This window comes from Chironomus tepperi, unplaced genomic scaffold, assembly GCF_022539635.2.
Source record: "Chironomus tepperi strain 1889 unplaced genomic scaffold, CSIRO-AGI_Ctep_v1 contig_85, whole genome shotgun sequence".
Taxonomy (NCBI): Eukaryota; Metazoa; Arthropoda; class Insecta; order Diptera; family Chironomidae; genus Chironomus; species Chironomus tepperi.
The window spans coordinates 7,057,501-7,270,384 of record NW_027226207.1 but is presented as its reverse complement, the minus strand read 5'-3'; the positions used below and the strand labels follow the sequence as shown (position 1 = coordinate 7,270,384).

Here is a 212,884-nt window from a genome sequence, read left to right as displayed (position 1 = left end):
ATTTGAGAGCTGCTTTTTTATGTATGGCAATTTTTTTTATTTTTTGTAGGCATCAACACATTTATTTTTTTGTTTTATTTTTTTGAATGTATTTTGGAATAAAAATCATACAAATGAGCGTATTTATTGAATTTTATGCATCAATTTGATGTTGACTAATATGGCGACACACTCGTGCAGTGGTGGGTGACCTGTGTGTCGCGGCACGCTGGAGAATTACAAGATATATTAGATATGATGCGAATATCTTTTAAAAAATCCAAAATAAAGGATTTTTTTTGAAATTTTCTTGAGATTTTCTAAAATTCGTCCAAATTTGCAGTCTTGAAGACAAAGAACGCAAGCTTGAAGCCTCAGACGTTAAACTGCCACTAACCCTTAGACAAGCATAAAACGCAAAGCCTTAGCTCTTCTACCCAAGAATAATCACAAATTTAATTAATTTGATGCATTATTAAGCACAAAATTTGATGACCAAAGCCTAAACGCAACAAATTAAATTAAATTCTAACCTCAAATTGTCGCATCCATAAAAAAATACATTTAACAGTCCTCATTTTGAAACTTCCTAAAAAATTTTATTTTTTAATACCTCAATATTTTATGTTGCGATTTTTATTACATTATTTGTCAAACCCGAAGCATCTTTTTCTTGTTATTTTTTCTCAATAAACACCTTGACGACATTTTTTACATCCTTAAAAAGGGATCTTAAATTTCACTCATGAAAATAAAATTCAGTGTCGCATTTTTAGAGGAAATGGCTTTTCCAATTCTTTTCCTTTTTTTCGAGCAGCAACAACGAAGCAGCTGAATGAAAATGAGAACAGCAAAAAAAAAAAGGAAAAGTCGAATGTCGCCACTTTTTGAGTATCTGATATAAAAAGTACATTGACATTGGCAATAAGAATGAAAATAAAAGCTCGTGTTTCTTATTTATCGGTAGAATCTTTCACACAAAACCTACATTTTGCTGATATTCTTTTGTATCAGCTTAGATGTGCCGAGTGATGCAAAATTGTGAAATGGTGAACGCGTGGCTGTTAACAGAGCAGAAAATTTGTGATGAATGTTGTTTTTTTGAATTTATATACATCTGCAGATTTATTATAAATAAATTTAGATAGCAAACTAGAGCAAAATTGATGTTTTTCAAAAAGGAAAATAGTTCTATGAAGCGTTTTATCTTGATGAAAATAGAAACGAATTGCGTACTATACAAAAATATTTTAATGTTGCGCATAATCGTGAAGTAAATTTTAGTTTTTAATTGCACAATTTTGAAAACAATATTTAGTTTAAATTTGCGTACTTTCAAAGGACAAATGTAAATGCAATGCGTACTATCATGAGGAACAAGCGTGTTATCATAATGAAATTTTAGTTTTGCTGCGTTTTATGATAAGATATAATCAGAAGCATATTTATTTTAAACTGCGCATTATCTGAAAATATAAAAATTTCTTCAACGCATTAATATGTTCAATTCCATCCATTATAATGCACTTTTAATGTCCCAATAAATCCCCACTCTATTTAAATGCTTCCTCATTCTAAATTTATCTAAACTAAATAATGCAAAAGCAATTTCCCAGGACATCAAAATCATTCAGGACATCCAGGTCAAGGTAAATACTACAAACCATAAAATTTCATTAAAGCATATCTAAATGCTTTCCATATCAAGTAAAATCATCAACCAGAAGCAAAATAAAGTGAGTTTTCATTTTAATTTTACATTTTTATTAAAATTATTTTTTACTTTTATAAGAAAAAAAAAAACAGTAAACATCACATGACATGTCATGAAAAGTGGTAGAACCTCAACAGAAAAAATAATTTTTCTTCTCTTTACATGCACAACCCACATTAAAGTAAGTTATGGTTCATAAAATGTTATTTAAAGTTTTCTAAAGAAATTTGAAGGTGTTTTTGAAATTTGAGTTGAGTTTTTGTTTTTTTTTGAGGTTTTTGAGATTTATTGGGGATGGAATGTTGAAGGATTGTTGGAATATGAGAATGTGGCTTTGGAATAGGAGTTTGAGGTGAATGTAAGCAGTCGATGTAGTTTTGAACTAACAAAAAGTCAAATTTATGATAGATTTTTGAGCAAATATCGATCTTAGATTCTGATTTTGAAGCACTAGAGACAGATTGTGCTAAATTATTGCCGAAATTGTCACATAACCTTGAAGAAGGGTCCAAGGAGGCCCATATTGAGATTCCCAAGCAGTACAATATAATCGCTAAATTGTCGTTGCGTCATCGACAAACAAGTATGATATAACATGTCCTAAAGGCTGCGTGCAGAACAAGGAAGAGCACGCAGGCCTAAAGACACTAGTCCAAGAATTTTCTACTCAATGAGCCTTCCAAGATTTCTCTTTAAAGAATGAGGACGTCAAGATCCTTTTCAGACATTATATCCTCAAATTTGTCAACATCCAATCCTCAATCCTTCCTCATTTCACCTATCACCAACTCAGATTCTCACCCATCAATTTTCCAATCGATATAATTCTCTCCGAAAGCCCACTCATCGCCCCAAAAATATCCATTTTCATTTCCAGAACATTTAAGACGATTCCTTCTACTTATATTTATCACTCCATTCATTGACTCCAAAAAGAAGGGCAAATGAAAAAAAAAATTATTTTCAAATAAACAAGTCTTGTCCATGCAAACAATAAAAGAATGAGGTGTGAAATATGGCATGTTTAAAAGCTTGTTATCACTATTGAATGTGAAGCTTCTTCAACATCTTTTATTCTTTTCTTATTTACCTTAAGGCTTTTGTTTTACTTACTCTTTTCTAAGGCTACCAACGGAATAATAATCATGGTGATGGCAAAAGTGTTGTTTTGTTGGGGAAATGAAATAAGTTTGGAAGAGATGAAGGTGAAAAAATGGTAATTTTGAGGTTTTGGGTGAATAGTTTGAAGTTTTTTGTATAGTTTCAACTTAAATTGATGGTTTTGGGTATTTACGTGACTAACAAAGGTGACTAACACATGTGTCCTTGCAGATCTTACGTCCTTTAGTCGTTTTTAACCTACCTCTTTTGCTGGACGTACATATCAATTGTGATTCATTGCCTCCCTCAGATGGCGCCTAAAAGTGGCTTTATAGCTGGCTTCTGTCCGCCAATTACCAATACCAAGTGTGATGCCATCTCTATCGGCAGCTTAAGAGACTTCAAAGAGTTCTTTGACCAAGCAAAAGTTCTTTTACCATCTACAAAGTTAGATTTAAAGACCTTATATAATGGAGCTTCTGCAGGTTTTCTAATAACATGTCGAGCCCATCGTAGCTTGTTGATTTTGACTCTTCTTAGTCCTAGCTTGACTTAACCATAGATTTCTTAATTTTATATAAATTCTCATATTATTTGAGAATTGGCGAGCATCCACAAGTCAAATATTGCGTCTCGACTAGAATCCGGATTCCACTTTGTTACAGTCTTGACTCCAATTGACCCCCTTTCCTTAATGAAGTCCTCATTAACATCTGTAGCAATTCGTCATCATTCTACCCACTTTTCTCCTCTGTAAAAGGTCAAAAGTCAATGAGCTCAAAAGGTCAACAACACTAAATTATCACATCTCACAACAATGCGCATCCGAAATCTCAAAAAAAAGTTCATGACCTCAAATATGGAATACATCCATAAACCAAAACAAACTTACTCACACATTTCCTTATCAGAAATTTGCTTTTAAGTAAGTAAAAGAACTGCAGAAAAAAATTACTTGCTTTAAATTTTACGAGCCTCATCGAGTAAGAATCTTCATATCGTAATTTCTACTTCATTCGTTCCTTACTATCTGTTTTTTTGTTTTTTGTGGATGGATCAATGTGAGAATGAGAAAGTCAAGAAACAATATTGGCATGCGAAGTGTGAAACATCAAGAAACGATAAAAAGATGTTCGAGAAGCGATAAATGAAGACCGGAGAGAAATTGTCGATCGTGAACGACAGAAGACAAAGTTATTACATATTAAATATAATAAAAATTGCATTATCTTAATCGCATTAAAGGCAAAAGAATTAAATTTATTTGCAATGAATGTGTCAATTGTCAATTTTAAACAGCCTTTTTGGACATAAGGAAAAATTTATAAATTTTCATTTTAAAAGACATAAAATATACGCTTACATGAGGATGTGGAGGAGCTTTTGATGATCATTCTTTAACAAATTATTATTTAAGTATAAAAACATCAACAACAAAATGTCTCAATTTTATTTGTTTTTTTTTTTTTTTTTTGTTGCTTGTCTTCTTTAAGCTGGTGCTATAAAAATTTAAATGAAATAACAATAAGAAATGTTTCTTTTTTTTTTTTTTTGGAGATGAACATTATTGGATGTGATGAGGAATTTAGCCTTTTTTGTGGTTTGACTGCTAATTAATGATGCGATTTGGTTGTAAGCTAGTTTTTTTATATATAGTTAATAGAGAGTCTAGCTCAGTGTTGTCCATTGTCCAAACTTTTAAGCGTCACGACACACCTTGCTGAAAAACCTTGACCGAAATTGCATACTCAGGTGGCACAGTTTGTCATTTTTGTCGCTTGTCACTTGAGTAGTCCGCTTTTTGCCTATTCTTCAATACTCTAGTTTGCCGCAGCACATAGTTTGGACTACACTAATCTGGAACATCTTCCAATTCTGCTCCTTTGAACAAGGAACATAGTCAGATAGTCAGGAATGGTTTTTGATTTAAATTCTCTTCAAATTACACTCTTAATTATTATAATTTAGAGTTTTGTCTAATTGTAGTCTAGTATCCTACCCTAACTAACAATGAACATGCGTTCATGGTACAATAATACCACTACGGTACCCATAAGCGTTCTCATTGTCCGTTAGGGTTGCTATCGAAAGCCATACTTTAAGGTGTGACATTAGAAAATTAGGATCATCTAGCTTTAGAATGTGACGCCCCAGTCCTTAAGGTAACTACTTCAGACTTTGTGGATGGCAAAAGAAAGAGAAAGTCCGAAGAATTTCTGGGCTGGATTTGTTTTAAAGGACTCTAGAGTCGTTTATATTCCGAATTGGTAGAAGGTTTCGAATGATAGAGCTGTCTTTAGACATTACCTACTCGCATTGGCCTCGAAATAAGCCCTCTTGCACCCTAGAAAGGGAAGTAAGAAGTAAGTTAACTTTAGAATTATGTAGGAAATTAACAGTTGAAATAAGAAAAGAATACTTTGATCATGCTCAATAATAAGTATCAGAACTCAAATTCAGCTCAGCGGTACTTGGCAAGTGAACGTCCCCTCAATAAAATGGAAAAAAAATATATAGTCAATTTGTCAATTTGTTTCAAAAAGTTGATTAGCCAAAATTAGAACATACAAATCTAATATCTTATGTCAAGGTTCGAATCCTTCAAGAAAAATATATTCATGCTAGGCCTCACGCACCCTTTTTTTCTCAAAAAATGCGTTTTATTCTCATCCACATCCACAACTTCTTTTTTGTGTCCATCACCAATATATTGATTTTAATAGGCAATTCTTGACCATTTCCAAGTGTCATAAACAACAAAAATAATTTCGTAAAGATCTTGCTGTTATTTTATTATTATAGTTTTTAGCTTCTTCGGTATGTGAATGATCAGCTATAAAATTATTATTAGTGCAATAAAAACCGTATTAATGCCAATTTTCTCGTGAAATTCTCCATCAACAAAATTAATTGTGATCTTCTGCAACATTGTATGTCTTTCAATCTGTAAGCTGTCTTTAAAATTGGCTCATAATGCACGTGTGTTTAGTCTTCAAAACTCTTTATGGGCAAAATCTCATCAACAAATTCTATATTTATTTTCAGGTAGAAAAAAAATTGTTCCTATTTATTGTTTGTCGATTGCACATGGCCACACAATATTTGATTAATTCTATTATCCTTCATGCAGAGCTGTATTTTTATTCTATTGCACCTTTCAGTGCAGCCATAAAAACATATTTATAGTCTGTTACAATTAGTTTTTATGTTTAATTTTTTCGGTACTTTGCTTTTCATCCTTAATGCTGTTGTAGAATATGATATTGAGCATTTATTATTGTTACTACTTAGGGGATGGTTGTAAGTGATGTCTAAGGATATGGAGAGTGACTTTTAAGGGTGTCTTAACCTGAGTGGACAAAAATAGGTTAGAATTAGGCATGGACTGGACTTTAACTTACCGTCAATTAGTTATTTGCGTATTTTTGTCCATTTGGGTTAGCCTCAAAACAATCTCAGGAAAAGGGAGAGGGATGTGACCCCTGCCCAAGGTAAACACCCAAACCTACATATCCTTGCATCAGGGACAATACCGCTTTTTTGTGAAGCTCAAAACGGTCGTACAATGCATTCTTAAATCATGAATTTGGTATCACTGGAAAGATTAAGTCAGCAGTCAGGAGAAATACCATAAAATGCAGTATTTTGGCTTTAGCCTTGCTTCTGCCATAAGATAAACACCAAGTGTAATCTTAAGGATAATTGTACACTGACAAAATCTGAGAAGCCCCTAAGGAGTATCTCAGATTAGTTAGCATCTTTGAAGCGACTTAACATGGTCTCAGAGTTCAGTATTAGGTTACGATTCATGAAACCCAAAGTAGGGAGAAATTTGTCATCCAATTTCCTTTGGAGCCTTCATAGGGCCATTCGCTAACACGTTTACTTACTTTCTTTTTGAGATGAGGGAAGGGACGGAGTAAAACAGATATAAACCATGGAAATTCAAAGAAATCAAGTTTCTAGCGAACGGTCCCTTACCATTAATCTAGTCTGTACCCAATAACTAGTTCCAAAACACACAATCTCTTCTTCTTCCTTCCCAACCTAATTTAAAGCAATACAAAATCAATAATATAACTATACCTCATTTATCTACAACCCCTAAATATATATTGAGCTATTATTAAGACTCATTCATTCGAATCCATTCCAACTCACCTACGTATGAGTTTTGAAATGCATTGCAAACACACAAGCACACACATCACTTGAGATATGGCAAAAAGAATTAATTTATTTATGACACATAAAAAAGGTTTTTATTTACAATAAGAGATGGAAAGGAAAGAAAGGTAAAAAAATTGAGATGAGATATTTGATCTTTAATCACCTGGATGCAAACAGCAGTTTCTGTTTCTGTTTGTCAAGCTATTTTTTATGACATTTTTTTTTCACTTCTCCTCCCTCAATCTTGATTATAAATGATGGAGAATGTAATTTAGTCTTGAGATGTTAATCAATACTAAGGATAATATTTTATGTTAAAAATGACAATATTTGTGGCAGGGTTGGAATTGGAATGTTTGGGGTATTTAGGGCAGTCTAAATTGAATGCTGCGGTACGCTAGTGTATGGCCAAATTGCTTAAGAAATGTACCGAACCGTCTGCTCTGTTTGGATTAGGTTGTTGCTCATTACCAATACATAAAGCTTGAAGGACCAAGCTGAAGACACTGCAATTAACAACCTAATGCGTCACACCCTTTAGATCTGCAAATTAAAGTTAGATCCGAGCCACCTGCATATTGCTCTGCATATTGTAAGGACCCGATCCGAACTACCAATGTGCGCCACGAAAACACTGATTCTAGAGGCTTTGCCTGAAGATTGGACAGCACTGAATATTGAGGCATTGTCATCCAGAGAGCCACAATGGAACAAATTGTAGTTTTCGCTGTAGAAATGGCTCGAAATCAGATGTCATGGTGCCGTTAGAATGATTTAATGACTTACTGTTAATACAGCGATGAAGCGGTAATTTACCGAACTTGTTGTGCTGTTCAGGCTGTTTATCACATCTCTGCCACAATCATACCTACAAATCCAAAATCTCTTCCAGTTTCCAACTACTTCTAACTTTAAAAAAATTGTAAAAACTCTCATATTTCTCATGTCACACAACATAAATAACGCTATTAGTTGACTTATAGTTCAAGCTTAATTTCTGCAACATTTAACAAACGTGGGCGTAATAAAGGGAATTGAGAGTTGTCTTTTACAAAATAAGACATTAAAGCTAGCACGAAAATGACACAAACAAATTTATGATAATCTTGATTACAAGCAAAATGAATTAGACATCGCGTCATTTCCCCTCTCTCATGCGGTTTAAAAAATAATTGAAATTTTGTAAGAAAATAAATAAAAGTTGTTGAAGTGATCGGAGATCGGTGTCTATATGTTCACGTGGGTGATACTTTGAGCTTCAAACAAATGTTCTTCGGTTGCAATTTTATGTTTAAATTTTATTTTAACACATTTTCTATTTGCTTCTTTATGCCATTGCCTTTTTGTTCTTTATTGTTATTGTTGACTCTTTAGTTCCACACTTCCTTATGCAGATTGTATGTTTAACTGATAGATTGGACTGGGGAGTTTTAAATGAGAATTGGAACTGGATTTTAGGATAAAATGGGTATTTATCAGTCATATTTTTTTATAAAGAAACTAAGTGATGAAAATACGATAAATTTGGTTCTAGATTGATGATTTTCGAATTGTGGGCCCTGACACACTAGTGGTTCATCATGAACGCTATGTCGTGGGAGGTTTCGGTTAAGGTTTACTCCCAAGGTGTGCCATTGGGCAAAATAAGTTTAGACAATATGTTATTATAGATTCTAGCTAATCAAGACAGCATACAACTTTAATAAGGCTAAAATGTGATTACACAGTGCCGTCTTATTACCAGTTCCACGACTAATCGAAATTTGGTTTTACTTGATGTTGAACTGTGTCATAATCTTTACGAATTGTGACTTTTGAAAGTGTGGAATAAAGTGAAAAAAGTAAAATCATTAAAATTGCATGACTAGTCATGGGTTCGAAACCAAAACTGAATTATAAGTAAAAAATTATTTCTATTTGAAAACTATAGACTTTTTTTTTTTCATTAAATTTATATTTTACAGGATTTGCCTATAGACAGCATTCGTTAAATGTGCAGACATGGCAGGTCTAATCAAACAATCCAAAAAAATGCGCACAAAACATCAAACCTCCTTCACAACTTTTTCAATTATTTTCCTTTTCGCATCAGCTAATTTCAACTTCTGAAAAAGATTTACATTTATTGTTATGATACCTATGCGGAACCTTTCTAAAATCAAGTCTTCATCTGCACACATATTGAGTTTCTCGAAGAAATAAAATCGAATGCGAATGACTAATGTGACGCAAACAATTCTTTATAATATGGAATTTTCATATCTAGAAACTTTTTTTTAATGTCTTCTTAAGTATTGTTTAAAATTTATTTCAATGACTTCATCTTCCTTAATTAAAAGAAAAAAAGGCTTTGAGTGTTTGTTCTTCACAATTGATTGCTTAATGTTGTAACATTTTCATTAAATTAAGTGATATGATATTACTTTTTTCAGTTTAAAAAGTAATTATAAGTATGTGACATTTTATTGTTATCTTTATTGTGAATAATTTTTTGGTAATGGTGTATTAATTTTATGGAATGAGGTACAAAGTGGATAATGATAAGTAAAATGACTTTTTGTATACAAAGTAACGAATTTTTTAATATTTACTTGGAATTTTAAATTGCTTACCCTAATAGCACAGCATTGCCGTCACGTTGACGATACGTCGAAAAAAGTGCGGCGCGACGTGCATTTGACGTAGTGGCGCCTTGACGTCTACCTAAAGACGGATTTCGTCTTTTTTTCCGCCTTGTGCTATTCTTGTTACTTTGTTAAGCGTACAGATCAGCTGTAATCAATGACCTTTCTCGGTTGACATCTAAAACTGGTTCTATTGCCTGTCAAATTCGAATACCAAATGCAATACTGTCTCTATCATTAGCTTCCTTTCAAGCATTTCTCCTACTATAAAAATTTTACTTTTTCGTCTCTTTTTAGACTTAAAATTCAAATTTTTTGGATTTTTTTAACTATCACTTGCAATTTTTTAACCTTGGCTCTTAACTGGATCTTTAGTATCTATTCAAAACATTAATTTAACGATTTCGACTTACAAAATCTTTAAAAAATTGTTTAATCAGCTAATTTTCACTGCTATTTGACTGTTCTTAGCTTCTTCTTTATGTTAAAATTATTTGTGTCTTAATATTCCTTAATTCACAATCCTTTTTACCTTCAAATTAAGTTAAAATTGGTTAAAATAACTCAACAAGTCTTAAAAATGCTTTTTCTAATAAAAAATTGTATGACTTGAAGTTGACTTCCTTCAAAACTTGAAGTTGACTTCAAGTGTTTCGTTAAACTTAACGAAATGAAATTTGAATTTTCACAAACCGTTATGTGATTCTAAAACAATCTTGAGAGGAATATCAACAAAATTTCCTCCATAAGAATCTAAAGTCAGTCATCTGATCTGAATAAACACAACCTCATTTAATAATTAATTTAATAATCAAAATGAATTTATTTTTTCACTTGAAGTGCAAAGATTAAAAAATCCAATTAAAGAAGAAATAAAAATTTCTAGAGTGAGGAAAATTTCCATCCAAAATACTTCGAGTCATATAAATAATCCAAATTTTTTTCTCATGATGATTCTTCTTTCCAGCAGCTCTTATCCGGCATTGATGGCAATGAACTTTCAGTTTTCATGATTTTCGGTAATCTTCGTGAAAATTTTGTAATGTGGAAAATTTGCTTCGTCATGCTGATGTCTTTTTGTGGGTATTTCGTTATGTCTGTCTGTGTGTATTTGAAGGTGGAAATGATAAAGCACAAGCATGTGCGAAAATTTCACCTAAAAAGCGAACAATAAAGCTTTAAATTAAAAAAAGAAAGCACAGCTTGAAGGATGTAATCACATCAAAGACATTAAGTTTTGAGGATTTATCAGAAATTCTTGATCAACATTTTTCTGTGGTCATAAATATCAAGTGTGTTGCTATAAATGGAAGCTTATTTCACGCGATTCTTGTGAATTTAAGTTCAAGGTGAGGATTTTTTGTATTTAAAGAGAATGTTTGCTTATAATAGCTTTTTATATTGAAAAGCGTGGTTATTGGTGGATTATCAAGTGATTTAATTTCATTAGCTTGTCTTTCAATTTGTCTGCCTGTCCGTCAGTAATCCTGTCCGCCTGTCTGTCCGTTAATCAGTCAGCATGTCAATCTGTCAGTTTGTCCACGTGTCCGTTAGTCAGTTTGTCCACTTGTCCGTCAGTCAGTCTTTCCGCTTCTCCGTCAGTTAGTTTGTCCGCTTGTCCGTCAGTTAGTCTGTCCGCTTGTCCGTCAGTTAGTCTGTCCGCATGTCAGACAGTCAGTCTGTCCGCTTGTCCGTCAGTCAGTCTGTCAGCATGTCCGTTAATCAGCCTGTCCGCTTGTCCGTCAGCTAGTCTGTTCGCTTTTCTGTCAGTCCGTCAGCACATCCGTTTGTCAGTCTTTCAGTTTTTCCGATAGTTTGTCCGTCAGACTCTCAGCTTGTCTGTCCGTCAGCACATTCATCAGTCTATTCACCTCCATACTCTTTTGTCAATCTGACATTCATTTCTATGTCAATTTCCATCTAATCAGCAGTATATTCTTAAAATTAATTTCATCTTTAAAAACATCCTTTAACATCACCTTGGATATCTTTAAATATCCACCAATTATCAACATTTTAATAAATTCATCTTATTATCCTACTAATTAGGCCCTCTAATTTGTTCAACTCAAATTTCCTTTATACTCAATTTCCATGACAATCTAACTTTATTTGCCTGCTTAAAAAAAGAAGCTCCTAACAAATGAAATTAATTAGTAAGTTATTTTTATATTTAGACATTTATTGCTATCAAAACTCACAAAAATGTTCTCTCATTCGCTCAATTCACAAGTGTAAGCAACAAGTAATGGATGATTAATTGCTTTGTGAATATTTCTCTCAACAGAACAATATTCATCTTCATTATTCAATAAGAAGTTCATAAAGAAAAAGGAAAAAGTGGGTTGAGTATGGGTTGGAATTGGTTGTAGTTGAGTGATGGGTATAGAGCGCATTTGGAGATGTAATCAGATCAGGTGATTGAATCAGATTAGGGAAGTGGTGGACAACCTTTTTTTGGTGCCACGACACATCTTAGCCATAGAATTATGTGGAAAAATCTAGGGTTAGTCTCGTATTGGGATCGGAACAAGGTTGCAGAACTGATCAGTTCCGCAAGCTTTGAGATTTGAGATTCAAACTCGGAGCCTTCTCTGAATTTCAAGCTGAGACTCTAGCTCGTCTAAAACTACTCGAATCAATAAATGACTTTATTCACTTCTTTACTGGATCCACGTTCCTATGTAGAGCTTAAGTTACATAGAAAGGCTTGTCATTGCTGGTTCTGTCACCTTGATTGTACAAACTGCCTGACCATACATTAAGCACTGACATTCATTTATCACTGTTCTTCTCTATGTGACTCATGTGACTCTACTTACTTATTTCGCTGGTCGTATAGATCAATTGTGATCGATGGCTTCCCTCAGGTGATGTCTAATGCTGGGTCTATCGCTGGATTCCGTAAGCCAATTAGCAATAACCAGTACAATACTATTGACAATTTCCTTCCAGGAGTTCTTTGGTCTTGCACAAGCTATTTTATGTGGTTCAGGATCATCCAAAATGACTCTGGAAACTCCTCCAAACTACAAATAGTAGCTAATAATTTAAAAGAATGAAAAAATTTCCTTTTCATCTTCATCACCATTACATTCCATAAAAAATAGATGATTATTATATCAAGCACTTTACAGCATCACAATAATAAAAGAAACTTTTAATTAAGACATCCTTAAAGAATGTTTTATGTAAGTAAATTTTTTGTGCTTCTTGATTGAAGAATAAATATTGTAATCTGATAAAAAAAAGTTTCACTTCCCTTTTTTCCATAGCTTTAAAATGCTCCTCGACCTTTTGCCACATGTTCATAAACTTAGAAAATTTATTATGCTATTTTCATGGATCCTTTTTAAAGATTCATAGTATTAAGGTTTGTAAGCGTTGTTGCTGCTTTTTTGGTTATTTTTTACACGGTCTAGATAGTTAAATTTGAGGGTTGGAATGTGCAATTTTTTGGGGCGGTTGATCTTAATATGTGTTCAAAAATCTACGTGTGTATTATTCATCAGCTAAGCTTTCATAGGCTTCCTAATATGTTTAGCCTGATTTAAAATGTCTTCGTCCTAAAACTAATCCCGAATAGCACAAGGCGGCAAAAAGGACGAAATCCGTCTTTAGGTAAACGTCATGGCGCCGCTACGTCAAATGCACGTCGCGCCGCACTTTTTTCGACGTAGCGTCAACGTGACGGAAACGCTGTGCTATTCGGGAATGGGATAGAATATGTGTAAAACCAGGGAGTATGCTTTCTAGCTATCGGGATCGAGATCGAGATGTCTTTGAAATTCGATTCCGAAAATTTATCGGGACCGGGATTTCGAGAAAGCATACCAGAGAGGGGTAAAGGGGAAAGTTGAACTCACCAACGTTCCTTCCTCCTCAGAGTCATAATCAAAAGAGGGGTTATTGGTATTTTTTTTTATAGAAATTGGCCAAGAACGACAGTCCTGGACATCCTACATTTCGAATGTCAGCAGTTTTCAACTCCCTTTTAGTTCACCCAACGCTGCAGAGCTGTAGTTTTGGATGAACCTTGAATACATCCCTGCTTTTCCTCCTCACCCTACTTTTTGAACAAAATTCTTCAATTTGCTGGAGTTTTTCCATACCAAAATCCCAAAATCCCCTCTACATTTCTGCGTTGAAGTTTCAGCATCTTACCTCCAGCCATCAAAAAATTGGGCTTCATATAGTTTGTCATAGCATTTGTATCCAATTGAAATATCTGTAACAGTCTTGTCTACTTAAATTCAACATGTGTGCCACGGAACACAAGTGTGCTACCTAAATTTTTCGGAAATACCATGAACCATTTTCTATGTAGAGCATATCCACCAAAGTGTGCTGCAAAAAATAGAAGATTGCCCACCACTGCTTTAAAATCTAATCTTCAGAACAACTCCTCAAAATATTAAAATCATCCATGTCAAGATGCTCAAATGTCCTTGCATCCCAAAAATTACATTTAATTCCTATCCTACAGCTCTAATGTTCACCTCCTTCAACCATAATTTTTATGATATAATCACATTCATTCACTTTATCGTGACTTTTCATTCCATTTGATTATGAGAGATTTTTATGATGAAATTCTCTTGAATTTTGCACGTGAGATAATAAAAACATTTTTTTTTTAAAGGCACGCTGCTGACAAAATAAAAAAGTTTAAAGAATGGGACCACCAACGGTGTGGGATCTTAAAGATACATTTTATGGGATTTTTTTTTTTATCTTTTATAGCGCCATTGCGATTCATAATCATGAATTTTCACAATAAAATATGAATATTTATATCAACAGAATCAGGCTTTAAAAAAGATCGAAATGATCTCAAATTGGCATTTCTGGGCTGTGGCAATTGAAAAATGATTTATTAAGATTAAATAAATTTATTAATTCGATCCTATGATGAACGATATGTAAATTCATATTCTACAGCTAGTGGTGGGCAACCTGAAGTTTTTCGCGGCACGCATTGGTGGTAAGCATCTACTTATTCACTGGAACTATGGAATCATGAATCACCTGGAGCCTAGGCTGTTACAAAAGACTATCCACCTAACTTTATTGCTGCTGAATCACAAAGCTTGTGCAAATTCTCAGTTTTATCATCTAACTGGCATTCCTTCATTGCAATATGCTACATGTTGCTTTTGGAACATCAGGACGACTCTTCCCTTATAGATTCACATGACATACGATTCATGGCATTTTCGAAATATTTGGGCAGTTCACAGGTTGTCCACCACTGTACTACAGAAATGAATCAATTATTTTTCTTGACCTTTCTCAATTAAATATATTCAAAATTTTGTAGATTTAGGTATGAAAGAAGTAATTCAATCCTAAAGACAAAAACCGTGTTTTATATGCCTCTTCATGGTTAATGATAGTCAGCTTTTATCATCATATTGACTTTAGCCTACAAAGGCAGGCTGAAAGCTATTTTTCCACTGCATGTGTAATAGGTCTCCTACCTAGTCTCGAAGCAATGACCGCTTAGTCGGTGTCACAATAACTAGTTGACTATTGACACCCTTAAAATCACCTCAAGTGGAACAGGCTGCGATTAGTTGACTAAATTTTTATATTGTTACACGCTTTGTACTAAAAATAAGCTTTTTTTTTAAAAAGAAACTTTTATTCGAAATTTACAAATTCGTTAGGAATGAACAGTTTTTGGATAGCAAACATAATTTATGATAAATAATTTTTTGAGGGATGTGACCAGGTAAGTTGGACTACCATTTCAAACAAGACGCTGAAACTCGATTTCATCTATTGTTCTGGATGAAGGTTCGTCATTGCATCTATTGATGCTTATAATAAGCAACATTTTTTTTCCATTTTACAATACTTTATCATTCACATCTGGATATAATTCTCTCGTTGACTCAAATGACATCAATACTATATCACGTCTTTCATAAATTGAATTCCTATAAGCTTTATCTGTTCTAAAGATTCGATCCATTAATCCTAATATGCTATAGTTGCAGTCAAATCTGAAATTAAAATATAAAGTCATTCACAATTAGAGCTGGCTGTCAAAATGACTTTGGCTTGAACGACAGTCTCAAGTGGATGATTATCCAATATTATCTGAAACGGCTAGTGATTGCCGATTGTATCCCGAGCAGCACAATCATGTGAATCAGCCGCCACTGGCAAATTTGCTTCTTGCTCTTAACACTGTGCTGTTCGGGATGTAACATTTGGGGGATATGGACATTTGCATGACCAGAATGTCGCACAATCCCTTCCTAATATATCACGTGAACTCACTTAACATGATGATAATCGTGGAACGCAGGTGACCCTAAAAATGGCAAATGATAGCCAGAATGTGTGATAGTTGAGTTAATTACTGATGATAAAATGTGAATCCATGCCGTGGCAATATGACATCTTAAAGTAATATAGCCTAATCCCAATGGCATAATGCCTAAGAAAAGCTGCTCTAATGGATGTGTATGAAGTCCTGCTACTGCAATTGTTGATTTATATTCATGATGTTTTTTATGAATATGTTTGTAAATTAATCTGTGATGCAGTAAGCGATGGACAGTGTAAGCAACAATATCCAAGAGATGATCATTTATGAAGCATGTGATTAGAACATTTTGAATATTTGGCAGTACTCGAATGTCTGGAATTCCCCGAACTTTAAGTCCAAAATATATTAAAATAATAGCTGGTCTTGCGACAAAAAATCCACTGAATGTAGAGCATACAAGAACCTGCAAGTAAATGAACTTTTAACTTGGTTCCTAATAATTAAGCACCCTAACAGACATAAAGCATGCTTTCATGGTTCAGAATATACAACTACAGTACCTAAAAGCGGTCTCTTTGCCTGCTTGGGACATCCATACCTTAATGAACTTTCTATGATCCGGAGGCTCATTTGTATTTGGATTAACTTTATATTTGCGGATAAATGCAGGCTTTTGAGTGAAATCAAATATAGAATACATCGCCAATAACCAAAAGGTGCTAATTGATGATATGATTAATATTCCATCTACGAACAAATTGTATTCATCTGGGTATGGATATAATAAGAGAGAGATTTATGTTAGATAAATTAATTTTTTATGGCATTTAACAGGAAAATTGTCACTTGGACAGTTTCTGGCGGCCATTTGATTGTCTTGAATAATTTGGGTCGATCGGGATTCTGTCTGTTTGTCAACCGGTCACATAACTCTGTCAATCTTGGGATTTTCCTTTATATTAAATAATAAATAAAATGACTTTAAATGGAAAATGATCAAAAGCTGAAGACACAAGAACTCATGCCGATGGATTTCAATTGATTTTCATGTCTAGTAAGACTGAAAAATGTCTATTATGACTTGTTGAATGACGGTTGAATTAAGTGACTATTAAGAATCTTTGATTAACTAGATCAGTGGTGGGCAACCTGTATACCGTGACATACTGGTGTGCTACCATCATATTTTGAAAATGTCATGAGCCGTTTATCATTTCCAATCTCAGTCGAGGCTTACCACCAAGTTGTGCCGCGAAAAATAAAAGGTTGTTCACCACTCAACTAGATTTACATACCAAAATATATCAAACTTTGATCCCAAATCAATTCCCAGACTGTTTTCTCCTGTTTATAGATGCACTGAAATACTTTTGAAATGCACCAAATTGTGAACATCCAGAAATAAACTGGAGCTGTTCTAAAGATTATTTGCATTATTTTAATAAAAAAATTGACAATCCAAAATTTTTTACGTCTTTTATTCTTCACAATAGAATCAAAACTGCAATCTCAATCATTTCCAATTCTCAAAAATTTCCCCAAATAAAATTCTAAACTGTCAAGTCATATTAAGGCAGTTGTGGGCAGCCTGTTATTTTATGCGGCACACCTTGATGGTAAGTGTCGAACCACTTCATATAGATTGCCCAAAACTGTAGTAAAGTAAGATATTTTAATAATATAAATGCTGCATAATATGATCAGGCAGGAATGTCATTCTGATGGGTTCTAATGACTACTATAATCTGCAGATCTAGTGAATGTGGTGATCTGGCGAACTCTTACTCGTTAATCCAATAGAGTGCAATTTTGGATTTCAATGTTCTGAATAGCTTACGATTTTGTCATGTCCTAGTTATGCGCCTCTGCGAAGTAATAGGCAAGCAAAGTGTTTCAAATTTGGTTTAGTCAGGTGATCTAAATACTCAAAAATCATTGAATATTTCCATTTAAGCTACAATCTTTTAATATTAACATCAGCATTTGTAATACGATACCCAATAATGTGTAGCCACAAAATATTATTCAAAAATAGATGGCGCTAGTGTACAGATCTTGCTGCTCTAAGAATCTTAAAATTCTATTTCAAATGCTGCATCTTTTGATATGACCATAAATTTCCTAAAATGCTATGAACCATGTGCTGCGGCGGTTTCGGTCGAGGCTTACCACCAAAATTCTTATGGACCTGGGATCGTATTATTCTCTATATCTACGTCATTTGTCCTACAGATCGTCTTAACAGGAAGGATGAATAATTAAAGAAATCATATCATATCCGAAGTAGATAACCTCAACTGTCTAATCCATTTTATATTCTAGTGACAAACATATCCATTTGTTGACATGGTCTAAGTCAAGGCTTATCTAATTTATTACAATTTATGATTGTTAGTAGCTTCGCGAAATGACGATCTTACATATTTATGCAAACTTTATTATATCTATGATCACATATTAGGATGATCAAAAACATATTCTACACCTGGGTTTTTCTAATGGAAAAATGTAATTAAAATATTTCTTTGAAGGACATGCTTTTTTGCGAAAAACAAAGCAATTAATTAGCACGCATCAGGAAACTGTTGAGAATTTATGATAAGCTATATCTATCCCGAAAAACACTTGGTCATGTTGTCATGATTTACGTATAATTAATAGATGTTGAGTGATCGATCCAAGGTCCAAGATTGAAATGAGAAACTATTCAACGAATATGGAGACACGCATATGTCAATTGATGGATTAAAATCCGGCATTAGGCTGACTTGGTGATGGGTCTAAAAAGAATTTGGCACTAAGTCAGAACCACAAAGGAATAATGTCAAATTTTAAATCAATTGACTAATTTATTCCATTCATCTACAAACTTTCGTATATTCAGCACATGCCATCATTCATGACAATTAATATTCAGTTTCATCAGTTAGATAATGTCAATAAAAAGTCCAAATTTATTATTATTTTTCAATATTTTTTTTTTTATTTTCATTTTTGATCTCGTTTCCTGGTTTTGTTTACATTTATAAGTTCAAAATTTGAACTTCATATGAATATTCATGAATTTTGAACGTGTTTTTGAACTTTAAACATCAAAAGATATTAATAATAATTGACTAAAAGTGGTTATTTTAATAGTATACATCCTTTAAGCCTTAAACAGTAGTTCTTAACTTCTTTAGCAAGCAGCAATTCAAAAATCTTTCCTAATTATGTAATATTCCTAAATTTGGGATAAAAATCCTATATTTTGTTTATTTGTTGTATCGGCAAGCTGTACGCGACACATTTGAAATCGCGTCGCTACTTAGTAGTATAGTGGTGGGCAATCTGTCTAAGTGTAACTTGAGTAACACTAATTTAAATAAAATCTATTGAATTTTCTCGCTTTTTTCTTCAGAATATAATTCATGTGCTGATTTCAGTGACAATAAAAGCCTATCACGTTTTTGATAGACTGAATTCTTGTATGCTTTATCAGTTCCAAAGATCCAATCCATAAGTCCAAATCCACTGTAGTTGGAGTCGAATCTGTACAAAAAGGGATATAAAATTAGTAAAAGGATATAGGCAGAAGGTTTCGAAGGATATGCGGCAATGGGCCCTCGTACATCAAACTTACTTCATATGATGAAAATCATGAAACTCTGGTGAATTTAGGAACGGCAAATGATAACCGGAATGATTAATAGTTGACGAGATCAAGAATGACATTACAGATATCCAAGCTGTTGCAAAATGACATCTCATAATGATTATACTTAAAGCAATTGGAATTAAATGTGCAAATATATGCTCAATAGGATGTGAATATAGAACAGACACAGCAATTGTTGATTTATATTCATGATGAATTTTATGGAAGTGCTTATATAGACGTTTATGATGAAGAGTACGGTGGGAAATGTAAGTTCCAATATCGACGATATGATCATTTATGAAGCATGAGATGAGCACAGTTTGAACATTTGGTAAAGCATGAATGTCTTGAATTCCTCTCCATTTAAGTCCATAGTAAGTTGCAATACAAGTAGGTACCAATAGTGCTAATCCAATAGAACTGGAAAAGGTGACAACCTGTGGATTAAAGTATTAAAAAAATCACAAATTCTAAAACAGCCACAACTTGTTATACCTTAACAAACTTCATAAAATCTGGAGGCTCATTTGTGTGTGGATTTACTTTATATTTTCGTATAAATGCTGGCTTTTGCATAAAATCGAATAAAGAGAACATCAAGATGACGGAGCCACTTGCAATACTTGAGGTGACCACAACTCCATAAACAAATAGACGGAACTCATCATAATCTGAAAAAAGATAAGCAATAATTTTTGGAAAATCGTATTTCTTCAGGGAATTTGATATATATGCTGCATCCAGTTAAGTCAGACAGTTAAGATAGAAAGGTAGAATTTTATAAATTTGGAGTAGAAAGGAATGATAATTTGAGTAAATCAAAATTTCGGATGCTATTCAACGTGTTTGCATTTCTGCGTGTGCAGTTTTTCACGTATGATTTATTGTAAAATGTCAATCTCGAGCCACACAAATGAAGAATGTATCGCCACGCAGCTAAATGTCTATTATCAATACCAAATGGAAGCTGCCTATTTTTGGCAGGACGTAAAAACTCCTTGGTATATCCTTCTTAATTTGTGTCGCTCAGAAATGGAAGCTCCCTTCGTTTGGCATCTATTTGCCTGTCAAAAGTAGGCAAATTCCATATAATTCCTAATAGAGCCTTTAAATTTCCATGACAGAGCCATTTTCACTTATTTCACTCGTGATTGTTTTCAAAATATCCATCAAATTGGATTGAACGAGCAACAAGAATCCAACTAATATTTTGCATTTAATTCATAGTTAATAACATACCGCAATTAATTAAACTAATTTTCCAAATTATTTCCCAAACTGTTTTATCCTGATTAAGCAAATACTGAGCTACTTTCGAAATAGCCCATAATGTCAAGAACCAAAAATAAATTGGAACTGTTCTAAAAATTATTTGCATTATTTTCCGAAATTTTCACGACTGTATTTCTTTACGGTCAATTAAACACTGCATGCTTAAATTGAAAATCAGAAACATCCACTGCTGTCAATTCTAAGCGCGCTGTCGGAAACTTGTTTGTGAAAAAATCCTTAACTATTGTAGATATCGTAGATAGCATGGCTTTGTTTTAATTACAACGAGGTTCTATTCATCTTTGGGATTTCTCTTAAATGACCATAACAAATAGTAATACTAACTTATAATCAATCATGTATTGAATGACTTGCATGCAAATTTGACACAAAGGAAATAAAAGAACTAGCAGGAAAAACCCAAAATTTATGGAAATTTTGAGCTCAGAATTGTTCAATTAATCAAGTTTTGTTTTAGTAATTTAATTGTATAGGAAATACATTTTGAGGTGATAGATTGCAGTGTTCTGGTATATCTTGGGTATATCCAGTCAGGAAATATTTGGAAGCAACAAAACCCAAAAAAATAATGTTTGTAGATCCCTCTTCTTCCACCATTATGCTTTTTTATTGGAATCATAAGCAAAATTTGTTCTCAATAACAACCCATAAGCATTCGGACGTTCTTTAAGTTCAGTGGTAAGCAATTTTGATTAACAAAATTGTGTAAACCCAACTGATTGAACTGTCCACTTATCAGTCCAACACCTTCATCCCCAACAACAAATGGACTTCCAACATGCCAAAATATGGATATATATATCGTTACCACGAATAATAAAAAGGTCCCACTACTGAGCTCGGCGTCCGAACATACCCTAAGTCAAATTCTTTGTAGCCACAAATCATCCTTCCAATAGCATGTAGAAAACTTAATAGAATAACTTATAAGAAATACACAAATCTGTTAGTCGATCACATATCCGACCTCAGGCTAGCGTGACTCTAGGTTGGCGTCGTATGTGGTCTGAATCATGGACCGTACCAGATTCACGTCGACCGTAGTATCAGATTTTGAACAGATTACTCGACATATGCTACTCAATTTTTGCCAACATACCATAATATATTAAGCTTCTATCCCAAATCAACTCCCAAACTGTTTTATTCTGACCAAGAATCCTTTGAAATAATTTAGAAATGCTCCATATCGTAGAGAACCAAAAATAAGTTGGAACTGTTCTAAACAATTTTTGCATTATTTCTAGTTAATTATTATCTTGTGACTTTATGCTTCCACCTTTAAATCTAAACTAATCTTAATCAATTTATGATCATATATATTTGGAGGATATAGGAACTTAAAAAATTGCCTTAATAGTCGTGCTTAAAACAGTCAATAGATATCAACGCATTTTTTACGCATGTCTTGAACTCATCAACATACAGCATAGTTATAGATCTCATGTCCAATTCCTACATATGTACAAAATAAAATTTTCCTTATTGATATTGTGCCAGCTGTGATCAACCATTTATTTTCCCCGGCTATACTTGATAGTTATCCTCGATCGAAATCTCACAAGTGTTCAATGCGTCATCCATGTTGCCGTAAAGTAAACACAAAAGACCTTGTAAAGCAGATGTCGGAGAAAATGCGAAATTCCACAGAATTAATTCAAGGTTTGTTTTCATCCTTAATAAACTGTTTTGCAACCGGAAATATTAGGTTAGGTCAAAATTATGCATAGTTATTTTTGTAAGCTTGCGTCTTTACTTCTTGTTTGTTTTGATTTTTTTCGTCTCGTATTTCTGGGTGATTCCAAAACTTGTAATGCGAGACTCAAACGGAGAGAAAAAGAGAAAAAATTTAGATGTTGTCTGTGCAAAGCTTTTATTGAGAATTAAAGATCTTCCGTATGATCTAGATTTGAGAAAAAATGCTCAAAATTACTAATCATTAAGACAATTTATGCTGGTCAGGAAGAAGGATGGCCAGAGGATTTTCACAAAATATCGGGACACTTTTGGAAAAAATCGGGACATTTTGAGGCTTTGTCAACGAGGCTGAAAAGTACAGCAGCGTCCTGGCAAAAATACAGCAGATGACCGCCCTACAGGAAGACATCACGATCCAAAATCCCGGTCACGGAAGATCTGTAGGACTAAGAACGGGACTTTTCCGGGATGGGACCCGGTTCCGATATCGAAAAAGCATAGGTCACACACTTCGAAAGCGGAATAGTATTGCAGCTGAGGGAGAAACACAAGCTTGCTATACGGTAATGTAGGAAAGCCAGTTTGATGTCCAAACTGAGAATTTGTACAAACTTTATGATTCGGTCAGCAATAGAGTCAGATGGAAATCCTTTTGGAGCAACCTAGGCTCCAAGTCGGAGGATTGTTTCTGTAAATTGTGTTATTCTTATGTGCCTTTTATTAGAGTCTGAAATCCTTTATTAACTCCGTGCCGAAATCTTAAGCTTTACAATGCAGATTGTGCTTTTAGTATTTTTTTTTTTTTTGATTTAAAAGCTCATTTATTTATAGCAAATTAAAAGATGTGTTATAAATCTCCATATGACCTTGAATATGGCACATTAATCTTCTTTAAGACGGCATTTAATTATGCAAAATGAATGGAATGCTTTAATTTGCTGAAGAAGATGTTTAAATGTTTTAACATAGAAATTTTGTGTTCATTAGTTTGCAGCAGTTTGTAAACAGTTTCTAATTGCAACATGACTCAATTAGACAATGTTTAGTTGCAAATTTTTCATGGTTTTTGGTTGAATAATTATGAATGTCAACGAACTGACTAAGCAGGAATTTGTTTCACAGCAAAAAATAGCATGTTGGTGAGAAATTTGCTTTCAAACTTATTACCTTAAACAAAAAGGTTGACTGTGTAGCTACACCACCATGATTGTTAGTGCCTATGATGGAATTTCGCTTAGAATCACTAAGTAATCGCTAGTTCAGAGTAATCGCTAGTATTAAGTTCCAGATCTCGAAGTCGACTCGAATTCTGTATCGAAAATTGTTAAGTTCACTGTTAGATGTGAAGGATGCCTTGTGATTTTACATAAAACGAATAAAGGGAATTATAACTAAACACAAAAACTCAATCTCAGGTGAACGGCCTCAATATATAATAATTAAATGCTCTTCCGCCAAATTCCATATAAGATCGTTGACTTAATATTTGACGCAAAAAAATCGATTTTTTAACTTCTCTGTCCATAATTTTCATTTTTTATGGCTTATCAATATCTCTTTCCCTCTCACTAACAGGTGAAATGACATTAATGACCCAAATGGTAGAGCGTTGGTCTTACGTGCCAGTTCATGTCTAATTTTCGAAGCTCTTTTTTCCATTTCACCGTTCTAGTTACGAAGCTCGGTTCGTGTGTTGGATGCAGTTTTGAGGACATGAGCACATAATGTGTCTCTACTGCTAGGTATACAAGGATAAACTAGTATGTGGATGACTTTCTTGCGCATAAGAGTTGTAACTAAATACATTGCAGGATACATCAGGTCTTATGACGTACTCGTGTCTTTTGCAATGTGCAGAGCTTGCAAGTGGTTCGGATCCCACTGTAAACTGTAAGTCTATAAGTAAAAGGGTATTTTTCAACACATTAATAATCGCAGTGCCTCAAGTTCATAAGGCTGCACCCTTCAAGCATTACAAATCCCTCTACCCTCTCTAAAAGCGTTACGTAACAACTTAACAGCTCTAAATTCATTCTTTATCTTGATCTTCGCAAGAAATATATCAATAAAAACCTGTTATATTAAAAACTATATTTTAATATTTTACAGCACACATAAAGACAGTGCTTAGCAAATATTTTCTTTTCATTTCACACGTGCAGTATTTTTTTTGGCAGGGTATTCATATGTGTTACGTAAAGTGTTGAGCACTACTGATACATATGATTTGAAGGACAAATCTTAATGAGGATGTCTTGTGCAAAAATTAGTTATTTTAGTACCACACTCAGTAGCAGTCAGACGTTTGAATTAGCAGCAATTGAATATAAGTTTTATTAAGTGTTAATTCTTGAAAAATGGAAATACCTAAAAAGTAATAAAAACCATAAAAAAGCTATAAAGCTGATTTTAATAGATTTTATATCCCACTTACCTTACAGAGATGGCTGGAATGTGGATGAAGAAAATATTAAGCATTTGGAAAAAGTATCATTGGAATGGTGGGATCCCCGCGGAATTCAAATTCTTCTACATTCCATGAATCCATTGAGAGTAGAGTTCATCCGTGATGGACTTATTAACACTGGAATGATAAAAGCTGAAGATAGAGATAAGCCGGATGTATTTAAAGGAATCAGTATACTTGATGTTGGATGTGGAGCTGGAGTTCTTACGGAAGCATTAGCAAAATTGGATGCAAATGTGACTGGATTGGAACCATCTGAAGAATTGATTAGAGTTGCTAGAGATCACATTAAAGGACAGCCAATAAATGTCGAGTACATTTCCGAGTATGTTGAGGAACATTCAATCAAGAATGCTGATAAATATGATGCAATTGTTGCCAGTGAAGTTGTTGAGCATGTTCCGGACCAAAAAGCATTCCTTCAAGAGCTAACAAAGTGCTTGAAGCCAAATGGAAGTATTTTCATTACAACACCCAACAGAACTATATTCTCATTGATAATGGTAAAGTTCATAGCCGAATACATTCTCAATATCATCCAAAGAGCCTCTCACGATTGGTGGCATTTCATTAGACCATCGGAAGTTGAGACTATATTGGAAGAAAAGAATTGTAAAACTGTGTCTGTACGGGGAATTTGGTATACTCCATTCTTTAATTATTTTAACTTTATAAGATATGCAGGAATACACTATTTTCTACAGGCAGTAAAGCAAGATAATAAGAAAGAGAAGTAGAATGTTAATAATGCTGTCATGATTATTACTTGACCTCTGTCAAGTCCCAGAAGCGTCTTCTGGGATATATTCATGGGAAAGGGGAGTTGTTCTTGAATTTACTTGGGTTTATCCAAAAGAGGATGGGGTTAATGGGACGCTTATATATTTCAACCCCTCCTACCTACAAAATTTTTTTGGTTTCGACTTTGCCAGACATAAAGTCGACCAATGTATACGTAAATATAATAATCTATAAATAGGGGTCCGTTCACTTATTATGTAACGCTATTATGGGGAAGGGTGTAAAGGGTCGATATTTTGTTACTACTCAAGCAATATTCTATGGATATTTGGTTATCGAGTTACATAATATGTGAACAGCCCCCATAACAGACACTTGTGAAATTATCATGAAATTGTACGGCTTTTTCCTGTGGCAGGTGCCTGTTTTGCAACTCTGGTCATATTCGATGAATATTTAAATTTGTCAAGTATTTCATCTTTTGGAATTTATTACTTTTTAAGTCTGTGTCTGTGCTACACTATTACCTGTATGGTCTTATTTTTTGCAGACTATGTTATCTCCTTTGCATTTTGAATATTTTGCATTAGCTGACATTTAGCACCAAACTTTTAAGAATAAAGTCTTATTTCTTTTTATATAAAAACACTTATGTCTTTAGATTATCACATTCAAGTTTATACTGAAATCCTGTCTTCAAATTTGAAACTAGTGCCATTAACGCTTTCTACAAAAAAAAAAAACCAGTTCAGAATAGCAAATATTTTTTTGCCAAATTCGGTGTGGGACCGTTCACTTGTTCCGTTACAGATTGTTACTTCTGGACTTGGATGTGTTGATGAGAACGCTAGTGAGAAAGCAAGAAGAAAAGCCGGCTCTGTCTTATGAGAACTTCTGCAAGTTCGGAATGTTGAGGACTTAAGTCCTTTTCTACTCATCCAATCCAGGAGTTTTTTGGTCTTCCTTGAGATCTCTTATCATCCATAAGGTCCGATACTGTCAACCTTTTTGCTGAGGCATCTTGTGGATGACTAGGGCATCTTATGAATGAATGGTGCATCTTGTGGACCAAATAAAATTTAACCCCCATCCCCTCTTCCTTAACGTAATAGCTGAATAGATCCACTTTATATTAATTATTTATTCAAAATTTGCAATTTTAATTTACTCAGGAACTGAAAGCAGTAAATCATCGCGACAAATACTACCAAGGCCACAATTTAAGCTGTGGGTATGAAACACTTTTAATCATTTTGAGGAAGCTTTGTTTTTCTAAGCATTTAAGCATCATCACCAAAATTAAACACAATAAAGCTTCTCAATAGAAAGCTTTGACTTAAATTTTACAAAACCGTTTTGGATATAATGACTAAATTTACAATATGTGGGAAGATTTAGAGTTTGACACTGATAATGACCTAAATGTCAAGTGAATAGCTATTTCTTGAAATAGCTTCAATCTCGATCCCGACTCAATAACAATCTAGAGTAGCCAATGAGGCACCTGTGACAGACAAAAACCGTACAAATTCTCGATAATTGCTTTCTAACAAAGCATATAAATTATCAAGAAATTGAACGGTTTTTGCCTGTCACAGGTGTCTGTTTTGCAATTCTAGATCAATCTCCCACTATGCCACACGGCTTTATAATAATAACAAAGATGTTTATTGTTTGAAGTTACTAAACAGACTAAATATGTATGATACAAGAACTAGGAGCTATAAAAATATTAAACGAAAGATGATAAATTATCAACTAACCAGTTCTTTTGGAAATTTGATGAGAGTGGCCTTTTCACTAATTTCTGTTCATTGGTCACTAATTAAGACTAAATCATTCTTCTTGACATCCTTTAATATTTTAATTTTTTTTTATAAAAAATCATATTTATTAAATACATTTTGAATATTATCTTATGAATCTAAACCTTTTCAGTCTTCCACTTTCCACCACAAAAGTTACAAACATCCCAACGATTTTCCCATGCCTTCATAGCTGTCGATATCTTCATGTTTGATTTGTATATAGATGTAGCACCACATCGTACACATCTCCTTAAATTGCTTGTATTTTTGTTGACATGAAGGTACCTTATTGAGTCTATTAAGCTGTGATTCATTAGACATCCTTCCACATAATGAATGTCTGGGGTAAAGTCCAGTGCTTCATGTTCAACAAAGTATGTGAGTTGTAATGGAAGTGGCAAATTACTGAGAAGTGGAGACGAAAGTGACGTTTTTGGTGTATTAAGATGAACTTGTGGGATTAGTACTTGACTTGGAAGCAGACAGCATTCATCGAGAAGTTGCTCGTCCGGGCTGTGTAAATGGAATAAATTTAGAATATTGTTGGATAGACTTCATGAGGATTAACTTACCAGTCAGGCTTAGGAGACAATTTCGTTAGTAACCGGAATAAAGTTGCTAAAATATCCAAATTGTCAGCTGATCGTGAGAATATTGGAAGACATTGAGGCTGAAGAAGTCCCCAAATTCTTATCATGACCAACAATTCTCGAATCGTATTCAATGCTGTGAAGTCCGATAAATCTCCCGTAGTCTTGTTCGTGTTCAGGAATGTCTTTCCTTCGGGCAATTTCACCAAAATATTCAGTGCCAAATCAGCAACAAATTGAATCAGTTGCTGTAGGGATTGTAAAGTTGATGGCTCAACTGTGAAGTCCTTAGCTTCCAAATTAAGGAGAACCTTATCAACATCGGCATTATTGACTGTCGTTTCTGATAGGATCACTGGAAATGGATATAAAATAGAAATTACGCTACGAGCTGCTTTACTTAAATCTGTTCCAAACTTACTTGATAAATTCTCAGCTGGACCATTCTTAAATGTCATCAAATCAGCTGGTGCAGCAGGTCTTAATAAAGACTTAAATGCTGTAGATATAGAAATCAAGTTCAACAGGCAAATAAGATCATGTGCCTTACTCTGTCCAGAGATTGACATTCGATACAAATTAATCTTCATTGTTAAGAATTTAAGGTAGTAAAATTGAGTAATTGAATTTGGCTGACGATTGAAGTTTTCAGTCATTCGGTCAATAACTGAGTCAATGATTTGTGGCTGTGTCATTTTGAGCATCAGCATAACATCAAGCGAGTCAACTCCACTGATGAGACAATACTCAAGCATATTTGTAGCTTGAACAGCATTCATCAGAAGATGATCAAAATTAATTTTATAGCATGAGACTTGTCCAATGGAATCAATAGCAAACAGCATATTTCCCATAAAACTGATGTCCAGCGCAGCCATTTTTGATGTCATTTTAATAATTTTTGTATGATGTTCCAGTGCTGATGCACTAAAATTGATGTTTGAGATTGTGACACGCTTCATGCCTTCTCTGTTCAGGCAGTGGATCGAGCTATCCTGATATGCAATAAATAAATAGAAATTCATGCCAAACTGGATCTTTGTTGTGATTATGTCCAAAACTTTTCTGCTGTGCCTATAAGATTGTTGATTTGACCATGCCAATGTCTTGTAGCATTCATTTTTGTTTGTTTGAAATAATTTATGAATTGGCGTTGATTCCTCCTTTAATGTCCAGAGTTCTACAACACTGCCACTTAAATGATTTGAAAGTACAATCAGTCCATCAGCATCTTCCTGTGTCATCCATTTGAATTTAAATAACTTCAAGTCTGACATGTCTTTTGCAGCAGCATTTTCATTGACAAAGAAGCTTGGAAGTGATTTACTGTTGATGATTAGTTCCTCATCAATTTTCTCAATTTGAACTCTGTAGCATTGGATGATCGGATTTTTATGCAGATTATTTGCAGCTGCAATGTAAAATTGTCCATTTTTGAACGCAATATCAGCATTTGTGTATAGACATCTACTTTGTCCAAGATTCTTCATGAATTTACACTGCTCTACATTATTATTTGTTGGTGGATGTGAGTTTGTGTCAAAGGAATAAGCACCAATAATACCTGTTGAGGTAATTACAACAAATCCAGTTGCTGGAGATGCTCCAAAGTTTCTAACAGTGGGCTGGATTCTATATTTTTGATATTTGTCTGTGTACAGCATCTGATCGTGTTGATACTTTGGAAATTTGATTCCATTGAAGAAGAACTTCGCTGCGATGATGTTTTCACTGGAAGTAATTAAGAAATATTGATGAAATTCATAGAATTGAATTAAATTGCTGATTAATTACCTTGGAAAGTTAATGCTGTAAACCTCGTAAAATTCATCTAGTAAGCTATTTCTCTGAGTGTAGATCGATACATTTCCATAGTTGTCAGCGACCTGGATGTGAGTAAAGATACAGCGACGAGAAAATTTTATCAAAAACTCATACTTTAAGTATAAAAATGACAATTTCAACTTCTGGATCTTATTTAACATTACTTGCATATAAAGACGTGCATATTTGTACAATAATCAGTTCCAATTTTCTCTCATGAATCCAGACTTTAATGCCAATGACATACTTACCAACAAATAACATCCACTCTGATTCCATTCAAGCACAGTAATTGGATAAGACCTCGTAGCAATCTTGTATGTGCACCACGGAATGTTCAAATCGAATACATAAATGAAGAAACCTTTAGATCCAGTCTTAATATCAATTTCTGATGAAAATGCTACAACATTTGAGGACGAAACTTTGCAAAAGTTCTCAAACCGGCCAAATGTCTCATCTTTCCGGTGGAAAACGACTTTATGCTGTAGATTGAAGAATTGTTCCATGTTGTCGATGATTTAAAGTTAGTTAATTGCAGTATGTCAAGTGTTAAAATTAATTTTTTGTGAAATTTTGTTTTGATGATAAAAAATAAATAAAAACTCAAAATTTAAAATTCTTATGACCGTTATTTTAAAGGCTGAAGTTAAAATGAGTTTTCTGTAATTCATTGGAAATGTCATCTCATAGTTGAATGGTCAGTAGATAAAGGTTTGAAAATTAAGTTAGTCTAACAGGATTGCAAATCATGATCCTTATTTGGTTTTAATTAAACTAAGCCGGTAAATTAACCTAACAAATCAAAGCTGAACTGCGCTGAATTGCTGAATTAAAAATTTGAATATTTTTTGACCGTTAAAAAAATTAAGTTTTAAAATGTTACGATTAAAATCTAGTTGGCTTAGTGAAATTTAAAATTTTGTAAGCAGAGAATCTGAAATCGGTATTTCGAGTAGACCAAGCAAAAATCTGGAAAATGGAGACCAAAAATCCTGAAAAGTTCAATAAAAGAAGACAATCTGCTTGTTATTTTCAACATTTATTAGTAAGTACGATAACAACTAGTTAGGTAAATATTCTTTGACAATTCTTTGACTTAACATAACTATAAATTAATTCAGTTAATGACTTTATACATCAAATAAATGTTTCTCTCTGTACACATATAAATAAGCATTAAGGCACAAATAAATTCCTAATCAATTCGACATCAACTAGTTCCTTCTATCGTAAATGGAGTCTGGTCTGTTTACATTACTCTCGGAAAAGTCTGGCATGTAGCTATTGCGATAATTTATACTCGATGGCGGATCCGGGAGTCTCTCATCGTCTGATTCATCGATTCCGTAGATGAAACTTACTCGATCTCTCGTCATTAGATGTGCTGGAGTTTGGTTGATGTTGTGTTCATAGAGCTTCTTAAGCTTGATATATAAGGAACATCCAAGTATGATTCCAAATAATTTGGTTACGCAAATTCCTAATCCTACGGATCCAAGAATGATTAGTTGCTCGCGAAGGAAGTCCGTGAATTTGTAGATGCAACCCTGTGGATAGAAATTGGAATTTTAAACTCTGGATTTAATTTTAATCCTAGGATTTAATTTAAATCCGACGATCAAAATTTTAATTATTCAAAAATCTTACAGTATAAGGAATATTTGATGGATGTAAGCTTCTTCCACACAGCTGAGTCACAGTTACACAACATGAGTCAGGAACAACACGTCCATCTCTATCCACCAGCAAGTCATCCCTTGTAGATTTAATCCACAAACTCTCATTGTACTCCTCAAACCTCACAGCACCGCAGCACTTGAAATTCTGTTGCATGAGATCAACAGCCTTCGTTACACGCTCATCAATGGCATAATTGTTCTTGACTGTGTCACTGAGCGTCATGTTAAGCTCATCGGAAACATTTCTCTCGTAAATGTAAGCGACAGTTCCAGCTGACAGCTCAAATAGGAAGACTAAGATGAGGAGGATTATGTACTGTGGAATAAATAAATCTCATTAATTAGATATATCAATGATCAACGTCAATTACCACCCATTAAACAAAACGTTTTTAATTGCAAACAAGACCGAAGGGATCAAAGAGACTTAAGTCTATAAACAAGTGACATGTATGTCACGTTTTCTGTTTTGTTTTCGGTCTTTTGTGGCAAAAAAAACTTTATTTTAACAAGAAGTGATTTGTATAGTAACCATCGATATGTAAATGACTGTAGAACTATTTGATCTTTTTTGTGGCTAGGAATGAGGACAAGTTAGGGTAGTTCGGAAATAAAGCGCTTTTTTGGGTTTCTGGCTGGATTGTAAATTTTAGGATTTTGGTTGAATATTCCCAAAAGGCAAACAAAGCAGAAAATATGGAGAATTTCAGGAATTCCAGTTACTAGATTCCACCTGGGTTCCAAGTCGAAGCATGGTTCCAGTAAGTATCTTCAGTTCGGCGTGACTTTAAATTGGTATTGGATTCAGTAAAATTAAACCAGAAAAGTCTTAAAAGCTCAGTGGAGCCTTCTTAATTTATGCTGTTCGAGCTTCAACTCAAACTTGATACCACAACAACCACCAAAGACAAATCCATTTCATTACCGCAAAATCATTCTCGACGAAATCATTTTTCGCCAAAATAAAGAAGATCAAAGCAATTTGTTGAGTAATGAAGTTGAAGGCAATGAAAGAAAAGAAAGGAAAAATAATTTCAACTATTTAAAAGAGAAGAAAGAGAATTTTGCTACAGTTAAGTATCTCCAATACAATAATACAACGTGATATCTGTACAAAAATGTAATATTCCCGAGTAGTACACTATGGATTTGATTTGTCGTCGTTGAGTTGGATCATATGCCTGGAAATATGGTAAAGCAGATATGTGCCTTGCTGGTGGAATGGGCTAGGTGCTTGGCTCAAATTTGGTATTTGGTAACTCGGTCGGAGGTTCGAATCCCAGTCATTAGCAAATTTGATCATTTTCGGAAGTATAAATACTTTGACTGCTCAATGCAGCAACATTGGATTAAGGAACGGATCAGAACTGGAAATGCACCGGGGAGGCAAAAGAACCAGAACTACTAGATTATCTAATGATTGGAATATTGATGGAAAATACCTAAAAGTATCACTTTATGCCTTCAGAAGCTTGAATCTAGTCCCTGAATTAACAACACCTATAAATAAGCCATATCTGCGTGCTACTCGGGATTATTTCTCAAAAACACATCACTTAAAATATTTTTTCATTTCTTATTTTCGTAGCCAAACCATGGCAAACTTTTTATGGCTGTAATAACTCATGTTCGGCAAAATTTCTTTATCATGTAATTTGCTGACAGCAGTTTAAACACGATTCAATAGCTTGACATGCTTAATGTAGTGATTTTGTGTCGATTCAATAGCCATTTTTGCGCTAAGCACATGTTGAATGATTTATGAATGGAAATGAAATGGAACTTATTTAAAGCGAGTAGGCATTTAAGGAAATTTCTCAGGTGTGCTGGTACATAAATGTGATTAATTTAGATCTAATTTAGATGAAATTGATAGTGGTGGAATGTTTTTTGCATAAATGGTATCAGTTTTGGAATTTGTGTTGGAATTACTTGATGGATGTTTTGTGTATAAATTAGAAATTTATAATGTGCTGAGTAATGTTTAGTATTTGTTGATATTTGATCAGATTTTAATGTAAATTAAGGTTTAAATCCTTTTGCTTTTCAGATTTAAAAGATCCATAATGTCTAATGACATCAAGTCATCGCACTTAAAGTGAGGTTAAGTCTTATCCAAAGAGCTCATGGGATTGCTGTGTGAGCAACGATGCAGAAGTGCTGGTAATTAGAAATTGGCAGATCCAGCTGACTAAAGACAGATCCAGCTTCCGACGAATTCTAAAGGAATTAAGTACCGTTTGCCTTTGCCAAGCTCCCATGCGCCTTCGCCAAGGTAAGTAAGTAAGTCCCATCCCTGCACATCCAATTCATCCTCAATCCAATCACATATCTGGTGACAATCTACATATATAATTTATTTTAATGTCCTCTAATTATATTTATCAATTCGATCTTAATGAATCCCATTACGAATTTTACACACAGTCCAGTATGTCCACCATAAAGTCCATTAATTTAATAATAACTTACTGAATTGATTTTACCTTAAGTTTCTCATTTTCAATACTTACAATTAAAATAATTGCGCGATTTTCACGCTTTACACCGCAACATCCAATTATACTTGAAAGGATTGCACCAATGCCGGCTAATAGTAGTGCATATGTGCAGAACTGATAACTTGATGATGTTAATAATGCTACATATTGATGCTTGTATAATAATGTCCACACACTTAATGCTATGACTGCTGTGCCGGACATCTGAAATGAGATTAAAAAAAAATGTTGGAAATTTATGAATATTAAGTTGGTAAAATTTGAAGGTTTTGTGAAAGTTTGTGAGTTCGAATCTTAAAATAGAATCATAATTCAGCTTCTTACTGACATCCAACATCCAATTAGTTCCAATAAAATGTCATTTGTCTTAAATATTTCTTTATTTGACATCAATTTATTAATTAAAATGCAAATATTACATAAGAATATTTTAAAGAAATACGGAAAAGACAGTTGAAACTTGTTTGCTGCTGACATGTGTCAATATTTATTCACTTGCTGCATTCGAAATATTTAGTTGCACTGTAGAAATGTTTAATGAGTTAAACAGCAATAAATCAATCATTGAATACAGAATATATACGAGTTGTGGAAGGTGTTATTGTGGATTAATTTAATTTGTTTTTGAGGTTATGTATGGAAATTGAGCCCTTGTGATTAGAATTGTTACAATTTGCTTAATTTGGCTTACGTTATACCGATGCAATTTAATTAGCCTTAATTTTTGTGTCGCGAATGTACAAATATTAGTTGTTTTGACTAGAAACAGCGAAAAAGCACCCGAATCCGACTTGATTCTCTCTGGAATCGTACCCTTGTCATTAGAGTCAGTAGACCGACGCTCTAAACACTACATCAGTACTGCTTTATTGCTGCGTAGACTTTATGACTGATTTTAACTCAAAATTCATTTTAAAACGTCAAATTTGAATGAAAATTTCAAAACAAACTTAAATATTCAAGACTTAATCTCCCCAAGGGACTTAACAATCCCCCAAGCAATCAATTTAAATTCAAATTATTCACATCCAATTTCAAATGACAGAGAAAAAACTTTGATTGATTGATGATAAATGTGAATCTATCGCTTAAATATGTCAAATGACTATTTCAAAAGCAAATATTGATTTATCGACGATTTTCAAATTCCGCATAGATTGAAGATCAACTGACGATAATAAAAAATCATGATTTGTATATCGCTAATAATTTATAAATAGTGTTAAAAAATGACAAAATAAGTAAGAATATATAATAACAGTTTTGGCAAATAGAAACGTGATATTCTTGCTGAATTTTGACTTTGATGTTGATTTGCGATAAGAATATTTTAATATTTTTTACAGTTTAAGACGGAAAGTCATGCTGACAATAAACGATTTAATGAGTCAAAGAATGACTCAAATTTCATGTTCTGTCCATTTGACGCTTTTAAGTGTTTGTGATCCAATTACAACATAATTAAAAATCTTAATGCTGAGTGGATTGTTAGAAATTGACGTCATAGAGAGTTGAGGGGTATGGTTACTTTCATCTAAATTCTTGGAAACAAGGCATTGGTAATTGACAAGTGGTTGTCAGCGACATAGCTAGCTTCAGATGCAAGCTATGGTAGCCCATGGATCACAATTGATTGGATGTTGTTACCGATTAGCTGTCACCCATTAAGCACATGATCATAAGCCAGATTCGATGAATTCTGGCTTCAAACCAGAGATAAGTGAGATTTGAGTCGGTTTTTCGATTATTTATAAGGCATTTGTCTATTGTGACTTGTGCCTTGATGTCGAACATTGAAAAATACTCTAATGTGTTAAACTCCAGAGTACATGCATTCATTTACAATTGTAATTCTTATAGATCAATCGTTTATAATTCCCCAAACAGCACAATCCTCCAAACAAACTAGACAATCAAGCACCACATTCAACGCAAAACAACATCACGAATAACTTGCAAAAATCTGCATATATTTGATTATTATTTCATCAAATTTAAATTTCCATACAAGCAAATCCAAACGTGACATTAAAATAAATATTGGATTTTCATTCAAATTTAAAAAAATTCATCTGACTATAATATTACGAACTAGAATATCAAATAGTAATAAGAATAAGAATGAGAATATGCTAATTTCGTATAAGAATGTTGTAGATTGGATGTTGTGTGATGCTATGGTGTAGTTCCAGGGGCTTATTTAGGGAGAGACTTCTCAACTTCTCTGAATTTTCGAGATTAAATTTCGCCCTCATTCCTAAATTCTGGTTTTACTCAAGTTTTACCCCAGTGCAGTACTATCTAGGACTAGACTCATGACTATACCCAGGGTATACCTTCCTACGAGAAGCAACAATTGGGGCGAAACCAAATGCAGTACTTGTCATTTGTACAACGACACTCTTTGACCCTAGTACACCAGGAGGTCTTTTTGAGATGGTTCAAATCATCAAAATTCAATGTGCATTGTTACCTAACATTCAATTTAATCCCATCCCAAACCCCAAAATTTATTAGAATCCAAAATTGAATTTGAATGAAATTAAATCCGTTAATACATACGAGCCCATATATAATCATAAATGTCGAGACAAAAAGACGTAAACAATTATAAAGTTGAGAAGATCTAAAACATTTCCCCAATTCCACGTGAGTCATCAAAGACATCGTCACATCTTAAATGTGAAACAATTCAGAAATTGATGATAATTTTGAACATCAACCTTGATTGTGACGATGCTGATCTTCCTCTTCTTTTTGTGCTTTCATTCTTTCCGATCGTCAATCTATCCAGACATTTAATAGGTACGATGAAATTTAATTTAGTTGTTAGGTGGGTGTGTATGGAATATAATAATGATTGTCATGTGCATCAATTTGTAAACTTTGATATTTTTTGAAGACTTTTACAGATTTTTATGACACAAAACAACATGTTTTATTAAATTTTCGATTCCATTTTTGTATTTACTAAATTTCATGACTTTCTGTTGTTTTAATCCTATTGGGAATAAGACGATGAGATTCATTTCTCATCCCACTCAATGATGGACTGATCGGATTGCAGTAAATTCTTTTTTGGTCTATGAATTCATATTGAGAGTAGTTTAGATATTATAGATATTAATTTTTAGAGTGCTGAACACAATTTGGCAAAGCACATTGATTATAAATGGCTAAAAATACGACGCTAGAACATCATTATTCTGACCAAGGTTAGGTTTGGCTTCAACCTCTGTTATTAATTATGCCTTGTCTATAGAGACGTGATCAAAATTAAGTGTTCCATGATTATCCCGAGACCCAATACTAATCGAAGTCATCGAAGGCTTTACTTCTGGAAAGGTTCTCCATATGATTAAAGATGCGTCAATCAGCTCAATCAAAACTACACATTTCTCATATATCATGAAAACTGAACGACTCTAGCTTTTAATTCCCAATAGAATAGATGTCTACAATTGAATGATCAAGCATGATCAATCTTGTAAAAATTCTACGATTTTCATCAGTTCCAAGAATCGTGATTGTGGAATTATTTATCGATTGGAATATCATTTTTATTGTCATAGTCAGCGTGTTAGTCATTAATGATTTTATGTGGAAAAAATGAAATCATGATACCAAATTTGGAATGATAAGTCACAGGAACATTGATTTCTGAGTACAAATTGTAAATTCGGTGATGAAATGTGAGTCTTAAATTCTAAGTGGACTTTTGTAATTTGATTCCAGTGAAGATCTGTTGAGAATTTTTGGAGGAATGATTTGGATATTTTGATGACCAAATAAGGTCAGTTGTTAAGTTTATTCTTGATTGCTCTAGCACAACAAGTTTATTGCAGAAATCTGTGATCTTTTAGAATAACTCAATATGATTTGTCTGATACCCCAACTCTAGTCATCCTCTCCAAGCCAAACAACAGCAATAAACCAAATATTTGGTTTAAAAACTCTAAAACCAACATAATCTAATCCCAAAATCCACGCTAATACCCAAACATCTCTAAGAACAAAATTTCCAAATCACTTCTATTCCATTCATTCATTTATCTCCGCTTTATATCTTAATCCGATCACTCGAAAACTACAAATTGTAACAAGAAACGTTTAGAAGCCTCAAAGATAAATCTTCGGTTTAAAATAAGTTATTTCCTTTTATTCTACAATGACAAATTATGATCGTCATCTCGACATGACTCTATCAGCCTCTACTTTGTTGGAATTCCTTTTTGAAAAAAAAAAGATGAAAAATTGTTCGTGACTAATGTTAATTCCAATAATGACTACCACATTTAATGATTATGAGAGACGAAATGAAGAAATTGGTTCATAATAGCAATCATATGCCTTTTTAATACAGTTATGGTTACTGACAACATTACAATCCAGTCAGAACGAACAATTTGTTAAGCAAACATTAAAGTCAATATTTAAGTGCGAGTGCACAGCATATCGATGTTCAAAGCATCATTAATATTTTTTTTGTTCCTTTTAACTTCGTCTTATGTGAACAGCTTCAAGTGTTTGTTTTATGAGATGCCTTTTGACTTTCTTTCGTGGGTCTTGTTAGGAAGGGAATATAGATGATGTCACTAAACATGTAGTTAATGAATTCTGAGTTTATTATGCATTTTAATAGGATAAGAAGTAAGATGAGTGGTGCCATATGAATCTCAATTGCTACAACAGACCTGCATTGAGTTAAGTTATCATAAACTCATAGAATCCAGCAAAATCAATGATCATTAAATAGCCTTAGATAAAATTTCTCAGACATAACTTTTAAATGAGTCCTCATTGTGGATTTTATGGAAAACTGGATGAGAATTCAAGTGTACTTTTGCATGGTTGGGTAGATTTATTTATGTTTGACAAACAAAAAAGAAATTCAATGGTTAAAATGTTGTAGGATTAGTTGGTTCGGTGCTTGCCATGTTTTTAAAGAAGATTTAGCTTGAAACTATTGTAAATTTTAGTTTAAATGTAATTTTTCATCAAAAAACTTTTTGAGGTGAGAAATATTTTAGGTTGGAAAATTCAAATTCATAAAAGTTCGTTATTAATTTAAATTAATTGATGTTAATCATTGACTTGAATGTTATTAGTGTTAGAATGTTTAAAAATCTAAATTTTCAGTCCCAATATGACCTAACATTTTCCCTTTGAAATCTAATCCGAACGAAATGTCATAAATTTATTACGTCCAACAACTCAAATATGAGAAAACCAAATTAAAATGCCATGCATCAAGCGGTTCTTTCATCCAATTTAGAGAAAAAACACAACATAAAAACTTCTTGCTGTGCAGCGATTCAATTTAATTTTTTATGAACTGTAAAAGTTGCCCATTTAATGTAATTAGCCGAGGGAATTATTGAATTTTTTAAAGCCTTAGTTGAGATTCAGATAAGCTTGGTCGTAAAACTTTAAATGTGACATTTTAGACATAAAAATATTTGAATTGTTTGATGTAAAAATTTTTATTGTTTTTAGAATTTTTGCTAGTTAAAGTTATGAGTTGTTGAATTTTAATGGATGAATAATGGCCGTTGCTGCTTTTGGCACAGATTTAATGAGAATTGTGAAACTAAAGTGCTATTAAGTCTTTGTTCACACCCTAAATTCACTCATTAATCTCATCAATAACTTAAAAGAGCCTTCAAAATCCAATTCCATAACCCATAACTGACCATCAAGTCTATTTAAATCCGTTCAAATCTACTTCCATATTCCACCATAAAATGCACAGAATTTAAATGGAATTAATTTAAACAAAGAAAAAATTAATGATCCGAAAAGAATTTATTATTAAAAGTCTCGTGTTTCAGTCACATTCCCAACAACTTAAGTCACTCGAGTTCTCAAAAAAAGTCATAAGTTTTTATTACAGTTTAAGAGTTTTACAATGACTTAATAGTAATAATAATAAAAATAATTCATTTTGATTAGTTTTTTAAGGGAATTTAAGAGTTTGGAGGGAATTAGAATTTCAAAGAACAGCTTTACTTAAACTGTGCTCCTTAATTCTGCAGTATGTGCTGTTTGATAATATTGTATTTGGTATTGGTAATTGGCTAACGGAATCCAGCGATAGAGCCAGCTTCAGGAGACGTTTAAGGAAGATTATGGAACAAATTTTGCATAGAGAACAAGGTTTAAGTGATCGTTTCACCCGAATTTCAGGCAACCTCCGTTGGTTCATTTAGTTACAACACTTAACATGTAATCGAGAAAGCGAGGGTTCGAGTCCTACATGGACTATGTTATGGGGAAGGGTCCTGTTTTCTCATGAAGCTTAGTTGTGGTAAGGTTACGAATAGAGTATATCATTATAAGCTTCAATCTTAGCTATTCTGATCGAGAAAATCCAAAGTTACTGCACTGAGTTCATCAAAGAGATAGCTCTTCATAGTTTGATCACCTGACCACACCAAGCACGTAACCAACTTTCTATTGATCTTCAAAAATTATTTTGATCGCATTGGATTTCCCACATTAACTAAATAGCTTCCAATTATTCTAGATAATCAATAATATCCATCTATTCAGTTCCATCCTACCAATCTCTCACAAAACCCCAAATTATTTTCTACACATCTAATTGTCATTCATTTATTAATGATCGTGTGTGTCCGTAGCGCGGCAATAAATTAAAGATTTGTTGTTTCTTTAGTACTTAATAATACATCAAATTCTTTAATATGAAAATTATTACAAGAGCATCAACTGTGCTGGTTGGTGGTATCTAAAGAGACATTGAGTCCCTTAAGGCTATGAATTTAATGGTTTTTTGGGTAATAAAATATTATAAATCGGAACCGGTTCTTGACTGCTACTATCGAATTACAGCATTTTTTTGAGGAATTAAATTTCATTTCCTTTTTTAGAAATAGATTTTTTTATTATTATTTTATTGGTGCCTTTGTTGTGAGATTTCACAGGAAAGTGGTTGTTGGGTTAGTTTTGACTGATTTATGCGTTCTATAGAGACATCTTTGTTGACCATTAATTTGAATGCTCATGGTGTCTTGCTCAACTAAGTATCTTATTATTGGAAGGAGACTGTTGATAGAGACTTGCTATGACCTTGACTTGGCACTTGGTATTGGCAAAGGCTAGCCAGAGGTAGAGCTAGTTCTAGACGCCAAATAAGATAGATCATGAATGACAACTGATTAGTGACACGTAAACGAAATTCGGTCCATGACATTTGCCAACATTTTTGCGGCCAGCTCTTGTGTGCCACAGCACAAAGATTGCCAACCACTGTCTTAGAGCCACGTAATTCAAAAACATTTTCGTTCAAAATTTTTAATTTATAAGAGTTATTCTCATATCTTTTATTTTGTTTTGAGTCATCTTCCTGTTATTCATGCTATAAAAATAGTAGCTAACATTGTTATTTCTTTGTATGTATCGCATAACATCACAACTCGGAAAAAAGGTTAACATTGTTTATTTTTTTTTATCAAATTCATTCGCACACAATGATTGAAGTTTCAATGTATTAATGATGTTCTGCATATGTTCGCGAATGTGTTTTTATTATCTGTGTATTGAAAAAAATTGCCGAATTTACAATCAACTCTCAATACAGTGAAAAGTATTTATGAATATGATCTCATAGAATTGCTCAGAATGAAATTATTTGCCGACTAGTTAGGATGTTTTTGTGCATTTTTTTGGTTAATTTGATTAATAATTGTGATTTAAAGTGATATTGTTGTGAAATTAGATGATTTAATAGTTGCATAGCATGGAATCAAAGTGAAAATGACTATAAATTGTGAAAATAAATCAAAACATTTGCAATCGTTTAGAATGAATCAAAGAATTTCATAACTAAGGCTAATTCACAAGATGTCTTTCGAAAATTCACTTGATAATGATATAAATATGATCGATTGTGTTGAAGAGAAATGTGATATAGAAATGGAAGTTGATGATGATCAAGCAAGATCACCAGAAAAAATAATTCCATTAAAGTACGAAGTAGAAACAGTCTTGGACGGAGAAGTAATACTTTCTTCACCACAAGAACTAAAAACATGTGAAAAAGATGATCTAGTGCATATTGACATACAAGTTAAAAGTGAAGAATTCGAACAAATTAATTTTTCTAGACAATCGTTGCTAAACGATTCAGAAAAGCCAATATTTGTGTCATTTAGAAATGCAAAGAATGTCAGGTTCTACTGGAGGGCACGGAAAAGTGATAAATTTTATTCACTGAATATTAGTGAAGCATCTGATGGAACTATAACTTCATTTTGCAAGGAATTCCTAATTAGTGAAGTTATTAATAAGAGAAATGGTAAGCATGTCATTCTGTCTTTTATGGAGCTCCGGCTTGTATCTCGAGTGGCATAAATGAAGTAAGCTCCGCAACGGAGCATTTAGGCTTCCCTAAATTTTTTTTATTAATACCAAATAGACTGTCTGACTTAAAGAGATTTAGTGGAGCTTTTTTCATTTGTGTCGCTCTGGACTAAAGATGACTGTTTCATCCGGTTATTAATCATACTTCTCATTTTCATTTTCAGGCATTCTGCAAGGATCTAATGGCAAAAGTGTGATTAATATTCGCGATATCGGGAATAGCCAAAGATGTGATCTTTTACGAATAGCTGTAATGCGGAATAATTTTAATTTAGTTAAAAATCTACTGCAGTTCAATTTCAATGTTGACAGGAAGAACGATGATGGATCAATAGCAATTGATAGCGCTTGGAGCATTTATTGCAACTCAATTCACGACAATGAAAAGAAGAAAAGCAGTTCCATTATGATGATTCTTCTTGAAGCTGGCTCGAGGAATCCGATAAAAATTAAGGATATTTCCAAAGAATTCATTTACAAAGAAGCACCTGAAGAAGTCAAGTACTTTTTGGACAATAATGAACAATGGCATGACTATGTAGATGAAAATGATTTAAAAAGTCTCGACAACCTGTTTACTGAAAATTCAAATTATAATCGTCACTGCTATAATCGACACAATCAATCCCTTATGATGACTGCATTAATTTCAGGAAACGATGAGATTCAAGAGTTTTTATCTGCGAGAGGATGCATTATAGGAATCCATGAAATAGATGAGTTCAAAAGTTTAATGAAAAATAATGAAACTAAAATGAACAGGCATATTAAACGAGTGAAACTAAATGCACATACAAATCCATTAATGCACGTCTATATTCTTGAAGCCTGTTCTATAATTGTTAACAGTGTTCCGAATTTTAAAAAGTACTGGATGTCAATACAGAAAGCATTAAGAGCTCTAAACAAAGATGATGATTGCTCTTTAATCCTTCAACTTGCAGCAACAGTTAAAAATTTGACTATTGAATGGGATTTTGAGCTTGATACAGTTTGTTACATGATTCCAACAAGATCAGTTTATTCAGTTGGATGCTGTGATGGAAATGGAACTATTTACTTAGCTGGTAAAGAATTATTGAATGAAGATAAGAAATATGAAGTCTACGGACACATAATTCACGAATTTTGTCATGTTGCGTTAAATGTAACTTACATGAATGTGTTTCTACCTTATCCAATCGGCGAATCAAGTCAAAAGAAATATTTTAGAGAAAAAGTAGTTAAGGAATGTGAAGATCATCAGAAAGACGAAACTCTTATAGAAATAGCATTTGAAGAAGATGATGTGAATAAATTCGAATACACAAGAGATTGCGAGTTGATTGTAAGACCAATTCATATCAAAATGCAATACAAGTTTAATCTTCATAAGTTTAATTTTTGTAAGAAAAAATTTAGTTATCTTTTTAATCTTTTTTTTGATTCAATTTTGAATGATATGGGGGAAACATTAAAACTTATGTCAAAATTGAACGACAAGGAAGCTTTAGTCAAATATGAAGATCTTACTAATCCAATGAAAATCAAAATTTATCATACAAAAGTTAGGCTTAATGGAGTTGAAAATACTTTTAAGGAAATTATTGGCAATTTTGATGAGTTTGAAAATATAATTAAAGCTTGTGGATTGTCGCCAGACAGCATTAAGAATTGTTTATTAAATAACAAAATATTTCAGTTTACGGAATCGAATAATAACACTAAAGAACATGAGTATGAAGTCATTAATCGAAAATTCATTTTAAAACTTCAAAATGAGGAGAATATTGATGAAAATGTTCAAGTAATTTCGAAAAATCTCGATGAAATAATTGAATTTGTTAAAATTTCAAAAGTCTTTATCCTTGCTGATGAATCAGGTGCAGGAAAGACAGTTACTTTAAAACATATTAAACAATATTTAGATGAGAAAAAATACTTTACTGATCATTGGATTTCATTTATTACTTTAAAAAATAATGAAGAATATTTTATGAAATTCATTAATAAAGATCACAATGCCTTGTCAATTTTGCGTACAATTCAAAATATAAATCCAGGAATTGAGTCTGAAATTTTTAATAATATGTTTGAGAATGGAAAAGTTATTCTGTTTTTTGATGGATATGACGAAATCTGTCCAAAAGTTGACACATTTTTTATTAAATTTTTAAAAGAAATTAAAGAAAAAATGATTAAAATTAATGAAAATGGCGAAAAAATAGAGAATCAAATTTGGATCTCAACTCGTCTACAACATAAAAAGGAACTTGAAAAAGCATTGAAAACAAAAGCTTTCATGCATGAACCTCTATCCAGAGAAGACATAGAAAATCTTTTCATACAAACCTACAATAAGCACAAGAAGAATGATCAAAAAGATAAGCAAATTATTCTTAAAGAATTTAATAACTTTTATGAATTCATAAATACCGACAAGTACGGCCAAAAATGGTCAGATTCATTTGACTTAAATAATCCTTTATTGATAACAATTATTGCAGAACTTCATGCAAATAATAAGATTGAACTGAATAGTGAATCATTAAACTTATATAATATTTTTGAAAAAATAACAGAAAATGTTAGAAAATTTCATGATTCAAAAGTTAATGTCAATGACAAAGATCCAACGATAACGCATTTTACTCTCGGACATGTTCATCAAGTATTAGCATTAACATACTTATATCATGAGGATTTAATCGAGAATTTATCGATAATTAAATTATGGAAACTCGAGAAATCTAAATGGAAAGTTAGTAAGATTCAAAGATTTGGATTTGTAGATCTTGATGCTGAGTTTGATGAAAATCCAATTGGAAAATATATCCACTTTAAACACAGATCTTATGCAGAATATTTCCTAGCTGAGTTTATAGTTTCATTTTTTACATGTGGATTAAAAATTGATGATGAAGATTTGAACATTATTTTCAATAAAATCACCATAGGTATTGATAGCGGAATTATCTTTAAATTTATTTTAACTTCCATGTTAAACAATCCGAACAGAAAAATCAAAAGTCATGAGAAATTAAACAAATTAGAAGAATTGCTTATCAAAACGAAAAATGACTTCGAAAATGATAAAGAAAATGATCATTTTACAAAATTTCAATCAAGTCTAAATAACTATTATTTAATAAAAGATGAATTGATTTTTAAGCTTCTCTGCATTTTTTTACTCAATAATCGTGATATTTTAGAGAATTTTTTTCTTTCAAAAAAGAATGAAAATTTCTTAGAATTTGTCCTTTTAAAGGGTAATTTGTATTTTGTTGGTATAAGAACTATAATAGAAGTCCTCGAATTAGTATTTGGATTAAAGTGGAATAAACGTTTTATTAGAATTAAAAATAGAAGAAAATATAAATTTAATAAAAATAATTTGCTAAATATATATCCACATAAATTCAACAGAACAAATCAAATAAGAACATTAAAACTATTTGAGTTTATAGAAAATGAATTTAATGCTGCAGAAAGACTTTCAATTTATGAAAAACATTTTGAAATGTGGTTTTCAGATGTAATGAATAAAGAAATTCTAGAGCACATGATGAGAAGAATGAATGGTGTTTCTTCTGATGAGGAAGAGACTTTTACAAAAATTTGTCATCTTTTTGTAAAATACTCTAGGATTGGTGATAAAATGTATTTAAAACACGAGTTGGATCAAAAATTAGAAAACCATACAGAACATAAACATTTGAGAATTACTTTAAAAGTTTACTGTTATTTAATATATGAAATCTTTAAAAGTATAACTCATTTAAATGAGGAATTAAAAGATAAGAAAGAATATCTTAATAATTCAGAAATTTGGAATAATTCAAATGAATCCAAAAATGAATTCAGAAGAATTTTTATTCTTAAAAAGATTCCAATGGAAATTTTTTATCTTTTTTCAAATGAAGATTTTTTGAAATTTCAAAACTTAATTTATGAAGTTTTTAAGGATAATCCAGTAGAATTAGAAAAATGTCTAGATTATCAAACATTCAATAAGCTGTTTAGATATGAAAATTTTTTTATAAAATTTCAAAATTTTATTTCAACCTTCGAAAACGAAAAATTAAATAAGAAAGTTTATCATTCAATCTTATTTCACGAATACAATCATTATACTCCATTTTCAATACGCAGTTCAGAGGTTTTTCAAAAAATCATATCTTTATACGAGAAATATAAGGAATCAAATGAAGAAATTCAAGATTATTTGAATCCTAAAAAGGGTTTTTTGAAACAATTGATTTCAAATCTTAATTATGAAAAGTATCCAATAGTGGTCGATTTTTTAAAACAAGTTTTCAATTCTAATGAAACTAAACTGAAAGGATATTTGTTAGACGTTAAAGTTAATAGCTATTTGATTATAAATGAAGAAGAGTATGATTCTTTAAGAAAATTGTTAAGTGAAATTTTAGGAAATGACGAGAAAGATATTAAGAAATGTATTAAAAAATATTTATCAGTTTTATTTGAAAATAATTCTTTTCTCTGGGCAAATCCTTCACAGTTTACTAGACTTGTAGATCAATGTTTACATTTTTTTGAGGGGTCTTACGTAGAATTGCGGAACTTAATTTTAAATGAAGAAATATTATTTAAATTGATCATCAGAAAAACGGATGAAACATTTCCAAAATTAATAGAAATGGTTAATACTGTTTTTAATTCAGACGAAGAATCCCTTATAGCTTATTTTGCAAAACATTTTGATTCCATTGACGAATTATTTGAAAATATTGAAAATTTAAAAAAATTTGAAGTGTTTTTAAATGAAATATTTTGCAAAGATGAGCTGAAAATCAAAGTAATTTTTCAGAAGATTTTGAATTGGAATTTTAAAGATATCGTAAACAGTGCAATTGAAAGTGTTAAAATAATCGAAAATTTGAAATTTTTTTTAAAAAATATGAATTTACGGACAAAAACTTCTTGAAAGATGTTGATATAAGTTACATATTTTTTAATTGTGACATGAAAATTTATGAAACCATAAAAGACTTTTTATTTGAAATTTTTGATGAAAACAAAGAAGATTTTAAATTTTGCATTTGGTCTGGCGACAGAGATAATAATTTAATATACAACATTAAAAGACTCAAATTATTTGAAGAATTTTTAATTGAATTTTATCCTCTTGATAAGCACATTGTTGATGAATGTATGAAAAAAATTTTATTTTATTATTACGAAGATGATTGTGACGAATTTTGTAATCATTTTTCTTATTTTAGTTTCAATGACGATGAATTATCAATGTGCAATGAACATAATCCATTAATTTGGGTTTTCTTTGATGAATATATAGAAGACATTCCAAGTGTAATAAACCTTTATGTCAAATATAAAGAATCTTGGAAATGGTTTCAAGATTTGTTTATTTCGTTATTTCCATTTGATAAAATCAGCATTTTATGTGAAAATACTTATAAATTGCTTAAAGATTTGATTACCCAAATCTTTGAATCAAAAGAAGACTTACTTTGCAAGCATATTAAGGATAACTTCCAAGAAATTTTAAGAGATAAAAGTGAAAATTGTGTAGATTTTTGTAAAACCTTTAATTTAATTAACTTAAATGATGATGAAATGTTATCTGAATGTTCAGGAGAAAGTACTGAATCAAGTGATAATGAGGAAATGCCTTCCACTAGTCGTCAAAATCAAGCAAGTAATTATGATCCAAAAGCTCAAGCAAGATTGCAAGCTTATCTTGACAATGAGTCATCAGATGATGAATGATCCTTTAGAAAAGGATTTTTTATTTAAAGAATTTAAATTTAAATTAGTTTTAAAAAATTAAAAAATATATGTTAGGAATTGTTAGTTAAATCAACAAATTGTTTTGTTCAGAAATTAGTTTTGATTTTAAATAAAATTAATTAACGACCGTTAAGTGTTAAACTTTGACTCTTTAAAAATAGATTTCATTATTTAATTTTAAATTTATATTTTAAGCTAAAAATCAGCACTTGACTTCGCTATATGTTCGAATGGACCAAAAACTATTAGAATTAGTCATCAACTAGACCAGTGTCGGGCAATCTGTGTGCCTTGACAAAAAGTTTTTTTGGAAATGGACTTAGCATTAGCTCAGAGGTAGGAAACCTTTTTTGTACCACGACTCAACTTAGTATTAAGTCATGATCGTAACCGCTCAAGCCATGCTCATTAGTGTTGCAGCACACAAGTTGCTCACTACTGCTTTATCTTGTTATAGCGTATCATTCTTCACTTGAGATGGTTCCAAAAACAAAACACTTAAGTCCTTCAAATTTCATTACAATTGAAGCTTCAACTGGCATTCGAGAGTCAGTGATAGAGCAAACTATGATTTGCAGTTGGTTTGTAAACCCAGAAAACAAGTAGTTAAGTAGGTATGAGACCACATTCCAAAAAGGGGCAGGGGTTTGACCCATTGGGCAATTCTGCCCCAACTTAACACGCCTCAGCTTAGTTGCAATCGAAGATTAAGCAAAAATATCTCAAATATAAATTTCATGGACATTTCTTACTCATCTTGATGTTGATTATTAAGTCAGATCACAATGTAGCTTGCTTGTTTTGTTGTATCACAAAACATAATCTTCAAATGAAAACGATAAACAGCTTTTGCGGATTATGATCGTTGAGTGAGCTCAACTACTTAAATCTGACACTTTTAAGTATGACTTTGGACTCTCTTATGAGAAGATTTTATGTGATGAATGGAACTGAATTGTTTCGTAAATTGAAAATTAATTTTTTTTCTTCTTCCATTTACAATAATAATCTTAGAAATAAAAATAGATGAATGAAAAAAAAGTAGCGCAGAGCTATGAAAATAGGCATTAAGTTCCATAAATATATCAAATTAAAAAATAATGATTTTAAGTTTTAATTGACTTTGAACCAATGTGAATTATTTCTGTTGGAGATTGGAAATTGAATGTCTAACTTGGGTGCCGCGGCACTCTATTGTCCAGTCAAGAATGGTTGGCAATATCATGAACTGTATGTCGCTATGTCAACAACTTCGTGACGAGATAACTGCAAAGCAGTGAGTCAAAATATCACTGTGACTTAACTCAATCTCAGAAATATCAAGCACGGTCCTATTCTGCGGTCCATAACGGACCTATTCTTCCAATACAAAGAAATATCAAGCACGGTCCTATTCTGTGGTCCATAACTTACCTTTTCTTCCAATACAAAGAAATATCAAGCACGGTCCTATTCTGCGGTCCATAACAGACCAATTCTTCTAGTACACGATATAATATAATCCATCAAAACAAAACGATTATCTACTAATAGCAATAAACATATTTATTCCTAAACGTTTATCAATTCAGACTAAGCTTCTCTGTATTTCCCAATTTTGCTTCAGCATTCCAGATAAAATTACCCAAAAGCGATTGAATTGCTGTTGTTTTATTTTAAGATCCATAAAAATTATAATTTTTTTTTTCAGCTTGTTGCTCCCACATGCTATAAGCGTTCATTTACATTTCGTTTTTTTGGCAAGTTGTATGTCCAAGATTCAGCTGTTTTGGAAAGAATTTTGTTACCTTCCATTACCAGCTGGGCTTGAAATTAATGTTGAGGAAATGAAAATAATTCACAAATTCTTCTTTTGTAAGCAGTGCTTGAATTTATTATTTATTATTATTATAGACAAATTATAGTGCAACATGCTTGTCGTCACTTGTGAATGACCTCAATGGAAATCAAAAAAATTGTCTAAAATAGGAAGTCGCATGATTTAATAGCAAATTGATATTATCGATATATAAATTATAGATAGGTGAATATCCAATAATATTTATGATTACCAGTGGGCTGAGTATATAATTTTGTAGATCATCGTCAACAGAAATGCTTTTAAAATTTATTGTTTAAATAATTTAAAATTCATGGGATTAATGGTCAATATTGTGGTTAGTTTTTGGATAATCTACGATGTTTATGTCCAATTTTGTTGATATTTTTAAAGATTATCGGTTATAGATGGGTATATGGTTGTATTTTACTGAACATTAATGATATTGGATTAGATTATTTATTTTCATGTGGATTTTCCACTTTGAGTTTTTGGAGATGAATAATTTGCATTAAATTTGATAAAATTAGGGAAAATTGAGTATATTTATGATTATTGGTTCGGAGCAAGCAAATTTGGAAAGTTTGAAGCTTTGGGAATATGCCAATCTCATGAAAAATGACTCTTAAGATTCAAACTCAAAACGTAAACAATCAATTCACAATAAATGTTAAAATTCCAAAAAATACTCACAAAGAAGACTATATCAACAATAATCAGCACATATTTGATAAAATTTATGCTGCAGCAATCGGAATCACGTGTCTTTGGTTTCTTGACTTTGATTTGTTTTTGCGTCTGTTTCTTTTTTAGATTCTCCTTACCATTCTCGCCATTCTTTTGATAGTTATTGTTGTTATTATTATTGTTATGATTCTTGTTGGCTGTGCCATTCTTGGCTGATTTATTTGGTGCCATTGCACTTTCTTATTATTTATAACCGATATATTCTTGTCGTATACACTTATAATTGCCTGTGCACTTTCCTTTCTCACAAAAAGGTAACAAGCATACTTTTTAAAAATTCACAATGAGTCTTTCTTATTCCCATTCAATTGGAAACAGAAAAATACATGATATTGTGGTTAAACAAGAATTTCTGCGTTAATTCACTTAACAATTTTATTTTTTTTACTTTAACCACAGTTGTGCAATTGAGTGGCTTCATGCATTGTCAATATACTCTTTATTCCATCACATTGCTGTGCATTTTTCGTTGTCAGATTGGAATTATTAACAACTGTGTCTCTTGTCTTTTTTTTTCGTTCCTTGTTCTTGTTTTCTTTCATGCGGTTCTTGTTACTGTTTATTGCATTTAGTGGAGTTCAGGCATCGCTGATAATGATAATGATGATTATTGTTGATTGGAAAATTGTTTAAAATTGAGAAGATCACTAAAGTCCCCAAACAACACACAAGAACAATGACCCAAAATTCAACTATTATTCACTATTCCACCCACACTAGTCCACTCTACAGTCCATTGCACTTTTCATAACAATCCGTGTTAAATCACTCAATGAATTTTCTTAAACGATGATTTCACTTTATTGGCATTCAATCGTCCAACAATTGCCTCAATCTTAATTCTTCTCTATCACATTCTCAATTTTACATGATTTGCTGCCTTGTCCAAGCTGATTTTTTTGTTTTGTTTTCTTATTTTAATATAAAATAGTTGTTGTCTAAGTTCAGAAATTGTTGTCTCGTTCTGAATAGAATTGGAATTCCTTCTTTTTTGATGTGAATGATGTTAACAAGAATAAGGCGATAGGTTGATAGTTCTGTGATGGTTCTATTGTTGATTTCTAGAATGAGAATAAGAAAAAGATGAAATTTTAGTTTTATTGAATTTTTGAATAATTTTTATGGAATTTGATGGATTTTTATTAAGGAATTTTGTTATAAGGATGACGAGTTTGTAAGGCATACAGCATGGAAATGCAAAAAATCAAACCACTTGTGGACGTGACTCTGGCGGACATGTTGTCGAATTTAAGGGATTCCAGCAAGTGAAAGCAACGCCGACGACCATAAACAAGTCTATTAGGGCACAGTACCCAACACATCAATGTACTTAAAGCTAAGTTGCAGTTAGTTGCCAAAAAGGAGTAAATTCACTATTTGGTCACCATTTGCTACTAAATATATCATCTTGACACCTTAGTTCCAACATTTCATTATGTACCAATCAGACTTCTAAAAATTTCAAATAGAATTTCAACTCCAATTATTCATTAATTTGTAGCACTATAAGAACTTTCAAACGTGACACATCCAACACGTTTTATGTATTTAAATGTCAATTCATATCACGTTATACCCTTGAACTCAGCAAGTTATTGCTCATTAGTACACTAATTGATGTGATAATTTGTTGAGATGTTGGCTACGTTCAATGGACATTTCGAACATATAACCAATATATGCTTTTAAGATAATGGAACTTCTTTTTTTTTATATCCCATTCACATCATCATCATCGTGAGCAATAAATGTTCTCTGCTTTACCGTATGTCTTTTCATTCTTAATTTCTTCTTTATTGCCTCATTCTTCTTGCCTCTCTGTGATTGTAAAGCGAGGCAGCAAGAAGATTTTTTTTTGTACATTTAAATTTAAATTTCATTCATAAAATTTTATTTTTTTTGCTCAAAAGATTCTCATTCTTGTTTTGTCGCTTTTGGATGGTTTGAGAATGTGCAGCGTTGTTTTTAATTGATAGCATGTGTGACATAAGATCATGCTTGTTATGATTTATGAATGAAAATTTGAGATTGAATGGTTTTTTTGTTTGATGATTCAGAATTCTTTGGGATGAATATTGTGGATGAATCACTATGGGGCAAAATGAAAAAAAAAGGGACATTCACTTTGATTTTTGGACTTTTTGGAATCAAGACTTGAGGGTATTTTTTTCTTATAGTACATATAGCAATAGACTTGCATGCAAAATTTCAGCTCATTTGGTGCTGTTTGGTCGGTTCTGGAGCTGGTTGAAGTTGAAAAATGGTAAAAAAATGGTTTTTTCACTTCTTGTTTGACTTGAAAAGTTTCATATTTAATTAAAAGATATTGAAAAACGGTTTTTGGTTCCTAATTGTACTATATAAGAGCTTTAATTTGACATAGGACAAGGTTTATATATACTGGGTTTTAGTGGCAGGACTTGAGAAAATGTATGAAAATACCAGTAAAAAAAGCTTCAAGCGTCCGGAAAATATGCTAGTTCTCAAAAGTTTCTCATATAGACCTATTTTTTCATAAAGTACTTACTTTTACTTTTCAAAACTGAAAAAATATCCAAAATCGGTTGGTACGAACAAAAGTTATTGCATTTTTAGTTTTGGACGAATTTTTTTCTCAAAACTAATATTTCTGAGATGAATTTGGAAGATATCATTTGGAAAAAGTTTTTTAATGTTTTTTAATGTATTTAGTCATTTTAAGAAGACCTGTGAAGAAATTTTTTGAAAAAGTTCAAAACTCTCTGAGTTAGAGGTACATATGCTATTTGACGACTTGACCCTTTTTCTTATCACTAAATCGGCTATAACTTTTACATGCTAAAATATTTTTTAGTTTTGTTTTCTGTTTCTTGTAGATTATTGTAATACCTTTCCAACAATATATAATACATAATAGTTGGAAGTTGTCTTGGTCATGACAACGGACCCTGTTTGTGACTGACCCTTTTCAAAGAAATTTTCAAAAAGGTCATTTCAAAAACTAACACTTAGAAATTAAATAATGTAATTTTTTTGTGTTTTTTAGGTCAAAATATGATAGTTTTGAATCTCAAAACTCAAAAAATCTTATTTTGTAAACTTGCTGCAACTTTAGGGGCCTTCACAGGTAATACTCAGGTAGTGTCTCAATTGTCAAATATGAAACTTTTATATTGACTTTTTTTGATTGATATTCAACATTTACACTTATTTTGTGCAAAATATATCAATTTTAAAAAGTTTGGGTCGAAAAAACGTGATTTTTGACTATTTTGTTAAAAACAGGCTAAGGTAGGCCACATTTAAGGCACTCCAGTAGCCACTATGATTAAGTTCTATACATGTTTTATACATATTTATAAAGGTAATAGTAGCACCTAGTAACAACAGAAAACAGAATGCAAAAATATTGGTGCTAAAAAAAGTTATAGTCATTTGAGTGGCCAAAAAAGTGCTCAGGAGGGCAACCAGCATAGGCAAAAACACATAAATTCAAAATTTTACGTTTATTTTGACAAAAAATGCAATATTTTGAATTATTATGACAAAAAAATAATTTTTATTAAAAAAACTTCAAGAATTTCATTAAAACTTTGAATTTTTTTGTTTTTGCCTATGCTGGTTGCCCTCCTGAGCACTTTTTTGGCCACTCAAATGACTATAACTTTTTTTAGCACCAATATTTTTGCATTCTGTTTTCTGTTGTTACTAGGTGCTACTATTACCTTTATAAATATGTATAAAACATGTATAGAACTTAATCATAGTGGCTACTGGAGTGCCTTAAATGTGGCCTACCTTAGCCTGTTTTTAACAAAATAGTCAAAAATCACGTTTTTTCGACCCAAACTTTTTAAAATTGATATATTTTGCACAAAATAAGTGTAAATGTTGAATATCAATCAAAAAAAGTCAATATAAAAGTTTCATATTTGACAATTGAGACACTACCTGAGTATTACCTGTGAAGGCCCCTAAAGTTGCAGCAAGTTTACAAAATAAGATTTTTGAGTTTTGAGATTCAAAACTATCATATTTTGACCTAAAAAACACAAAAAAATTACATTATTTAATTTCTAAGTGTTAGTTTTTGAAATGACCTTTTTGAAAATTTCTTTGAAAAGGGTCAGTCACAAACAGGGTCCGTTGTCATGACCAAGACAACTTCCAACTATTATGTATTATATATTGTTGGAAAGGTATTACAATAATCTACAAGAAACAGAAAACAAAACTAAAAAATATTTTAGCATGTAAAAGTTATAGCCGATTTAGTGATAAGAAAAAGGGTCAAGTCGTCAAATAGCATATGTACCTCTAACTCAGAGAGTTTTGAACTTTTTCAAAAAATTTCTTCACAGGTCTTCTTAAAATGACTAAATACATTAAAAAACATTAAAAAACTTTTTCCAAATGATATCTTCCAAATTCATCTCAGAAATATTAGTTTTGAGAAAAAAATTCGTCCAAAACTAAAAATGCAATAACTTTTGTTCGTACCAACCGATTTTGGATATTTTTTCAGTTTTGAAAAGTAGAAAGTAAGTACTTTATGAAAAAATAGGTCTATATGAGAAACTTTTGAGAACTAGCATATTTTCCGGACGCTTGAAGCTTTTTTTACTGGTATTTTCATACATTTTCTCAAGTCCTGCCACTAAAACCCAGTATATATAAACCTTGTCCTATGTCAAATTAAAGCTCTTATATAGTACAATTAGGAACCAAAAACCGTTTTTCAATATCTTTTAATTAAATATGAAACTTTTCAAGTCAAACAAGAAGTGAAAAAAACCATTTTTTTACCATTTTTCAACTTCAACCAGCTCCAGAACCGACCAAACAGCACCAAATGAGCTGAAATTTTGCATGCAAGTCTATTGCTATATGTACTATAAGAAAAAAATACCCTCAAGTCTTGATTCCAAAAAGTCCAAAAATCAAAGTGAATGTCCCTTTTTTTTTCATTTTGCCCCATAGTGTGAATGTTTGATGGCATTTGAATGAAATTGTACGAATCAGTAGATTTAGAGCTGGATATAGTCAGCTTTAGATGTTAAGTAATACGAATACCATAAGTTGGTTAATTGATCCAATATCTGGATATGCATGATTAGTTCTTATTCCAATTTCCCAAAACGTATCTCCAATTTTTTTTATTTTATTCTTTTCCATCTCTACAATCAGCTACATCAACTAATGAGCTCATAAATTATAAATCACCAAATTTATTCATGACATCTTTAAAATTGTAAAACGAGAGCTGAATATTAAGTAGATTCCATAAAATTATCAACCATGAAGCTATTAATATGAATCTCACGTTTTTAATTTACAATCAATTAGCTGCACATATTGATGCATATCTTGGGTGCATTGGTTATCCGAAAAGAAGTAATTTGAATAATGGATGTGGATAGAAATTTATTGATAATCTGTAGATTTGGATGATTGGTGAGTGGATTAAATGATTTAGAAAATGTAGTTTGGTGGTCTCATTATTAAAATTTTGAAGATTGGAATGACTGCGGAATGGAATGGCAAGTTAATGTCCAGTTGATGACTAGTACAATCGATAAAGAAAGTAATGCAGTTGGCATCGGTTATTGACAAACGGTTGCCAGTGATGGAGCCAGTTTCAGACGCAAACTAAGGAAAGCAATGGATCTGTCCGTGCAGCGAATTAAGTATGGTAAAATTATGACAATTTACAGCAGCAGCTACACCTCACCATTAGACAGATAAGAATGCCAATTCCCCCAACTCAAACCAAGCAAATCATTCACCAAAACCAAGTCAATGAACGTCTAACCAATTCACAACACAACATCCAAGTCAAAGACACCAAAAATATTTTTGCATATTAATTTTACACGATTTTTAAGGTAAATTTCCATTATCACCTTTTTGTATTCAAATTCCAATATGACAATAATTTAATAAAACAAGTCAAACGCGCTTCAAAAATTAATTCAGGAAATATGAAAACAGAAATCAAGTTCAGAATCAGAACAAGAGAATTTACAGTTTACGAAAAAAAATTATTTATGCGACACCTACGTCCTTAAATTAGCACACGTGCAGAGAACATTCAGTTTGTTTATGTAGACAGCTTGCATGTTGGGGCTGTGGAATTTATTTTCTATGTTCTGTTCATTATTGAATGTTTTTTGATTGATCATAACTTTTTGCTGCTGTTTGATTAATGTTTTTGTAAAAATAATAAATATTGTTACATGCCACAGGAATTAGAACTTTTTTTTTGAAATATTGCAATATATTGACAGGATTTTGATTGATTTTGTGATAGTTTTTGGTATTTTTAAGGAGGAAAACTATGGAAAGTGCTGTAAATTGATCAAGTTGTTGGGAAAAGAAGTTAATGGCAGTTAAGTCCTTCTAAGGAATGTAAGGAGATAATCTGTGCTAAAGATAATTTGACTAGATGATCATTGGAACATATTTGGAGTCTATAAAGTCACTTTTAAATAATTATATCATTATTGACCGGTTTCTTGGGTAAATTTGAGGTTGTTTCCTTGTGTATCCAAGAATATATTCAAGAATCCAGCACGAGGAGCCTAGCAAGGATGAAAAAGACTTCAATATCACCATATTTGCCAATTATCCATGTGCTTTTCTAATAAATTCCCCCTAAACTCCCAAAAAATCCCTCCAAAACTCACCAAAACACCTCAAAAATTCCTCAACCATCAACAATTTTCACCCCAATTAATTAAATTAACAACCTTTTATCCACAACAATCAAATCTCGTTTATTACCTTTTTATTTCAAACCAAATAAACGCAAACAACGGAAGCAAGTCTGCGATTTTATTGTCTGTAATCTAATTTTATGACACACAACTTTATTTTCTTTTACTGACCACTTTTTGTAATTTAACTTTTAAAAGAGCTTGCGATGGCTTTGAAAGCTAATTTTTTTTTGGTATGTTTTGTTTGACTTTTTGCCTGATTGGATGTTTTATTGTGGACAAGAAGTGATTATAGGATAAAAAAAATGCATAAGAGTCTGTTTTAAGAGAATCCGTAGCAGTCACTAAATTCGGTTCACACTTCCATTCAATTCCAAATTATTCATCACTTCAAATAACCTTGAACATTAGATAAAGTCACAAATCTCCTTAAACATTTCCTGATTCAATCTCAACAAAATCATTCACATTCCACAAAATTGCATTATTATTTTTGTTAATGCCTGTATGATATCAGATATCATACTTCATACCCCCAAGACTGAATAAAAACATATTATACTGCAATTTTCGTCATTTTCTATCATTAATGTACAATACCCTTAGGCTGTAATGTCTTTTGATTATAATGGAATGTAAGCTACCTAATTTATTGACTCGAATCGTTCCTCTAAGGCAGTGATGGGGAATCTGTGTGATGCGGTGCTCCAAAATGATTGGAAATGCTATGATCCGTATGCTGTGTGCAGTTACGGTAGAGACTAACCTTCAAAATGTGCAATAAGAATAAAATGTTGCCCAGCACTGCTCTAAGGTAAGATCTTTGAAAATAATGTTAACAAAAAGACTGCATAGGAAGTAAAATTATAAACGAGTGGCTTCTTCTTTGCACACAGACTCTTAATGAAGAGGCACTTCACATATCTCAAGAATATTTATTTCTCACGACTTTTTTTTATTATTTTGTTTTGTAACTTTTTATTGAAGTAAGAAGAAATTGAAATGTAATGCTGATGATAGGGAAGCGAGCATATTTTCTAAGTATGTTGAAATATGATATTTATGATGTGAGTTTGATGCTATGCGGCGTATAAAAATTGTTGGTAAAATGAAGAGAATGAAGGAATTTTTTGTTCTATTGAGCATTAAATTGGCTGTGCAAAAAATAAGAAAATGCTGCTTTATTGGGCGGATTCTGTTAAAAATTGATAATCAGTAATTGAAAGAAAATGAATTTTAAATTGTTGAGTATGAGAGTTGGGATGAGTTTTTGTGAGTTCCTTGAGGATGTTTTGTTTTTTAAATTTCTGAGGTTATGCTTATATTCTCGATCGGCATAAATTGTTCATGGCAGCCAAGTGCCAATTCTCATTTTAACAGTCATAAAAATTGCAATTTGGTTGCCTTGTGTTTTATTTAAATTTCATGATTTATCGACAAATACTCTAAACTGAGACCTAGCCCGAGACTACCCAGGAAGAACTCTTAATAACTGTTTTCAATCTCCAGAAAATTCTCAAGTCGTCCTCGATTATAGATGAATTAGAATTTGAAGAGATTTTGAACTTAACTCTCCAATGAAGCAGGTGTGGTGCCAATATTAGTCAAATTAAAGCATAGATCTAGCTTTTAGCTTGACTACAGGCCACAAAACACATTTCTTACCTCTTTTCCATTTGGTTCAAGTCCCGAAAGGTACAAGACAGTCGTTGAATCATAGCTCATTCACTTTGTTAACGACAGAATGTAATCAAACGATAAAACAGCTAGAAATCACCTTGATATGCAACGACGCAGTCGATAGAGATGATAATGCACTTGGGATCGATAATTGGCAAGCGGATATCAGCGATAGAGCCTGATTCAGACACAACCTAAGGGAGGACATGGATAATAACTGATCTGCATGACCAACAAAGTAAGTAAGGAAGTAAAATCTTCTTGACTACTGTTTTTGGACCACTTTGACGTCTAAAACTGAGATTTTCTGCATTTAGGCATTCAAAAACACTTTAAACGATTAAAACTGATCCTGATACCCAACCAGACACAACAAAGTTACATAATAACAAAAAAATCCCACAAACAACATCATTTCCTCCACAATATTTGCTCTACAATCTGGAAAACATCCAACAATCATCTCACAAAACACTTTGTAATTCAATTTAAATCTCCAGACACACAACAACATCCTCAAACTCAATAAACATCACAAAATCAAATTATTTGCAAATTCAATGTCACCACAGTGTGAAGATCGTCAAAATTATCATTTTTGATTGATTTCAATTTTAAATCACAATCCGAACTTCAAGTGCTCTTGTCAAAATTTCCATGTCAACCGCATACGAAAAGGTTATCAGTTGACATTGACCGTTATGTATGAATAATGACTTACTTTATATTCAGAATGGAATTTTGTGCTATAATTCACTCACACGATAAGTATGGGTTAATTAAATGCTGATGATTAAGCATTACTTATGAATATTCTAATTAGAAACTACTTTCGATTAAGCTATAATGTTATAGTATTGCAAATGTTTGTCGCGTGTATTATCGTGACTTGATCGTGACATGTTTATTGCCACTGGAAATGTTTATTAGTCATTATGAATTGAGTCAGGGATGTATGAAGTGGTTTTTGATGGGTTAAGGATGGTTTTGGTGAGTTTTTTGAGGTTAGGGTCTAATTTTGGAATTTTTTTTGAGGTTAGGGTCTAGTGGTTGGAATTATTTTCGAGGTTAGGGCTGAATTTTGAAATTTTTTCTAGGTTAGGGCTAAATTTTTGAATTTTTCTAGGTTAGGATTGAATTTTAAAACTTTTTCTAGGTTAGGATTGAATTTTGGAATATATTTCTAGGTTAGGATTTAATTTCGGAATATTTTTCTAGGTAAGGGTATAATTTTGGGAATTTTTCTAGGTAAGGGTCGAATTTAAGAATAGTATTCTAGGTTAGGGTTGAATTTTGGAATTATTTTTCTAGGTTAAAGCCAAATTTTGGATTTTTTTTTAAGTTAGGGTTGAATTTTGGAATTTTTTTAGGTTCGGGTCAAATTTTAGAATTTTTCTAGGTTAAGGTTGAATTTTGGAACATTTTTTCTAGATTAGAATCAAATTTTGAATTTTTTTAGGGGTTTCCATCCCTGCTCCCCTGACTACATCCAAATCTGTTGTCAAAAAATCACTATTTCTGTTGCTTAATCAAATTATTGCAAATTTATTTTTCATCTCATTCTCACATTTTTGTTTGCTTATTTAATTCTCATTTTTTGCAACTTATTGACGTTATTTCTGCTTCAAGTATTGCATAAAGTCGGCATTTGAGAAGCGGTTTGAAGGAAAACTTGCCGACTTGCCGTTTCATTTACTAGACATAATAAAGCTTTTAAGATGATTATATTTTTGTAGTAAGTGCATAAAGTTGTCAAAATGATGTCGCTGTGCATTCAGTTGTGATTAATGTAATATTTTGCTCGTAAATATGTCATAAGTGAGTGATTAATGCATCATAATATAAATTGGATGTGAACTTGATGTTATAATCAGTAGGAGTTGGAGAGGCTGTTTGATGTGGTTCCGGTGGAGTTTATAGATGGAATTTGTAGGGTTTTAGATATATTAATGCTTAGAAATAGCTTAAAATTGAGTAAAATTGAAAGTTAAGCACATTCCCGACCTAAACTTCAATACCTCAAGACATCAGCTCTTTTAACTTCAAAATCCCAACTTCCATAGCCATTATCATAAATAAGTATGACGAAAAATATGTAAATTTAACAGCATAAATTACACTATATTAAAATATTACATTTTTAAAGGTTCGAGCACATATTGATGATAGTAATTTATTACATTTTGAACCTTAAAATTGATGCTCAACATAATGTAAATGCCTTTCGACTAGACATAATTATAGTGATATATTTTATCGTGTTTATGAGATAATCTCAGAATTTTATGCATCGAATCTCTCCCAAAAAAGAGTATCCAACATCAATTTATGCAGCATAAAATTGCCGAAAAAAAAAGAAATTTTCCGGTTCTCATGAAGTCAAACGCCTGACTGTCTTCTTTTTCTGTCATGATTCAAAAGATTTCATTGTTGCGGAGCACGTTGGAGTATTGTGAGAATGAGGAACAATGCGAGGCACTGAAATGTGTGATTGATTTCTTATGAAAAGACATTGAAGAAAATGGCTTTAGAAATGACTTTATGGAAGTTGGTTTTTGATGACTTTTAGGAAGAATTTGTGGATATTCTGTGAATAAATTGTTATTGTGATCTTTGAGGGGAATTTTGGAAGAATTTATTGAATTTTTTGGGCGAAAAAGTTCCAGAGTTGGCAACTGACTGCCCATGGCAGATGATATTCGTGGGCCTTGGGTCTATTGACGTCGATTAATTGCCAACTCTGAATAGTTCACATCTGATTCATCCGAATTCCCCCTAATACCCAACTTCCCATAGATCACACAAACCCAAAAAAACGCTCTATTAACTCCCATTATGGATTATTACAAAGCACTGACCATATATCATAATGTTGTAACTATACTGTGCGAGTTTTTCTATTTTATTAATTTTAATTAAACGTCGTCAGCTCAATTTTTTATGGTGTTACCCTAGCGCCAAAATGGCAAGATTTTTGGACGATATTGCCAGAATTCGAATGCAAGATTTTTGTCCGAGAACGATTTTTGCCAGACTTTGCAAGATTTTCCATACATTGAAAATCCTTAACTGCACGACAATGCAAGAAAACAGCTATAAATCGGACCGATTTTTTTTGTCGGTCCGATTTTTGAAAGATTTTGCCAGACAAATCGTCCATAACTTGATCAACTTGCATACAAGTTATGGACGATTTTTGCCAGATTTTGGAAGATATTGCAAGATTTTTAATTAAAAAATTTTAAAAATTATATTTTTCCCAACTTTTTTTTCTTTTTCTCATATACTTCACAAGCTTATTAATCTTTTTAAAACCTTTTATACTCGTCCGATTTTTGCCAGATTAAGCCAGATTTGTCTTGGGATTCGAACCGTGGATCGCTTGATTTGAAAATTGTTTGATGTCCTACACTTAACCGCTGAGCTACCGCTATCTGAAATTATATAACTTTATGTATGGCAAAAGACATATATAAGTTACTAATGAATTTCAAGTATGAATTATAGTTATATTTTGATTTTAACTTTTCGAATTAAATTTATCATGTACTTATTGAAAAAAAAAATTTTTTTACATTTTCAAAATGTTTAGTTTAAGTGTATTTTATTCAGTTCTTGTTCATATGTGAATGAATTGAATTTGTTAAGATTCGGAAGTTGGTTTTTTTAACGTATGGCGTTATCAATAATTTGTAATTAGTTTGTTTTTTAATTCTATATCATAATCTAGATAAAGAATCGAGATTGGAAGCTGGTTGTCGAATTCCCTTTATGCAATATAGTCATCTAATAATCAAATAATTTTGGGTTTAAAATCAAGTTAATTTAATAACGAGACACCGAAATCTCTACTTCTAGTTAATCTAGTAAAAAAATGTACGGCATAATCTGGTTCAAATCAAAAATTTATAACTTATAAGATTTTCTAAAAATTTCAAAAAAAATTCAAAAAATATCTGGCAAAATCGTTCAAGAATCTTTCAATTTCTGTCAGATATTCGAAAGACTTTTTCATCCGATTTTTGAAAGATTTATCTTGCACAATCGGACCGAAAACTGGAAGATATTTCGGACGTTTTATCAAAAATTATGTCTGGCAAATTCTGGCAAAAGTCGGACATATAAGATTCGTCAGATTTTTGCCAGAAAATGCAAGATTTTTTTTCTTGCAATATCGTCCAAAAATCTTTCAAAATCGGACGGAGTTTTTCGTGCGAAAAAAAATCGTCCAATATCTTGCAAAAATCTGGCAAAATCGGACGGACAAAAAAAGTCTGGCGAAAATCTTTCCATTTTGGCTCAAGGGTATAGCATAGAATAACCATTAATCACTGTTCACAGCTCTTTTTTTTGTACAAACAAACACAAAAAAAATAATTTCACAGTTTAGTTTATTATTTTTATTATTGTACGTCCAACAAAACATCAATGGCTAAAAAAAAAAATTTGTGTGCCATTAAAATGAGATCAATGTTTGCTTATGGAAATCGATACATGCGATATTGAAACTGTTACTTTTTTTTTGTGTGTGCTTTTTTCTAGAGCGGAATGATTAATCGCGAGTTGGTTTTTGACAGTTTGCAGAATTTTTATAGGAACTTTGTATAATGAAGAATATTTTTAGAATTTAATAGAAATGGGGAGATTAGTCAGGCAATGACGTCAAGTAGACCTTTCAGTAGAGCAAAGTAGTTCAAGGTTGCATCTTTGATGTTGCTGGTACTGCAGTAAAGTCTTCAAGGGGTTGGTTCTAATCTGCTATGTCAGCTTGATAAATAATTCATGGCAAAATCAGTTTCAACTAACCAGACACTGGCCAAATCTTTTATTTTAATCTCTTTTGGTTTCTGGGTTTTTTGTATAAAATTTAGTAAAATACCCTAGCGGCTATAAGTAGTTACAGAATGTCAAAATCAATATAAAATGCAGAAAGCTCACAAGTTTGTAGTTCCTCTCAATATAGACGTCAACATGCTACCAACAATCACAATTTCATACTAACCATCATTCCCAAACAATCCCCAATGTTGTTTGACAAAGAAAACATTATTTTTATTGGGAGGCATAAATTCTCCGCATTTAAATATGATACAGAACAATTTTGTTTCTGTGTGTCTGGTGAATTTTTCAAAGGAAAATAATTGGCTTGTTGTACTTTTTTGTATTCATATTTCGAAATAATATTCTTAATGTGAAGTCAATGAACGAGCAATTATTGTTAGTAAAGTTTATTGGTTTTCTGGAAATCGATCGCTAAAGCCATCTGGATGTGATTATTAAGTGGAATTTGAATTTAAAGCGAATTTGATGTTGTTTTTTTGTGGCGATGATGTTTATTTTGTTGGAATGTTTGGACGGAATTTGGATTAGTTTGACTTGATTTGGTGTCGATAGATTGGCAATAAATTCTAAGGAGTCAATCGCAGAGCTTGAAGTCTACTCAAAGTTTGTATGGATTCGAATAGATTTGAGTCGACTTTTCCATACAAAGTCCGAGTCGATTTCGAATTTTATCTAGCTCTAAGTAAGGTTATGTCAAACTAGGCATATATCCGGCATCAAATCGCCATGTCCCGTCCTCAGGCTTCATTCCGAGCCTTAATATCATCATCTTCCATCCCATAATGCCCTTCACTATCCCATAAAACACCACAGCCATTCTCAAGCCACATAATCACCATCGATCACCCAAAACAGCACAGAAACATAAAATATAATTATTAAATTGATATTTCCTTGAAACATATCCACAAAGTAAATTCGCATGAAACGCCACAAACACCCAATATCATTTAACATTACACAGTGTTATCATAAACCTCCATTACCGCTATAAATTTCAATTGATGCTGTTCCTGTTTCATTAAATATTTTTTTGCTCTCCAATGGCCATATATAGTCGCGATATGAATGAGTGTGAAAACACAGTCAATAGCGATCGGCTATAGTTATCTGAGACAGCGCACACAAAATATATGGATATAGTGCATTTAATAATAATTCCTTTTTTTCTAAATAAATAACTCAATACCTAAAATGTATGAGAATCGCACGAGATACACACACGCATTTTATTCGGTATGCAGCATATAACAAAAAAAGAAGGAAGTAAATGAAAGAATGAGCATTAAAAAGAACCTGTTTTATGGTTTCATTCATTCTGATTGCATTTCGCGCGATATCCATGCATGGATCATGTGAAATTTTTTTATTCCATCTTAATTCATTCTCAATGAAGGTTCAGCTATAATCTTTTTTAAATTATTCGATTACATGGGAAATTAATGCACATGCCAATAAATTTATTTAACTTAAAGTCTGACTTTTTTTCTTCACATTAAGAATAATTTTAGCAGAAGCCAGAAAAGAGTATGAATCTGGAAATGAGTGACTATCATGTTTCTGCTATGCACGACGGGATGCAAAATGAGATGGAAGTTGAGTTTTGAGAGAATTTTATGACTTAATAGCTTTTAGTTGTTTTTATGAGTTTTCTGGGAATGGAAAATAATGACGAATTTATGTGATTTTCATGGAATTGGGATAATTTTGGAAAAATTAGTAATCAGCCCTAGTATGGCGCCATAAGGGTCCATTTGTCTAGTTAACTAGGGCTGAAGAACGGCAGCTTCAATACTATCTCTATCAACAGCTCCGTCTAGATAGACGTCGCCTAAAACTACCTTTATATCTGAATATCGCTTGCCAATTCCCAATTCCAAGTGCCCAGATATACTATAAATTCTGATACAACACCTATAAATCTCTAAATAGCATCATAAAAATCCATTGTTTTCTAACTTCATCCACTACCGAATTACTCGAGCCACCAAAAAATTTCATCCAAATGCTGCTTTTTTTCATGATTAATTAATTTATGTTAACAAGCACAGCATGTGGATTTTTAATTTAATATCCAATTTAATGGAGATAACAAAAGAAAAAGTCGATGATGATGTTCACGATGAATGCATTTACAAAATAAAAATCTCATTTTTCATGCATAAGTGAGTGGGATGGTTGTGCCAGTTATTTTATTTGAATTCAGTCGATTGACTTTTTTGTAAAAGAGAAATTTTTTGGTTGGATCTCAATAATATTATAATGAAAATCATCTGTGATGACTATGGCTGTACTATAAATAGATCAGATTTAACACAACTGGAAGCGATCTTGGAATGTAAAGGAATTAAGCAAAAACAAATAAATTTTGGATTAAAAAATCATTTCTAATTTAGTTTGAAGTTCTTACGCACAAACTATTCCAAATGTCGACCTTGAGACTTAAAGTCGAAATGTGTATCTAGTGTATGTATTTCATCTAATCGGTTCTTTTGTTTTTATTAATTCTAAATCAAGGTTTTCTTCTTACTTCATGTAAATATTTGAAAGAAAAATGTATCAGCATTACTGTTTGATCTTTTTCGTGTGATATGGGTGTGGATAGGAGCTAGACACTTTGACATGCAATTTATTAGAAATTTTGGCGTTTGTTGGTGAATGATATCTTGTAACTTTTGAAGTTCTGTCGATTGGTACATATTGTAATGTTGAATTTACGGCTGGGAAACTAATTGTATAATTAGAATCATGCATCGGCTACTTGGCAGTAGCGTTCAACGATGTAGCCACACGGTTGGCTATTTGTATCTCGAGAATACAATTTCGAGAACCTTTGGTTAGCAAATCCTGACCAGACCGACACAAAGCTACATCTGGCAACTAAACAGATTTCTAATTAAATCCGCTAAAATGACCGTAATGATGAGTAACTACAAACAGACCACATCCACACCACCATTCCGCCTCATTACCTCAACAACTGTGACATCTTCGCATTAAAACAATGACTAGCTGTAGCTACTAAGAAATTTAAAACCCTCAGCAATTGCTGATGATTCCTCATTACCATCCATGATAAATTACCTAAGGTAATTAGTCTGTTTGTATTATTCATGAGAAGTTCATTATATTTAATTAATTGTCTTGAAATTCTCGTCGATGCACACTTTTTTTCTATCTACATCATACTCGACAGAAGTTGTCAGTTGTGGATTGATGTGCATCTGTAAAAATATTAAAAAATATTTCACAGCATGTCGATTTGCAGGTCGAGTTGCTCTACATTTTTTATGTATCTACATGTGTGAAACATTTGTACAAGTATCGTAGGTCATTAAAATACAGAAAAAAAAGTACATAAATATTGATGCTTTTCATCTTCTTTGTTCGTTGACTTAAATTGCTTCACCGTCTCGCGTCTTTTTTTGCAGTGAATTGATGAATTATAGAGTCTGGGGATTGAAGATTTTGAATTATAAGAATTAAAAGGTAATGAACGCAATACAAAAGTCATCAATCACATCAAGTGGATGGGAAATAAAGCCGATGATCACGATAATCTAATTATTGTTTCGTTAACGTATGAGAATTGAGCTCTTATGGTGATTTTGGGAGAATTATGGAATGAACTTCAGGTGACATCTAATGTAATTGAGGTCGTGGATCGTAATTTGGTCTGTAACCGATCGGCACATATTGAAATGTTGCCACCACGGCGACGAGTGGCGACACATTTTTTCAATATGTGTCGATCGGGGTATCGTCAACTGTGTCTTGATTTTGACTAGATCTTAAGAATGTTCCCAATTTGAGCACATTTTTTGGCTATTCCTAACTCATATACTTTATTGTGATTTAAGCATTCCCTAAAAAACAGTGTCAGCCTCCATTTATCCCTAACAGGCAAAAAGCAAGCTTTCCTGGTACAAAAAGACCAACACGGTATCTAAAACCGGTCACTTTACCTGCTAAGCAGGTTGTCTCACTATCTTTGGACATCAAACCCTTCAACATCTTCTCCATCCATCCAGTCACCTTCATTTCCGCGAATTCTCATAACATCCATCAAATTCATTAGCAAAATATCAAATGACGAGTATCGTTGAGTCAACAATGGTAATTTATGGACAAAAGAACACACTCTTGTTAGTTCCAATAATACAAAAAAAACATCAAAAGCGAATCTCATTCAAATGACGTAAATAAAAGGAAATGTTCTTTTTTTGTCAACTTCTTAAGAAAAGAGCAGACCACAAAAAGTATATAAATTTCAACATTTTGTGGGTAGATGTAAATGACTTGATTACCATAATAGAGATAGATTCGTGAAATGTTCTCATGAATGATCCAAATATTGATGGAATTTTCAAAGTCGGGCTATTAAGTGATTATAGAGAAAGCATTAATTGGTCGTAATTTTTGGATTTGAGGCTTAAAATTTGGCAGGGAATGTTAAGTGCTGATTGAAATTTGAATTTTTGTGGATTATTCTAATTAAATTAGAGCATTTGTGGGTAAGTTAAAGCAGAGAAAGCAAATAATTTAAGATTTTAGAGACATAAGTAGGCAGACTCGTGGAACTGACATAGAAAAATTTCAAAATTTTACTTAATTTATTTCCCCATAAATTCACATCATGTCCACCCATATTAAATTAATTAAATCACCTAAAATCCCTTCACAAATCCAAAAAAAGAATCTCAACGTCCATCAAAAGTGTTTCTACATCACTTAAACGCCCTCACGTATCTCTTTCGAGGAAAACAATATAAATATTAGAATTAATTAAATAATTTGTAATTCAAATGCGACGCTTAAGTCTTTTTATAGTAGCTTAATCACCGCAACAGCAAGTCTTTGAATCATTTTTATTTAAAAATGTCTGAGGTAGTCTTAATGTGTCATTTTGGGGGTATTTGAGGATGATGTTTGGTGTTTTATATGATGTTCTGAAAGCAGCTATGTGCTGACTATAAGATTCCTTGATTCCATTCAGAAACTGTCGATTCTAGTTGTTTAATATGCAAGTAAAACTTACTTGGAGTGTCTGACCCTTGGACTACACCTAAACGTCATTATCTAATGCCTCCCAATATGCAAAAAAGCACTAAAAATTTGCTGAAATAATCTGGACATTCAAGAGAGTTCACGACAACAAATGCCGTAATGAATTATAAATATTTGGCAAATGAATTAAGAATTTTTTTTGAATCGCATTTAAATGCCGTGTATGAAATCATATGATTTAGTCACATAATAAGTCGATTAATTTAAGAATGACAACGGGTCTGTATGACAGAAATAGAAGTAAATATAATTAATAAGAGTTTTTAGAGTTAGAAGAGAATAAGTAAGGAAATTGATGGGTTGATGGGATTAAGGCGCATTTATGGGACTTTTAGGTTATAAGCCTTATTTCCTGTCCTAATTATTAGACAAAATTGTGACTGGATTTAAGCGCATCATCCCCATTAGAGGAAGCTGGGATTAGTAGACTCTCAGTCTCCTTGAACTTGACATTTATTGCATTTTAAGTTCCACAAATTTCAAGCTTATAAATAGACATATCGTCGACTAATCACAGCTTATTCCACTCAAGTATGATTATTTAATGCCCAGTCCATCTCCAGCTTCTGCGAATTCTCATCCATTCAGTCATCACTAGCCAATAATGGCCAATAATTAAAAATAATACAAACTGGAAATTAACATCAACGTCACCAGAATTCCAGCTAAAAATAACAAATGACAACTCTCAGAATTCACTTTTTTAATAGCTTTAATTGATGACTTCAGCTGCCCACATTCTGATTTCATTGAAAACATTTCAATTTTAATAAATCAAAAAAAATGCCTTATAAATAAATTAAAAAGCTGTGCAGTTAATTAATACAATATGATGATGTGCTGAATTTAGAATTCAACAAAGCAAATAAAAATTACAAGCAATTTATGGTCCGAGAGAAATTCGACTGCATATTGTTTTTTCTACTGTTGTAATTAATGAGTACATGAATATTTTTTTAGAAAATTAATTTTCTATTTGCATAAATAGCTTTTCATACTTAATTCATCATTTTAGGTGTGAATGCTAACAAGCTTTTTCAATGAAAATTAGGCAACGGGATTTGTGTGCGAATTTGAATTTATAACAACTTTTTTTGGGATTTGTGTTGAGTCTGAGGTGTTTGAGTTGACTGTGATTTGTGTGACAAGACGTTTTGACTAGGTTATGTAGGAGTATCTAGACTCTAGAATCGCGAAACATCGAAAAAGTAGCGTTGGGTTAGTGATTAGAGCAATAGTGGACCACCTTTCATTTTTTGCTCCACATCATGTTGGTAAGACTTAACCGAAACCGCACGACATAAGGTTTATGGCATTTTGGAAAAAAATTGACGGCACAAAGGTTACTCACCTCTAGTCTGAGGCATTTTAGTTGGCTGTGATTTGTGCGGTTAGACGTTTTGGTTAGGGTAGTAAAAATGGCTCTAACATCGGAAAAGCAGTAATAGATTAGAGGTTAGAGTGTCGTCCAATTGACTGTAATGCCCCGGGTTCGATCTCAACAGAATTTTTCTGCTTTTTCGCTATTCTAGCCTAATTAATTAGGTTTGTATGACTCGTGGTTAGGTGCATCACATTAATATACCCTGGATCATGTAGTATGCGATTAAATGAGTCTGGAATGTGCATTTAATTAGCCGCTAATTCCTAATTCTAAAAGCATCTAATCACATCATCAATCATCCATAGAATCATTCATCCAGCCACTCAACCCAAAACTCATCAACTCCACAATACATCTTAAACACTTTATTTCCCACAGCGTCAAAACGACACAAATTATCCAGACCGAAACAATCAAACATTGATCGACATACTTAACAGTTTTAAACTCAACATAATATCAGTCTTTTGTGCACATTAAGTGCCATAAAAAGCAGCTAAAGAAAAAAATCAGGGAGTTGAAATATTAATTATTTTAATACGAAGAATTCATGTTTTTACACCAAATAATCGCAAAAAAGTCTTCTTCCTTTCTCTTTTAGAGTCTTATTATTACTTATGTACTTACATAGTTATTAATTTTTCTTATGAAAATGCATAAATGGAACATGAGCTGTTCTTTCTTATGGTTTTACGTTACGCGAAATTAATTTTTATGCGTGTTACTTAATTTCGATGCAGAGATGGGGATTGGTGTGATTTTTGAGTGAGAGTAGGAAGTAACTTGGGATTTTAGACTTGATTTTGATAGGATAGTCACCAACATTCCAAAAAATGTGTCAGTAAGATCAAAGAAAGGCTTCAGATGCGTTGAAGTTGTTCTAAAGCTACACTTCATGGATCAACACAGCAGGAAAGGCCAACCCGAATACCACAGATCGATTATTCGATCCAAAATCCGCCACCTGGCCCAGGTGACCCTAACAGGGTCAAGTCCAACCTGGTGACGGATTTTTGATCCATCAGACGAATTGAAACAAAATCAGGAACCTGGCCGATTAGAGGTCAAAGTCTAAGGTCTGGCTCCAAGCCGGCATGTAAACCCAAACTCAATTCCAAACCTTGCTTCCTCCAACTATCACATTACATATTTCAATCCCCTTAATAATTTTCTTTCCATCATCAAAACACAGTCAGCATTTCACAATCAAAGAATGAATAAAAATTAAGTACTAAACTGAACGAAGAGAGAAATGAGAAGCCAGGAAAACATTCGACGCTCCCTGTTCTGTATGTGCATACATAAATCTGTACATAGAATGAAATAAAAACACGCGCGCAATTTAATTTACATTGAATTCTCAATTATTGGGTCTTTATGTTTGACTCGTTTGTTCATAAAATTGCGATGAAATAAATCTTGGCATTTTATGGACAGAGAATGTTGATATTTTGTGGTATGGTAATTGGGAAAAATTTGAATTATGAAGGTAATGGTCAAATGCAATATTTGCTGACCTGACTCAGTGTCGCAAAGCACACAAAGCGAAGATATAAGATAGGAGATATAACCAAAAAGCACCCAAATTTAATTTAGGCTTTTCTAAGAATCGAACCTAGATTGTTAACGAAGGAGCTCGACAATCTACCATTCGGCCACCGCTATTGATTCACTTCATTGGATAGTGAAGCATTTTGAGGTTTAATGATTGATTTTGTATCGTTAAGTTAATGTCTTTGCTTAAATCTCTAACATAGCAGGAACATGAATATTGCAGCAAGTACGAAAAGTGTCCAAGACCAACCCAAGACTTGGGAATACTCAGGAATAAGGTTTCCCGAAGTCTTGACCCTGACAAATTCTCGATACCGACACTTTTCGAGCTGTCACTGTTTCGGTCTTGGTCTCGGAATCGAGAGTCCTTACTCAGAAATACTCAGCAATACTTAGGAATTATGCAGGTATTATGCTCTAGTAGTTGAGCCTACGACTAACTCTTTATTTACATTTAGACTTCACTTCAATGCCTTCAATTCGAATATTCCAATCCATAAGGTATCCAGAGCAAGAAGCCAGTCTCACATATATCCAATAAATGCACACATTACACTCAAAAGTAATTGCAAATGCATGTTTAATACATGACTTTACCAGAAAAGTCATTAAGATGTCAAGATTAAGTTTCATTTATAAAAAAATTTGAGTCATTCACAAGATTTGCATGAATGAAAAACTCAAAAGGCCATAAGACAATATGTGTACATTATTTAAACTGTTCAGCAACAGAAAATATCTCTCAAGTTACAGATCAATTGCTTTATAATAACTCTTTGAAATATCAAGTTATGTGCTGAACTGTTGATGCATAAAAACGTGATGTTTGACTTATTTTGTAGTCAACGATAAGTTCCATAAAATCAAGCGTAAAAAGGAATTTAATTTCTTCATTGGAACTGAACTGTAAACTGAAAATTTTTTGACCAGACTCGTGCGGCTTTATCAAAAAACAAGCAAAATATAGCAAAATACACGTGATTAATGCTTAAATTGAAAATTTTCTGCGCTTTTGTTTTACTAAACAGTAACAAAAAAAATGTTAAAGGTGCGACTAAGGCATGAGGTCGAATTTGTGATTTCTACATGAATGGCGATCGAAATCTTTTTGTCTAATTTGACGTAAATTTTGAGTGCTTTATGATGAATAGGATGTAATTAAATCATAATTGCAGTGTATGAGACGCGTGGGAGGTATTGTACTTAATGGAAGACTTTTTATATTGAGGATAGGAGCTATTAATTGTAGAATTAAATAGAATTGCATTGTTTTCATGTATGGAGTATTAAATTGCAGTTCTGGCCTTTTGAACTTCCAGTAATTGCATCATAAATCCTCAAAGCTTCATTCAATTTGAACGGATTTGTTTCTTTTAGAGAATATGAAGAGATTGAGGGAAATAGGAATTGAACTTTTGATTTTTTTGAGTCTTGGATCTTCTGGCAATTATTTACTAGCTTCCAGGATCTCCAAAAGCTACTTGGAGCAGAACAGTGATGAAAGAATGTCAGCTCAACGTGGGAACAGAGAATTTATACAAACTTGGTGACAGAACCAGTAGCAGAGTCAGATTGAAAGCCTTTTGTAGTAACCTAAGCACCACATAGGAACATAATTACAGTAAGGTAAGTATAAGCTCACAATATTTGCAGGATAAAGCCGCTAGGGCGTCTCTATGTCACTAAGTTAACGCCAAAACGTTGGAATTACAGATAGGACGTAAAAATGCCATGTTGACTGTTTTTGGTCAATTTTGACAGCCAAATTTGAGAATTGATACTTTTTGATGATCCTGTAGTGACTAATAAGAAGCAAGGCCTAAAATTTCAACAAAATTGCCAAATTCAGTCGTTCTATCCTGTTAACAATGTATCAAATTGATCTATATGATCAGTCGAAGTGACCTAATTCTCATGACCCCAAAAACACATTCTAAATCAACTCCATTTCCCCCAAAAACATCAACAATTCAACTAAATACCTAACACTTTACACCGCACACTAATCAAATTTCCTATTCCAATAAAGTGTTTTAAAAATATTTTATTTTGTGTCATGTGTGATTTGCTTATCAGCACAGCGAAACACATTAACATTCATAGCTTTAAACTAAAACAAAAGCGGGTCTGAAATTATTTTTATCGCACACGACCTTCATATTTGCATGCACATAATGTGGATGTGAAGTTGATAATGTTTTGAAAAATATTGAATATTTTAGAGCGTTTTTGATGTCAATTTGTAGTGATGATGAGGGGATGTGGATGGGGATTTTTGAGGGTAATTTGAATTATTGGCCCCCCGACCACCCATCCCCCTCTTCCTCTTGAAAGTCTGACTCTTGGTGTAGCCAGAACCTCTGCTAGGATCACAAACTCAATTAGAGTCAAAATCATCGACATTTGCAACTACTTTGCCTCCACAACCTCCTTCCTAACCCTCATTTATGTCCAAAAATCCACAATTCCTACAAATTTTCAAAAACCTCATCTCCCCCAACTCAAATTCCTCAATTTTTGAATGTCAACTCCGTCCACAAACCTCATTCCACTAACTCTGTCTATATTTCACACTGCGACACCTTTTCATCGAGTAAATAAATATAATTTTTTGTGTAAATGTAAAATGTACAAGAAAAAGACTAAAAATTTGATTTATTATCTCACATTTTGACTTTAATCACATGGTTATTGATCTTTTTTTTTGAGGGATGTGTTCATTCATGTTCTTTTTGCTCTTTTGCGTTAGGTCTGAACGCTCTTAAATGTTAAAAAAATTAAAATTATTCTTGTAAAAAAGAGCATAAAATTGGGGGTTATTTGTGAATGAGGTGAATTGTTTGGTCATTTTAGTGTTCAAATTTCTGAGTTTGATGACAATTTTAGGGGGAATTATCGAAGCCGAAATCTGATTCTGGAGCTGACCGAGTGTCAAGTGTAAACCTTATCTTCTAATATCGCTTCTACACCGCTGGCAATCGAGCATTATGCCTAGATAAGACAATTTAACAATAAAATTAAAACCTATCCAACACACGTTGTCTGAAGCTCCACAATCAGACTAGGGATGGTAAGGCTTACAATCGATCATTTCCGAATTCAACTGGTACAAAGAAAGCAATGAATGAGCCATGGCACACAGGTTGTCCACCACTAGGGTTTTCAATCCCGGGATCAAAATGTATGTAATCCCGGGATTGATCCCGGGATTGAAACCCCTATCCACCACTGCTCTAAATGCATTATAGTAGACACTAAACGGACAGAACTTCTTATTAATCATTAATGTACTCTTTATGCTAGGAAACCTTCATGGTTTCGAGCCTTATGTGGCGGCTAATTACATCACGGCTCCTTTATGTCCTTTTTGATGTTTTGCTCATATGAGGTGACGTAGACCTGACAATTATGTAGTCCTTTATGAATAATCCCTAATTTTTTGATTAACTAGTTGCATGTCTAGTTCCAAAAACGATGAATGTAGACCAGAGATGGGTAATTTGTGTACCGCGGCACACAAGTGGCTTGATGGTTGACCGTATGATCGAGGCTAAGTGCAAGCTATGCCGCCGCCAACTAAAAGATTGTCCACCACTGATGGAAACATTGTGCGATTTAAAGGCCTTACTACGAGACTTACAGCTACTCACATTAAATCCTGTCGTTTCAAGGATTTCACGAAAGTCAAAACAACTCAAAAATACTCAAATTTCTCCGTTCCCCAAATAACTAAATGACCCTTCATCTAAATTAATGATTTCATCACGTTTTACATTCTGAATACAAAAAAAAAAAATTATTGGAATAAGTCCAAAATCGTATGCACATCAACACACATCCACAGCACACAGAATCTGGTGATTCTTACAGCAAAACAAAAATGTTGTTCGCACGTAGGTCGAATGAGATGAGTTGAGATGGATGAATGATGTGTACGGTCGAGTGAGAGGAAAAGAAAATAACAAAATATGAAATGCCTCACCTTGTCTGATTAACGTTCTATGTTTTGACGTTTCCCGAGAAATAAATCTTTCACCAACAAATTGTTTTTAAAACTTTTTTTTCACTGACTACTTTGTTATTTGATCATAAACGTTATGGGATGAGTTTTATTATGTTGCGCCGTGTTATTTATTATGTCCAATATGAACTGTTTTTATGTTGAGATTCGTAAATTTATTTTCACTTTCGATGAGGTTTTTTTGATTCACTTTTATGCTTTATGATTTAATTTTGTCAATGTTCACTTTGAGATTTTGTAAATTGCTAGAAAAATTTTAATTATTAGGAAGGTTGTAGGAATTTTGTAAATTTTAATTTTAATGAGAATCGATTTGTTTAATTTGGTCAAATGGTCAAATTTGTTTTACTGATTTTTTAAATGTGGAAAATTGAAAACCTTGAAGAAAATTAGAAAATTGATTTTTCAGTGTCAAAATACATTTTTTTTTTCAATTTCAAACATTATTTTTAATGTTTTTGTCAATTTTAAATAAGTAGCTTAACAAAATGTAAACATTTAAATTTTAAATTTTTAAAATATAAGTCTTAAAAATTTTAAAACTTTGAAATTTAAATTTTAAATTTTTATTTAAAAATTTCAAAAACGTTGATTTTAAAATTAAAATATTTAGATTTTTTGAAATTTTAAATTTTTAAACTCTAAAATATAAGAATTCTAAAAAATAAATAAATCCTTAAAAGTTAACTTTTAAAATTTAAAGAATCCAAAACTTCTGAAGAATTTTGTTTTAAATTTTTTTTTTTTAAGACTTTGAAAAATAAAAGTTTTTAATTTAAATCCTGATTTAAACTATTTAATTTCTCAATGTTGAAATCTAAACAATTTTTGAAAATATAAAAAATCAAATTTTAAAAGTTTAAGAATTCAAAATTTCCAAAATATTGTCAAATTATAAAATAAAAATAAAAATTTAAAACACAATTTTTAAAATTTACAATTTTTAGTTTGAATGATTTCAAACCTCAAAGTTTGAAAAATATTTGAATTTTTATTTTTTTTTTAAATTATTGTTTTAAAATATTGTTTTCAAAATTCCAAAAAAAAAATAAAATTTCTCTTCTATTAAAATTTTTAATTAATATTTTTTAAAAAATCAAAATTGCAAAAAATTTCAATATCAAATTATAGTTTGAAAAAATTAAAACTTTTTTAAAATATTCACAAAAATTTCATTAAATTCTTTTAAAATTCTCCAATTCTCATTTTTTCTTCCAATTCAATTTCTAGATTTGACTTGAATTATTATTATTAAATCAATATTAAAATTCCTATTGTTTTACATTTGACGCAAGATTCAATAATTCATTATTCAAAATTACAAAATAAGTGATTGAACTAAAAAAACTAACAATCCTTTGTCTTAATTCAGTCTCACTAGTCACTATGACTCCATATATCACAATAAAACTAATAATTTCCAATAATACTTCAAATAATTACACACTTAATAATCCAGGAACAAAATTTTTCACACTTGTTGTATTACTGACATTTGCTACCCATTTATATCGACTGATGGTCCATAAAAATCCAATAATTATAAGCTATCGATCACTAACAACGCAAAATTTTTAAACATCTTCTCACATTTGCTTAATTTGCAAATTAAACACACATTTGCGAAAAAAAAATTAATTAAATTTTTACCCAATATTTACGTTCAAAAAAATCACAATTTTTAAGGCACTCGGCACAAGAAAATTGAATTTATAAATATTTACAATTCTCGCACGAAAAAAATAAAAAAATCCAATTACGGATGCCGCGCAACAACCGACTGTATTGACGGAAGAAAGTAAACTGATCGATCGTGCACACTTAAACAGCTGAGTCTGAATGTTTACTCAATGCTTTACTGCGCAATGCGGATGCTAACAAGGTAGTAAATTATACGACCGCATAGTTGGACAGCTGATAAGATAGGAAATTTACGAGGGTGGAAAATGTCATTTAAAGGTGATAAGCATCAACTTTACCCCACATTTACTAAATGTCAATGAAGTTTATTGATTATTTTCGGTCAATTAAATGCCGACACATCAACTGCTTAGCCGATTATTGCATGACATAGTCAATGTTGCACATTTTGTATACAAAAACTTGATCACATATTCGTAAAACATTCAAATTACATCAAAACATTCAAAACATTCAAATCAAGCATAGAATAGTCATATATCTTTAATAGAACGAAGACATAAAAAAGTAAATTTATTGCCGCATAACATGAAAGTCATGAATCTATACAGTTAATAATGTTTTTGTTTACATAAGCATCGATTGGCTCACAATGCATATTGTAATGTTTATGATGTTCTTTTTTATAATGTTTAGATTGTACCATATGCCATGATCATTGACTTGCGATTGTACATTAATAATAATGATAATATTAAGTAAGGTAATTTGTAGAACATTTGTTATTTATTACGGTTAATTTAATTTAATTTGAATGTTTTTAGAACTGGAAATTAAAGTGCGTTGGCTCATTTGTTGTTGCTGTTGTGGTTTTATGGAGGGATGAACTTGTCCTTTTTGGGATTTAGTTTAATAAGTCAATTAAATATTGAAAAATTCTGAATTTTCTTCTTTTTTGACATTTTTCTAGATTTTTTTGACTTCTGGTCTAGGCATATAAATTATTTGGGTATTTAAAGTGTCTATTCCCTCTTAAGAAGGGCTCGATCAAGATCCGAACTGTTTCATATTCTGCATTTTTGGTACGCATGCTTGCGTTATCGAGAGTAAGTGCCAAACAGTCCAATGTGTCCGCTCGGTGACCACTACGTCGTCATATTAACGGTTTGACAGTTGCTTTGGTGACATCTAAGCATTGCATTGTGCTGCTCGGCTGCATTAAGTATATTCCAAAATCCTAGTTCCAATCCTAAATTCTTAACTCTTCTAAAACTTCAGCAATCACATTCCAATCATACCAACCTAAATCCTCAACAACATGATTGATTCATAATTAAGAATATGACAATGAATAATTATTTGGCACACATGTATGTACGCGTGTTTTATGACACCCGATAACATTGAAATTTGTCGTCAAAAATAGAATTCAAAAAAAATTCCTAGATAAAATTCATAATTATGAGACAATCTTATCGATATAATTACTGATATGGAAATTTAATATTCTGGTGATTCATGTTGGGCAAATGGGTTGTAGTTTTGGATACTTTTGGGAATGTTATGGTGGGTTTTAAATTAAGTTTTGAATACTGATGTATCAAAGGAGACATTAATGACCGAGATATTCTATTTTTAGTGATGGTCTATGATAGATTCTTAAGAATCTGGGGTTTTGAGTCATATGGATGCGAATTTGTCAGTGTAAGAGCAAAGAAATGATGACCGAGCGGTAGGCAATGGACCGACTTCTTAAAGCATCTTTTAAATCGAGTAAATGGGTTCGATTTCTACCAGATATAGATCAATAAATCAATTTAAATCATTAAAAGTGTCACAAATTCCGCTGATCGATCTATTTGACAAGCTTCCAGTTTTAGGCGGTCTCCATTGATGCTCGGGATCATCCACTGATGGACGCGATTATTCACTGATGTCCGTGATCATCCATTGACGTCCGTGGTCATCCAATGACGTCCGCAATCATCCACTGATGCCTGCGATCATCCACAGATGCTTGCAATCATCCACTAATGCCTGCAAACTCTCATCAAAACTCAAACACAAACAATCATCCACATTAGACCTGCATTATACAAATCAAACAACACAACAAAAAGCTCCAAATCAAAATGTATGTCACTAAGTGCCGACATTAAAATGAAAAAGAATTTCTTTATTATTCAAAACATGTGAACCATTTAACATCTACTTAAATTGTGTGTGAGTTCATTAACTAAATTGAGGTGCGTCATCATCACAATGAATTTAAATGGAAATGAGCATATGCATTGATTTAACATAATTAAGATATATCCAAAGTATTTTTATTTCTTTTCACTTTAAAATAACATAACAATTTATATGATAATCCTGTGGTGGCATGAAACAAGACATCATTGTAAAATGCTTAGAAGCATAAATTAGGTGTTGGGGGTGTTGGTAAGTGACGTCAGAAATGATGTTAAGTATTGAGACATTTCAAGCAGCTTATATTGTCAAATTTTAATCAAAAACATGCAATTTGAAGCATTTCAAACAGTCACACAGCACCAGACCAACCTTATACCCTACCCTACTATCATGTGACTTGACATCATTTACGAACACCCCCAAACTCCATTCATAATCCCCTGCATTATTCTCTAAAAGTCAGAACGTGTTAAAATCCAAAAATTTACCTGTTTGACATGCCTTCCCTGCTGTTTTCCTTATTATTTGCACTCAATTGACATTTGTCATGTCTTCCTTCATGTTTTGGACATTAAATGCTACTTCCAGAAAACAACATTAAATTCATCGCACAAACGAAAGTGGAAATAAACATAAAGAAGAATACTTATTAATGCATCTGCATCAAACATATTTTGGGGCATCCGGAACATGTCAGAACAATTAATATAGAGTAATATTCTAACATCTGGAACTGCTCAATACGTCTTCAATAATTCGATTATCTCAAATGAGTGAATTAATTGAAAAAAATTAAAATGAAGTGGATTTGAAAAAAAAAAGTTTATGAGTACTGGAAGTGATTTGATGTTTCTATTTTGGGAATAAACTGTAGTCGGAAGTGTTGCGTAAGATGGGCAGTTAGACGAATTCTTTGATGGTTTTATGTGATTTTGAGTATTTTGTAGTTCTTTGAAGAATTGCATCATGGATCATCATTGGAGATATTTTAGATGATTTATTGGAGTTTTGTATCATTGATATTAAGGATCTTAGTGACTTATGTACAAATCGTGTAATCAATGCAAAATCAAGCACTAGGTCGGCGTGACTTTGATTTGGTGCCGGATTTAAATAAATCGGGATTCGGGAATAGAGTCGTGAGTCAATGTGACACGGTGGCGGAATGGTATAGTACTTCGGTATCTAATTATTGCAATACCAATCTTGCGATTATGGATTCGAGTCTCGGTAGGAGAAATCTTTCACTTGCTCTTTTTCGAATCTTACGTACTGGAAACGCTTAACACAGTCTTAGTAAGCATTACAGGCAGTGAGGTCTTCAAAGGAGAGGTTCAGGTTCCACTTTGAACTGTAGGTCTACTGAGTGCAGAGGTCTAGTGCAACCTCACGCCGCAAACCGACCTAGTGCAGCTTTGGAGTTTGACTGATGTGAATGATAAATGCAAATTTTTAAGGTTTTTAAGATTTGAACATGAATAGCAACCCTGCATTTCCTGCATTTTAAATGCTCAGGCTTGCAATTTTCGACTGTACCTTATAGTTCATCCAAGGCTGTATGCCTGGATTCTGACAATCCAAAACATTTGCGATCTATGAATTCTCCCAGCTTGAGCCCGAATCTGGATCAATCTTCTGACTATTGTCTACTAGTTCCGTTTATAAAGCCCAACACTGTCTCTTTAAAAAGTTTCCAGTTATTGATACAACAAATTCCCAATTTCAATGTATTACCGACTTTTTAGCGCATTTTTGAAATTTTTTTCAAAAAGGTAGCTTAATAAGACACTTTGTCTGTTCGGCTGTCGATAAAAACTTTTTAACTAGACATCGTAGAGAGCTCGGAATGGTTTTAAAAGATCAGTTCCATAAAGTTATTGCGGCCACGGCCATTTAAAAGTTTCAAATCAACGCATAAATAGTATAATTAACAGTTTTTCATTTTCATATACAACAAAAACAACAACACGTTTTTTCATTGTTTTACAGTGTACTTCAATGTTTTTCGATGTTTTAACAGTGTTAAATGAACAAAGTTTGAATTTTTTTGACCGTTATGTAGTTTAAATTATGAAAATCCGTTAAATGATGAAATTCTTAAAAATCTAGTATGATGACTTGGAATTTACTGGATCTTGTTTTGTGGGTCTGGAAGTGACCTGGATCCTACTGGATCTTGTTTTGTGGATCGGGAAGTGACCTGGATCTCGTTTTGAAGGCCTGGAAGTTACCTGGATCCTACTGGATCTTGTTTTATGGGTTTGGAAGTGATCTGGATAATGCTAGATCACGTTTTTTAGGTCTGAAAGTGACTTAATAATCAATTACTGATCGCTGGGACAAAAATGCGCTTAAGTCCCTCGATCAATAATACGAGGACTTTTGTAATTTTTTAGATTCATAGTCGATAATGCAGTCTGTAGCTAAATCAGAATATTCCATTTACCCCTACTGGTTATGCAATCACTCAAAAACAGAGCTCGAAGTCGATTCAGATTTTGTATGGAAAAGTAGACTCAAGTCGACTCTGCTCAATATAAAATTAGAGTCGACTTCAAGTTCTGTTCATCCAATTATCAAATTTAAGGCCTGGAAACTCCAAATATTCACGAATATTCCCAAAGTACATGAAATTATTCTTAATATTCGTAAATATTCCCATTTTGTATGCAATATTTCCTTTATTACGGAGTTTCGATGCTTTGTTCAAATTTTCCTGAAATATCAAATCTAAAAACATCATAATTAAATTTTTTTGTAATCATAAAATAAATACTATATTGAAAATTTATTTCATATTCACTTTTAATGAACTTCCATGCGTATAAAAATTCATAAGTTGTTTTCAACATGAGAACTGATTGTAATTAATAAAGTATCGAGTCACAAATTTTGAGGTTAAGTTTGATTTTGAAATTATTGTTTTAGGGCGTTTTGAGTGCTTAGTTATGCCTTAGTTTGGGGATTCGAACCTCAAAGTCAACCTTAACCTCAATTTATTGGACATATTTGTTATTTTAATAAGGAATGAATTTAAAATTAAAAAGTTGTGATTTTAGGATATTTTTTAATGCTTAATATTGTAAAATTTTCCATGTTTTATTCCTTTAAAATCTTGATGGATTTAAAATTCATTTTTTTTTTGTTTCTATGGCTTTTGCTAAAATATACTCAATTGAATTATTGTTAAGCTTTCTGTTTCAATTAGTTTTCTATTCATTTGGAAATCAAAAAGAGTGAATTGTCTAACAATTAAGGCTTTTTAGGCTAGCTTTATTAGATTACAAACAGATTTTTTTTTTATTATTTTTTATTTCTAATAAAATTTTTTTGAACAAAATTTTTTTCATATTTTTTTTTTAAGTTTTTTTTATTTATTTTTTTTTCGTCAATCAAACCCAATTTGAGTTTTTTTAATTTTCAACAACATACATAGTCCAATTAAAAATTAGTTTTAGTTTTCATTTATTGGCATGGATTAAAGCTTTTTCAAGAAGATTTTCGACAAAAAAATTGAAACTTTTTTACGTACATTAAAAATTATAGTTTTAAGACATTTTGTGAGCAACAATCCAATTGCCTTGATTTTTTTGTTAGAGTTTTTTTGTTTTGCTTAAAAATTTGAAAAAGCTTCAAGAAAAAACTTTCTTTTATATCGATTTGACAGTAATTCGTTTAATCTTGAGACGGAAAAATTGCGATGCATTTGTAAATTGTATTTATTGGGAAATTGAATGATTAAATTTGGGGAAGTAAATGATTAAATTCTCTATGAAACCCAAAAAATTTGCTGGAATTTATCGAAACTCTAGCACTTAACAACATTCCCATTCATGATGCGCCCCTCATTTCCTATTAAATCTAAAGCTACAATCCCTTTAAAAATCCAAGATATACCTAAATATCAAGGAAAAAGCAGACCAAAAAGGATTTTTGACTAAATAATTCTCAAAATTGTTTTAGCTTCGAAGTTGAATTCTCAAAACATAATTGATTCATTTAGCATGCAAAATTGTGTACTGTCCATATGTCTAGTTACATGGATTGTTCCATATAAAGGCTTTGTAAGAACTATGACTTTTGTTTCGGATGTCTATTAGATGAGAGGCGAAAACATCTTTGACAGCATCAAACTTTTGATCGTAATCCTTTTATGAGCTTTTTTTAGAATTCTTTGACTAGAAAATTGTGAATTCAATACAGTTTAGTACTTTTCAGTAATAACTTAGTCTTGTTTGGTCTTAAATTAGGTTTAAGTAAGTTTGCGTGTCATAAAAGTTTTTATGAATTTCATCATTTACTCCCTCAAAATCATACAAATCTCTCCCAGCTAATAATAGAATTGCCAAAAAAGATCTTATCTTTGAGGAAACATTTTGCCAGATTTTTCAAACTCACAAAATTTAAAATTTTAATTTTTTAAAAATCTTGATTGTGTTAAATTTGTCAAAAATTCCCTAATTTTCTCAGAAATTTTAGAATATTCTTAAATTTTCAAGAATTTTTAAAATGTCAAAAAATTCTCAAAATTTCAAAAATTTCTTAAAAATTCAAAATTGCTTAGAATTTCAAAAATTATTAAAATTTTGAAAAATGTCAAAAATTCTAAAATTTCTAAAAATCCAAAAATATCAAATCCAGCAAAACATTTCCCAAAAAAGACAGACCATTTCCATTGCTTTGGACGGGCGTACATCATTAAAAATTGTCATTATGTATGCTAAACTTCTTCGCTTTAATTTTCTGATTGATTAGAATTTTTCATCATCATCATCTTCATGTATTGTGCAATAAATTTTTTGTTTTTGATTCAAGAATCGTTTTTAAAAAAATTTTCAAATGATTTTCTATCTACTTTTTTTTTAATTATTTTATTCATCCTTAGTATTGAAATTTCCTAATGAGCTAAAAAGTTAATAACTAGAAAAATTCGAAAACTTTTTTGTTATTAATGAAAAAGAATTTATTTCACATAATTTTATGTAAAATTTTTGACTAGATTTCTCATATTTTAAATTAATTTTTTAAATTTTATTTATAGTCAACAAAAAACGAAAAAATTTAAAAAAATTGTCCTTAAAATTCTATGAGTTTCTGTTCTTTTTTAAGTTTGAAATCACAATGATTACCAAAATCACTATAATTGTTCATATATTATTAATAATTATTATTATCATGAGTGCGTGTCTCTTGAATGCTTAATGACTTTTTTTTTATTAGAATAATTAAAAATTAACATTTTTTTTTTTTTTTGGAGAAGAAAAAACATGCTTAGGACGAATAATTACTTTGGATCATGAATCTTTACAAGAATCACTGTTAAAAACTTTTAATTAATTAATTAATTTTTTTTTGAGTATTCTTAATGATGTTTAATTATGTAGGAAGAACTAATTAATTATTTATGCATATTTTTTTGACATTTTTTTTCATTAAATTTTACTTTGGATTCGAATTTCTACTTTGTTTTGGACGAAAAATCTGATATTGAGTTTGATCGTCGTTTTGTGAGTTGCTTTATAAATCTTCGATCTAATGAGAGTGTTTTATCCTGAAATGAGGAATTGGAATAAATTATGTTAATTGAGATTGAGTTTTTAGGGATTATTCGGCAGATCGAGGCTTGATTATGGTGGATTGAGTTTGTATTTGTGGCTGGTTTGGCTATTAAGACTGATTTAATCAGAATATTCCTTGTATAAGTCTTCAAAAATGTGATTTTTTGATTGATGTTAATTATTTTCACATAGTACGCATATATGCCAATTATTTTCACATAAAGCGCACTTGTAGTAAATTGGCTTAAAACTAGCTTTTTTAACGATCTAGAAGGAAGTTCTTGATTGTACTTGGTAATGAATATTGACAAGTGGAATCCAGCGATTGAGCCACTTCAATATCTCCCTACGATGACACAAAAAGCTGGTTTTACTGCTTAATACCGCTATAATACCTCATAGAGTACTAATCAACAGATTAAGACGTAATCATTACATAATCCTATAATCACCCAACCAAATCACAAACTTTTCTCCACAAAAAGAGCAATTCAATCATAAGCCTCAATCTCCTGAATAAAATAATCTTACATTTTCCTTACTACTATTATTCAGTAAACTTGATTGCCCACTGTTAATGGATGATGAATCATCTCCGCTACTATAATTATTATGCTCTTTTAATGTTGTCGTTGATGGTAATTTTCCTTTACTTGCAAAATTATCAGAATTTCTTCTCAACAATTTGAGTCTTAATGATGATGGTGCGTGGTGCATGGATGGATGTGAATGCATATTTTATATTTATATATACAGTATGAGGAAAGAGAGATGAAAAATGAAATATGTAAGAAATTGATCGAATTGAAATAAAATGAATTTTTTTTTTATAATGAGATGAAAATGAACATTTACAATCTATTAGCTTTATTGGATGTTGCCATTTGACTTGATGTTTCATTATCAATACTTTGATATTGTTGAGTCATGCAATAGATTTTTTCTCGCCTCGCTAATTTTTCCAGATCCGACAGTACTGTCTTTTCTTCTGTAAGATGTGATAAAAAAGTAAAGATATGAATTTAATTACAGTTTTAATACCAAGAGATAAAGAGGGATAGAGAAGGATAGACAGATATGGTGTCAGAGCGACAAAGATACAAAGCGACAGAGAATTAATGTGGCAAAGACACAGAGCGACTTAAAGACAGAGACAAATTGTCAGAGAGACACCGAGACAGATTGTCAGAGAGACGAAGAGACATAATGACACAAAGTCGAAGAGACACAATGACACAAAGTCAGAGGGACACAATGACACAAAGTCAGAGCGACATAATGACACAAAGTCGAAGAGAAACAATGACACAAAGTCAAAGAGACACAGAGACACAATGACACAGAGTCAGAGAATCACAATGATTCAGAGAGACATAATGACACAAAGTCTGAGATAGACACAGAGACACAATGGCACAGAGTCAGAGAGACACAATGACATAGAGTTAGAGAGACACAATGACGCAGAGTCAGAGAGACACAATGACACAGAGTCAGAGAGACACAATGACACAGAGTCAGAGAGACACAATGACACAGAGTTAGAGAGACACAATGACGCAGAGTCAAAAAGACACAAAGTCAGAGAGACACAATGACACAGAGTTAGAGAGACACAATGACACAGAGTCAGAGAGACACAATGACACAGAGTTAGAGAGACACAATGACGCAGAGTCAAAAAGACACAAAGTTAGAGAAACACAATGACACAGAGTCAGAGAGACAGAACAATGAGCTACCAGCTTACATCCAACTACTTAATTCCTCACCTTTTTGCACAAACCCAGAACTGTTCCAAATACGTTGTTTTGCCTTGCGATTTAATATTGGTGTGTCCATTTTCGAATTCTTTTGTTGTGAGTAAGAGCTCAGTGGGTCGTTCCTCTTTTCGTTTTGGTTGAACGTCCTCGATGGTTGGGGTGAAATATCCCTGCGATCCATTATCCGATTCATTATTATATCCCTGCCACTCATTCTGTGGTATGAAGAGAGGTCTCGACCGACTAGAAATGTTGCTACATTTGGTCCCGGTATATAGCTCACCAGATCCTCGTCCCCCAATATGTCGTTGTTCATTGCCAATCGCATTTCGAGCGATCGGGACGTTCTTAGGGCTTGTATTTGATTTGGTGTTGCTGTTGGCGTTATTTGATCCGCAACATGATCGAGTAGAGTTGCTTCGGCAATTTCTGTATGATTTTGATAGCCTTTCTTTTCGGTCTGTGAGAATAGGGCACACGCACCTATAAAAATTATGATTTTTTTATGTGTATGATGAGATGAGGAGGGAGAAAAAAAAAAGATTGGAAGTAAAAGTTAGCGACTAATTCTAAACATGTCCGTGAAGCTTTAATTTATGGAACGTAAAAAGTGCCATAAATCATACACAATGCAGAATATATAAAAATATTGTGAAGACGAAGAGAGAATAGAGAAGCAAAGAGAAAAAAAGATTTATGATTTTTTACCAGATTTGTCAGCAACACTGCCAAAAGTTTCCACTGATGAGAAGAAAATGAAGGGAAATTTTTTGATTTCATAAATCCAATGGATCAACAATAAATGAGACATAAAAAAAAATAGGAAATAGATATTGAAATAATTAATTTCATACCCGGTGTCGTAGTCTTGAGTGTTTCGTCTTCGCTCATCATTGCCACATCCATTCCGTCCAATTCCAAATCCTCCAGGGGTGACATCACATCCTGTTGTGCTAATCTCGTCGTCGGCGACATCATCTCCTCCTCCATATTCATAATCTCCTCGTCGTCGATCGATGGTGTTGGATCTGAATCGATTGAAGTATGCGAACTTGGATATTTTTCGATATTTTTTTCGACTCTTTCCCCCTGCCGATAGAATTAAAATAAGACTTTACCACTAAACTATAAAAACGATAACTGGCATGCGAACTTAAGTACGGAAAAGTATAAAGAAGACTCGTACTGGTTCTCAAAAAAAATTGTTATTTTGTTCTATTGGCATTAGCAAAAAACTGTATAAAAATCAACTCTATTTTTTTTGGTTATTAACGATTTCTTATTGCATAATCTATGATAATTTCTAAATAGAAAAATAACACATCAAGATTTGATTAAATCTAATCAAAAAAATTTGTTAAAAAAAATTCAAACAAGTTAATAAGTTCACCTCGGTGGGTGAATGAATAAGGCGCATTTTTGCTTGTAAGCGATCAGTTGTGGGTTGAAGATTTAGGGAGTTTTGGGGATTTAGGGGAGTTTTTGTAAGGTTTTTGTAGAGACTTCATAGTCAAATAAAGGTAAGCTAATAAGTAATGAATAAGGTTCAGCTGCTCTTTGCTATCTGCTCTTTAGCAGTGTTTACTACCTGCAGTTTAGAAGTGTCTGTTATCTGCACTTGAGCAGTATCTGCTAACTGCACTTAAGAAATGTTATCTGTACTCAACAATGTCTGTTGTCTGCATTTTAACAGTATCTGCTATTTGTAGCCAAGCAGTGTCTGTTATCTGTACTTTAGCTGTGCCTGCTATCTGCAGTCTTGCGGTGTCTGCTATCTATACTCTAGAAGTGTCTGTTAACTGCACTTTAACAGTGTCTGCTATCTTCAATTTAACATTGTCTGCTATCTTTACTTTAAAAGTATCTACTATCTGCACTTTGGCACTGTGTACTATCTGAACTTTATTAGTGTCTTCTATCTGAATTTCAGCAGAGTCTGTTATATGCACTTTTTCAGAATCCGCTATTTGTATTTTAGCAGTGACTGGTATCTGTAGTTTAGCAGTGGCTGCTATCTGCACTTAAACAGTGACTCGTATCTACAGATTAGCAGTATCATCTGCATTTTTGCAGAGATTTATGTAATTTAGTGCATTTTGTTTCTGGTGGGGAGATGGGGATTGATACTTGGCTACTATGAGCTTCCTCAAATTACCAAGATCATTATTAGACATCCCCAAATTCAAAAAAGTACCCAGGGGACGCTCACTTATCAAAAGAGTACCAATTACATTACAAAATCTCATAATTCGTTGAATTTTTCATTTATTTCAAAACACAAAGATTATAAAGAACTATTCAGATAAATCTACCAAACACTATTATGGTACTCAATCCAAAAGGTACCTCGATACCTCATCTATAAACCCATGTCAAAAAGTATCACCAATCAATGTGATCAATCCAAAATTACACACAAAACCAAAAAAAAGTGAATATGCAAGCATATAAATTCATCTATGCAAAAATATATGTGAATAAATATAAAAACAGTTTTATACAGCATCTATTGCTATGCTAATAAAAATTACCCTACCTCTTTATTGTTCAATAAACTATTTTCATTATTCGAATCGCAACTATCTGTATCTTCCTCAAATAATGGCTCTAGTCTTCTCCTATTTATTTGTTTATTATTTTGAAAATATATTAATTGATTAAAAAAGATTGGAATAAAAGAAATGGATATAAATTAGAGGACTATGTCTACTGTTAAGGAACTATGGTATTGTTAGTCAATTGTCATATAGCTAGTTAGAAACTCTGGAGTTAGTATACTAGGTAGTAAATAACTCTAATGATAACTTTGGAGCTAGTACACTAGGTAGTACTAGCTATAATTCTATCATACTAGCCTAGTAGTAGCTATAAAAGTAGTATACTAGATATTAGTTACTATAAAACTAGTGTACTAGTTAGTAGTAACTCTAAAGCTAGTATACTAGGTAGTAAGTCACTTTAAAGCTAGTATACTAGTTAGTAGTCACTATAAAGATAGTATACTAGTAAGTAGTAACCATAAAGCTAGTATACTACGTAGCAAGTCACTAAAAAGCTAGTATACTACTTAGTAGTCACTATAAAGCTAGTATACTACTTAGTAGTAACTATAAAGCTAGTATACTAGTTAGTAGTACACTCCTAGCTAGTATACTAGCTAATATTAATTATAAAACTAGTATACTAAGTAGTAACTGCTCTAGTAAACAAACTAGTAGTAAGTAGTAACCATTCATGTAAGTATACTAGCTAGAAACCATAAATTTAACCAAACTCGATGACGTTACCTCGGCAATAGACCTCGAATATTACTAGCCGTCATCATCGGTGCCATAAGTAGTTCGTCCATCATAATTTCAGTATCTTCGTCACCGGATGAAGATTTGGGGGACTTGAAAGTGAAGTGAATGGATAACAGTGGAGACAAATTAACATATGATGTAAGCGCGTAGTCAGAATGAATGAATGTTATGTAATTATTATATGGTATGGATGCACTAATGAAATTTTTCTACTTATGTTTCTTTACCGTTTGATTACCATCGTCGCCATTATTGAACATGTGCATTTCATCATTTTCACCTCCACTTGTCGGTGTGCCCCAAACTTCTTCACCAGACGTCGCTTCACCTTCGATTGTCTCATACTCATCAAAATCATTATTTGGATCTTTTGGGTCGTTTTTAAGATATACATAATCGGAATATCCATCATTTCTACCCAAATATTTATCAATAAATGCTTTCGACTCTTCTAAAAATGAACCAGCACGTGATGTCCATGTACGATAAGTTTGCGATGAACTTTCACCACTTAGGTCTTTAATTAATGTCGTAGATACTTTAACATCATCAATTGACTCATCGTCGGATGAATTTAGTGTCTTTTCATCTGTATCCTCTGATGGTAATCGCTCTAGACTTGACATTGTGCCAAAACGTCGTAGACTTGTCTTAAGTTTCACATATGGTGGCTCCTCCTCCTCATCCTCGACTGAATCGAAGCTACTTTCTGTCTTTATACTAATACTGTTGACTTTTGTTATCTCTAAATCTTTCGTCAGATTAAACTGATTATTGTGTTGATTCTTTGGATCGGGTGTGGGTGGAAGGACTGATATTGCTGGTATATTTGTTGTAATTGGATTTGATTGTGCTAAATTAATTAACATCAATGGTATATTAACATTACCATTACCACCATCAATTTCATCTTGTTCCTCATCATCATCATCATCATCATCATCATCATCGTCAATATTTTTAAGCATCATTAGTGTTGTAATGTCATTAATATTTGTTAATGTTGTTGTTGTTGTCGATGCCGTTGATGTTACAGTCTTATTTTCCTGTTGCTGTTGCTGTTGTTGTTGCTGTTCTATTGTTGTTGTCTTATCATTTGTAGACGCATTATCTTGTTGAGCACCAATCATTGTTTCTTTAATTATGTTTAATGGCTGATTTTTAGCTGCTGCTGTCATATGATTATTATTATATAAAAAGCTATATTTACTAAGTAAAGTCTTTGCACGTATGCTTGAATAGGTTAGGTATGGTGAGTCACTTGAACGTGAACTCGCCGAATCGGTGAGGGACATACGATTTGTTATTTGATCGACGTCTTTTAGAATTTTAACAATCTCATACTTTACTTCGTCCGGACTGATTGTTGTCTTTTCAAAATCTTTTGCTTTACATTCACATTTACATAGTCCATTGGCAACATTATCGGTCTTATTTTTGGACACAGCACAGACATTTTTACGATTTCCTGACTTTTTATTTGGCGATGTCTGTAATGCTGATGGTGATGATTGTGATGTCTTGAGGATGGCTTCGGGTGTCTCGGGTGTTGGATAATTTTTAATTGTCACCATCGTTTGTGATGCTCTCAATTCTTTTACATCATCCGTTGATGTATCGTTATCTGTCATCTCCTCCTTGATTGTTGTGCTACTTGAATCACATGTTGAATCACGTTTAGATTGATTTAATTGATTGTTATTATTGTCATTCATTGATGGTGACGTTCGCATTTTCTTTTTACAAAATTTGTGACATTGTCGACATATGGACATGCTATCACTACGACTATTATTGTTATTTATTGGACTTGATCGGACTGTTATCTGGAATTTTTTTAATTATCTGGTATTAGATAATGCAATGTGGGATGGTAGTATGGGTCTTGTTGTGTGGTTTCAAGGGGAAGTATTGAGATTTTTATTATTGATATAAAATTATGTGTGCTTGCTAATCTTTTTAGGTATATTCAGGATTGCATCTGGTTTACTGATGTGATTGTTGTTGATTGATATGCGTTGGATTGAAGCTTTTGGGTTTCTGAATTGAATTTGAGCTTCTGGGATGACTGAATGACTAGTCCAGTGCTGCGCAACCTTTTTTGTGTCACGATACAACCGTAGGTGACGGCTACTAATGCTTTGAGGAACATAGACTACCTATAACTGTTCCACGACACACAGATTGTCCATCACTGCCTTAGTTCAACCCATGTCAACAAAATAAGAATTTTCGCCAATAAAACTATACAAAAATATGTTGGAACTAATATTCAACTGGACATTGACTTGCCATGAACTAATTTCAATGTATTTACGTCCGCTCTAGTCTATTTCAGCTCTAGATAAGCCATATCAACCCCATAATGACTTTACACTTCTTCTAATCCAAGCAATGACTAAACCAACAACAATCTCATCAATAAACAGACCTAAACTTCACTCCTAGTGCTAAATTTTGTATGTTCCAATCTGAAATCACAATCAGCATCAAACTGACAGCAATTCCTCCAAAACCTTCCTTTCCCTACATTACTATGACGCCTATCTAACTCGATAGTTGCCATGAAACCACACAGGGCACATCCATTAAAAATTGAAATCATCCTCAACACTTAGATTTACTCCAACTTACTTGACTATCTGATGTGCTTTTTGACGTACTTTGTTGCTCATCCTCACTTGGATTCTCATCAATTCTTTTTATCTCATGCATTAATCTCAATTCTTTTGATCTCTTCTCGACTTCCTCAGCACTCCAATCTTGATTTCCCTCTTCGTCATCAAATGCTGGAATTCTGTCGTTATTGTTGAATTGTCCCTTAATCCATTTCGCTAAATGAACTGAGCCTTCTTTCGATACGCCGCTCTTACTCAACATACTACATTTTTCATCAATAAAATTCTCTAAATGTCTCGTTATTTTCGGTGATTCTGACCTTTCCTCAATCAAATCCTGTAGCTGCTCAAATTTTAATGAATTACTGTTGTTATTTCTGTCCTGTTTTGTCTAAAAAATTAAAATATTTCCTTTTTTAAATCATTAAAAGTTCATCATGAATTCATGTAAATGCCCACCTGTTGATTACTATGCTGCTGTTGTCGTTGTTGTTGTTGCTGCTGCTGTTGTTGTTGTTGTTGCTGTTGTTGAATATTAAAACTTTCAATAGAGCACATTTTACTACTTGAAGCGCCCATCGAATGAGCACCTAAATTTACATCATTTAATTTTAAATGAGATACCATTACGTCGGGTGACTCTAAAGGGCTGTTAAGTGATGAGCCTAATGTACTATTAACAATGAATATTTGACGTGTTAACAAATTTTGCCAAACAGCCTTCAGTTCTATTGACGGTGTACGGAGTATTATTGTGCGCTTTTTTACGCTTTTTAAAGGTGTACGCGATAAATCGGGTGTACAATTAACGTTTGGACTTTTCGCTGGCTGTCCACTGGGATCAATTATGAGACGAAATTCATTAGCTGTAGATTATGTGGGGAGAAAATTTAATTAGGTATTTTCATTAAGATTCTATATCAGTCGTGAGTGGCTTGTGTGCCGCAGCACGCTATAGTAATGGTGAGCAACCTTTGTGCCACGGCACGCAATACCAGCGATTAGCAGCATTTGTGTCACACCACTTTATGACAGAGGTGAGCAACATTTGTGTCGTGGCACGCTAAACCAGAGGTGAGCAACTTGTGTGCAGCAGCACACTATACCAATTGTGAGACACTTTTGTGTCTTGGCACTCTTAACCAGTGGTGAACAACCAGTGTGTTGCAACACCCTATACCATTTGTGAGTAGCATGAGTGCCACGGCACACTGATTTGTCATACTGATTTGTAGTCATATTGTTGTGTCTCACTGATGTACCGTCACATTGATGTGCCACACTGATGTGTCATACTGATGTGTCACACTGATGTGCCAATGGTCAAAGTGTCTCGTAACACACAAAAGGTTGCCCACCACTGCACTACATTAATTGGACATTAATTTCCAATGTACAGTAATTACCAATGCCTCTCTAAAATCTACATAAAATCTGAGACTTTTTTTTTTTAATGGGAAGGTCCACAAAAACTATTTGTTAAAATGTCATAACATCGACATTAATTACTTGAATACCCCAAAAATAGAAGTACAGCATGTTTTTATGTTCATAAAATATTTATAGACGAAAACTTTTTTTTACATTGCCAAGTTTCAATTTTCGTTAGAAATTAAAAACTTTGAGAAATTGTGGCATTAAAAAATGTATTTTGTCTACCCACTTTTAGACTTATTAGCCTACATAAAAATCAATTTGTGGAGGCATTAAGGATTAAAATCCGAGCAGGACATTACTTTGTGGGTATCTTGAGTGGTAAGTTATGGTTTTATGGGTCATAAGGGCTGTATATGACTCCTACATGATTAAGGAGTAGTTCTGAATGATTTACTGTGTTACTGTGTCTAAACAGCTAACCCGAGCAGCACATCATGCTTGCTAGGATGCCGCTTAATCACCAAAGAAGGGTTAAAACGTAAAGTTGCCCTAACGACACCGTGACGGCTCATTTCAACCCATTTTAACGGCAGGAAGTATGGTTCGCCCCATTGTGTCGCTCATGTAGTCTATCCCTCACCACTACATGCCCTGCTCAGCTCCAACAAGTATCAATAAATCAATTTTTTATACTCACTCTTTTTCTTAACATTAAAAATACAATCGACAATATTTGTTAAAGGCAAAGGCTCATCAGTAATAAATAAAACACGATCACGGCTAACTTTTGCAAATAAAATAATATCGCTAAAGAGCAATGTCCAAAATTGCTTAATTGAACGTCCATCAATTCTTGATAAATCGCCACCAAATATCCACTGTCTACCCGGAATTGCTAATGTGAATGGTTTGCATTTTGTAAAAACGAGTCGTGATTCCAAGTCTTGTAGTGACAGAAGCGGTCGACCTTCACCCACCGGTTCCATCAATCCACTGACAGTTATCTCACGATATGCTGCTTGTAGCTCAGTAATAACGTTTGTAAAATTCTTATTCTCATCACTATCACCAGGACAATTGGACGAAATGAGTTGCAATAGTTTTAAAATATCGCGAAAATGTTGTAACGGTCGATGAATAAATGTTGTAATGTCTGGTCGTTTCTTCGGTATCGGGGGTTCATTAAGAAATGTTAGAAATTCACTATTACATGTTCGTGATTTGTTAACCTAATCAGAAAAATACATGAAAATTTATTCAAATTGTTATAAAGCTTTGCCAACATTGTGAGGATTGTTTTTTTGGGGATGGTTATTCATTGGGGATCGATTAGTTGTGACGTCTGAAGTTTTGTAAAGGATGGGATAGGGTTGTATGGAAATTTAAGTTGATTTTCCACACAAATTAGAGATGTAAAAGGGTTTAGAGTATAAAATTACATTTTTTTAGCGATGACGTCATTTGTGAATCGTCCCTATGGGTGTAATGGCTAGTTGTAATTTGAATAATCCATGTGAATTCAGTATTGAATGTGAATTTTCAACATAATTCACTAGATCAGTGATTTTTCGAATAGATTTACATATTCTTTAAATCACTGTGGGGTCGTTTGGAAGTGACGTCGTTCATTGGATGTAATGTTAGACTCTTAATCATAAAATTCACAGAATGATCAGTTGAACTAATTTGGTATACATCAGAAGGCACACAGATTCAGATAAGATGAAAAACTGGCATGAATTTGAATCTTGGACGGAATTAGGACAAGATTTTCACGAATCAGGCTCCAAGTAAGAGTCACACCGGCTTCGGGTCGGATCAGTCACTTTTTCCTACCCTATGTGCCTTCCATGATCTAATCAAACATGTGGTTTGTGTTTTAGAGTAGAACATCATTGAATTTTGCATCAACACCTTAAAATTCAATACATTATTTATGGACAACCCCTATTTTCCACCCTTATCACACAAAACCCATCAATCCAACCCCACCCAACCCCTCACCATCCTCACAACAATTAAAATTTCGCAATAAAATATCATTAACAATTCCATACTCACCAATACACAGTCAGCACGTTTAAGTCCACTACAATATCTCTTATAAGCAGCACATAATGCTAAAGATTTTGACAAATAAACACGCGATGCAAAATGCATTTGCGGATCATGATCATTTTGTAATATTTGTTCAAGTATATCTTCCGATAATTGCATTAATTCATCAATATTTTGAAACAGTGTCCGATGATCACTAATTGATATTAAATCTTTTCTATCACGAAGTGGATGAACGAAACGTTCTAAGCCAAAATTTATAGCACTAACAAAATGTTGTTCACGATTCATTAATTGAATGAGATAGCGTTTCCTTAGGCTCTCTGGATTTTGATTTGTTGTGGTAATTGACTGTGGATGAGATGAAGGTATGAGATGAATAATTAATTAATTTATATTTTCGTCTATAATCCATACCTCTTTACTAGTTGCACCAGTCACTTGCGGTAATCTTAATCGACGTTTTGTTGTCTCGAGTGAAACATTAGAATTAGTTACAGCTGCTGTTGTCGCTACAGACGGTGGAACTACAATTGTTTTTGTGATGTTTAATGGCTTAACTGAATTTTCATCGTCTGTTGACATGTCTTGATTGAATGACATTCGTCCTGACACAAGTTTCGGTGAGAAAACTTTTGATTTTGTGCTGCCTGTCCGTGTATGTCGTCGGAATATTTCTAATGTTAGTGCGTTGCCTTGTATACGTATTAGGTTCAGAATATCGAGCTCTGTAATTATAGAGAGAAAGAAAGAAGAATTGGAATTGATGATTCAATAGATAAAGTGGGGAAATAGTTATTAAAGTAAATTAATGGGGGTTTAGAGCGCATTATAGCGTACTATAGGATAATAAAAAGGAATATTGTGATTGATTTGTTAATAATTAAAAGTAATTTAATGTTTTCTTGAGAAATTGCGAAAGTAGATCAAGAGGATATTAAAGTGCATTATTTATTGTCTAGTAGATAGCAAGCTATGATGGATTTTGAAGGATATTAAGGAGTTTTTAATGAAATATCGATTCAAGACAATCTCAAATCAAAGGATTTGTACTCTCACATCTAAAAAGGATGCTAAAGCTAGTCAATGAGCCCCGAGTGGACAACAGTTCATTATAACTACTTGACGGCAAGTTTATGTCCAGCTGATGATAAGTTCTAGCGGATTTTGTCCACTCGGGATCTTCAACTACTTATCTAATCCATCTATATCTACCATATGCTTAATGTTGATCATTATGCATCAGATAAACCAAAGTTACTTTCCATATGACTGTCAAACTGTCGGGATATACTCATAAGTGTGACATGTCACTCTGCATGTCACTATGCCATTATTATTAAATCAAATGATTAGCGTGACATGACACTATCGTGTTATATGTACCATATGATGTTTATTGTCACTTAAATGGTTACAGTAATTCCATTTTTTGGATTAAAAAAGTTTATTTATTCAAGTTTTGGACTAAAATTCCTCAGAAAAGTTGATAACTTGATTAATGAATTACTGACACCGATGAAAAGTTGATGCAAATGATCAGAATATTATCCGAACAGCAAGATTTCTGAGGAGATCAATGAGTAGGCGCCGTTAAGACAATTTTGCGTTTTATCGTTAATATGGCGACGTAGCGGTGCACTAGCGAACAAACTGTCCAAAGTGGACAGCTTGATATCATTCCATAAAAATTGTGACTAGTCGACCTTAGATCTAGTTGACTAGAAATTATGTCAAACTGTGGACTCGAGTGTACTATCCGGCAGTCGGTTAATTGATCTAAAATCTAGCACCGGGTCGGCATGACTCTGACTTGCTGTCAAATTCGGTTTAAGTCTAGAAACATCCCTGAATCACGCTGATTTAAGGCAGGATTTTTGTTAGATCAGAGCTCGAAGTCGACTCCAATTGACTACACAAGTCAACTTGGTCAACTCGACTTCATATTAAGCTTTGTGTTAGCTTTAACGATCTATTCAGAATTTACATCATTTAATTTTAATCTCCACAATGACAGACAAAAAGACTTGAAATTATGCAAAGTCATTCATATCAAAACCCAAAAAAGTCAAAATAATTAGTCAACGATTTGTTATTTCCATCCATAAAGTCATTATACATTACAAAATGGACAATTTAATCACACATGGCAATAGCCTTTACATTCATTTCTAGGAATAAGATTTTAATCTATAATTTACCTGGCATTGTAACAACGTTGTATTTGTCGATAAAAATAATATAGTCACCCGGCAGCATTCCAACCTTCTCAGCCGCTGAATTAGATTCAATTTTTTCAACACGTGGCGGATGAGTCCAAACAATTGAAAATCCATAGCTACATTCTGGATTCTTAACTAATTTTTTTGTTATCGTAAATGGCGTTCGTCCCTTTGTAAAGACTTTCTGTGCATCGGCCGGCACCGGTGGATCGAGCTCAAGAAAACGTAAGAATAAATTTTCATCTGCATCGCATTGATTTTGTGCCTTCTTACTGAATGCGACTTCATTATTATTTATTACTTTATCACTATTTGAATCAAATGACTTTATTATCTCATTTGTGTCGACGCTACTGCTGTTTCCAAACATTTTTTTGTCTCTTACGATTTTGCCTTTATGTGGCACTTTTCTATCCTCTTAAAAAAGCTGATTCTCACAGAAGAATGTCGAACAAAAAAAGGAAAGAAAAAGTTTTTCGTCTATTTTTTTATATTCTTGAAGATTTAATCAATTCAATCCAAACTGTGTTGCACATAAAAATGTTGATTTTTCTCATTCCTTCTGCTTCCATTTATCTGCAATAATATCATTATTAAAATAAATTTTCTTTATTATAAATTATAATATATATAGAGTATGACTAAACTAAATAAATTTTGGATGTTTAGGGGTGGTTTGTAAGTAATGAATAGTTTTTTCTTTATGGAGTGGATTGTTTGGATGTACTCAAGGTTATTAACTGTCTCTGGTGCATAATTTAAGGGTTTATCATAGTATTGTAGCTTTGGCGTCTGAAAAGAGACCAGAATTCTGCTAAGATAATAGAAAATTGCTAATTTGAGTTACATAAGAATCCATCAAGACTCCATATACAGTCATTTGGAAACCACGTGGAATTAGGAGTCAATTAGGTCTTCAAGCGCACTATTTTGCTTCTTTTTGGGTGCTTGAGTAGAAAGCAAGAATAATACTAGGATAACGTGACCTTTTATGATGCTAGGATACTTCTAGAGGAATGCTTCTTTAGAAATGCCCTCCTAAAGATCATTGTGACATCAAAATCTTCAATTCTTATGCAAAATGAATGCCAATTTGGTATATTTACACGAGATTTGAGGTTTACTGCCTCACGTTCCGACTATACTTCATTTAAAAATTCACTAGGGTTTGTACTAGGCTATTAATTCTAAATCTTAGTCAACACAGCATTTGCAGTTATCATGTGCCTTGACCATACCCCTATTCATACCCTTGGCCACACGTATCTTAAGTTGAACCATATCCTAGAGCAATGATTGGTTATCCATGTGCCATGGCACATAATTTAGCCCCCAATTTGGAAAGATTTGGAAAGACCATAGAAATAATGCCTAATGCGGTTTTAGTCGAAGGTCACTCCTAAGGTATGCTGCAAAAAATAAAAAGTTGTGCAATACTGCCCTAGACTAATGAGACATGTATACATATTTATATTAACCAAAGATTAGAGTGCACCCTAGAGCATACCAAACAATTAGCACCTAAATTGCTCAACAAAATTCTAATTTTCCATAGACATTACTTACAAACTTCCATATATATTATCCAAATTAATTTGTTTAGTGCTTTTAAGTATGTCGAAGATCATGAAAAAATATTTCATCTCATAAATTTTTAATTCTTATCTTTTCCTCTCTCTGGTGGAATCGCTCGTAAAAGTGTTTTGTGTACAGAGCAACACAATACAACGCAGCACAAAAAAAAAGGGGTTGGAAGGAATTTACAGTTTACTGTTATGACAAATTAATATCATAAGGCTATGTGGCGTTGGAATAGGGATTCTATGGAGGATGAGGAGGTGATGGATAATGGGAAAAATTAATGAATAGGTTGTAGATGTTGCATTAATTTTTATCATAGATTTTTTTGTATTTTATGGGGATTTTATTCATGAGGATTGCAGCAATTTTGGTTGTTCTTGAAAGTTGTCGCATTAAAGGATTGTATAGTTGGATATTTAAGCAGTTCTGAGGATTATTGTGAATATTTTAATTGGAATTTATAGATTGTTATCTTTAGATTTGCATTCATAGAGATTTGCATTCATAGAGTTGTACCGAGGAGTAGGGGGAGGGAGAAGGAGGAAGTATTGACCCCCAAACCCTCCTTTCTCCCTAAATACGCTCCTGCTCGCGCACAACAATGGAAAATGTGTTTCAAAATTTCCATTCATTATTATTCCAAGACACTCATGAATGACCATCAATACTAAATCACATTTTAATATCATATTCCACTCACTATCATGTGCTCAACACCAGCAATATCCATGCGTGTTCTAAATTAAACATCCACAGTAATTTATTATCTTTCTATTCACATTCAAAACAACCCTGCTGCCTTAATTTCAAACAAAAAAATAACACAGAACTGATAAGAACTTTACAATATTTTCCCAATCAACATTTGAAACTTTTTTATTTCCATTACGACTTCTTATCAAAATCAGACCAAATTAATGAACCATTTTCACGTAAAACTTTTCATTTTTGCATGTAAATTTTTCCAAAAAAACACTTCAAATAAAAGCAATTTAAATGAAGCTTTTCCTCATTAATTTTTTTTTTTGAAATCGAGTTCAACCTTTCACGAAATAAATGCTTGAACCTCCAAAACTGACTGAATTAAAAAGCACGAGTCCTTGAATCCCCCTCCAACTCAGAAAACAATAATAAAACATTTGTCATTTTTTATGAATGAATTTTTCAAAATATATATGTGTATTATAATATGAAGAGGGTTGATTGTTAATGATGTGGAATATTAAGGAAGACAGAAGGTATGGTTTGGGTTGGTAAGGGTGGGTGGAGAAGGATTGGTTAAGTAAGAATTAGTATCTAACTAATTATAGTTAGGAAAGTAAATAAATATAGTTAGATACTAATCCTTACTTAACCAATCCTTGTCCATCTAAGGATTGGTCAGTTAAAGATCAGTCAGACAAGGTTTGGTCAGATATGGTTTGGTCAGATAAAGATTGATCAGTTAAGGATCCCGAGCAAATCCCGAGTTGACAAAAATACATTAGAACTAATCATCAACTGGAAATTAATCCACTTAGGGATTAGTCACGTAGTAAGAATAGGCACAAATGGGTTGACTAGTAAGTTTGGGCAGATTAAGATTGTCGAGTCGGAATCGAAACATATCCTGGCGTTCATTTTGTCTTAATTTTGAGAATTTTGTCAAATTGAGACATAAGAAGTCCTTAAGGAAAGAGTGATATCCAGAAATGTGCCGAGGCCGACATATTGAGAATCCTTCCCTTACTGTGATGGATATCCACTGATTTGGTTTCAACTTTTCAATAATTTTCGACAAAATTCTTCAATTTGCTAGGGTTTTTGAGAGAAAACTCCCAAAATTTCCTTATTTTTGACACTTCCTTGAACATATTTTAATTCCCCTTCCATTAAAAGGGTCCAAAAAGGTGGGAAGGGAGCCCTACATTAAGGACGGAAGCGTAGTCTTAAAACTATACAATAAATTCGATCATACAATAGTCGAGAAGAATTTTGACCCCGAATCATGTTTCGTCCTTAGAGACCCACTATACCCTAAGGTTTGACCATCTTGGCCTTGGGATTCGCCCCTATTGTAGTTGATGTGGATCCTTCCAAGCATTAAATTTGAGGAGCACAAAGAAAAAGTGTCCAAAAACTCATCATATCCAATTTAAAATACTCATAATTCACAAAATATTCCACCCTCAAGTACAAATAAAAACTAAAATTATTATTATAGTCACTAAAATCACCTGATCAATTTAGAAAATTAGAGAAATTGACATTATTATTTGACAGACTTGGGTATTATTTTTATTATCATACGAGAGAAAATAAAGAATATATGTTATAATACAAAATGTTCATTTACAAATTGTGACCTACATACGGGAATGAAAGGAGGGGTGGAAATTTCATTTTTTATATTCTATATACATACAGTCAATAGATAGAGGCAGATAGACTGGAACTTAAAAATCCTCATGGAATAGAAATAAAAAAAGAAGGAAAATTCCCTTGGAATAAATTTCAGTTTTATGAAATTGTTGACTAATGAAGATATTTTTACTTGATTGGGGATATGAATATTCTTGAGACTTATTTTTGGATATACAATTTATTTATGCTGACACAGATTTTATGACTTGATATCTCTTATTATGTAGTGATGATTAATATGGAGATTGTAAGGGGACACTGAAGATTTTGTAATTGAATTTTAAGATTTTTTTTTGATGATTTAATAAGGAAAATAATTTTGAGAATAAGGAGCTGTTCAGTTATTACTATGCTATGTGATAAATCGACTTATAGGACTCCTTCTCCAGAAGGAAACCCTTCGTGTCATGTCAAATACTCTCTCATTTCTGAATTCTTAAGATTTTTTAGGAGTTATGGCTTAATATGGACTCAAAATAGACCAAATTAAGATTAAGATCTAAGATTTATTTTAAAGGTTCTCAATGCGAGATATTTAGGGATTGTCTCAATTTCGGTGATTTTTGAACGTCTAGAAATCGTTGTTCCAAAATTGATAATTTATTAAATTTCAAACTCAACTTTTGGTCGACTAGAATATCTAATTCTGAATTAATAATGTTGCCAATTCAACAAGAACGATGACGAAAAATTAGAAATTTCTCTCAAGTGCTGACAAAGCAGTAACTAGTCGCAAAACTTTCGAGTAAATAAATATTTCATAAATTAGTATTAAGCAGAGGCTCGAAATCGTCTTGAATTTTGCAACGAAAACTCAAGTCGATTACATTTCAAACTCTACTTTAAAGCAATTGGAGGTATTACTTAGGAGACATCCCTAATGAAAGCCGTCTTCTTCTTATCACTGTCTCTTAAGTTTAAGAGTGAATCAATCTTCACATTCTCAAATGTTAAACACACGAAAATCAAACGGACAGTATTATCAAAACAAAGCGGTGTTTGTTTGTCATTAAGAGTCACTTGAACGTCAAGATGATAGATTACTTAAGACTAAATTGCGTTCACTTGGTAGTGGCAGTCATCCTGCATTTAATTTTATTTTAATTTAAAGCGTACGCTGATTGTCTTCAATAAAATCCGAAAAAGCACACCACGTAGATAATAAGCACACTCACTTGGTCGCTTATTATCAGTTAAACCCTTCACTTGATTGCCATGCATTCAACATTTTGATGCTTTCTGATCTAGGATATAGTATTGATTCAAGTCATGAACATCAATCGATACCGATTCATTTGTTGACCCAAAAATAAGGTCGATTCCAAACCAAACTTCACTATGAAAATTCTGACAAAATCCCCACAAGCACCACGAAGTAAAAAATGCAAAGCAAAGGAAATAAGAAGCAGAAAAACTTTCAACTCGGCAAGATAAGACGGAAAAAAAAATTTTTCAGGATGAGATTTTTGAATTTTTCATGAACTTTTTTGTTCCTCCTTCATTCATACTTTGATTTTTCATAAATATTTGGTTATTTTGTGCTATCCTTGGAAGTTTCTCTTATTCACATCTCAAGTACATCACATTTTGTGTATAGCACTGCTTCTCACTTTACTCTTGTTCTCTCTCATCTCGTGTAACTCATTTCACAACCATTTTTTCCTCTCATTTCTTATTTTTTCACGTCCTTAACTTTTTAAGGATATAAATTCGATAATTTAACACACCGTACACAATTCTATGTCACTCGATGTCTCACTTTTTCATGTCTATTTAGTCATCGATGAATGAACAAAAATTTTGAAGATTTTTAAAGGAACAAGAAAAAAAAATCAATTAACTTGGCGTCATAGATATATATGAATTTTGAAAGGTCGCTTTAGAGTATCTCCAATAATTCGATGTTCCGTTTCAACTGAACTGAATGCCTTTTTTTCAGTTATCGATTGCGAAAAAAAAAGCAGAAGCACACACACTTCACACTGCCTTTTTTTTTTTCATTCACTCTCATCAAGTTGTGCCTTTTTTTATGGACTTTATGAAATTTTCCATTTGGGAAAAATGAATAATAACTGGATTAAAATAGCTTTATGGACTCAACTAGACCTGTCTATAATATTTCATTACACAATCCCATTCACAACTTTATGTAGCACAAAATGAAAAAATTTCCTGTATTTTACTTTTTTTTTTCTTATTGTATAATCGGAGGAATTGACTTTATCACAATGGAACTTAGTTCTAGTTATGCACAATTAATTAATTAAAAAAAAGTCACAAAAATTCCAATTTTTTTTAATTCTTTATAGCTTTAGAATAAGTTTTATTAATTGAGATAAATATTTTCACTTTTGGACTGAAAAAAAAGTTTTTAGGAATGGACTTTTTCCCTTCTGTACATTCCTTTTCATGCTGACTGTGGATGAGAATAAGAAAAAAAAGTTTTTTTTCTTTTCTATTTTCCATTAATTGGAAAGAAATTCGCGCGCGCATGTCATTTGGGAGCTTTTGGTGATGAAAACAATAATTTTGGAATGAAAGCACGAGTTTTTTTTTATTCGCTTTTTGAAAGGGAATTGAGGAAATTTTGTTGGATAGGCATTGATGGATGGAGATTAGAGCGCATTTTCCAATGTTCCCTTGAGGGGATTTTGTCAGATTTTTTGTTTACTAATTTGTAGAATTAATAAATTTGTCGGGAACAATTTATTTTAAATCCATGCTTACCCGAGAATTACGCAGTGTAGAAATAGCGATTAATCTGGCATTAGACCACCGTGGCTCTGAATTAGGGCTGTTTTTAATGAAATAATGCCTAAGAACTAACTCATGTCGGTCTGTACCTTTCGGTTAGGTGTTCTGAAATTATAAATTGCTGCTCCTTGCCGTTAATAAAAAATGGATCCTTATTTAGTCTTAACGGAGTTGTACAAAGCATTATCATTTGTGTCGCTAGGGTAAGACAGAACCATTTATTATGCAAAATCATTAACATTTTTGTTAATGATTTTTAAGACACACAACTGTAATAAGGTTAAATAGTACTTTGCAAGGCTCAAAGTTGACTTGAAAAAGACTTGTCAAAATTTCAGTTTACTTTGAGCTCAGGTACTGTGATGTAAAAAAATGACAGTCTTTTTGTGAAATTTAGAGGATTTTAGAAGTGTCTTAGTAGATTTTGGTTTCTAATCCTGATCCCGAGCACACAAAGCGTAACATACTAATATGATGGTTGCATCACGGTACCGTGGGAGTATGTATTTGTTAAATTCAAACTATCGCAAAAAAAACGTGAAAATTTCCACAACTGTTTTGTATCAACATTTTCCAAAACTAAGCCATCTGCGTTCCAAAAACCTCATATGTTTACAATACATTATAACTCATCATTATCAAATTTTAATTCCAAAACTGACAAATAATCACCATCCCGTCGGAAGAACCAAATAAAAAGAAAACAACATGCAAGCAATTTCCACATTTCCTCAATAAAATCCAGCTAAATAAATCATCACAAAAAAACGTGTAAAAGAGAAAACAGAAACAGAACCCAAATGGAAACTTCATACAATGCGAGTATGCATGGATAAATCACATACAAGCAATAAATTTGTAGATTGTTGAATGCCATATAAATTTTTCATTGAGTTCCGTAAATTCAATAACCATCATGGCAAATGAAGGAACAATGCTGAGAATATAGAGAATGGAAAGTCCTCATTTATCGTATCCAATTTAAAGTTCTATTTTTATTTTTGTCATGTCTTCTTATTCAACATTAATTATGTCACATTATTTACATTTTTATTGGCATTTCCTTTATACAAATATGAACATTAAGCAAGTCCGTTTGTCGTTCTGGCTACGACACAATAACTTCATCGCTTTCATCGCCACTTTCGTTGTCATTGCTGTCATTAAGTGATTTTATGCTGCTTGTGCCATTTACATCTCGTCGGTCTCTTCGGTCACGTGCTCGACGATTTTGGAACCAAATTTTTACGCGGACACCAGTTAGTTCTAGTTTGTTGGCAAGGAAATTTGCATCATCTGTACTCAAATATGTTGCATTTTTGTATGCTTTCTCTAGTTCACTCAATTGATATGCTGTGAATGGGATTCTTGGCAGTCTTGATGTTCTCTTGAGTGGTCCTTTTGAGGGTCCTGTGAATTTATAAAGGAAATTGGCATTGATTAGTAAATTGTATGTAAGATTTGGATTTAAATTTGTAGTTAACAATACATTGGACTGCGGAAGATTAAGTAAAGGAAGACAATAATGCGACTGGGAAGTTTTGATCTCATACTTGGAATTTGTCAAGCTGAGACTTCGAAAAATTCCTATGAAACCTCCATCTAGATTCTCATCTCGTTCTCAGTTTCGAAAACTCCTCAAAACCGAGACATCAGAAAACCCTAAAATAAAGCTTTGACAATTGATATGCAATTCTGGTAGCACGCAGTGGCAAATTTTGATTACTGACGTCTATCATGTTAAACCATGTCATCATGGTGTCAACTAGCACATCCACGCTTTTTTGATATTTTTCTAATAAATTGATAGCATTGCCTAGCGACTGTGACATTCTTGATTTGACAATAAATCGTTAATATTCAGTTGATGTCTAATTCTCGTTTAGTCGTATTATTGTCCATTATCAACATTTTTTTGGTTGATTCATTGTACTTATTGTTTAAAGAACAACAATTAAGTATTTGGAATAACGGCGGGCAAACTGTGTGCCGCCAACTATTTTTGGAAATGACATAAATCGTATGCCGTAAGTAGTTTCAGTCAAGGCTAACCACTTGGCAAATCAGGTTGTTTTCGCCAAGTGACAGCCACTTGGCTTTAAGTATACGACCGACTCTTCGCCGTGGTGGCAACATTTCAATTTGTGCCGATCGGGTAAGGTATGCCACGAAAAATAAAAGGTTGCCCACCATTGATCTAGAAGTATTTAATTCCAAAGGCTTTTATTTTCAGCATAATATGTTTTGTCTTGAAACTATCTTGTAGTTGTATGGCTAGTTCAATGACCAACTAATGCTTACTATAGAAAATATTTACAATAGATACTCTCTGAGAGCGACCGATGAGTAATATGCTGAATTAAGCATGATACAATTACTCGTCCAGTGAACTAGACACAAATCTAGTTCAGCTATGTTTTACGACTCGAGTAAGTACAACATAACTATAAAAAATTAATGAATTCTCCAATCATTCATTTAATCATCAATAATTCTTCAAAACATAACTAGATCAACTTCCATATCCATAGAAATATTGTTCACCATCCATAGCTATATTGTTCACAATAATAATCAAGATAGCATTGAAAAAAAAAAGTATAATTTAAAATAAATATTGGAAAAAAAAAAATAATAATTCGGGTATTGTGTTAGACGAGTGTCAAGAGTCATGACATTGAAAATGTGATTTTGAGTTTATTGAACAAATTTTGTATATTATTTCAAGCATTACCATGAATTTTCACTAAGGTAGCTATCGTACCCCAATTTTTTTGATAGAAAATTGATTTTAATATTTTTTCGTGTTGATCACGTACGGCTGTGAACATGACGATTGATATTCTGCATTTGCTACATTGCATACTGCACATAAATTTGTCAAAGAATTGAATAAACGAACATTTTCCATCAGAGCACATAACTTCAATAAATGATGACAATTTTTAGCTTTTATTCATAAAAATATCAGCATTAGAAATGATATTCAAATGGAACTACTTCTTTTAATGAAATATAAATAAGCGATGACTAGCTTTCTTATTCATTATTTTATAAATTATACACAATATTACTATTGTTGGATTTTTATGATAAGTCTGGCAAGTTTGATTCCAACTTTATTTAGTTCTGGCGCAGGGAAAATGCGATTGTGGTAGGATAGACTAGGAATTGGATGATTAATTCATATTAATGAGCCAGGAATAATGAATAGAATTGTTGAGGACTTTTGAGTTGGTTTGAAAAGGAATAATATGCTTATTAGTTTATAATTGTGTCGAATTCATAGTGGCAGAGACGTAGACCGGGTGGATTTGAGGTTAAAAACCGCTCTCATAAGAAATATTGTAGGACATGTCAATAGTGCATGTCAAGTGCTTACTAGGATTGTTTCCCGAGTGCGCCAAAATACGTCATAACTGGCCAATGACAAGTTAATGTCCAGTTGATGACTAGCTCTAACTTTTTTTGTCCAATCGGGTATGTCAGGGACCATTACCGAAAGAAGCTGATTGAGCATATGATGATGATTGGTTCCTATTGATCCACTGTGAATAGTAGGGCGTTAATAAAGCGATTGAACAGGTCTCTGTTCCGGGCTATAACGGCTACTTCTGCTAACTTCTTTTATTGATTGAGCATATGCTTGTATGTTACAGAGTTCTTTAAGAAACTCGTCCTATCTAATGACAAATTAATAAGTCTCCGGTATGGATCTTTAAAAGCTTCACTAAACCTAAGACCAAATTGAAGCCGCAATCGTTTGGCGTAAGAGTCCCTTAACAGCTCCGGCTTTGACGAGCTCTAAATGCGGCTCTTGTGCCTTCACCAAGGATGCAAGTAACAGCTTCATGACGGAGCTTTCTTCATTTGCGTCTCTCGACTACCGACCGGTACATAAAAATCCCTAAAAACACACTCCCACAAAGTCCTTTCACCTTTTTCATTTCATGACAAACCTAATTCTAATCCTTGACAATATATATTAACATAATGTGACTAATGACAAATTAGATAGCAAAAGTCAAACAGGAAAAAGCCTTGAACTAATAAATCCATTCATTTTCTTTGTATTACTAATTTTTACAGTTTTGTTGATTTATGAGACAAAAGTACAAGTCAGTGAATTATCAATATGGATTTTTTTCTATTATTAAGTTCAACAGACTATGTTGTCCTGAAAGGAATTTTATGTTTATTTTGAGTATTTGAAGTGTTGGTGGTGTTTTGTGTTGGAGATAGAGGATGGTGGATTTTAGTGAGTTTTTGGAGGACTTTGGGAGTATTGGAATTATGAGAAAATCGATATGACACATTTAAGGCTGTAGAGGAATTAGAATTTGACAGAAGTTATCTAAAGGCAGATCCAGCTTTTGACGAATTCTAAATGGGCCACCGTGCGCCTTCGCCAAGTAAGTAAAGTAAGTAATACTGTAGAGTACATAGAACTTTTAGGTAACAAAATAGGCGTCAGAGCCAGTAACAGAGTCAACTATAGCCTTTTAAAGAATTTGTTGCAATCTTAGTTTCGCAAAGGAACATTGATACAATAAGGAAGTAAGTACTATATAGAATATGAGTAGTTTTTGGTGAAAAGCAGTTCAGTGGCTTTTTGGACTAAGCGGAAAGGTGTTTGGCTTTAATTTAGTGTGGTAGCCGTCGGTTCAAATCCAAACCATTTCCAAATTTGTGACTTCTCAAAGGTTTAGATACTTCAACTGCTTAATATGCAAGATTAAGACAAAATTGAAGCTATTGGCAATGTTAGATTGAAGAACTATGCAGGCACATGAAGTATAGTTGAATAATAAGAACAAGAGCTATTAGATTACTTTAAGGATGAAGCTTTGATAGAATTAACATTAAATTATCACGATTTGAGAGAGGATATCCTTAAAATATGGAATCTTTAGTATTTATGTAATCTACAATCTTATATCCAACATCAAACACATTTTTAGAGAATTCAGCAAAGATCAAAAAGTCTGAATTTCCTGCATTTTACATTCATATGCCTGCAGATTCCGGCTCTAGCTTGGCTGTAGCTTATAGTTCATCCAAGGCTGTAAGCTTGCGTTTTCTGTCTGCAAGCCTACAATTATGGACAAACTTTACATATTTGTTCCACATTCTTACAACACTGTCATGTATCATAGCCACCAACAGCACCTCATTTGTCATCAAAACTTCCCGTCGCATGTACACAAATTTTATTCTTTCATATTCACAATATCACTTCCGTAACTTTGCATGTCCAATTATTTCATTACAGCTACATATAAATAATAATTTTATAATTAAATCTTACTTGGTAATCGAGGCATGTTGTATCGCGTGTAATTAAGCCAATTAAATGTTGGAATTTCAATGAACTTTTGTCCATTTATATATAAATTTTCATAGCACTTTTTGTCATTATTATCACAAATGTCTTCATCGCCACCTGATGACGATGTTAAGGCTTCATATTTATTGTAATTTTTACACTTTTTGAACCGATCGCCAGCATGATTAAGGATGTGATCGATGGAAAAATTTGTTGTAAATTTCCTCTCATTTTGTGCCATTTTTTATCACTGTCTGTAACTTGCTGCAACTGCAATTTGTAACTAAACATGACGAACTAAAGTGCTTCCTCTTAAATAGAATTGAGGGGTCCATTGATGCGAACTAAAATGGGTGTGGTTCTAACTTCTTTACCTTTTATTTTTTTAGAGTTTACCGCTCATCCTTAACCATAAGTATCAAGTATCCTTGCTTAACAACTCTATTCAAAACGTATTTGTGTGTAATATTTTGTGTAAATATTTTGAACAATCATCAGATTTTTTTTTTCATCCCTTCCTTATTTGTTTGTTTGTTGCATTGTGTCTGCTTTCTTGCCAAAACATATTTAATTTTTAGTTTTTTTTTGTGTTGCTACTTACTTGCCTACTGGTTTCAGTTACTAATTTTTTTGTTTGTGGAATTGTATCAATTGCATTGTGATTTACATGAATAATTAGGAATATGTTGAGGATGGTATGGAATAAATTAGATACTTATTTTCATATTAATGGGAATTATTGAATAAATGGGAATTGGCAAGGCTTGGATATGGTTGTATTATGGATTATTTTGAATGGTTTGCTTGATCTCAGGACTCTTCTTTCTCGACTTAACATTGAATTCAAAAATACTGTTAGTCTAGGCTTTATTTGACTTACTCTCGGAAAGCACATGTGACCTTAGCTGACGTGATTCTGTTTTGATGAAATTCGGATTGAGATCAAAATCAAGAAGACCAGGTGCCTTATTTTTATTCCATATATGCCTTCTGGGACTTACACAACTCGCAGATCAATCAGATTTGGATTGCTGAACATCTCAACTAATTCAATCGTTCATATGAATTGCATGCAATTGCTTACTGAATGATATGGCGATAGATGTTAAAAATTGACTGAATTGCGATTACTTCCTATTTTTCAACCAGATTCCTAGTTTTTTTCTGAATCACAATAATTCTCAATCTTTTGCACGTTTGTCTGCATGATCCAGAATATACTAATAGCTGAACTCTTAGCTCTAACCTTAAATGTCACAAACTGAATTCTTTCAAAATAAGTACTCGAATCAAACTTCGATTTCTGCAAGATTTTGGTCGATTTGCTGTGAAAAAGTCAACTTTTTTCGGTTCAATTTGATACAATATTTGTGCCAACTTAGAATTGTGCAATGGGTGTACCTTAAATAATTCCAAATCAGAGCTCGAATTTCATTAAGATTTTGTAAGCAAAAGTCGCTTCGACTTTATACAAAATTCGAGCAGACTTCAAGATCTGTTCAAAACAACCGACCTTGGAACACAAGGAAATCAACTTAATCAAATCTAAATTTACCAAAAAATACTGTTGAATTCTATTTTTAATCTTAAATATCCACAAAATCTCTCAAAAAAGAGCTCATCTATTAATTCAATCATCACAAGACAGTTCATAAAATTGTACATGACATTATATACCAAAATATTACTGCTGAAATGTCTACACCTTGCCTCAAATTAAATAATATGCAGTAAATGAAAGTTTTATGAATTTTTAACGATCCTCAGATGTTCACTTTAGATATTTCCATTTTACTTTCTCTTTCCTTAATTCCTCCTCACACACAACAATGACTGATCTATCCTTAGTATTGTCGGCATTATCTTTACAATCGGATTTAGATTACCTAAAAAAATTATAATAGAGTCATTACTTATGCTCGAAAGAAATTTGTTTATTTCGTAACTTTTAAAAGCCGAAAAAAATGTAATTTCTCGCCCGCAATATCCTGTGGATGAGAAAATAGGAAGCATTTTGATTCTATTGTGTGCTCATCTCACAGTTTATTGTATTAAATTTCGCATTGATATTGTCCGATCCGTCTTAAGTTTCATAATCTTCTTAGATGCGTTTTTTTATTTATAATTTGCTCATTTTTTTGGTTTTTTCGAATTTGTTTTTAACTTTTATTGTTTGGGTGGAATTAGTTTGGGGCTTTTTGATGATTTGCCGGCTGTTTGGCTGATGTGGTTTTGGCTACTGTTCAAGAATTTTGTAAATTAATTTTAAAGTTTTTGAAGATTAAAAGTTATTTGAAAATGGTCTGGTTTTGCAAAATAAATTAGTTTAAATGAGGAATTTAGAGTTTTGTTGAAAATAAACATAAATTGAAGACTTAAATTTTGATTTAAGTTCCATTTTAAACTTTACTTAATTTTAATTAATTTTTGAAATTTGTCTGAATTTTAAATTGTATTCAAGTTTTAAATTAAATTAAACAATCACGTTTTGATTTGTTTTTTAAAATTTTTCAAAAGTTTTTTTTGGATTTTAGCTAAAATAAACTCTAAAGAATTTTTAAAATTTTTAAATTTTTTTACTAATTTTTAATTTTAATTTTACATTAAATTGAAAATTTGTTTAATTTTTATCCAAGCTTTAAGATTCAATAACTTGAATTCTTTCTCAATGGAATATAAAATTACAAAATTAAAAATTGTAAAAAAATCAGAAATTAAACATAATTCCTGACATATTGAGACTATTTCATCAAAATCTACTTCAAAATACTTCCCATTTCCCAAAAATTTTAAAAATCTCTAAAAATTCTACACAAAATTACTCTCACTGGATTTCCCTCATAAAAATCCAATTGAATTTCAACAACTTTTTTTTTCAACAACAAAACCACATGTCTATGGCCTGCCGAGACTACTCAATGTATTAATTTTAAAACTGACTACAATTTTTCCATCAACATTGTCATATGAACACAATTTTGTTTGTCATATTATTTAATCAGTTTATGGTTCTCATGGAAAATACATTTTAATTAAAAGATAGAGTCGTTGATGTAACGTATCATCAACCCCTAATAAAATAACAGGATTTGAGTAAAGAATGATGTAAATTTAAATATTAAAATATGGCTAGATAAATTTTGGTTTTTTGAAAATGGCGTGGAAATGGATGATGATGTGAGGTTTGCGGAATAACAATGGTTTTTGAATTGACTGGAGGGAATTTTATGGATTTTAAATTGAATTTTTTATTTCGTTTGAATATTTTTTATTTTTTGTTTTGAGTTTTTTTATAATTTGTTAAAAATTGATTTTTTAAGTTTCGATTTAATTAAATTTTAATTTTTTAAAATTTTCTTTACAAATCTTTGTTTAAAATTTGAATTTTAAATCAATTTGAAGCAAATTTTTAAAAATTATTCAATTTTAAATAAAATCTTTCAAAAGTCTAAAAATTTAAAAATTCAAACTTAATTTAAAAAAAAATGTTGAAAATTTTAATTTAAAATCTAATTACTTCTAAAATTTAACTCTTCTTAAACTTTGGAATCAAAAATATTAAAAATAAATTTTTTTAAAATTTCAATGCAATTTCCAAATTTAAATTTCTAAATTTCAACTAAATTAAAAAAAAAATTAAAAATCATTGAAATAGAAAAACAAAATTTCAAATTTCAAAAATTAAAACATTTAAATTAAAAAATTTCAAAAATTTCAAAAATTTCAAATTATTTTTTAAATTCCAATTTATCTCAAAATTAAATCTATCTCAATGACACTTAAGTAAATACCTCAATAATATTAACTTTTTGAAGAACTTCCTCTTCCAATAAAAACCAACAATTTCCTATCCAATTTCAAAAGAATACCGATATCTTGCAATCTTTCTACCTCAAAAAGGATTTAAACAAATAAATAACATAAAATAAAATGAGACAATAATGACAGTAAGCAGGAGAATCAGGAAGATAAATCAATGCAATTTTCGTACATTTTCAAGAGTTTGTGTCTCCAAATAAATTTACAGTTAATTTACTTTTATTGATCATCTTTATTACCTAATCTTATTTTCCGGTTCTTGTTGATGTATTTATTTGCTTGTGATGATCACAATAATCCACAGTAGATAAATATTTTGTCGAATTAATTGTGAAAAATTGCCTCAAGCTCTTGTTCAACAACAACAGAAATATCCGAAAAAATATAAAGAATTAAAAATATGTTTTTTAAATTCTATAAATAACATTTTTTGGTGGATATTTTGTTTTCTCTTCTCAATTTTCTATTTGATTTAGAGGTTAATCGGTGAAATATAGGCCATGGTTAAAATAAATTAATTTTCGTTCTCATTCCTTTCGGTATTTGGTGATGTTTACTATAATTTTTACGACATAAATTGTTTACAACTTTAATGACAGTTTTGAGATTTTTATTGGAAGTTTTTGCGATAAAATGTTTTGGATTTTTAGAGATTTTAAATGATTTTTTTACGAAGATTTTTGTCATTTTTAACATTTTTGCTGAATTTTGAGTAATAATAAGATGCTGTCTGAGTAAATTGGGATCTAATATATTGAGCCATATTAAGGCTATTATCTTAATACGAGAATAAGGCCTCTGTAGCCGAGTGGTTAGAAAACAGACTGGATATCAGCAAACATCTTATTTGTGAGTTCGTGGGTTCGAATCCAAGGTTTAAACACTCCAAAAGTACAATACTCACCGTGCTTTAGGAAAGGTACAGTAAACAAAGAGCAATATTTTTGAGTGCCTGATCGTGGCTCAATTCTCAACCATCCTCAAAGAGTGTTACCAAATGTTGTCGATACAGCATTTTCACACAATTCTGTTACATGGTTGTGAATGATTTTGATAATATTTCCGATAAACCAAGCGGTTCACAGCAAATAATCCAGCTTCAGACTCGAACTAAGGGAGGCCATGGATCACATTTCATCTGTAAGGCCAGAATAAGACAGTAAACACCAAATAGTTCAATAGATTGGCTAATTCTGTTGATTTCTGAGCCTTTCATATGGGTGATTTGTGCTCAATTTTTGAATAAATTCAAAAAATTTGACGACAACGTTTTGTTCGTCCTAAACTGTGGAGTCTGCCGATACTTCTTACTGCACTATTAGTACAGATCTCTAATGCAGTAACTAAGTCATCTGTATAACATCATCAGATCAATTCTCATCAAATTCTTCATCAATTTCATATAAAAAATCAAAAATATTTACACAACAATTTTCAATACGTAAATCCGTCGCTAAAACAATCCATAAAAATCATCCACAATACAATTTATATCCCTTACAATATTCGCAATCAACAATAAAAACTCATCAAAAATCTTTCACAAAAATTCATTTCAGCTAGTCGACCGATGACGCTTAAAAAAAATATATACATATTTTATATCACCTAAAATAAAATTTATAGACGTTAATTTTTAGACATTTCTCTCTGAGTGAATCCATGACAGTAAAACAGTGACGATCATGTGGATGAAAATGTTTTCACTAGCTTGTGTTAATGACAAAAATATCGAGAGGATCTATAAAATATATTTTATTTAATTTTAAAATGTAGTAAATAAGTTGTTAAATGGCAGGAAACTAAAATTGTTTATTTGCAGTGATGATGCTGTGCCTGCTACAATGTTGTTTTAGAATAATTTATTTTAATAGTCAATGGAAAATGTGTAATGAGTTTTCTATGTTTTTGTTGGCTGTGGATGTAGACTATTTGCAGTTTATTGAATAGTTGGAATTAAAATAAGTGAAATTTGTGGATTTATAATGTTTTAATAACATGACAGGAATTTACATTCACATGACAATATTAATCACTTACGCTAGAAACAGCTGAGCTAGTTTTGGCTATGACTATTGTAAATACTTTTACAGTTACTCAAAAATTCCTCAAACTTTATGGTACTATATGGTACTGATTAGAGCAACGGTGAGCAACCTGTGTGCCGCGGCACATTAGTGATGAGCTTCGACTGCAACAACACACGGTACTAGTGTGCTTCAGTATAAAGTTTGCCCACCCCTGGATTTGAGGGACAGTTAACCAATATTATTATCCATTTCAGCTCTACTCTCTTTTTTACATAAGATGCAATTAATAAGGTCAAGGTCCGAGTCTCATGAACCACACTTAATCCATTAAAACAGTCAGTAGTCTGTGACTGTCATCAGCTAAATCATTTCCTTCCAAAAATACTCACAAAATCCAAAATAAACTCACAGTTGCTATGCAAGACATGCCTACCCACTCTCCTTAAAATTATCAAAAAATAAGTTAATTCATGTGATGAAGTATTTTGATCTCTCACTAATTTATTTTCTTCATATATCATCATTTCCTTTGAAAGTGCGATTCTTTTAATGAAAAATTATCGGTTTTTGGAATTTATTTGATATTAAACAACAGCTCCTCCTCCTTTTTTGACTGCATGCCAGTTTAAATTCTTTAATATAAGGGTCGAGACTTCATATTTTATTTAGTCTATAACTTTAATGCTGAATATATATGCTTTATGCAGTTGTTGCTGCAGTGTCTGAGTCAATAAATTGTTGAGATGGTCAATTTTATGGATAAAGGATAGACAATTTTGTTGGAATTGAAGTTTACTGAATTGAGTATGATTTTACTAACTTACTTCCTTGACGAAGGCGGACGAGGGCTCAATGACGCATTTAGAGTTCGTCGGAAGCTGGATCCGTCTTTGAATAGCTTCTGCCAGTTTCTAATTCCCAACACTTTTGCATTGTTGCTCACACAGTAAAAGTTTTATTTTAAAGATAATAAATTTAAGCACAGTGCTCTAGTTTTATCAAGTTCAATGAACTTATTGCTTAAACTCAGCATTATTAAGATTTAATTTTCAGTGCCAAATTATTCTTTTTACTTTATTAAATTGTTTCTTCGTTTTTGTTTCTATTTTTATGCATTAAAACCCATGCAACACATGAGACTATTAAGAAGTCACTTGGAATTCGAAGTTCGAATGGACTCTGGAAACCTATATCATACTTCGGAGCATCAAAAGGAACAAAAATTTACGTCAAGATACTTCAATATAATTTTAAAGATTTGCCACAAGCAAAATGACGTTGGATTGCTCTGTAAAATATGTGGTGCGGCTCGGGACTGATTCATTCGTCTCCTATGCAATTTCAAAGCCAACATTCAAATTCAGGAGTGGGCAACCTATTATTTTAGACGGCACACTTTGTTGATTAGCCTAGACAGAAACCGCATACGGCATTCTGTTCATGACGTTTTCAAAATTACCGCAACACACAGGTTATCAACCACTGATCTAAACATTCTCTTTACTTTAAATCCACAAATATTCACACCATCCTATAAAGAATTTAATTCCCATTAAGTTCCTGTCATAACGGTATGAAAAATGTCTGGCATTCCTAATTTATTTGACTAAATGTTGAAAACTTGAATTTTTAATAGTCTCTTTAGCCCTCCAATCCACCTATTCACCAATCTAAAGTGTCAAAATAGCTTTGAAGAAAAATGCTATAAAATTTTTACGGCAACTGTGAAAAGAAAAGAGTAAAAAAAAAGTTAGAAAAATGAGTAAAAAATAAGAAGATTAATTTTGAAGAGACTGCAGGGATGAATTTAAGATCAGAATTGGATGATTTGATGGTGAGTCAGAGATTGTACCTTAAAATTGTGTCCAGGAGAGTAACCAGGCTTAGTTTACATTTTCAACAACTTTAGGAGCTTTAACTCAAAATCTTCGTAATTACATTCCTGGTTGTGTCTCTTGATAGTGTCTTCAGCTTAAATTTACTGTAATTGCAACTTTTAGTGTCCAGAACTGTCAATAAAGTTGGGTGAAGGTTTCCGATTTTGTCAGCTAGCCACTTCCTTAAAGAGCTCTATTTTCCCGAAAGGTAAAATGCTACGAACTGCAAGATTCGACGTTTAATTGGACCGAAATCTTCTGTTAGGACAACGACGCGTTATACGACGACTTGACAGTGTTCTAGCCAACACTTTGTGCTGCTTGGATCTTGTACTATTGGCTTTTATACAACGCTTGAATGTTGGATGGAAACTCGGCTCGGCTCCATATAAAATTCAAGTTGACTTCGAGCTCTGCTTTGATTTGATACGACGAATTTTCTTAATTCCACTCTGTTTTGAATCTGAAAAAGCTGAGAGACAACAAAAAAATTGAATGAAAAAGTCGACAAATGTCCACGTCCGCCCGATAAAAATAAAGTCATTTAGTAATTTTTCATCATATTTTTTTTTTTTGTTTTTTTTTATTTTTTCATTGAAAGTATCCGCATGTATGTTTATAAACTTATCATCATTATAATTATAGCTGCAAATCTGTTACACATAAAGAATCAAATTTTTCAACTTGCTCATTGACTTAAAAATATTTTGAGCATTCATGTCTGCCGTACATTTATTATCTGCAATATTTAAAGTTGATATATTTTTAGTCAGTGACAAAAATGTATTCGCATCCGGATAGAAATCATCAATTTTATTATATTGCAGGTTCAACTCTTGAAGGTTAAGTTTAAGGAACGTATCAGCCTGCAGCTCACATAACTCATTACTTTTAAGGTTCAAGATTTTGAGGTTCGATAAGTTCCTGAACGACTCATTATTGATGTTCCTCAAATGATTTTTACTTAAGTCTAATTTTGTGAGTTTTGTTGAGGCATGAAACAATTCGGACGAGAAGCTCTTAAGGCGATTATCATTTAAGTACAAGATCTTAAGATTCTTGCAATTTTTAAACGAATCTGGATGTAATGAGAAAATTATATTGTGACTTAGATTTAGTTCCTCAAGTGCTGATTGGGTCGCAAATTGTTTATTGCAAATGATTGTGATTTTATTGTTGTCTAGGAGGAGACTTTTAAGCTGCTTTAGTGGTCGGAAAGTTTCCCAATGAAGATTTGATAAATCATTGTTGCTGAGATTGAGGATCTCTAGATTTCCAGGACCAATGAAGGCATCCTTGTCGATCTTCTCTATCAAGTTGTTCTCTAGATTGATTTCCTTAAGATCCAGCGACCGTCGTGCAATTTTAGCTGGAATTTCTTTAAGTTTATTGTCACTAAGATTGAGGACTTTGAGATGAACGAATTCTGAGAATAATTCTGATGATATCTCCCTAATTCCAGCCTGTTCAAGATTCACAATCGATAAATTTTGGAAGCGATGAATATATTTCGGAATGGTACGATAATTGTCAGATTTGATATGTAAATATTTAATATTCTCTTCACGAAGATGCTGTGGATTAATCGTCACTTGATTCTCATGTGCAATTGATATTTTACACGAGTCACCATGCCTTGTATGTGGATAATACCAATAAGTAACACGAAATCCCATCACATCTGCCATATTACGAAAATCTTGACTCACACAGACATTATTAGTCGCATTAAATTGCTTCAAATTTACAAGTTCATCTTTAAACTTTTCCTCAATAAACTCAATGTAGTTGTCTGTAAGATGAAGATATTTTAGATTTTTTAAGCATTTAAATGTTTCCGTCTCGAGTCTTTGCAGTAAATTATTTTCTAATGTGAGCACTTCCAATTTTAAAAGTGGCTTGAAAACATCTTCTGTAAATGATGCAATTTTGTTGTAACTAAGGTCAAGGTCCTTTAGATCGACTAAATATTCAAATGCCAAGTCATCTATCTCCTCAATCTCATTGTGACTTAAGTCTAATTTTTTGAGGCTGATTAAGGATTTAAAGTTGTTTGGTGGAATTGATGTGATTTGATTTTCGGAAAGAGTAAGTGTGACTAGATTCTGGAGATCCCGAAAGTCTGGAAGTTTCTTCAATTTATTGGATGTCATTGAGATCACATTGACATTTTCCAGCTCAATAAATGCATCTGGATAGCAAATTGTAATTTCATTGCATGACAAGTCCAATTTCTTTAATTTTGATGTATTTTCAAATGTCTCAGCATGAATACGTTTTAATTTATTGACTGACAAGTCTATATCCTCAATTGACAACAAGCTTCTAAATTGCTTACCCGAAATCTCTTCAATACAATTATTACTAAGGTTAAGCTTCTTGAGTGTATTTGTAAGCAAAAATAGATTTTCGGGTAATGAGCTGATTGCATTCTCCGACAAATTAATGACTCGAATGTTATTTAATCCCTTAAACGCTCCCGACATGATTTGACAAATTTTATTAGATTGCATGTACAGCTCTCTCAGACATTTTTGGTGACGAAATAATTCGACACTTATTCCCGTAATTTCATTGTTGTTTAAATACAAATTTTGAAGTGATGCCAATTTTACGAAGGCTAAATTGTGTATCTTTGAAAGACTATTTCTCGATAAATTTAGTGATTCTAAAAGTGTTGTTGTTTGTAATAGCTGATAATGGATTATACTCAACATATTTTCTTCTAAATTTAATGACTTTAAATTGATTAAATTCTTAAACGAATCCGGTTGAATTCGGAATATTTTGTTTGTCTTCAAATCTAGTTTGTTAAGGTTCTTTAAGTTCCTAAAGATGACGTCATTTATTGAGTAAATGCTATTGTTCTCTAACATCAATGACTCCAGTTTGTCCAAATCAGCAAATGTATCAGGATAAAACTCGGTTAGGGAATTCTTGCGAAGACTTAGTCGCTTTAAATTTACAAGTCCTTGAAATGCAGTTTCATCAATCTCCATTATCTGTAATGAATTAGAAAATAAATGGAAGGTATTAGAAGATGTTTGTTATTAGAGTTTGGTTAGGTGAGTTTAATCTATTAAGCTTCTGGATCAATTTGTAAGCTATTAAACTAGTATGCTGAGGTTTATAAACACACCGGACGTTAATTAATAAGTATAATTAAAGAACTTCCAAACGGATTTAATTATTCACGATAATGTTTATTCTTTGGAGTTTAGAAACAAATTGAATGCTTACATGAGGGGGCTAACAACTTTGAAAGGGGAATGCAACTATTAATTCTAGTTGCAAATACAATTCAAATGTTAAACGACAGTTAATTAGTTCTCAACATATTAGCTAAATAAAACCAAACTAGGAAGGATGCACTGAGCTATTTGAGTTGCTTCAATCTTCAGCAGAGCTCATAGACGACTCAGATTTTAGATTAAGTCGAGTCGACTTTTCCATTCAAAATCCGAGTCGATTTCAAGCTCAGGTCTTAAGTACTGAGTAAATCATTAATCCCGATCCAAATCTCTTACATCATCCAATCACCCAGCAAGCCAATTATCATTTCAACTCCCCACTAAATTAACCTCACATGCGCTCAAAATTAACAGAAATATGAGATATATATATATTTTTTATAGGTAAATAGACCGCATATCTATACAGAAATAAGAGAAATGGCTTCTCATCTTCAGCCGATCAACAAAAATGTTTATTTATTATGTGGGATGCTGAAAAATGGTCCGGAATGAAAAATGGAATGAAAAAATTTTCCACGGGCTTTATACGTGATGGAAATTTTTCCATAAACAAAACAAAGTAGTTCTAATTTTGTGAATGCTTAGAGTGGAAGAAGAAAAAAGGGAAGCCTTGAAGTCGAAGTTTAAAAGGTTGCGGTTTTGATGAATTGAGTTGAGTTTATTTTTGAGTTGTTACTTTATATGCTTTTCAAGGTAAATTTTTTGTGAGTTGAATAAAAAGTAATTTTACACAAGTAGTTACTTAAAGTCGATAAATTATTGATATTTCCTATTTATACTTGAGGGTTTAAAGCCTTGAAAGTCTGAAGTTCTATATTGTTCTGTTCCGAGGAACACTGTCGTGAATGATCTGTCCCGAGCGACACATAATGACGATGTCGTTGTAAAAGGATTTGCCATGAAGTCTAGAAGACTAGTTGAACTTGTAGATAAAGGGACATGGCTTAATTAGCATTTGTCGAGCGACAAATTGACAAGATTCTGTTGCTATCCCACCAAATAGAAGCCATTACGACTAAAATTGCAATGTGAAGCTAATGACAGTTAGATGTCAGTCATGCGGACGGAAAGATCATTATGACACTAACCAAACACTTGCTAGATCCCTAATCTACAATACATTCAAGAAAATGGCTTGTATCCCGGTCAAATCATATTAAATTCACAAATTAAACTCAATTTTTCACATACTAAACTATGCCAGACTCATAACAATCTTAACAACCATCTATAGCATCACTTTAACTAAGTCACTATCCGGAAATCCCACATCAACACCTTTACTAATTGTAAAAACGTTGTTTACTCAAATAATCTTCATCAAATCCCATAATTCACATCCTATTTAGATTAGATAAAGATCAACCAGATAAATTAAACGATTCATTATATTCAGCACATCTTAAAATGTCTTTTAAGCAAGTCAAAAATCTCATTTAATTAAGTCCACGATATATTTTGATCAGCCAAGTAAAAAAATAAATAAACAACCGCAAAAGAGTCAAGCTATTAATGAAATTATTGGGTATGTATATCACAAGTACACTGAACTGTATGTTATGATCATTAGATCTTTTAATTTATTAGTTTCTCACCTGATTATTTGTAAATGAAAGATCTGTCAGATTTTCACATTCTTTGAATAATTTACGTGGTAATTTTCTCAATTTATTGCATGACAAATCGAGATACTTAAGCTGTACCATATCCTTAAAATGTCGATATGTTATGGTGCTCAGATTAATGTTAATTAGATTTAATGTAGTAACATTCATGAACTTATCGAGTGCATTTCCTGGGATTGTTGGAATTTTTTGATTATTGGCAGCAAATATAAATTCAACCGATTGACGTTTAATGTCTGATGCATTTTTATCTGCTTCTTCTTCATTACGTATCGATAATTCACAGCAAATTCCATGTGCTGTTGAGTGATATAGATTGTAGTGAAGTCTAGATCGAGAGAGAAATTTATTTTTTTATTTTTTGTAGATTATTTGATTTTTTTCAAGCACACTGAACTTTTTTAATTATAGCATCAGAAGATTTAATGGCAGTCTGGTTGCAGAGTTGGAATATAGTTGTTTTATGAGACAGAATGGCATTTTGGTGAATTATTTTAGATTTTATGGGGAATATCCGACACAATGTCACAAATTACAGTTTTTGTCGTAATAAAGGACCGAAATTAGCAATTAAGGCAATTTCACGTCTAGTAGCCATTATCACAGAGGTATTCCCACACAGCCCACTGTTTTCAGTTACCGTAGAAGTCATTCTGTGCCATTAAAGCATTTGGAATTTTGGATCCACAATGACTAGAAGCACATCGTTATGTAGGTTCTTGCCGTTAACCCGATCACTATCTTAACTACATTGTGCTCCTCCTGATATGTTCTGTGTTAATATTTGTTGGCATACATTGCTCGGGTTTAACATGTGTTAACTTCACAGATATACATAAACACTTGTTCAGGAGTCTTTCGCCGATTTTAAATCACAGAATGAGCACAATATCAAATAAACACAGTAATTAAGAGTTTTTAATCCCGAGTAATGCATTAACAACAATAAATTCTTTTGATTTAAGCTAGGAGAGACTAAAGTGAAATTGATATTTCTTTTTTGAGTAAACAAAAATAGTACATAGCTAATTAACGATAAGTTAATACCACATTCTAACGCATTCATGTCCTTTCGGACTTAATATTCAACAAATAGCACATAGAGTGGTCTAGATTGACAATTTAAGAGCAGTTCCGTAGTTAGGGCGTCCGGACCCATCTTTGTGAATTCGAAATATCAGGAACTGTATATGATCTATGACTATAAATTGAATATTTTCTAGCAGCGCCTCTGTTCAAGAGTTGGACAGTCCAATGGACATTTTGCTTTACTTAACTCTGCACGCTGCATGATCCAGGGTATATCAATGCAACGTACCTAGCCACAATTTGTGTATCGCGAATCACATAAACCGAATTAGTGTGACTAGAACAGCGAAAAAACATCCGAATCCAACTAGACTTTCCCTGGGATTGAACCCGGGTCGTTAGAACGATACTCCGACGCTCTAACCACTTGACCATTGCTGCTTTTTCGCTGTTTAATTTTGTTTAAGAGTTTATTTCCACAAAATTCTAAAACCTTAATCCAAAAATCCAAAATTTCATATTTTTGAGGATTTTCGAGGTTTATGTAGTGTCAACACTGTAATCATATTCCCAACACTTGCAAATTTTTCATTTAATTCACACAAATCCTTCCCAAAATCACATTAAACATGAAATTTTTTCATTTTTAATAATATGCTTCTTGTGAAATCATGTGGAACACAACACGTATGCCAAAAAAAAATTTTCATTCAAGGCTTTCAAGATGTTTTCACTGCAATTCCATTGTGATCTCCGTATGAAGGAAAATAAAACACGTGGTGTGAGTATTTGAATGGCACTACAGGGTCACAATATTTTCAATCTCCTGACTGCCATTAAGCTTCTGTGCTAATTTAGAAAAAGTTTCACTTAATTACTTTGAGTTACTGCTACTCCCGTTGCTATTCATTCGGAATTGAATTTTTTTGTATTTTTTTTTATCAAATTTTTTTCTTTTTGTTCAATTTTAATTTTATTTTTATTAGAAAAATCTATTTTTTACACTTTAGTTTCTAGCAGACACATCGGAACGGATCAAAAACCACCGAGAGACTGAACAACTTTTCTTTCCTTTTTACGCTCACTGAGATGACGGTCGAACGCGAGAAAATTGTTTCGAATGATAAGAATAACACAATTTAATGTTTGAAAAAAGAAAATATCTTTTGGATAATTGCCAGGAAATTCCTCTATTTTTTTGTGTGATTTTCCTTACCATTCATAAACTTGAGAATGTTTTTTTTTTTTTTTGTTATTTTTTTTGTCAGAACCGAACAAGCGAGCAGGCAAGCGATCGAAGAGAGAATGAAAATGAAAATTTGTTGTATTTAATGTTCATCATTCAATACTTTTACGAAAACGACTACAGCTGTTTTTCATCGAACTTGTGAATGAACTCGCAACTTTTCGCCAAATGAGAGTTGCTTTTTTTTTGTGTTTAAATAGAAAAAGTTTTTCTGGCTGTTTTTCTCATTATTTTTTCTTCAGTGTTCGTGAAAAATTTTTTACTATTTCTTCTTTGTGCTTTGCGAATTTGAAATAATACTTTTTGTTGCTTGATTGTAAGGCTGCAATTGTGATCTGAGGATTTGGAATGAGTGCTTAGAAAAGTTTGTTCATTTACTTGCTTGATTCTTTGACTGGAGTTCAGGTTGACAAAGCTTTTGAGCAGTTATGGGCTATTTGTTTCGCTTTACCTTGGTGGTAGGCTTCCACCAGAACCGCACGCTCTATATGGTTCATGACCTTTTCATTCATGGTTAGTCACTGTTGTCCATCACATCTATTTTGATCATTGTTCTAACGTGCTGCATTTGTTTAAAACTTATAAGTAAATGAAAGAGAAATTGTTGCTACGCCAGAATGTTCAGCAATATCTCTACTGTGATCAAAAGCTATTCAAAACGAGCATGGCCGTTACAAAAGTTATGTGAATAACAAAAAGTGGGTAGTAAAAAATAGAAGGATAAAGCCGGCTTTAGTCGCTCTCTTCGTGTGGCAATGAGCCCACTTGCGCAGTAGCCAGGGAAGTAAGCAAGATAAAGCAGTTTATCAAATGACAATTGCTTTAATTCATTCATTCATTTCAACATCTGTATACTTCTAATGCGGGTTTAAATGTTAGGTTTTTGATAGAAAGTAGTTATTTATAGTTAAAATGCATGAATTAGTTAACTTAAATTTAGAAGTGAATTATTAAACTAAAATACTATCCTTCCGTTAACAACAGTAAACTTCCTCACTTAGTTACTGCAACTATGTTCTTAATTGAAGCTTAAGTTAAAACTACAGTCTATATATTTACTTCCTTAACTGGGGCACACGGGGGCTCATTGCCGCTTTTACAGAACGACTGAAAACAGCTCTATTATTCGATGACTTCCGCCAGATCGAGAACTCCATCGTCCTTATCAACACATCCAATCCAGGAACTTATCGGCCTTCCTCTCGTTCTTTTGGAACTATTCTGTTAAGTGAAGCTTTAGCTACTACGACGGTATAATTACTTCATTGCTTCCTTGAGTCTACACAGTCTATACAGACATCCAAATTTGAATATTTCCCAAACTCCTCAGACCATATTCTATGCCTGTTAGATAGAAGAGAAGAAAAATTGCTTTTCGTTATGTATTTGTTGAAAAAGAAAGCAATTTAAAGTGTGTACCTACACACACTCTAAAAAAATGTCTATGAAGGTCACAGAATAGAGAAAATGAAAAATCATAAAAAATCAAGCGTTGTAAAGTAAGAAAAAATCGTGAGGATTTTTACGAGAGATTTATTTCAAGAGCAGTCATGGCGCTTAACTAGGGTAATTGAGAGAAGAAAATGAATTTTTTTTTTCTTTCATGAATGAATTGAGTTTGTCGCGTGAAGTTTAAACATCCTTTGTGTCTGTACGTAGCTTACAAGTGACTCATGATCACTACATGTTGTCTCTCATAAATTTTACAGAACAAATTTTTTTTTTTTTTTGGATGCAAGATTAAAGCAATAAAATTGTTTATTTTACATGCAATGCAATTAATCTCGGTGAGTAATTGAAAAAGTTTTTCGTCTATAACCAAATGCCTTAATAGTTCGACGTCAGACAAGCAGAAAAAATAGGCGGAAAACTTTTTCTAATTACAAATAAGCTGAACAAAAATTTTTCGTGGAAAGTGAAAATTTTTAACTGAAATGAGTCACGGATTTTGTGCTGAACAAGCCGTCAATCATGTCATGACGATATAAACATTATGTGACACTGGCCTAAAGTGACAAAAACAAGTCGATTCTCATTAAAATGTTATTTACGATGATTCTATGGCGATTAATAGTAAATTTTTTGCTGTATGTTTAAGTCTATGACACGAATGTATTTTTAATTTGTAGTTTAGGAACGCAAGGATGCAAATTTTTTGTTGTTTACTAGTTTTTCGTTTTTTGTTGATGTTAATGAATGTGATATTGTGATAGCGACGGTATTTTACATTGTGTTGTTGTGTCTAGCGCCGGTTGGCAGTGAATTTTGATGACAAAAGTGATATAACAGATGACTACAAACTGATTTACCTTTACAATTCCCTTGATTGAGATATTTCTAGAAACTGCCTGACTTCAATTATTTAATTGCTGCTAATGCGACCATTGTAAAGCTGTCTTCACAATATCAACGACCAGTAATTTGATACAACACATTAAAATACAATATTTCACAAAATACTCACAAATCTTCAATCTGTTCAATTCAACAATAATCTATACTCAAAACAGACATCCTCTATAGATAGAAATGCCTTAAAATAAATGAAAATTAGACGAAAAGACATTGTTCAAAAGAAAAAATTCCTTAAAAATTAGTGAAAATATTTAACAAATTTATTATTGTGTATGATAATTAATACTTACAAATTTGTGGACATATTGCTGCAGCTGTTCAAGAATTAAAATACAATAAGAAAATGTGAATTAAAGCCAAAATGTCGTAAAAGCAGAAATTGCGTTGAGAAATTTTCTTTTGTTGTTGTATTTTTTGGCGGGAAAATCCTTTTGTTGTGTAACATTCGTTGAATTTAACGAAGATTTTTTGAAAATTGGATGACCGTTGTCAAGTTGAACGAAAGATTACATCATAAAAAGCTACAGATCATCAGGACGTAATCACATGCATTCGCTAGATAAAATTACATTTTCCGATCAAGAATGTATAAATTTTCCCCAAGCAAAATAGGTCCACGTGCCCATAAATCGAATTTAAATTTAAACTTCCACTACCGACGCTACAGAACAACTCGTTGAGTCTAAATGAATAAACGAGCAAAAAAAAAAAATCTCAATTCGTTTGTCATCATTGAGGAAAATTATTGGCTTAATGACAATGACTTTAGACATTATTTCATTTTTCTTATTCATTTCATGCAAAATTTACAGAACTTAAAAAAAAAAAATTGAAGAGCAAAAATGTTTAAATTATTACAATTTTCATGTGAAAGATGATTAAGGAAGTGAAATAACTGAAATAATTTTTTGTCATTGTTGTCTTCACTTGAGAATTTAATTTTAAAATTTTTTAATGACATGCCCTAGATTTTTATGTCTCATTTTTGAGATTGCTTGTTGATGCAGTTTTATGGCATGATTGCTTTAATGACATTAAAATGCAATCATAGTAGGTGTTTAAATTGTATTTTTAAAGGTTGAAATCTAATGGGTTTTTAACGGTTTTGTAGAATTTAAATCATTAAATTACTGAAAACCTTACAAATTCGGAGCAATTGCTTTTGTATTGTTTTTGGAAACAAAGAGAATTCTAGCACATTTAAAAACATTTATATGGTTCCTGTATCATTTAAGTAACATTTGTAAGGCTTTGTCACTTTTACAGAGCTTTTGTAGTGTTTTGAAGTTCAAAATTTGAACAGTTTTGGAATAAAGTGTTGCTTTTAAAAACATTTGCTTGGCATTCAATTTGAAATTTAAATTATCGTTACGAATTCACTAAAATTTGAAATTTCAAAAACAGTTAAAAACAAAAATTGGATTTTCAAAATTTTAAAAATCCGTTAAAATTTCACAAAATCCACAATATTACAAATCAAGCTACAATATTCTATTAAACAGCTCATTATCCACTAAACGTCAATTTCCCAACTAAAAGTCCCAATAAATCATCATAATTTAAATTGTTTTCTTTCAAATATTATTACCTTTATTTAATTAATTTTTAGGATGATTTTTAAAAAAATTCTTCATTCATACAAGATTTATGTATCTAAAAAAATTGTGTTTTTTTTCCACTATTTCTTTGCCATCTATTTGACGATTACTCTTCTTCCTTACGCTGTCGAATGAGATGAAAAATTAATGAAAAATAAAAAAAAATGAAAAAATTATAATTTTTCTATATGACTTTTTGTGAGAATAATTTGTTTCAATATTTGTGAATTATTTTTTTTTCTACAAATATTTTTCAAAAATGACAGATTTTCATCATCATAAGTATTAAGACAATTTCATTCATACCTCTTATAAAGAAGATTAAGAAAATAATAATAATGAAATTTTTTTTTTTTGTTTCGAAAAAAAAAAGACATGAAAACAAATTATAAAGTCGGTTGAGGACCAACAAAAAAATTTTAGCGCATTTTTCTGGTATTTTGACTAGGGTTTCCCGAAAGTCTCGATTTTGAGACCGAGACCGGGATTGAGACTGAGAAATCTTGATCTCGATCTCAAGAATCCTTAGTTTTGAGGTGATTTTTGAAGGTACTGGAGTTTATTCTTGCTGATTTAAAGTCATACTAGACTAAAACTACTCAACTTTGAGTTTGGGTTTGCATTTTGCATTGCTTTATGTCTAAGTGGACATTTGAACGATTTGAATGGTTTACGATTAATCACGTCTAAATGTCACAAATTGTATCATCGACTGAATGCCATCAATCGTCCTTATTCAAAAGTCAGAGCTCGATATCGAATCACATGTTCATTCCCTAACAGGCATAGAGTATGCTTTCATGGTACAGAAATACCACTACGGTACCTAAATGCGGTATATTTGCCTGTTAAGGATATAGAGTCGAGTAAGACTGCTACATACAAATTCCGATTTGACTTCGAGCTTTGAACTTCTTGAATGGACATTTGGAGGATGTACATAATAAATGCCTAATTATAAGGATTAATTTGACTTAAATGCCACTGATCGTCCTTATTACAAAAGAACAGCTAATAAAATCGTTCAAATGTCCACTGAAGATTTTTCAACCTTTCTTGTGTTTGGCAGTGCTAATTAGATTCAAACAAGTTAATTCTATAACAGCTTAAAAGATTTACATCCATAAATGCAACACAACAAAAGGTTGAAATGTTCTGATTCTAACTTACAGTGAGTATGCTCAAAGTATGACTTATTTTGTGGATATACACAAACTTCCAAGCATATCATTAAGCCCGAAAAGCACAAATTGGTTAATCTATCAAAAATCCTGCTACAAGCCGGCGTGAATGATTTAGTGCTGAGTTCGGTTAGTTTCCAAAACCAAGTCAGAGTCATATTTACTTTCCCTGACAGGCAAAGGGACAGCTTTTAGGTACTGCTTTTGTATTTCTGTGCCATGAAAGCATGTTCTTTGCCTGTTCGGGATTTGAATCGATCAGTCGACTTGTGCTTTTCTAGTATTACTACTATTCCTTAGTATAAGCATGCTCTCTGTACGTTTGGGCATTTTACAACGAAATTTACATCTAGATACATTCTGTAAATGTCCAACTTATCAAACTATGCCTAATTTTTGTATCATTAACGATATCTGAGTTACATAATCTTTATTAAGTTCTAAATTAGATAATAAAATCAATTCAAAAATGCAAACAGCCTTAATTTTTCAAATCTTAACAGACACAATCAGACATAATGTCATCAAAAATCCACCCAATCTAACTCAATTCCCAGAAAAATGCGCTAAAATAACTAAAAGAGCGAAAAAAAAAATGAATTGTGAAATATTTTTTGTTTTTGTCACTCGTATAGTCTATAAGTAACGTCATATCATATGAATTTGAAAATATATATATCTAAAAAAATAATATATTCCCGTAGAGGAAGTGAGAAGGTGGAGGATTCACTCCGACTTTTTATTCTTTCTCATTAGACTAACGAGAGCTTTTTGTCGTAGCTTCTTCTCTAAATCCTCATTCACATTTGATGTCTCTTCCTCGGATTCTGATGACTTATCAACACTTACAGACTTTTTCTTTGACTTCTTTTTGCTATGCTTCTTATGCTTCTTACTGCGCTTTTTCTTCTTTTCAACTTCCGAATCATCTGATGATGATCCATCATGATACTTTTTCTTTCGTTTCTTTGACTTTTCTGATTCACTGTTTGAGACATTTTCATCCTTAGTCTTTATTGGTCGATCATTTTCAGACTTTGACTTTGAAGATTTTGATGATTTTGACGTCACATCCTCTTTACGTGATTCAATTTTCTTTGCAGGTTCAATAACTTTCTTGTCGGACGAATATTTGGCCTTCTTTCGTACTTGTTCGTCATCATCTGACTCACTGTTACTTGAATCCTGTTGCTTCTCTTTACGACTTACGGGCTGGGTTGGGACATAATCCTTTCGTTCGTGTGCTTTAAGGAACGGCGATGGTGTTCGTGATGGTGATGAGGATTTTCTTAAGTCTACAATTACTTTGTCTTGCAGTTGTGCATCGCGACGATCCTTTTTATTCTCTTTTACTAGCTGATCATCGCTCTTTCGGTCATAATCAGTTCCGTTATTTTCCGGTCGACTTTTGACTTTAATGATGTCTTTATCTTTAACTTCTGGTTCACGTCTCTTAACTTTTTCGACATCATTTCTCTTCGGTACTTCCTTTTCTGGTTGAATTGGCTTCTTTCGGTCGCGACTTTCTAGCTCGTCTTCTTTTAATGCTGGACGATTTCTTTCAATTCTCGGTCGTTCTTGCTCATATGAGTCATTCTTGGAAGATTTTTTGAAATTATTACGTTCAATTGGATCAGTTCTCTTTGGACTGAATTTATTTTTCGGTGGTGATCTGAAAGGTATGAAGAAGAAAATTAGTTTTTGAGGTTGTCGTGCTGTTGCCTTGGTGATATGTTTGGCATTTTTGGGGTGAATATTAATTGACAATTTGCTAAGGATGAATGAACTCAGAATTTGAATTTTAACGGATTTTCTGTCAATTTTGACTTCAATAACTCAATAATTCACCCAAAATATCCAAATTAAGTCATGTCTACAAACCTAGATCTATTTCTGCGCGGTGACCGTGAACTACGGCGTACTTCTTGACGCGATCTTGACCTAGAACTGCAAATAAACATTAGAAAATACATAAAATTAACTTTTTAAACAATAATTTCGCAATATAAACTTTCTTTACCGTTTTTTCTGCCGAGGTGACCGTGAACGATATCGTGGGGAGCGATTCCTATAAAAAACAACAGAAATAATGAACATAAAATGCAAAAATTTGATATTTTAGCAATTTAAAAAGGAATTATGATTGACAATCACGCAATAGATATTTAATGTTTATTATTATTAAGTTACTTACCTCTTTCTAGAGTTAGATCTCGATCGATAATTTCGTCGTCGTTGATTTCTGTCGCGTGCCCTATCATCGTCTGATTCACTTTCAGACCTTCGCTTTGTGCGATATTGACGCACTTTGCTTGCATTTTCCGGTTGTTTACGTTGAACAACATCATTCTTTGAGCTTTTCTTTGCAACTATTGAACTGCTGGAACTGCTTGAACTTCGGGCTTTTGATGGTGATTTTGATTTGCTTTTAGATTTTGAGCCACCATTCTTCTTTTCCTTATTCTTTGCCATGTCCAGTAATTTCGATTGCAACTTTGATAGCTGTTTTGGATTACTTTTAGATCTTGAGCGTCTATCCTCAGATACTGATCGGTCACGACGTTTTCCTCTTGATACACTACGGTCACGTCTACTCTTATTATTTTGTTTGGGATCAATACGCTCTTTGGATGATCGACGATATCTGTCGCGAGATCGACTTCCTTTACGGTCACGAGATCGACTTCTATTAATTCTGTCTCTTGAGCGACTTCGTCTATTTCGATCGCGTGAACGACTTCTCTTATTTCTAGATCTACTTCTATTAGCTCGATCACGAGAACGACTACGTCGTGTACGGTCTCTGGATCGAGTTCTACGCGATCGATCTTTTGAACGAGTTCTTCTGCTTCTATCTCTTGATACACTTCGTCTGTCTCGTGATCGATCATTCTGACCCTTTCGCTTATCATCTATATCATAATCTTTCGACTTTGCTCTGGATCTATCAACACTAGCTGACTTTTCCTTAAGTTTTTCACGCTTACTCGCCTCAATTTTCATCTGATTTCTTTCTTTTATTTCATTTGCTTTCTTTATTGCTTCCTCTGGTGGAATTTTCTTTTCTGGCTGTTGCTTTTCATCCTTATCGTTCTCTCGTGAATGACTGTCTCGTGATGTTTTTCGTGGACTTGATGATCTTCGTCTATCTCGATGTTCACGCTTTAATATTTCATCTTTTTTCATTTCTATCATTTCCTTCGGAATTCCTGTATCTGATTCTTGAGCTGATAAGAGAAGTGCCCATAGCTGCTCAACAAATATCTTTGCATTTTTACCGTTCAAAAAGCCGGTTAAATATATCCTAAAATTATTTGTTTTGTGGTTTTGTGTGAGAAATTTTTTGTAAATTTTAATTATTTTTACTTACTGTATCTTTTTTGGATTTGGACATTTTGATTCTTCTAATTGGTTGATTACATACTCCTCAACAACATCATCTTCAAGCTTTAATAACTGTGTTATTTTACTTGATATCCACGGTCTCAAAACATCCAATTTAACTTTTGTCATATCAACTTTTTGCTCAAGAATTTTGTCAAATTTCAGCTCCTTCATAAGCTTCTTCTCTTTATCGCTGAATCGCGTATCTTGGCTAAGACTGGTTCCCTATGAGATAAGTTTGTTAATTAAGATAAATGATAAAAATCAATAAATTTTTGTGGGATGAAAAATTCTCGGTGCTAACCAAGCGTACCGGAAAAATTTAATTTCTACTGTAAATACAGAATTATGTAATAAATTAACATGATATACTTACTGAAAACATTATCATTTGTAAGCCTTTGTGTTTTTCACTCAAGTAATTATACTAGAAAAGTTATAAAATGTAATTTTATTTCTTTTGTGGATTTTACAATTTTTTTTTTGATCACTCGGGGCGTCAAACTACGATTTTTTGGCTCTGGCCAGTACGGATTGGAAAATAAACGTTGGTTCGAAAGTTTTGAATTTTTCGCGCACTTTTTGGTTCGAATTGTTCGTAGTTTAAACTGATCATTTGTGGATATTTGTGTAAAAATCAACAGTTTAACATTAAATGTCTGAGACTAATGCATGCTGATACAATTGAATAAGAATCATTGTGTAAATCATTAATAAATAAGCTTCAAAACATCAAATTACACAATTCGAAATAACGGTCATAAAAATTTCAAATGCCAACCTTGTTTTGATATTTTTTGTTTTCTTTCAATTCCTTGAAAAATTTATTTTAATTATGTTAGCAAGGAGTTTACGGCATGTTTTACAAAGTAGATCCTTCCACACGACACCTATTTGCACAACATTCTGGGTGAAGAGCAAGAAACAAGGTAAGAATTCTTTAAAATTGAGCAATTTATGTAATTTTTTCTGATTTTTAATTTTCTGACATGAAAATTTTGTTGAATTACAGGATATGAGAAGGAACAGCCAATTCTACCCACAAAGAAGATGATTTTGGAAGGCCTTAAAGATCTCAAAGAGGAAATCATCATGTGGAAAGAGGAAATTAAGGAAAAGTTAGAAACAGATCCAATTCTGATTTATAGACCGAATGAAATTGACGTATATTGTAGATTTAACAGTAAGTGCAGCACTGATTCATATTCCGTCAATTTATTAATAACAAATTATTTAATTCCAGCAAGGGAGGCTGTTGAGAAGTGGATAGTAACATGCGACAGTGACCACAATGAAGGATACAGTAAAGCAAATTTTGAATTAAGTACAGCCGGCTATGGACTATTTAATGGGATTGTGACAGCAAATTTACCCAAAGATGGTAGAATAAAGAAAGCAGGATATGCGAGCATTAGAAGTCAACGACATACAAAGTCATTCAGACGAAATACATATTATGATTGGTCAACATACAATACATTAGTGCTACGTGTACGTGGAGATGGACGACCATACATGATTAATATCGGAACAGAAGGAACATTCGATGTAACATGGAATGATATTTATCATTTTGTATTATACACACGTGGTGGTCCTCATTGGCAAATTACAAAAATACCATTTTCAAAGTTCTTCTTAGCATCAAATGGTGTTGTGCAAGATAAGCAATTTCCTATACCTCTAAATAAAATAACAAGCTTCGGATTCTCAGTATCGGGTCGAGGTGGATTTGATGGTCCATTTAGTTTAGAAATTGATTATATTGGACTTGAATATGATCCCTCAAATATTGAAGAGTTTGCTTATGAAATGTATAAACAGGAGAAATATATTGTGGCTACGTGAATACTGCATGTAATTATGATAATTTATGATATGGTGTATAAAATAAATTATGTAGAATAATTGAAATTTAAATGGTATTGGATGTAATTTAATAATTTTTGATTTACAGGATTTGAGTGAAGTTCAAGGTAATTTTAAGAAAAACGCCGTAACAAGTCGAAAGAAAGGATTTTGGAGATCTAAGAGCGACATTCAACAGACTATTTATCGAATCATAGCAATCAAACTGTTCAATATTGTTCTAGGCCGACAATTTCCGAAACTATAAAACAAGATAACCAAAATTGTGCAGTTTTGAAGCTTGAATTCTAGAAATGCAAATATAATTGGCAATATAAGGCTCAAAAATAGGTTTAACCTAAGAGATCCTAGGATTAGATACAAAACCAAGGTTCTAAAGAGTCATATCTCTTTCAAAGAACTGAAGTTTATCTGTACAGAACAGAAAATTTATTTGTTTCAACCAGATTCTACGAATTTCATCGAAATTATCAAGTTTAAACCTTAATTCAGGATCTCAAAAATCAAGAAGTGAGCCTAACCACAACTCAAGAACAATCCAAACATAACCCAAAATATTTCAAATTCCCAAAACCACAAATCTTCCCATAACAAGAAAAATCATCTACAACTCAATCAAAACAGACGCAATAAATTTCCTCAACTCAAAAATGATCTGATTAATTATCACACTTCAATTTGCTTTATATTTTTTTCCGTTCATCTAATTCAATTTCACTACAATTAAGCCAAGAAGAAGAAAATAAAAAATCGAAGCTCGGAAATAAAAGAAAAAAAAAAAATCATGAAAGTCATATTGTGGTAAAGAAGAAATCAATTCACGTACAAGTAATTCAATTAGAGAAGAAAAGAAGCGAACCAATGAGAATGCGACATTCGTCTCATTTTTCTTTCCTTCATCCAATCCACTTCAAACGGAGGAGGTATTATTTTACTCTTCAAGTCTCCCTCGTGCACAAAAGAAAAGAAGAATATTGTTGTATATACTTTTATTTCATTTTTTTTTTATGTGTGCATTCGTATATACAATATTATTTTTTGTGCTCGCTTCATAACATATTTGATCTCTCAAAAAAGAAGACGTATCGTGTCGTTACTTAGTCATTGTCTACCTATTTAAAAAAAAAAATTGAAAAGAGTCAATTTGTAATAATAATTGTGTATTTATTGAATGTAATATACTTACGATGAAATTAGAAACTGTCATCATATCAATCGGTTCGGATGTGTTGTAACATTATCGTGAAACTGTCAGAAATATAAAAAGGAATCAGTGCAATAATAATAAAAAAATCTTGTGGATTTAAATTAATTAAATAATAATAAAAAATAATGGATTTAACGGAAACATCACTTAAACTATCGACAACACCATTCTCAATTAATGACATATTAACAAGCAATAATCATCATCAGAATATATCAAAGAAAATCAAGCAATTTTGTCGATTTCGACGTAGCTCATTGGATTGTTTTATCGTATCTAAGGATGATGAACAGAATAATGTAAAGTCAACAGACAGCAGTGAAAAAAATATAGTGCAATTATTGAATAGTAATCCAATAGATATGCGAAGACGTCACAATATGTCAGGTAAATTGTGCTGCTTCCGATTTAATAAAAGTGTCTGGCTGTAAAACAGCAATTAGTCTAATGACCCTCGAATTTACTTTATATCCATTATAATTCGCATGTCACACGTGCGACATTTGTCACGGGACTATTATCACCGTTCAATAGGTATCACCTTAAAGGTGGCACCGAACTAAAACTTTATAAGTCAATTTTTTTGATTGTCTCGTATACTAATGTCATGATATTCCATTTATATCGTGTAGATTGTGAAAGTCCTACCCTCACTAATTATCCCATGAACAATAAGAATGATGATGTTAATTCAAGTCGGAAGAAAAGAAGTCGTGCGGCATTTAGTCACGCTCAAGTTTTTGAACTCGAAAGGAGGTTTGCTGTGCAAAGATATTTGAGTGGTCCTGAAAGAACTGAGCTTGCAAAGACGCTAAGGTTGACTGAGACACAGATTAAGGTGAGGATTAATTGAGGCTGCTGCTGCTGACAAGCTATCTCCTTAAATTACAGTCACTAACTCTCTTTCATTCCTTCAAATCCCTCAGATTTGGTTCCAAAATCGACGCTACAAGACAAAAAGAAAACAAATTCAGCAACATGAGGCAGCTATACTAGCAGCAACAAAACGAGTCGTTCCCGTTCAAGTTCTTGTGCGTGACGACGCTAATTACTGTCGAATGATGTCACAAGGAGTATCACCTGTATCATATCCTTCAGCTGGAAATCCAATTGATCCATCGCTGTTCAGTAAACTCAGTTTAACGGATATCTATCGGCAGCAGGTAATGGAACAGGTATTTTTAAGGGTTGAATTATGTTTTCTTGAGGATATGACATTGAAAAATGAGATTCGGATTGATTTAAGACTAGGCTTGATATATCCAACAGTTTAAATGTTGGAATCAGTGGATTAAACCTAAAAACCTAAAATTTGATTCCAAATAGTCAAAAATCACAAAATTTAATGTCAAATTCCAAAAGAATCACAAAAATTTTGTCATCCAGTCACTAAATTCTTCTTCGTCTTTCTCCAAAACAGTTCCAAATGGCCTACGGGATACCACCTCAACTCTATCCCTACCTTTACGCCCCAAAATCATCACTAAATATGCACACATCATCACTTGAATCATCAGAAAGTTCAATGCACAATTTACGGCATAAAAGCAGTAAGGAATATACAGACGATACCGAAGAGAAAACAACCGAGGATAATTTAAGCTCGAAAGAAACAGAAGATGAGGTTTTAGACGAAAATGAAAATGTAGAAATTGATTAAAAAATTATCTAAAATACATCAATTAATAAAAAGGTTTTAAAATGCATAAAAAAATATTCAATTTTCATTTTCCACCTCGTAAGGCACTTGAGTTTCCAGATGAGAGTTGATGGGTTAGGTGTCTGGGAATGGGAGATTGTTGGATATTTGGGGAGGATAACCTTAGTTTGGTGTTGGTTGTGTTATTACTTACTTCGCTGGCCGTACAGATCAAGTGTGATCTATGGCCTCATTCAGTCGGCGCCTGAAGCTGGTTCTATCGCTGGCTACCACTTGCCAATTAAGTTAGGACATTGGAAAGATGAAGTCAAAGTGTTGTATTATCTAATTATTGACGAGATATTAAGGGTAACTTGATCTAGAGACATCGCTAACCCTGACGCTAACCCTACCAACCCAAGCTCCCAACTCTGACCAATTCTTTCCAGACATTCTCATTAGTCTGTGTTTTTCGGGAGCAATTTTGCAATTATTGAGGAATTAAAAGAATGATTTCGCCACAAAATATCATTAAAACATTGATTGTAAAGTAGTAGTTAAGTGTATTAATAAATTAAAATCAATAAAGATTCATTTGCCTCGTCCGTAGTTAAAGGGTATAGCCAAATGCCAGAGAAATCTTAATGCTTAATAGATTATAGATTGCCACTTATGATCCATTAACTAATTAGAGTGTTTTTCTAACATGATAAACGTGTTGATTCTATGAGAAATTTTGAGTAGTGTGTTAATCCTTTTCCAGTTCTAGGTCAGATGAAGTCGAAACATCAAAACACATACACGCATGATATTAGAATTGGATACTTAAATTAAACGAGTCAATTTGGAATTCTTATGTCATCAATCTCTGCCTGCAAAGCGTTGGTTCTCTCGTTTTTGGCTTTTAAGCACTTGAAACAATTTTCTTCCCTCAAGTGTTGGTGATTAACCTTGTTGAGAATAATTTTTCTTAAACATTCATATATTCTTGAATGTGATAATTGAATGCTTACAAATTTATTTTCATTAATTCCACTTGAAATGGTTTGAAGAAAAATTTATTCTTTTGGTTGGGAAAAATTGAGAGCAACTTGACGGTATTTGTGGAAATATTTGGACATGAACGGCAATTTTTTTGGCTTTAATGATTTATGGGATTTGTTGCATCTTGTAGCTCTTAAGTAGACAACATTGTCAGGAGGTTTTAAGAGTAGATGAATGAATTTTCACACGAAGATTAACCAGAAGCGAGTGTGTTATCTTGAATTAGAATCTGAAGTTGTTTTGGTGCTGTCTCTGACAATGTCTATAGTATTGAATGATCTTGAGACGGATTTAATGGGAAATGAGAGTCAAGATGTAGAAGAAAAGGGTGAATCTAGGAGTCATGGTGATCAATAAGGCCGGATCACCCTTCGGTAACGATTTATGTGATCTGACCGTGGATTAGGATGCTTAATTTGAGGTTAAAATCAGGATTTTATTGTTTTCTAGGTTATACTCTTTCCTTGAAGTTCCTACAATGATATTTCATCAAATCAAGAATTTTATTGAAAATTCTAGTTCAATGAATGATAAACTCTAAGTTACAACGAGTAACTAGCACCTGGAGTGCATTCCAAACCTAAAAAATCAATATTAACCTAGAGACAACTCAATTCATCTCCCAAAACTCCATAAATAAACAAGTATTTTCCCTCAGCAATCCACAAAAACTCATCCCTTGATGATTTCATGCAAAAATTATTTTTTCATCAAAACCGAGCAATTTTTATGAAGCAATTCTCATTATAAGTAGCATCTTATACAGCAAGTGTAGATTCCTATGAATCAACAAAAGAAGCGTAATAAGAAGAAGATTCATCATCAGACTTCATATAAAATTCAATCCATCTCTACTTTATTGTCTTTCGTCTTATAAACAAACCATCATGACTCCCTTAATTGTTTATATTCATAAACAAAAATTCTCTACAAGATCATAAAACTCTTGAAGTAGGAAAGAAAAAAAAAATATGAAGAGATAAAATTGCTTTATGGGACCGTATAATAATAACAACAAGTTACTTGAAGTACAACAACAGACAACATAAAATCAATTCGGACTATAATATTATTGCTTGTGTAGTTTTCCATTAGGAAACTATGGAAATGTTCCAATTTTGTCTGTCTAGCTGTGCATATTGAGATGCACTTGAATGCTTAAAATGAGCTTGCCACTTTTTTTCTGCCGACTGACAAAAAAATTAATTCAATTTGTCAATTACTTTGTTGAAATTATCAAAAAAACTTTTCGATGTGGACTACGTAAAAATACGTACGTAAAATTTACGTAACGCTGGACTTTACGTACGTAAAACTTTGATTATTCTCAAATAAAATGCGCTTTTGCCAGCTACATCCAACACATCTACTCATTTCTCTGTATAGTTCTTCATTCTCGTCAATTGGCCTGTGAAATATGACTCTCCGATTATGAGTGCATATAATATGAATGAATGAATTTTCAAATGAACAAAAAAAAAAAGCTGTTTTTTAATGTGCCTTAAAAGTGGTGGAAGTCAAGTTAATACTGTTTATTTGTAATATAATACGGTTTAATATTTATTTTAAGGGGGCAAAAGATGTTCGAGTTTAAGAACGTCGTCTGATCTTCGTGCCTGTCATCATAACAATAATATAATCCTAAAAAATATATATATATGAGAGATAGAGTAAGGCATAGAGACAGATTATCTCTTTAAAAGTCAATTAAATGTTGAAAATTTTTGAGAGATGATTTACAATGATTTGAATATCAATTTACATGATTTAAGTGCAAGGTTTATGAAATATGTGGGTTCAGACCTCCTTAGATATGCATGTAGCAAAAGGGTAGAGTCAATCATTCCTCTTCAAGAAATTGAAGTAGTAAACCCGAGCAACACAAATGAAGCAGGCTCTAAGTCGCCTCTGTTTAGCCTCCAAATGGTTTCCATTTCGTGTTGATAGTAAAGGTTAGTGGAACCTTAAACTCTCCTTGGCAGATTCTCTTCATTTGTGTTCTTCGGGTTAACCAGTGTTGTAAAACCTGTGTGCCGCAACAATAGTGTGTCGTCAAATTATTTTAAAATGTCCTGAACCGCATGTCATGTTCGATCTCGTCGTGAATTACCACTAAGGTGTGCCGTGACGCAAGTCAATTTTGGACAACTCTAAGTTAAGCTCTCAAAATTAAGGATTCTAAATATGTTTAACAGAGCCTTAAGTATCAAACATGCAAAATCTGTTTTGTAGTTCTTAGCAGAACTGTCCAAAACCCTCAAATGATAGAGCTGGCTGTAGACGTTGCGGCAACGGGCTCACGTAAGCCCAGCTAAGGATTAAGTAGTTGGTAAGTTCTTAACAGAGCTCGAAGTCAACTAGAATGATAAATGAGGTCGTTCACTTATTACGTAACGCTCTTAGAGGGAAGAAGGTCGAGCTTTGAGTCGTCCAGCTCATTCAGAATCAACTTCCACTAATTCAATCAATTTCAAGCTCTGCAAAATTCCTAATTAATCTATAAATCTGAAACAATTTTCCACTAGGGCTCTATATACATATAACAATACATTTTAAATTTCTAAAAATACAACTTTAAGTAAAGTTAAAAACGCGTTAAAGTGTTTCTCAATGGCCGCTCACTTGCTCTGCTCATTTCATTTCAATATCTTATTTTTGTATAATTTAAAAAAAAAGAAAAAAAAATAATAAAAAGTTGTTCATTTTAAAAGCATTCTCTATTTCACACCACCGCAAACTCAATTCAGGAAAGGATTGTTTAAAAGATTGAAAATTTTCTTTAAATTGCTGCACATGGTTTTTTTTTACTTACTTTTGTGTCGATTGGAAACAATAACAAACTCGGCTTTCAATCCATTAAAATAGATTGTATGATTTAATTGTTCCTATCTTCTGATGATGATTTTTTTTTTGTTCCTACAATTGAAAAATAAATCTAAACACACAAGAAAATAATATTACATTACGTACGATGATGTGCAAAGGCTTTTGTGAAATTTGATCGTGTCTGCTGTTTTCTTGTTGTTGTTTTTTGGGGTATGAATGATAATTAGTGAAATATTTGAATTGATTTTTTTTTTTTGTAACTTAATCAGTAGAATGAGTTTAAATGCTCTCTTGATGAGATACTTAGATAATCATAAAGTTGTTGGGATGGATATAAGTGTGGATTATTCAGATTTTTTTGGGAATTTTGATGGGATTTTTAATAAAATATTCAATTCAATTTTGATGAGTTTTAAAGAGATTGATGAGTGATGTGACGTAGTAGTCTAGGATAGTTAAGATTTGTCTTAGTAACCATTGAAAATTAGTTCAAGTTTGAAGTTGCAATGAATTGAAGTTTTTATTAAAAAGTTGAGTTTTGACTTCAAGAATCAGTTTCGATCAAGTCATCAGGAATCTTTACAATTCGGATAAATCAAATGGTGATATCAGAGCTGGATGGATTCTTGGATATCGAGCAATATGTATATTAGTCTGCCAATTCAAAGGTTAGTCGTTGGATAATGATTATTTAGGCAATAGACTCAAAAGTTATAGCTTATTCTCTTGTTAAGACGTGAGTTCAATTTCCCTAGAGAAGATGATCCTTCTCAATTATCTGCATATAAGATAATATAATGGGCTTAGGGACAACATCCTTTACTTTTCCGTTTTCAATCATCAAACTTGGAAGTCACCTGCTTATTACACTGCATAGAATGTCATTAAATCCATTTCTAAGCCAGCGCGACTCTTGTCTGAGACTAGATTTGATAAAATCTGCATGATTTCCCTAATTTTCTTTGCCTTCCAATTTCCATTCATGGACCTAAATCCATCTCATTCCAACAATCCCAATCAAAATCTCAACAACACGAGTGTAATTTTAAAGCCAAATATTTTATAGTCTTGAAGTTCTGTACTGTCTTTCCTTTCTGATTTTTACTAATTAAATTGTGTGTTTAAGTAAGTAAAATGAGAAATGATTTGGTTACAATTTGATAGATCTATATAATGTGTGTGTATTTTAAACAACTCATGTTGAAATCTCGCTTTTCATTACATAAAATACAGAAAAAATTTTGTGTGTTTTTTTCTTTAAAGGAAGTTCAATAAAACATTCTGGCCAATTCAATTAACTTTATCGCTTGAAATAGGGTGTCTATTGATTTTATTTTTTTGAGAATTTAATGTGTCGGGAATGTAAATAAAGTAGGGGACATGTGGGAAAGATTATTGAAGCGGAAGGTTTTGTTAGGATATGAGGAGGTTAATTTAAGGAAATTATAAAAGTGACTTAGGATTAGGATATTGGTGTGAGTCGAAGTGGCTTAATGGAGAAATGACTTAATGCTTTGGTACCTAAATAATGCAAAACTGATCCGAGTTAGTGATCACAGGTTCGAAACTTGGAAGGATAACCCTTTCCATTGCCCTTTTTCGAACCATATTAAGAGGAAACATAATTGAAAGCCTTCTTTTGGAGTCTACAGACACTAATGTTCTCAAAGGATGGGTTTTGATTCCACCTTAAATTTTAGATCAATACAGTGTTGTAGAAGTCGATCGCAATCTCACACGTTTAATAATTATAAGATGCAATATGCTCTAGCTAATGGAAAGAAGCTAACGATCGAGATAGTATTTCACTTGGAATCAGGAATTGGCAAATGAGAGCCAGCGATAAAGCTGGTTTAAGGCGACAAGGGAGGTTATAAATCGAGATTTATCTGTAAGGCCAGCGAAGTAAGTGATTATAACGCTTTAGTGCAGCTCTAAATAGCTAGTTATGCAAATTAAGATCAGATCTGGTTTTTATGACAATCTGTGACTCAAAGAGCTATAGAAAAGAAATATATGAAACCTATATTATTAATTATGACTGAAAATATGATCAAAAGTCAGAACTAAAGTCCAACTTACTGGCAGAAATCGAATTGGATTTTGTATGAAATTTGTATTAAGTCGACTTGAGTTGACTCGACTTAATACAAATTTAGAGTAGACTTGAGCTCTGTTTAGACCGAAATACTCCTGGAATGAAGCTGTTGATAGAGACAGCATTGCATTTGGTATTGGGAATTGGCAGGCGGAAGCCGGCGATGGAACCAGTTATATGCGACATCTGAGGGAGGCCATGGATCACAGTTGATCTGTACTGTCAGCGAAGTAAGTAAGTAAGTTGAGCTCTGTTTACTACAATAACTATTTACTAATCCGGGAATATCACCAAAAATCACAGCTACCCCTACAATTGAATAAATTAAAAAGCAGCAGAAAAGCCAAACCAATAGCAAAGAAAAATATATCGTTTTGCGTCATTACATTCTGTGCTAATGTGTTGATATTAAAAACGAAATTTAATTTTCGTTTAAAAGAAGAAAAAGAAAAGAAAAAAGAAAAAAAAATTTAAAATCTCTTCACTCATTCATTTATTCGATTGGATTCAAGTAGAAGAAAGAAACTCACTTCATAATACATTTTTAGTTTTGATTATTTTAAAGAGGATAAAACGACTAGGCAAAACATGTGTTAAACAGATATAATATATATTATTTTTCATCTCTATCCACATCTATTATTGGAAAATGCTGATGTTTACAACATCTATCGTCGCACTTGCCTCATCATCATTGCATTAATTACAACAATTTACTTAATAACATTCTGCATTTATTAATTTTTTTTTTAGTCTATCTATTTCACTCTCTCTCTCTTTTTATTGTAAATATTTAGCCAAACTCTCAATTAGATGAACTTAAAATGAAGAAGAAACTTGCTATAAATCAAATTGATTAAAAAGATTATTAAGTAAATTACGACACACAATGAATAATTGAAAGTCTTAAAATAATAACTTATTTAAGGAGAAAAAAATCCCACCGCATTCTCTGCTGATCCCTTTGAATGTTGGCAGTTTTATTGAGCTGTTTTGAGCTGATTTTTGTATGGGTGGTGGGGAAAAATTATTCGAAATAGCTTTGAAAGAACTACATTGTAGGTTTGTTTTGATTTTTAAGTTGTAAAGTTGATTTAAATTTGAATTTTTTGAAGGTACTTTGATCATTGACATGTCGATTAAGGTTCAACAAATTCTAGACTATCCGAGAATTCTCCGTTTCGGTCTCGGGAACCCTTTCTGTTAGTAATGAAGAGTTGACAAGACATTGAGAGGATTACAAATGCCCAAAAAGCTGCCTCCATTAAAGTCCAAGTTCGAGTGTTCAGTTTGGAGTCCTGCCAACTCTACAGTAACTCTTACTTCAGCAGAAGGATTTGAAAATTTGAAAATTGTTCAAAATCCAGCAAAAAATGCGTTCATACCTTCAACCCACTCTCATTAACTCTCATCAACCCATCTTTACTTCTCTCATCTTCATTTATCCTTCATTACAATTTTTTTTATTCACAAACCATATAATTTTCTAACGAGCGCACTTCTGATGATTTCTTTTTTGTTGGAAAGAAATTATCTCGAATTATACGCGATTGAAATGAAAGAAAAGTAATTTTTTTATTTCTCCTCATGATATTGAGGGTTTGGGGTGCGTTTATTATATTGAAAAAATAGAATTGACATTTATTGATTTCTTAAGAATACATGTGGAGTGATGTTACATGTGATCGATTTAGGGTAATTATGAGGTTGTTGGAAATTGAAGATTTGTTGAAGGAAATTAAATGATTATTTGGATTTTGGAGGGGAAGGGGAGCATCCAACTTTATGATCTTGATTTGACTGTGGACCTATATATGTAGAATTTGGGATATTTTGAGAATTTTAATGATTAATAGATTTTTTGAGGATTTTCACTGAAACCCTAAGAATTTTATGAGGAATCTAAGGTAACAATAAACTCAGTTCAGTTGTACAGCAAGAAATGTGGTTGTTATATGACAGATCAGTGATCTATCGGGATATACCGTAGGTAATTCTCTAAATTAACCGTTGAGCATATCTTAGACGCACTTGAAGATGTGGTTGCTTAAAAATGGTTTAGAAATGATCATAAGTGATCAGAAATATCCAAAATTGTCGTAAGGAGATTGATCAGCTCCCTAATTTTCTTTACAATCACCACTGCCTATATCAGAGTGGGAACAGGATGTAATTACTCGATTGTACATTTACTAACAAATTTGACAATTCATGAAAACCTTCACTAACCCGAATGAACATAACTCTAGAATAATTCTATGAATCCAGTCTTTAACCTAACATATCGCAGCCTGTTTTACTCGGGATACAACCTTAATCCGTGAATCTTTTCTCATTTAAAAAATAATAATGTTCAATTTGTAGTAATTTACATTTTTCCTTCAATTCCTCAATAATAATTCTGGTCAATTTCCTTCTTCATTTTTTGTTAAACCCTCTATACTTGCTGTATTGCAAAAAAAAGAAATCATCTCCCATCAATCAATAAAAATGTAGGAAGTCTTAAGACGTTCATAAAAAAGGCACTGGATTAAAAAAAAGAAATCACTTTTGTGCCTTGAATTTTAATTCAATTTAAAGGAGGTTAAAAGAGGAAAAGAAAATGTCAGATACTTCTTTAGATCCTTTTTTATTATCAAAACTTCCACCGCTGTAATTTCTTCAAAATGATAATGATTTCGATTATAATGTTGCCATCTCCTTCTCGATTCATCTCTTATATATTTTTTACAGTACAAAAGTTACGAATAAACGAATGAAAATTGAGGATAATTGCGTGAATGATTCACAATAAGCTGCAATTGCTATGAGCTGGTGATGAGGGCGGGAAATGGTAATTTTTTTTTGGGTATGGGATGGAAAAAGATGAATGGGAAAAAATTAGAGGATTTTTACTATTATAATGTGAGATGAGAGAAGAAATGGAAAGAAAAAAATAGGTAAGAACTCTTTACAATTGCAATTTAGCATTTGCACACTTGAAATGCTTGCTGTGAATCTTTTTTTTTCTATTTTATTTGTATTTTATACAGCATATGTACATAATAATCAAGTCAACTACCGTCCCATCATCCTCTATTATTTACTTTATAGTGTATATTTTGCCTCAAGCTATGGCTTTTGTTGTTCGTTTTGAGTGGGTTGGCAAGGTTATTGAGATAGAAAATATTTAGTTCTTTTAGGATATTTTAATGGGTTTAGAGGGATTAAGTGACATATTCTCATGGTCTGTGATGTGTAAATTAGTGCTGGTTCAATTTAAGGGTCTTGTCGATTTCGCTGATCAAGTGATGTAGCTTGTACGCCGGGGGCACCTTCTCATGGGGCCGTGCAAGTGCTGTTAAAGCACCTTAACGTCATTTTGACGGAATTACAACAAAGTGTCTTAGCGATTGCGTTGTGTAGGTCAGGAACCTTGTTTTATCCATGAAATGGTCCTCAAACCCAAAGAGCATGACCACAAATCACATACATTCAAATGAAAATACTAATTCGCTATGAAACTAGAACTAAACTGATGCGGCACTAGGTCGATGTCATATTGAAGACCGCATTGATGACGGAAGTGGTAAAATTTTAGTTTGGTTACCTTATTCTTTTAAAATAATGAATTTTTAGGCTAGAATCGAAATCAGAACCTTTATTTTCCTATTCTACCTAATCTTTAGTCAATCTATCCCTAACTTACTAAATAAGCGCTCTATTCCACCTCAAATCCACTACACAATCCTTCAAACTTCTCTCAACATAATTCCTTTTCCATTTCATACATCTCTCATTGTACTTTGCTACATATTTGACTTCTTCATACTCTCAGTCTCTTCTATCTCTCGACAATGTCATCCGTAGATTATAATTAAGACATTTTTTCTCATCTCGATCTTATTTGTTCCATATTGTTGGCTAAATTATCGAATAAGAAGGAACGGAAGAAAACTGAATTGAAAGAAAACGGAAGGAAAAGTTGATGAAATTAATTATAGTTTAATTTCAGTTTACTATAAGTTTTGATTAGGTATTTAAATGACAACAATCAATGTTAATTACCTGTAGATTGTGTGGAGATTGTTGAGATTTGATGGGGGAATGGGATGTTGAAGGATGATGTGTTATGGTGTATTTATGGATGTTGAAGGTTGAATTTTATATTGAATATTGGATTGCATGATGTATTCACGAATGAGACAGATGAAGAAGGCTCAACAAAGGAGATTTAAAGGTTCCTGGAGTCTGAACATTTTTTTTGCGGAGTCTTCATTTGTGTCGCTCGGGATTAAAGTGTTAAGAAGTCGAATAAATCCAGTAGGGTCAAATTTGAAGTGAATCTTAGCTTTTTTGGCTCTAATCGAGTATTATTCATCAATATGTTTCATGATTTTGACATGATGTACGATAAATACCGAACTAGTATCCAACAAAGAGTTGTAATGCATACCTGAGCGACACACGGATCTGAAGACAGCTATTCAATACATATTAAGTTCTAAATGACCCTCCATGATCCAGCAAATGCAATTTAATGCATACTCAGTTCTAGCTAGCGATAGAGCCTGTTTTAGGCGTTATTTGAGGAAGGCCATGTTTCACAATAGATCTGTACGACCAGCGAAGCATGTATGCTTTAGATGACTGTTCCATAACTTATCCTAGATCTCTAAATATCATCAAACCAACAAATACACCAGAAACATCATCAAAACCTTCAAATACTCTCTTTTTAATGACAACAATGACAAATGTTCACACCTAAATGCACAAATCCTCAAATTAATCTCATATTAAGTGAGTAATTCAAAAATTGGTGCTAATAACTTTCCCAAAGTCACATACAACATTATTTGTAGTTCCCCTTCCAGCTATTTCCTTTCATTCTCAATTTTATTGTTCATTTAATCCACATACACAAAAGAGAGAACTTCACTGCATCTTTTATTCTAACAAAAAATCCTACAAATTTTTTTTGCATACACACATTGAATGGAAGTCACGTGTTGAGAGGCGGTGTGTAAAAGTGGTTAGTAAAACGAAAATTTATTCAATGTTGTACTATATCATGTGCTCAACAGAAGATGAAATAATATTATTGTACCAAATTAGTAGTTGGAAAAAATGGAAATAGAAACAGTCATTTGATGATATGTGATCGAGGTACACAAAAAATACACAAATTTTGGAAGGTTCTTGACTGGATTTATAAGAAAACAATAGCATCAACTCTTTAATATATAGTATGTAGTATAGATAAAAAGAATTGGATGTAAACATAATTTTTTTGAAATGGAATATACAATTGGACGACGAGTTAAAGACATGTGTTGAGGATGTTTACTTAAGTTTTCGTTATAAAAGCATGTGTTACTTACTTCTAGACTTTCTAAATCACTTTATGTGCTGAAAATAATATGACTTTTTTTCTTTTGTGGTATTGATGGTACTTGCTGATGTTTTTAAGCTTAATTGAATATGAGAAAAAAAGGGAGTCGTGTGTAATTTTATATCTGTTTTGTTGGAGAGATGTAGGTTGACGTTGAAAATGTTACAATTTTGAATGGGAAATTTTCTTTTGAATTTAAATTTGAGAAAGTGTTTGAATATATTTGAAATTATAGATGTAAATGCTTATTGTTGGCAATTTTAGTTGATTTCATATATCACCAAAAGTACGTTAGAACTAGATATCAACTGACTATCAGCAATATAGTTACGAACTAATAATTTTACTACGTCATCATCATGATCTGACGGTCGAAAAGTGCTTAGAAAATCGCTTTTGAAGATCCAAAAACTCTTTCATTACACTGAATAGAACTAAATAAAATTCCGATCGTTTGCTGACTTGACTTTGACTAGATGTCGAATATAACCGAAAATTTATTCGAGTTTTTGAACAATATAATCAAAATCTCATGATTTCTGTGCAGTTTTGGTCAAAAGCCTTGTTGTAGTCCTTAATAATTATTGAAAAACTTATAAGATAGCTTCTTAGGCAATTCTTGATTTGGATTTGAAATATGTATGGTTACTTCAAAGAAAATACTTGTCATGATGCAATTCAAGGCTGTTACAACTTCTTCTGTTTCTTTTTTGCTGCACTGCCTCCTTTTCCACTACTTTAGAAATCAAAATCAATTTATTTTTGCAAATTAAAGTTGTGAATTACTAAATTAGTATCTACGTCCTTGGCTCCACTATTCCATACCTTGCACAGAGAACATTTAAAGCAGGCACTATCCTTCGAGAATTTCTGACATTTTTAAATTTTAAGGACTTAATCGCCCTTTTCGATACAATCAATTCAGGAAAAAATTGTGACTACCCTTTAAAAATGTCTATCAATTCAATTTTCAATTTCAAATACGTTGCTTTCAAATGCACAGCAAACATGCTTTTTCCCTTTCCAAAAGATGTGCGTCTTATGAAAGAAAAATAATCTCAAACCATATAATCATGCACACCTAAACCCCTCAAATGTTTCACTCTTCCATTCCCAAAAGCTATTCAAATGTTTTCAAATTTCATAAATCCGTTACCTCACTCCAACATCTAACTCGTCTAAAAATCACTCAATAGCATGTAAGTAGCACTTGTACCTCTAACACTTGTTGGTGTTTAAAGGATGCTCAAGTGTTGTATAAATAAATCCATAAAAAGTAAACAAATTTCATTGAAAATCTGTTGAGGTTCTCGACCCCTTGCAGAACAAGAAGAAGGCAATAATAAAGCTTGAAATAAACAATAAAAATATTAAATATTTAATGGATATCATCGATATAATGCAAAATATGAAATTTAATATTCAATAACTAAACATTTACAAATACACACAAATAAATAGATGATGTCAGACAATAGAACTAGATGTTGAAAATATGTGTGGGAGAATAGAATGTTAAAAATATGAAAAATCGATCACCCTTAAAATATCCAACAAACAAAGAGATCACTTTCAAATAAAATATACAGTATACATCCATTTGATGGGAGAAATTGAGAACATGATGATTAATTTTTGAGTGGGGTTATGGAGCGCATTTGTGAAATTGAAAGTTGCTGCTGACTAGAGTAAGATTGTCTGATGCTAAACCTTCAACCTTAAAACTAACCACAGGCCTGACCTGTCAATAGGTCAAAACTGTCTGGGATAATTTTTTAATACCCCAAAAAATTCAAAAAACCAATACTTGAAAGAATCTATTCAACTTATGAACTCATTTTCTTTCATCACTTTTACAGCTGGAAAAGATTACAGTTGAAAAAATGTTGGCAAAAATCTTATTTTCCATTCTACTCAGAAAAGTGGCTGGACTTCATCAATTTTTTGTTAATCACTGAATTTTCTCAAATCGGAAATTGTAAAACTCATGATGTATAATGTTAAATGCTGATTTTCTTAGAAGTTTTTGGGTGAATGATCGGGGAGAAAATATTGACTAGTTGGAAAATGTATTGGAAGTTTGATGAAAGTATTGAAGAGTTTGTTTGGATGTTGAGTAATGCTGAAATTAGTCCGATTTATGATTTGGTGATTAATTATTTCGAATTGTATGGCGCTTTGAATTTATGGGTGACAAAAGATCACGTCGACGCACAAAAAACTCATGGAAGGAAGCTATCGATAGAGACAGTATTGCACTTGGAATCGAAAATAGGCAGTAATTAGAATTCCCAAAACCTGGTCATTGTCGTGCAGTTTAGACTAATTTTTGGCCAGTTTTCTTCACAAATTGTTTCAAAATTCGTTCCAAGTTGTTCCATAACATCGTAACAACCCCCAAATTGGACGATCTTTTCAGTCACTTGAAACTTAATATATATGAGAGCATAGTTATAAGAAAAAGCCAAAAATGAACATAAAGTCGATAGATTCTCTAAATCATCAATATTATTTACGGAAACTAATTTTGACTTGATCATTCGATCATTTTATTGAGAAGGTTATGCAATTTATAAAAGTTTTAATGGTCAACTAATGTTCATTTTACATTAAGATAAGGGAATTGCTATAGTAAATTAAAGAGAAGCTAAAGATTGGGTATTTCCTTATTCTTGAGGTTTTACTCTTTATCATGCGTGTACTCATGTGTATACTTCTTTGTCTCGTACTTTTCTTTGTGCACAATTAACTAAATCTGTCAATGCTAAAAAGCCCACTTCAGGTTTGTGTGACTCTGGCTTAGTGCCGGATCCGATATCAGCCGAATCCGAAACTTTCCAAATTCGACACCATACCAGAGTCACGCCATTTAAGAGGACATGAGTTTAAATTTCATCATAAAGTTCGAATTCTCAAACACCCATAATGGTCACTATCAGGTCAATACTACAACAATCCACATATATCTCACAAGTCTTCAAATAACAATTAAATCATATTAAGCTTAATCAAACAAAGCAGTGTGATTGAGAAAAAACAAACAAAATCCCGATAAAAGTCAACCACTGTTGTGGCATTATTTATAGATTTTCCATAGAATACATGAAAATTAATATTTTTATTTACATTAATGCCATAAAAATCATTCATTGATTTCTCGGATGTCGACATACATACATCCATAAGAATTTCTCTTTAATAGCCATAAACAGTGACATTTTCCACAATTAAATCCCCTCCATATCATGTCATAAAGACAGATCAGAAAAATTAAACATTGAGCAGTTCATATGAACGCAGTTCCATTTCAATCTAATGGTTGATATTAAATTCCAGAGGCAAATTTAGCCACAAATGACTGAAATAAAAAAAATGAGTGATTGGGAATAAAAAACAGAAAAACAGCTTATGAAAAAATATATTTTTTTTAAAAATAATAAAAATGAAATAATAAGAAGAGAAACTTTCATGTTTGCTATAGCAGAAGTAGAAATGACTGAACAGCAGCCGAAGATAAAATTGAGTAAGGAATGATAGTTGGTTAGAAGGGGTTGAAGGAGGTTTAGAACGCATTTTTGAAAGATTCATCAAATTTAAATTTGATTGTTTATTTGAGAATCAAAAAATTTTTAGATTCTCAAATAAACAATCAATTACTACCTACTGGAAAGCTATCTGGGATTCGTGTTGAACCTGATCCGAATTGTGTCAATCATTTTGCCTTACGGTTTGTAATTTCTAAGTTCGATCTGAGTGACGCTCTGGTTAAGAGACTGAATAAGGCTTATCGAGATATCACTTACTGTTCCTCAACTATTCACATCGTTCCAAAACTCCTGGCACTGGGATTCGAGGCTGCAGTAGTCAATAGAAATGAGAGTGCTTCTTTGACACGAATTGTGATTAAGAATGACTTAATCTCGTGCACATGCAGTGAAATTGAAATACTTGCAAAGGGGAAAAAAATGTAGAGAAAAAAAATGAAATCCGTGACAGTAAAATGAGTAAGTCTTTGAGAGTTAATAAAAAAAGCATTTTCGAGAGACTGGGTAAGCCAGTAAGTAAACAAAAAGAAGCTAACATTGCTTATCCAAGCTCATCACGTGGTAGTGATGAAGTGGAAATATCAAAACGACCGAAAATCAATAAACCGCCTAAAATTAATAAAATAAAAAGTGTCATAGTTCGACCATTATTGAACTAACAGTTGTTCCTCTTATGCTGATGTAAATGCTACCTTATAATTATACTAATTACGATGAACTATCTTACACGTATCAATGCCAATTATTTGTACTTATTATCTATAATATGTAATATCAAACAACCGTTATGGTAAATAAAGATAATCCTATACCTGCATTTGAGGTATGAGGATATTGAAATGAAATAAACAGTTTTTTTGGGGAGAATGAAAGTAAATTAAGCCTTTGACAGGAACATGATATATAGGGTTGGATGTTGACCTTAACAAACACACTCAAATGTCACAAACTAGTTAATCGGTCAAAAATCCGAGAGTAGGCCGGCATGACCCTTTTTCGGTACCGAATTTGATTTAAATCCAGTACCATGCTACAGTCAGATCAGTCTGGTACCAAATTTTAGATTTATTAACCAACCTGTGCTATTTTGGATGAACCAAGCTAATCGTTTATGTATTCAAGCCTTTTGAGGTCAATTTAGAGCTTATAACTTCCTTAAAACAGGATTGACAGTTACAACGCACTTTTAAATTCAGTGCTCCTTAACTGACACAAACCCGATCGGTACGCATTTGAATATTGCCACCACGCCAATATGCATTCAATTGACGTGTTTAATCGTCTTTTTTAACTGGCTCTAAGTATCCTGAACTGCACAAATCGATTAAATGGTTTGACCCTAACTTGTCAAGCATGATTCAAGAGTCACGCTTGCTTAGTTTCGGATTTTGGATCGATTCAGTCAGAAAGTCAGTTTCTTTTTCTATTCAATATACTGTTCAAGCTAACGTGACTGTAGCCTCACGTTAGATTCGATAAAATCCAGTCTAAGGCCAGAGTTACGTCGGCCTGGTGCAGAATTGTCAGCCATTTCTAGCAAGGCACCATAGCCATTACATAACTGCAAAAAAGACAATTCCTATAAAAAATGTCATCGATCAGCAACCAATCAATCAAATTACAACAAAACTTCCTTTCAGCTTAGAAACTGTTCATCTAATCCTACACAAATTTCCAATCATCCAGCCATCCAACATGACTCTCATCCAACAAAACACAGCAAACAGCACACAGAAACAAAGAAGAAAAGTTATGTGAATTTAATATATTGCTGGGTTATCGCATTTGAGATTTGAAGCCGACAGTAAGCAGCCGAAAGGAGAGTAACACAAAATAAAACAGATGCCCTTTTGAACAACAAGAAATACAACGCGATAGTCTTCATAAATTTTTCTTAAAATATTTTTTTTTACTTCTTAAAAGATTTTTTTTTCATAATTTTTACATTCAACTGTAATAGATTCTCATATGTATGTATAATATAATATAAAAAGTACAAAAAAAAAGACATAATTCCTCAGACTTCCTTTTCGGGATCCATAAGAACAAAGAAAGTGCAATGTTACCAGAAGATGTTGTTGTTGCTGTATGAAAATGGAGGTTGTAATGACGATTGAAGGGTTGCGATGTTGATATTTGTTGGGGGTGTTTGATAGTTGGACTTTGTTGATGTATTTTTGGCAGGGTCCTTTGATTTTGAGCTTCCGGTTGAGACTGTTTGAATGCCGCATTCGATTTGGAGGCGTTTTGATTTGTATCGACGGTTTTGGAACCAAATCTGTGGGAGAAAATGTTGGAAATGTTAGAAATTTGTGGAATTGTGGGATGATGTGGTTTAAGACAGTGATGGACAAGGTGTATGACGAGGGATACTGTCAAGTGGAATTCTTCTGACAGAGAAGGCTGTCCAACATTGGAGCCTAAAGATTGGAAATTCATGCAGGAAATTAACTAATTTTTGAAAATTTTGATAAGCTTCCCGAAAAGTTGTGGGAACAATTCGGTGTCCGCTACCCGGTTGGATTAAGCAAGCTTCAAGATGAAACAGTCCGTAAAGCACATGACATTAAAATGATCGAAAATCAGGCCGCAAGCAAACGTGACTCACGCTGCAGGCTAAATTCGATACAACGGATCAGGGAAAGACTCAGTTTCGGGTCAAATCGGACTTAGACAGGATTGTCACCCATTTCTATGTCATGTTGCTTTCGGGAAGACAGTTCCCACACCAAAAACCCGCTTAAAGGCATGAAAATCAGTCAAAATTTCCAAAATTCTCAACCATCCTCAACCTAAATCAAGTTATTAACTCAAAAATCCTCACTTTAATTTGCGTAGGAGTCAAATTCAAATTACTCGCTAACGTTTCTCGTTCTGGGGCTGATAGATATTTTTGAATTTTAAATCTCCTCTCCAGCTCAACTACTTGTGATTGCGAAAATAAAATCCTAGGTTTCCTTTTTGATTTTGCCTTTCCTGACTTTCCGCATGACGACGATGATGTAACGACGTGGGTGTTGGTGTCTTCTGGAAGGAATAGTTGAAATTTTAGAGAATTATATGAAGTGTCAATACCCAAATGCCCTCTAACTTCCCCAATTGTCCCTTATCGACCCTGTTAACACCAAAACCAAAACTTACTGTTCATATTCTTATCAAACTCCTTCGGATCCTTAATTTGACACATCTGATTCAATTCCTGTACATGCTCGGATGTATTATGTACAATTGTCTGCACTTTCCCTACTGACATCGACTCTGAATTTGAACTCGACGACGAGTCATTCTTAATTTGTGATTGGCACTTGTTTACATTATCAACAGTTGTTGGAACATTTGAATGTCGAATATTTGTTGATGGAAAAATTGGCGTTGAGGACGTTGTGGGAAAATGATTATAAGATGGAATTGACACTGGATTGTAGTCATGATAAAGTGATGAATTTGATGTTCCATATTCGAAATTTGAAAAATTGGATGGGGTGTTTTGGAAGAGGAGGTAATTATTGTTGAATGAGTAGTCGTAGAGACCCATTTGATCACTTGATGTACGAAAGCTGTTAGGGGGGAGAGATGAAAGTTGGTTAGTGATATTGATTAAGTTTGTGGATTTAGATGAATTTTTGGTGGATTTTAAATGAACTTGTAGTAATTGATTGTCAATTTGATCAGATTTGAGGTAGTTTAGTCACTAATTTCTTTAAAATGTGGGAAATTAGACAAGATTTTGAATTCAAATATTGCAAATTTGAAGAATCAATAGCACATTATCTAAAAATCAGTCAACTCGAAAGATGAGTGTCCTCAAATTTTTATAATATATGCCATTGTTTGATAGGTGGCTGACTTTTGTTTCTAAATAAGCTCTTATCAATATGAAGAAATACCAAAAATTCGGCTTCAGGCTATTAAGACTCTGACTTGTCACCAGATTTGATTTAAACCTGACATTATGTTAAAATTCATGCCAAACTTGTGATGGATTTTGAATTTATTAATCGACTTCTGCTATTCAGGCTAGTTTTAGACAGTAAAAGATTAATCGTAGTTTGATTTTAACAAAAATCAACTTAATAAGGGTCTTTATATTCAATTTTTTAAACTGTTGATAGAGACACAGTATTGCACTTGATATTAGTTTTGGCAAACTTAAGACAGCTTCAGGCACAATTTAAGGAATTCAAAACTTCGCAATCGATCTATATCACCAAAGTAAAGCAAGTAAGTGTTTCAATTCAAAGGAATTCACTAAATATCGCTGAAATCACTGTGAATTTTGAATAAAGCCTTAACATTTTTCTGTAATAATCCGCCAAATTTAGCAACATAGGAAATTCCATTTCAAATAATCCACAAAAAAAAGATCACAAAAAAATACCAAAACCATCATTTGACTTAAACTCACTACCTTTTATATTGTCCACTATTAGCACCATAAGACGATCCACAGCTATTTCCATAAAATTTTTGCGAAAATAATTCCGTCGAATTCATTGGATCTTGATAAATATTTTCATCATTATTTTGATTAGCAATATTTAATATATCACGAACAGAGAACGGCGTCGTATTAAGCACATCAACTTCACTTGAATTGTCACCAATAACAACATTATTGTCCATGTCATAATATCCAGTTTGATGATTGTTAATCATTATTATTATTTATTATTTTTCGTGAGAACAAATCCTCGAAATTAAGAAGAATAAAAGCTCAACAATTAATTGGTCATTAAAAATCACTTAAAAAAAGTACAAATTGAAACAATTAATTCAAAATGGCACTTCACTCGATTGACTTCAATTTGTATCCCGACTAATTGGCTTAACGTGAAATTTTCAACTGAGATCTATGCATACATAAGATTTTTTTTTATTTCTCTTCTATGCTTCATCTTTTTTTTCATAATTCTTCTTTTTCTTCTCATTTTGGAGGCGGGATGTGCTTTACTGCTTACTTATTCATTATACACGACACCGAAAACATCAGTTTTCTTTTTGGTTTATTAAATTTTTTCTCTTGTTCACATCTTCTGGTCTTGTTTGCGATCATGTTACACAAGACCATTTAAAAAGTCACATAAACTATCTCATTCAAATTGTCTCAATGTCGTCAAACTTTCAAAGGCTCCCAAAAAATAGAAGAAAAGAGAGTAGAAGAAAAGAAGAAAAAAATTATTAGTTCGATTTTTAATGAACTCTCTGATCGGAGGCATTATGGATTGGTTAGCTGATTTTTGGATGGTTGGTGGGAGTATGTGGGCAGTTTGTCTGAATTAATATATTGATAATTCTTACAGAAACTACAAATTCTGATAGAGTTGATGTCTAGAAAGCTCTGAATTGCTCTGCACTTGGAAAGTCTGCATTTTAATACTCATCCGACTTGGATGATCCTAGAATCTACTCCTAAGGAGTCAATCTTCGGTTAGGTCTTTTATTCCTAATTTTGACAAAGATTTTACTAAATAGCAGATCTAGAGCCTAGTCTAGCCAACTCAAGCCGGTTCTTTTATACAAAATCTTATTCGACTTCTAGCTCTTCTATGTAGAATTTAGATTACATTAAAAGGTTTTCCATGTAATTCTATTACTGTCTCTGTCAAACATTATCCAAACGACGGTTAAGCAGATATAATTAGTGCCAAACAGCGCCTACGAATGGCAATTTCCTAGGATGTCACAAAATGCTGGATTGACTTAAAATCAGAATATCAAACCAGAGTGCAATACTATTGTATTGTCTGTGCCATACTATGGACGACCCAGATAGAATGTTTTTTTTAATTGGTCATGGTCTCGTTTCTGAATTATTCTTTGTTGAATCTTCTTGGATATTCTTGAATAGAACATGTCCGTCTCTCGATTCTGTCACCAGGCCGAGAAGACTCTGATATAATTCCGATTTCAAATCGAATCTTGCACCAAATCAGAATTACGAAGGCCTTAGTTTGAATTTTTGATCATTTTACTGATTTGTGCTGTTATAGAATAATAACATAATAAAAGCATAGCTAAGACAAAGCAACATCTAACAAAAAATGCTCCCTTGCCACACGCATCACAATAACTTCCCAACTTTATTTCTGTATTTTCATTTGCTTAGAGAAAGCAGCTCCATATGGAAATTTATCCCCACTCAATTCAATCGCCAATCAAAACCACGAGAACGCATCAATATGAAAAAAGTCACGAAGGGGAAAATGTGGGAAAAATTTTCATTTTTCTCTTTCAATATTCATTAATCCATCAGAAAATCAGCATGCATCTCACAATTTAAATTTCATTAATCTTCAGTAGCTACACAAAATAAATTTCACAGTCTATTTAGCATACATCTAAAACAATAAAACAAAAATAAGAATTCCTTTCAACGGCAAAAGTCACTTAAAAATTGCATCACAAAAAAAGAATTTTCTTTACTTTGATGGCGCCGATAAAGGAATCTCTCTCGGTTCTTCTCATTTTTCTGGAGATGACAAAAATTTATCTCTTTGAAAAATAAAAATAATTTAAAGTGTCTAGTAGCAAAAAAACTGTCTGCAGCATATTGCATAAAAATATTTATGTAAAAATGTTTTTAGGATGTTGACCACGTGTTTGAAAGTGAAGTGAAGTGGCGCCTGAGAGACGAAAACATTATAAATGTTTTGATGGTGAACTGTATGAATGTTTTGTTTCTGTGGATTGAGCAACTAAGTGATTTGAATGAGGGTAGGGGAAATGTTTTTGAGTGAGCAAATCCATTGTGAGCAATGTAAGAGTGCTGTTTTTAGACGAAAATTATTGGTGATCCACTGAAAGAATATGGAATAAATGTGGGAATCTTACAAATCTTTTTAAATATATTAGTATAATTTCAGTTCTATTCACCTTATGTTCATTTATTTAGACAGTTTAGCATCAAAAATGGATTCTTGCAATACTTATCATTCCCAGGCTGAAAGTTGGTCAGTCACACTGACCCCTGTTGATCAATCACACTGTGGAGACCGAGAATATGAATGGAATGTTAAGAGTACAGAATTTCAATCTGTTTGTTTAATAAATTCAAGCTTACTGGTACATAGATCATTATACATTGATGTGTTAGACGTCTAAATAGAATATCATGAGTTTACTTACTTTCTATACTTCGCTGCTCATAAAGATCAATTTTGATCCTCGCCCTTCTATGGAAGGGTCGTCTAAAACAAGTTTTATCGTTGACTACCACTTGCCAATTCTCAATTCCAATTGCAATATTGTCTTGATTGACAGCTTCTTTCCATGAATTCTTCACATAACTTCATTTGGAACAATTTGGAAGCCATATGGAGTAGAGAGTTCAATAGTGTTCTAATTGCCTAGTTTTTGTCGCGTAAGAATGATTATTCTGTAATGTGACTAGTTCGGGGTCCTGATTATGCTAGAACAGCGATGGGTAACTTTTTATTTTTCGAGTTGCACCTTGGCAACACTAACAAATTGTGGCACATATGCTGCCCACTACTGTGCTAGTCAATATAATATTATTGGTTCATAGAATTCATCTTCAGAGCCTCACAAATCCTAAAAATTTTGAAATTCAGCAAATTCAGCACCAATCAGTTCAGTAAAGTCAAAACAGCTGTTGTTTTTTCAGTAAAATTTTTCCTTTTATTATTAAATACATAATAGGGAGATTCATATATTACACTTGATTTACTTTCTTAATTCTTCATATCTTGCATCGTTAGCTAACTATATTTATGTATATATTATAGTTAATTTTTACTTTTTTTATTCATTAGTTTAATTATTGAATGTGATAATCAAATTTTTTCTTTTTTTTTTATTAATTATTCTAAAAATATTCTTTATTAATTTTTATACTCATTATTTATTCTCTTACATACCACAACATTAAGTAAAGCAACATTTTTTTTATTCCATTTCTTCTTCTTCATGCCTCTCAAAAAATAATAGTTAAACATTATGGCAAATGAAATAAATAGAAAGCAAATTATTATTTTTCTTCATAAATTGCCACTTAAACATTGATGATGCTTTAAAAATATGTAACAAAAATTGATTTTTTTAGAGGTGGGGTGAAGTTTTGGAGATTTTAAGTGGATTTAAGTGGATTATTAGACATATTTGATCGATGTCTAGGTATGAATTGGGTATATGAGTTAAGATAAGAGCCCGAATGGCACAACATTGTCAATACTAGAGTTTTACATCTCAGAATTGAAAACCCGAGTCTCTAGCGCACCACTAAGTTGCCGTGATGTTGACGAAACGTGAAAATGACAAGGATGCACTTCATTGACATCGTTACAACTCTTTTAAGCCAAATTTGATGACAAAATGTGAAATATAACGCGACATGTCACTCGAGGAGCATATTCGCTTGTTTTATGTCCTTCTGGGAACTTACAACTACCTTAAAGTTACTTGAAGCGCTCAACATAACCAAATACCATAACCTCAGTCCATCAAACTAGCCCTCAACCCAAACTACAGCCTAATTTACTTCTCTTAAATCTCCAATTATTTCCACTAAACGATTCATATCACCTTGACTTGAATGTTAAATATTTGCATGAGATTAAGGCTAATGTTGAAAAAAATTTGAATAAATATTTGCTGTTGTTCCCAAGGAAGTCGTTGTATCTCATTTTACATCTTTAGTCTCTTTTTTTCGGCATATTTTCGGCGAAATCAGATCAGACATAATAGAATAATTAAAGCTATTAAAAAGTAAAGAGTTCCCACTTTTTTTTATTTGGTCAAATGGTGGTTTAATGGCTGTATTAAAGTAATAAAGAAATGAATCTTAAGATCTCAATTTTAATTGTTCTTGGGAACATTTTTGTTGAGGCTTAAGATTGCGACAATTAAGACATATTTTGAATAGTTTTTGAAGTGTCTAATGGGAATGATTGAGGATGACCTTTAGAGGGTGTTTAAGATATTTTGCGAAAATATGAAGATAATAGAGAATTGGTCAGAATAAGGCCGGATTAGCACAAGTTAGTTAATTGATCCAAAATCCTGAACAAAGCCGGCATGACTCTAGTATGTTGCCAAATTTAAACTGAATCTTGCACTAATTTAGAGTCTCATAGCCTTTATGCCAGATTTTTTAATCAATTAACCGATATGCCCTATTTAGGATTGCTCAATTGTACACATTTCAATCAATTGTTGTCAATATAGCTCTAAGATGGCTGCTTACTTGTAGTTAAGTAATAATTTTGACAGTTTTTGCCACATGGTCCTAAGTTTCCAGACATCTTAGTGTTCTAGGAGTAAAATTTCAATGTGTGACTAACCAGCTGATCTTCTTACATTTGGAAAAATTGGACATAGTCATTTGCTATGGATCTGCTTGACAGTCTTGAATCTGATGTGAATTTCACTCGATTTTAGTCGCTTAACCAACACAATTGACATCGAGCTCATATAATTAAGGATCTGTCCTAGGATTTGTTAAATCCACATCATGTCCATCCAAAACTACCAATTCCCCCACCTTATAAACCTACCCTAGCCTTCTCTTCAGTACATAATGCATTCAATTTACTTTCATATTACAAAATTTTCTTTTTTTTTTGCATTAATTTTTTCTTGCACATAAAATTTTTTTGTCATTAAGTACATATTAAGTCAGTGAGCAGAGAATTCTTACATATAATTATTATTTTACAATATCTGTTTTAAGGTTAAATCTGTTAAGACATTTTCTTTTTATTTCTCAAATAGAAAGGAAGACTCTCTGCATACTGAAAAATAATTATTTTTTATCATCTACAATCAGTTCATTTTTACTTCAAATTTACAATTATTTCTTATTCGTGTTAGGGGTTGTTCACATGTGATGTCCATTTATAAGGGTAGGATTGTAGGTCTGTGACACTTAAAGCAAAAGAAATTATTTGAATTAATGTTTGTGTTTTTAATAGTTTAGGTGCAGGGGAGGAAGAGTTGAATTGAGGGGGTACTTTGGGGGGTCAAATTAGGGTTCCGTCAGTGAATTGGTTTGAAATTAGGGTGCTGTTAGTATCTTGGACAGATTCTTGAATATATCTTAGTTATGCTGGATAGTATAGCAATCAAAAATAGAACTACGTGCACACTAGGACATCCTACGTCTCCGTGTTATCGGATTAGACCTAAGAGTGCTCTGACGGCACCGTGATAGCTGATTTTGACCTATTTTACGGTAAATCACCGAATTGCACTTCTAGGGAACAGTATACCTAACTTTAGGTTGATTCTATAGCTCCCTCAAGTCCTACATCCCCTGATATCCCACTTATGACATCACAAGTGCACAACCCCATCAAGTTTATGCTGCAGTGAAGGGATTCATATTCAAAAATTCTTTTTTCTTTTTCATACTTTACAAATTAAAAATAAAAATGAAAAAATTCTTAAAATTCATTTAACGACTAACTCAACTGATAATATTCCGGTGCAAAGTCATTAAGGTTACTAAGAAAATTAAAGTCAGATGAACTATTACTATTTTCCGTTAGATTTGTATTTCCATGAATTTGTGCATTTGATGCGAAATTTTGTTGATGAACATACGCCGTGGCAACTGGATTAGTAAGATTTTGTTGTGCTGCAGCAGCGGCCGCTATATGATGTGGATAGTGATGCGGTGGATGTGGATGATGTAAATTTTGTTGCTGCTGTTGTGTTGGATGCTGTGGATGTTGCTGATGATGATCATAATATTGTTGGAATGATGTAAAGTTTTCACAATTTTCATTTATCACTGCATTCGGACCGTACATTTCTGAATAATCATTTCCGCTATGCTGATGATGATAATTCATTTCATAATAATGCGCTTGGGATTTTGGATCGAAATAGCCACCACTTCCATTTCCACCACTATTGCCATTTCCATTGCCCGAATTTGCACCATCATTTCCAATATCAAATTCATTCGGATAATATTGATTATGTGAATTTTGAGCGTTATTTTCATTATAATACATTTGTGCATTCTGCGGTGATGGAAAGTCAATTGGCGGTGGACGTGCTGTATGAATATTACCGCCAGACATTTTATGATTTACATCATTTTTCAATAGATTATGATGCTGCTGTTCATATTCATGAATATCATATTTTTGTACAGCCCCATGAAATGGCGGAAATTGTTGTCCAACGGCTGCTGTCGCTTGCTGTTGTTGTTGTTGCGACGATGACATATTTTTTTGATGAAACTCAATCTCATGTTTTGTGAACATGACATCGTTTGGCTGATGATGTATATTCGGTGGTGGTGGATGTTTTGGATAAAAACCTGGAAAATATCCGTCTTGCATTGCTATTGGCTGTCCTTTTATTTTAACCTGATTTTGATATTGATTGTTATTACGATTATAATTTATATTTGATTTTGCTCCAATTACGTGTGGAGATTGAACATTTTCTTTACGATAGACGTCGTTGTTTGCGTACATGTGAGAGACTTTCGGTTCTTTCTTCTGCAATGGAAAGGGGAAATTGATTAGAAATTGAGTATGAAGTTGAGACAACGACAAGCTAGTTCATGATCAGTTTGGACTAGTGTGTCGTGGACCATAAGTTGAGAATCCCTGCTCTATACCTCAAAATCAACCCAAACCACTTGAATAATCCCAAAAAAATATTCAAATAATCTCATCCCATGTATAGCACTTCCCTTTATGCAAATTCTTATCATTCTTGACTGCTCCATCAAATCAACTTCTCTATTTATCATCCCCCCACCCTACCCTACATTAATATATCCCTAACATTCATCATCATCATCATCATAGTCATCTTCCATACCTTACGACCTCCACTATGTGTCTCATCTTTCTTTTTAATTTTCACCGGCGTTTCCTCCTCCTCATCAAGGCTACCTGTAGATGGAATTGATGAATCCGCATTCGAAATATTCGTTGAATTCATTAAATTTTGTGTATTCGGTGTCGTTCCTAAATCAATTGTCGAATTGGGAGTTGTACGTGAAATTGCACCATTTGTTCGTTCATTTATATTTGATTGATTATTGTTGGTTGCACTAGGTGTATTGTTATTTTGACCACGTGAATTTGATGTGGAATCGGGTACATCGTCTGATGGTAAATCGCAACCTTGACATGACTTTTTTGAGTTTGAATCTGGAATGAAATTGAAGGATTAGAAAATGATGTTTTGGGTACGGAATGGATGAAGGGTACTTACTGCATGACTGTGTATCATCATCAGCCTTAAAGTCATCCTTACTCGAGTCCTCGTCGTCCGTTTTTGATTGTGTCTGTCGCTTGAATTTCATTCGGCGATTTTGGAACCAAACTTTTACCTTTAAATAAATCCATAAATTATTATAAATGGATATCCATCAAAAAAAGGGTTTAACCCTTACCTGACGTTCTGTTAAGTCTAGGCTCGCGGCTATTTCAATTCGTCTCGGTCGACATAAATATTTATTAAAATGAAATTCCTTTTCCAGCTCCAGCAACTGTGTATTTGTGTATGCTGTCCGTAATCGTCTTGGTAGTCCATTTTCTGCAACAAATTCGTCTAAAAATATATAAATTTAACTTAATATGTTTACCGACGGATTTTTTTCTTCTGTTTTTTAATTTTTTCAACATTTGCGACTGTGTTAGAGACTTGCGGCTGTGTATGTGCTCGATGAGGGGTTCTCTTCGATTTCATAATGATCTTATTTCGCGGCTTTATTACTATTATCCCTTTTGCACTATATAAATAATATATATGTATATAAATATACATAATGATAGTAATAGAATAGGTTGAAGAGCGATGTTATGACCTAATTTTATGTCATGTCTGTTGGTAATCAATCATTGACTCTTATCGATTATTTTTTGTTGTTCTTTTGTTCAATGCTTTACTGTTCTTTTTTTTCGGGTTCTGATAGAACGCTGTGTATTTATGCATAGTTGTAAAGCGGTAAAAAAAGGATAAGATTCTTATTATGATTTTAAATAATGTGCAATTTATTGGTGGGATGTGAGTAGTTTTGAGTGAGCATTTTGGGGTAGGGTGATGTGTATGCTTTCTCGATACCCGGACCGGAGCCGGGATTTCGGGAAAGCATACTGATGTGTACTTGATGCTAATGCATAATTTGAAGGGATTTTAGTTCTACTTTGTTTAGAATTGGCAATGTGAAAATGTCAATCTAATTGTTTGAGTTTTGACAAAATTTTAGTCAATTTTTGCTTTAATTTACACATTTTTGACAATTTAATGGATAAACTTCAACAAATTTAGTTTTTTTGGGACTTAAGGGTCGTCTTGGAGTGGTTAGAACACCTATGAAGATTCAATAATGGCTTAACTGTCAACAAAACGATGTGAAAGTGTCTTGGATGCTACGTGTGCACTTTTAGTATTGATTTAGTGAGTTTTGATCTTCTAAGACTTAAAAAGAGTTATGATGCTCATTTAAATATACTTGATTCCAGCCCTAACAGGCAAAGAGACCGCGTTTAGGTCCATCAGTGATTTTTCTGCGCTATTAACGCATGCTCAATGTCTGTTATAGTAATTAACAGTCGGGTAAGATATAAGCAAGCAAGGTACTCAAAGACAATTGCCGACCATGCTATTCGGGAACAACTCATTCCTACACAAGCTTAGTTTCAACTAGATCTTCAACTAAGAATAGTGTCACTGACTATAAAAAGATCATAAAACCAAATTTTGTCACCAAATTTGAGGCTAGTATACCAAATAGAGATAGAACTGCTTCAGACTGCATATGAGAGAGGCAATTGATTTGTACAGCCAGAAAAGTAGGTAAGCAGATAAACCTAATAATTCACAATATTAAGCTGCTGAATTTAAATGCGCTTTAGTTGCCTACTGTCGAAAAATTCAAAAAAAAAACATCATGTTTGAAGCTTTCCATCTACAGCTAAATCCTACACTCTTATTCTCATTCTTTCTATCCATCTCACTCTCTCATTTTATCCGAATCTTTTGATGGCAAAATAATACTTTAAAATCCTTCAATCTGATTTCTTTTTATCCATTTACATGTCTATTCTTTATGCTCACAATTTTTACTTGTGTTTATCACGAGAATTTCAAATTTAAATGAAAATTTTTTTCTTTTGAAATGCGTTGCACTTCTAAAAAATGATTAATGACTGTTGAATTTTTTTTTTTTCGAGTCGGGTTCTCTCTCCTCATTTTCGGATATAGAATGTAACATGGCATGGAAAATATAAAAAAAATATTAAAATAAAGTACATAAGGCAAAAAAGAATGTAAAGTGTGTTGACGGACGTTACAATTTTTATACTTGATGTATGTACAGAAAAATGTCAAATTTTTGTCTCTGTCTTTACTTTTTTGTTTTTGTTGTTCAAACTGTGGGAAGTAAATAGAAATTATTTTAAACACGTAAAAAAAAGTTTTGTATATGCTTAAATTTTTATTTCAGACGTGATGGAAATCTAACAAAAAAAATGTCGTCATTCTTTTATTTTTCATCACTTTAATATTTTTGAAAAAAAGGGAAATTTTGTAGTTTCATTGATCTTTTGGAGTGTTTTATGATGTGGATGTTAAAGAGTTGGCGAAGTCTATTTCCTTTTTGAGGAGTATTTTGGGTTTTAAGGTTAAAAATTGTTGGTTTTTAATGAATATGAAGGTTTTTGAGACTTTAAGATAATGAAATTGAGCAATTTAATTTACTAAGAAGCATAGTTTGAAGTCGACTCGGATTTTATATAGAATGGAGTCGAATTGAAACGATAAGGATTTTGTAAAGAGTCGAGTCGACTTGAATTGACTTTTTCATACAAAATTCGACCGAAATTTGATTTCTGCTAAGAAGGAACATCTTGTAAAGGCAATGACTTGGTTTAACTGAATCAAGGATGAGTTTGTCTGGTTTCAAGGTTCAGACAGTATTGAAAAAGTAGTAAACAATTAAGTTTTAATAAACTATGAATGAAATATTGCAATTTCTGCAATAAAAAACCAAAATGTTGCCATTTTTATAACTTTTGGATTTTATGAATCATAAATTTGCAATTCCTACAGTTTTTGCTGCAAGTTTGTTAAGACATAAGCAGGGCATGGTCTCATTCTGTGGTTTGAGCCAAAGCTTGAAGTCGAATCGGATTTTAAATGAAAAATTCTACTTGAAATCGACTTCGAGCTCTGGTTTCAGCTATAAAAAATGCTTTATTCTGCTTCAAGACACAATCTTTCCCATTTCCTAATCACTAGAACTTTACATCATCATATAAATTCCAAAATAATTCATATTCTCCTAAATTCATCAAAATTCAGAACATAATTTATCACTCCATCGACAAAACCACCAAAATTTGCACCACAATTATTCAATAATTCTATTTACATCCATTAACTACTTTAAAATTCTTATTAAATATTAAATTAATTCTGACATCATGATCCCCAGCATCTATAGCCATAAAAAACTTTTGATTGCTAATAATTTCTTTAATACACCTTTTGACTTCCATCAAAATAAAGTATTAATGCTAATGATGAAAAAAAGACAAAGGAAATAGGCGAATATATACAGTCAATAAATAAACATCAACAGATCATAAGTTTTACAAGAAAATGTTATAATAGCTGTTTAAAGATATATTCTTTTTAGATTCAATAAAGTCAGACTTTAAATGTGGATATAAAAAAAAAATAATATAAAAATTATCCTTGAAGCAAAAAAACGATTTATCATTATTCACGTTTTTACCCTCTATTCATAACAGCAGCATAACAACAACAACAAAACGTTGAATCAGGCAAAGGCACGGAGAACGATATAAGCACATTATGATACATATTGAGCGAAATTGAGGTTCTTCTTGATGCGATACCTTTGAGTGAGTTTTGTGGGATTTTTTTGGAATTTTAGTGAGTTTTTAGGGAATTGGACTATAGGGATGATATGGCTGTAATACAAGTTTTGAGTAGATAGTTTTGAACATGGGTCTTAAGTGAAACTAATTGCAAATGATGGCTTAAAATCGATCAGAACTAAACATGACGTAAGATTCATGACATTTAGTGACGCACTAGTGTACCACGGTACACAGGTTGACCACCACTGGTAAAGTCAAATGACAACTTGCAGAGGAGTACCCTTATGGCCACCACTTAATCTGAGCTAACCTAAATAGGAAAAGAAGTCCATTTAGAGTTCGAATTGATTACGAACACCAGGTGACTTCCAAATGGCTACCAAAAGAATTTGTGTGTCATTCGGATAGTGCTTTGTGTCTCCTGGCGCACAGCGTAAAAATGTCCAAGAATCCGGTTCTGGACTAGCAAGACACTGATTTCAAGCCAGAATCAATAAATTCCGGCACAAAACCAGAGTCAAATCGGGCTTGGATCAGATTTTCGGCCATTTAAATGCTGTGTAGCTACCAGACTAGTGTTGCATGGAAATTGCATCAAGAACACATTTAAGCAGTCTAGACTAAGACATGTAACAGCTCTAGGCTAAAAAACCATCTTCCAGGATAATTAAAAACCGTTCAATTTTAAGGTTAGAATTTTAAAAATTAATTCAAAATCCCACAAAATTTCACCAAGGAATTCCCCGTACACTCACTATATACTTTATATTACATTAAAATTGAAACCAAATAGATAGATGGATAGATGAATGGGTGGAAAAATTGAATATGATTTTAATTCCTCAAAATCTCTTTATTCACGGTAAAATTTGTTCTTTACACATTCCAATATTTTTAAGTCTGTGGTATTTAAATAGCATAGCTAGGAATAATAACAATAATACTAAAAAAAGTAAGGGAAGAAAAGCACATTAAAAAGTGAGGAGCACATAAAATAACAATTAATTTTTATTTAATAATTTCTTCTACTTTTTGTGGGTTTTTAGAGACACAGACTCGAAATTTCTTTGTGTATGTCTTAGAAAGTGTCATTGGCATGCACCTGGAAAGAAGCGATTGAAAAAAATATGAAAATTGAGAGGAAAAGAAACTTGAAGAAAATTTGTTTGAAGAGTTCTTCTACGCTCTAAATGTGATTTTGATGGGTTCCTCATTTGCATATTGTTTGTCTAGATTTTACTTTTTTTTTCTTGCTATATCACTCAACATTTGGGATTGGATGTGAATTTTGGGGGACTTTTTGGAGTGTTTTGACTGAATGTCTGGGTGATTTAAGCCATTTTGGTAGATTTTGAATATTTTTGTCAAAATTTTTGAAGATTTTGTCAAAATTTTGTAAAATTTGCCATCTTTTTTGTAGAATTTATCAACATTTTTGTAGAATTTGTCAAAATTTTTGAAGATTTTGTCAACATTTCTGCAGAATTTTTCAAAAAATTGTAGATTTTGTCAATATTTTGCAGAATCTGTCAAAGTTTTGTTGGAATTTATCAAAATTTTGTAGAATTTGTCAACATTTTAGTAGAATTTGTTAAAATTTTTGAAGATTTTGTCAATATTTTGTAGAATTTGTCAAAAAATTGTTGAATTTGTCCAAAACTTTGTAGAATTTTTTAAAATTTCTCAATTTCAAGTCCCAAAATTATTTCAATCCCACAAAACAAGCATCAATTCCCATCCCATTCCAACTTCCTAGTCAAAACTCAAGCCACACGCATCAAACACTCAAAAAAAGCAACAAGAAGTAAAAAAAAAAAATAAAACAGATTTTTCACCACCAAAAAATTTGCCTCAAATTATCTTCTTTTTTTTTCAATTTCAATTTTATTTTAATTGCAAAATAACTTCACACTGTATTTAGCAGCGAAAAAATTCCTCAATTGCGGCGAAAAGAGAGAGAGATTTTGATTCTGATTACAAAATTTCACGGGAATTTAAATATTGCGTATGTGTTTCTCGTTCATTATGCTCGATTGCCTTGTTGCTACAATAATAACAATAACAGGAAATCAACCGGTGTTTTACTGTTTTTCAGCCTTTGATTCTTTTTTAAATGAACATACAGAAATTCTTCGTGCCTTACAACGTGCGATTATTGTACATAAAATTAAATTTTATGTTCATATATCAACAACTCTTTTATATTTCATCTCGACGGTAATGATAATGTTCTGTTGAATATTTATATTTGCATTAGATATGATGATGCTTGAGAAATATGGATGGAAGAGATGTAAATTATTTTTGTAATGTTGAAAAAGAAATATGATATTTTATTTGGATCTGATAATTGCATGATATATGGCATGAGTGCATATGGAAAAGGATTTGAAGATTTTCGTGGTGGGGATTTGAGTTTTGAAGCTTTATTCTATGAAATTGAGTAGTTTTGGATCTTATAGAGCTTAGAAGTTGAATTTCCAACAAATTTTAGAGGTTAAATGCTTAAGATTTAGTTAATAAAGTGGTAATAATGAAGCATATGCTTACCAAACCAACACAACCTGATAATTCTTATTTATTTTTATGCAAATTGATCAAAATCAGCTATTAATGCAGCTCAAAGTCCTAAAATTTAGAAGCCAAGTAGAAAATTTACCAAAATCTCCATTTTAAGTAATTTTCAAGCACAACACGAGCTTCAGCATCAAAATTTCACAGAAATCTAAATTTTCAAAATATTCAACATCATCCTGAGCTACTTTCGCATCACCTCCATCATCACCCAGCAACAAAAAAAAAAAAAAAAATACAAAATTCATCTCGAAATTTCCTGAAATATTTTCAAAAGTTTATCACAAAAACTCCTACAATCTGTGACAATGTCTAATCTTTTCCTTCTTATTTTCCACCCCAACAGAAATGACAAGAACATTTCAAATGAACGACAACAGCAAAATGAAGAAAAAAAATCGCGATTCTTTTTCTTTTTCTTTATTTCCGTTCACACATTTTTTTTTTGAGACTCATGCTTGATATTCCATATCACTGTGTCATTTTCATGTACTTTTGAGTACGCAAGAAGAAGGAAATATCATTTTTCTTTCAAACCTGGCATTAAATCACTGAATTTTGTCTTTGATATGAATTTGTGCTGATTCTTTCGAAAAAAAAAAATGTGCAGAATGACAAATGAGATTTTTCATCCATATCAATGTCTGTAAAAAGTGCCGGAATCAAGCCGTAATAATCGATTTGAGATGAATGTTTAGGCATAAACACCGTAAAGAATTTGTTTATGTTTAAACAGTTTTTAAAAATTTTTTGGTATGGCTGGGTGTGTGGCAGAGGTGGAGTTAGGGGGTCTTAAACTTTAAAATTTCAATTCAAAATTTAAATTTGAAATTTCATTTTAATAATTTAAAAAAAAAATTTATAATCTATAAATTTAGAAAAATTTGCAATTTGAATTAAATTTAGAATTTTTATTCAAATTTAAACAAATTTAAGTTCAAAATTCAAAAAACAAAATTAAATCCATATCAATTTTGATATTGGTTGCTGCCCGACTGCTATATACATTTTTAATCCATACCAAATGTAGACTAATTGAATCAAGTCTTAAAAGATAGTAATTTGACTATTAATGACACATTTTCTTAATATCTTTTTGCCAATGTTCGCAAACAGGTGGTTTTCATTTAAAGCACAAAAAAAAATTTACTACCAAGTAACAACAACAATAAAAGAGACCTCACTTTGAGACCACAGCAGGAGTTGAGCGCCATTAAATGTTAAATAGCGGAATTTTTAGTTTTTTTTTTTTTACTTCTTTTTATTCACGTTGTAAAAGATGAAAAATTACTTATCACCACAAAAACATTTTCATTTTTAATACTTTTTAAGTGAACAGATGAAGTGAATGTCATGCAGTTTTTGAGAATTAGGGGTTCGGGATGGACTGCATTTTTGTGTGAAAATGAATAATTTTATGGATGAATTTCTGTAATTTGATTAATTGTTGTTTTGTTTTTGAGAGTTTTTGTGGGATTTCAAGTTCAAGATTGGAGGGTTAATGACCTTATTTGTGACTAAATAGGTTTGAATTGTTGAAATTTAATGATTTTAAAATTGAAATTTTTGTTAAATTTTTTAAATTAAATCAATTTGAAATTTTAAATGGTGTAAATTTTTTTAAAAAATTGAATAAATATAATTTAATTCATTAAATGAAATCAAAATATTTGAATTTTTAAAGATTTTAAATTTCGAATATTTAAATATGCAAAATGTCTCATCTCATTCCCAACAAACAGCCAAAAAAAATCCCTCAAAACTCTACTCAACCACTGCGAAAAAAAGGGGTTTGAATCGAAACACATTGGTTGTTTGGTGATGAATTGCTGTCAATCAAATTCAATTTTAAATACACATACACGTAAAAAAAGAATATTTCGCTCACTTAATGTACATACAAAATTTTATATGAAGGGTTGATGCGTCTATGGCTTATTTAGATTAGTTTCACATTCAGCAAACAATCTGACATATTTTATTTTATGTTCGTCATGTATGTATGCACAGCTCTTGAGATGGTCTTTTGTTTTATATTATTTAATAAGTACTTAAAAGTATATATCCACAAAAACAACTCATCAACATAATCATCGAGATTGAAATTTTATAATATTTTTAATGTATGCATGTAATTTAGTGATTGACGTAAAATTGATAGTGAAAATAAAAAGATGGTTGAAATTGGTATAGCACATGAAATATGGCAAGTTAGGGTGTGTAAGCTATGATTCATATTTATGTTGAAAATTCAGGAAATTTTCACAATAATTTTTTACACAAAAAAATTAAACAAATTTTTTAAAGAAAATCTTGATTGGCTCGGCATGATTAATTGGAAAACAATTTTTTTGCCACCCCCTTTATTGACGTCGCATGGCTCATATTGTATGTGTCTCTTTTGTCTCTAAAATTTTTCTATTTTTCTGTGTATTAAAAGCGAGGGAACGCGCAAAAAAATGGCGTTATTAATATTTCTGTACCGAAAAAAAAATAGCAATTTCATTGAAGTACAATATCAGATAGAAAAAAATCAGCATAGAGTGGTGATGATGGGTTTTATATTCAGATTTCTGACTCAAAAGAAATCAATATTAGAAGCGCCGTTTTGCATAAAAATCTATTATTTTTTTTTTTCGACGGGAAACACACCCTGCCTTTAAATCTGTTCTGTTTCTCGCTCAATATCAATTCAGATTATGAGATGATATTGCAGTTTAAAGGTAACAGCAGGTTCCCATATGAGATGTGTTTTCATTTTTTTTTTTTTTTCTTGGTTCGGCTGAAAATTCTCTCTTTTTTTCGTGAACTTTTCTTCTTGAAAAGCAATAAATCCAAACGACCTGCAACAAAGTACTTTAACTTTTTCTTTCGTCGTTCATGCCTTCTTTTTTATATTTTTTGGGTGAAATGTTGTGAATAAAGGTGAGGTTTTGAGGCCTACAGATTGTCTGATGTTTTATGTTGCTGAAATTATTGATTTTTTGGAAGATTGTTTTGAAGTCTGTGGGAGATTATAAGGAAATTGATCAAGATTTTTTGCTGGATATTTAGTTAGACTAGCTCTTTCTTGAGTTCTTTGTCGAAAAATCATGATTAAATTCAAAATGGTACAACAAGGGCTCGATTGACATCAATAAATTTGTTTTTACTCTCTTATTGCCTTTTGTAGACGATAGATTCTCAACTCTGTACAGTGCATGACCCAGGGTATATCAATACAATGTACCTAACTACAATTTGAGTATCGCAAATCACACAAAATCAGTTAATGTGTCTAGAACAGCGAAAAAGCACCCAAATTCAATTATACTTTTCCTAGGATTGAATATGGATCATTAGGATTTATTGGCTGACAATCTAATTACTAAGGCATGGCTTCTTGTAAGTCAACTCTCCTCAATCAAATGATTCAATTCCAATTCAATTGAAAACCCTACTGACAAAGGCATTTTATGAAGAATTTATATGAGAGCTGCATGACATCAAACTCAGGCGTCACACGGAATAGGAATGACAGAAAAGCCAGTCCTTGATCAGCGTGACATTGGCACCAGCCAAAATTCGATGAAATCCAACTTTAGTTCAAAGTAGAGCTCGAAGTTGATTCGAATTTTGTATAGAAAAGTGAACATAATCCGACTCGACTTCATATTGATTTTGACTCGACTTCGAGCTCTTCATAGTCATTCCTGAATCCAAATTTTTGGTGATTTCTACATCGTGTCTCTTCCGGGAAAGATTGATCATGGATTTAATTTAATAATTCATTCTTTGCCTCATAAAATTGTCAATATATCTTACAAATTCATAAGTTTTCCATAAAATGCGCTCCAAACCAATCCCATCACCAACCAAACTTTCCCCAAAAAATTCATCCTCTTCTTTAACTTGTTTCTTTTTCTTTGCAGAACTTTCCTATCAAAAGACAAAAACAGAATTTCTTTTTTGTTTCCTCAAGTTTTGTCAATACATTATATTTCATCCATGAAACATATGGCACCATTATGGCATATAAACTATAAGACACATCATTTATTTATTCAAACTGTGTATTATATTTATTTACAAATAGGCATAAAGGCATTTTCAACTTTCTATACTTCATATTATGTGACTGAGAGACATAACAACAAAAAAATGCTGCAATTTATTCAAAAGTTTTTCGTGATGTTTTTTATTATTGAATATTTTTTTTTTTTTTGCAGGAAAATGTTAAGATGAAGCTAGAAAGATCGAGTTCATGAGTGTATGAAAAAAATTCATAAATGCAATGACTTTTTTACGTTTTGTGAATTTGATTTGATTTTATACTGTAAGGAAATATGAACTAAAGTGCTGAAGAAGTTGAGGGTCAAATGAAAGATACGTTTGGCTATAATCTTCATATGGTGTTCATGTCTTGTCGTACAAATGCAGCCTTGAATCGTACTTAGTCTAACATCATCAGGTACTTTCCTAACTTCCACGTGGTAAGAGGCTAGACGTACGTATACAGCCTTGCCTATTGTAGTTAACCTTACATCACTATGTTCTTTCTCAACTTCGTGTAAAGAGGCTTGATGTATATTTAAAGACTTTTTATACTTAGTCTTAGCCATACTATACTTAGCCTTGTTGTACTTAGCCTAAGATCACCTTTTCTCTTCTAACTTTCACGTGGTAATAGGCTAAACGTAATTGTAAAGCTTTGTTATACTTAGTCAAACGACACCATGTAACGTCCTAACTTCCACGTGGTAAAAGGCTAGACTCCAACCCGTTTCAAAGAATTGAGACAAACAGAGCAATGCTTTTGTAGGTTATGTTGGAACAAGCATTGAACAAGCTCAGGATTGTCGTAACATTAGTCTATCATGTCGTCAATCTTAATTCCAAAGCTATGAAATGGAGGCAATTTATTTCTATTGATCTGCATTGTCAGTAATATCAACAATACTGAAATTCAGCACTCTATCTGATTCACCACCCCTAAATGCAATGCCTAAAATTTCAAGTCATCCAAATATATTTGCACAAAATGTTTTTGTAGCCTTTAACCTGCCTATTCCCCCATAACTTAAACTTCCATTTCCAAAATTCCCAAAAATATTCAATTTCAAAAATTTCTCCCGACAAACTTTTAAGATAAATTCAGCATTATTATTTCCAAACTTCATGAAAGACCCACTAGTTGAATCTGCACTACAGATACAGAACAATTTAAAATGTTGGAAATAAAAAGGGTTAATTTCTCTGCATGTTTCAACACATCCTTTCACACATATTTTTCAAAAAAAAAAAGTCATAATTTCATATCATGATTTTAAATATAATATCTAACAAAACAACAAGCAGTATGTGTAAAGTATATCCTGAAAATATTTTTTTGGTTCATTTGCAGAAAAGACCCAAAAAAAGCAATGACAACAATAACATGAAAATTATATTCAAAAATGAACTCTCAATGAAAATTTTCCTGTGTACCGGATATGGTGAAAAAGGAGGAAAAGAGCGGAGAGACAGCAGCAGTAGCATTGGCAAAAAAAGAAGTAAAATGTTTTAAAATTTATTTTGCAAAGATAAGAAAAATGCAAAATGCGAAGTTATTGAAATAATTTATAGGTTTTTATTCTTTCTTCACTTCTTTCCCTTTCCCTCCTATTATGTCTCTTCTGTCTTGTTCCCCTAACCAGTTTATATACAGATATCATTTTACAATAAACTTTAGAAATTTATTGCTCGATTGGTAATTTTATCGAAACATATATTCAATGAGAATCAGTGCATAAACTGCTCATTTTGAGTCAATAAATTGTGATCATAAAAAAGTGCTACTTTTAAGTGAGTCAAGACATCAATTGTACACAGTAAGTCGTGTGATTTAATTATGCAGTTGCAAGTTTGTATGAAAATTTCTTTACTCAATACAGAAAGTCGCCGCAAGGCTAGAACTCGTACGGAGTGAAATTAAGACTGTTATTACATGCAATTACAAAACTAGTTCCTCAAGTTGGAAAGTGTTGATCAGAGATTGAAGCGAGGTTTTTTGCAATTTTACGATTAATAGTTGAGATATTAAGCTATACTTAGTTGAATTCATGTTTGATTGATCTGAAGTAAGTTTATTTTGATGAATTATCTTGAATAAATCACTTAAAAGCACTTAAAACAATTAAATTTTACAAATTATTGAATTTTCTTTGTTTACACACGCGATAAGTCGTCGCTTTAACTGATGCACAACATTTGAATTTCAAAAAACCGTTAAATAAGCCTTCAAGCAATTTGAACCATTTTCATCTCAATTACATTCCAACATTCTTAATTCATTTATAATAACACCAATAAAACATAATTACAAACTTCCGACATAATATCCAACAAAAAATTGACAGTCAGACAGTCCAAAACCATCCCATCAACTACCAAACACCACATAACATGCCAACTTGCCGGACAACCTCAACATAACATCAAAAATCATTGAAGATTTCTTCTTGTCATGTAAGCAGTTCTGCTTTTTTTCATAATGAATGATCACCTATCGTAACATAATTACAATGCTATGTGCAACACTCAACTAACTGCTCATTTGTTAAAAATTAAATTAGAGAGAAGTTGAAGTCAGCCACATTGAAACATTTGCTAACATCACCACAAAATATGTATATCTCTACAATTCTTAAACTGTCTACACTTTGTTCCTCGACATGCCATGAGTCTTTGTGTCTTAAAATATTGTCTAAGGGTTGAAGTTGACTTTGTGTGTTTTTTTGGGGTTGCGGTTGACACACTGATTTTATAGCTGTTATAAATTATAAAATAATCTTCACATAAAAATATATATATACATAGAATCCCGACGATGTGCTTTACACGTGAATCTACACCGCACATACAAAGTCAGTGAGATGATCGCGGGGTAGGGGTGAGGAGTGGATGACTATATATTTAAGGATATATAAAGTATATACGCAGTAAACAGCATGATAGATGTGAGAATGTGATGACATTTGTTTATATTTTTTGAGGATGAAAACCCTTTTTTTTAGGTGTGTGGATTATGAGGGTGGATATGGAAGTGTTTTTTTTGGGGTAATAATTTTGAGTGTAACATCTTCATCTCACCTGTTTACGGATTTTTGATAAATTAATTTTGTTTAAAAACTGCTTGGTTTATTTTTAGATGCAAAATGTGGAGACATTGTGGAATTTTTAATTGTTTTGAATTGGGAGATATTTAGGTTGGGGCTGAACTCGAAGTCGACTCGGATTTTTATAGAATCGAGTTGTTTTGAGTCGACTTTTTCAAATTCTTAGTCGGTTTCGAACTCTGCGTGTGTATTATGGCTAATTTCACAGTTTTTATTGGCTTTTGTCCTTAAATTTCAGCTCATCCAGTTTGATAAGGTGAGCAGCAAGTCGTGAACATGCTCATTGCCTGATACGAATTGCCAAAAACTGAATCTTCAAACATCCAAAAACGTAGCCAAATTTCAACATTTTTCCATAAAAATCCTTCAAAATTCCCTTTTAAATAACAAATAAACTTTATCTACACATGGAGATGTTACAACTCATTGCCACTGTTAATCCCACATAAGTGAAGAAGAATATTTTTCACTCCACCATTACAATGCACAAATTCATTCTTATTTTTTGGTGTATGAGAAATTGATAAATAATTTTTTTGTATAATAATGCTTAGTTGTCAGTTTTACATCCTCATATTATTTATTATGATATTTATTTTTATTTTTTCGGGTGGGTTCCTGCCCGAAACTCTAGAATGAGATAGAGAGACAGTCAGGGCATAGAACAAAGTCCCCGCGTGTTTCTCTTTAATTTTTTTTTGGCATAATCATTCCTTGCTACTGAAATGGACACAACAATGAAATGTTCATTTCATCACACAAAACGGAAGATACCGCAAAAAATCAAATAACTTCTTTCATCTCGTCCTTTTATGAATGAAAACATATTTTTATGTTTGTTTGTTCAAATGAAAAACTTGTAAAATCATTCGTGAATAATAAATTTAGAAATTTTTCTTCCTTTACTCTTGTGATGATTTCAAAATGACTGTTCAGATTTTTTTTTGCTCTCTCTTCCAGCAGCCACACCGTCTTTTATTGTGAAAAAGGAGAAGCTAGCTGGTATGGTTGAATGGACGGTTGATGGAGGTGAGATGTGAATGAGAGTCAGAATATACACAAAAAAATGTTTAAACGCACACAAAAAGGTGTCGGAGAATTAATTGTTTAAGGATGGGATGGCAGAGTTGATTCAAGTGATGGAGAGGATCAAGAAGTCATGGAAGAGAAGCTGACTTGAGATAAAGTATCGCATTTGGTATCGTTAACTGACAAACAGAAGCTAGCAATGGAATCAGCTTTAGGAGACATCTAAGTTTTGAATCGTAATTGATCTGTTTGGATAGCTAAATGAGTAAGTCAGTAGAGTCAAAATAGAGCGTCTAATTCCTGCTTTGACTACGCACTTGAGTCATGTATGGAATAGATTTTACTATTCATGGCTCAGACATGACCTTATTGTGAGGGCTTCTCTTCTGACCAGACAGGAATCTCGGACGCCAGGAGACGCGCTTGTGGACTTTTTGAGTTCGGATTCTGAAAGTCCTGCTAAACTTTGGACTCTAAGTTATGACATTGTATCCAATTTAATGTAGAAACTAATTTTTGGTGCTCAATAATTTGATTATTGACTGTAAAGCAGAAAAAGGAACACTTTCCCAAAAACTTGTTCCGAATGGGAATTGAACCTGCGTACTTCGGTTTCTAGTCGGATGCTCTTACCACTAAGCAACTGATAGCTAATTTGAGTATTTGACAGAATGCCAATTTAAACTATTAATCTGCTTTCAACGTTTCTGTTCAATTCATAGATATTTTCCGATGCTGCTACTTTACTTGGACCAACAAAATTGGAAACGATCTTAAAATACACAAACAAAACAATTAAAAATTCAGTTCACCAACTCTGCATTCATCCTCAACAGCAAATCAAACCACAACAAAACCCCAAGAAACAAAAAACTAAAAATCATGTCGACTGAATTAAATTTAGATAAATTTGAAACAATTTGTTTTCCAGCCATAGAACCTCGTGGCATGACTTCATTGTTCCACCAAAAATAAAAAATCATTTTCTTCAGTTTTAAAGAAAAATGCGAGGGTCGCTAATCGCAATTTAACATATTTTTCATAATAATATTTTATAAATTAAAATGATTATGTAATGGGTATGAAGGTTAAAAGACATGAAGGAGAAGAGAATGAAGGAAGAAGCAAGAAAAAAGATTAAAAAACATTTCCGTTGTCTATTTTGGTCCGAATTTTTTCTTATCATGATTAAAACTTTAAAGACAAATGATGTTCACTAAGTGCTCTCTTTAAAATTGCATTTAATATCTCTTAGTTAGACTCTTAGCAAGTCTTTAAGATGGAAGATTTTTTCTGTTTTTAGAGGGTTTATCGTCTTGTGGATGTTTTTGGGAAGAAGAGGAACTTTTTAATTGTTATCTTAATAGTGTAAAGGCAACTGAATCTCAAATGAATAGTTTAAAGTCACCTGAAGCTCAAATCTGTAGTTTGAAGCTACTTGAAGATCAAAACTAAAGTTTGAAGCCGCCTGAACCTCAAAACTCAAGTGTGAAGAGACCTTAACCTCAAAACCTTAGCGTGAAGGCCACTTAACCTTGAAAACTTTAGTGTGAAGACACCTGAACCTCAAAAACTCGAATGTGAAGACTCCCGAACCTCAAAAACTCAAGTGTGAAGACACCTTAACCCTAAAACTGTAGTGTGAAGGCAACTGAATTTCAAATGAATAATTTAAATTCACCTAAAGCTCAAATCTGTAGTTTGAAGCTACTTGAACTTCAAATCTCAGTGTGAAGGCACTTGAACCACAAAAACTCTAATGTGGAGACATCTGAATCTTAAAACTCTAATGTGAAGACACCTGAACCTTAATAACACTAGTATGAAGACACCTGAACCTAAAAACTCTAGTGTGAAGACACCTGAATATCAAAACTTTAGTGTGAAGACACCTGAACATCAAAACTCTAATGTGAATGTACCTGAACCTCAAAACTCATATGTGAAGGCACCTGAATCTCAAAACTCTATATTTAGCTACTACATATTACATCTCTCTAATTCAAAACATTCCTTCCATTTCCTTCACTTAAACTTCAATTCCACTCCAAAAATGTCATTTTAACACTCCCACATGTCCTTGGACGACAGCATATCAACCATGAAATAAAGGAAAATCAACTTACGACACACAACAAAAAACTCAGAAATTAAGGACTCACAAAAACAAAAGTGCTCATTAAAGAGGGTTGAAAAAAAAGAGAGAATTTTTGCTTGGCGTTAAAGGAACTAAAATTAAAGTTGCTTTGTCGAACATATCGATGAATGTAACGTAAATAATTTAGTACATTATTCATAATAATGATGACCATATGTCTGAATCTCATATATATAAATAAAAAAAGTTTGGCATTTCAAATGAATTACTTAGTTAGAGTTGTGATGCGTGGGGAAAATGGATGGGAATATTTGATATGTTTTTGGGGGAAGAAGGGAGGTGGAGTGGGGTTGGGGTCTAAGGAATGACTTGAAAGAGGATTACATATTGAAAACCAATGTGTAAGCCGAATTAAAGGTAAGGCACGATGTTGTATTGACATCACCCAGTGGTCATGGTGCCGACTCACTTTTAAGGAGAAAACTACGGTTCGCCACATAGTCCCTTTGGGGTATTCCTTCAAAAATCTTCAAATTCCTTTCAATCTACTCTGAAACATCGAGCCCGAGCGGCACAATAAAATGATTCGACATAAAACAGTCATCACAATGCCGTCAAGGCAATTTCGTGTTTCACCGTTGACACGGCAACGTATCCGTCACCCTACGAAACACCTTGTCCTGCTCGGTAAGCCCATTTTGTATCTTATACTTTCTTTACCATAGTTACGCTGCGTACATTTGTTCGTAACCAGAACATGGTGGATAGAGGTAGAGGAAAAAGTTGTATTGTAGTGTGTATTTGAAGACATATGTCGGTGTACATACGTAATTAGATGAATGGATAAAATGAAAAATACTGAATTATTATTTCATGTGAATAAATCTAGATGAATGAGTTTTTGAATGTTTTAAGCTGATTTTTAAGGTTTTGTTGGGAGTTTTTATTGAAATTTTTGATTTATTATTTGAAAAAAATTGGAAATTAATTGTGGGATCTGATGTTTTATTGAAGTTTGATGAGTTTTGGATGTTTTCTCACGATTTTTAATGGTTTAAAGGAAAGTTTGTAGTGAAATTTAATTGAAATTAGAGGAAATTGATGGATTTTTTGTTGAAATTTGAATTTTTAGTTCGAATTTGAATTTTTAGTTGAAATTTGATGATTTTCTTTAAAAATTTGAGAACTTATTGACAAAAATCCATCAAAACTTGAAACAATTGAGATTCAACATTCCTCAAAATTCTCCAATTTCCTACAATTCCTCCTTCAAAAATCTTCAATCCTCCTTTTCTCAAGAATATTCCCATCCATTCCATCACGACCAACAAACAAATCCAGTGAAAATTTCTGCTGCGTCGAAGAAATAAAAACAGAAAAAAATTCCAAGCCATGAAAAAAAATTTGAGTCTACACCTCCTGTCAATCAATTTCACCCTCTTCGAGAATCGATTTAAAGAGAAGAAGGAAAAAAAAGGAGGCCAGCATATGAACTACAAAATGTTGATGATACTCATTTATATATCTTAAAGAGCAGTTCGTTTGTTGCTAGTCAATTTATGAAATTAAAGTGGGTAAAAATTCTACCATAATTGACTTTAATTAGGGATCAAGAAGATGGAATGGATTTTGAGTTTGGTTTTGGTTTGAAATTATGGAGTATGGAGCATGATAAGGAATGATTTTTGGATTGATAAATGATCTGGAATTTGAAATTTAAAATTGTTTTGAATTTTTGAAGTTTTTAGGACAGAAATGGAGCTTGTCCATGAGTATGTTCACAAAATTCAGGACGCTCAACTATAGTGATTGAGTATACTCATCAGTACGCTCATTTAGGTGAGTATGTTCATTGTCTGTTAATGTTTATGGCTTGAGCTTCTAGTCTAGTGTACCTGAGTAGCAAACTCAAGCAATTCTGAATCAAAAAATCATCAAATTTCACAGAAAAATTCAAAATTTTCATCAAAAATTCATCAACCTTTAACAAAAGCAATCAAAATTCACCCTCTTATATAGAAATCCCATTAAATTCTTAAAGTTTCTTCAACAATTCATTCATAAAAATATTTTTTAATTTCGTCACCTTCCTCGAATTCTCGCGAATAAGCATAACAAAAAAATGGAATTTTCATTTAATATTTTCCTGACGAAACAAGTGTCAAAAAATTTAATATTTTTTTGTACTGTGTTGAAAAACAATTCACGTTGGATGGAAGAAAAATGTCACGAGTTAAACACTTCAGAATTGTCTTTTTTTCATTCTGTCTCCTCCTTAACATCATAAAAAAAAATCACAGACACATATATTCAATGACAGGAATAATAATAATAAAAATAATAGGAATGTGAAAAGTGAAAAATGAAAAGCAAGTCGTCTTTCGTCGAGAAAAACGTTTAAGCTTATTTAATACAGACATAATAAGTCAAACAATATTTCATGATAATTAATCATTTTGGCGAAATGGCAACGTAGCAAAAGGAACAAAAAAGAATGTTCAAAAAATTAAGTTAAATATGTTAAGTGCGTAAGGATTAAGGACGCATTTTGAGTTCAAGGATTAATTGATGGTCGGACAGACTGACCGAAAATCTAACAGACTGACGGACAAAAAGGCGGACAGACTGATAGTCGGACAGGTTGATAGTCGGACAGACCGATAATCTGACAGACTGATAGTCGGACAGACTGATGGTTGGATAGGCAGATAGTCGGACAGTCTGATAATCGGACAGTCTTATAGTCGGACAGATTGGTATTCGGATAGTCTGATAGTCGGACAGTCTGATAGTCGGACAGACTGATAATCGTACAGACTGATTGTCGGACAGTCTGATTGCCGGACAGTCTGATAGTCGGACAGTCTGATAGTCGGACAGACTGATAGTCGGACAGTTAATAATTGGACAGTCTGATAGTTGGACAGTCTGATAGTCGGACAGACTGAGGATCGGACAGTATAATAGTCAGACAAAATGATAGACGGATAAACTGAGCGGAATAGAGCCAACAAGCAGACAGACTAGCAAAATAACAACTTAACCTCCATTCTCCCTTCCAAAAAGCTACTCCACAAAATACTCTTGTGTGTAGGAATTGAAGATGGAATCATGGAATCATTGCGTTGCACATTGTGTAGTGATATAGATATAAAAGTAACAATGTGTATATGTACACACAAAAAAAAATGAGAATATCATTATCATTACATTGTTATCATATACATCAAGACTTGAACTACATATATACAAATTTTTTCCCTCACTCTGTGAACATTTTACGGCGCTTACCCATAAAAATATATATTTTGTAACATCAACTTGCTTATTTTTACTGCTTACAATTTTTTTTTTCTTTTTTCATTCTTTTCTTTAAATATTTTATGTGTTCGGGTGGTTTGCCTCATTTTTTTATTCAAGCTCTCTCTACTGTCGAAATATAAAAAATGAACATTTTTTCCACTTCTTTTCAACCGTTTATCTCTCTTAATCATTGAATAGATTTATATATTACAAATTAGGGGATGAAAGAACGGAAATAAAATCGTTTTTCGCGTTTTTTTCTCTCTTTTGGTATGGAGTTCCTTGTGGATGTTTTGGGTTGGAAATAGAGGTTGGTTTGTTCATTTGACTGTTTAAAACGGTTTAATTCATGATTTCATCAGATTTGCATCAATACTTAATAAATTGAAGATTGGAGTGGGATTTGTGTTTTTCTAAAAATTCGAGTTCGAATCCTTATAAAATTAGCTACTGAAATCGGTTTTGGACCAACTTACAGCATGCTATAAAACAGATTAATTTACCAAGAATATCTCAAGTCAGTTTTTCGATCCAAAATCCGACATCATAGCAGTTTGACTTTGACTTAATCCCGGATTCAAACCAAATCTGGCATCAAATCGGTGTGAATCTGAGTTGAATTGAGAATTCAAGGCAAATCCGGAACCAAATTACAGTTACGCCAGTCTCGGATAGGATTTTTGATCGATTAAACAATTTGTGCTTTCAGGTAAGCCTTTAACTAACTCTTTATAATTTCAACTCTTTATAGTTTCAACTCTTTATAGTTTTGGTTACAAGAAATAGTAGACTAAGGTCAACTTCTGGCTAGTTTCTAGTAGCTATAGATTCTTTGTTAAGTTTATGAATCGTTGTATAATCTAAAGTTGCTCAGAACTCCAGGAATTTAAGACTTGATTTCGTAAATTTAGTAGTCGAATAAACTTGAAAATTTATGGCAAATTCCATAAAAGTCAAGTTTTTAACTTGACATAAGGTCGACTAATCCATGATTGATTCACTTGAAGAGTAAAAAGAGTAAATAAATGAACATAACCTCAAAACCAGAAGAACAACAAAGCTATCAATTCAAAGAAAATGACACAAAATGCACACAAGAACATCCTCATGTTAGCGGTTTATAAAAGATTGATAATGGAAATCTCTGATATATTTTCCTTTAACAAAGAAAAGAAAACAGCGCCTTTTTTACGATAACTGAAAAATGTTAGAAAAAGTTGTTTAAAGCATGTCGAAGGAGGAAAAAGAAAGGCATTGAAGGTTATTATCATTAATTTTATAATATTCGTATTGATTACTTTTTATTGGCATTGAAAATTTAATGTTTGTGAAAGCAATTTAATGCTTCAAATTGATTTAATGAAGTGAGAGGAGTTTAGGATGGATTGAAGCTTTATAATGAAGATTTCAGGCTGTGTGAATGGATAATCTACTTTTTTTTAATAGGAAATTATATAAGCTGCTATTTAATAAAAATGATTTAATTTATGAAGCACTTTAATGTCTTTTTATTTGAGCATGTCCCTGACTATATAAACTATAAAAATTGGGCAAAAAAATAGCTTTAATGTGCTTTAATTTAATTTAATACTCAATTTTAAATTGATATTTTTTTTTTGTTTAAAATAAACTGAAACATTTAGCAATTTATGAATGAAGTCCAGCTACTAGGCACAATAATTGCCATAGAAAACCAAAATAATTGAATTACGGTTTTTTGTGATTTTTTTTTTATAATGGAAGAAATTGATTAATGTCTTCATTTTTGCAAGTAGTGTGCGGCTACTTTGAAAATTACATGAATGGAAGTTGAGTCTTTATAAGGCAGTGGCTACCAAAAAAAAAAATGATTATGAAATCTCATTTAATGGTTCATAGAAAACTTTAATTTGAGGCAGTTGATGTGGAATTAAATTTTGAAAAGAATCGAATTAGAAAAATATAGTCAATGAGGTAATTGTCTTCAATTTTATGGTTGATTTGGAAGAATGATGAGGAAGTTTTATTGAAGATTTGAGAAATAATTTAAAATTAATCTATACTATATAGAAACATTTTTAAAAAATTGATACTTTAATAACCTTTTAAAATTTGAAACTCCGCAAATTTAAAAAAATACAAAAAATTTAAATTTTAACGGATTTTAAAATTTAAAAATTCAATCTGAAATGTTTAACAAATTTAAATTTTAATATATTACTGAAATTTAAGAAATTGAAAAAATTCAAAATTTAAAAATTCAAATTAAAAAATTTAAAATTTGAGAGATTTTAAATTTAAAAAGTAAAATTTAGAGAAATTTAAAATTTTTAATTTAACAATTCAAAATTTTTAAAACAAAAGAAATCTATTTTTAGATTTAAAAATTTTAAAAATTCAAATATTCAAATTAAGAAATTATAAATTTAAAATATAACAAAACCTAAATTTTTAGTTAATTATTTCCAAAAAATATTCTAATTTTCCACCATTTACACTTCTTAAAATTTCAATTCCCCATGTTTCTTCCAAGAAAACAACAATTTTTCTCTTTCATCGCTTCACAAAACATCTTAAATACTCCCTGAATAAGTTATAAAAAAAAAAAACAATTTTACAGAATAATAACAATAATTATATTTATTTTTTAAGTAAACAGTTCATAGCAAAAAAAGATAAAGATCTTCAACAAGAATTCCATTTCAATTCACATTCGTGTATTTTTTTAAAGCTATTTTCTTTATCCACTAAGCATGAAGTATGGAGTAGCAGATATACATGGATATATACAAAGTTGTTGTAAATATGAAGATATAGAGACAGTTGTGAAATGGAGTGAGTGTAGTAACCACAAGAAAATATGAGTTTTTAGCAATATTTTTAAAGGGAATTGTTTCTTAAAATGTTTGAGTTTAGTGTGGCTTCATGATCAGTTCTTAGCTTATTCATGGCGAGTGCGATCGAGGGCCCATCACAATTAGGATTGTTTCATACACCCTTTGCCTAAATTTGGCTATTGTCAAACAATCAAATAGCAAACGTTAGCTCAATGTTAGGAGCATCTTACCGGTCGAAGGACTTGAATCCAAGAACGTTGGTTCGAATCCCACTCAGGATCCATTTTTTAAGAATCATACTTTCTTTGTTAGATCAACAAAAAGTGAACAACGAACAGTCATTAGAGAGAAAACTCCACATCATTTAGACAATATACCGTCAATATAGCAATGAAGACAGAGTCAGCGCTCCAGTGACCATGTTGTGCCACTCAGAATCTGAGCATTGAATGATCGTGATTGATCAATATCCAGGAAAGTGATTTGACTATCAATTTTTGATAATTCTCTATCAGTTCCAAACTAAAGATCAATATTGCATTTTGTGTCTAGAATTCACCTATTTATGGGGGGTGTTGGTCAACGACACAACTGGAAACCCGCGGGTTTCTGCGGAATTCTGCGGGTTTCCCGTTGTGTCGTTGACCGACAATCCTTCTCAACAACATATGTAGCTAAAATGGGACGCGAACCCACATCTCCTTAATTACATGTTAAGTGCTCTTACTAACTGAGCTATGGACCAAGGGTTGCTTTGGAATTTGGCACAATGTCAAAAGCACATTCAATCATTTGACAGTTCTTAAAGTTCTATTGGACCAACTCACAAAATCCATCAAGACCATCCTCTAATCAATACAATCCCACTACTAAATGCGCTTCAAATGCCCAACCAACCTCAACTCCATCTCTCCAATCTCTCAATTTTCATTATTTAAAAAAAAAAGCGAAATGAAAAAATAATAAAGCAAAATAAAATAATATCGAGTTTTGTTTTCCAAGGCGTGTCGGAGCCATTTCAGCCTCAAGATAAAATTACATTATTATTATACATTTTTTTCTCTGTACTTTTTTTCATTCTCCATTTGACTTTATAATTTTTTTTTATATTTTTTTCTTCTTTAGTCCATCGTTCTTCTTATGCTTTTTGTGCTGTTTGATATCTTACGGAAATGAGATACAATGATGGCAAATGAAAATTGTTATGCTATAAATTTTATTGAGAAATGCGCCATTTTTGATTCCATTCATTCGTGATACTCCTTCAAATTATATTTTTTTTAAAAATTGACTGGCAAAGGAGAAATAAGAAAGAATGTAGCATATAATTATCTTTATGCTGTGTACATCTTATGTGCTTGTGTGGATGCGACTTTGGGGTCAAGGAGACTCAACTCTATACGATCTAGTAATTTTCAATCTAAAGCTATATAATTCATACCATGATTATGTTAATTGTTTGATAATAGGGAGTTACTTTACAGACAACAGCCATCAACTTGATAGTTATATGGCTGTTTGGATTTAATAATCTTTTCTGTACACAAATACACAAATTTTTTTGAAATGTATATGAAGAATTTAATGATATGTTTAAGTTTTTTATTTCAGTCTACCTAATGGCGAATAATAATAAGCGACATATTCAGTTATGCTCGAATTGTTTTGGACTGTGTGGTTGTTGTGGCAATTGAAAGTAAAATATGGTTGATAAATATGGAAATGTATTTTTTTAAAAAATGGGAATTGTTGGTGGTTATTGGCCTTTGGCGATGTTCTTTCTATGGATATGAAGATTTTGGAATTAAATTAATTTTGGTAAGTTTGAATTTGAAAAGTTCGTTAAATTTTAAATTTAAAAAGCTCTTTCAATTTTTATCAAAATGAATTAAAACGCAAATTTTTAAAATTAATTTGAATTTTTTTTTTTTAAATAAAGAGTTAAAAAATAAAAATTTGAATTGAAAAAGTTCGTTAAATTTTTAAATTGAAAAATTGAATCTTTAAAAATTAAACAAAAATACAAATTATTAAAATGTGTTTAAAATTTTTAAAAAAGCATCAAAATAGTAATCTTTCAAAGATTAAAAATTTGAATTTAGAAATATTCTTAAGAATTTAAATTTTTAAAATTCGTTAAAAATTTGTTTAAAACTAATTGAATTTAAAGTTTTTGAATTTAAATAAATTCCAGTAAATAAAATATTATTAATTCAATTTAATAAAGTTTGTTAAATTTTCAAATTGGAAAATCAGTTGCAATTTTTAAAATTTTAATTTAAAGTTCAGTTTATTAAAATTTTTAGAAAACGTCAAATTTAACATTTAAATATAATATAAAATTTGAATTTAGAAAAATAATTAAAAATTAAAATTTTGAATTTTTCTAATTAAAATTAAAATTAAAAAGCACAATTTAAAAAAAATTAAATTCAATATAATTTAAAATTAAAAATTTAAATTTATTTTTAACCGTTAAAAATTCAAATTTAATTTAAAATTTATTAAATTTTCAAATTTTCTTAAAAAATCCCATTTATTTCTTTTTTTTTTTAACATTTCAGCATTATCACATAATTCTTAACTACTTCTTCAAACCAGAATTAACAGCTCATAAATCCCCTTATTTATGTCCCTCCATTCATTGACCAAAAAATCTTTTCATAATCCATAACAATAAAACATCTTCTTTTTTTCCTGCTCAGTTTCCTTCACTTGCCAACACTCTGACTATAACTTTATTTATTAATTCACATTCACATTCCAAGTAGCACAAAAAACCACAAATTCCAAAATCTGTTTAATTGGGCATAATAAAAGCCGCATAGAGACTTATTTGTTTAACCATTTTTAGTTCATAATTTTAACTTTTTTTTTTTTGCATATTTCTTATACAATACAGTACAGTGCAGCCAAGAAACAAAAATCTAGTCGGAAATGCGAGAAAAATGAAATGATAGGAACACTCTGCTGCCGCTTTTTATTTCTTATTAAACGTTATTTATGAGCGACAACCCTAGTTTTGCTCGTTTGCATAAGATGGCACATAAAAAATCACTAGACACAAAAAGAAAAAGAAAAAAAGGAGAAATTTAAATAAAAAATAAAGAAAAAAACTGAGGGTGATTTTGAGTTTCGCGAGTTCAACATACACACAAACATATTGAAGGAATGAGGTGACTTTTTGGGGTTGATTGATGTTTAGAGCGCATTTAGAAGTTTTAAAGAAAAAAAAAATTAAATTTTTCTGAATTAATTGTTGTTAAATTTAATTTAATGTTAAAAAAATTGAAATAATTTGTAAAAATAAATTAAATTGTTTTTCAAATTTTTAAATATTTTAAAACTTTTAAATATTTAAATTTTCAAATATATTTAAGTTTTTGAATATTTTGATTTGAAAGATTTGAAATCTTTTAAATTTTAAAAATATTTTTAAGTTTTTTAAAATTCAAATATTTTTTAAAATTTTCTAAAAAATAACTATTTTATTAAATTCCTTGACCATTTAAATTTTTCTTTAAAATCATATTTTATATAATTTTTTTTTAAATATTTTAAAATTAAGTTTGCAATTAACAAACTTATAAAAATTCATTAAATTTTTTGAAATTTCAATTTTTTAAAAATCCTAAAAAAACTACCAAAAGTTATAAATTTAATTAAATCAACAGTTTTTAAAAAATTTGAATTAAATTATTAAAATTGGAATTAAATTTTTAAAATTGAAATTAAGCTCTTAAAATTTCATAAATTCAAATTAAATTTTTAAAATTTTAAAATAAATTTGAATTTTATTTTACAACTTTTCTGATTAAAATTGGCTTTTTTCCACAAATTATAAAATATGAATAATGAGTTATTTGCTCAAAAGATGAAGAACTGACACTTGTGTCATAATTCTAAGTTCGATTCCTATACAATATTTGTGATTTATTTTGAAACGATGCATAATTTTTTTTTGTCAAAATCCACAATTCCAACTCCAAACTGCTCAAAAATCCCAACCACCATCCTCAGAACCAAAACTAAAACCGCTAACAAAATAGAAACATTGTTTGCTGTTGAAAGAATTAATTTCCTGAAAATGTATATACAACAATTTTTATGGTTCAGTATTTGCATTATGTCTCAACTTATATCTCGTATCACATTAAATATACACAACTTAGCAGAATAAAGAAAAAATGTTATAGAAGTGAGGAGCAATTCATTTTAAAAAAGAAAAAAGAAAAGGAATAAAAAATATATAAATTACTGTTTAAAACAGCTCACAGCATTAAAATAAAATAGTCTTTAAGTGGAGATTGTGGATTGATGCAGTGGTGGAGTTTTTGTGGGATTTGAGGGGAGTTAGGGAGGACTTGTTGACAATTTTTGAATTTTTTGGCTTGTTTCTGAATTGATTTAGGTGATTTTTGGGATAAGAAGGACGTTGGGTCATAAATTGGTCTGAAATGTCTTTTTAATTTGTTCAAAAATGATCAAAACTGTTCAAAAGTTGATCAAAATTGATTAAAATTGTTCAAAGTTGTTAAAAATTGATCAAAATTGTTCAAAAATTGTTCAAAATTGATCAAAATTGTTCAAAAATGATCAAAAATGTTCAAAAATTGATCAAAAATGTTCAAAAGTTGATCAAAATTGATCAAAATTGTTCAAAAATTGTTCAAAATTGATCAAAACTGTTCAAAAATGATCAAAAATGTTCAAAAATTGATCAAAGTTGTTCAAAAATGATCAAAACTTTTTAACTTGCCCTCCCTGACTACACACCTATCTAACCATCTCCATCTCACTCACTAGTAGCTCATCTCACTCCCTCATTTCCTCTATTCCTCCTTTAAATATTCTCAAATGAAACAAAAAATTCTTGTGGCATAAAATTTAAAAAAATTCCTTTTTTTTTCAATTTTTAAAGGAAAAACATTACAAATCATCGTCATGAAAGATCATAAAATAGAGTGAGAGTTATGTTGAAGTGAAAAGAAAAATTATGTGCACACTTATGTAAAAAATTTCTCAAAAAAAAGGAACTTCTTTTTTTGCAATATTTCATTCTGTAACAAAAACACACTGTATTTAATGGCAAAAATTTCTCTTACATGAATAACATTATAATGTGAATGTTAACACGATATTATAGTAAAAAAAAAGTATTATATGTTCAGCGGGGTGCATGCTTAGTAACTTATTAAGAGATGAGACTAATTTTCATGTTTTCTTTTCTTTTATTTTCGGTAGCATAGAGACTCCAGTTCTGTTATTTTATTTTATTTTGTGAATGAAGAGATTAAGCTTAGAGACTTTTTGAAGTGGATGACTCTCTAATTTTTGTTACCTTTTTGGGATTTTCTTCTTTTGAGAATCATTTGTATTGGTGTTAACTTAATTTGAGGTGGGATTTAAGGTGTTATTGCTATTTAATCCTCATCAACTTGTTGACTTAAAATGAAGTAGAATTGGTTTGTATTTGAAAGATGATTTGAATGCAGAAAAATGGAGAATTTTTAGATTTTGAAGCTTCTGACTCTTTTTAAGCAATCCTTAATATTCTGTTGTTGTGAATAAGATTGTAATAAATAAAAGTTTGACCTGGCCAAGCTTGGAGACAAGTAAGAGTTTTGGTGAATGTATCGCGGATTCTTGAGACTGCCAAAATGTCGATTCAGTCTCGATTGAGAAAATTTATCAAGGTTGAGTCATCGAGAAACCTGACAATCGAACCTATGATCAGATCCTGGACTAAGAATGTAAAAGTTACTCATTCAATCCTAAATCCTGTAGTCCACAATGACTTTTCTTACTAATTTAGTAAAACTAGCCCAAATTTCATTCATAGAAGGTTTCTTAATCGATGTTCCAGCAAGTCTGATTTCACAAAACTTCTCAAACTCAGACAAAACCTCAAACATGTCAAGCTTCGATGCATATTGTTACCATTTCATATATTTTATTGTCTCTCAACCCATTTATACAGACAGTATCATCCGTTAGTCATGACAAATTAAACGAGTTCCGCATTTTTTTACCCAAAAAAATAACTCATATCACAGGTCAATGCAAAATGAAAACGAAGCCATTAACAAATTGAAGCTATTTTGCGTGAAATTCCAAAAATTTGTAATAATATTCCTATAAATATATCTAACTAGACAAATCTATAATAATAGTTGTAGATTGGAAGTTAGTATTATTGCGATAATAACATCATTATAATAATAGTTTCCACAATTACATATTGAATTTAAATATTCATAATAATATGGTCATTACGTAGTCATGTCATCCGTTACGAATTATTTGGTAATCGATAGGAGCAATTTTGATTACAAATTAGAGTACATTTATCAATTTGTGTATGTGTGGGTTGAGTTTATAGAGTTTTTTTTGGGGAATTTTTTAATAGTTTTGAATTTGAGGAATTTTCAAAAAAAATGCAATTTTATTTAAATAATTTCAAAAATAAAATTGTAATTAAAATTGAAAATATAGTTTAAAATGAGTTTGAAAAAAATAAAATTAATCAAATTTTAACCATTAAATTTCAATTAAAATTTGAATTTCGAAGAAGTTTTATATACCTAGTTAAAAATCATTAAATTTGAAAATTGTTAAAAGTTTGAAATTCTCGGTTTTTTTATTTTTTAAAATATAGAAATTCAATAATTTTTTAAACTCTTTTATTTCAATAATAAAGTTAAAAAATCCTTAAAAACAAGTTTTTTTTCATCCACAATAATTTAAAGACAATGCTCCCTTCTGCTTTTTATTGATTTTTATAAGTGACTGCCTCTTTTTCTTAAAAACAATTTTTTTTTTGATAAATTTAATGAAAATCCATTGAACTCTATTGCGGTTCTTAAATTGCCATCCACATTCTTATTTTTCATTCATCTGCGCTTAAAAAACCACACAAAAAATTGAGTAAAGCAGCAAAAAAAAGTCGATATTTCCACTGATGTGGAAGAATAAAAATAAAAAAGCGCAAGATTTTTTTTTTAGAGGAATTTAATAAGGGTAAAAGAATTTTTATAATAATAAAGTCAACCGCGAAGGATAAAAAAAAAAAATTGCCCAGAAGTGAGAAAAAAAGAGAAAGTAATTGAGATATTAAGAATTGAGGGTGGATAAACTGGCTTTAAATTGTTTCATTAAATTAAGTGAAAATAACATCAATATTTACCTAATATTCTTCATTACATCCCGCGAAATTGAATATGTATATTATGCTAATCATAATAATTATAATATATTAAAATACGCGTATATGTACTCACATATTTTATTTTATTATTATTACTTCTATGTCACTTTTTTTTGGAAGGTATTAAGTTCCTCTTATGAACAAAAGAGTCATTTAAAATATTTGAGTAATTTTTTTTAGGGTGCGGAATGAAATGTTTTTTCAAGGATGAGTCGCGGATGCGATTAAATGCGCGAGGATTGAGGATTGAGTTGTTGTTTGTTAGGTAGAGTGCTGGGGTTTACGGAGGGATCGTTTGGAAAATATGTAAACTTAAAAATGCGTTTTTAGATTCTGCTCCATCCATCGTAATTCTTTGTAGTAGGATCCTGAATGTAAATTCGGACTCTGGAACAAAATTGTAAACCTTACCTCTCTAAACTAGCCCTGCACCCAGTCAAAAGCGGTACATAATTTTTGGGGATCTGGGAACATATAATCTGTGGCTAAGATGTCTTTCAAGCTACTCTTTACATGCTTATAGTGATCATTTTAAAAAAATGTAAACATAACTTCAAATATTCCCAAAAATGCGCTCTATTCACCTTCTATAAATGCCTTTCTAACTTGTCTTCTAGACAATAACCTCTAAATAAAACTATTCCTTCCACTGCTGCAAAATTTTTATTTTCCCATCTCTAGACTAAAAACCATTCGACATCATATTAAAGCGTATGATGATAGATGGGCCCAATTCAGTTCTATATAGTTTCCGTATATCTTCATACAAGAGAGGGGAATGCATATAATGTTAAGAGTAAGTACAAAGCCAACATAACGTTCATGTAATCCATTCTATATAGGAAGAGTCATAAGTTTATCTAATTTTCTGTCAAAAAAAAGATTTTTTTTACTTCTCATTCTCAAGTTATTCTGTATTCAGCAGTGCTGTATGTGTAGCATTTTTCAAGATCATTTTTTATTCCTCCATCACATCCACAGTGTGTAATGCTTCTATGATGATTGATATGGTCACTTTTTATGAGTTTGTCGACAAATTGTAGTGTTTAGTGTTCATTATTATATTTTGAGTAACTTTACACATCCCTGATGCTTATTCATGCCTTGTTTTCTACGATTAATGTGACCAATCCTATTTGTATGTCCGCGGCTTATTTTATTTGCAAATAAAAAAGTTTAGTAAGATGATTAATTTACATAATTTCCTACATCTTTAACTTTTTAATGTCGGGGTGTAATAACAATTGAACTAAATCTCACTGTGTCGTGAACAGGGTGGGTGAGTTAAATCAAAACTCAAAAATAAACTCACTTTTCATTGAATTGAATTTGAATTTGAGTTTTTTTTTTCTTCGAAGATGAGTTTGAGTTTTTTAAAAAAATTCAAACTCAATACAAATGAGTTGAGTTTTGAGTTTGAATTTAAACTCAAATCAAACTCACCTTGAATAAATAATTCATTAATTGAATTCCTAAAGAATTTTGAGAGATGTTCACTTTTTCTGTGAATTAATATGATTTGCTGAACATTTCATCTGTTCCTGGTTAGTTTATGCATTTCATGTCCAACAAATTAGTTTTCTGGAGTTCCAACTGAAATAAAAATTACAGCAACCAATGACTTTCTGAACTTTCACGAGGAAAATAATATTTGTTAATTCTTTCGTGATTTGTGGCTTATTGCTTGCAGAAAATGGAGCACTCATGGATGAGCTTGATCTAAGATGGTTGGAAGTAGCTGAATGTGAGGAACAGATCACTTCCAATGCCAGAAAATATTTTTTACTCCATTTGATTGTGCAAAGTGTTCTGAATTGGATTTAGTCACTCAGAGTACTGAAAGGGCACTGGAACTGCCTGGTTCCTCTACATCCACAAAAAAATTTTTTGTTCCTTTTTCATCAAGGAATCACCCCTGAAAGTTTGAAAATTTTTGTTGGAACTGATCGGTTCCTTTGGTACCTGATGTACATTGGCAACTTTTATGAAGTTCCAAAATCATACAGAATTATTTTCAGATGTATGGAACTATCAGGTACCAAAGGAACCGGTCAGTTCCAACAAAAATTTTCAAACTTTCAGAGGTGATTCCTTGATGAAAAAGGAACAAAAAATTTTTTTGTGGATGTAGAGGAACCAGGCAGTTCCAGTGCCCTTTCAGTACTCTGAGTGATAACAAACAACTTGTCATATTTGCTTGGCGAAAACTGCATGAAAAAAGATTTTTCAGCACTGGAAGTGGCCAGTTCCTCATTTGCGGTCATATCCAGCAATAATTCATAATATTCAGTCATTTCTTGTAAGCAATAAGTCACAAACAACAAAAGAATCAACAAATAATATTTTTCTCACGAAAGTTCAGAAAGTCATTGGTTGCTGTAATTTTTATTTCAAATATTTTGGAACCAGGAACAAATTTAAAGCCAGGTGCAATTCCGATCATATTGCAGTATTCAATTTAATTTATGAAAAATCTAAAGAAATCTCCATAAGAGAATTTTTAATTCAAGGTGAGTTTGGATTTGAGTTTAAACTCAAACTCAAAACTCAACTCAACTTGAGTTTTGAGTTTAAAAAAAAACTCAAACTCATTTTCGAAATGAAAAAAACTCAAATTCAAATTCAAACTCATTTTTTCAATGAATTTAAATCAAACTCTCATTTTGAGTTTTGAGTTTTGATTTATTTCACAAAACTCTCCCCACCCTGGTCGTGAAGGACTTACTTAATTCTTATTTTTAAGAAAAAGTAAAAACGAGACCGTCTGTTGGTAATAAAATTTTAAGAGATTGTAATTTTTTATTTTTTTTACTTGTGGAGTTCCTTGAGGTTAATTTTGGGAGGAATTTGTGATGAAATAAAAATAAAGATTTACAAATTTGAATGATTGAGATTTTGAGCAGGGCTTGGGTTCCTAACAGGTAAAGTAAGCCTTTAGGTATCTTACTTGTCCTTCTGTACCATGACAGTATGTTCTTTGCCTGTTTCACGCCAAACATTGCCTAACGAGTGAAGGTGTGCCAGACCATCGCACTCAATGGAACTACCTTGAATACCACAAGTCAGTTACACGATCCAAAATCAGACACCAGTCCGAAGTGATTTTAGAATGGTTCCAAACAGAGTTTGAAGCCTATTTGAATTTTGTATGAAGCGAGGTTTGAAGTCGAGTCGACTTTTTCATGTAAAATCTGAGTCGACTTCGAGTTCTGGTTCAAAAATCAATTACCGAATCACCGGATGCATTAGCCGATTTTTGCTACTCGGGTACAGCTTATAGTATTATCATAGTAAGGCTGTAAACCGTGTTTCAACTATGTATAATTCCAAGAAAGAACAAAAGAACGATTTCTCTTTCTGAGACTCGAACGGATGATTGTAGAATCGATGTTGCAATCATCCAGTCATTTCGATTCGCTATTGGGTCACTTGAACTCAATATTGAGCAATTTCGACTCATTATTGAGCCACATTGACTCACAATTGAGCCACATTGACTCACAATTGAACAACAATGACTCACAATCATGGACCTTCAACGATCAATGATCGTGATCGATGTGATCGAGATCGACAGAATCGATCAAAATCGTTCAAAGATCGATCGATCGAGCGATCGAATCGATCAAATTTTTTTTGATCGATCGATCAATCGATCATTCGATCAGAAAGTAAAAAAAGTGATCGAATGATCGAAGATCGATCGATCATTTTTCGATCAGATCGACGATCACGATCATGATCGATTTTCGATCAATTGAAGGACAATGCTCACAATTGAGACACTTTGACTCACTATTAAACTACCTTGACTCATTAGTGAGCTTCTTTGACTCACTATTCAATCACTTGTCCCTGATGCCGAGGCCAAGACTTCCTAGTCTAAGAAAACTGTGAGGCAACGAGAAACTTTTTTGACTCACTTTGCGATTAAGAATCAGAGTGTGGTTGTCTCAAATTCGAGTTTTTCGACATTAGATTCTCAAATTTTTAACAACCCTACCAAAAAATTCCTCCCAAAATCCCCACAAGAACACCAAAAAACCAAAAAGAACTCTCAACAAGAAGATGTTGAAGCATCAAATAGGCACGACTCTATTAAATTAAATTAAGTAAATATGCTAATTATAACGAGATGTGCTTCAACAAAACAATGTCGGATGGGTAGAAAAAGTTTTTCATTTTTCCTTTTCCATTAAAGGAATGCCATGCCTTGAATAAAGATGAAATGAACCACATTATTTTTAATTTAATTACGCAATGCCACTCAATGAGGAATTTTTCTTCATTTATTTCTGATTTTTAAGACATTTTTTCTTGGGAATTGAAATGAAGATGAAAATCTTGATAAAGATTGAAAATTATTTGACAATTAAAGGGATTTGTGACTTGATTTTTGAGGTGTGCCAACAGTAAAAATTCATCTTAATCCTCAACTCAGTTGTAACTGACAATAAGATAAGATTAAAAACACCCTTTATTTCTGCTATTTTTAAAAATATACACATCAAGTCACACACAGTGAGATACAGTAGCAATGGCAATGTCAGAATATAACTTTGATTGATCAACTGTCAACCGTATCATGATAGTTGAGTTATTTGAATTTTTTTTTTTGGCGTAAAGAAGCGACAACATCAAATGAAGATAATGAATTACCTCATGAATGAGACTTCTTTTTTGTGCATGTTTTGAGACTTTTTTTTTTGTTGTAATTTTGTGCACTTTAGGGATTGATGAGATGGAAGGGTTTTTTGGGATTGAATAGTTGAGTAATTGTTTTATGTTGGGAATTATTGGGAGTTGAACTGAGCTGAACTATGATTTTTAGAATGAAGTTAGGTCTTGATTCTTCTTTTGTTCTTTGATTCATGACTCTACACCTTTATTGATCTTCAGATTTAGTATCGTTTTAGGTTTAATAAGAGGTAATTCATGGAAAGAAGCTGTCGAAAGAGTTAGTGGCACAATTGGAATTGGTAATAGGCAAGCGATATAGCCAGCTTCAGGCGCCAGCAGAGGAAGGCCTTGGATCACAATTGATCAGTATAGACAGCGAAGTTAGTAAGTTGAAAGGAGTTGAATTATAAAAAGAAGATAGAATAAAATCGGATAAAATCCAGTCATGGGAAACAATTTCTAGTCTTTACTAATACATGTGTACCTTTTGGATGACTTAATATTAAAGTAATAGTGTCAAAACATCTGAAGCTAATGAAATAAGTGTCTAAAGTGCATATTGTCAAGTATATTTAAGAGACAAAAGTGCATTCAATGTTTAGTTCTCAAGGTCCGAATCACGAATGCTTGTGTTGAACTTGAACATCCCGAGTTCGAACCCTACCAACTAACTTTGTGATTTTTTGGAAGTTTAGGTACTTCGAATTCTTAAGTGTAGCAGTTTAATGGCAAAAATGAAAATTAAGTGAGTTGAGAAGCCAAGAATGGATCAAAAATGATAAAGTTTCAATTATTTTGACTTGAATGGCTTGAATTGAATTGATCTAGATACGTTGTAATTAGAACTGGAAGTGAATTCAGTTAGACTACTTGTCATGACTAAATCCGAGCCGACATTGAGCTCTGGATATAACTGAACACAAATTGGAACAAGATATGACATAAACAAAGAACCTAACATACTAGATGCTCAGTTAAGGTCTTCAGGAAGTTCAGAAAGTCCGAAGGTAAATAATAAGGTTTTTCAGACACATGTAAAGAATTCAAGTAGGAGATCCATCTAAATGTAAGTATTATTCCAAAAAACTACATTTATGACCAAGAATCATGGTAATGTAACCTTAATCTTCTACAAAACTCAACCAGCAAACCCTCAAATATCCCTTCCTCAAAATCCCATTCATCCCAACCTCTCCTCTATCTTATTCCCATTCAAAACTCAAAAAACCCCTCAAGAAACAAATTAAATGTATTGATTCATCGTTGACATTAAATTGATGAAATTTTGCAGACACATTTCTCACATCCTTACAATGATCGATAGCGATACAGCCATAAGAATCACAAAAATTCTTTTGTGAACTTCAAAATACCGCCAATTTATTTATTCACATGAGAGTCAAAACGGGGGAGAGAAAAAAGAAATAGCAAAAAAAAGTATATGCTACAAATATAGAACAATTAATCAACAGTGAGGAGCACCAACCCTCATACTGTGTATCTTTTCATTCAAACATCATCATTAAAACAATATCATTAAGAAAAATTATCCGAAAAAATTTTTAGGAGCAATTTTTTTTTTGTTTTTGTTTCTATTCTTCTTCTTGCTGTTGCTGTCTATGCGTCTCATGTGCCTCTAGTCGGGTTCTATGTACGTAGTTATCTACAATTATACAATTTTTCTCTTTTTTCGGAATAAACGAATAGAAAAGTCATAAAGAAGGAGAGGTTAAAAGCAGAACAATGGAACTATCTAAGCGCCAGACTGAAAAATGATGACTATTTGAGGTTAAATTGAAGTGATGAAGAGAAATAGTCGTAGAAGGGGAACAAAATAGAATTAAAATAATGATAGTGAAATTGCCGTAGGTAGGTGTATACAAATATGAAGGAATATTTAATCAACCATCACATTTTTAAGTTCATCAACAATTTTTATGGAGATTAATGAATATTTAGCGGATCAATAACATTTGGAAGAGGTTTTTGTTGGATGTTGGATTTTGGATTTTGTGGGATATATTGAGTGCTGGATTTGAGATTTGTTGAAGATTTTTGGGACAGATGAGGGAGGTTTGAGAGGCAGTGATGTGGTGTTTTAAAGATTTATGATTTAAGTGACGCTACAAAGGTATTAAGATGAAACGACGCTCGGCTGCAAAAATGCACAGCTTAAAATATGATTGGTTCAAGACATTCTATACTATTGTGTTGTTCAGTTGAAGTGATGCTCAGCTAAAGTGACGCTCAGCTAAAGTGACGCTCAGCTGAGATGAAGCTCAACTAAAGTGATGCTCAGCTAGAATGGCACTCAGCTGGAGTGACGCTCAGCTCAAGAGAAATGTAACTAATTGTATTTATGTCTATCCAAAATTATATCTTACTGAAGTTAAAGTCAGCCTAAGTAACACTAATACATAAAGAGAATTAAACTAAGCTGAACTGACATTCAGTTGCAGTTAAGCTTAACCAAATGAATATTGAGCTAAAATAAAATTTAGCCAAAAGGACACAAAATTGAAATAGTGCAAAGCCCAAGTGACGCTCAGCTGAATTAATGCTTAGCTAAAATGACGCTTGGCTGAAGTGAAGCTCTGCCGAAGTGACGATCAGCCGAAGTGACGGTCAGCAGAAGTGACACTTAGCTGAAATGATGCTTAGCTTAAGTGACGGTCAGCCGAAGTGACGGTTAGCCGACGCTTAGCTGAAGTAAGAATCAAAAGAAAAAAAAATGACCAGCCGAAAAAAGACTCAGCGGAAGTAAAAGTCAGCCAAAGTAACGTTCAGCCGAAGAATTGCTCAGCCAAAGGAACGTTCAACCGAAATGACGCTCAGCTAAATCAACACTAAACCAATATTAAAAATATCAAAATCGAAGCTCAGCTGATCCAACACTCAACCAAAATCCACATCAAACCAAGCTAATGCTTCGATTAGTTAGAGAATATGCCAATCAATCTAAAGCCCACATCTCGTCAAAATCTATCCAGACAACATTAAACTCTATCCCGCTGTTCTGTTAACAAGATGAAAAGACTAAACATTTTGACACTCAAAAAATAATTCAAAAATTGTGATAAATGTAATTGAAAGTTTCCAAGCCACAAGCAATAAATTTCACGACCTTTACATCCCACTAGGGACATGTAAAGTAAATTCTCATTTTTTTTTCACACAATTATCGCAATTTTCATTCTCACATACCGATGTTAAGTTCTGCTGCTGCTACTTTTTTTTGCTGTATGTGGATAGAATCAACTGATTCAACAGGCTATGAAGATTTATTACAATCTCTTTGTATTACAATAAAAATAACCCTTAACATTCAATGCTATTTTCCACTCCATGTCTATACTTTTTATTGTTATATTTATTTTCACTCTCTCGACTTTCACAATCTAACGCACAATTTATCTTTTAAACAAGCACCATCGTGTACGTTATGCTGTATACATACATATTCACATGTTATGCTGTGTAGTTTTTATATTATATTATTACGAAGGAAGTTAACAGAATAAAGATTATGTGTTGTTGTTGTTGTTTTAAGGGATGAAGAAGTAAGGAAGACAGCACAAAAAAAAGAGATATATGTGTGTGAATTTCAACTTCATTCAAGTGCCTTACTTGTTTATAATCTTTTGTCGTAAAGTTTTATGGTCTATTGAAAGGAGGAAGGTTATGACTATGGTAAAGAAAGTTTGTAAGGAGGTGGAATTGCTTTGGGGGTTAAATACGGGGGTTTTATTATGGATTTTAAGGTTATGTTTTGGAAAATTTTGGAATTTTGAGGTTAGATTGGGGTTATGTGACTTAAGTAAGGGTTCGGATTGCTGATTTGAGATATTGTAAGTCATATCCGACGATATTGTTCGTCTTGTGAGGTTAGATTGGGGTTAAGTGACCTTAGTGCAAATTTAGTTGGGGTTCAAAGTGTTAGTTTGAGCTTTTGCATCTCTAATTCTACTATATTGCAGCTTGGGACTTCAAAATATCAAAATTGTCTAAGAATGGCATGGATCACTGCTGATCTGCCACACCCAACACAACATAACCTCAAATTTCATTTCCTTCACCTTATTTCCTCCCTTCAATCTCAACTCAATTTTCATCTTTCAAAAAACATGAAAATATTAAAAAAATTTCATGCGATTTTAATTGAATGTAATTGAATTAAATTCCTCAATTCCTTTCCATTTCAAAGTAGCCGCACTAATTACAAAAATCATTTTAATCTATGAAAAAGAGTTTTTACGAGAATAATAAAGTTTTTATATATTTTTACTGATTTTTAAATTATAGGTTGAAAATTACTTGTGAGAAATTCACAGCATGCGGTTAAACTGCTGCTATATTTTTTTGAGAGAAATTAGTTACAGGAATTTAACGAGTTGAAGTTGCGAATTTTGATTTTTTGATGGAAATTATTGGGAAATGAATGGTTGGATTTGAAGGTGGGATTTAGTGGATTTAGTAAATTATTGTAAATGAAATGCTTCTTCTTATTTGCTGGCCGTACAGATCAATTGTGATTCAATGTCTCCTTCTAATGCAACCTGAAACTGGTTTTATCGCTAGATTCCGTTTGTCATTTGTCTATACCAATAGTCAATAGCTGTATATTGGTTTTATTAAGGTAATTATCCCTACTATGTCATCACGGTACCATGTGACAATTCACATTCATTAAGCATTCACAAACTTGACCATAATATAGCCAGAAAGGCACATAGCATGATAAAGTTGGACAATAGTGTCGTCAGACAGACGTTGCTCTGGTTAAGAGCCGAATTCAGTCAATTTCGGCCACTCGGTAGCCTAAATAACCATTTTCCGACGTTATCATGCCCTGTGTCTTTCGGGTATTAGAGACTTAAGTCTCTAAATCCCCTAATTTTGCAGTCATATCCCTAAAAAATTTCAATAATTCAACCTGCAACCCCCAAATACTTTCAAATTTCCCCATCAAACTCCCTCAATCCACCAAAAGAACTTAATCATTTTAGACAAATAAATTTCACTTCCAAATATGTAAACTACAGACACTTAGTCCGTAATCATAGCCGCATAATAATAGCACCAACTTCTCCAAATGTTCTACTTAGAAACAATATAAAAAAAGTAATGTAAAAACTATGGCTGAATGAAAAGAGAAGTAAAGAATGAAAAATGTCTGAAAATAATATAATTTGCGGCTTCCAACAAACAGTCGCCACAAGTCAATCAAAGTAATATTAAACGGATGTAGTGAGGCACACAATAATGAGGATTGAAGGGAAAAAAAAGAGCGAAAAAAAAAGTTTTTCGTTCACCTAAAGCCAAATTAATATTTATGAATTTTTTTTTCTTCATTCCTCTTTGTATATGTGTATTGTGGAACATGTGAAGGCGCACATGGAAGACGAAACTATTAAAAAAATCACCTTTCACATTGATTAATTGTATAAAATTTTTCATTTTTTTTTTTCACTTCTTTAAGCCGATCTACATGAAGCGATATGTACATTGCGTTGTGTTATTGTTCATCATAATAATTTTTATTTTTTTTATGAAGAAAAAGTTTTCTACTCAGTTATGGTCAGTTAGTCTTGTTATGGGTATGATAGGGATGGTAACTTGGTTGGGTATATAGTCTATGAGATACTCGAACTAAGCACTAAGATGTGAATTTCCTTTTTGGCCACAAAAACTGCTCAAATCAGTTGACGAAGAGCTGCAAAAGCAACTCCTTGGTTTGACGCTGACATGGCAACGTAGCGAAGTCCTAGCGACTCCATTGAGCTGCTAGGGACTATAGTTAATATTTAGGTATTTAGGTAGCATGTAGGAATAACCATTCGGCTTTATGGGCATATTACAATTGTCTTGAATTAAAATGCAGTTACTAGCCGTAATTTGAATTGCAAGATAGGGAACTAGTTAGGCATTATACAAGCCCAGTTATCACCTTAAATTAAGGCATACCTTGCAATACCGATGATGAAATTCAAGAAACAAGCATGTACTCTAAGCTTATTAGTTTTTAAAAGATTCATTACTTACTAACTTACTTTCTTACTAAAACCATGCTCCGACTTGGAGCCTAGGTTATTACAGAAGGCTTTCTCTCTGACTCTGTTCCTGGTCACATCACAAAGCTTAGAAGTCAATTGCCTAATCTGTTCATAAAATCATTGCAAAACTGTTAATATAGACAGAATACAAGTTGATATTGCCGATTGACTGTTATTTGAACTAATGAAACTAGTGATAAAGACCATATTGAAGTTAATATTAGCAATTGGATGTAATTAGCAAGCGATTGCCTTCGATAGAGTACTTCAGGTGGACAGTAGACAAACTGTAGCCTTGATTACATATTCTGAGATACTTTAGGCTCAATTTGACAGCCATTTGCATGAAATTCATGCATTTGAATGAATTTCCTTATGATTTTTGATTATAGTTCATATAGAAGCATTTGCCTACTTCGTGTCTCTCAAACTAGATTTATTACTTCAACCAGAGTCACAACAACACATCAATAATCCTTCAGAACCCAAAAAGTCACACCCCCTTGCATCCACGCTCAACATTTCTCTTCAATTCTTCATACTTTATTTGTAAAAATCCAAAACAAAACTTATTGCATTAAAAATCACTAAATTAGATCCATCCAGTGTTAGTCGGTACCGTTTGAAATAAATAAAAAGGTATTAAGCTCTCAATATTTCATTAAATTGTCTCAAGGTCAACGCGAATCGAATGCTCATGACAATAATGAGCATTAATGGGAAGCTTGATTTAATGAAATCATTGACACATTTAGAAATCAACTTTAATTACATATTTAGTTGCATAAATTTAGCAATTTGTCAGTTATTTGTTGTTTTGAAATGTTATGATGAGGGAACTTGGGCAAGGAGGTGCAATGATTAATTATGACAAATATTTTGAATTAATTTAATTCTGCTGTTTTTTGCGCGGGATGATTTGAAACTTTTTTTTTGTGTTTAGTTTGCGGATGTAAATAAAGACTATTTGCGGATTATGAAAAAACAACGATGTTGTAGATTACTGTAATTTTGTGCATTTAATATAAATGACTAGCAATTTATATGAAAATTGAATCTTTTGAAATTAAAATTTTGTAGTTAAGTGAAGGAGACTGAGATGTTGGGAATTGATGGAATTTTTAGTGAATTTTGCTACAAAATTGCTTTGATGAGAATTTATTGCTTGGATGAGAATTGTAAAGTTGAGATTCAACTATAAACAACATACTTCACTAGGAATATAATTCAGTAGATCCTATGAAAGCTGAATTTCAGTGTTTTCAGCTCAAATGATTGAATTGTCACGCACAGAACTCGAATTTGACTCATTTTGACTTTATTATTCATAATCCGACTCAACTTCAAGCTCTGCTCGCACAATATACCCTACCGACAGAGATTAGACACAAATTGAAGCCATACAAAGCCATATTGAACTCTATTCCATTTGTAGCTTTCAAATGACTACCTAATGCAGCATTTTTGCTACCTAGATGACTCCTAGTCAATAAAAAACTTCTCAGCAACTTTAAATTTACAAATTCTCATCAAAATTTACAACAAGACTCGAATTCAACTCAGATTTTGCATAAAAAACTCCACTTAAGTCTCCTCAACTCCATACAAAATCCGGGTCAATTCCAAGCTCTAGTTTTTCAAACATAAACTCCAAAAATAATCATTAATAACACTTTTTTTTGCACAACAATTGAATATTCACACACTTAAAGCAAATTATTCAGAACCAACAAAAGCAACAAGTCATCCATTAAATGTAAGCAAAGTGTTCTTTAATTTAATTATACTTGCCGATAATCTGCAATTAGCTTCTTCAATATATATTCTCAATATAGCAACAAAAAAAAGAGTCAAATATTAGTTGAGGCTTTGTTTTGTTGCCGCCAATAAGAATCAATTTTGAGGAATTTAAGTATTTTGAATTATTTGAAGATTATGGATTGATGATGGGAATTAATGGAACTAAAAATGTGAGAAATTCGTAAGAATTTGTTAGAAAAAATGAAAATCAAGCTAAATTCCAACTAAACCTCCCTAAATCATTCAAGAACCTGAGTCTATTTCTAAAATATCAGCTGTTTAAAAATTCAACTCCAATTCCATCAACATTCCCGCATTTATTAGTCAAAAATCATCTCTAAAAGTCAATTCTGCCACTCTTGTCAGTCAAAAATATTTCATAGAAATAAACCGTGACTGTATCATCCTATAACTGAACAAATGGACACCCTAAATGTGAAAAAATGCTCTTTCCGTTTTGACCAGATAGGTCAGTGGTGTGCAACCTTTTATATTTTGGGATAAACCTTGGTAGTAAGCTTCAATCGAAATTGTAGGTAACAGACGGTTCATGGACTCTTCATGCCGCAGCACACAGGTTAAAGTCCATGAGATAAATTATGATGAATTATTATTCGTCTCATCTGACTTCAGCATAAAGGATCAAGCAAAAAAAATCGAAGATCCGTCAAAAAAAAAAATTTAATCTTAAACCTGTTATTTACGTTCATTTGTCAAAGCGAGGCAGCGAAGAAGATGTATATAAATATAATATTGAAGTTTCTTTGCCTTCTTTTTTTGTTGTGTGTTGGGAAAAGAAGACGGAAAAAAAAATTGTTTGTTGAGTGATCTCCTCTAACAAATTAATGATTCTCTTGCTTTGTTTTCCTTATTTTTTTTATTTACAATATTCATCTCTCTCTCATGTGTCCGTCAAGCAGTCATCATTTTGCCTTCTCTTCCAAATTCTTCTTCTTATTCGTCTTTATTTCATGTGTGAATTGAAATATATTTTTTTTAAGACTCAACTGTTCGCTGTTATTGTTGTAGATGAAAATTATTGAATATTTTGAATATTGTTAAGCTATTCAAGTAGCTTAAGTCGTGTTTCAATGAATTAAAGATAAAATTTTTTGTTCATGACAAATTGATTTTTATGATGAATGTGAATTGTGTTTGATGAGTTTATTCTTTTTTGGAGGTTTTTGTGAGACTTTTTTTGATTGAATTGGATGTGAATAATTAATATTAAATTTGTTTAAATGTTACTATATTTGAAGAAAGTCAGACTCTTACCCTATCAGCTCAGTACGTTCACTAGGACACCACAAAGTCACCATGTTAACTGTAAGAGACTATGTTGCCCTAACATGACCGTAAAGACTGATTTTGACCCGTTTTAATGCAAAAATCCTTAAATAAGGTCTTCAAGTCTGACTTTGTTGATGACAAAAGATTACGAGGACGGCCAACGAATTCATTGAAGAAAATTGATGACTAATCCGAATAGCACAGCGTGGCCGTCACGTTGACGCTACGTCGAAAAAAGTGCGGCGCGACGTGCATTTGACGTAGCGGCGCCATGACGTCTACCTAAAGACGGATTTCGTCTTTTTTGCCGCCTTGTGCTATTCGGGTAAGACAGTAATGCATTTGATATTGGAAATTGGCAAGCAAAAGCCAACGATAGGATCGGTTTTAGGCGATATCTAAAGAAGGAATGCCTTGGATTACAATTGATCTGTATGTACAACAAAATAAGTATTGAAAATTGGCAAGCGGTAGTCACAATTTGTATGTCCAGCGAAATCAGTAAGTAAGTTTATGGCAATAATGCGATTCGACGTATTATGTCACTCAGGTAAGCTAGAACAATGGTGGACAACCTGAGTACTGCGATACTCTTGTAAGTATTACTAATCTTAAGAGAACCGCGAATATTTTTCGAGTGCTGAGTTGTGCCATAGCACAAAAAAGCTAATCCACCTCTAGGCTACAATACAACCCATCCCGATCTCTCTACACATCATAAAAATCATCAGATTAACATTCAGGATACACAAGATCAAATCAATCACAAAACCATACCCAACAATAATATTCAACTTCAACCTCCAACCTTCCCTTAATAGAGAAATAGAAACAAAAAAGAGGATTTGAAAAATTGACTTGTATTCCATCCTCACATTTATGAATTATCGCCGCACATTTGTCTCTGTTTCAAGTGTTGAAAAAATTAAATAAATTACATCAAAATAATTTTTTTTTAAAAAAACTTCATCGTCGCCGTTGAAACATAAAAAAAAATGAAAAGGACTTACTTTGTTGATTATTTTTTCTCGCCGTCTTCTTCTCCTTCATCCATGGATATTCTGGTACGGGATCACCTTCAGACGGCGTACCACCATACGATGATTGTTCCATTTTTGGACTCGAATCGGGTCCCAAATGTGTCAAAAATTCAGCCATTGATGGTTGTGAATTTATAAATCCTGTTTCTGTAGGCATCCAATAAGCATTGTCACGTGTTTTATCACAATTTGCAGGCAATTTGGATTGAACAGAAACGGGCGATTGATGTGACTGTCCATTCTGTTGTGATGGTGGAATTTGATTAGATATCATCGATGGATTGCTTAGCAGTACTGTCTGCAATGGCATCAATGATGATTCGGTCTTTATTTGTGGATCAATTACACTACAAACTTCTTGCATGGTTAAAATAATTTGTTTTTTTTTAATGAAATTCTTAATTGTTTAGTCACAAACACACTGTGCTGTGCCGCTATTAATTCTTATTATTCCTTCTTATTATTGCACATATAAAAAATTATATATAAAAAAATTATATTTATTCACAATGAATGCACAGCATAAAAAATATAAATTAAAAGCCTTCACTTCATTGCAAATTTTATGAGAATTTCAAACTCTTTTTATGTCGCGGCAATTAACCTCACATGTAATAATTTAGTATGAACAAGTGTACGATTAATTGTGACTTTGATTTATTTTCATAATTGTCATAGATTTCATTTTACTTATTGTTGCGTAATTTTTTATGAATGTTTTATGATTTTTTAGATTGACGTTGTGCTGGTATTTACAAAGGTTCTGCAAGTTATGCACTTGATTTGGCTGTTTGTTGATAGAAGTTGGTGGTAGAATAATGAATTAGGTTTGGATGGACTAGCTTGGCAAGCTAGATAGTGGGATTTGTTGTTATTTATTGGATTTTGTTCTAGTTTAGCTATTTCTGATGTTATTTGGAAATTTATGCTGTTTTTCTTTAGTTTTTGTGGTTCTTTGTTAGCTTTAGCTGTTCTTTACTAGTTCCTGCAATTCTCTGTTAATTCCTGTTGTTCTTTATTAGCTTCTCCTGTTCTTAATCAGCTTATGCACTTTAATATGCAAATATAGACTGAACTATGCTAATATTCGATGAATTATACAGTAAAATATGCAAAATTTCAAAGAATAATTTAAAAAATTCAGTTGAAAAATGCAAATTTTCACTAAATTACGCTCAAATGCACCGACTCCTTTGCTCAATTCTAACTTCTCCAGCTCTATACTAAAGCCACCAACTATTCATTAGTCTCAGCTACAACACATCAACTTCTTTGTGTCATAAAATGCAAATCATTTACTTTTAATGCAGTTTTCTATATTTATATGGACGTGTAGACTGTATTGCATAGGTCTTTTGTTATAATAGCAAAAATCTTGTAATTTAGATCTTGAAAACTTTAATATGTTTAGTCACGATTTTGTTAAATTAATTGAAGATAATTAATTTGACTTTCTATGCTTTTCGTGACAAATTTTATAGTGATTTTATGTAGAATAACTATGAGCGGCTTTGATGCAATTTTGAAAATGTTCAGTTTGAAGACGTTTTTTGTTGATTTTATGAGTTTGTTCTAATCAACGAGGATTTGAAGAGATTTAAATTCAAATTTAAATTTGAGTTTCTTTTGATGAGATTTTGTTTAATTTTGTCGACAATTTTTGAATTTAACAATCGCTTTTAACTTTAATTGCACACTTATTTATCACTTGTTCATTATTATTCACTTTTAAAGTTTCTCAGTTACTTCTTTTGATTTGAATGTTTAACTCAAAATAAGAATTTGAATTTGATTTCAAATTTTAATGCGAATTGATTGAAAACTGCAAATTTGAAATTCAATGCATTCTTTGTTTTTTATGTTTCGATGATTAATTTCGATTGATTCACTGCAAATCTTAAGGAATCAATAGTTTTCAAAAATTCTTTTCAAAAATGCTTAATTTGATTAATTGAAATTTGAATGAATCCTTTTAAATCAAATTCAATCAAATTGTTTTATTCAAATCTGAATTCAATCAAAAATGATCAATTTGCTATGTTGACTTTGTTTTCTTGTTGATGAATTTATGATTTTTGAGTTTTAGTTTCAGTCAATTTTTTAAATTTCAAATTTGAATTTTTGAAGATTTTTTTAAAATTAATTTAATGAATATTTTCATTTGCA

General features: G+C 32.2%; 14 protein-coding genes and 1 long non-coding RNA gene across 38 annotated transcripts; 4 read left to right on the top strand and 11 right to left on the bottom strand.

Annotated features, from left to right (window-relative positions):
- Positions 1-15,216: 15,216 nt before the first annotated feature.
- LOC139086215 (fatty acid hydroxylase domain-containing protein 2-like) lies at positions 15,217-17,353 on the bottom strand. Its single transcript, XM_070634593.1, has 4 exons — positions 17,164-17,353; positions 16,467-16,636; positions 15,877-16,331; positions 15,217-15,596 (listed from the first exon to the last, which is right to left on the bottom strand). Exons 1-4 carry the CDS (start codon positions 17,300-17,302, stop codon positions 15,440-15,442), a joined length of 921 nt encoding a protein of 306 aa, XP_070490694.1. The 5' UTR covers positions 17,303-17,353; the 3' UTR covers positions 15,217-15,439.
- Positions 17,354-18,821: 1,468 nt separating this feature from the next.
- Positions 18,822-27,391, bottom strand: LOC139085923 (fatty acid hydroxylase domain-containing protein 2-like). 12 transcript variants are annotated; one of them, XM_070634134.1, is made up of 8 exons: positions 27,297-27,374; positions 27,126-27,211; positions 26,235-26,932; positions 25,144-25,557; positions 24,934-25,083; positions 20,004-20,179; positions 19,491-19,945; positions 18,822-19,399 (listed from the first exon to the last, which is right to left on the bottom strand). In XM_070634134.1, the coding sequence occupies exons 6-8, from the start codon at positions 20,103-20,105 to the stop codon at positions 19,240-19,242; spliced, it is 717 nt and encodes a 238-aa protein (XP_070490235.1). In that variant the 5' UTR covers positions 20,106-20,179; positions 24,934-25,083; positions 25,144-25,557; positions 26,235-26,932; positions 27,126-27,211; positions 27,297-27,374; the 3' UTR covers positions 18,822-19,239. The 12 variants fall into 12 exon arrangements, with proteins under 12 accessions (XP_070490235.1, XP_070490238.1, XP_070490241.1 ...); XM_070634137.1 differs by having other exon boundaries at positions 26,235-26,882; XM_070634140.1 differs by having other exon boundaries at positions 26,235-26,434.
- Positions 24,721-26,353, top strand: LOC139085922 (ubiquinone biosynthesis O-methyltransferase, mitochondrial-like). Its single transcript, XM_070634130.1, has 2 exons — positions 24,721-24,873; positions 24,941-26,353. Exons 1-2 carry the CDS (start codon positions 24,857-24,859, stop codon positions 25,701-25,703), a joined length of 780 nt encoding a protein of 259 aa, XP_070490231.1. The 5' UTR covers positions 24,721-24,856; the 3' UTR covers positions 25,704-26,353.
- A 167-nt stretch (positions 27,392-27,558) lies between the features above and the next one.
- On the bottom strand, positions 27,559-30,508 carry MED16 (mediator complex subunit 16). 2 transcript variants are annotated; one of them, XM_070634976.1, is made up of 5 exons: positions 30,181-30,508; positions 29,900-29,991; positions 28,527-29,836; positions 28,088-28,460; positions 27,559-28,028 (listed from the first exon to the last, which is right to left on the bottom strand). In XM_070634976.1, exons 1-5 carry the CDS (start codon positions 30,436-30,438, stop codon positions 27,632-27,634), a joined length of 2,430 nt encoding a protein of 809 aa, XP_070491077.1. In that variant the 5' UTR covers positions 30,439-30,508; the 3' UTR covers positions 27,559-27,631. The 2 variants fall into 2 exon arrangements, with proteins under 2 accessions (XP_070491077.1, XP_070491076.1); XM_070634975.1 differs by having other exon boundaries at positions 28,088-29,836.
- Positions 30,509-30,950: 442 nt separating this feature from the next.
- On the bottom strand, positions 30,951-77,848 carry LOC139086341 (CD151 antigen-like). Of its 5 annotated transcripts, XM_070634765.1 has the most exons (7): positions 77,413-77,848; positions 76,022-76,305; positions 70,453-70,717; positions 50,764-51,878; positions 34,125-34,316; positions 31,580-31,927; positions 30,951-31,479 (listed from the first exon to the last, which is right to left on the bottom strand). In XM_070634765.1, the coding sequence occupies exons 4-7, from the start codon at positions 50,986-50,988 to the stop codon at positions 31,147-31,149; spliced, it is 1,098 nt and encodes a 365-aa protein (XP_070490866.1). In that variant the 5' UTR covers positions 50,989-51,878; positions 70,453-70,717; positions 76,022-76,305; positions 77,413-77,848; the 3' UTR covers positions 30,951-31,146. The 5 variants fall into 5 exon arrangements, with proteins under 5 accessions (XP_070490866.1, XP_070490862.1, XP_070490865.1 ...); XM_070634761.1 differs by lacking the exon at positions 70,453-70,717; XM_070634764.1 differs by lacking the exon at positions 70,453-70,717 and having other exon boundaries at positions 77,504-77,848.
- On the top strand, positions 41,846-48,230 carry LOC139086402 (uncharacterized). The gene is made up of 3 exons (XM_070634851.1): positions 41,846-42,429; positions 42,659-45,742; positions 48,097-48,230. The coding sequence occupies exons 1-3, from the start codon at positions 41,976-41,978 to the stop codon at positions 48,228-48,230; spliced, it is 3,672 nt and encodes a 1,223-aa protein (XP_070490952.1). The 5' UTR covers positions 41,846-41,975.
- A 7,189-nt stretch (positions 77,849-85,037) lies between the features above and the next one.
- LOC139086365 (serine-rich adhesin for platelets-like) lies at positions 85,038-105,055 on the bottom strand. 3 transcript variants are annotated; one of them, XM_070634796.1, is made up of 16 exons: positions 104,285-105,055; positions 98,772-99,368; positions 96,988-97,298; positions 96,574-96,921; positions 95,210-95,741; positions 93,595-94,001; positions 93,152-93,526; positions 90,745-92,343; positions 90,503-90,606; positions 89,752-89,833; positions 88,070-88,304; positions 87,924-87,956; positions 87,225-87,698; positions 86,308-86,440; positions 85,984-86,143; positions 85,038-85,445 (listed from the first exon to the last, which is right to left on the bottom strand). In XM_070634796.1, the coding sequence occupies exons 2-16, from the start codon at positions 99,160-99,162 to the stop codon at positions 85,353-85,355; spliced, it is 5,277 nt and encodes a 1,758-aa protein (XP_070490897.1). In that variant the 5' UTR covers positions 99,163-99,368; positions 104,285-105,055; the 3' UTR covers positions 85,038-85,352. The 3 variants fall into 3 exon arrangements, with proteins under 3 accessions (XP_070490897.1, XP_070490899.1, XP_070490898.1); XM_070634797.1 differs by having other exon boundaries at positions 85,305-85,445; positions 85,995-86,143; XM_070634798.1 differs by lacking the exons at positions 87,225-87,698; positions 87,924-87,956.
- A 1,486-nt stretch (positions 105,056-106,541) lies between these two features.
- On the bottom strand, positions 106,542-110,957 carry LOC139086378 (homeobox protein H17-like). Its single transcript, XM_070634816.1, has 2 exons — positions 110,839-110,957; positions 106,542-106,940 (listed from the first exon to the last, which is right to left on the bottom strand). Exons 1-2 carry the CDS (start codon positions 110,852-110,854, stop codon positions 106,639-106,641), a joined length of 318 nt encoding a protein of 105 aa, XP_070490917.1. The 5' UTR covers positions 110,855-110,957; the 3' UTR covers positions 106,542-106,638.
- An 8,194-nt stretch (positions 110,958-119,151) lies between these two features.
- LOC139086371 (protein artichoke-like) lies at positions 119,152-128,269 on the bottom strand. The gene is made up of 4 exons (XM_070634804.1): positions 128,201-128,269; positions 125,369-127,080; positions 123,432-123,789; positions 119,152-121,584 (listed from the first exon to the last, which is right to left on the bottom strand). Exons 2-4 carry the CDS (start codon positions 125,398-125,400, stop codon positions 119,239-119,241), a joined length of 2,736 nt encoding a protein of 911 aa, XP_070490905.1. The 5' UTR covers positions 125,401-127,080; positions 128,201-128,269; the 3' UTR covers positions 119,152-119,238.
- A 1,410-nt stretch (positions 128,270-129,679) lies between these two features.
- Srrm1 (Serine-arginine repetitive matrix 1) lies at positions 129,680-134,762 on the bottom strand. 2 transcript variants are annotated; one of them, XM_070634806.1, is made up of 7 exons: positions 134,631-134,762; positions 134,241-134,479; positions 133,065-134,174; positions 132,891-132,938; positions 132,752-132,817; positions 131,720-132,542; positions 129,680-129,813 (listed from the first exon to the last, which is right to left on the bottom strand). In XM_070634806.1, the coding sequence occupies exons 1-7, from the start codon at positions 134,643-134,645 to the stop codon at positions 129,796-129,798; spliced, it is 2,319 nt and encodes a 772-aa protein (XP_070490907.1). In that variant the 5' UTR covers positions 134,646-134,762; the 3' UTR covers positions 129,680-129,795. The 2 variants fall into 2 exon arrangements, with proteins under 2 accessions (XP_070490907.1, XP_070490906.1); XM_070634805.1 differs by having other exon boundaries at positions 129,680-132,542.
- Positions 134,763-135,019: 257 nt separating this feature from the next.
- On the top strand, positions 135,020-136,174 carry CIA30 (complex I intermediate-associated protein 30). Its single transcript, XM_070634815.1, has 3 exons — positions 135,020-135,183; positions 135,267-135,437; positions 135,498-136,174. Exons 1-3 carry the CDS (start codon positions 135,090-135,092, stop codon positions 136,100-136,102), a joined length of 870 nt encoding a protein of 289 aa, XP_070490916.1. The 5' UTR covers positions 135,020-135,089; the 3' UTR covers positions 136,103-136,174.
- A 993-nt stretch (positions 136,175-137,167) lies between these two features.
- On the top strand, positions 137,168-139,029 carry bap (NK3 homeobox bagpipe). Of its 2 annotated transcripts, none has more exons than XM_070634812.1 (4): positions 137,168-137,717; positions 137,963-138,168; positions 138,257-138,505; positions 138,751-139,029. In XM_070634812.1, the coding sequence occupies exons 1-4, from the start codon at positions 137,456-137,458 to the stop codon at positions 138,988-138,990; spliced, it is 957 nt and encodes a 318-aa protein (XP_070490913.1). In that variant the 5' UTR covers positions 137,168-137,455; the 3' UTR covers positions 138,991-139,029. The 2 variants fall into 2 exon arrangements, with proteins under 2 accessions (XP_070490913.1, XP_070490915.1); XM_070634814.1 differs by having other exon boundaries at positions 137,169-137,717; positions 138,257-138,493.
- An 11,735-nt stretch (positions 139,030-150,764) lies between these two features.
- On the bottom strand, positions 150,765-151,248 carry LOC139086379 (uncharacterized). Its single transcript, XR_011544005.1, has 2 exons — positions 151,137-151,248; positions 150,765-151,047 (listed from the first exon to the last, which is right to left on the bottom strand). It is a non-coding gene; the product is annotated as an uncharacterized lncRNA (long non-coding RNA).
- A 4,526-nt stretch (positions 151,249-155,774) lies between these two features.
- On the bottom strand, positions 155,775-158,665 carry LOC139086375 (muscle-specific homeobox protein tinman-like). Of its 3 annotated transcripts, none has more exons than XM_070634809.1 (4): positions 158,262-158,665; positions 156,998-157,413; positions 156,681-156,883; positions 155,775-156,134 (listed from the first exon to the last, which is right to left on the bottom strand). In XM_070634809.1, exons 1-4 carry the CDS (start codon positions 158,510-158,512, stop codon positions 155,919-155,921), a joined length of 1,086 nt encoding a protein of 361 aa, XP_070490910.1. In that variant the 5' UTR covers positions 158,513-158,665; the 3' UTR covers positions 155,775-155,918. The 3 variants fall into 3 exon arrangements, with proteins under 3 accessions (XP_070490910.1, XP_070490912.1, XP_070490911.1); XM_070634811.1 differs by having other exon boundaries at positions 156,681-156,880; XM_070634810.1 differs by having other exon boundaries at positions 158,265-158,665.
- A 5,168-nt stretch (positions 158,666-163,833) lies between these two features.
- Positions 163,834-212,553, bottom strand: pb (homeobox proposcipedia). 2 transcript variants are annotated; one of them, XM_070634808.1, is made up of 5 exons: positions 210,689-212,553; positions 166,236-166,378; positions 166,055-166,172; positions 165,656-165,990; positions 163,834-165,327 (listed from the first exon to the last, which is right to left on the bottom strand). In XM_070634808.1, exons 1-5 carry the CDS (start codon positions 211,080-211,082, stop codon positions 164,275-164,277), a joined length of 2,043 nt encoding a protein of 680 aa, XP_070490909.1. In that variant the 5' UTR covers positions 211,083-212,553; the 3' UTR covers positions 163,834-164,274. The 2 variants fall into 2 exon arrangements, with proteins under 2 accessions (XP_070490909.1, XP_070490908.1); XM_070634807.1 differs by having other exon boundaries at positions 166,236-166,393; positions 210,689-212,552.
- Positions 212,554-212,884: the final 331 nt, after the last annotated feature.

What these genes read in the sequence shown, in the direction of transcription:
- LOC139085923 (XM_070634143.1), bottom strand. Translation starts at nt 20,105, where the DNA reads ATGTTCTCTTTATTCGATTTTATGCAAAAGCCAGCATTTATACGAAAA. An exon ending in ATTTTATGAAGTTTGTTAAG is followed by an intron (nt 19,946 to 20,003) that starts GTATAACAAGTT and finishes TTTAATCCACAG; the next exon opens with GTTGTCACCTTTTCCAGTTC. An exon ending in CATGATTTTCATCATATGAA is followed by an intron (nt 19,400 to 19,490) that starts GTAAGTTTGATG and finishes CTTTTTGTACAG; the next exon opens with ATTCGACTCCAACTACAGTG.
- Srrm1 (XM_070634805.1), bottom strand. An exon ending in AGATCTAACTCTAGAAAGAG is followed by an intron (nt 132,939 to 133,064) that starts GTAAGTAACTTA and finishes TGTTTTTTATAG; the next exon opens with GAATCGCTCCCCACGATATC. An exon ending in TCACCTCGGCAGAAAAAACG is followed by an intron (nt 132,818 to 132,890) that starts GTAAAGAAAGTT and finishes GTTTATTTGCAG; the next exon opens with TTCTAGGTCAAGATCGCGTC.
- CIA30 (XM_070634815.1), top strand. Translation starts at nt 135,090, where the DNA reads ATGTTAGCAAGGAGTTTACGGCATGTTTTACAAAGTAGATCCTTCCAC. An exon ending in GGTGAAGAGCAAGAAACAAG is followed by an intron (nt 135,184 to 135,266) that starts GTAAGAATTCTT and finishes GTTGAATTACAG; the next exon opens with GATATGAGAAGGAACAGCCA. An exon ending in CGTATATTGTAGATTTAACA is followed by an intron (nt 135,438 to 135,497) that starts GTAAGTGCAGCA and finishes ATTTAATTCCAG; the next exon opens with CAAGGGAGGCTGTTGAGAAG.
- LOC139086371 (XM_070634804.1), bottom strand. Translation starts at nt 125,400, where the DNA reads ATGAATAGCAACGGGAGTAGCAGTAACTCAAA. An exon ending in GGGAGTAGCAGTAACTCAAA is followed by an intron (nt 123,790 to 125,368) that starts GTAATTAAGTGA and finishes CTCTCGATCTAG; the next exon opens with ACTTCACTACAATCTATATC. An exon ending in TTTCATTTACAAATAATCAG is followed by an intron (nt 121,585 to 123,431) that starts GTGAGAAACTAA and finishes AATTCATTACAG; the next exon opens with ATAATGGAGATTGATGAAAC.
- LOC139086215 (XM_070634593.1), bottom strand. Translation starts at nt 17,302, where the DNA reads ATGCAAATAATCTTTAGAACAGCTCCAGTTTATTTCTGGATGTTCACA. An exon ending in ATCATAGAAAGTTCATTAAG is followed by an intron (nt 16,332 to 16,466) that starts GTATGGATGTCC and finishes ATTTACTTGCAG; the next exon opens with GTTCTTGTATGCTCTACATT. An exon ending in CACGATTATCATCATGTTAA is followed by an intron (nt 15,597 to 15,876) that starts GTGAGTTCACGT and finishes TTTTAATTTCAG; the next exon opens with ATTTGACTGCAACTATAGCA.
- LOC139086365 (XM_070634796.1), bottom strand. Translation starts at nt 99,162, where the DNA reads ATGTTTGGAAACAGCAGTAGCGTCGACACAAATGAGATAATAAAGTCA. An exon ending in CTGGTGCAACTAGTAAAGAG is followed by an intron (nt 96,922 to 96,987) that starts GTATGGATTATA and finishes TCTCATCCACAG; the next exon opens with TCAATTACCACAACAAATCA. An exon ending in ATTCGAGGTCTATTGCCGAG is followed by an intron (nt 89,834 to 90,502) that starts GTAACGTCATCG and finishes ACAAATAAATAG; the next exon opens with GAGAAGACTAGAGCCATTAT.
- bap (XM_070634812.1), top strand. Translation starts at nt 137,456, where the DNA reads ATGGATTTAACGGAAACATCACTTAAACTATCGACAACACCATTCTCA. An exon ending in TGACTGAGACACAGATTAAG is followed by an intron (nt 138,169 to 138,256) that starts GTGAGGATTAAT and finishes CAAATCCCTCAG; the next exon opens with ATTTGGTTCCAAAATCGACG. An exon ending in GGCAGCAGGTAATGGAACAG is followed by an intron (nt 138,506 to 138,750) that starts GTATTTTTAAGG and finishes TCTCCAAAACAG; the next exon opens with TTCCAAATGGCCTACGGGAT.
- MED16 (XM_070634975.1), bottom strand. Translation starts at nt 30,438, where the DNA reads ATGGAACAATTCTTCAATCTACAGCATAAAGTCGTTTTCCACCGGAAA. An exon ending in AGAGTGGATGTTATTTGTTG is followed by an intron (nt 29,992 to 30,180) that starts GTAAGTATGTCA and finishes ACTCACATCCAG; the next exon opens with GTCGCTGACAACTATGGAAA. An exon ending in TTGTCTCCTAAGCCTGACTG is followed by an intron (nt 28,029 to 28,087) that starts GTAAGTTAATCC and finishes CCATTTACACAG; the next exon opens with CCCGGACGAGCAACTTCTCG.
- LOC139086375 (XM_070634809.1), bottom strand. Translation starts at nt 158,512, where the DNA reads ATGATTAACAATCATCAAACTGGATATTATGACATGGACAATAATGTT. An exon ending in AGTGGACAATATAAAAGGTA is followed by an intron (nt 157,414 to 158,261) that starts GTGAGTTTAAGT and finishes CCCCCCTAACAG; the next exon opens with CTTTCGTACATCAAGTGATC. An exon ending in TGACTCCTACGCAAATTAAA is followed by an intron (nt 156,135 to 156,680) that starts GTGAGGATTTTT and finishes TTTCTCCCACAG; the next exon opens with ATTTGGTTCCAAAACCGTCG.
- pb (XM_070634807.1), bottom strand. Translation starts at nt 211,082, where the DNA reads ATGCAAGAAGTTTGTAGTGTAATTGATCCACAAATAAAGACCGAATCA. An exon ending in GAGAAAAAATAATCAACAAA is followed by an intron (nt 166,394 to 210,688) that starts GTAAGTCCTTTT and finishes ATATATTTTTAG; the next exon opens with ACGAATTTGTTGCAGAAAAT. An exon ending in TAGACTTAACAGAACGTCAG is followed by an intron (nt 166,173 to 166,235) that starts GTAAGGGTTAAA and finishes ATTTATTTAAAG; the next exon opens with GTAAAAGTTTGGTTCCAAAA.
- LOC139086341 (XM_070634765.1), bottom strand. Translation starts at nt 50,988, where the DNA reads ATGGCACCAAATAAATCAGCCAAGAATGGCACAGCCAACAAGAATCAT. An exon ending in TTGTTGATATAGTCTTCTTT is followed by an intron (nt 34,317 to 50,763) that starts GTGAGTATTTTT and finishes ATCTCATTTCAG; the next exon opens with ATGTCCGGCACAGCAGTCAT. An exon ending in CATCAAATATTCCTTATACT is followed by an intron (nt 31,480 to 31,579) that starts GTAAGATTTTTG and finishes TTCTATCCACAG; the next exon opens with GGTTGCATCTACAAATTCAC.
- LOC139086402 (XM_070634851.1), top strand. Translation starts at nt 41,976, where the DNA reads ATGTCTTTCGAAAATTCACTTGATAATGATATAAATATGATCGATTGT. An exon ending in AGTTATTAATAAGAGAAATG is followed by an intron (nt 42,430 to 42,658) that starts GTAAGCATGTCA and finishes TTTCATTTTCAG; the next exon opens with GCATTCTGCAAGGATCTAAT. An exon ending in AGAATTTGTCCTTTTAAAGG is followed by an intron (nt 45,743 to 48,096) that starts GTAATTTGTATT and finishes CTGAATGTTCAG; the next exon opens with GAGAAAGTACTGAATCAAGT.